A 288,358-nucleotide genomic window follows, 5' to 3' on the forward strand; every position below is an offset into this window, starting at 1 on the left:
GGTGTAGGTCATAGGCCTTAGGGAGGAACTATATACAGTTATTTAACTAAATTGACAAAGGGTCAAACTGCTGTCTCAATATTTATGTTTATACCAATGGACAAACGATGTTATAAGCCTTAGCCGGAGAAGTCTGTCTTTCCAGTGAACACTTACGACTGCAGAGACTTGTGGTTCTGAGAATCTGCGAATAAGTACTCAATCCTAAATTAGACGTTTATACCAGCCCCTCTAAGGCTCAGAGCACATTGCTGAAGAAGGAACAGAAAAAAAAATGTAAAAGTTAGAAGACGGGGAAAAGAGCTGAGACGTGCCATCTTCTGAGCAAGATAGCCATCACTACCATAGATTAACAGCAGCTGCAGATGCCTATGCTGGGTCTGTAGAAGGATAGGCCCATCAATCCTCAGGCATTGATGGAGGAGGCACTGAGCGGATTCCATGCCTTTACTTCTCAACTACTTGCTAATGATAGATTCAGGAAGAGAGGAGATCATTGTCTTCAGTTGTATATCCAGCAGGCTCCAATGGATTATTCCAGTCTAATGTTCCTTGTGAATTAATGTTCCTAAGTGAATTACAAAAACAAACCAAAAATCATAAATCTGAGAAAAGAACAATAAGGGTTAGGAAGAAGAATTAATAGGAATGGGATGGAGATAATAAGTGGTGTGACTGATACAACAATCTTAATACATTATCATATACATCTATGAAACTGCCAAAGAGGTCTGGAGAGATGATTCACAGTTAAGAGTGATTGTTGCTCCAGAGGACTAGAGATCAGTTCCCAGCACCGACATTAGCTCACTTACAATTGCCTATAACTCTAACTCCAAGGGATCCAGTGCCCTTTTCTAGCCTTTTCGTGTACCCACACATATGGCACACATTCACCCAAACATGTAGACATAAAATAAAATAAATCTTATTCAAGAGCAACTGCAATGAATAAAAAAGGAGAGACTAAAAGCCGTGAAATTTTACTGTCTTATTCCAAGCGTGCTGCCCATCTTCTGCATTCTGCAATGTTTCTTAAGAGATGACGGAGGAGTTGCAGCTTTTCTCTTTTGAATGCCAGGGGGGTGTGAAGCAGATGTGAATTTCAGTTGTTAAATATGTCACATCTGAAAGTGTTGGAAGCCATAAATGAAAGCTTACACTTTGGAAAGGAAGCATGAAAGTAATTGAAGGGTGGGACAGTGCCTGAATGAGGCAACTCCGGAAGGAGAGAGAACATTAGGATGGATGTCCAAACAAAGAACAAAAGCAAAAAGGAGTAGTGAAATATTGACCAGAAGTCCTGGAGAAGACATTAACAACTTTAATTAAAACAGGACTTTCCATGTGTTTTAAAGATGATGTCTGACTCTTGCTTGTGTATCTTCAAATGCTTCTTGAGTTAGTAATATTTCCTGTCTTTGGATCAATGTCGCTCATTTATATTGTAACAAGATCTTTGTTTAAGATTCAATATGTGAGTACTTGGCATAGATGGGAAGAGTATGGGCAGATCAGCAGTATCATTGGCATTTCCTTGCAGAAGCACAGCAGAGCAATCATATGTGGAGGGTCTTGGAGTAAGGCAACACCTTTTCTAGTATAGGAAGCAGAGTCTATTCAGTATTCCAAAGGTAGCTATTACCATGCAACGCTCCAGTGGAGACTGCACTGGATTGTGGGATATCAAGCCATCATGCAACTCTCACTTTTTCATAGATGATACAAGTTTAGTAGGAGTGGTGGTTTGAATAGGTGTGACTCCCATAAGCTCATGTATTTGAATGCTTGGTCATTAGGGAGTAGGGCTACTTGAGAGGGATTAGGAGATGTAGCCTTCTTGGAGTAGGTGTGGCCTTACTGGAGGAAGTGTGTCACTGGAGCTGGCCTCTGGGGTTTCAAAAGCTCAAGCCAGGCCCAGCGTCACTCTCTTCCTGCTGTCTGTGGATCTGGGTGTAGAACTTTCAGCTACTTCTCCGGCACTGTGTGTGCCTGCATGCCACCATGCTTCCTGCCATGATACCAATGGATTAAACCTCTGAAACTGTAAGCCAGCCCCAATTAAATACTCTCCTTTATAAGAGTTGCAGTGGTCATGGTGTCTCTTCACAGTAATAGAACACGGACTGAGACAGTAGGAATCCAATACACTATTTAAGGGATGTGTTTGGGATTAGCCTGGTAGCTAAGACCTTCATGTCACCTCTAACGCCACAGTTAATCTTCCTCAGACCACTCTTGAAGATTTGCCAATTATCCTAATAAGACTATCATAATAAGTTAGATAAGTAATTATTGGCAGATGCATCAAATGCCTTTTTGACCTGAAGGAAAAATGAGTTAAGTTTTTCTTCTATTATTAAGGAAATGATGCTATTAGAATTCTTAAAATTAAACCCTTTGTTTCTAAAATTAATTCTCCTCCACAATCCTGTACTGTTCCTGGATTAGGCAGGTGAGTTGGATTTGCTAATGGGTTACAGGTTTTGAGTGATACTGCTTTTGACCTGTTCTTTTTGTTTTGTTGTTGTTGTTATGAAGATTTAATTTTGTTTTTCTTTTCTGCCATCTGAGCTATTTAAAACAATAATGTAACCTCTGAATTCCTTCAGGCCTCACCAGAATTTTCTAATGATGAAATATTTGCATTTTTGCTATTTATAAATTTTCTTAATGCATTAAGCACATCCGTTCAATTTAGCAAATACTTTCATTAAGAACACAATTATGTTCTTTATAATTTAAAATACAGAGGTGGATGCAATCTTGACTTTCTGAAAGAAGGCATTATAAAGGAATAATGCCCAAGATTAAATAAAGTGCATCCTTTTGTTTTGAAAAACAAAATCTAAAAATCAGAATTCCAATCTATTAATGATTCTGAAACTTTTTATTTACCTGCCTCATAATTATTTCTTTCTCAGCATAGCAGATACTCTGATTTGAATTAAAGAGAAATTACCTATGATGATTTAAATTTAACAATTTAAATTTGTATTGTTATTATTGATATAATTACAGCATTTCCTTCTTGCCTTTCTTCCTTGAATCTCTTCTATTCCCTGTCTCTTGCTCCCTCTCAAATTCACGGTCTCTTTTTGTTGTTGTTGTTGCACAGATACCTATATATGTAAATGCATAAACATATAAATAGAGCATGTTCAGTGTGTTAAGTGTTACTTGTATGTATATAAAGTAGGATTCTCATACTTGAGGATGACTATTTGTTTTAGTCTCAGGAGCTTTTTAGCTGCCTGGACTTCATTGCCTAGGGGCAGGGCTCTTTCGATGTGTCCATTCGACATTAGCATGACTATTGATGTTCTACTTGTCCAGGTCTTGTTTAGGAAGTCATATTGTTGATGTATGACTGAATCTTCTTTGTTATTTCTAGAAGACACAATCCCGTAACAGATTTCTGGGTCCACTGGCTCTTAGGTTTTTGTTATCTCTCTTCTGTGATATTCCCTAAGCCTTAGATGTAGGAGTTGTATGATAAATACATCAACTCGGGCTGGGAACCCCTTGATCAGTTGTTTTCTGCATTTTCACAAGTTATCATTTTCTATAATGGTCTCCATTTGTTGTAAAGTGAAGTTTCTTTGATGATGAGTGAAAACTTCTCTTATCTGTGGGTATAAGAGTAAATAATCATAATGCAGTTAGGACTTAAGCTGGCCTAATAAGGTGGTGGCAGAAGATTCTCTAAGACCCCTGACCTCACTAGCTCTGGGAAGCTGGGTAAGTATGGTATCAGGAATAATTTCCCTCCTATTGAGGAGGCCTTAAGTCCAATTAGACAGCTGTTAGTTACCACCAAGATATGAGCATCACTATTTCACCCTTAGGGACATATTACTATGCTGGTCATTATTGTGGATCATAGGTGTGACAAAGATGGGTAGGACTGTTGGCTTCTTCCCTCTCTTGAAAGCTTGCATATCATCTTTTGGCACTATGAAAGAAAGTCCTCGGGATGAGGTTTTCAGGTTATATACAGCTCCAATCCCCTGAATTTTGATTACAACATGCATGGTGTCTTCAGCAACAGGGACTTACCTGTGGTGATATATTATGTCCCCCAATATATTGTGCACCCAAATATACTGATCTGGGGTCAGAGAACAGAACAGCCACTAGATAGACATCAGAAAATGGTGGCACACATGCCTTTAATTCTATCACTTGGGAGGCAGAGATCCACCCGGATCTCTGTGAGTTCAAAGCTACACTGGGAACAGCCAGGCATGGTGACTCATGCCTTTAATCCCAGGAAGTGATGGCAGAAAGCCGAAAGATATATAAGGCGTGAAAACCAGGAACTAGAGCTGGTTAAGCTTTTAGACTTTTGAGCAGCAGTTCAGCTGAGATCCATTTGGATGAGGACACAGAGGCTTCTAGTCTGAGGAAACAGGGTCAGCTGAGGAATTGGCAAGGTGAGGTAGCTGTGGCTGGTTCTGTCTCTCTGATCTTTCAGCATTCACCCCAATACCTGGCTCTGAGTTTGTCTTTATTAATAAGACCTTTTAAGATTCATGCTATACTTACCTTTAATCTCTGGGTGGAAACCAAGGGCAACATAAATAGTCTAAACTGTTTTGTGGGTCTCTTGGACTTCCCTGACCAACAACACAAAAGGGAGGTTCTCACAGCTAGTCCTGGGTCTAGTCTATGGCCCTTGGATGAGTGGGGTATTGTTAGTAAAAGTAGCACAATTTTATTTAAACTGTGTATAAACAATCGGTTCCATTCATACAAACCGATCAGTTTTTGTTTTACTTAATTACCTATATTTCAACATGTAGGTAACTGGTTTGATATTGACACTGCTACCTTTGCTTATTTACCTAATAAAATGTCTTCACTCCTTTATTTGGAACATTTCTAGGTTGTTTCTGTTAGATATAGTTAGGTATGTAGCTGGACTGTATTTTAAAATTTAATACAAGAACTTTTTCTGTTTAGTCCCAGGAGCTCTGGGTCACTGTGCAGAGAAAACTGAGTTGGAGCAACACCACATATACCCAGTCCTAGAAATGCCATAGAAATAGAAATAGCATCTAATTGCAAAGATGCAGTTAGAAGGGTGAGAAGAAGATGAAAGACATCAATACCAAAGCCACGAATTCACTCCCTGGGGCTGTCAGGGCCTCCCAACCCCCAAGGAAACCAAGTCTAAGACCTCTCAGAGAGTAGCTACAACTCCATCAACTTGTTTGCATTCTCCGAATTTCTAAGGCTCTCATGCTCCATCTCTTAAAGTGAAGACCAAGTCTAAAATGAAGGCACCAGCCCAGGCAGAAGCTGCAGCGTCTCTCTTCAAGCTCCCAAAGGTGCATGGGCTGCACAACTTCCCATAGGAATGGCCAGGTGAAGACAGAAGCACCCATGCAACTCACGGACTGTCACCTGGGTGAGGCTGATGCCTTCCTGTACAGTTGCTATGAACTAGCTTAGGATAAGAAATGTAACTCAGTACAAGATGCTTTGCACACCTACAGGGGTTTCAACTCATTTGGACTTGCTGGATGCCTGTGAAGCTTCATCTTGTTTATGTTACCTTACTTAAACTTCCATTTTTTAAAGGATTATGCGCAATATTCTTTGTCTAGTTTTGCTTAATAACAAAACTTGCTATTATCATATTACATTTAATGTTTTTATCACTACCAAGTAAGTGTCTTTTAAAACACACTTTGAATTTAATTTTTCTAGAAAGTAGAATTTTGGGAGGGACATATTGACGTGTGTGTGTGTGTGTGTGTGTGTGTGTGTGTGTGTGTGTTAATTTTGGTTTTGCTCTGTCACTTAACATCTGAAGTAGTTTGATAGTTATGTCTTTCTTACTTATTTACTCAACAACCCCCCTATGTGTGAATGTATGTGTACTATCCTTCCTTCCTTCCTTCTTTCCTTCCTTCCTTCCTTCTTCCTTCCTTCCTTCCTTCTTTTCTTCCTTCCTTCCTTCTTTCCTTCTTTCCTTCCTTCCTTCCTTCTGTTTTTTGTTATTCTCTTTAAATACAGGATCATCTACTGGCCTTGAGTTCAGCAGGTAGCCTACCTTAGGAATCTGCTTCTCTCCACCTCCCTGAAACTGGGGTTATGTACCACCCTGTCTAGTTTTTCTTTCTTTCCTTTTTTTTTTTAAATGTGGTTTCAGTCTTGCAAGACAAGTACTTAAAAAGCCAGATAACAAGACAAACACTATACTATTTCATTTATATAACTTAGCTGGAGTAGTTAAGTTTCTATAGACAGAGCATAGAAAGGTGGTTTCCAAAGGCCAGTAAAAGGAACAATTGGTAAGTTGCAATATAATAGGTGGAGTTCCTGTTTGCAAGATGTAAAGAGTTGAGATTTGCTAAAAAAAAACAACTTGAGACTACTTAGTACCACTGAACTGGACACTTAAAAACAGCTATGCTTTATGAATAAAATTTTCAGTTATATATATGAAGGTGTATGAAATACTTTAGTACACTTCTGAAAATATAATTATTTACCTTTGGTAATGTTTTTGGATCTTGCCATTTATCCCTTTTTCTGAGTTTTTTGTTGAAATTTTTTCATCCATATTTGAAAAATGTGACGTGTCAACATGAGAAAACAGAGGGAAGGCTCCATCTCCCTTCAGCCTTTTAAAGTGACCTTCTTTTTCAGCCTTGGGAAAAGGTCTGAGGCTCTTGCATCCATGTGCTTTATGCTACATTAGAACTGATCAGAGCCTTAAAAGTTATATACCCATTGCGCTATCCTTTCCAGAAAAAACTAATTCAGTCCCTAGGTACACAGTTACTTTAATGTACTGACATTTATTAATTTTTTCTATGAGTTGTTTATTTAAAATCTTATCCAGTAAGTGTTTCCTTGAATTAAAATCATCAAATATTTTCCTTATTGAATGTTTTACGTGTTTGCCATCTTATGTCAGTCTGATCAATCTTCAACTAATTTTGTGGATGCTGTGTCTTTGTCTTTTTTCCTGTAGTAACTGAAAGTCTCAGCAGCATTAGATTCACAGCACTCATTTCTTCCTAATCCCGTTGGGTTTTGAGCTCTTTCGTGACCTCATGTACAGATTTCTGTGAGCCTGCCTTTGGAGCTTAGTTCTGTGGGTCAAATTTGTCTACTCTTAGTCTGCTATCTTAATTATCACTTTTAATGTCAAAATACATTTTTGAATGTTTTGCAGTTCTGTGAAGATTTTTTTTGGGGGTTTACATACTGATCTTGTATCTATCAGCATGACTAAAGTCTCTTCTCAATTCAATATTTTTTTTGTACATTCTTCAAACACTTTATAACTGAAGAATCAGATCATTTGCTAATATGACAATTTTCCTTTTAAGTTTTACGTTATTTCCATATTTTCTCTCTCTAATAATATAGGATTCCATCACTTTTTAACCTGAATTTAACATCTGCAGTGTTCCAATTAGTGATATTGTCAGATTCTGATCTCACTGTCCTAGGCCATTTTCTTGGAGAATGTTATTTATTTGTTATAGTCTCTGCGATAAAGCACAAAGGAAATGATCAGGGATTGCCACTTTTAAAATATGTTCCACATTATAATAATCTGGTCACTGACACATACTTATCTTTGTGTGCCAAGAATTCTGATAAAGGCACTGCCACTAACAAGCTTATAAGTCACCATATTGTGAGCTATCTGCCATATCCTCAGTGCACCCAAGCACTTCACTGACCCTAGACCAGTTTTTTTATGTATATATTTTCTTCTTCAAGAAGCCAAGTAGATGCTATAAATATAGGTTCACAGAGATTTCTCAGAAAAATTTTTACTCATCCCTAGAGTACAACTAGAAATAAGCTTGTTAGAAATAACCAGAAGTTCTTGTCCCTATGTTGAAATAGCGGGTGGATTTTTATAAGTTAGAGCAGAGATACATTTAATATTTTCTGCCTTGCAAAGTATAAAAATACTGGTTCCTAGACAATTTCTTTCATGTGTAAGGTTTTCTGAGAAATCAGTAACAAACATTAAAGGAAAAATGAATAAAATATCAATAAGTGTATGAAATGACATTTCATGATTAGAAATAAAATTGTCACAAATTCAAGATGTGACATACAAGATCCTGTGTATCATAGACTGGACAAAACCAAAAGCTTACTGTGTGCTTTGTGGGCTACTGTGAAGAGGAAGGGACATTTCCTTACACTGATGGTTGGACTTTCCAAGGGTATAACTTCTATGGAAACTAGTCTGGCCACAACTCACACCACAAATTAAGAATTCACTCTGTGGTGAAAAGCTCCCACTTCTAAGAAATAATATATAGACACCATTACAAATATAAATAATTATGCAATTATAACTGCAGTAACAGGTATCTATCAATGAACAATTGTTTCCCATACAATGCAAATTCTGATGAGTACAAGGAAGTGTGTATGTAGAAATACATACAGAATACAATGTCATTTGAAATAAGTATGACAAATTAGTATACAGAAGGTCTACTGTGGTTATTTTGTGTGTGTATGTATAAAGAAATAACAAATTTATGCTGACCTGTGCTATTTGAACGTTTGCCTTGAAATAAATTTATACATTCATACACACACACACACACACACATACACACATACACATACACACACATGAAGGAAGGGGACTGTTGGACTTGGATTAAAGGAGGCTAAGATGAAACAAATCCTTAACAATCCTTAAAGCTTTTTATCAGGTCAAAGGTTTCTTTGAGTAATTCAGAAGTTTATCACACTAGCTATAAAGTTCCTCATGCTCTCTGAAAAGTGGATTTCCCATCTTCTATTTTCCCCTTTGAACTCAGCTCCATACTTAGAACTCAGTTATTTAAAAATTATCCATAATTATCATGGGTGTACACTAGGAGAGGTGTGAAGATTGATTGGTCTTCCAAATTGCCATGGTTTCAGGGTATTTGTAGGGTTTGGCAACCAAAGGAATTTCTCAAAGTCAAACACTAGAAGGATTTTAACTCTGCAAAGTCACCCACACAGAAGCAAGCTTTATGAAGTTGACTTATGTGGGTGTGTCCGCTAGTAGACTTGGTGAGATCGTACATTCTTGAAGAAATAAAAAAAAATTAAAATCAATATTTGTTTGTGCATATTAGGAATTTTTCTGAAGAATCAAATGATGAGCATTTCCTCTTGTTTGTGTAGAAATAAAAATAGATGTAATGGCATATGCCTTGTAATGACTGGCTCTCAGGATGCAGAATCAGAAAGATCAGAGGTTCAAAGTCATCCTCAGCTGTATAGCAAGTAGAGGGAGGAGCTATTTAAGATCCTCTAAAAACAAAACAGAGAAATAAAACAGGATTTTTTATATATTGAGTATGTTTAAGTATGTCCTATATTATAAATTACGTTTTCTCTTTAACAACTTTTAGCTGTAAAACATTTTAATCTCTGATTATTATTTAATGCAATCATCATAAACTACATAAAGTAATGGGGCCAAGAGTAATCAGATCTTCTACTATTAGAAATGAGTCCACTGGCACTCTTACCAGGGAAGCAGGTAGGCTAACCGCAGATTTTCACCGCTCCTCCAAATCCAATCTCCCAGTCTCATTCCCCAGCTCTGCAACACACCACCTGCTGAGTCCTCCCTTCCTCCCTTGTCCCCATCTCCAGTAAATCACACAGCACTTCCCCTTCTAACTTATCTCTCTCCACAACTGAAGGGGATCAAAGGGATACAAATTGGAAAAGAAGAAATAAAAGTATCTTTATTTGCAAATAATATGATTTTATACCCAAGTGCCCCTAAAAACTCCACCGGGAAACTCCTACAGCTCATAAACAATTTCAGTAAATTAACAAGATACAAAATCAACACACAAAAATCAGCAGCTTTCCTGTATACAAATGACCAATAGACTGGGAAAGAAAGAAAGAGAGAGAGAGAGAGAGAGAGAGAGAGAGAGAGAGAGAGAGAGAGGAGAAGGAAGGAAGGAAGGAAGGAAGGAAGGAAGGAAGGAAGGAAGGAATCAAGGAACAACACCTTTCACAGTATCATCACATATATATAAGACTTTCTGAACAGAACACCTATAGAACAGGTCCTAGAAGAACAACAATTAGGATCCCATGAAGCTGACAAAATGCATGGCAAAGGATACCATCATTCAAGCAAAGCGACAGGCCACAGAACAGGAAAAGATTTTTACAACTACACAGCTGACAGAGGACTAATACCTAAAATATATAAAGAACACACACAAAAAAAAACCCAAAACCTCAACACCATGAAAACAAATAACCCAGTTAAAAAATTAGGTATAAATACAAACAGAGTATATTCTAAACAGAAAACACAAATGGCTAAGAAACACTTAAAGAAGTGTTCAGCATCTTTAGTCATCAGAGAAATGCAAATCAGAACGACTTTGAGATTTCATCTTATACCTATCAGAATGGCCAAGACCAATAAAGCAAATGACAAGTCACACCGGGAATGATGTGGAGTAAAGGGAACATCCATTCTTTTTGGTGGGAGTGATAACTTGTACAGCCACTATGAAAATCAGTGTGGTGGTTCCTCAGGAAGCTGGAAATAGATCTACTCAATACCCAACTATGCCATCATTGGGCATGCACCCAAGGATGCTTTATCCTACCACAGAGACACTTGATCAATTATGTTCAGTGCTTCTCTATTCATAATAACTAGACATTGGAAACAACCTAGATGTTCATAAACAGATGAATGAATAAAGATAATGTGGTACATGTATACAGTAGAATATTACTCAGCCATTAAAAAATGAAGTTGTTAAACTCACAGCAAAATGAATGGAACTAGGAAAATAACCCCGAGTGAGACAACCCAGACCCAGAAAGACAAATACAGTATGTATTTGCTCATTTGTCAATATTAGAAATTAAGTTGGGCTGGAGGGATAGCTCAGCCGTTAAAGGCTAGACTCACAACCAAAAATGTAAGAAGTTAAGTCACTGATAAGCAAGCTACTATCCATATAAACACTGAGGTTGGGTACAGAGTAAGGGAATACAGGGGAGAAATGGATGTTCCTAGGAAGGGTAACCAAAGTAGATACTTATGGATGAATGAAGAGAGGGTACTGGAATGGGAGAATCAAATAAAGAGGGAACAGGAAGAGGGAGTAATGGACATAATATGGAGAGGGACAGCCAAACCTAAGGGCCACTTGAAGGGTTGTATGGATACCTAATAAAGTAGAAGCTTCCTAAAATAAAAAATATACATGTAGGTAATCTAAATGAAATTGCCAACTAATGAGGAAGACAGAGCCCCAACTGGACATCTCTCATCACCAAATAAAGTTTCCAATAGCCAGAATGGATTACATCTAACTGATCTATTGGCCAAAGAAGTCCTGTGGAATCCCCAAACAACCCAGGCTATTGCCAAGGGTGTTGATTGTTCTTCATAAACTGATGGCAAGGCCTTATTTTATTGCTGAATATAAAACCTACAAACTTCATTGAACATGGAGAAGTCAGACTAGTACCTACCTAGAGCCTTTGCTTCTATAGACCTTGGTACTGGAACATGCTATCAAAGGGGAAAAGTAAACACCAACCCAGCTCCAAACTCTTCAATCTACAATGATGACCTGCCTGCAAGATGAGTTAGGGCAATAGTGGCACAAAGCTTGTGTGAGTAACCTACCAATATCGACTTGATTTAAGGTCCACTCAATGAGACCCATCCCTGACACTGCTCATATGGCCAAGAACCTGAGACGAGATAGGTCAGGGACCTAGGGTAAAACCAAATACTACTGTTTCTTGTGCTTTTTCTTTGGTTCTTTTTCTTCTGTTTGTTTATTTGTTTTTCTCTCCTCTTATTTTATTATTATTCTCTAGATGTCTCTTTGTTTTCTAGGGAGAAAGAGACTGAAAGGGTGTGGATTTGGAAGGGAAGAGAGGTAGGGAGGGTCTTGGAGGATTTGGGTGAGGAAAAGCAATAATTAAAAGACATTGTATGAAAAAGAGGGGGAAAGGACTAATATTTGTCAGAACATCCCTGACACTATCTTGGAGGAAAAAATTTTCTCTGGTTCTTCATGTTCCTTGTATGGTAAGCAAGCTCAACAGCACGGGCACACACTAGTTACTGAGACCATCAGTAACACACAATGAAAATGCAATGCCACTGAAAAATTAAAACAAAACAAAATCAGAGTGCTGGGAAATAAAGCCAAAATAAACCATAAAAGATTACTGTAGGGAGCAATACTGTTAATACAGCTGCTGCCATGATCCCTATATAATCCCTTAGGATTCATCCAGTGAAATAAGTAATTTAGTTTAAAATGGAGCATTTAAATGTTGTTTCTGTGGATGGTGGTTCATAAGAGGGGTTACATTGAAGATGAAATCTCTACTGCTTGTGAACATGAATGAACTTGGGTACAGGTTTACAGGAGCAATCTCAATGGGCATAAGGGACATTGTAGATGGAATTTTCTGTACCAACAGGCAGCTCCCAAATAACCACACAGAGACTTACTATTAACTATAAATGATCAGCCAATAGCTTAGGCTTGTCACTAACAAGCTCTTACAACTTAAATGTACCCATCTACAGTCTACCATGTAGCTCAGTACCTTTCTTCAGCATGGTATGCTTATCTTGCTTCTCCCCACATCTTCTGGTGACTCTGCCCTTCTTCATCCCAGTGCTTTCTCCCTGTCTGCAAGTCCTGCCTAATTATTCCTGCTTTCCTATTGGCCATTTAGCTCTTTACTAAACCAATGAGAACAACACATCTTCACAGTGCACAAAAATAGTATTCCACAACAGGACAGAGAGTCTAGGTAAAGATGCAGGCAATGATTGTTAACAATAACAATAGGGGCTTGTCAGATCTGAGGACAGTCTGTTAGAATGCTCGGAACAGCATGGGCTTGCCACACCTGAATTTTAGTACAAGAAGTTTAGTATCCAGCACTTGAAGAGAATGGATTTCTGATGTTATGACGCCACTTGTTTTGTATTGACTTGTTGTAGCCCTAGGAATTTGGGAGAAAATTCAGATTAACAATTGCTGAGAGATCTCCCTCTCATCCACATGAGGAAGCAGAGAGGTTAAATGGGAAGTGAGCTGAGGTTCCATGCTCTCAAATCCCTCCCCGAGTGATGTACTTTCTCCAATAAGATTCCTCTTCCTAACATCCTAAACAGTACCAACTGGGAACTGAGTGTCCAGATGCCAAATCCATTTCTCTTTTACAACACATTTGTTAAGCCTTCACAGATTAGATTTCCCTTTAACCTCTTTTCCAGGCAAAATATTCAAATAGGGAGGATTCAGTAAGGGGTGGCTACCAGCATGCATGCTGATCTAAACTTGACTTCCTTGTGAAGCTTATATGAACCAGGAAGATAATGGTTAGACCTGTTCTGTTTTCATCCATCTCTTAAGATTGGGAAAGAAAAGGACAGTTCTGTATAATTTGCTTGCCTGTGTGTATGTGTATCCTGGAAACAGTGGGGCAGGGAGAAGAAGAGGTGGTACAGCTTCCTGTATTCCAGGCCTTACTACCCAGGGATCCTTTACTTTTCCAGCTCTGAGTCCTTATGATGGGAAGACAGGACTCTGTCTGATTTATCCAGCTGGCTTAAATCTGTGTCTATTTATACTTATCCTCTGTTTATTTCTTCACTGGACCCTATCCTTCTTCCCTCACTCCCCCCTCCTTGTTCCATTTTCAGACATAATTCCTGGAATTATTCCCCTCCTCAACTTACTTTATTCCCATAAATTCTATCTGGACCAGAAATAGCCTGTGTCTGCTCAAGTGTCTTTGGAGTCTGTTACTCACTGTGACTACGCTCCATCACAAGGGCTACAACTTCAGTTCCTGTGTTACCTCCATACTAATCATACTTAACCCCTGTCCTTTTCAGGCTGTAGGACCAGCAGAACACAGTGACCTATCCTTCTGCTTTCAACTATCAGTGGTGGCTTTTATAATAAGGGAAGAGAGCCTTCGAATTTGCAGAGAATAAAGATAGGCTTATATTCTTAATTTCCTTTAAATTGCTTCTACCCAGAAGCTCTGTGTTCCCAAAATCATTAATAATGTATTCCAGCTATCAAAACAAGTATTTCCAAATAGTGGATTATTATATAATAAGCAGGAAATGACAACTCAACTATTGTAATTTTTAGACAGTTTATGGCACATTATGAGGGAGCAGAAGGATTTTTCAAAAGTGTTCTGATTATTTGCTTTACCATTTGTTTTCAACAAAGGTAAAATAAGAAACATCTGAAAACACTGCCTTTAGTGTAGATAATTTATTGTCAATAACTATATTTCCTAAGAATTTGCCCTTGAAAGGTGCACAGACTATGAGTGTGTGAATGGTTTTTATATATTAAGCCTTCGTCTCGTTGTTTTGGAAAAGCTAGTGACTAAGTAAACAGCTACATCTAGAGCTGAAAGTTTAGCTTACATACACGCTGTATGAAATTGACAATTCCTGTGAAATCTCTAGATTCTTGCTGCCTAATCTGCAATGATGGGAATTAAATACTGACCCTGTCTCTTTCAAACACTTGAATAGAGCAAGAGCAAGACAGATGAGGGTACCTGCAAAATGACACTCAGGGTAAGTGTCCAGATTGCATTATTTATCTTTCTAACCTTTTTCAAAAGTACAGTACAGCTCTTCCAAATGAAAAACATCAGAAACTTGAAAGTATTGTGTGGTGATATATTGTGTATCAAATAAAGCTTGCCTGAGGATCAGAGGACAGGGCCAGTCACTAGATTAAACATAGAAGCCAGGCAGTGGTGGCACAGACCTTTAATCCTTGCACTCAGGAGGCAGAGATCCATCTGGATCTCTGTGAGTTCAAAGCCATTCTGGACTACATGAGATTGGTTCAGTCTAGGAGAGAAACAGAGCCAGGCAGTAGTGGCACATACCTTTAATCTCAGTACTTGGGAGTCTCACGCCTTTGATCCCAGCACTTGAGATCTCATGCCTCTGCTACCAGTATTTGAGAAACACACACATGCCTTTAATTCCAGCACCAGGAAGGTAGTGATATGGCTGGGCAGAGAAAGGTATATAAGGCATGAGGAGACAGGAAACAGAGTCCTTTTTCAGCTGAAGTTTTTTTGGCTGAAGCTTTTTCGGCTGAGGAGCCCTTTCAGCTGGACCCCTTTGGCTGAGGACTCATAGACAGTGAGAGGATTCATGGAGTTGGCAAGGGGAGAAGTAGCTGTGGCTTGTTCCTTTGTCTCTCTGATCTTTCAGCATTTACCCCAATCTGACTCCAGGGTTTTTATTATAAGACCTTTAGAAATTCGAGCAACAGTATTGAATGCTGTCTAACTTCTGCTGTATTTTTATTCTCTGTTATTTCTATAATGTAGCTTTTGGCAATTGTGTGTCATAAGATTACCAAAAACGATCCCAGGGAATTCAACAAATGCTTAAACATACTTTCAATGAAACATTTTAATAATTATTTAACTGGCTGATGGTAAAACAATGTCTTTGTGATTTTGAATGAAATAGGCTAATGAGCTATGTGTAGTGGTGCATGACTTTAATCTCAGCACTCAGGAGGCAGAGGCAGGTGGATCTCTGTGAATTCAAGGCTAGCCTGGTCTAAATAGTGAGTTCCAGGACAGCCAGAGCTACATAGAGAAATTCTGTCTCAAAAGAAAACAACAACAAAAAAAGGAAGAAGAGGATGAGGATGAGGAGATAGTCTAATAATAAAGAAAAAATGATCTCATCTAGACTTCTCATTTAAATAGCATGTGTTTGATCATCTCCAATGACTTTTTACCTTACTTCTAACTAAAATATTCATGAAAACAATGAGACAAAACGTTGCTAAACAGTATTAAAAATTAAGGTCTATAGACCAGGTAAAGTCAAACGTTGGCAAAAGTCTTTGTTAAATGTGAGTTTATGTGATTAGAAAGAAAATTTTGCTGAAGATAATGTCATGTCTCATTGCATAAGCAAACATAATTTTATGTACTTGTCATACTCTAGGTTCAATGACTGAATACCTGACCTTGTTAGCTAATAGAATATTAAACAGCTGTCTGATCATGTATGCATCTTATTTGGGACAACCAGAATAATGTCACTTCATTTTGCTTTTCTCTGATGGCCAAGCTTGTTTTCTTTTTTTTTTTTTTTTTTGATTTCCATAATCAAAAGGAAAATCCCAGAAACTCAACTAGACATTTAGGAACGAATCATTATTGTCTCAAAAGAGCAATTTCAGCAAATAAAATACTATGGCAAGAGTTGGAAGCTAGAAGAAATTCCTAGTGGGAATATGTAACAGGAATTGCATTCATTTACACAGCTTATTTTTATAATAGAGTAGAAAATTGTCTGTGGGATAAGTAGCAGCTTATATGGCACATAGCCTGGCTGGGCAGAGCTAAATAAGAGACTGAGAACTGATTCAGAAGCTACTTACGTAAAACTTTCTAGCTATAGATTTGGAAGGGGTATTTAGCCATTATATAATAATGAAATAATTGAATCAGAGGCATTCTACACAATTTGTCTGCTAAAAAATGTAAATCTGAAAAGATTTGGTCTCATTCAACAATGACTAAACAAGGAAGAAAGCAGTACAGCAAAGCAAAGGAAGCCAGGCGGTGGTGGTGCACGCTTTTAATCCCAGCACTCGGGAGGCAGAGCCAGGTGGATCTCTGTGAGTTTGAGGCCAGCCTGGTCTACAGAGCGAGATCCAGGAAAGGTACCAAAACTACACAGAGAAATCCTGTCTCAAAAAAAACAAAACAAAACAAAAACTGCCACCACCACCACCAACAAAGCGAAGGGAAAAAAATCATTAAAAACTGAGAGGAGAAGAGTATTACTGAAAATAACCTAGAAGACAAGATATTCTCAGACTTAAGAGATGAATAGACATTTTCAATAGAATGCAAGAAGTCTTAACAGGAGTGGAAAACAGATGAGAGAGCAGAAGACGGCTTGAGTGTTTACAAGAATGTATTAAAAGCATAGCAATAAGAAACCAAAAAGGGAAATGGTAAATGAAGTATAAGGGCGTGTATAATTGAAAATTCCATGATGAAGCCTACTGCTTTACATGATAAACTTAAAAAAAGAAAACAGAAGACAAATAAGTGCACAAATGAGACAAGTAACTTAAGAGCAGTAGGAAAAAAGAACAAAACATTTCTTGATGGAAATCTGAAGTAGAGTCAAAGGACAGAGAAGATACTTCAGAAGATTAAATCGGTGATAGAAACTTCCAAAGCTCACTCAGAATGTTGAAGGAAAGCATGCTAAGAAAATTAACATGGCAAAGATGAAGGACCTGGACCCTGAAGAACAGCCAACAAACATACAAATGATAGATTTAGCTTAAGACAAGACACAGCAGCAAAATCTAAATGAGCAATAATGAAAAGTGTAATTAAAAATTAATTTACAGAATAAAAGACAATCCTATATGTTTTCATAGTTTACTACATTGTAGAGAAAAAACAATAACAGGCATAAACATGTTTAGATAGAATAATTTTCAAGTTGCAGCTAAAAATCAAGACTTTTCTTTTTTCCAAAGCATGGAAAATAAAAAACCATAAAGCATTACTCTTAAGACAACAATTAATATTAGAGCGCATTCAGATTGTTTATAAAACTCATTAAGTACACAATAATAAAATCTAATAGGAATAATGCTTCACATTTAATTAAATTAGTGGTGCACACAACATACTTATTCATTTGATTTTTTCTTCCGACCAAAAATGTATGAATAGATTGTTAGTTTTGAATGAAAGAAATTATGAAATTGTTATGTAGGTTGTGTCTTTTGTATGCATGTTAAAAACATCCAGCTGTTATTGAGAGAAAGACTCCAAACTAGGTGCCCAAATTCTCAGTAATGGGGTAGATCTGAGATATTCAGGTTGCAACCAATTATAGAGGTAGACTATGCTACACTGGATGTCAAATAAGGGGACTCCTTTGGAAGTTCTAACCTTTGCTGGAGGTTGGGAGGACTATATGCCATTGAATGGGAGATGGATGATGGAGAGATAAATATAATCTTTTAAAGGGTTGAATAGAAAAGTATATAGAGAGAAATACACAGGTGAATGTACTAAAAAGAATTTCAAAAGAAGCTAAGTTTTACAAACTGCTAGGCAGCTCTCTGTCACTGTGGGAAAATACCTGAGAAAATCAACTTAAAAGTTTGGAAGATTTCTCTTAGCTCATTGTTTAGAAATTTTCCATCTGTGACTGATTGATTCCATTGCTTTGGGCTTGTGGCATGGCAGAAAATCATGACAAGTTGCACCAGTACTTACAATGATAAGTCTATTTAAGCTTCACTTAGGGCAGGGAATTCTAAGTAGCACGGGTCTTTTTGAAAAGCCTGTGTTTTTTCTATTGCTAAATGCTGATCTGCTTCTTAAGTACAAGAATACCTGTTGGAGTTCCTGTTACTCTTGAAACACACTAGTAACAGACTTAGACAGAGCATATTTTACCTGTTTCTTATGTCCCTATAAGGCAGTTTTCAAAGTGAGAGTGGGCTTTTGTGCTCCTGAAGAGAAGTACACAATCATTGTGATATCTTTAAAAAGTATGTCTCTACAAGACCCATAAGATCAACATATGTTCTTATTTATATGACCCAAGAAAGCAAAAGCCCAGTGACAGATCAGTGAAATATGTCTTGCATAGTTTGTGATCAGATGAGATGATACAAAATCAACATATGTATCTGTTGCACAAAATATAAGAATTGTTAATATTAGTCGAATTATCTGACATTCTCTTTGGAGAAATTTTGAGTGTCAAATTTTTTTTTCTATTCCATTTTGGTCAACAATACTTTAAGAATAATTTTAATGAAGTCAGCTGCTCAAAGTTCTCATTTTCCTCCTCTGAGATAATGTAGTTGACAAATTATTTCCCCAATACTGTGTGTTTTGGAACAAAGAACAGCAATAAAAACCGCACATGTTCATCTAACAAATGAGATTATGCAGCTGAGTAGGGCCACGATCTTTGCCTCCAAGATGGAAGGGAAGGTAGCTTGTAGATGAACACAGCGAGTGAGGGTGGGCAGAGAGAGAGACAGAGAGACAGAGACAGAGACACACACACAGAGAGAGAGAGAGAGAGAGAGAGAGAGAGAGAGAGAGAGAGAGAGAGAGAGACAGACAGACAGACAGACAGACAGACAGACAGACAGACAGAGGAACAAAGAAAGAGAGAACTACAGCTGTCTCAGAATAGAAGAGGGCTCCAGCTGTCATGGAAGTTGTCTAAAAAAGAAAAATAATATTAACAGTGGGGTTTAAAAATGTAGATTTGAGAAAACAATAAATGATAAAAGTAATTTATACAATACTGAGAGGTATATAATGAGTATAGATATTTAAAAGGAGAACAGTTATAATTGGGTTTTAGACTACAATATATTTCTGGCATAAATTCCTTGGGGGACAAAAAGATAGAGGTGGAAATATACATATAAATAATAGCACTATGCAGAAAGGCACATTCTCAACATCTATATATTTACAAATATAATTGATTAGATAGAAGTGACATGAAGAGACATGGAGTTTCCAGAATAGTTCTGCTTTTAAATATTTTTTTAATTGATAATCATTTAATTGACTAGTATATTAAAACAGCCATAAGATCACAAATGTTACATATTAAGTGCTGAGAAATAAAATATAAAAAAGAACAATTGGGAAAACAAAAGAATCCTGAAGGATGATTTGAATTTCTGTTTATTTCCTATCAAATTCTGTTGACATATTTGCCGTTTGTTATCATCTTATATTCAATATCAAGACAATAAGGATTAAAGTAGAAATGGCTCAATTGGGTAAATTGAGTATTTTAAACAAAAGAAGCTGACTTACATTAACTGAGTGTTGTCACTGTAGTGGGTAGCTGTTCCAGCTTTGTCCTGGAAGTACTACCCCCATTGAGGCTTCCAGTAACTGTCACGCCTATGAGGCAGGGGCAAGACAGGAGCACTTAAGACCTGAGACCCAGATGTGCCGGCTCTCTTGGTTCCTGGATCCTGGACACTAGAGGTAGACCGAGCAGAGTTCTCCAGAGAACACCGCTGGACTGCGTTACACCTTTCCCAGACCATGTTACCTATCTCTTTACTTGTAAGTTACTCCACAAAATAAACCTCCCTTTTAACTACATGGAGTTGCCTTAATATTTCCCAATATGTCACCATGGGGATAGCTATAAAACATACTAATGAAGTCGTTAAAAATATTGATTGTGTCTGCTACATTGGGCAGCACAGCACCTGCAGTGAGAGAAGAAATTGGTGGAATGGATAAGGTGAGTGTAGTTTTCTTTTGTTTAGCAAGACTGTGCTTTCAAGTGAAGAACATGAATAACACATTTGATGAGAACCTACTTTGCATTTTGAAAGAGACTCACAGATACATTCTGCATTGCAAAACTCGTGGTGGTCAACCATCTGTTCACATTATTAAAATAAATAACCGAAGATAAAAGAGAGCAGGATGTCTCCATCAGGTTTTGTCATGGATATTCAAGTGGTTACTAATATTTTGTATTGTGAAGTCTTTCAATACTCTGTCCTCTTTCCAGAATAAACACATGTGTCTATGGAACAGTCTCACTTACATTTGAGCCCATCAGTAGAATCCTAAGAATTTGTATTGACCAGTATTATCTGAAATACTACTTTCTGCACTCATAAATAATTCAACTTCATTGATTTTCCAATCCTACTCTTACAAACTTTTCTTTCCTGCCTTGCCTGACAGATCATTTATTTTTGTGGTTTTGTGTTTATTGAATGTAAGGACAACCAGTAAGTTGATAAATAATGACTTCAGGCCTCTAAGAGAACCCTTAAATAATTATATAGATCCTATTCTTTCTTGAAGTTCACCAAATTTAACTTGTTTCTGTTATGTTCTGGAGAGTAAACATATCACTCTCCAGAAATGCCACAGTTATTTTAAATTTCATGCAACTTAACGGCTTAGTGTGACAGTTGTTTATGGTTGTCAACTTGACTACATTTGGAATTAACTAAACCCCAAATGACTGGGCACATCTGTGAGCAATAAGTTATAATATTAATTTATTAAATAATAATAAATTAAATTATTTAAAGTGGGAAGACCTACCTTTAATCTGGACCACACCTTTCTCTATATAAAGGACATGAGAGAAGGAAGTTCTTTCTCTTTGCCTGCTTTTCCTTGCCATAGTTAACAAGTCTATTCCCTCACTGGCATTAGATCCCATTTCTTTAGGATTCTGGCATATGCTGAATACCAGATGAGACATCTAGTCTCATGGATTGAGCTACTACTGAATTCTTGGATCTTTCACTCATAGGAAACCATTGTTGAATTAGCTGGACCACATCTTTTAAGATATTCTATTAAATTCCCTTTCTATATATGTAGAGAGATTCACTCTATAAGATCTGTTACACTAGAGAGCCCTAACACAGTTAGCATCAGGTAACATAATCCTTTGAAGGCAAAAATCTCAGCCCTGTACAAAGAACTATAGACAACTAAGGAATTCTAAGAGCAGAAGAAATAATCTTTCCCAGGAAAGAGCATACCAGTTGGTTACCAAATACCAAATACGTAGTCCTGAAAATATGTGTATTAGCAATATTATTCAGTTGAGCAAGTTATATTTATGAATATGTATATGCATACATGCATGTAATAACAATTAATGAAAAAAGAGGCCATAAATTGGAAAGAAAGCAAGGCGGTTTGTATAAGATGGTTTTGAAGACAAAAAGAAAAGGGGGAAATGATGGAATTATATTATAATCTTAAAATAAATAAGGACATGTATCTGACTTCTTAGACACAAGAAAAACAAATATAATTTCTTTTTATTTCAATCTGAGTTTTCCCTTTTGGAATAAGGTAGGTTAGAACTATTTTTTTAAAGAATCTCATTAATTTGATTTTTAGTAACTTTACTGGATTACAATTGGCATACAATAAATCCACATATTTGATTATTCAGTATGTCTTTGTAATTGCCATTACTCATTCCCTGAGCTCACAGCAGCACTAATTTATAAGAAAGTCTATTAAAGGTTTCTTAAAAGATAATCATGGTAAATCCAAAGTGATTATTGCTGTATAATCTAAAAGTCTTTTTATTTACATTTCATGTGATATTGCAATGGCTAGATTCTCTGGTAGAATTTTGAATAAAAGTGAGAAGAGTAGACATCTCCACTTCATCTTAGCAGAAAAGCCTTCATGATTTCCCTGTAAGAATTATGTTAATCTGAGGCCTTCCATGGGTGCCTGTGGAAGTCTGAATAATGTCCTTTCCCCTCAACAAGGTATCTCTGTCCTTAACACCAACATCCCTGAGTACCTCACCTAACATTGTAAAGTTAAACATTCTGAGTTGAGATCATAGTATATCATTATGATGGACCTAGGGTAGTAACAAGATGGAAACAAGAAGGGTAATTTTTTTTTTAACAAGATGTAATATTGTGTTTCCTTTTCACTGATTTATTAAAGGCAGGAAATTTCCTTCTTAAAATTTATCTTTCCTCTCTTCAGAATGCAAGTCTGCAATCTTGTCCCCAGCTCTGTAGCAGACCACCTTTGCAGGCTCCCATTCTATTCTGACTCATCTCCAGCAGATCATGCAGATCTTCCTTTATAGCTTTCCTCACTACCCCATTTCTTTGTCTCAGGACGTTCCCTGGGAACCCACCACCCACTCTGGCTAGGGAAACAGACAATCCATGGAATCACGTAGGCAATCTTCTGATCTCCACTCTTCCTCCTCTCCTCCAAATCCTATCCTCCAGTCTTGTCCTGAGCTCTGTAGCGTTCTACAGGCTGTGGCCTCTCCTCCCCTTCAGTTGTCATTTCCAGGAGACTAATTCGATCCTGGTGGAATGTTCTGCTTTTCTCCTTTCTGGGGATTGTAGCTAGAGTTTTCCTGCCTGGCCCACAGTCAGGACAAATCTCTGTCACCCACAGGGGCTCAGACCCAACCAAGTAAACACAGAGACTTATATTGCTTACGAACTGTGTGGCCATGGCAGGCTTTTGTTAACTGGTCTTATATCTTAAATTAATCCATTTCTACAAATCTATACCTTGCCATGTGGCTCGTGGCTTACCAGCATCTTCACATGCTGCTTGTCATGGCGATGGCTGGCAGTGTCTCTCTCCACCTTTCTGTTCTCTCAATTCTCCTCTCTGTTAGTCCCACCTATACTTCCTGTCTGGCTATTGGCCAATCAGTGTTTCATTTATTGAACAATCAGCAACACATTTGACATACAGACCATCCCACAGCAGGGGACTCTCTCAGGATTCCCCCTTCTAGCTCACCCCAATCCCTAAGTGCCAGCTCCCAATACCAAAAGGCACATTTTAAATGGAACTCCCAGTGACCATACCTGGCAGGATCTCAGGAGCATTCCCCACCATGCAACCCACAGCTACTATACTCCACAAAAAAAGAGAGAGGGCAACAGAAACCCAAAAGCAAACACACATCCAATAATGACAATACCAGACATTAGCACCTAGAATTACAACCATCTCTAACCCAGATGCCTAGAAGCCATCATAAGAAAAGAAAATCAATAGCAGCCAGAACACTATATCTCCACTAAAGCCCAGCAATCCTACCATAATAGGCCTTGATAAATGCAATATAGTTGAAACACAAGACAAGGACTTCAAAATAACCTTTATGGATATGTTTGTGTTGACTAGTTTTATGTCAACTAGACAAAAAGCTGAAGTCATCTGAGAGGATCACTTCAATTAAGAAAATGACTCCATAATATTGGCTCATAGGTAAGCATGTGGGGCACATTCTTAATTAGTAATTGACAGAGGAGAGTTTAACTCATTTAGATGGTACTAACCTTGGGCTGGGGTCCTGGGTTCTTATAAGAAAGCATGCTGAGCAAGCCATAAGGGGCAACCAAATAAACAGCACACCTCCATGGCTTCTGCCACCAGGTTCCCACCCTGTTTGAGTTCTTGTCCTGAGTTCAATGATGGTCAGTAATGTGGATCTCTGTGAGTTCAAGGTCAGCCTGGGCTACAGAGTGAGTTCCAGGAAAGGCGCAAAGCTACACAGAGAAACTCTGTCTCAAAAGACCAAGAAAATATCAAAAATTAAAAAAAATGAAATTTATGAAAACACAGTGTTACTAATTTAAGAAAATTGCTCAAACTAGAAATAGAATCAATAAAGAAACAGCAAACTGGAGGAAAATTGGAAATAAAAAATGTAGCAAATCAAACAGAAATCTCAAAGGCAAGTCTCACCAACAGAATACAAGAGGTTAAAGAAAGAAACCCAGTCATTGAAGACAAGATAGAAGAAATGAGTATTGAATACCTCAGTCAAAGAAAATGCTAAATCTAAAATACCCAGGCACAAGTCATCTAGAAAATCTGGAATATTATGATAAGTACAAATCTATGAATAATAGGAGTAGAGGAAGGAGAAGAAATCCAGGTAAAAGGCACAGAAAATGTTTTCAACAAAATCTAAAAGAAAAATTTTCTAACCTAAAGAAAGAAGTGCCTAGCAAGGTACAAGGAGCATAAAGAACACCAAATAGCCTGAACCAGAAAAGGAAGTCCTCATGATACATAATCAAAACACTAAAGAATAGAAGAACAAAGAAAGAATATTAAAAGCTGCAAGGAAAGAAGACCAAATAACATCTAAAGGCAGACCTATTAGAATAACATCTGAATATTCAGTGGAGATTCTAAAAGCCAGAAGGATCTAGCTAGACATTCTATAAATTCTAAGAGATCACTGATGCCAGCCTAGACTACTATACCCAGCAAAACTGTCAATCATAATAGATGGAGAAAGAAAGTCATTCCATGACAAAACCAGATTTAAGCAATATCTATCTACAAACCCAGCCTTACAGAAGGAAAACTTGAACCTGAAGAAGCTAAGCACACTAAAGAAAACAAAATGAATAGATAATATCATACCAGCAAATAAAAAGAAGAGGAAGAAAACCCATACAACAACAACAAAATAATGGAATAAACAAACAGTGGTAGTTAATAATACTCAACATGGTCTCAATTCCCCAATAAAAAGACACAGACAAACATAATGGGTTGAAAAAAAGATCTATCCTTCTTCTACATCTAAGACACACATCATAATATCAAAGGTAGACATCATCTCCAGATAAATGGTTGGAAAAATATATTCCAAATTCCAATCAAACAGACCTAAGAAGCAAGTCCCAAAATAAATCCACACAGTTATGAATGCCTGGTATTTTTTTTATTAAAAAGGTAAGAAATACATATTAGAAAATGACAGTATCTTCAACAAATAGTGCTAGTCAAATAGAATGGCTGTATATTGAAAAAATGCAAATAGATCCATATTTATCACCCATCACAAAACTCAACTCCCAATGGGGTCAAAGACCTCAACATAAAGCTCGGTACACTGAATTTGATAGAAAAGAAAGTGGGGAATAGTTTTACAGTCATTGGTACTGGAAAAGACTTTTTGAACATAACACTGATAGCACAGGCACTAAGAGCAATTAATAACTGGATCTCATGAAACTGAAAAGCTTCTGTATGGCAAAGGACACTATCACTTGGACAAAGTGGTGGGTACATGGGAAAACCATGATAACATTCTTGTAAAGCTCTAAAATAAAGAAAAACAAGTATTTAGGAGTATTTGCTGAGTACAAGACAATAATGATGGTGATGATGGTGGTGGTGGTGGTGGTGGTGGTGGTGATGGCAATGAGGAAAACTTCATGTGAGAATAAAACTCCAGGAAAATGATTCTCACTTGTAATGAAAGGTCAAGGAAAAAGTATTTAACTTTAACAATATTGTGTGATAAGTTACAAGAGGCAGTAGAGGCAAGTTGTATTAAAATATCACTACCCCATGACCATCATTTACATTAAAGTATGGTCCTATATATGCACATGATTGAGCAAAGGTATAATGATATATACATATATTTACATTATCACTCAGAGTAGTTTTCAATGATTTAAAAATCCTCTGTGTCCCCACCTATTTATCCCTTATTTTCTCCTAAGGCCTCGAGGCTACTAATATCTTTACTATCTTTTTGCCATTTTTAGAATGCCATGTAACCAAAATAAACAGTTTGTAAAACTTTTAAAGCTGACTTCTTTCAACAGTAATATTTTCCATTATCTAGATATACCACAATGTGTTTACCTGCTTAGCTAATGAATGACATCCTTGGTACCCCCAAAATTCTGGCAATTATGAATAAAATATCTATGTGTACTCTGGCTTTATATGGCCTTGTGCAAATAACAAAGAATATTATTTGGTAAGCATTTAGTTTTATAAGAAACAACCAAGCTGTCATTCAAAGAAGCTGAATACCATGTTGGATCCCCAAAAGGTGACTAGGAGTTCTTGTTACTCTGAGCTGCCATTAGGTCTTGTCAGATTTTAGATTTGGGCATCCTAGTTGGCACATTGTGATATCTTATTGTTATACTTTGCATTTCCCTTAGGACATCTGTACGTGTTATTCAGCTTCCTGTTCCTGTAGTAAAATATCTGAGAGGAATCAACATAAAAAGAAACAGGTTATTTGTAACTTCAGGTTTCTTAATAGGAAAGCTCCAACTTCCCCAACCTTCCTGTGGAGAAGAAAAATAGGCCACACTGTTTTTCATCTCCTTTCAAGAGGCTGAATCTATTTCCTCTGTCTCTTGAGTCTGAGCTGACACTGTGACTTATTTTGACCAACAATGTGTGGCAGAAATTATGTCATAGCCCATTCATTAGGAAGTGTTAAGACGCTCTGACAGTTAACAATTAAACTCTGAGGAAATGTCTTAAAAGAAAATCAGTCAAAGCCACCGGAAAATGAGAGGACAAGTTGGGGACCATAGTGTAGGTGCTGAGGACAATATCCAGCTCCAGGCCCTACATCTGAAGGAGGCCATTTCACCCCTCAGAAAAGTTGGTTTTAACTCCATGTAGCAGCCACGCAGCCCATCGTCTTTTGTTGTTGTTGTTGTTGTTTGCATTTACGATGCTGAAGCAGAACTGAGTAACTGTGAGAAACGGTGGCTCATCGAGCCTAACATCTATGGTTACAGTCTGGTTCTTTACAGAAGTTTCTGCTGACAATTGTTTTAAGCCATTAACTTCATTTATTTCTATTCAACAATACATAACCTGTGCATCTATACATTTCCAGGCTTACATCTGTTTCTTCTGAGCTTCCCAACTCTGACAATATTATTCCTATTTACTCATTTATCTAGACAGAAATACTAGAAAACATTCAATCATTTCTTTAGGTCTTCCATAACTACTTCATTTATTATCAAATCGTATCAAACATGTGTTCTGCCTGTCATTTTATAGTTTTATACAATATTCATTTTTAATATTCCAGAAATCCTGTCTTTCCAGGATACAGTTGTCTCCTGTGTTTATCACTATTAATAGAAGAGTAATAGATTAACCAAAATCTTTGTAATTACTAATATAATAATATAATGAAAGAAGATGATTGCCAATAAAGATAGTACCTAACAAAACTGAAAACTATTCCTTAAAAAAACAAATCATTTTCTATAACTTAATTATATTCCAGAAAGAAGCCTCCAAAGGACCAAATGCCCTTTATTCAGAACTAGTACAGTAGATATTTAAGATAATATTAGATTAACAAATGAAGTCAGACATTTTCTAGAGAAAATAAGACTGAGCTGGTTAGGTGGCTAGACTATCTGGGCTAGCTTTGCCAATTGATTTATGTGGGGATCACTTTCTTTCATTGTTCTTTCATCTTTATTACATTTGAGATGGACTCTTATGTATCGCAGGCCAGTCTATATAGCCCCAAATGGCCCTGAACTTCTGCACCTCCTGCCCCTGCCACCCTAGTGCCACCATGCCTGGTTAAATTCAGTGTTGGGGACTGAACCTAGGGCTTCCTGAATGCTAGGCAGACACTCTACCAACTAAGTCACCATGGAGATCATTTTTCAAATTAGCTAAATCTGTAGTTGTTCTGTTTTTTTGTTTGTTTGTTTAGAAAAGAGACTTTTAAAATGCAATGCAAAAAGTTGTGCAGTATTGTCAAATAACAATTATGTTTACATTTATCTTGCTTTTGAGGGAATGGATTGGTTTAAGTATTGATGAATGTACAATAAGTATATATATTGGTTATTTGAAATTTGTTGGTAAAAATTTTTGGGTAGACTTTCACAAAATTATGAAATTGAATGATGTCCAGGACTCTCTTTTACTCCCAGAGGACCCTCCTCCACCACCCTACTCCCTACCCAAACTTTACATTACCCTGCAGGATCTAGCCTGGTGTGTACCCCCCTACAACCCAATACTTGTTTTTCTGGAACCTGACAGACAGCCCAGGTCCCCAAGCCAGTGCCCCAGCTTAGTCTGGCCACCAGCTCCTCTCCAATAGCTGACCTCTCTAAAGGGTCACACATCCTGGGCCTTAGTGAACATCTAGGCTTCCACCAAGACCTGTCCTCTCTGCATCCATCCACAGAACCCTTTGCACTGCCCCCATCACCCCACTCCATACACAGACATCCCACATCCTCCTTTAGGGCGAGGGACCACCAGTTGAGTAACTATAAACCCTTCATCCATGCCTTTTCCACAACCTACAAGATTTAGCCTGGGTCCTACAACCATACTAGTCTGGCCTCCCCTGTTTTCAGTGCTAGGGAGCTCTGGGCTTGGGTAAGTATTCTCCATACATATCCCACATACCATAGGACTCTCTCTTTAAAGGTTTAATAAAAACCTTTCCATTCAGAACTATCTACCCCTACACTCCTATCTTGGACCAGGAAGCATATCCTGTATACCAGTGCAGCCCCTGGGTCCACCTGTCTTCATTGCATCCAAGCCATCTCCAACCTCTAGACCAAACCTGCCCTCCTATCTTCTCTTCTTTCCCAACCTGTTTTATCCATTACAAACTTAGCAAAGGAAGTCCGCATTCCTAGATGTCATTGCAGGGATATTAACAATATGGAAGTTCAAGCCAGTACCGTCTCTCTAAAACCTACCAGTCAAGTAGAAATGCTTGCCAATGAGAAGTACCTAGATGAGCTTCAGGACACAAAAGTTAAAGAATCATAAACCTCCTAAAATAATTGAAGGATTTTTAAAAAGACGCAAAGAAACATCTCAATAAAATCAAGGAGAAAAAAGCTTAAGGAGAATAATACTTGAGTGATGCCCAAGAAAATAAAAAATGTAAGGCTGATGGGAATGATAAAGGCGATCTTGGACTTGGAAATGTAATTCAATAAAGAGATAGAAACATTGAAGGCTCAAGCTGAAATGAAGATGGAATTGAAAATCCCAATAGTTGAACTAGAATACTCCAAGGAAAGCCTTACAAGTAGACTGAATCAATCAGAAGACAGAATATCTGGTACTGAAATAAAAATAGAGGATGGAGACAAAAGAGAAGGAATAAGAAAAAAAAAAAAAAGCAGGAAAGGAACAGATGGGAAATGTGGGACACCATGAAAAAACCAAACTTTCAAATAATGTGACCTGTCCCAACCTCAATCCCAGAAGGGATTCTTTATAGAAATTGACAAGCTAATTTTAAACTATGTAGGGAAATGTAAGAATCTAAAATATCCAACATAGTCCTGAGAAAGAAAATTATTATGATTAGAAGGTTTGTCCTATCTGTCTTCTAAATAACTCAACTAATCACTGTGAATCTGGTATGTGGATGATAAAAATGAATTAATGGTGTCATTTTCCCATAACCCCAGCTATTCAGGAGGACTCTGAATTCAAGGTCAGGCTAGATAATAGAATGAGATCTAGTGTTATGCAAATAAAACACCATTACCATGACACTTCACATTTCAGAGATTAAACTACTTTATTCTGGTTTGTTTTTATTTTCTCTCTCTCTCTCTCTCTCTCTCTCTGTGTGTGTGTGTGTGTGTGTGTGTGTGTGTGTGTGTGTGTGTGTGTGTTTGTGTATTCTTGAGTGTGCATTCTAACGTGGGTGTGGGTGCATGGGAATATGAGGGTATATGCACACTTGTGTACATGTGTGTCTGGGTGTGCTCATTATGAATGTGAGCACATATATACATGTACTCATGCTGTTTTTAGCTGTAGAGATTTCCATGTGTGAACTATAGTAAACACTTAATACCGCATCTGAGGTAGAGGATGTCCTCAACATTTTAGGGTTATCATTACCACAACTATTTACTGACGAAATGTGCTCTTCTCTGAATATCCATGAGAACTGCAAAACAAAACAAACAAACAAAAAAAACCATAGGTTTAGAAAACCCCAACCGACTTCTGAGAGGATTGTGATTTTTTTTTAAAAAGCTACACAAATAAATATAATGATAACCAAGGGAAAGAAAACATTGATTTAAATGAAGATGGCAAGTATATTAACCACATTTTTTTTGGATGAATCTACCATGAATATCAATGCCCCAGATCTAAAGTTCTCTACAAGTCATCCTCTAACATTGAGCTTCACAGTTGTAATTCAACTAAATCGTGCCCAGGATAACGATGAGCAGGAGTCACAGTAGACATTTTTCTTTCGCGTGTAGTCTTAGAAATATATTTTTACTTTATCATTTGGCAAGGATGATTTTGCTTGAAAAGAAGTTCAATTTGTCCATTGGGAGTTCATAACGTGCTTTCAATATTGTTAGGTAGTTTTCAGACACAATGTGGAAGATAACTCTTGTAAAACTATCACATGCTGTTTAATGTCTGTATTTTAACATTGCACAAGAATAATTTATTGTCCATGTGTTTGATGATGTGTACTTATTGAAAATAGTACATAATTTCTGCCATGTGATTTTTCTTATTTTTTTTTACTTATTTATTTATTTGGTTGGATTTTTTTTTTTTATATAGTCTTGCTATATAGGCCAGGCTGATCTTAAGTTTACTGTCCAGTTCAGGCTAGTCTTGAGTTTACAGTGATCTTTCTGCCTTACTCTCCTAAATGCTGGGATTACAAGAGTATACACCATTCCTGGTTCATGTGAATTTTATTTTACTGCATTGACTGTGTGTGTGTGTGTGTGTGTGTGTTAGGTATGCATTTGTGTGTAAGTGTAGGTGTGGACGTCAGAGGTGTTGGGTCTCATCTTCCATCTTATTTGAGAAAGGATCTCTTGTTTGAGCCTGTATATACCCGGATATCTCACAGATTCCAGGAATTTCCTGTCTCCACTTTCCATTTCACTGTTGGAGACTTCACTCGGACTTCAGATGCACATAACCATGCCTAGCTTTACACTGGTTCTGGTGATTCCAACTTGGATCCTCAGCTTGTGTGGCAGCTGAGTCTTCTCTGTGTAGATATTTGCATAAGTATGTATCTTATACTATCTCTGAAATAAAGATTCAATGTCTCCATAGAAATCAAACAAACTAACCAATTAGTAAAGACAAAACAATTGTTGAAATATTTGATTAGCTCCTTATTTTGAAAAACTTTGCAGAAATATGTAAAAGTAAAGAAAATATTATAACAAATCTTACTCAATATATCATTTAAACTTTGAAGTGAACTATTTTGATGAACGAACAGGTTATTTGAATATATCTATCTTTCTAAATCTATTTTCAGGTTAAGAAATATTGTTGACTATGTCATATTCCAATTGTAATAGTTTGGGTTATGATTATGTAATTAGACTCAGGACATTAGACAACTCCCGGAGAAATAAACTGCCATTTGTGTTTGTCTTAGTTAGGGTTTCTACTGCTGTGAAGAGACACCATGACCACTACAACTCTTATAAAGGAAAACACTTAATTGGGGTGGCTTACATTTTTAGAGATTCAGTCCATTATCATCATGGTGGGAAATGGCAGCATGCAGGCAGACATGGTACTGGCTACATCTTGATCAGGAGGCAACAGGAAGTGGTCTGAGATACTAGGTGTGGTTTGAGCATATGAGACCTCAAAGCCTACCTCCTCAGTAACACACTTCCTCCAACAAGGCCACACCTGCCAATAGTGCCACTCCCTTTGGGGCCCATTTTCTTTCAAACCACCACAGTGTTCAAATAAACTCTTAAAATCATGCTTCCATATCCCTGTGGGGAATGGTATGGAGGTTTGAATGCATAAAAATTATTTTATAGCATAACTGGAACAGTTAAGCTTCTTACCCAATTGCTTTAATGTTTTTGGGTGAAGAATGAAAAACAGAATATTCCATATGATGGAACCTATACCTGGCACTGCATGGGTGACCAAGAACCAGAGGATAGATAGCCCAGAGATCTAGGGTAAAACTGAGTACTACTGGTCTTAAAAAAATGTAGTGATAAGATGACTCCTAATGATATTCTACTATACTCATGGATCAATGCCTTATTCAGCCACCATCAGAGAAGCTTCCTTCTGCAGTAGATGGGAACAGATGCAGAGACCCACAATCAAACATTGCACACACACACACACACACACACACACACACACACACACACACACACCAAGAGAGAGAGAGAGAGACAGAGAGAGAGAGAGACAGACAGACAGACAGAGAGAGAGACAGACAGAGAGACAGACAGACCAACTGACCTTGGAATACTCAGCTCCAAATGGGATGTATCCATCAAATCCTCTTCCTTCAGTTTCCGGGACCACTGTGGAAGGGGAGGTACAAATAACGTAAGAGCCATAGAGAGTTGAGGACACACAGAGAACAGGACCTTCTAAATAAACTGAGGAAAGCTCCTATGAACTCACAGAGGCTGAAGCAGCATGCACAGGGCCTGCAGGGGCTGCCCCAGATTCTCTGTGTATGTATTATGACTTTCAGTCTAAGGTTTTTATGAGATTCCTGAGTGTGTGAACAAGTGAGTCTCTGTTTCTTGTGACTTCTCTTGGGCGTCTTTTTCTTCTCTTGGTTTGCCTTGTTCAACTTCAATATGATAGTCTTTTTATCTTATTATAGTTTATTTTGCTTAAATAAATGTGTTTGCTTTGAGTTTACCTCCTTTTTTTTTTGAAAGACATGTCACAATGACAAGAAGCAAATTGACCACAATTAGAGACATTTTACTCAGGAATTTGAAATATAGATTACTCAGAATGTATTCATTTTTTTCAAATATTCTCTCTTCTTTAAATTAAAAAGTGATTAATTGTTTATCACTTTCATTTGGCAGTAGGACCTGGGAGAGTGGAGCCAATAAATGAGGTGGACTAAAGTCTCATGAAATGGCCAACTCTATTCAGACATCAGATAATTTATACTTTGAGGGTTAAGAAGAGTCATATGAGTAAAGTGTATAATCAAAAGGGCAAGACACACCACATGGCAAAACCATGTTTTTCCATAGAAGCATATAAACAATAGTATCCAGTTGTAATGAATAATCTGATGTAAATTCACTTCTATCCATTATACCTGGGAAGAGCATGAAAACATTCCAAGAATGATTTTGTGTTTTGAAGAAACTGAGGTCATAAGATTCTTCTTTTTTTTTTTTTTGGAGTTTTCTCACAAACATTCAGAATTCTCCTCACACAATTCCGTTTTTGGACTGTTTTCTGACATCTCCCCTCTTTTTATTTTTTTAATACCAGAATATGCAGAATAATTTTGATTTGAGATGTTGTAGATAAATCTAATTGTCATTTGATGCATGAGTATCCTATAAGCAAGCAAATTATAAACATAATGAATAATATTAGAACAGTGAAAGCATTCTAATACTCTGCCACCAAGAACACGGATCCAAACTGTTTCCAGTATTATTAGTTACATTATTATATTGATTAGAAAGATCTAGAGAATAGCTTGAAAGGAGACCAATATGATTAGTAGTTCTGGTCTCTTGTAGAATGTAAGCCCATGTTTGCCCTTTAATAGGAACAGGAATGTTATAATGGCCTATGCAAATGGGAAGTGATTCAAACCCCAAGGAAAAATTAAACACAGTCTCTTCTTCAAATGAATAAGTGAGTCTATTACAGTCCCAAGGTCCAGTCATAAACACAGAGTCATTAGTAAAGATAACAGGAGCTGAATCCATCCAATCTACAAGTTGAAGCAGAGAATGAGGAATGTAAGACCAATCAATATACATGCTCAGAGGCACTCACCTCAGATGCACAGCTCAAAGCAGCTAGCATCACCAGAAAGATGCTCACTTGCCACCAAGTGTAGGTCTCCATTGGTACATGGGACCTACACTTGGTGGCAAGTGAGCTGCCTTGACTTCTGATGATGTGGTTGCTATCTCTTTTTGCCCTTTAGCTAGAGGTTTGCTATCTTTCTGGCGATTTTCAGTGTCTCCTCACCCTCTGCCTTTGTCCTTGATGGCCAGGGGCCAGAAAAGCCAAAGAGGAATCCATAATATTTCAATGACTCTATCTTCAATGACAGATACATACCTCTTCACAATTTTCTTCTTCTTCAATGAGAGTCCCCACTCTCATGTCTTATAGCTGACTTCCGGTCCCTGTTCAGGGGCCTGCTTGTTTACTGCTCTAGCTTGTGGTGGGACATGGAGGAGTGGAATCCATAAATGAGACAGACCGTAGTCTCATGCAATAGTCAATTTTATTCAGAGCATCAATTTATACTCTGAGAGTTAAGGAGAGTCACATGAGTAAAGTATGTAATCACAAGGGCAAGTTGTATGGTGTTAGGCAAGCCATATAACATGGCAAAAATGTTTTTCCATAGAGGCATATAAACAAATAACAATAGCTAGTTGTAATGAATAATCTGAAGTAAACTCACCCCTATCCACTCCACCTGGGAAGAGTACGAAAACACATTCCAACAATTCCATGTTTTGAAGTAACTTAGATCACAAGACTCTGGTTTTGTTTTCTTGGAGTTTTCTTACAAGCACTCAGAATTCTCCTCACATGACTCCATTCTTGCACCATGTTCCAACAATTAGTGTGTGTGTGTTCATGTGTTTTTATATGGGTATGTGGGAGGACTTTGTGAACACAGCATGGTGGTGTTTGGAAATCAGAGGACAACCCCATGAGTCAGTTCTCTACCTCCCCTTTAATATGGATTCCAGGGATTGAACTAAGCTTGCCAGGCATGTAAAAATGCAGTATTCCTAAACTGGCTGTTCATTTGCTTTCTAAAAATCCTTTTGCTACGTGACAAGTTAAGTTTAAAAATAATTTCACTATACAGCTGGAGGATGGAAGACTCAGTGGGTAACAGCACTTGCTGCACAAGTCTTAGGAAGTTAAGTTTGAATCCCTAGGAAACACCCCCCACACACACATACACACACACACACACACATACACACACACACACACACACACACACACACACACACACACACACACACATACACACAGATACACACACACACACACACCAGACACAAATGCACACAGAGATACAGACACACACACACACACACAGATACACACACAGACACACAGACAAAGACACAAACACACACATAGACACACAGACACACAAGCACAGACACGCACATAGACACACACAGACACTCACACAGAAACAGACATACATCAGACATATACCGGACACACACTGGACACATACACAGACACAGACACAGACACAGACACACACACACACACACACCAGACACACATAGACACACACACACACACACACACACACACACACACACACACATCCTATTAGTTTCAGTGGGAAAATTATGATAAATTATTTCTCAGCCAAAATGTGTAGATGACTTTAACAAACAGAAAGCTATATGTATAAGCAAATGAGGTGTGTTTATATAAGTCAACATAACAATATGAAAATGAAGATATCATATAAAATGTAAAGTAAGGAATATTACTGTACTTTATCAAGAGATGAAGAGTAGAATTGACATCACGTAATAGTATGTTAAGGAAGGTGCCAGGAAGCAATCTGTCAACAGACAAGGGAGAATAAATTGATTATATTTCACTCAGGCACTCAATGTATGGATCAGGAATGTTTTGTGATAATTGTCTTTCTCAGAATTTTGCAGCAAACTTGCTACATAACTTTCTTATCTACCCATGAAAAAATTAACCAAATTTGACCGTTGGTGGCAACATGGAGTGAATGTGAGAATGCTATGTTAAATGGAATGTGTCCAACAAAGAAAGACAAGTGGTACATGTTCTCAAATACATGTATGAACTAAAAAGTTGATCATGTACCAATAGAGAATAGATCATGATGAAAGGATGCATAAAGGGCACAGCATTTGCATCTAATATTTTATAGCACAGAACGGAACCATGATTGACAGAAATTACTTGACTATTTCAAAATAGCCACCAGAGAGGATGTTGAATGTTTCCAATACAAAGAAATTATAAATGTCATAGGTGATAGTCATAGTAATGACTATGATCTTATTGTTACATAATATACATGTATTCAAATACCACACTATACTCTCCATATATTGTTATATGCATAATTACTGTGTCAACTATAATAGAATGTATTTAAAATGAAGTTATAATTCTTATACCTTAGGTGTAAATTTTTATTGCAGTTCTTTCAAATGTATAATATTTCACATGAACATGGTATTTTATCATGTGATAATAATAATAATTAATAATAGAACTTACCATTCATAATATTTTGTATTCCTGGAGTTCTATGTCTTAAAGTACCATTACTCATGTTGTTTTTGTACAGGATGCATATATAGCCATAGCATGCACATGTATATGCATATATACATGCTGTGTATGAATAATGTAGTATGTGGTTTAAAAAAAAGACATTTTAAAAAGCCCCAGAAGAAGAAGGATAATGCTGGAGACAGAAAGGAAGAATTCGATTTAAAGGTTCCTTTTTGAGAGCAGCCCACTCCTGGCCCATTTTATCTTTCTTCCATATTCAAAGGCATCTCTACTGGTGCTGCATTCACTTAACCACAGGCTCTTCTGTATATATTGAAAGATTTAATATGTGCCAGAGGAAAGGAAAGAGAACATTTATAACCACATATTTATAACCACATTAGCCTTTGCTGTTGTTCTGAAATGAATCTCATTCTTTTCCTCAGTGTATCCCAATCTCTTTATGTAGTCCAACTGGCCTTGAACATGCAGCAATTCTCCTGCCTCATCCTCCTGGGTGCTGGGATTTCAGGTGTGAACCATCACCATACCTGACAGCCATGGCAATCTTTTTAATGTCACAGAAGGATGGGGTTGTTATAAATTGTTACTTTCTATGGCTTCAATATTGACTTCCACCCCAACTCCCTACATACCGTGTGTGTTACACTTTATCTTAGCCAACGAACTGAAAAGCAATGTGCGTGAGGTTATCTTCAGAACTCCAGGCACGCTTCCGCCAAAAAGTCCTTGACTAGGGCTAAAATGTGCAGCATTTTGTTTTGCTATCTGCTTGAGTCCCTGTGGACCTCAAACCCTGCAAAGAAACCTTGGAAAAATGAACACACTAGTCATTTGTTCAAATAAAATACGCTTAAGTTCTAAATCAGAAGCAAAAAAAGACAATTACAAAGATGAAAAACATTTTTAAGACTTGTCAAACTATTCTTAACTCCAACTTTACAGTGTAAGACTGTGTCTATGCATGTGTGCTTAGACACATAAATAAGTAAATATGTGATAACTGATCATACAGGCATACAGGTGAAAGGGAGATGGATAATATATAATTTTTGTTATAGTTTTATCACATTTTCTTTTGTAATTTGAATGCAGTTACAGGATGAAGTAGTAAGAATACATTTTTAAGAAGTACTATTGAAAAGTTCAGTGGAAGGAAGAGAGTCAAGTACATACAGAAACTCTTTTAAAACAAACAATATGGGACGCAAAGGTAAACACATGCTGTAGAGCTTGGTTGACGACTTTCAAGAATCTACCTTACCCATACTTCTTCCTGTGATGGCATCAGGGATCCACCTCCACTGATAGCCTGAATACTTCCTCAGTGTGCGGAGAAACATCCTTTTATTTTTAAGTCATTTTATTCTCCTTGGTTTTATTGAAGGTTAACTGACAAATAAAAACTATAAATATGGAGGTCTTATAATGTGATGATACAAAGTATGCATATATTGTGAAATGATTACCACAGTCAACCTAATCGACACATCCATGACCTCATATAGTTACTCTTTTAATGGGAAGAACAGTTTAGATTTATACTCCCAGCAAGTTTCAATTATAAATTAAAGTAGTATAACGACATTCACCATGTATACATTGGGACTCTAGAACTTACTCATCTTATAATGCTTATTATACTTTGGCCAACGTCAAAATCTCCTAGCTCTCAGTCCCTGAAAACCACCATTCTACCCCTTGCTTCAACATTTCACACACACACATGAGATCACATAGTAATTTGTCTTTTTGTGTCAGACATATTTCAGTTAGCAGAATATCCTCCAGGGAGATTTGTGCTTTTGCCGATAGCAATATCTTCTTCATTCTTAAGGCTGAATAACACTCTATTGTGTATATATACCATGCATTTTCTAACCACTGATCTGTTGACAGACACTTAGGCAGGTTGATTCCATATTTTGAATGTTATGAATAATGCTTCAGTGCGCGTTGGAGGGTAGATATCTATTTGCACATAATGATTTTAATTCCTTTGGATATATACTCAAAAGTAAGGCTTCTGGATTGTATGACAATTCAATTTGCAATTTTTTAAAATACCTTCCATATTGATTTCCATAATGGTTGCAGTAATTTACATTCCTATCATCAATGTACCTTTTCACCAGCCTTTGGTTTCGTTGTTTTTTTTTTTTTTTTAAAGGCCATCTTAACAGATATAAAATTCGTGATGTAGTTCATATTGATCTGCTCTGTTGATTAATGATGTTGAACATCTTCTCATAAATCTGTTGTCTACTTGTCTACCTTCTTTTTAAATAGGTCTCTTCAGCTCCTTTGCCCATTTTTAAATTGGGATTTTTTTGGGTTTTGCTATTGAATTAGAGGTGATCGATTGTAATAGTCACACTTGTTTTTTCTTGCTTTTACACGTTTTTGCCAAGACCACTTCCAAGGATCTTTTTTCCCCCATGCTTTCTTGTAAAATCTTCAGGATTTTTAGTTAATGCTTCATCCCGTTTCAAGTTATTGCTGTATATGGTGTAAGTTATGAACAAATTTCTTTTTTTTTTCTTCTCAGTGTTGGATATTGAATACATGCTAGGTGAGTAATCTGACATTAAGCTACTGCTCCAGCCCTAACTTCATTCTTTTGTTGGTGCATTTCCACATTTCCCAGTACCATTTATCAAAGAGACGTTCATTCCTAATTATGTGTTCTTGGCGCCATTGTCAGAGTAGTTGACCATATGTGCATGTGTGCATTTGCAATCTCTATTCTGTTCCACTGATTTGTGCACCTGGTTTTACACTATTATCTTATTATTTTGTTACTATGAATTTGTACTATAATTTGGAGACAGAAAGTGTAGTGTCTCCAAGTTTGTTCTTTCTCAAGATTGCTTTTGCTGTTCAAAATCTTTTTTTTTTTTCATAAATTTTTCCTTCCATTGAGAATAGATTTTTCCTCATATACTATATCCTGGTTGTGATTTTCCCTTCCTCTATGCCCCCCAACTCTTTTCCACACATTTTCCCATCTGGATCTACCCCCTTTCTATGTCTCATTAGAAAACAAATAGGCTTCTAAGGGATACTAATAAAATATAATATAACAAAATAAAACAAAAGATAACTCATCAGAATAAGACAATACAAACAAACAGAAGGAAAAGAGCCCGCCCCCCCCCCCCAAAAAAAAACCTGTAGGGTAAAAAGGAGAAAAATAAAAATAAGATAAAATTGAAAAAAAAAATCCAAGACACAACATTATAATACAAGGAACTTTCAAAGATGCCTTTGCGTTTGTTTACTGTCGGCCATCTACTGCTGGGCATGCAGTGTACCCTTAAGGGTAGTCTTTTCCCAGTGAGATGTCCTTGGAGATAGCTTCTGGGTTAGGGATGGGGGCATGTGTCCACTCCTCCTTTCTGCTTTAAGAAACCATCTGGTGTAGACTTGTGCAGGCCCTGTGCTTGCTGCCTCCATCTCTGTGAGTGTTGATCCTGTTGATTTAGAGGGCCTTGTTTCCTTGGTGTCCTCTATCCCTTGTGGCTTTTGCACTTTTCCTGCCTCCTCTACTTCAGGGTTCCTTGAGTCCCAAAGGGAGGCTCTTGACCTTGACGGAGACATCCAGTTTAGGGTTGAGTGCTCCAGGGCCTCTTACTCTCTGCATACTGTCTGGTTATGGGACTCTGTATTTGTTCCCATCTGCTACAGAAGGACATTTCTCTGATGATGCCCGAACAAGACAGTGATCTATGAGTATAGCAGAAGTTCATAAGGAGTCATTTCATTGCTATGTTTCTTTAGCAGAACAGTAGTATTTGGTTTTCCTCTAGATCCCTGACCAATCTGGTCTCAGGTTCTTGGCCACTCAAGCAATACAGGGTTTGATGTCTTGGAGGGTGCCTTAAGCCAAATCAGATATTTGTGCCACTTTTGCCCTAGCATATCATGTAAACAGGGCACCATTGTAGATCAAAGGGTTTGGAGCTGGGTTGCTGTTTATGTTTTTCCTTTGGTAACATGCAAAGTACCTTCCTGTACCAAAGATGCTAGTCAATATGGGTGAAGACTCTGTGTAGGCATCAGCTCTACCTCATGCTCAACGAGTTGTGTGTTGTTTTCAGCATTGAGGCCTTGATGTCAGATTTTGGAGAGCAACATATCGTCTTGGCAACAGCCTGGCTTGTTTGGGAGTTCCCATGGATCCCTTTGGTCAACAACTCAATTAGATGTAATTCATTCCTGATACAGGAAGCTTCATTTGGTGACAAGAGTTGATCAATTGGGACTCTCTCTCCTCTCCCCCATTATTTGGCAATTTTATTTAGATTGCCTTTATACATGTATATATTTTATGAAGCTTCTACTGCTTTAGGTTTTCTTACTACCCTTCAAATGGCCCTTAATATTAGCTGTCTCTCTCCCTATTCTGTCTTTCATCTCTTCTTCCCTCCCCTCCCCCACTTTATCCTCCCATTCCAGCCCCTCCCCAATCCATCCATAATCATCTATTATATTAACTTTTCCTAGGGATATCTCTCTGTCCCACCTAATCTCTTACTCTATACCTAACCTCTGTGGTTCTGTGGATTGTAGCTTTGTTATCTTTAACTTAGCAGCTAATGTGGACCATATAAGTAAATATACACCATGTTTGTCTTTCTGGGTCTGAGTTACCTCATTTGTGTTGATTTTTCTTTCTAGTTACATCTATTTACCTGTGAATTTCATGTTTTCATTATTCTTTAATGGCTAAGTAATACTCTATTATATAAATGTACTATATTTTCTTTATCCATTCATCTGTTGAAAGGTTGTTTTCAATTTCTGGGTATTATGGATAGAGTAGCAATGAACATGGATGAGCAAGTGTCTCTGTGGTAGGATGAAGTGTCCTTTGGGTTATATATTCAAGAGTGGATTAACTGATCTTAAGGTAGACTGATTCCCATCTTCCTGAGAAAACACCACTGATTGCTGTAGTGAATGTAGAAGCTGGTACTCACCAGTAATGGAGAAGTGTTTCCCCTTGCTCCATATCTTGACCAGCATGAGCTAGCATTTGTTTTATTGATTTTTGATATTCTGACAGGTGTAAGTTGAAATATCAAAGTAGGTTTGATTTGCATTTCCCTGATGATAAAAGATGTTGAGCATTTCTTTAAGTGTGAGAAACATTCTTTGATCTTTTCCACAATTGGAAAAACAGATATTTCTACCTTATTGTATTTTTTTTTTATTTATTTTAATTTATTTTGCAATACAATTCAGTTCTACATATCAGTCACGGATTCCCTTGTTCTCCCCCCTCCCGTCCCCCTCACCTTCCCCCCAACGCCCCCCCCCCATTCCCATCTCCTCCAGGGCAAAGCCTTCCCCACAGACTGAGGTCAACCTGGTAGACTCAGTCCAGGGAATGCAAGCTTGTGCAACCACTTTGGAAATCAATATGGCGCTTTCTTAGAAAATTGGGAATCAATCTCCCCCAAGATCCAGCTATACCACTCTTGGGCATATACCCAAGAAATACTCAACCACACCATAAGAGCACTTGTTCAGCTATGTTCATATCAGCATTGTTTGTAATAGCCAGAACATGGAAACAACCCAGATGCCCTTCAACTGAAGAATGGATAAACAAAATGTGGTACATATACACAATGGAATACTACTCAGCAGAAAAAAACAATGGCATCATGAGGTTTGCAGACAAATGGATGGATCTAGAAAAAATCATCCTGAGTGAGGTAACCCAGACTCAGAAAGACAAACATGGTATGTACTCACTCATAGCAGGATACTAGACATGAAACAAGGATGAATTGTCTGCTACTCACATCACCAGGGAGGCTACCCGGAAAACAGGACCCCAAGAAAGACACAGGGATCGCCCAATGACAGAGAAATGGAATGAGATCTACATGAACAGCTTGTATTTTATAGTATATTTTCCTTATAAGTTATTCATTGTGATAAAATGACCAAAGACAGTTAAAATAAAATGGTATCTTTACATTGACTCCAAGAAAATGACCAAGTTTAAGACTAAACAATCTCTTCTCCACACTTAAAATGGATTGGAATCTGAGGCTTTGTAGAACACTGCATCATAGCTTTAAATATTTATATGTGGTGACTTGAGAGATGGCTCAGTGGTTAAGAGAACTTTCTGCTCTTCCAGAGGACCAGAGTTCAGCTCTCATCATCCGCATCAGGCAACTGACACCCCCCTGTAACTCCAACACCATCTCCCAGCTCACATACACACACTTAAAAAATTTATATTTAGAAAGTATACCATTAAGAACAAAAGACTACATTATTGGTGAAATACAGCTTTAGGAACTCACTCAATCTAATTTTACATGTCATTCAAAGAATTCTTCCTAGCTGTGGTCAGAAAGATATAGGAAGGGTGATAAAAGATGCCTTGAGGTGAAACATGACTAAGGTTTGATCCACTATGATTCGATTTAAGGATGGAGGAAGAAAGGAAAAGCCAAACAATTCAGAAGGCCTCCAAATGTAGGAAAGGCGAAGAAGTGAGTTCTGTCTAAGAGCCCCAGAAAGGGATGGGTCACTACTAACATCTTGATGTGTATTTCAGTACAACATCTTTTACCCTCTGACTAATGAAACTATAAAATAATAATTGTGCTATTTTGTATCTTTGTAACCAGTTAAAGCATTAATAAAAATCTAACATACATTTAATAAATCCTATAATAGATTCCTTAGTGCCCCAGCTTTGTAAAATCAAAGTTGTGCTGAAAATATCTTTTCACAATAAAAGGGTAACTAAAATTTCTCAACATTTCATGGAAGTTTATAATTTTATATACAAGAAATCTTCACTCAAAAGAAGCTGAATAATTATCTTCATAAAAACTCATATAATTCAACAGAATGTTCTTGTATAATATCAAAGAATAACCCTACATGTAAGAGAATAATACCATAAGGTTTTCAAAAATTATGCAAACTTTCATGACAAAAAGAACTATTATTTTTATTTTTGTCCAAGTCTCAGAGTCCTAGCCAAATTCCAAATGGTAAAATATTTTTAACAGGCTTTAAAATGTCATTGAAATAATGCTTTGATATGAACTAAATGTGTTCAGTTCCAAGATGTTGCTAGATGCAAAACCTCAAATATTAGATTCACTGATGGATGTTCAAGGAAAAGCACCAACATCTGGAAGGTCACATCATGGGGAGAGACAAGGAAAGCAAAGAATAAAAAAAAATTAATCTTCTGGGAATGTCTGCTTCCTGGAAACCAAAATCCTATAAAGTAAGAAATGTAAATTAAATCCAAAACCATTACAAACTAAAAGAACCCCATATAGTTAGAAGAAAACCCATAGAGTCAAGAATAAATTGAATGTTTTCTGTGATAATGGGATACTATTTAGTGTATTCAAATGGAATTCAGGAATAAGACGCAAAAGTGAGTGGGGTTCAGGAAATGACTAGCGTTTGATCATGTTAACTAAGCGTCTCAGTTTGTTCTCTATTTCTTTGATAAAGATCATGACCAAAAGGAGGCAGGAAATAAAGCAGAGACCATGGATGAAATCTGCTGACCAGCTTGTTTTCTAGGGTCCAATTCTGCTGGACTGCCTGCCCAGGGGTGGCACTGCCCACTGTTGGCTAGGCCCTCCCACATCAACCATTGATAAAAAAAATGGCCCCTCAGACTTCCCTAAAGGCCAACTGATGTGGATGTTTTCTCAACTGATGCTCCCTCTTTCAGATGACCCTGGTTTGTGTCAAACTGACAAAAAAACTAACCAGCAGATTAATTCTAAAAGTCCAAATAAGGGATGGTTATAATAGAAAAGGAGACAATTAGAATATATTTCTTTTGAAACATGCTATTCTCTGGGAAGAAAGATAAAAGTCCAATGTTTGGTATGGTAGATAACAGTTTAGTATTTGCTTTGAACATGACTGAAGTACAGACAGACAACTGGACAGTTTGGAACTTAAGGCAGACATTTAGTCACCTGCTCACCAAAGTGGATAAATTCACACAGGAATGGAAATGCTATTCAAAAGTCATGTTAAAGAGAAAAACAAAGAATCAGAAAGTCAGTCCTATGGATTCCTGAAGGGTGTTAGAAAATACGAAGTCAGAGAAAAGATTAAAGGAAGAAATGATAGTGAAACAAATACCTTTATATAGGCCTTTAAAACTCTTGTGTTTCATTTGTAGTCAAGAGTTTAGGTACAGGATGACGTAACTCAAAGTGTACAGGATGATGTAACTCAAAGTGTACAGGATGACGTAACTCAAAGTGTACAGGATGATGTAACTCAAAGTGTACAGGATGATGTAACTCAAAGTGTACAGGATGACGTAACTCAAAGTGTACAGGATGACGTAACTCAAAGTGTACAGGATGATGTAACTCAAAGTGTACAGGATGATGTAACTCAAAGTGTACAGGATGATGTAACTCAAAGTGTACAGGATGACGTAACTCAAAGTGTACAGGATGACGTAACTCAAAGTGTACAGGATGACGTAACTCAAAGTGTACAGGATGACGTAACTCAAAGTGTACAGGATGATGTAACTCAAAGTGTACAGGATGATGTAACTCAAAGTGTACAGGATGATGTAACTCAAAGTGTACAGGATGACGTAACTCAAAGTGTACAGGATGATGTAACTCAAAGTGTACAGGATGATGTAACTCAAAGTGCGCTGCAGCCTTTCTCCAGCTTTGCTCCTGGGTCAGGTGGGTTTTGATATTAAGCAGGCTAAAGGCTTCCAATTTTTCTTTTTGGGGAATTAAATAAACCAGAGCTGCTTTTTGAGTGTTTATAAAAGAAGAAAATGACCTGCCAAGACACAGTTAATAATATGGTATATGTTTGAATTTAGCACAAAGGAACTTTTAGCAAGCCCCCATGTGATATCTTGTTTTTGCCAACACTCAGCCAAATAACTCTCCCCTGATTTCTGATACTGAAAATGTCTCATATTGTAAGCTTGTAGCCAAACTGAGGCATTATCCAAGGACATACAGCTTATCTAGCTACTAGAAAAAAAAATAAACTAGTTGCCTTTGCCTGTTCACTAAAATGAAGAACAATAATACAATCTTTTTATTTATGTTGAAGTAGCTAAAGGTACTTTAATATATCAAAGTGAATTTATATAGAACTCGACTGTGAAGAAAAGCATCGCGTTGGGGTGTTTCTCCAATAGCACAGACTCTGCATGAAGAGTCAGGAGTCAGAGAAGGAAAGAGCAAAAGAAATAAGTTCATATAGTCTTGGACCTCTTACATTCGCTTTATATAACTGTTTTAGAGGTTATGCCCATGGATAACATGCACGAACACTCTTATCTCTTGCCCATTGCCCATTGATCAAAGTTCTTTTTCCTGAAAAAGGATACGTTAGCACAGAACTCCAAGTAGCAGTTATCAATTGATCCGAGTCAGGATAGCAAACTAAGGGAGGAAGGTTGATTTTAGCTCACAGTTCGACCCACAGTCCATCAGGGTGGGGGAGTTCAGACAGCAATAACTTGAAGCTACTGATTACATCACACCTCAAATCAGGAAACAGTGAGGGAAGAATGCACGTTGCTTCTCAGTTCCCCCTCTCCATTTAGGCAGTCCAGCAGACTCCCGACTAAGGAATAGTGTCACCCAGAGTGGACATGCCAATGGGCATATCCAGAGACCCATCTCGTAAGTGACTCTAGATTTTGACAAGTTGACAATTAACACTAGCAATCATAATTAGCCTACTTAAATGAACTGCCGTTTCCAATGCATTCAGGTTTTTCCAGAAGAAAAGTTTAGAAGGAAACTATTTTAGAATGCTTTCAGAATCATAGATGATCATAGTTCCACAAATGCAAAATTAAAAGGACACAAACTATGATCCATTACCTATCACCAATATTTATCAATCTATCTGCTCATACATTCGTTTTGTTATACTTTTTCTTTATCCTAAGTTTGTATGAGGTTGAAGCTTCAAATGTCTTTAAATTTGTCATTGTGGATTTCCATCAAGTCAAGAATTATGATTTGTAAACACTATGTGCAAAGAATACCTAATTACGCTTGTCATGCCCGTATACTGGCTCTCCTGTGATGCTTTATAAACTTCTCTTTATCCCTTTCTCTTCTACAGCCAAGTCCTCTGAGTGCCAGCACAGGGAAAGTAGAGGGACCACGTGTGCTGCTTGTAAGGAGTGACCGCTGCACAACTCAGAGCAATCTCAGAGAGCAGCAGCTTTCTTAGCTGAACGGAAGAGGTGATGTTTTCAGAAAAAACTCTTCGGCAGAGGGGAAAAAGAAGCTTGGCCTTTCCTCAATTTCTTCTGAATAGAAGACTCATGGGATGTAGAGATAATGACGTCAATGTTGTACTTAAGACCAGATGTGAACTGACTTTAGAGGCCAAGAGAAGGCTTTTCTATTTTTTAGATACGTAAAAATGAGGCAGTAGCATTTTCTTAGGCTGAGCATTTGAGATTTGGAGTTGGGGGTGAGTATAATTGTGTTTGGTAAATTGTGTTTTTCCTCTAATTCTTTTGATCATCAGGAAGGAATATTTATTCATATTTTAAACAATAAAACATTGAGATGTGAAGTAAAAAATAAAAATCACCTGTAATTGAATTGGTTGAAATTAGCACTGGGAAACTTTTTCCATGAATTGTAATAAATGTACATATATACATGATCTATACATAGACCTAGTGATTAAGTGATTAAGTAATCATAGTATGTATGCATACCCTTGGAATAAAGTCTACCCATTTCTCTGAGCAACATACTTGCAGTATAGTATATTCACATCATTTTCTGTTTTCAATATTGTGAATGCTGCTGAGCTGACAGCATTGTGTCTTTTGCTTTGTAGCTCTTTATCTGGGCTAGATGTGACCATTGCTGCCTTGAATTGGGGCTGTTGTGTTCACCCATGAGACCCTCATGAAAACGGGTCTATTAACATTCCTTGGCAAGACCTGGGCATTCTGGAGATCTCCTGGGAATCACAACGATCACCAGTCTCATAAGCTTTCACAGGTACCTGTTCCTCACCAGGTTCCACTGCTTTTCAGCATTCACAGCAGGTAAACAGTTACTGTGAGATGCACTCTTCAGTTGTGTAGCTGTCTATAAATTACCTAAAAGGGACTCTGGTGACACAGCTTTTGGGAGTTGTCACCTGTGCTGTGAGGGGATATTTTGATGATATAACTATTTTGGGATCACCTATTAGCCTACAAGTAACGCCCCAAAACTCACTGGTTCACCAAACTGGACTTGACGGACTCATTGCTTTGGTCTATGTCCCCCTTCCAAATTAAGGCAAAACACAAACACATATGTATTTATTCATAAGAATGTATGTGTAGCCAGGCATGGTGGCCCAAATCTATAATCCTAGCACTTGGGAACAGAAGCTGGTAGATCTCTGTGAGTTTTAGGCCAGCCTGATCTACATAGTGAGTTCTAGGCCATTCAGGGTTACACATAGAGATCATGTTTCAAAACAAAACAGACACCTGACAGTGATGGTGCATGCCTTTAATCCCAGCACTCGGGAGGTAGAGCCAGGTAGATCTCTGTGAGTTTGAGGCCAGCCTGGTCTACAGAGCGAGATCCAGGACAGGTATCAAAACTACACAGAGAAACCCTGTCTCAAAACAAAACATGTGTATGAGGATATTTTTATTTATTTATATGCTGGTTTAGCCTGAAGCTGTCAGTTAAATGATCTATTTATTCTCTTCAACCTCTGTCCTGTATCTAAATTTAGGCTCCCTCAGAATTCTTCCATGTGGGCAGGAACAACAGGGCTAGGAAGGTTTACACAGTTTGTGCCCCCAGAAAGACAGCAGCATCCTTCTCCATCTGCTGGGAAGTAGCTCTCTCATCAGCCTTTCCTCATGCTGCCTGCCCTGCAAATAAATGTTCTTGTAGTTCAGCTACAACTGGACTTGCTATTAGAGTTTAACATGTACGCAATACCAGAATGGTTTTAAGAGTGGCTCCCTATTTTAGTTCCTGAGTTCCACCAGCTCTGTCCTCTGGATGAGCCCAGCTTGGATCTTAGGCCCTTCAGAACCTCAGCAACTGTCCAGTAGAGAACGGTCAGAAGCAAAGGGTTTCCTGGTTGTGCACAGTCAACAGCTCCACAAGCGTTCCATAAGGGCAAACAAGCAAGCTACATTCATGGCAGATTCAATCATCTCCTTGAACACCCCGTGACTGATTGTGGGCTCATGGGACAAGTGATGTTAGTGGGAATAATGCATCAATGTCCAGGCAGCATGCCAACAGGAACACATCAATGTTAGGCACATGGAACTGTTGGGTCATGTTACAAAGCCTCTTGTTGCTAGCACTCAGACCCGCCCCTTGGGGACCTGCCCAGAGTCCTGACAATGTCATTTTAAGTAAAGTCCTCTTTAAGAGAAAACCCCTCCCCCTCCTCTCTCTCTTTCTCTCTTCCTCTTCCTTCCTCTATCTTGCCACCAGGGCACACGCACCCCCCCCCTCCCCTCTCCACCTCTTCCCTTCTCCCTTCCTCCTTTAATAATAAAACTTTGCATGTGGGTGCCACCTGCAGGTGAGTGACTTTCCACTGTGCCCCTTGGCTCCACCCACCAAGGCCTCCCTGAGGCCGTTTTTAAAATACAACACTTGTGATTATACTGGGTCTATTAAGACAATTTTCTCATCCAAGATACTTAATCATATCTGTAAGGACCTTTGATAATATCATTAATAACAATAAAGATAATATATCCACAGATTCAGGGACTAGATGTGGAGATTTTAAAAGAGATATTATTTAGTCTACTAAAATCACCATACTAAAGGGATGTAAAACTAACTGGAAAAGAAACATATATGATGATTCATAAACTAAATTGTATCTACCTTGAGAATTTTACCAGCATAGTTCATTGAACTGATATGCATTCAGATGCATGCTAAACTCCCCAAGCCTTATGTCCTACATGTGGAGAATGGAATACATTTCTGACTTAAGTGGGTACTTTTGGGACATTAGGAGGATTAAATGAGATAGCGTTTAGGGTGTTCTTACTTCATTATCTGAGTGTGCTGTGGGTATTGCTCTTTTGAGTCAAACACTTTTTCTTGTATATTTGCTATACACTAGTGTTCCACATTGATATTACTTGATTAAACTGTAGCTTTAAAGAAAGAGAATAGTGTAAATAATCTGTAAATTCCATGTATTATTCTCCCAAGTGTTCATGGGAAAATGACTATAAAATGGCTTTGAGCTACTTTCTATCCATAAAGGTCAACATACTTACATCCTCTATTATAAGTTGGCGATCAACTAACTTAAAGTATGTTTTTAGATGTTCCTCATTTTCATTTTGACACTATGAAATAAATATGACAAGAGCCTTAGCCCAATATAAAATTTAGCATGTAATTGGCACTCATTATGATAAATGGGAGACATAGTGGAACAAACAGACTTCATAGTCGGATACATCTAACTTTAAGTTCTAAATTTGCCATGAGCTGTATCCTTTGTTCTTTTATTTAACCTCTGTAAATTTCAACTTTAACACTTTGGGAATGGAAATAATTCCACTGTTTTAGATGTGAGGGTCAAGTCAGAAAAATACTTAGAATATATAGGATAATGGGTGTCAATAAGCCGTAATATTATCTAAAAGTTTCTTAATTACAACGCAACTAGCAATCAACCTTCGGCATAATAAATATTAAACTATCATAGATTTAGAAAAACAATTTGTTAAATTCAATTTATTTTTCTGAACCAGATAAGGAGCTACAGCCCGTTACAAATAGTTTATCGATTGACTTTTAGAACTTTTACTCTCCATGAGTTACACAGAAATACACATGCACCAATATGGACCATCCAACGTGTCTTCAACGATGGGAGCTCACTGCAAGAATTCAAGGAATTAGAAAGTAATATGCTCTTCTTGGTGCTCTTGAGAGCATTGTCTTCCCATGTTCCAGATTTTCTGAAACAGGTGAGTCAGTGGCTTGATTGCCTCAACTTCTCTATTCCCCTCAGTATAACTGTTAGCTTGCTTTATTAATACCCCCAATGACCGAAGTCTGCTACAAGACAGAGGTCACACTTTTATCTCATTAGTCATACATATTGCATGCTATGACTGTACTCTGTCAGTTAAAGTGAAGAAGTTGTGGGAAATGTACAAGTGTAAGAGTACTAGGAGTCATAGATTCTTGAGGCTTTGAAGCTATCTATCAGTTAAGTGATAGCTATGTATTTAGCTTTATTTCATATTTCCAAGTTGGGTTTTTTTGTTTTTTTTGTTTTTTTTTTTTTTTGAGACAGAGTTTCTCTATGTAGCTTTGGAGCCTTTCCTGGAACTCACTCTGTAGCCCAGACTGGCATTGAACTCACAGATATCAGTCTGGCTCTGCCTCCCAAGTACTGGGATTAAAGGCGTGCGCCACCACTGCCCGGCTCCAAGAGGGTTTTTTAAAGGGGCTTTCTATTAATTTTTCTCTCCTATCAGCAGTGAATAAAAATACTTTATTATAAATGCTTTTAAATTTAGTTGTAGTAGGAGGTGTGTACATGTGAGGTGTTTATTAATACCTCTCATATCTTCCAGCAATGTTCTGTGTATAGTTCTGTGTATGTGATGCATGTGTGTGCATACGTGTGTGTGTGTGTGTGTGTGTGTGTGTGTGTGTGTGTGTGTGTGTAGGCCAGGGTTCTACAACAAGTGTTTTCCTTTTTATTGTTAATATCTATCATCTATCTATCTATCTATCTATCTATCTATCTATCCATCCATCCATCCATCCATCCATCCATCCATCCACCCCCCCCCCATGCATCCATCCATCCATCAAGCCATCCATCTATATTTGAGACAGGGTCTCTCATTGAATCTGGAACTCATGGAATGGCTAGACCTCTCAGAACCCACCTGTCTTCCTCTCCATTGCTAGGATTACAGGAGTGTGTTGCCACAACAGAGTGTTTAAATGGATGCTGGTATCTGAACTCAGGTCTCTATGATTGCGGAGCAAGCATATTATTTGCTAAGGTATCTCCTATTTCCATGTTCATAGTTTTCAGTATAGTTGTCTTGTACAAGTTTTGTTATATTTATCAATGGATGTTTGATACTACTGCAGATTTTCCCAGCTCACTGTTAGAATGTAGGAACCTTTTAGACATTTTATTAGCCTATTAATATTCATATATTTATGTAATATATTTTGCGTACAACACATTCTTTTAGTATTTTTAGTGAGTTATCCTGCCTTTAATTATTTATTGTCATTATCACTTAAGGAAAACAGAACTCCATAGCACTTTAATCCTTTCCTAGACTATTATGAGATTTTAATTACACATAAAATACATTTCTTGCATATGTAGTCATACTACATTTCATTAAAGCAAGAATTATTTTATATTGGCATATCACTTCTATCCCTTCACTTCTTCCTATGACTCCATACTCTTATATAGGTCACTTATTTTGCCTTTATGACGGAAGCAAGTTTTTATTTTTAATAGCAATCATTTTCTTACATACAATATATTTTTCATACACTATATCTCCTCCCAGATCCTTTCCACCTCTCTACTCATCAAACTCTATGCCTTCATTTTCTCTCTCTCTCTCTAGAAACAAAGAAGCAAATAAAACAAACAAACCAAAGAAAAAATCCAAAGAAAAAGCATAGGAAACAAATACACAGAAGACATAGAAAACAAAACCCCATAAAGACACAGAACCAGAAACCATAATATGCAAACAAAAATACAAAAATACAAAAATCTACAAAACTACCATTGAGTTTGTTTCGTGCCGGCCATCTCCTGCTGGGCATTAGGCCTGCCCTTAAATGGTTTAATATATCTAGTGAGACTCCATTAAAGAAAAGATTTTTTCCTTTGCTAGCAGCTATCAAGAAACAAGCAGCCCCTTGGTTAGAGATGGGAGCTCCTATCTACTTCTCCATGTTGTGACCCCATCAGGCTTGGACCTGTGCAGGCCCTGTGTATGCTACCAAAATCTCTGTGAGTTTATATGTGTATCAGTCCTTGTGTCTCTTACAATCTTTCTCCCTCCCTTCCAGAGAGTTCCTTGAGCTCCGAGGTGAGGAAATTGATGAAGACATCCCATTTAGGACTGAGTATTCCAAAGTCTCTCACTTTGTATATTGTCCAGTTGTGGGTCTCTGTGTTAGTTCCCATCTATCATAGGAAGAAGTTTCTCTGATGGTGGCTGAGTGAAACACTGATTTATGGGTACAGCAGAATGTTATTAGGAGACATTTTATTGTTATGTACCTTTGGCAGACTCATAGTATTTAGTTTTCAGTTATGCCCATGGCCTATCTAGTTTCAGGTTCTTGGTCACGAGCAGTGTCAGGATGGGTTCCATCTCATAGAGTGGGCCTTAAATCCAGTCAGATATTGGTTGGTGACTCCCATGTTTGTGCCATTATTGCTCCAGCATAGAATGCAGGCAGGTCACTGTTGCAGATTGGAGGGTTTTGAGTTGGGTTGGTTTTTACCTTTCTCCTCTAGTAGTATGCAAAGTACCTTTTAGTACCATGAACACAAGTCACTACATTTTCTGCACAGAATGAGTCAAATATGTATTCTATACAGAACTCAAAAATGCTCCAAAGCAAAAAATGTACCCCAAATTAGCTCTTCTATGAAGGCCCCCTCTCCCACCTGGATTCTAATCTTTGTGATTCTCATTGCATTCACAGGTTTTCAATATATATTTTTAAAAGCCCTTCAGTGCACCCCTTTTCCATCTGTAACAGTGAATATTTTGCCTCTGTACCAGATCCAATTTTGGGATATTGATTTCTAATGATGTGTTATGGATGTTCAAAGAACTTACCAGCTAAGAATTCAGTGGCTTCCTTTAAGTTATATTATAGATTGGCATACATACATTCATCACTGATAGCTTTTTGTTACTCAACCAATATAGTTTCCTTTTCCCTCATTCACTGTGGCCTTGAAATTTAGTGTCATGAAAAATGTTCCAGTAGCTTGCTTTTCATTCATTATTTCCTGGTCATGTTGCTGCTTTAACCATTATTTCCTCAAATGTATTTTATAGGCAAACTGATGGACCTTTATATTTCCAATTAAACAAATACTTATTTGAAGAGTAAATATTGTTAAAATGAGAAATTAAACCTCTAGTAATTAGGTTTAATCGATTCAGATACTTTGTAATTTTGCTAATTAGTCATTCCTTAACATCTTTGCAATATTGTGTCTTTTTGTTTGCCCTTCTCTCATCACTGGTCTTCTCTTCTGATTGCCTTAAAATGATACTTTTTGTTTTTGTTATACTTGCTTAAACCTAAGATTCCTAATGTTTATTTCAGCAGATTAACATCTTAAACTTTGTCAGTGTTTTGAGTAAACAAACCATCAGCAAGCTCTCTTATTTCTTTGGACCTTCTTTGCACTATGATGGCTAATCTTACCTACTTGAAGGAAATAATTATGGGGCCCCCTGAATATTGGTGAGACCATACTGGATTGATGAAAAGGGGAATGAAAGAGTCCATAATGTGTAAGCATTCTCTCCCACTGCTCCCTGGCCCCAATGATTTTGCTCAGGCATGCCCACTTTGCCATGGTGGGCTGAAACTTCAGAAATCCCAAGCCAAGATCAATCCTTTCTCTCTTGTTCTTCCTCAGGCATTTGTCCTTGTGGCAAAAGAGTGGCCAGCACCCTCCTTTTCTGCTTCTCATTAACACTATATACATTCCTAATTCTTGTATTTAGCATTCTTAAATTTACCCATTGGTCACTGGTTTGGAAGAGGGTGTGTATGTGATTATCCGTGTAAGTGGTGTTCAGTAAACAACTGGATCCATGGATTGGAGACTTGAAACTTTGTTTCTCTCCCAAGGTCAGCCATCTGGCCTGCCATGATGCAGCAATATCTGCACCATAGTCAGAAGTGGGCTTGTTGTAGCCAGAAAACTTCCTGAGACATTTCTTCTTTGTTAGAAAGTAACCAAAGAAACTCCTGATCACTGAAATAGTTCTCTGCTGTCTGTTATCCACAAGGTAATCAGCTCTTTTGATCTCTGGGACTGCTAGCAAAATCTATCTCCTCATTCATGTTAAAAGTTTTGCTTAGTCACTTTTTCGATAACCCCAACTAAAGGTACAGAAGAGATAAAAGTACAGATGACTAACTTCTAATCACTGAAGTCTTTAAGAAAGGATAAAGTACAAGGATTTTTTTTGAGATCCACTTTATTCAAAGCAGAACTAGAAAGGCACCAAATTCTTATAGAACATAAATTCCTTTTGATGGGAAATATCTACTTCATTATAAACACAGAAATGTTTTTGATGAAGTGTGTTTTAAAGAATTTGTTTTAGATATAGCCTTGAGACCTTTTCAAATTATCTTTTGCTATATCCCTGCTAGCAGTAAATGAGCAAGGTAGTACAGTAGTGCAAGTTTAAGCTTAGTTTTCATTTTAACTTATCCCAGAGTATCATTTCTTTTAGGTTATCTCTGCATAAGCATTAGTGTTAAATCTAACTATTTGTTTGCTGTTAAGACATCACTGATATTCAAGTTGCATTTACCCATTACAGCTTAAGCCTTGTGTTTATTCTAACAACTAAGTCTATATACTAAGCACCTGAAATTGTTCTGTGCAATATAAATATATCAACTCTTTAAAAAAACCTTAAGAAGGAATAATTTGCATACAAGGAGACTGAGGAAACAAGGTAAACAATTTACACTATGTGATAGTTGGGGTGATAACTTGGATTTGAACCTGAACAGATGCAGAAGTAAACTTTATATAAAATTCCAAGTTTGAGTTTAGTGTTTTTATTTTCTTATTTTGGCTTCTGTCACCAACAGTTAAGAATATATCATTACCAGGAATTACTTTATAATGTATACTTTTCAAAGGTAACTTCTAACAAATTACACATCAGCTCATTCATTTCATTCTGTAGGCAGACCTGTTATATACAAAACTTTGCATTTCATTTTAACATCAAAAGGCAATCAGGTTGAAAGTTTTCAAAATTAACAATTTAATAATGCATATTTAGAAATGTGCTACACACAAACAGCACAGTAATATAAAATGCATACAATTTTGAACTACTTTTTAATGAACCCCTTAATATGGATGGGTTAAGTTTTGATAGTTACCAGATATTTTGAGGGCTCATTTTAAATATCATTTGGTCATGCAAATAAAAAAATAAATATGACAAATATATGGATTTTTGAAGTATAAATTGACATACAAATCTATATATTCTTAATAGTTTTCATTAAAGCATCTTTGAAGAAGCATTCCATAACATAAAGTTGAGAACTTGGATGTAAAGAAAAGGCATGAGGTTTTATTAGGAGTGTGTAATTCACAAATGAAATACTTACATAACAGCAAACACAAAGTTGTTAAACAAAGTGATATATTTAGTTACTTTACTCTCTAAGTCATTGACTTTAGAAAATCACACACTGGGACTGGGCAAAGATGTGCATGCCAGTGGCCCAGTCCCACAGGAGCTGGGGCAGGATCACTTGAGCCTTTGGGTTCAAGACCTGTTTGGGCAACATTATAAGGGCCAGCCTCAAAAACGAGGGGTTGGTAGGCAGGGCTACTCACTAGAAAAATTAGAAAATTCCCAATTGCAAATATTAACAGGGAAACACAAACAACTACAGGAGAAATCTAGAATTAAACTCTACTTTCTGAGAAGTCGTGAAGGAGTGATGGAACACGGCTCCTTGAAGATTGTCAAAGCTTTGCTTAGGACTTCTGCGGAGAAGGGTTGTAAAACATTGAAATTAAAACTCTATTCTTCTATCCGCACACACACCTGTGATAAGTCTTGTTTTCTTGATTCAGATGTCCAAAGTGCTAAACCACAGGATAGTAAATTGGGCTTAAAAATGTTCACATTCCTACTTCTTCAAAAGACAGCTCTGAGGCAGCTGGGGGAATATCCATTACCTTTTCTCATCTGAATAGCTTAAATAAAATTTAATGCATATGAGAAATATTAATTTAATCATAAGCAAGCTTGATAGAATTTACTATTTTAATTTTCATGGAAAATATACTACTTAAACATATTCTTTTTTGGGATTTAAGCCATCAAAACTTAATTGGGTTGCATTATTAATTTACAAAGTTAACACAGGAGAAATAAAGAAACTTTCCTGAACTAATTTAGACCAGTAGCCCTAACTCTAAGTAAAAATCAGAATCACCCAAAAAAGTTTAGGAAAAACTGAAGTCTGGTTCAATTTCCTAGAAATTACATTTTAATTGTTATGGGATGGGTGGGAAAGTTCCCATATGATTCTACAATGAAATGAGGCTGAGTATCATTGATTGGTAATAATGAATAATTGCTACTCAAGATGGATTTGATTTAAATAAATTAAAATTCAAGTAAGAGTACTTTCTTTGTGGCAGACATTATAATGAGGGCTAATAAAAGGATTTTTTTCCTATAAAAATTACTGGGTAATATTAATATTTATCCTCATCACTCGACTAGCTATATAAATTTACTAAAATAGTCCTCAAACTTTTATCCTGTTTGCTGTCATAAAAGTTTCCTTTCACTTTACTTACTAGACTGTTCTCCACTTGGAATTTTAACTGTAGTGATTACAAGCAAAACCTTTTTCTAGAGATATATGGAGCCTAACAACTTCATTTTCAAGTCATAGTATATGAGGTATTCTCCACTTCATATCTGAAGTCACAAAGCTATACTCTAAGAACTGAAATGAGATACTGCTTTGATGTTTAACAAAATCTCCTGGGTCAAGAATTAACACCCACTGGCATCAGTGCTGGCATTAAATTATCTTAAAAAAAAAATCTATGTCAGATCCTCTGGGAAACTAAAAGGAATGGGTCTTTAATGCAGAACATGTTTCTTGTGACCTATTTATAAAAGATTTCTTAGAAAACATTACAGAAGCATGGTTTCTAAGTCATATATAATTAGAGATTAGTTAACTCAAGGGAACTAACAATTTAAACTAAAAGTTTACAATTTTTATGAAAGATCAGTAGTTAAAATAAATAATAAAATATATACCACAATATAATTAAGAATTTAGTGTTTAAAAATAAATGTCACATTGTTTTGTGTTCAGTCAAACAGACTGACTGTAGTGGCTTAGATATCTAAGAATGATGAAGGTGTGACTTGAGACACAGAAAACCGATTTAAGGCCAGAGAGACTAAAATGAAAGAGATTACTATGATTACTCTAAAGCTTAGAGTTAGAATGACTGGGACTTTTCAGTATGACAATACGTCAAGAAGCAGAACACTTTGGAGAGCAAAAGTCAATGAATAGTCATGATTATGTAGCTCATATTAGAATACTGTGTGAAACAGAAAATACAGTATTAGTGAGCACCACTAGGAATATGCATAAAACTTTACCTGCCTAATGACTGTATTTTAGAGTGAAGTTAAGGACAAGTACGCAGTTACGTAAATGCATTCCTAAGCTAATGTGTCATAATTTATATGTTATATGAGTGATGTATGATTTATTCTTTCTAAACCTCAAAGAACACATAAACAGTATGCACTTGTAGTACAATGTCCCTTGGTTTAAGAGAAGAATTACTGAAGAAAAAAGAATGGCTTCAATGAATATCAATCCATTGCTGGATCCAAGAGTTTAAACAAAAAAAAAGGAGAGGAGAGCTCATAAATGAGAATTCACAAAACCCAGGACATACTGGACTAATCTCCAAAGGTTCCTCCTTGATATCCCATATTATTTCAATTCAGATTAGTAGATGGATCTGATAGCCCATCCACTCCTGTTCCCCCACCTCAAAAAAAAATCCCACACCCTTTTCTTTCTCTAATAAAAGTTTCAAGTTTGTCACCTGGCATTTAAGATTTCTCCTGTAGTCACCAAATTTGTGCCATATCTTATAAAACATATATCATGGGGCAGATACGTCTCCAATGAAAATCTTGTTTTGACCCCATGTAGAGGATCTTAGTTTCTGAAAAAAACAGTACGTATTCTTGACATTTTTCAGTTTCCAGTATGAGCAAACGCATGATATAGACTGAAGGTCTTTGATACCACTTTGATACCATGATAGAGAATAGTATTATTCTCCATTCAAAATACGTTCAATCTCTTCTAGTCTTTTCAAAGCAGCAACTCTTTTCTTCTCAATTTCTTTGATGTCTTTTGTTGTTTTATGGGGGGCCTCTTTGTCTGCACTTTTTGTTGATTGCTTGTTGGATTTCGAGTTTTTTTGATCATTTGTTTTCATGATTTGTTCTGGTCTGGGTTCACTTCTGATTTCTTTTACATCCTCAGAAGGGATTTCATCTCTTTCTTCCACACTGGAAGTCTTATCACCTGGAGACACTGGCTGCTCCACAATACCAGAAGAGGCAATTTTATCCCTGACTATACTCAAATGGCGTTGAATATATTCCTCATGAGGTGCTAACGCCAATGTTTCCACCAGGCATCGTTCAGCTTTCAGCAAGTCCTTCTCTTCAAAGTACACCACACAAAGGTTGTGCTTTCCTTGCACATTGCTTGGATCCATTTCCAATATCTTTTCAAAGCACTTTTTGGCTCCAGGTATATCCTTCTTTTGGTTCATCAGAATATCTCCTTTTAAAATGAGACCCTTGGTATGGTCAGGGTAGTATCTGAGCAGCTCTTCTAAAATTGGCAACGCCTTTAACTCCTTAGCAGTCTGCGAATACAGTAGAGCCAGGTTAAACAGAGCACTTCTGAAGTCAGCTTGTAATTTGATGGCTTTCTTCATCCAGATCTCAGCTTCAGAATCCTTTTTGTCATCCATGGCAAGCATGCCCAAGTTGAAATAGCCATTAGCATCTTGTGGCTCTTCATTTATGTAGTTTAGAAGCCGTTTTCTAGCTTCAGGTCTGAGTTTAGCTTCACCTAGAAGTAATTTTATTTAAAGGAGATAAATTATCAGTGAATCAACCATTTTCAGGTGCTGTTATATTACAAAATACAGCAACAAAGCAACTTATTTCTGTATGTAAATAAAAAAGTAGAAATCAAACTTTATAGGAAAGATAATGAGCTTGAAACACTCAAGTGATAAGTTTGTTTCCTTGTCATTCAGAACTGTGGAAGCCAGGAGAAATTTCTTTAGTCTGGAATCTAATAGGGCATTACAGGAAGAATAGGTAAGAGTTTAAGACATAGGATTTTCAAAGATGTGTATTCAAGCACAGTTCTGTTAGTATTTTGAGTTTATACACCAAACAAGTTCTTTAATTTCTCTTGGTTAATTTACTGAATTTTCTAAGAATTACAGGGTGTGTATGTACATGTACATATACACTATATATAAAAAGCTCAGCAAATATTACAATAACTATAAATTTCCAAGTTGGAGTTTTTGGTGTGTGAGCTCAAAAAATTTAGGAAGCTTCATGGTAAAAATACACTATTAAGTATAAAACTATAAAATGAGGTTTTGAAAATCAAATACCAACATAATTTTTAGTAGAATTTTTAAAAGTTCTTCATACATTTAGATGAGAACTTGTGTTGGATAATAAGCAATCCTCATAATTAAGGTTCTAAAACTACTAGTTTTTAGATTTGTACCTTTAAAATATCAACCATAAAGACCTCTTTATATTGTTTTAATTGACTATGATTAATGAAGAAATTATGAAAATAAATCAAAAGGCTCAGCTCTTAGATAAGTTCCTATCCATTAGCTATATGAATTTGGGGTACTCATTAGGTCTTTTTGGCCTCATTCTCTAGCCTATCAAATACAAGATTTGGGAAAGCAAAGTCCACTTAAGTTATAAGATATTTCTAATTTTGTGTTTCTTTTACTTCTGCAAAAGTTTAAAGAAATATATTCAACACATAAGTAGACATAAAGGAGATATTTTCAACATAAAAATTAATATTATAAATCATTTATGCTGTCTTATGCAGGAAAATATTCCTAGATTAACTATGGTTCAAAGACACAGATTTACTGTGATTGATCTTAGTTTACTAAATTATAGGAAATTAAAATAATATTTAAAAAACAAATTTAAAGATCTATTTAAAGATTATGGTTTGAAAGAAAACGGCCCTGAAGGGAGTGGAACTATTAGGAAGTGTGTCTGTCACTTTGTGGGTGGGCTTTGAGGTCTCCTATGCTCATGCTATGCCATGTCACAATTTTACTCCCTGTTGCCTGCAGATCAAGACGTAGGACTCTTCAGCACCATGTTTGCCTGCATGGCACCATGTTTCCTGCCATGATAATAATGGACTAAGCCTCTGAAGCTGTAAGCTACCAAATTAAATGTTTTCTTTATAGAAGTTGCTGTGGTCATGGTGTCTCTTCACAGCAATTGAAACCCTAACTAAGATAAAGATACACAAAGAATTTTCTTGTAAGTAAAAGTAAAGTAACATGAGATTAAAAATATGATAATGCCCTGGGATCCTCAAACACAGTTACAAAATTTCCCTCCACAACTGCTGCACTATTTGGACTTTATACTTATTATACAAGAAGTTTTATTATGTTTATATACTAGTTAAGTACTGGTTGCTAGAGTATCTGAAAAGTTTTAACACTCTAGAAAAATGAGCATGTAATACAGTCACATATGCCTGTTTGTGTTACCTGAAAGAGCTTTATGTCAGATACTTTAAATATTATTACAAGTTGTCTTACGTACACAATTTTGTTATAAGCAGCCCTTCCAAAAAGTGTTTGTTATGGGTTTTGCAATATTCTAATTGGCTCAACATAGACCTATTTTCTGGAAACTTACCTGATTCCTGCATTAAAATAGCAGAATTGAATAACGCTAGCTTATGTTTGGGATTTAGTTCCAAAGCCCGATTAAAGTTCTTCAGCGCTTCATTTGGTTCTTTAAGTTCAATCGAAACAATTGCCAAGTTGTACCACAGATCTGCATTATTTCTGTCCAGCTCTAGGGCTTTCAGATATGCCTCCTTGGCTTTGAGAGGCTTATTCATTTTTAAGAGCAACTCTCCCCTGTGGGAAGGAAACAGACAGGGCTTACCTTACAGTCTTACTAGCCACTTCTTCATAAACACCACTTTAGACTGGACGTAAGTCTTCCCACACAATGGCTTTATTTTCTTCTTTCACCTTACATTCTTAAAAAGTCTCTTAAAAATCGCTTTGTGAAATTAGCCTCAAATCTGAACTCTTATATATTTCCAAGTATTATAAAAAAACCTGCATATCTGACTTTGGATGATAATTGTAGAGAAGTAATCAGGAAAGGGTGACAGAAAATGTGTTCTTGGGCGAATCTTAGAGGAGACAACTGACTGCATGACATCACAGAAGCTATGACAGTGGCAGATCAGTGAATCAGATGATGACATTGGAACACTGGAAAAAAATATGCTTGTTACTGGGAATTTTGGGTCTTTACATCTGGTGCAAATGTCCAAATTAGCAGAGACTACAGAAATGTGAACTCTCTCTTTGTATATTAGCTTTGTCTCCTTCAAAGTATTCTTATAAATGACTATTCAAAAACAAGAAAGACAAAAAGGAATTTCCCAATGGTTGACCGGAGAGCACGTGTGCCACCTGCTGGAAGCTTAGGAACACACTAGAATGACCAGCTTAAAATCTATCCGTCCAGCATGGTTCCATTTGAGTTTGAGAACTTAACGTCATTTTGCTTAAAATTTGTGAAGTTACTTTTACTAAGATGAATACAGCAACTTCTGGGCATGAGACCAAGGTTATTATTTTAATGCAGAGATTATTGAGAGTCTTTATGAAATAACTGAGGACTGGATATGGAAAAAAAAAAAACAAAACAACCCAATATCCAGTTTAGGAATAGATTTTAATCTTTTAGCCTCAAAAAGTTAAATTCAGAATATACTTTCCTCAGGGAAACAATGCTATAAATTATGAGCTTCATGTTCAGTACATAAAAAAAGTTTAACGTGCAATGTCTCTTGAGTATAAAAGTGATAACATTTTTATATGAGAATATACAAAAATATTAACATGATGTCAGACCTTTTTTTTTTCTTTACTGTCAACCAAGAAGTCTGCTTTGTGGCAAAGGTGACAGAGACAGAGAGGCTGATTGAGACTGACTAACACTGTTTACAGGACACAAATGGATCTAACATGGAGCTGCTTCTAGACTCTTTTAGCTATTGTAATGATTTCCTTGTCAATTTCAAATTACTTAAGTTCAAGTGGTAGGTAATTTTGTTGAAACACCCATGCAGCTAGAGCTTCAGTTTACAGTGGTAATTCTAAGGTCAATCAGGATACCTGCTAATGTAAGCCTGCTTGAAGTCCGGCCTCATGCTTATTGCCTGTCGGTACAGCTGGTCGGCTTCCTCCAGGCGGGACTCATTTGCTCGGATGAGGTTGGCCAGATTGATATAAACATTTAAGTGATTTGGGGCAATTCTGGCTGCATATTTTTTACCAGGAATAATCTGTTTAGGAGAAAAACATGTTTGTATAATCGTACAGTACCAAATAAAAATAACTAAGTTTTCCTAGTGGCTCATTTCAAGTAACATAGAACCTAAGGTTTTGCTGATATATAACAAAATAAATCATAAAAAATACGAAAAGCAAGCAGGGCATTGTTGCACATGCCTTTAATCCCAGCACTAGAGAGGCAAAAATGGAGTTCTGCAACTAAGAGGCCAGCTTGTCTACACAGAAGAACCCAATAAAAAAAAAAAAAAAAAGAAAAGCACTTAGAAGCACCTGAAAATATAAATATAGTTTTGACACTGGAGATTTATATTGTTTTCATTCATGCCCGTTATGAATTTTTCTGGCTTTCTGTTTACACTTCTCTTCGTATTAAGTCAGATAAACCAGAACTTTTACAGGTCAAGGTCTTGCAGTCTCCAACACAAGATAAAAACCCATTTCAGTCCAACTCTGTTAGCTCTAATGCTATCAGGAAAGTTATTTCTTGGCTGCAACAGTAGGGCAGCTAGTTTTATTTTAGAGTCATGCTCAAACCTCACTTGTTCTGTAAAGTTGAAAAATACAATGCTCTAACTGAAATTCAGGTATTACACGGAATATAAATATGGATCTTTGGTACTACATATTCAATGACGTTATACCTGTATTATTGCAACAACTGATCAGCACAACAAAGCAGCAGAGGCAAGCCTGGCTGCTGTTTAACCACTTGTCTGAATTTCTCGGAGAAGAGTAATGCTGGACTTACTGTTTAAAGTACATAAGTCAAATTCTCTTCATTTGGTCATTGACGGCAACTTATAATCAGCATCAGATATTTATGTTCTAAGACTCAGCATTTACATGTGAACTATACCAAGCATTTTTAAAAAATCAATTGAGCAAGAAGTTACCTCTAGTCAGGAACAGCCTGGGGGTTATACTATAGTTTAGTATCATTTTTAGTAAAATTTTTCTGTTTAGGTAATTCTTACTCCTATGGACATGACACAGTAAATAAGGCTACTTACTTGAGGCATTAGTGATTTAGCCAACATATAAGATTCTTCTGCTTCTCTAGTTCTGTTTAAATTTTTGTAAGTTCTTCCTACGTTCATGTGGGCACCAATATCATCTAAAGCAAAACAAAACATTTCTTGTCAAATATACTAGGCATTTTTCATTGTCACCATTGAGAAGGCAGGTTCTGAGAAGCAAATAAGGAATGTGAGAGCGGACTGGCCCTGCTTTCTGTGAAGTTCGAAAACAACTTGGTATAATTTAGAATGGCCATGACTCATGAACAGTACAAAATGACTGAGACCCTCGAAGGACACAAAGTGCATGAAACATGGGAATCCAGAGTGCATCTTTGAAGGTTGAGGAAGAGAGACAAAGACAATGGACTATCTTCACTATATGTTCTACTACATCATACTACAGACAATTTGTTTCTATTTCCTTAATCTTACAATTCTGAAATTCACTAAAAAATGCAGTCCAACTCTACAAGTGAAAATGATTATGGGAATTCCTATAATTAGGACATGGGTTTAACTAACAAATATACATCATGGTAGAATTACAGCTAAGAAATGGAAAAACCTGTAATTAAGAGACAATTTTGTGAATGTGATCAGAGTAGAATGTCAGGTTGGTGTAGGTTGATGTAAGATGTTGTGGTCATTCTTTTTAAATCATGATACAGTCTTATGTAACTTAAAGAAAATTTAAAGTTAATACCAGAATGTCGAGATTTCTATCTCATTTCCTGATATGGAAAATAAAATGAACAGTAAATTTATTTAGGGGGTAAATAAATATGCATCTTTAAGAAAGATGAGGACTAATTACACAATAATTTAAAAAAGACCTAAGTCTAATAATTATTTCAAAGGTTTTGAATAAAGTTGAGAGGATCTTAAATCAGACCGTTTTTACTCAACATCAATATCTAACAGATATGACTGGGTTTCAGTTATGATTTCCACTTGCCTGAAACACTGATGATCTTGCAATTGTGGAACAGTAGTTCTCTGAGTGCAACTCCAGGACACATAGGGAGGGGCCAAGCATATGTATCTTGGGCATTCCCCTAGAAGGAGAGCACCAGTCCTAAGAGCTTGCTGGGTGATGCTCATTATGTTTCAACTGAGTGAAACTGCATAAAAACTGGCAGAGGAGTAAGTTTTGAGAACTAGATGTTCCTCATAATTTTGTTTCTAGTAGCCCTGAAGTGCAAATAATCCAACAGTCCGTGAATATATAAATGGATGGCCAAAGTGGTATATCCACATGAAGAAGTGCCACTCAGCCAAACTAAAGTATTTTTTAAAATTCACGAACAACATTGATGAGTATCAAAATAATTATACACAGCAAGAAATACAGAAAAATGAGTCCATAGAGGATGATTTTTTCTATATACAATCTTAGAAAAAGAAAAGAAATATATAGTACTTGAAAGCAATTCTATTTTATTTGGTGGAAAGGATTATAAAAAGATGAAAGATTTGGAGATGGTTGGATATTTTAATTATCTTGGTGGTAATGGTCTTATGGGTATGAAAACTTTCAGATTTCTAAATCATCTTTTTTTTTTAAAAACTATTCTATGTACAGCCTGTGATCCTCATAATTACCTTCAATGATTTATACTTACAAGGAGTTTTAATTCAAGGGCCATTCTCTAGCTATTAATTCTAACTTTTATGCTTTTTACTTTTATATTTTAACTATACATTTTAAGTATTTAAAAATACATGAATACACACTCACATATTTTTGTTGTGCATTTATATGTATTTTTTTAAACATATCTTTTATACCTTACAGCAAATATATTTCTTTGGAATATTTTGAGTTGGCTAATCAAAGCAACCAAGGACCCTAAAAAATTAATTTATTCCTATTTATATTAGTTAAGCAAAAAGCAGAGATAAGAGTTTCCTGATATCCTTCTACTTGCCTAGGGATATTCTTTCCAAATAGGAAGAAATTAGGGGTCTGACATCTGGCATAGACAATGAAAATCTCAAATGGTTGTTCCTCAGGAACTTCATTAGCAGACAGCCTTGCACACTACGCATGGCTCCCCTCTCACACAAAGCTCCAACCCTTATTCTGTAGTTACACCTATATAAGGCTCAGTCATTGTTGAAGCTCATACTATATTATGACTCCCATCCTTAGGCATGTAACAAAACTTGCATTTTTCCTGTTATTTGTTTGTTGTCAGTTTATATGACCAACGAAAATGATCAAATGTCAGAAAGAATAGAACAAATTCTCAACTACATTTCCCAGGGGAGCCTCGGGCAACAGTAAAATTGCTCTACTCAGTGCTGGGTTCTAGCAGCTCAAGCAGCACCTGACACAGGGTTATGTTTCAACATACAGGTGATGAGCACACTCTTGGAGCCGTCTGTATCATTCTCCTTTCAGCCCTCCTCCCTGGTGTACACAGGGTCTGGACTGTCGGCCAAAGGTCATGGATACAGGCTGTCTGCTCTTGGGAAGTGGTGGGACATTGAAGAGAGAACTAGTGGAAGAAGTCAGGGCAGTGCAGGGATGCCAAGAAGGGAATGCTTGAACTCAGGTCCTTTTCTGTTCCTCTTTGCTTCCTGGTTGTCATAAGGTGAGCAACCTCTTCTACTGTATAATAAGTACTGTCTTCCCAAAGGCTCAGAGCAATTGATCAAGTCACCTAAAACTTTCCTTGTCTTCTTTTATGCTGATTATCTCAGTATTCAATACAGTAATAGAAGCATGAATATTCACTGTATCCCACACCGTTAAATTAACTCCTTGTTTCCTAGTTGCATTGAAAATAACGTATTTGTTAATATAGCTTACCCTTACCTACTATATTATGATGGGCTAGACACTGGCCTAAGGCTTTTATAATGAGCATTTAATCCATACAAAAAGAGAGTTGATTACTTTTCAAAATGTGATACCTAGAAAATTTGTGATTGAACTCATTTTAATATAAGGTCTATTTGAGACCAGGTTCTAAGCATTTTTTTTTTTAAAAGACAGCTCATTTCTTAAAAAAAAGAATAAAAAAGAATATTTAACAGACAAGTACCTTAATCTGCTGAGGCCTCTCCTGACCTGACAGCCTCAGATTCTTATCTCTCTGTCCTCGTGTCCTAAGTGCTGACAGTGTAGGGCCATGGCACCATAAGAGGTTTCAGAGTCTAAGCTTTTAACCACCAAACAATTGCCTCGTCCAGCTTACCTTGGTCATTCTGTTACTTTTGGCAATATCTAGTAATGTCATACAAGAACATGGTATTCTCCCTGCCAAGTGACTATGAACATAGCCACATAGGAAGAAGTCAGAAGGCACATCATAAATGTTGTATTCAGTGTTTCCAGTCTATGTGCTTATCCAAAAGAAACCAGAATGATGTGGACCCTCTATCTTCCCAGTCTATGGCTTATTAAAACCTACTTCTGAACATGTTGATGGTGAAGTCATACTCGAGCTATATACAGGATATATGCTTAAAACAGAAATAAGTGAAAACTGAGGGGGCAATTACTTAAGACTGAGTGCTTACACATGCAACATTCTGTAATACACGACACCATTCACATAAACTGATCACTGGAAAATATATTTCACATATGCACTTGATTTAGTCTTTACAAAATTGCTGAAACAGAAATCACTACCCCAACACAGAAGTGAGAAAGACAAAAGTGAGGAGGCTTAAGTGTTGGGTATAAAGGTGATAACTTGAGCTGGCAAGATGGCTCATTTGTAAAGGCACCAAGCCTGGCAACCTGAATTCTTTCCCTTGGGCTAGACCGAAGGACAGAACTGACTCTCCTAGTTGTCTTGTGACCGCTACAAGTACATGCATACACACACACACACACACACTGCCACTAGCACATGTGTACACACACACATACACAGATTGCCACAAGCACATGCATACATACACACACACATACACACACACACACACACACACACACACACACACACACACACACACACACATATACACACACACACACACACGCAATGCAACAAATTTTTAAAAAGATAAAATTCCAGAATGAAAATCTAAGACTTTAATAAGAAATGAATTAGAATTACTACATTTAATGAATTTTGCCAGTGTAAAACATGAATCAGATGTTTATGTTGCTACAAGGAAGCTTCACATTTTCAACAAACCAGTATTGCAAACAAATTAAGAATTAAGTTAGTAAATATAACACACAAAATAAGTGTGTGTGTGTATCTTGCAGAAAAGATACGAAAGAAATTTACGGGGTCTACAAATAAGTGCTTTGGCTTAGCTAGAAGAGAAGATGTTTGAAAAGAGGCCATAGGAAACAGGTTATAAAAGACAAGTAACAGAAGTATGTATGGTAGAAGACAGATGGGAACAGAAAACATTCTATGCTCAAGATACACACATCAAAGAGGAGATATAGGACACATACCCCATCTTCCAAGAAAAACTAGCCTACATGAAAAGTCAAGGAAGATAGAATAGCAAGTTATATTTCTATACCCCTTTCTATCAAAATTGTCTTTTTTTTTTTAAACCAACCAGTTTCCCCTCCCTCTTCTTTACCTGTTCTTAACCCTCCCACTTCCTTTCTACTCCCCTCGCAATCCACTCCTCAGGAAGGGTAAGGCCTGCCATGAGTCAACAAAGCATGGCATATCAAGTTAAGGCAGGACTAAGCTCCTCCCCCCTGCATCAGGGCTGAGCAAGGCAGCCCACCATAGGGAATAGGTTCCAAAAAGCCAGCTCATGTGCCAGGGACAGATCCTGGTCCCACTGCTAGGGGCCCCCAAAACAGACCAAGCCACACAACTGTCACCCACATGCAGAGGGCCTAGGTTAGTCCCACGCAGGCTCCCTAGATGTTGGTTCAGAGTCCATGAGCTCCCACATGCTCAGGTCAGCTGTCTCTGTGGTTTCCCCCATTATGATCCTGACCCACTTTGCTCCTACAATCTCTCCTCCCTCTCTTCAACTTCTGGAGCTCGGCCCAATGCCTGGCTGTGGATCTCTGCATCTGCTTCCAGCAGTCACAGGATGAAGGCTCTCTGATGACAGTTAGGGTAGTTACCACTGATTACAGGAGAAGGCCAGTCCAGGCACCCTCTCCACTATTGCTCGGAGTTTTAGCTTGGGTCATCCTTGTGGATTTCTGTGATTTTCCCTGGTACCAGGGTTCTCCCTAACACCACAATGCCTCCCTCTATCAAGATATCTCTTTCATTGCTGTCCCTCTGTCTTAATGACATAGTTGCTCTGTACCTCTTTCTGTGGTGACTATGACCTTTTCTTATTCTTTGTAACACTGGGCCTGGAGGAAGAGTGGGTATTATCATGAATGCCAGTTTTTAATTCCAGACAATTGTGAGTCCTTTTAAAAGTATCTCTCAACTCTGATGACTATTAAACTGCTTATCTAATCTATTTTTACAGCTACCAATATTTGACTCTGACAGCTGACCTGAACTAGTGGGAGCTCAGGGACTCTAGACCAACAGCTAGGGAGCCTGCATGGGACCGACCTAGGTCCTCTGCAATGTGGGTGACAGTTGTGTAGCTTGGTCTGTTTGTGGGGCCCCTAGCAGTAGGACTCAGAGAGTCAAATATCCTGGAGCTCTTGGGCTCTCTCTAACATTACAACTGTCAAAATTCTTTAATTTCAACAATCTATATACATGCAACTATTTTTTCTTTTAGGGTTTTTTTTTTTTTGTGTGTGTGTGTGTGTGTGAGAGAGAGAGAGAGACAGACAGACAGAGAGACAGAGACAGAGAGACAGAGACAGAGACAGAGAGACAGAGAGAGACAGAGAGGCAGCCCTTTCTCTACAAAGCCCTGTCCATCCTGGAACTTACTATGTAGACCAGGCTGGCACTGAACTTAGAGATCCACTTATCTCTGCCTCCCAAGTGCTGGTGTTAAAGGAGTGTGACACTATACTTGGCATACACATGGTATTTTCTAACACTGTGCCCAATTCATGGGATAGTTAGAATATGGGGATCGTTCCATTTGTCTTTGAATAGAATCGAATGTTGGTATCTGGTGGTATCAGTAGTTGGATGCAACCTTTAGTAAAATAATTCTGCAAACTTGAAATGTCAGTAGCACTCTTCTTAAAAAAACCACTACTCCAGTTATATGCTACTCAGATACCAACATTTCTTCAGATAGATCTGATCTCGGCACTTTTCTCCCATCCCTTTGGAATCAATTTAGATTATAAACATTGATCCCTTAGCCTTTTCTTCCTTAGTAAAACACATCTGAAAAAAAATTCTAATTCTTATTAACAGAGTAATTCATGCCTCAAGATCATCACCTTAGCTGGAAAGTAAGGGGAGAAAAACATTTAACTATATCAACAGATTGACTTTTCAGTTATTACTAATCTCAAGCAGGGTGCTAATGCTGCTTGGCAACTGTAATGTTTTTCTAGCTGCCTTCCTCTGCTTCATGTGGATAAATCATATGAGAGCTTACAAGAAATGTACAATTCAAGGTTATACCTATATCTGCACCAGAATATCACTAGAACAAGATCTCTAGGAGACTGATATGCACACTGAAGTTTGCGAAGCACTGTCTTACAGGACCATTTTGCATTCTCCCTGTTCATACATCTCAAACAGTCCTTTCCTTTGCTGTCTACTAGTGACTGTACTTTTGCACTGACGAAACAGAAGCCAACAGAAGGCGACTTCAGGTTACTACAGATTACTGACTCACTGACTCACCTCCCATCCACGGTCTACACTGTGCCTTCTTAGTGACCACAATTTATTCTAGGTCCTACAAGTAATGCAGCCTGTACACCAGATCCGGCCTATCTTCCCACAATGCACCATTACTTTTCTCAGCTACATGGATACACTTGACCTCCGCCTTGTTTCTCCCAAAGAAACGACGCTGTCATTCTGACATCTTCTCTGGCCTATCACCACAGCATTAGTCACAACACCCGTTCATTTTTTCCTATGGTGTCTTCAATAATTCTTCCTCTACCCCCTTGAACTCAGCTGAATCAACCGTGTGCCCTCACTCCACCTACTGTGCACATTAGTGCCATCTAACAACTACAATTTTATTAAAGCCTTAGGAAAGAAGCTATTCGTCACTTTAGTAATTTAGTAAACAGTGTTTACCTGGCTGAACATAGGTAGCCTGCAAGAAGTATTTCAAAGCTCTCTCAAAGTTCTTCTCATTTTCCAGAGCATGACCCACATTATTCCATAATTTGGCATTGTTTTTATTCACCTTAAACACAAGTAAAAACATAATGAGCTATAATCAGAAAAATAGCACCACTACCAACAATCCAAAAACCTCCAGCTCATAGACCTTTGTTTGGTTGACTATTGGGAAAGGAAATGTTTTATGGAAATACTCCGAAAATAAGACAAAGTCCACTTTCCTCTAACGTATCATAAAACAACATCACTTTGATTTCGTTTATGTTTCAGAAATGTTCCCAAAGTTTTATTTGACTAGAGCACAATCCTGTTTGAAAACTACTGCAGTAGTATTTGTATTCTGTTTAGGAGAGAAGGTACTAGAATATAAGAATATATTTTGGTTGGACATGTTTAAAGCTATTTACATAGTTTACTATGGAAATAGAAATGCTGAGATTAAAGTTGTGAAATCCATGTGTATGTTTCAAGCTCACAGATGGGTAAAACATGATACATAGCCAAAGTAGCTGCAGTGATTGGAATTGTAGGCTTTATTTAGCGTCCTGAGAATAAATGCAGACAAAATTCCTAATAATTATGGGATGCCATTAATATACAAAAGTTATGGATTTAATATGGCAATGATGCTTCAATTACCTACACAGTTAGGAGGGAAGTAAAACTGCACGATACAAGAAGGATCATCTGCTGTGCGATATTTTGTGTTCTGACAAATGAAGCTTGCATGGAGATCAGAGTGCGGAGCCAGCCACTAGCTAGCCATAGAGGCCAGGCAGTGCTGGCTCACACCTTCAATTCCAGCACAATCAGGAGACAGAGACAGGAATATAAGGCAGGTGAAGATAGGATCTTGGTCCCATTTGGTCTTAAGATCTGTAGAGGTAAGAAGTGTCTAGTGGCTGCTTCTCTGCTTCTCTGATCTTTCAGATTATTACCCTGATATTTGACTCTTGGTTTTCATTGATAAGACTAGTCAGGATCACACTTCATCTGGTTAGGTATAGTACTATCTTAAAATTTAAACTTTCTGTTTTGATATTAATGATGTTTAAGTTTTCTACAGTGAACAATAAACTTTCCTAACAGCAATCTCTAAAGTCTCCAAAAAGATGATGGGGCCCCTCAATGATGATTCTACCTGGACTATGGTAATGCCACTAAGCTGACAAACAGTACCTAAAGATTGGCTTTGGACTACAAACTTCTCAGGACAACTTCAAGGTGGCTAGCAGAGATGGTCCAGCTGCACAGACTACTCTAGCCAGGACTTGAGACAAGCCCTTCATTTTCCCATTACACAGATACTGGACAACAATGATACAGTTAGTTGTGGTGATATGCTGTGTACCTTAATAAACTTGTCTGAAATGTGGTGATATATTGTGTACCCTAATAAACTTGCCTGAGAATCAGAGGACAGAGCCAGCCATTAGATTAGAAACAGAGCCAGGCAGTGTTGGCACACACCTTTAATCCCAGCACTTGAGATCTCATGTGTTTGCTTGGTAAGCACAAACGCCTTTAATCCCAGAAAGTAATATGGCAGGGCAGAGAAAGGTATATAAGGCATGAGGAAACAGGAACTCACTCTCTTTAGGCTGAGGATTCCGTAGAGTTAAAAACTAGTGGCTGGCTATTCTGCTTCTCTGACCCTCAGGCAAGTTTATTAGAGTAAGCAATATATCACCACAGTTGGCTCTTCCTGGACTTGACAATTATCCCATATTTTCAGAGTCCCCTAAAGATGCTGCCACCTCCAGACAGGACAAAGTAATTTTAAGAACAGGATGCCCAGATTCCTAAGAGATAGGGTGGGTGGTTTTTGGTCGTTCAGTAGGTGATGGATATTTCTCATCATTTAGGGGGGCTGGTTACAAGTTATTATTGGTAATGGTCAGGAAAAAGCTGAACAAAGGAGATTAGATTCAGAGATGTTGTTCTAAAAAGAACAAGGGGGATAGAAATAGGATAAAAAGGTAGAGGACTGAATCTACTTTTAGACCAAAAACAGCAACTATTAGTTTTAAATATTTTACACTGGCTTGGATTTTTGTACATTGATACAAATTTGAGATTATTTTTGTTATACTGTATATATGTTACAGAAATGATAGGATAAAAAGGTAGATTATTGAATCTACTTTAAACCAAAAAAGCAACTACTAGCTTTAAATATTTTACATTGATATGGATTTTTGTATATTGATACAAATTTAAGTTTATTTTGGTTAGAACATACTGTACATACATTGCTACTCTTGCTCAAGGCATTGTACCTACACAGCTCATCTAACAATGTAATGTAAATTTCAAGTCCTTGAAAATTATTATTACAAACTATTTAGAATAATAAAGAAATGCAGGTTAGTAGTAGTTAGTCACCTATTTCAATCAAATTTGTAGTCATGTTAGGTGTGTTTTCAAGGTCAAACAGAGATATATTTTAGATAGACAGGTGGTCTTCAAACACTTCAGAGATCTACAGAATATGGCATTTAATATCTCTTAATAACATAAGATGCCTTCCCTCCCTCCCTCCCTCCCTACCCCCCCTCTGTGTGTATGTCTCTCTCTGTCTGTCTGTCTCTCTTTCATTTTTAATGACAATGAGACATGTCTGCTCCTGGCAGCACCAATCTACTTCAAAGAAGATGATGGGCATTGAAGAAACTCCATATGTTACTTTCTTTGTGGCAAAAGTTAAAAATTGGGCAAGAAACTGCCCTTGCCTCAACTGCTGACAGTATTCTGTCCAAAATGGACAAGCAGGACAGAAAAGAAAGTGACTGCAGAACTTTGCCAAAACAAGGTGGGACAGTCCCTCGAAAATCCTGCTTCACAGATAAGTCTGTCAATATTCTAGGCCTGTAGGTCGAAGATGGAGGCCCCAACACTGCAGAGGAATCTTGGGTGACTGTCCAGGCAGCCAGCTGTTTCATTTCTTATTTTCGGAAGTTGTTTGCTTTACACTTCCTGTTCACTCAGGTAATATATCCTTCTCAGGTCTCTGATGGAGTTGAAGACTTTATAGTTATAGTTTTCCCTTTTTACAAATTCAGAAAAGACACGCACAAAAGAGGTGTAAAGTGTATAAGGTTGAGAGACATCAAAAGAAAGTTTGGGTTGGTAATGCAAGTTAGGATAGAAAGTTAACTAGGTACAACACTTTGGACTCAACAAGATAGGACAGATAATAGAATATTTTCTCTGAATTTGTCAAATGCTAATTGATTAGATATTGCTAATGTAATTATTGCCGGTATATATTTATATGTGTTTATTGTACTTATTGTATACAGTTTTTCTTTGCTTTTTGTTTAGACAAAATTAAGAGGCCAGGGGGTGGTTGCTCACACCTTTGATCCCAGTACTTGGGGGGCTCACATCTTTAATCCCAGCACAATTTGGAGGTGGAGACAGGAATATAAGGTGGGTAGAGACAGGTTCTAGGCCCCGTTCAGTCTGAGGATTCATAGAGGTAAGAAGTCTCTAGTGGCTGCTGCTCTGCTTCTCTGATCTTTCAGGTTGTTAGCCTGATATCTGACTCCGGGTTTTAATTGATAAGACAAATTAGGATTTCACTTCAATCATCCAATCTTAAGTAGATGTTATATAAAGATAGCTCATGAAGCAGATGATTCAATAAAGCTAAGTAATGGAAATAAAGAAGATGTCAAAAGGAGGGGCTGGAGGAATGGCTCAGCAGTTTAAAGCATGGACTGTGCTCACAGAGGACTTGAGTTTGCTTTCTACTACTCAGATCAGGCTGCTTCAGGGAAATTCAACACCTCTGGCCTCAGTGAGCACCTGAACTCACATGCACATACCCACACACAGACATCTGCACATATATACAATTAAGAAAAAGAAATAGTCAAAAGAAAATATGAGTTTAGAGATTTGGAAAGGATAAGAGAGAACAAAAGCTTGGGGGAAAAATTCCATTTTTAAATAAAATTCTGTCTACTCACTCTGTTACTAACAGCGCTGAACCAGTACACTCCTTCACACAGCAGGGTGACACTTGTGTTATATATTTCATCTCACTGAACTAATAATGCATTGATTTTAGAACTCTCATTATTCTATATACCATTAACACTAACAAAGCCACCAATGAACTGTGAGCTGTCATATCCTATACTACCATGCTATTAAGACACTGAATGGTAAAAACTGTGCACCTAAGAACTAAGAAGACATAGTTTTCTACGTAAAAATTTTGCCATGTGACTTTCACAAGAATTTAGTATACCATTCACAGAACTACTTATATATTCTTTTGACATATAATTAAATAGTACTTAGGGAGTTGGTTATAGTATATATTATATAAAAACAATTTATTGCTTCTTGGCTAAAATGGAAGTAAATGTCTGCCTAAAAGTATAGTAAAACGGTTTCACAAAGACATACTTTCCTGTCCTCTGAGTAATAATACTTTACCTTTAATGCTGACATAAACAATGTATATTCAGACTCCCAGTCCCAATTCCTATGGAGTGTTTTCAGGGCATGGGTTAATATCACCATGGACAGACAAATCCAAGAGAGTTTTTTCAATACACTGTTCAAAAGATATAAGAAGAAAAAAAGTACTGTCTTCATTACCAAAAGCATTTTACATCTTAGAAGAGGTAACAAATATGTTAAACATCTCCAAATTATCATTTTGAATTCATTCTAACAACTTCCACAATTAGAAAGCACAACACCCCCAAATTAAATATTATAAATATGGCCTTCCAATTGAGACTTCACTGATATTTTATTCAGTCTTTGGGTTTGTAGATCTATTACAAAATTCCCATAGGACAGCAAAGTCTGAGGATGCTCAAGTCCTCATCTAAGATGGTAAACATTTGCAGAGCCTACACAACTTTCCTATATATTTTAAACAATGCTTAATGACTGTGCAAGAGTTAATAGTTTACTGTTAAGGGACAATGATATGTAAAAAGTCTACACATATTGGTACAAATGCAATTTTTTTCTAATACATTGCTCTTCTAGTCTTTGATTATTTTTATTTATACTTTAAGGTCAGAACTGTCTGTTAAAAAACAGAGGAAAATCTATAAACAGACGCCAATCCCAAAACTTTAGGCTAATTGTTGACATCTGATTCTTCACTTATAACAGGAGGATTACGTCAATCTCTATTATCTCACTTAGTTAATATTTTGAGACTGTCTGTGCTTTGGATCTCTAACATGGTTCAATAGCTTACATTTCGACAGATCCACTTAGGCAGAACAAGATAATATGGATCAGATAGCATCACTGGAAGAATTACAATGTAAACTGTAATTAACAATTTTGTTTACTAGATGCATGACTTCGGGCAATTCAGGTAACTTGCATGAGCTTCAATTTTCACATTTGCACAGGAGGGCAGGTGTGTTAAGATTAAATGAGAAAATAATTCTAAATGTCTATCATGAATAATCCTTGGCACATAGTAGGCCCTAAAAATTGGTGACGATAACAACTGGATACACTGGTAGAAATTACAAGAAAGGTTTGATAGATATGGCTGATAATTGTGAAACTAAATAGGACAGTTTACTGAGTGCATGTGTGTCAAAAGAGGTTAGATGCAAAATGCAGAAAAAAAGGGAAATATTGAAAGAATGGATATAGTATGAAGCTTCTGAGCTAGAACTTACATAAGATAATGAGGTGGGGGATAAGTTTATAAAAACCATGGAAATAATTTTTAAATAAAAGTCTTAACTGGATATAAGAGGAGGCAATATGCAAGGGATGCTAAGATTGATGTAGAGAGTCAGCTGTAAATCAAAATTAGTATCATTTATTGGTATATTAAATGTACATAATCCCTTTGGTTATGGCAGCTTCTAAGCATCCTGTTCCTTAACTGTTAAAGCACCACAGAAACCTACATTACTTTATAATGAAGATGGCGATAGAAAATTAGGAATGCTTGCTAAGTACCTTTTAGACACACCCAGACTCAGTATGACTAATAGGATGGCCATATCTTAGTCACTGCATATGAAAGTGGGAATGGTCGTTTGGGCCTGAGTTTCAACAACAGTGTCATTGTTTCACTTGGGTCTGACTCAGATGGTCGTCTTGGGCTGTAATATAAATTATATAGAGAACACAGAGGGAGTAGGTGGTGAAGAGCTTTTCTAACTTGAATTACAGCTATCAAGATGAAAAGACTAAAAGTATGGCTTAGAAAACTGGACTACATACAGACTAACACACTAACACATTAAATTTTAATGTTTTTAATTCTAAATTTAATAATATCAGACAAACTAGCATTTAATTCACCTTTTGTTTGAAATTTTTTGCCATCCATGAGCTACTAAAATACAGAACCCCATGCTAGGAACATATAATACTCGCTCAGCAACAACAAATCCAACAGGAAAGAAAAGGTTGGATGCAGGAATAAATGGTAATGCCATTAAACAAAGTGCCTAGAATGAAAAAAAAAAGATAGCACATTAAATTAAAAAAATACACAGATGACAAACAATAAAAGCTTTTATAATTTATTTTGAGTAAATGAGTTTGTAGAATATTTTAGATAATACTACCATGAACAATGAACATAAAGGCAACACGGGTAGTAATAAACATTAGTATGTACATCAGCAAGATAAGAAGGAAGTTTTTGATTTACAGGATTTACTTTGGGAGGCTGCCTACAGACTTTATGAGTTATCATTTGAAATTAGACTCTGAACCTTTTACAGCATTGGAGATATGAAAACATAATTAGCAATACTTCACTTGTTCTGTGAGAAATACAACTTTTAGCTAAGTTTACTACCAAGGTTCACTTATTTAAATTACTTTTTAAAAGAGTATTTTGAAAAATAGTAAAAAATTCAAAAAAAATGGGCAGAGAAGACATACGAGCAACCAAGAGCTGTATGAAAAATGCTCTATATTACTAATCATCAGAGAAATGCAAACTTAAAGTTTAATGAACTCCGTCAGAGTTAGAGTGCCATTGTCAGAAAGACAACAGAAAGCAAGTGTTGAGAAGAATGTAGAGAAATGTTAACCAATGCATACTTAATGATAGGAACTGAATTGTAGCGGGTAGCCATTCCAGCTTTGGTCTGGAAGTTCCAACCCCCATTGAGGCTTTGGTAACTATCACGCCTACAAGGCGGGGCCAAGAGAGGGCCCTGAAGACCCGAGATCCGGATGCTCTGCGTTCTCGTTTCCTGGACCCTGGATGCTGGAGATAGACAGAGCAGAGTTCTCCAGAGAACTCTGCCGGACTGCGCTGCATCTTTACCAGATCCTGCCTGCAACCTACCTATCCCTTCATTTGTAAGTTATGCCACTAAATAAATCTCCCTTTTAACTACATGGAATGGCCTTAATAATTTCACCAATACTGAATTAGCAATGTTATTACATGCAACAGGATGGGAATGCCTCAAGATATTAAAAAGAGTCATACAATCCAGCGATCCCACTAGTTTATATCGAAAAGAAGGAAACCCACACACTGTAACATATCTACCCTTCCATTCTTGCACCACGGTTCAGAATAGCCAGCAAATGGAACCAACTTAGTGATGGGCAGATGGATGAAAAGATAAAATAGGGCATATATGCACAAGAAAATCCTATTTAGCCTTAAAAGGAGGAAGAAACTCTTGCTATTTGCAACAGGGATGAAAGTGCTGGACATTATATAATATGCCATACTCCTGATACTTTCATTTGTATATGGACTATAAAAAAGTAATGTCAGCCGGGCGGTGGTGGCGCACGCCTTTAATCCCAGCACTCGGGAGGCAGAGCCAGGCGGATCTCTGTGAGTTCGAGGCCGGCCTGGGCTACCAAGTGAGTTCCAGGAAAAGGCGCAAAGCTACACAGAGAAACCCTGTCTTGAAAAAAACAAAAAAAACAAAAAAGCAAAACAAAAACAAAAACAAAAAAAAGTAATGTCATAAACTGAGAACAGAATGGTGTTTACCAGAGTGAGGCAGAGGCGTCTGGGGAGATGTTGGTCAAGGGACATAAACTTTTGTTACACAGGAAGAAAGAAATGAAAAAGAAGAAAAAACCTTACACACCCCATTTTTGTGCATGTGGTAACAGTAAGCTGAGAAAATGTCAATAGATTTTTCAGGAAAACAAAATCACCAAGGTTGGTAACAGACAAAAACGTTGGTTTCTAGAACACTACTACAAGAAACCCCATAATACTGGAGTCTGAAAGATTGAAGTAAGGTATGGTTTAGATTAGACATGGACGTCTGGTTCTATAGCTTGTAGATATTCTGGTTCTAAAACTTGTATAATATTCTGGTTCTATAGTTTGTATAATATTCTTTTTTCAAAGAAGATCTTTCTAAACGGTGTTTTTTTTATTATTATTTTTATTTTAGGTGTGTGGGTGTTTTGCCTGCATGTGTATCTGTGCTGTGCCTACAGAAGTCAGAAGAGGGTATCAGATGCCCTGAGAACGGATGTACACATCTTTGTGAACTACAATACGGGCGCTGGGAATTGAATCTGGGTCCTCTGGAAGAGCAGCTGTGCTTTCAACTTCTGAGCCATCTCTCCAGCCCTCTTGGAATTCTAATGAGTTACATGTTTAAAAAGAGGTTTATACTATGCATGTAAAAATAAAACTGTCCCTTTAAATCAGTAGATTTTATTCTTTAAAGCAATCACTAAAATGGTAGCATTGCATACTGAGAAAAACGTGAGGATATTCAGATTTCCTGTCCTTCAGAAAATGGGATGATATGTGGCTTCTTGACTATAAAGCGACCCATGACTAAGCATATAAATAACATGGGAGGATTTAAATTTGATGGCTTAGGACTTGTAGCTGTGGACATTTGCTTCCGTATTTTGTTTCCCTTCTCTCTCTCTCTCTCTTTTTTTTTTAATTTTGTTTTTGAGATAGGATTTCTTGTAGCTTAGGCTGGCCTTGAAATTGCTATGTTGTCAAGGATGACCTTGAACTTCTGATCTTCCTGTCTTCACCTAGGGCCTCATGCACATCAGCAGAGCAACCTGTCCAGTCAGCTACATCCCTAGGCCCCTGTTTTGTTTTATAGGACTTACTTGAATATGCAATTTAATGCTTCAGTTTCAGAAATCTGAAGCTTTCGAAAGGACCCGAGGAAGGGCCGTCTCTTTTCTTATACTTCATTAATGAGATGAAGATGAAGCTGCATCACATCAATTAACTGGTCTGAAATTTCAGTATTTAAAAAAATCAAAGCACAAACTATTAAGGATTTTTTTTTACTTCTCATTTCCTAGAGACACATGATTAATAAAACAACCACATAGAGTAAAGCTATTTAGCTACATTAATGACTAAATTACAGAAACAAGGAAAATGATCACTCAAAGTCTGACTGTGTCTTTTTAATGATTACTTAGAAATCTTAATTAATGAAGTACTATTTAATGTATGCCAATCTTGCTAACTATGATTAGCCTATAGTTTTCTTCTGCTAATAATAGAAAGTCCTTTTGAGAAAATATTATAGGCCGGAGAAATAGCTTAGCAGTTAAAAGAGCTTGTTCTTCAAAAGAACCTGGGTTTAGTTCATAATACCCTCAGTGGCAGCTCACAACTGTCTGTAACTCCAGTCTTAGGGGATCCAATGCCTTCTTCTGGGCCCTGTAAGCACCAGGCACACACACATGGTACACAGACAGAGATGAAGGCAAAATATTCATATGTAAGAAAAAAAAATCTAAACAATAAAAAAAAATAGGGGTATTAGTGGCAAGAGCCAAGAGTTTAAAGATAAATCCCAAACTTAATTCTTTTGTAATATAAACTATTCAATCATCCTGAGAATACTTCCTTATAAGCAAAAATGGGGACAAACAACTCTTGCATTATGTTGTTGATATATATTTAATATCTTAATATATACCTAATATGGAATCTGTCTTTGGGCACTACTTTCTTGTCCTGCTTCTTCTGACATCTTTAGAAAAGTCAACATTTAAGAAAATTAGCATGACTTAAGAGTATATGCAAAACAGTTATGTCCAAGGGCATAATTTTTCTTTTACATATATGAAATAACATATAACTTAAGTAAATCATTAAGTAAATTTATTTCATTGCTTTTATTTTTTTAATCTATCTGCCTATATCTTTTTATTTGCTAAACTTGGAGTCTCCTATCTTTCAACTGTCCTTTTAGCACAAGTTCAAAAGTAAATATATTTATTTTGTGTGAATTTACTTAAGCAGCAATGGACTCTTAGGAAAAGTATTAAGACTGGACTGACAAAATTCATATCATCATAAGTTCAAGGTCACCAACTTCAGATCACTCCCAGACTCCTCAGGCTTTCTAGGTTTCCCTGCTATGTATAATTCCATTCTCTTTGATTGTTTTGAATCTTGACTGCTTTTATCAAACTTCTCACCCATGTTTTTATCAGGAAACCATTGTTTCTAATTTATGGAGGGAAAGCTAAAGGGTGAGGACTAAAAAACACAGAACAAAAGAGAAACAACTCTCATCTGCCTTTACTAACTAACCTCACCAACGTTGACATTGCTGCTTCTTCATTTCCTTCATGTAACAGAACAGTGAATTTACCCGTCCAACTGAAACCACATTTTTGCTAGGTATTCTGCTGATCTTCACAAACCTACTAGTTACCCACTTTCTTACTTATTCAATGGCTTTCTACATAAATCTAGTCAGCATACCTAAATTTAAACCTGTTGCCTCTGGAACCTTAGATATCATTTTGTGTACCTGTCTCCCCATTTATTACATCCCTTACCCATAAAACAATTGTGGGACAAAATTTTTAAAGCTGTGGTTACAACCACTTGCTTTAAAGCCACTTAACGGTTCAACTAAATAATTCTGAAATTACAAAGGCAACCCATTAGTGATATCTTTGTTTCTAAAAAGTCCACAACACAAATGAAATGCTTTTTAAGTATCAACCAATGGTCTATCTAATATGAACTAGCTCTCATTTTTCTCATGTTCCAGTAAAACTGCTTCAGTGATACCTTGTCAAATCCAACATTTTCAAATAGATCTCATTTTTATGTTTAACAATGCCTGTTAAAGTCAACCAGTCACTCTTTCCTAAAACATTTGCCTGTTTTTGGGAGTTTGTATCCTACCTAGATTGTTAATTTAAATATGGAGTTCTTTCAGAATTCAGTAGTAGTTCAGCTTCTTTTACACTACTCAGTTATGTTAACTATTTTCTAGGAGAGAATTAACCCTAAGAAAGGTACAGCATCCCTAAGTTTGAGTGGCCCTCTATGTGACTTGAATGATATTAAGCCTATAGAAAACTGGTAAAGGCCTGTTTGAGAAAGGCTTCTCCCAGCTGCCCCACCCCCAAGCCCATGCACCTATCTATCTATCCTCTGGTTTCAATTAGTACCTCCAGACTAAGCGAAGCCTAAGCATTTCTTCTGAAGTTCAAAGTACTGTTCAAAAACTCCAATAGGATGTTTTAAAGATACACACTTGCACGTTTGAGTATAAAAGCCAACAGATCTTTTTCCTACACTCTGCATTCTTTCAATTTTTTTCTGTATGTTAGCCATTTGTCACAAGTTTCTTAGACTGCAAACTCTCTGGAAATAAGGACCTGAGAGCTCCTCTTATCACAGTTGCAATCAATTCATAAATTTATACCGAACAAAATGTTAGTCTAGGGGTGCTAGCCAGGAACAATGTACTTGTGAAATATTAAAATACTTTCTACCGTACAGTAAATGCTAAAGAAAATGTTACCTTTAACAATTAAAAAAGAGTGAGGAAAAATAAATCCTGCAAAGTCAAGACTGAAGGAGGAAATTATCAAAATGAGTACGCACACACACATACACACACACATACACATACAAACACACATAAACTTTGAAATAATCAGAGGTCTCTAGACATAGTCCCACTCAGGGAGCAATTAAAATCTTGTTAACAGGACTTAAAGTCTCTATTGCTTTAGCTGCATACTGCATGACACTATTCACAATGCCAGGGAAGCAAGCATACAATATAATCATTTTTTTTTTAAATGTGAATAAGAAATGTAGAGAAAGAAAATGAATGACAAAGGGATCTGACTGTGATTTCATTGTTTCCATCACATTAGAAAAATATTAGTTTCTGTTTTATATAGCTGCTTGTGCATGCTAAAATATACCTGTAAAATAATTCCATTATTCATTTAATTAATAAGGACAATGTAACATATGTTCATACATTGAGAATGATCAACAAAGAATTATACTTCTAGAAGCACACATTGGATAAGTTACAGATAATGTCGCATGGAACCAACCGAATGCAACATAATTTGAAAAGTTAAGATTTCTTACCATTAGGACAGTCTTTGAGGAATCACCAGGGTATCGGAGACTGAATATTCCCAAAGCCCCCAGAAAGCAAAAGAAAGCAAAAGTGGCGAGATTGCGAATATCTAGAAATGACTCTATGAGTGGTATTGTCCCCATGGTCCAATCACAGCAGAGTTCTGAAGGATTCAACAGAAGCCAAGCGTTCACAGGAAGGAGGTAGTTAAAAGTGAGCTGTCGTGTAGGGGTTGGGCTTACGGCAGCTGGATTATCAAACCTGCACAAACAACAACAAACAAGGTATTAAAAAACGTTTTCCCCCAGTGCTGAGGATTGAGACCACCACACTGGATAGGCCAGCACTCTATACTGAGCTGTAACGCAGCTGGTGGTTTTTTGAGACATGGTTATTATTTACATAACTTATGCTAACTTTGAACTCAGGATCCTCCTGTCTTAGTTTTTCAAGTATGGCGATTACATATACATGTACTAAATAAATAACAAACAACAGCTCCCAGTCTAAATGTTGCAGGATTTAAATTTTTTTTTTTAATTAGGGGAGAGAAAAAGGGAGTGGGAGAATGAGTGTAAGTAAGGGCATGGGAATGACACAATTAACACACACGAGGAAGTCAGAGGACCGCTTGTGACTCAGTTCTCTTTCCATCATGGGGGTTCCTGGGAACTGAACTACTAAGCTTTGGTGGCAAGCACCTTTACCTACTGAGCAAGCTCAGTCGTCTCAAACCCCACTTTTTAGATACCAATTTTACTTATTAAATATATAGCTAATACACAATTACTTAATGTGCAACACAAGAGTAAATACTTTGGGGCTTTGCAGTTAGGAGTAGTGGCTGCTCTTGCAGAGACCTAAGTTTGGTTCCCAGCGCCCATGCTGGGGGCTCATAACTGCCTGCAACTCCAGTCCCAAGAGAGCTAACATGTTCTTCTGGCCTCTGCTCATTCCTGCACACATGTGGTACACACACACACACACACACACACAGTAAAAATAAATCGTTTTTTAAAGAGTAAAAATATGTTATAGATACCTTAGAAACTTGCTGTCTAATTCAAAATCTCAATCAAACTGCCTAACCGAAAAACTGTTTAGATGAGAGAAATAGTATTAAGGGAGAACTGCCTGAAGTGAAATCAGGTCAGCTCTTTTCAGTAATTATTAGAACAATCCAGACATGAATAATAATTCTGACAACCTGTAAAAGTACTTTCAATAAATCAAGACTTTCAAATTAAAGGTCATAAAAAAGTTGTATGAGCTTGAGATTTATTTGTTGTATGGAAGCTTCTAGAATATCTAGCAATGTTGTTCTATATGAATCAAAAGTTAGGGTTAAATACTGATAAAATTTATGATTCCTAGGGAAAATTTGTCTTTGTACTTTGACTACAAAGCTGCATCATTTAGAGCTTTCTTCCTGCTTTGAAATAAAAATGAAAATCACATTTCTTTTTTTTTTTGGTTTTTCGAGACAGGGTTTCTCTGTGTAGCTTTGCGCCTTTCCTGGAACTCACTTGGTAGTCCAGGCTGGCCTCGAACTCACAGAGATCCGCCTGGCTCTGCCTCCCGAGTGCTGGGATTAAAGGCGTGCGCCACCACCACCCGGCTGAAAATCACATTTCTAATACAAAGTATTTAACATGTAAGCTCACTCAGCATTTTGTGTTCTAATTTTTCTCCTAGTAAATACTAACATGTTCACATTTAGTTTTCTTTAAATCATGATATATTGACTATGAAGTTAATTACGACAGTCTAATTTTTTTTTACAAATTAAGTAAAATTTTTAAAAATAAGTATATGACAAAGGATTATGTTTACATATTTGGTTTTGAATCCAAATACTAAATTTAATTTATTTATATATAGTCCTTAAGAACACAGTTTGTTGTTTTAAAATGAATTAAGCATCAACCTCTATCCTATTTCAGGTGATTTATTTTGAAAAGAATCAAATGGTTGAGAAAAAAATCAATAGTGCTTGACCAAACAGTGTCATTTAGAAGTTCTATAGTTGGCTATACATGAAAAGTAACGTCTTTAGAGTCAGAACTTGAACTGGAAGTAAACAGGCAGAACTGAACTTGAAGCTTTCTCCTCTTTAGAGGAAACACTATTCATTTTTAAAAGTGAACAGCTTAGAATACTTGATTTAAAGAATTAATATTTAAGCAAACCAAACCACAAAATCAATTTCTCAGGGCAATATAATAAAATCTAATTTATAAGCATAGTTTTAAAAGCTTTTATTTTGAAAAATTTATTTATATGCAATACATACCAAATAAGTACTCACATAGCACATGCATAAATAATTTCTCAGAATGACTGATACACAGAACAAAATTATTAAAACTAAGAGTAAGAAAAACATAATTCAATCTCTTTCCAATCCCTAAATGAGTTTAGTTGGTGACAGATAGACTCAGGTAAAAGATAAGCTAAAATTACTTCTTAAAAACAACAACAACAAAAATGCTGAGAATGACTAATAACAGGAAAATACTACAAATGTTTTGGCTTAGATAATAATCTGAAATTTTTTTTTTATAATCTATTCTGTGAATCTGAATAAGAAAAAAAAATTTCCAGCCATAACTTGTAATGTACTATTATGGATAAAACGCCACTATGTGGTTGTTTTTTTTTCCTCCTCAATTATTTCATGTAATACCAATTACTTACAATTTATGGGGGACCAGTTTAAATTTCATTTTAAATTTTTACTATGATTAAGTGGGAAAAAAGGTAATGTTACAATAGGCAACCACAGAATGCAGATTTTAATTTCTTAAGATAGTCACACTAGAGTGGGCACTATATCCAATTACTCAGTGCCCTTTACAAGGTGAAGATAAACAGACAGGCAAGGCTATATAAAAATGGAGCAAACTTGTATAGGAAGCTACAAGTTAAGGAATGCCAAAGATTGCCAGCAACTACCAGAAGCCAGGCGGCGGGTATGTTGTTTTTAGGTTATCTAGTTTGCAGTTTCTTTTGCTATAGCTGTTACAGAAAAACTAACAGTCAGGAAAGAATGTCTAGAAAAAACATCAGAGATAAGATCTACTAATTAAAACAGTCTGGAGGATAGTTACTTAGCAGGTAGGTAGAAATTTTCATAGTTTAGTTCCAAGGTAGAGTAGTCAGAAAGCTCCTGTAAAGCAAAGCAATTCCTATCCTAAGGCTTACTATGGTTCCACACATAAAATTTAAAAGCAAAAATTAAAAGATAATACAACTTTAAAGAACTAAAATATATGCCAGAACAAACCTCAAGAATATTTATGGGAATATATCAATGCACTCTTAATGCTTTGCATCCATTCAAAAATTACCAGGTATGTGACTAATAAATACAACTCACAATGACAAGAAAATTTACACAACACAAACACACCAAGAAGAATCATACACGATAGAACGTACAACTAAAGACCACAAAACATAAAAGAACATGTAGAAATATGGGAGACATAAGAAAGGCATGTCTGAGTGCACATCTGTGTAGAAAAGCATATCTAAAAAGAAAATAAAACAAAATACATTATTTCTTCAAATTTTGAGACAGCCTATAAAACCAATGCATGCCAGATGGTAGTAAAGCCAACTTTTGAGCAGCTCATGGGAAGAGCTGAGATAATGTTCTCAACTGAGTAAAAGTATTTTTTAAAAGCACAAGTGAAATAAAGATATTTCTAGAAATAAAAGTTGAAGGAATTTGTTGCTCATAAACCAGGACATGTCAAATAAGATCCTTCATGGAAAAGTAATAATGGCACAGTAGGAAAGTGTTGATACAACAATGGAATAAAAAGCACTGTAAATAATACCAAAATTTAATATAAGAGATTTATTTTGAATTCTTCCAAAGAAGAATGTATAGATAAGGAAGCTATATGCAAAATGCACAGAGGTTGATCTTTGGGAGACAGATGTAGAGGAGATGAGATATAGTGGTACGTCTAAGAGTTCAATGACAGTTGTGCTCCGTTTATGTACAGCCTGAATGATTGGTGGCTGATTTTTATGCTATCTTATAATATTATTCCCAGAAACATGAATTGGCCTATATTCTACTTCTGAGATTGGAGGAATTTTAATCTGGGTATTCCACTGTTGTAACAGATCTCAGCCCCAAAGATTCACAGCTACATTTGCCACATATGACTTCAGTCTTCCTCTTTGTCCTTCTGGTCCTATGCATTCAACCCATCTTGAACTTTGTTCTATCTGAGATAGGGTTCCAATCCCTAAAACTTTGACATCTACCTCTTGAAGAGGCCAATTTGGACACCATGATTTTGGTGTAATTATAGTAACATCCTCACCTGTGTCCACTAGTCCTTCCAGGACAATGTTGCTAATTTGCACTCTAAGCTTTGGTCTTTGTTCATTTATGGAAGCTGTCAAAATGTTTGTTTTATGGTGGTTTTTTTTTTTTTCATTTTTGATCCATCTATCAAAGTTGTTCTATTATCCAGTGCAGTATTGTTCTTTACATTAGGCACTGGGTTATTTAATTTCCTGGGGAGGAATTTCCTCAACAGTGATTGGAAATGTTTGGACTACGTTTGATATGAGGGCCTGAGGTGTTTCCCACTGGTAAAGGGTTGCCTAGTATGTCCCTTGTTGATCTGCATTAATTGGTCCAATGTCGGCCTTTGCCACATATTCTGCATAATCCAAAAGGTTGGGGTCTCCTGTCTTGATTATTTCTAGAAGAAGCATTGCTTCTAGAAGCACCCTGTGTACAATTTCTTCTTATATGACCTTCTTGATAACCACAGTTAAAACATTTGGTATTTTGAGGCCTCCTTCTACCTATTAGAAGTTGTGGTGGCCATCCTGGGAATATCTGGACAAATTAAGAGTGACAATACTCCAGCATATGTCTCAAATAAAATGAGACAGTTTTTTTTGTGTGTATTATAATATAAAGCATATTAGAGGTTTAATAACAATCCCACAGGCCAAGAAGTCATAGAAAGATCCAATCAAACTTCAAAAGATATGCTAAATAAACAGAAAGAGGTAGCAATCACCCCTAGAAATATATTATATAATGCTTAATTAACTTTGAATTTTCTCAGTGCTGATGAGAAAGGGACAACAGCTGTGGAGAAACATTGGACAACAGAAAAACTCCTGAGCTAAACCAACCGGTTTACTTCAAAGATGTGTTGACCTCAGAATAGAAACCTGGATACATCTTATGTTGGAGAATGGGTTTTGCTTTTGTTTCTGCAGAAGAAGAGCCATGGATTCCAACAAAATTAGTAAAAATTTGCTTTGAACAGGAGAAAGCCCTTGATGAGAAGTAACAATTCATCTACCGATGTGACAACTCTACAAGTTGTAAGAAAAACTCAAAAAACAGGAGTTGGGGCAGCGTTCTGTTTTTTGTCTTTACAGGATAACAGAAATACCCATTTTCAAGAAATCATAAGGCCCTGGACACCAAGACTTCTACCTCATAAAGGAAGGACCTATTGCTACCAATATACTCTACAGGGTAATACCTTAATGCCTAACATCAATATCTCTTTAACCCTAGAACAGCTGTGGTCCCGATTCAATTATAAATCAAGCTGGCTTTGGAGTTGGAATGTAGCTTTCTCCTTCTCTAAACCCAAGCACATCACTAAAAGAAAAATTAGGAAATTCTGTCTCATATCAGAAGCCAACTGGTGTAAGACATAAGAAAACCAATAATTTGGGACCATTGTTGTCAAGATTCTACTTCTTCCCATGCTTATCCTTGATTTCCGGAAATCTTTCCTTAAATCACCTTAAATCCAAACTTTCCATTTTGATATTAATAATGTTCAAGTTTTCCACAATGAAAAATAGGTCTTTCCAATTGCAATCTCTGAAGTCTCCAGAAGGAAGATGACTCTACTCAGTCCAGAAGGATGTCATTGTGCCTAAGAACATTACTCAGTGATCAGCCTTGGACTAATAATTCCTCAGGACAGTTCAAAGATGAGATGGTCCATTATACTACTTCTAGTCAGAATCTCAGACAACCTTACCCATTACTCTGAGACTGGCTGCAGATTCTATAGCTAGTGCTATTGAGACCAAACTATCTTAACTTTCTTACAGGACCCACAGAGATACTGTTGCCCCTAAACAGCAGGAAGCAATTCTAAGAAAACGATGCCCCTCTCCCAAAGTTTTCATTTTTTTCAGGGTTATGGTTATAGGGTTGGCGGTGGAACAATAAAATTTAGACTCAGTATCTCCTTTAGAAAAGAAAAAGGGGGATAGTAGATATAGTATATTAAGGCAGATTATTATATCTACTAGTAAACTGATGTAGCAAACTATCAGCCTTGGATAATTTACACTGATATAGATTCTTGTATATTTGATACAAATGCAAACTATTCTTATATTCCTATTTAAGATAATTTGTATATTGATACAAATACAAAACTATATTTGTTGTATTGTACATATATTTCTACTCTTGTTTGAAATATTTTGTATACTGATACAAATGTAATATTATATGTATCATACTGCATGTATGTTTTACCTCTGTTTAGGATATTTTATGTATTGATACATATTATGAATATTGTCATATTGCATACTGCACTACACATTTCTACCTCTGTTTAAGATATTTTGTGTATTGCCACAATTTTGAGGTCAGATTGTTTATCTTGTTAATGTGTAGCCTTCGTCCTTAGGTTACTCAGGCAGATAAGACTTACAGAACTATAGTCACCCTTGCTTGTCATTTCTATAGTTATGTTAGTTAGGGTCTCCAGATTTACAGAAACAATTGTCAGATGGATAGGTAATCTTCAAACACTTTATTGACCTAGAGAATATGGCATTTAAATGTTTTGATAACTTAGAATTCTGTTGACACGACACATGATTGCTTCTGGCAGCACTGATCTGATCCCGAGAGAATGTTGGGTTACTAAGACATTTCTGTTTGGAATTTTGTCTTCTTCTTGGTATAAAATGACCTGCTGGACAAAGAAATGCCCTTGCATTGACTGCTGACAGTATGAATGCTGTCCTTTCCGGACAAGCAGGACACAAGGAAAAGTGACTACTGAACTCTGCCAAGACAGGGTAAGATGGTTATTTTAAAATTCCAGCTTCTGAAAATAGTCAGTCAAATAGTCTAGGCCTGTAGCCAAATTGGATGCCCCAACAATGCTGAGAAACTTTAGGTGACTACCCAGGCTGCCAGCTGTCTCTGTCTATTCTTGAAATAATTTCGGAAATTGCTTGCTTGCATTTTCCATTTTCTCAGGTATTATCTTCCTTCTCAGGTCTTTGATGAAGACTAGATAGTTACAGTTACAATCTTCTCGTATCTCAGCTAGAACATATTAAGTACTAGAGTTAGAATCTTCAAGATAGGACAGCTATTGGAATAATCTTGGTAATTTGCCATTTACCTATGATCTGGACATTTCTGGACATTTAGCATGTCTTTCTTGTTTGATGTTGTTCTTGTTGGTTGTAGTTCCATTTTTGTTTATGTATTACCCCTTGTTTTTCCTGGACAACACTTGGTAATCAATAGTTTGCATTAAGTTTAGAACCTTCTTATTTAGACAAAAAGGGGAATGTAGTAGTATTTGCTCCGCCCATGACCTTGGGCTATAGGGCCTGAAAGAGGCGGTGATTCTTGTCATTGTATGTGACCTCTTAAAAAGTAAGGGAGAAGGATCATGAGCCCCTTCTCCCTGCTGCCTGCTTCCTGGTGTGAGTGAACTGCCAGGTGGATTGCTCCTGGTCAGATCAGGACTTTAGCTGTCTACTCTGTTCTGTATTTGTGAGTATATTTCCTCAATTTACCCTAATAAATTTCCGTAATATGCCTTAAGCAGATTTCTGTGGATTTATTGCATTAATGAAACAAAGAGAAAAATCATAACATTATCGATTTACATTACATATATCAACAATTATATTAAAAGTAAATGGATAAAACACCTCATCTAGAAGATTGAAAAGACAAAAAAGATCCAATTGTAATATACTCTATAAGAAATCTTCATTAAGGCAGAGAGACAGGAAAACAGTAAAGTGCTAGAAAATATATATACATTACATCACAGCAAAAAGATTGCCGGACAGCCTGCATTAACAGAAAACAGTTCACTTCTGAACAGATGATTCAAAAAGCCCATTTCATAGTGATAAAGGGATTAATTCATCAAGATGCCACAACAATCTTATATGTTTTGTGGCTTAAAAAAAAACACATGAATTAAAAATTACCAGAATTGCAAGGAGAAATAGACAAACTGACAAGGCTAGTCAGAGGCTTGAACATTTTTCTCTCAGCATTATTTCATAAAGTAGATAAAAATCACTCAGGACATGAAGGCAATACTATTACAATCTTTGCTTTAGAGGTTTCAAGCACGACTGTAAACATATATGCCAGAAAAAAATGTTTATTCTAAATAGTATACGTAACTTTATGAGTATATTGAGATCTCAGTAAAGCTGTTGAAAAATTAAGTATAAACTAAAGACCTTCTGGAGCATTAATGATGACTTAAAGTCTTAAGTCAAAAAACAGAATGGAAAAAATGAAGAATTTCATACCTTGTAAACACTGGAAGTTGTGACTGAATAACTTGGACTCTAACCACGACAAGTAACAATGTACTGAACATCAAGACAATGAGCTTTATTAGTGTCTGCAGCATAGAGAAGGGAATACTACCCTTTCCACGGAGAAACTGTCCAGCAACTGTACATAACAGCGGCAAAGTATACTGAAAAGAAAAAACAGTTTCAGTAACAAATACCAATCATGTTAACGCAGTAATTCTAAATGTAAATAATTAGAACCAAAGTGAGAACAATTGTAAAATAATGTAGTGCAATTTGTGGAACTGATAAGGAGTGAGACTAATCTTGGTAACCTCTGCAAATACTGAGCTGCCCTGCCACAGTATCATTGGAACTTCTACAAACTGTCTAAAGATTCTAGTCCTTAAAACATGAAGGGGCCATAACATTTTAACAATCTTTTGATGGGTAAGAAGACAAAATACACTTGTTTCTTATAAATTTTGCTATCCTTATAGGAAGCAGAATCTTTTATATGTAGTGATATACATAAAGAATTAGGTTATTAAAATCTGACTTAGCTAGCACGAAAAAGAAAGTGAAAAATTACATTTTCCCTTACTTACCCCTTGGGCAACAAATACTTCATACACACAACAAATCCCGACGACCGTTACTCCTTGTTCTTTACACAGTGTAGCGACAGCCACTAAAAGCACTGTCAAAGCAATCGGGGTCCACACTACAATTTAAGAGTAGAAAAAATAAATCTATACAGAAGTTCTACAATGTCACAAAAGTATATTTTAAATTATTCCAAAACTTCTTATCAATATTTGTTTCTTGTTGACCAATGCCTTATATTTTATGATACATTAAAACTGTGCACCTTTTATACTATATCGTCAAAGCAAAATATCAAGATGCATAATTTAATTTACAGAGTTTTGTGGAAGAAATTATGTAGGCTAATATTAACTCTTAAAATAAAGATAAATTTGGATAAATTAACAAGGCTGAACACGGTAATTAGTGAACAATCAACCAGACATGAAGACAAATTATCTGGAATTCTACAGGTACTAGCAAAGATACGGAGGAACTAGAACACTCTCAGTGTTGGCGGTGGGAATGTAAAGATTCCTTAAAAATTAGTAACTGGCTGGGCGGTGGTGGTGCACGCCTTTTAATCCCAGCACTCGGGAGGCAGAGGCAGGTGGATCTCTGTGAGTTCGAGGCCAGCCTGGGCTACAGAGTAAGATCCAGGACAGGGACCAAAACTACACAGAGAAACCCTGTCTCGAAAAACCAACAACAAAACAAACAAACAAACAGGAGCTACAGATGCAAGCATCACCAACAGAACACAGGAGATAGAAGAGAGACTCTCAGGTGCTGAAGATACGAGAGAAGAAACACATACGTTGGTCAAAGAAACGGTTCTTTCTGTGAAATATTCCCAACATAAAACATCCAGGAAATCTGGGGCACTACGAAAAGAACTAACCTGAGAATAACAGGACTAACAGGACTAGAAGGAAGGAGAAGATTCCCAGCTCGAGGGCCCAGAAAACACTTTTAACAAAATCAAAGAAGACGTTTTTCTTAACGTAAAAAAGGACATGCCTATAAAAGTAAAAGAAGCTTACAGAACTCCAAATAGATTGAGTCAGAAAAGAAAGTCCCCGTGCCACATAATAATCAAAACAATAAACACACAGAACAAAGAAAGAATATTAGGAGCCACAAGAGAAAAAGGCCAAGTAACATATATAGGCAGACCTGACTTCTCAATGGAGACTCTAAAAGCCAGAAGGGCCTGGACAGATGTGGTACAGACTCGAAGAGACCATAGACAGCAGTCCAGACCACTATACCCTGTGGGGCGTTTACCCAACCACCCCCACAGTTCCCCAGAGTTTTCTTGAGTGCGAGCAGCAGGAAATATTAGATAGAAGGATTTATTGCAGAGAATATCACGGAGATAAACAGATAGAAAATAAAGGATAGCCTCGAGAGGGCCTGGAACCTATTCCAACGGCCCCGACTGTCTCTGCCCCAGGGTTTTTATAGAGATGCCAAGGGGTGGAGCAAAAGACCCCCTCCCCCAGCACAGCCAAGTGCAGACCATCCCAGACACCTGCACTCAGGCCCGTGGTCCTAATCATCCTCTATGCGGACCTGCTGGGTAAAGCCACGAGGAACCCAAGAACGGGCTCCCACAGGTCCCCCTTTCTTAATATATAAAAAAATAACTATTAATGGCTTACAGCAATCTCCATAGCTGTTACACCTCCCAGTATGGGAGTAGAGGATGATAAAGATGGCATTTCTCTTTTGAATTAGGACCAAGGTGACCACAGCGGTCTTAGCTGCCTCAAGCCCTTTCTAAGCCAAAAACTCTTAAGGTGACTACAAACTTAAAGAATCCCTTAGCTTCATCATTACCATTAACAGGTTAACATAAATATTGCTATACATAGTCACAATTCTCCCAATCTTACAACACAAAGCAAACTCTTAACAGAACCATTTGAATTAGCATATATGGTGCTATATATAGTTAATTTTCTCCGTCTTACAACATTAACTCAATCATTTGAATTTTCTTGCTAACAGAACATAGGAAAAACTTCGATGTATTCACATCAAACTTAAATATTTCCTTAACTCCACAAAATCAGGGTGCATTAATATCAATAGGGTAAATATAATTTCTTAAACAAAATCCCAAACCTAGTTAGAGGAACCCAAACTCATACAATTCCTACAAACCCATATTGAAAAGCAATCTTCTCAATCTAACCATTAACACTTTGAAAACTTAGCAAAACATCCAAAAGCAGTTTCTTAATAAAACTCTTTACACTTTAAAAGCAGTCTCTTAATATACCCCATCTGCATTTCTTACTAACAAAAACATGACATTAATCCACTCAAACAACTTTTGAAATTAGACTAAGGAATATTAACTCTCCCCCTTTTCTTTATAATTTTTTAAGCAAAATCTCAAACCTAGTTAGAAAACCCAAACTTTTCCATTTAAACAGTTCCATTTATAACACAATACCAGTTCTGTAAACAGTTCCACAAAACAATTCATGAATCACCAATTAATAAAGCATATATGCATACACAAAACTGCATCTTGATTCTAGGTAGAAATAAATTTCTTCATTTAAACAGTTCCATTTTTAACCCAATTCCAGAAAACAGTTCCTAGGTCATTACTATGAATAAACTCAAAATTGTCCCATTGCAATGAAATCTCTACTGTTCATTTCATTTCTTAAGTCCCAAAATTCAAATGATAAATTCTGGTAGAAGCCTTCCAAATATGAAGAAATCCATAACCAAATTCTTTTTGTAATTTTATCTCATTTTAAGTTCAAAAAGTTCAAACAAGAAATAAATTCTAGTATCAGGCTTTCACTTCCAAATATGAAGAGACGTTTTTCAACCAAAACTTTTTGCAGTTAACAATTTTTGTTCAAACAAGTGTCTCTGAACTTTTATTCTCAAGCCAGAGACCTTTTTAGGTACAGTAGTATTCTAAACTGCACCGTTTTTGATGTTAGCTCAGGTTTTTCTGTGTTGCGTTGATTTTCCACGGATCTCAGCTGTGGATGCCTTGTGCTGGTTCTGGCGTCCGCCATTCTTAGCTTCTTAGCGGCTTCTGGAACTTTTGAAACCATTCAGACTGCCTACTTTGCAGTCTGCTAGGACACTAACTCTGTATCTCAGGTTTTTTCATCATATACATTAAGCATAGACTCACTTAACATTTACACTTTTTTACAGACTCACACATAACATTTTTTGGAAAGCATTTAGACTCACATTCAACATTTACATGTTTTTACAAACTCACATATAACATATCATCTACTTATACTCCTTAAGGAAACTATAGAACTACTTTAGCAAATATATTTCTTATTACTTCTTATATATTTCTTATATTCACTCCATCTTATTCTTATTTAAACTTACATTTACAACTAGCATCTTTACTTCTTACAAGCTTATTACTATATGTCTTAAGACTACATTAGATACTTCTTGCAAGCTTATATTCTTAAAGGAACTCTATAGATCTATTTTACAAACTTATATAGGGCTACCATTAGCATATATTTAACTTAGCAAACACCTAAAGATTTCTTAACACAGAGATCTAACAAGAGAATTTTTACAAACTCACATATCTTATTTTCATCTTTTTCTATTTCTTACTCTTAATTATTATTACTATCTCTATTAGATTCTCTTAACTAGACAGGAAGTACGTACATCATTTCTAAAGTTGAGTTTATAGTCAGCTTTGTTATAAAGCACTGGGATTTAGTGAGTGTTGTTGTTATAGAATTGTGATAGTTGTTGCTAGGGGACTGTAACATCTTTGGGACGAAGCCACACTCCAAAGTTGCCAGTTCTCTCAGCCGTTCCGGACTGGCAGAGATGCACTGTCAGCGGTAAACGGTTTTTAACTAGAGGCTGTCCCTTCACCCAAATTCATAATAGTTCCCCGAAGTGCTTCAATTCAGATAAACGTTTCTATTACAGCAGTACTTTTGGTTTGCTCTACCGAAAAACTTCACTTCACACTGAGGGTGAAATTACTGTATTTAGCTTCTGTAAAGTTCTTCGCCAAATACTGCACAGCTATTAGGTGATATAAAGTATTTTTCTAAAGGAGCTAGTAAAGCCACAAGTGGCACAGCTCCGAACTGTATTTAGTATTTTCACTTCATTAGCTTTAACTCCTGATGTTATTAGCAGCTGTAATATTTAGCATTGATTTCTTATAGGGAACTTTCAGGTTAAGCAACTCTTTTGTAAGACAGCTAGATTTTCTGAAGTTGTTTCCCATCTATAAAGCAGTCATTTCTTTTTGAATGCCTGTTTCTTATCCCCTTAATTAGATTTGCAAAGGAATCACTCATTGCAGGCTGTTTGTTCAAGACGTAAATAATTTTCAATTTCACATAAGTTTCTTCGTATCTTAGATAACGTTCAGTGTATAAACTGCTCTCTTGCTTTCTTAAGGATTTTAAAGTGGCTTGTTTGCTCTTAAAGGTAGCTTTTTGTCATCCAACTACCGTAAAAACTTTGCACAGCTATTAGGGTAAATAAGGCATTTTACCAATGGAGCCCCAAACCGTGAAGCACCTAGTTCCATATCCTTTCAATTTTTCCAATGGAACTGACACTTAAACTCTTAGATGATTTTCCTCCTTATTCTTTTAAAAGCTGTATTTTAAGTTTATCATGAATGTATTTTTGAGCTGACAAAATTGTTTCAGGGCAATGTCACCATCTTTAGCAGAAAAACTACCTTTCCCAGAATGCATTTCCCTTATATCAGTCCATAATAATATCAGTTCCTTATATCATTTCCCATATCAGTCATTTCCCATAGTTCTTTTCGGGTCTGAGAGTCAACTGGTTCTCTTTTACCAGACTTGCTTACAAATTCTTGCCCGGGAGGTTTGAACAAGCATTTTACATTTTCAATTATGGGACATTGGGAGGTTTCTGGTCTCTCAGCTGGCTTTAACAGGTGTCTCTCCTTCATTTGACACTGGCCCCCAAATCAGAACTGCACTTGCCTCGTTAGCCGGCATTGAGGCTGGCATTTCTGATAGCAACTTTCCTTGGGGCTTGTGTTTGTCTTAGCCAGTCAGTGAAAAACAAGATCATGTACAACAGCTTTTCCATAGCTCCTTCAGAGAGATTTTCTCCCACTGATCTATCTCATTTTGCTTGTTCCTTCCTTCCCCAGATGCAGAGCTTCAGGTATCTGTCTGCGGCTCTGTTCCTCTGCTAGCTGCTTTTGGAGGTAGGGGCTTTCTTCCTCCCCCCGAATCTGCCTCAAATTCTAGCAGCTTTTTCAGGTCACATATTTTCTGGGGAGGATTATGTCCCTTCTGTTTCTTCGGAGTCTTTTTCCCAGACAGTTCCCAGTTTGGTCTCAGTTTGTCCCCTCTACCTCAGAAACAGTTTCCGACACTACAGTGGCGGCTTTCCCCGCTACTGAAGGTAGGGGCTTTTTGTCCGTTTGTTTTCGGGGTCTGTGTGGTTTGCACACAGACTGAAAAATCTAACAAGGGAGGTTTTTGCCATTTCTAAACTCCCATTAGGACAGGTGTTTTGCTTCATCAGGCCTTCACCTGGCCCAGTCCCCCAGTGGGTTGCATTTGCTTGTCTGGGTGCTCAAGGACAGAGCTTATGCCAGAGGCAATCACCCCTCAGGGCTACACTCCCCCTCTCACCCGGAGTTAGTTGAAACAAAGCTTTTCTCAAAGAGCTGCTTTCTCTGACAGAAAAGAAAGCTTTGCTCCTGGTTAGTTCTGTTCTGCCTTGGCTGGGCTCTTTCCCCAGACAGCGTTCTGACTCAGCAGCACAACTGCTTCAGACACAGTTCAGCTTTACTGTTTTCTCAGAAAGGTCCTTACTCTGAAAGGAAAGGTTTTTCTCAGATGTCTTTTTGCAGCTGTGGACCTATCAACCCGGGACTTGTAGGAAAGCAGACAACTGTGCTGTTTCCACTGGCTTTAGCTTTGGTTGTTCATTAGCAATCTTCCCCTGGGTCCTGCACCTTCCTGCCTCAGCTCTGTGCTCCAGGAAGTTTGCAACTGCAGGAACCCTAGTTTCCCCGAAATGCATTCCAACTCAGAGACACTGGCCAGTCGCCTCTGGGTTTTTGGTCAGAATTGAGGATACAACGCTAACAGTTTGCACTGCTTCAGGGGATCTTTGCATTAGGACGATTAGCATTCTGAAATGCTCACTCAAACAAAACCCTTGATGCTTCAGCTTGGTTGTAACTGAAAAGCTTGGCTTTTTTGCTTTTCTCAGGTAAAGTTTCCTGCCTTTTTGGGCTCTCCATAGCTCTTTACCCACACTCTCCCAAGTGTTTCCCTCAGGGTACTCTGACCCACTGTCTTTTACCAGCTTGAAGAGACAGAGCTTAGAAGAGGTTTTTAGGAACTTGTCCCTGCCTCCTGCATTGCAGGGAGGATTTTTAAAGCTTGAAAGAGAACTTAGGTTTTGCTGTCTTAAGAGGTTTGTTGTTTTCCCTTAGAGCTAATCACAGGTGGTCCCCACACTAATATCTTCAGGTGATTCTAATTTTTGTCCTGAGAGAGTGAGTTCTGAAAGGCTTTAGTTTTTAAGTTTGAGAGCTTTTGAGAAAGATTAAGGCTTTTTAGAGAGATTTTCCCCCCAAATTTTCCAAGAAAAGCTTTTAGTTTAAGAGAAAGATTTTTTTCCCCAAGAGAGAAAGACCAACTTTTCCCAAAACTTCCCAACTTTAAACTTTTTGGCTTTTTACACCCCCATTTTTGCCTCAGGGAGAAATCACTTTCTCCTGCCACTTGGACTTAGCATTTCAGCTGTCCCCAGGTCAAAAGCTTCCATAGGAAACTTTTTCTTCCCCATAAGCTCAAAGAAGAGTTTTACTACCCGTAAAGCCCAAAGAAAGATTTTTTTCCCCCAGTTTGCATTCATAGCCCCCAAAGTTAGAAAATTGAAGAGTTTTTCTGTCTAGTTGCCTTATTTTTTCCTACACAATCTTACACTTCTAAGTTTTTCCTAAACTATATTACTACCCTATGCCTTATACTTATTTTTCACAGATAGAAATTGAGAAAGGGATACAAGATAGAAAATTTTGACAGAAGAGAATTTCGCTGCAGCATTGGACATCCTTCCAGTCTGCTTTCCTTTTCTCTCGAGGATAAAACCCCTGCCTCTCAATATATATAAAAAATATATATTTTTCATAACACCGGCATGCCTTATTCACTGGCAGGGCTGACTCAGCACTTTCGCCAAAAACTCTGTAATAAAACTATTATTTTCCTTTATCTTTAGTCCCTATTACTTTGTCTTTAGTCCCTGTTCATTTGTCTTTAGTCCCCCCTTTTTTAGTCCTTTTTTCTTTAGTCCCTTTTTTTTCTTTTTTCTTTAGTCCCTGTTCATGGCGCCATTCTGTGGGGCGTTTACCCAACCACCCCCACAGTTCCCCAGAGTTTTCTTGAGTGCGAGCAGCAGGAAATATTAGATAGAAGGATTTATTGCGGAGAATATCGCGGAGATAAACAGATAGAAAATAAAGGATAGCCTCGAGAGGGCCTGGAACCTATTCCAACGGGTCCGACTGTCTCTGCCCCAGGGTTTTTATAGAGACGCCAAGGGGTGGAGTAAAAGACCTCCTCCCCCAGCACAGCCAAGTGCAGACCATCCCAGACACCTGCACTCAGGCCCGTGGTCCTAATCATCCTCTATGCGGACCTGCTGGGTAAAGCCACGAGGAACCCGAGAACGGGCTCCCACAATACCCAACAAAACTTTCAATCACCATAGATGGAGAAAACAAGATATTCTATGATAAAGTCAAATTCAAACAATATCTATCCACAAATCCAGCCCTACAGAAGGTGCTAGAAGGAAAACTCCAACCCAAGGAGGTTAACTACACCCATGGAAACACAGGCAATAAATAATCTCATGCCAGCATGACCCAAAGGAGGAAAACTCTCTCTCTCACTACCATCAACTACAAAAACAATAACAGAAATAAACTATCATTTGTCATTGATATCTTTCACTATCAATGGACTCAATTCCTCAATAAAAAGACACAGACTAAAAACAGAATGGATGCGAACACATGATCCATCATCCTTCTGATCTTGCCTCCACCTCCCCAGTGCCGGGGCTGTAGGTCTATGCCACTATGTTCAGTTTTATGGAATGCAGCGGACTGAACCCAGGGACTTGTCAATGCTCAGCAAGAACTCTTGCCAATGAAGCTAGATCTCCAGGTCCCATGAAGTCCACTTAGAGATATGAAATATTCATATTCATAGTACCTTGGTATTCTACATTGAGATGCTACCACCAAAGGAAAGCAGGGAAAAGCTTGAGAATTTAACTTAACTAAATACATGTTAAGATTGTCTAGGAAGCTTTTTTTCTGTCCGCTATGCCCATACCCTTGGGGGGGAAAAAAAAAAGGTGAGCTAATGTATAAAATAGATTCTAGAGTAAGATACATCCTAAAGAAATATTTTATTATGATGATACACAAAGTTAAATTCTAGCAGGCTTGGAACTTTGCCTAAAAAGCATCACGAGCCATTAGCTATTATTTATCAAAGACAACTAAAGGGTTGGGGCAATGGCTGAGAGGCTAACGTGCTTGCTGTACAAGCCAGAGGACCACAGTTCAAATCCTGGGAACCCATGTAAAGGCAGGCACAGCTGCATGCATGCGATACCTTTGCTACTACAGCAAAATGGAGACAAGAAAATTCCCAGAAGCTGGTGGCCTAGTACACAGCAGTGAACGAGTCTCAGGGTGGAAAGTGAGGAGCAATACCAGTGGTTCTCCTCTGAGAGACACAAGTGTGTGCGTACTCCAACACACACACATGTACATACATGTGCACATACATATACATACAACTGAAGAATTGGTACTTGCATTTTTTTTATAAGAAAAAAACATGAAAGTCAGAATGACTCTGAAACTGTTATTTTAGGGCTATTTGATCATAGACCAGAATCTGCTGGGTAATGACAAAATATAAACTACATATATTTTTTTTAATATTGACACTGTTATGTCTTATAATTTTACAAATGCTAAAGCAGAACACTAAAGGCAGACCCCAAATGTTGTCTTAATTATGAAGCACTTGGAATGAATAAATAAATTTACTTGATCAAGTTTCATAACTACAATAAAAAAGGTAGGTAGACACTCACCTATGGAATTATCCGGTCCTTTTGATTTGGTATACGACAGAAATGCAGCTAGAAAGAAGACAGACGACAAGAGCTCAGCTCTCCCTACAACCCCCGTCACCTGGAACACACGACAGGACACCATGTTAGTGCAGTTCTGAGAATCTACTGTGTATAGTAACAGCTCAAAACCCCAAACCTCCCTACAACCCCCGTCACCTGGAACACACGAAAGGGCGCCCATGTTAATGCAGTTCTGAGAATTTACTATGTACAATAAGAGCTTAAAACCTAAAACCTCAATTTTTCAAGAGCAGATTTCTTTTTTTAACACGTGAGCGCCCTCATGTGGTAAATTTAGGTATCATTCATAAAAAACCTATCAGAAATTCTTGTAAGTAGGTCATTATTTTAACTTGGCAAAATATTTAGTTTTTGTGTATTCTTTACCATCTTTCACATAATTATAGCATTTTATGCAATTACAAAACAATATATAGATGAGTTATTTAAAAATCTAAGTCTCCTTGCATTATTTTCTTAACATGAGTGTTTTTTTAAAATATGAAGCTATAAATTTGATATTCTGCAAACTAAAGAAATTTCAAAAGCTCTTTTAACTAAAAAACCACAACATTCCCAAATCTTGCCTTCTAAAGGAATAAAACCCAATGTACAACTTAAAGCAATTTATCTCTTTTGTACGTGAATGGAAAAACTGAGCTGGATACCACATGGTTTCAGAACAGTAAGACAGAGAAAATCATTCTGCAAAACCAAACCAAACCAAAAAACCAAAAACCAAAAACATTTTTGCTTAGGAAGAAAAGCTTATAGGAAAGCAGCTAAATAGAGTAGTCTTTTTTCTTCCCTGGAAGGCAGTTTTAGTATCAATGTAGCCAAGACAAATTATTTTGGATATCATATTAAGAAGTATGTTCATTTGTATTTTTCACTAATAACATTAAGAGATTTTATATATATAATATACAATAATATATAATCTGTTGATAACATGTATTAACACATACATAACATATATATTATCAATGTTGGGTGTCTTCTTCCATTGCTCTCTAGTTTTATTTCTTTTTCAAAGATTTATTTTATCTTATATGTACAAGTGTTCACATGTTAAGTGCACAGTGCATGCCTAATGCTTGAGAGGCCAGAGGAGGGTGCTACATTTTCTGGAACTGGAATTAATGAAGGTTTACGTGGCCATGTGGCCGCTAAGAACCAAACCTGGGTCTTCTGCAAAAGCAGCAAGGGCTCTTAACCACTGGACCATCTCTCCAGCCAGCCCCTCTAGGTCGCTGTCTGGAAAAAGGTTCTCTCAATAAGCCCAGAATTCAAGATCAGCTGGCTCAAACCCCAGAGATCCTCCTGACTCTGCCTCCACACTGTGGGATTACAGGTATCTGCTACCACACTTGGCTTTTCACATGGGTGCTGATGATACAAACAAGTACACACTTGTGATGTGGTGATCACTTCACCTATACATACATTCTTGAATGAACACTGTTCCCAAAACTACCTTAAATTTAAAATTTTTATATAATCGGTAAGATGGACTTTGCGCATGGGGAAGAGTACGACTGTACTAAAGCAGGAATATTTAAATGCCTAAGATTTAAAAATCATTTACAGTTCTACTTACCGCTTCTGTATGGATTGGGTGTACTGCAAAGAGCAGAGCCGCAATGACACTGCTCCTCTTGTCCAGGAAAAGTTTGCAGACCTTAAGAAATATCACACTAACAACAGCATGGAAAACCGTGTTTAGGAGATGATAAGACATGGGCTTTAGTTCGCTAAGTAGGTAATTTAAGCGAAATGTCAGCACTGTTAAGGGCCTGTAGGACTTGTGGCTTCTCTCCTAAAAGGAAAAACAACCACTGATTATTAAAATACCTCAGAACTTCAGGCCACAACAAGCAGTCATTGTTTGATTATTAAGGTAATGATCAAAGAGTTACACACACAAAAAAATTATGCTTCTCACTAGAAGGATCAAAGCATGAACAGGTTCTTGATTGGGGGAATGGGTACAAGTCGTAAATGATGACTGGGAAATAGACTGTGGGGAATATTACATATTAAGTTTCGAAATAGTTTACTCAAAAGTGACTTGACAGGCACTGTAGATAAACGCATTCATTTATGTATCCTCAAGGTATCATTGGTTTTTATAGATCAGGGAAATGTTTTACTATCTAAAAGCTGCAGTTCATTTCACATAGCTAATGAATGACAGACCTAAAATTAGGATATACAATCCAAAAATGAAAAGGGTATAATCCTAAATAAGTTAACATCGACTTTAAAAATGTTTTTAAATAAACTTTTTTCTTATTGCAAAGAAATAGGCAATATGTACTTATTTTTAAAATCTAATATATTTATATTGAATTTACCATGGTATTTTTTTGTTTTGTTTTGTTTTTTGTTTTTTTCAAGACAGGGTTTCTCTATGTAGTTTTGGTGCCTGTCCTGGATCTCACTCTGTAGACCAGGCTAGCCTCGAACTCACAGAGATCCGCCTGGCTCTGCCTCCCGAGTGCTGGGATTAAAAGGCGTGCACCACCACCGCCCGGCTGAATTTACCATGTTTTAATGGCAAAATTTATCAGTCATTTCTGTTGCCTGACTCACAAGACAAGAAAAGTAGCAAGAAAAAGACCTGTAGCAACACCTGCTGCCCTCCCTACAAATGTGTATTATTCCCACACAGAAACAGTCATTTTAGCAAAGTGCGTCAGGGTACACTGCCAATGACGCGAATCCTGTTTTCAAGACAAGGGAGTTGTCGACACAGACACATTCATAACTGCACTAGTTTTTTGGGGGGAAATTATTTTCAAGCATTTGAAAAAAATATGGAAACTGATTTTCTTATTTTAGTTTGATTTTTTAATAAGAAATTTTATTCATTTTACATATAAACTGCAAATCCCCCTCTCATCCCTTCTCCTGCTCCCCCTCAGCCTCTACCCCTCCCCCATCCCCTCCTCCAAAAGGATAAGAGCTCCCATGGGGAGTCAGCAAAGCCTGGTACATTCAGCTGAGGCAGGACTAAGCCCCCCACCCCTACCCTGAATCAAGGCTGAGCAAAGTGTCTCATCATAGGTGAGACTCCAAAAAAGGCAGCTCACGCACCAGGGTTAGATCCTGATCCCACTGCTGGGGCCCCTCAAACTGACCATGCCACACAACTGTCTCCCGTATGCAGATGGCCTAGTCCGGTCCCATGCAGGCTCCACAGCTGTCATTCTAAAGTTCCTGAGTTCCTATAAGCTTGGTTCAGGGAAACTGATTTTCTCAAAGCTCTTTCTATTTGTATTCCCTACAGTGAATCTTCCAGAATCCTCAAAGATATGGAGGCTTGTGTTGGATATCATTGGTATAGTGGTTAGTTAGCAATTAAATATCTATCTAAATATATTAATTGCAGTGATGAGTATTAAACTATGTTTTTTAGAGGTAAGTGAATTACACCTGTAATTTGTTAAATTTTTATTAAAAACTTCTATTTTATATAAAAAAGTAATTATTTACCTCAGACATAGGAGTTCCCCAGAAATCATTCTGAAATATAGTTTTTAGAGGTGTAGATGGATGGAGATCTTTATTATCCAGTATTGCTGAAACATCATCAAAAACAAACCCACAGAACAGACTGTTCCAGTAGCAGGCAGCAACCACACTGACTAGTAAAGTCACTTCTTTGAAGTTAATATCAGCCATCTTTCCTTCAGGCATTGATAAGCAAAACTGGAAAAACATGCAAGATAAAAGTGAAATAAACAACATTTCCCTCCAAATAATTACAACTTCAGTGTTAAATAATATTTAGAATAAAGATTGAACATTAATGCTTCCAGAGAGAGGATCAGCTTAAATACCATCTATTTTTAAAGAAGAACTCACTGCTTAACTCCATATTTCTAAGGCAAAATCCTTCCTTTTCTATCACTTAACCTTCGGGCCTCTGTCTCTAGCTAACTGGACAGTGAAGTCCCATCAACTGTCACTGGCTGGCTCACTGGGAAGCAGACACACTGGGCATCTTGTGGGAAACCTACACACGAAGCATGAGATTTCCAAGAGTAATGGAGCTTTTATTTCAAAATATTTAAAAATTAATCTAAATCAGATTCTGTAGCTTTGTTGAGCTTTATCAAAAGCCTTGTAAAAGTATTTCATGAGTCCTTACATTCTGGGTTTATGCTAGCAATTCCCTAATCCTAATATTTCTTACTATCTTATTTATGTAATTTGGCTCTTTGGATTTATGAGTTTATGACCTGGATGTAAATAATTTTTCTTTTGCCCACTGCACTGAAGTGTTAAAGATGACAATCACTAACTTAATTAAAAACACAACGCCAGAACCACTGCTTTAGGAAATACTGAGTTCGGGGAATGGTACAGAATAGAAAGGCCTCGAATAACTGGGAAATACAGAAAAAGGAAATCAGCCACATAGTAAATAAGTGAAAAATTATTTCAAACAGAACTAAACCAAGCTGGCCATTTTCTGTTCTGGGTAGTGCCACTAGATCTCTGAGTATGACATTATCACTTGTAAAATGCAGATTACTAGTTCCTAAAAACTGTTAATATCAAAATACCAAATCTGTGCATAAGGTACTTAGACAGTAAGGGAGTTTCAAAGTATGAGGATCTTACTCGAGGAATCACCTAGGTAGGCCAATACAACAGCTGAGTCCTGAGGAGAGAAAGAATGCCTGAAGGACAGATTTCTGCCTAGGGACCATAAGCCAATAGTGGCAGCAGCCCCTGCTATGTTGGAAAAGGAAAAAAAAAAAAAATCTGGATTCTTTATTAGCGCTTTAAAAATAACTACTGATACTTTGTTTTTTATCTACTTAGAATCATTTTGTACTTTTGATTTTCAAGTTGGTAAGAAAATAAATGTCACTGAACCATATTTGTAGCACATTGTTGTAGTAGCGATAAGGACTATTTGCACTATTCACAGAGACAGAAGGTTTGAGATCTGAGATTATCTGCGGGAGTTCTGACCATATCAGAACTGGAATGAGAAAAAAATAAATAAAAATTCCAGGTAGCAATAAAACGGCTAACATGGGCACAGATATAAAATCTGATGTAAAAGGATATATTTAAACTATATATAAGATACAAAATGTTAAAGCATGAAAGTACTTCTATAATCATAAAATGCCTTATACCTACAGAAAACATACAATTCCACCAATAAAGCAGAAAGGACATAGACGTACCCTCTAGGAAGTAGTTTTCAGGTAAAAGAAAAATTATTTAAGGTTTCATCTTGACTCCAGAAGTGACTTCTCATCTCTGAAGGGTATGGATTTGCAGGGTCCTGTTAGCTCACACTCCCAAAAGCTGATGGTGTTTCTAATTCAAAAGATGGGTTGAACTAGCATTTTCTTCAGCTCTTGCCAAATTGGAAACCAGAATATGAAGTATTGTTGTTATAGGAAGGATATACATATACATATATAATGATAAAGACTACTAACAGAGGCCATAGCACATTCTGGAAGCTAGAAAAGTAAAAGGATTAGTAAGCTAATCAATGGATTGCTAAAAAATGATTTCTAAATTGAAAGAGAAGCTTGTGTATTTTGTTCCTAGCACTTCAACAGCAATCACAAAACTGATTCTAAAGATTTTAGGACTAGGAACAGATGAACTGGTTAAAGTTTGGCCTTTCTCCCATCCTAGGCAAAGACCGGAGATTTCTAGAATCTTAAAACATAGGGTCTCTCATATAGGCTACATAGTGACAAGAAAAGAATCTTACTGTAAATAAGGGTTAAATAAGTTTGTCTACATTATTTATCCTGAGACCTCCAGCTCTCTTCTCTAATAGGGCACATAGTTCTCTGCAATTTTTCACCACTGGAAAATTGTAGGATTCTAAAGGCTCACAAAAAGCATGGGGGGGGGGGGTTTAAACCCCAAACCAGGAATCAAAAATAATTTTTTTTTTTGCCATCAATGGTACAATTCAGAATAAACACCCCCACAAAACATAGAAAGAAGCAGTGCTTCAAATTTCTATGAGAAAAAGATTTCCAAAGTAAAAATTTTTATTCAGAAACCCAAATTACACACATGGAAAAGCAGAATAGAGAAGTTTTGAAGTTACTAAGTTTTAGGATGTTTTTCTCTCTCTTAGCCAACTGGGACAATACTAACTAACTAGTATATACTAGTAAACAATAGACAGGAAAAGTGGGGACAGAGCCAGGCCGTGGCAGTCAAATATCTCAAAAGGAAGAAGGATTCATTTTAGCTCATGGTTTCAGAGGCTCAATGAATGGATCCCTGGGTCACTGCTCTGGCCTGGTGGCATGGGAGAACAGAAAGGCAAGAAGGCATCAGGGAAGTAAGCTGCTAAGCTGAAGGTAGGACATAACAGAGAAAAGGGAGACAAAGGATGGACAAAGGGGCAAGTCAAATCCTTTAAATGCATGGAGACCCACATCCTCTGTCAGGCTCCACCCACTAACTTTTACTACTTCTCAAGAGTACACTCAAATATGAACAGATTGCTTATATTATAGAACTCAGGATCCAATTACTGCCGAAAACCTGCTCCTCTGAATATTGCACAAGTATTCATCACATGAAGTTTTGGGGACATTTCATATCAAAGTTACTAAATAGTATAAAGCAGCGACAAAGGAAATATGCAGAATGACAACCATAGCATGTCAGAAGGTTTCTACATAATGATCCCAAGAAGATATAATACCCAGCGCACTTAAAGTGCAATGAATAACTACTGTGTTACTAAATTGTACATGGACACACACACACACACACACACACACCAATCAGGAAAGCAATTCAGGTACCCACTATGAGGTAGATTTTTTTTTTAAGTGTTATATAAAGTTGGAAACCTCTCTCATTATAAAGCGGTAGGTCCCAGATCTGCTAAGACCAATTTACTTATAATGAAAATGTGTTCTTGATTAAAGGTTTTAATAATACAAACATGTTAATAGAAGGTAATGTGGTATATTGGAAATTGACATGCTGGTTTCATAACTATAATGTAGAATATCTGTAATAATATGCAATATAAAATATTAACTAATTTATATATGAATTACAACACTGTGAGAGTTGCTAGTTGAGTTTAATTTACTAACTTTATGAAAGTCAGTGAAGTTGTCATGCAACACATGGCACTGTGATCAACAGAACACATGCTGAATGGTGAACTTTTGGAACTAAACTGCCTAGTGAGTCAGTTTTCAGAGTTTGTGTAAGTACACTCTCGAACGATCACACTTTTGGAACTAAACTGCCTAGTGAGTCAGTTTTCAGAGTTTGTGTAAGTACACTCTCAAATGATCACACTTTTGGAATTAAACTGCCTAGTGAGTTAGTTTTCAGAGTTTGTGTAAGTACACTCTTGAATGATCACACAATGGCACTGGTTTAATGGCACACATTTAAGAATACATTCACATCACTTAATGACATGTAATTACACTGCCAATGTTTGGCTTAAATTAAGCATCTCATTTAAGTACTTATTAAAGATGAATACATTTAAATTATAAATGCAGTTTTTAATTAAAACTATTTAACTACGGTTTTTCTTTTTATGGGTGCTTTTTATTAATTTTGTTGTCTCCCAATTTCATGTATATAAAATTACTCTGACCTCCACTCTCTCTATCTCCTTTCTATCCCTTTTTGTCCTGCTTCCTCCCTACAAATCCATTTCCCCAATTCATGTCTTTTTCTTTTAATGGAGTGCAAACAGATTTATTCAAAGTGTAAAGAACTTAGAGCAGGGAAAGTTCCAAGGGAAACTATCCCTAAGTTTTAAATGTTGTTGATTAAAGAGTTTAGTCTTTCTGAGCTGTTATTTTTTACATGACCTTTTATCATAAACAAAGTAAGATTTTTAGGTTCTAAAGATTAAAGAATACAGAGTATAAAGTATTAGTTTAATAAAGTTGGATAGATCCATGGCATCTATATAGGTAGGCATGATTTAAAAATTATGGTACTTTTAAGCTACAGAAGTTCCATTCATTAATTATAAAGCTCAATTCTACTGTAATCTTCCAAACTCTGAATTTGATTTTAACTTTTAGAACTGTCCTCTTCCCCAGGCTCAGGCTCACTGCAAATGGGATATGATCTGCACGCCTTCATGTAGATAAGGTATTTCATATTCTTGTTACACACACACACACACACACACACACACACACACACACACACACATTTTGTTCTCAATAATTTAAGGTAGAATAAAGAGACAAGGAGACAAAAAGCTGCTTACTTGACTACTATATTCACTCTCATGGGTATTTGAGGGTTCTCTGAAGAACAAAACCCCATATAAGGGCAGGGAATGTAGTTTGGTAGTAGAGTGCTTTGTTATCATATAATGTGCTTTGTTTGTGTGGGTGCGCATGTGCGTGTGCATGCATGCGTGCATGAAAAGATCTCATTACGTAGCCCAGTCTATTTAACTTCAGCACCCTGTCTGGGATTACAGTCATGTACCCTGATGTCTACCTTTGCTGCTACTTAAAAACAAACAAACAAACAAACAAACAAACAAACAAATAATGTTATCAAGTGAAGTGAGATCGGGAATAAATGCAGGGTAGTTAGAAAAGGGCTGGGATAAGAGGCTTTAAAGGCTCCCCAAAGGTCTGTACCATGAAAGGGAGAATTAGTCCTAGTATAGGTCCTAAGTGCAGGTATGCCTTTGTTCAAGGTTTCCTGCAGGACAGAGTTGATGAAAAAGTACTTACACAGTACTCCTTACTAGACAAGGTTCACTGGGGGTATTAGCACATATACATAGGTATGCCGCATAAAGCAAATGGGATGCCCAACTTGTTTGATTACAAAAAAGAGATATCAGCATATATGCACATAAAATCCAACTGTAATCAAAGGTTACTTGTGACCTATATTATAGATATAAATTCAGTTCCTTCAACAAAATTATATTAAGTTCTTCTTGGGGTACTAATCTAATGATAACTTGGGGGAAAGACAAATCTATAGGTCAAAGCTAATTCCTTTCAGTTCTATTTCTTGGGAAATCAACAAAATCATTTAGATCTTCTCTATAGCTTCCTCTGTTTATTACCAACTTGAAGTCTACAGAACTTTTGTATGCAAAGTCTGTGTTTACCCTGAATCATACTTGGCCTTCTAGTTGCCGTATGCTAAAGAGAGACAAGTGTCTGCTTGTTATACATGCATTCCTCTACCTGAACATCAAGTTCCTTCTGGAAAAGTATCTTGAAAAACACCTTTACCATAATAGGCATTAGCTAATAAATTTCATGCATTACTTTAGAAACTAGAGCAGTAAGTGAGCAAAAGACAGGTAATGAATTTAAGTCCATTGGTACGGAGAACAGAGGTAACAATTACTGAAGGCAAGGCTTTCTCACAAAGTGATTTTGGTTAGATAAAACTGTTCATACAAGCCCAGGTTAGACAGAACACAGGTCCAGACAAGCGCTCTTGCAACAAGGCTATTTATAAAACTCTTGCATACAACTAGCTCTTGGGAAAATTTGAAAAATAAAGCAATTCTGATGAAAAACTATCTTAGCCATTATATATCAAGCTGCAGAATCAGAACTTCAGTTAAATGTCCTGACTCACAGTTAGGTAAATAGAAAAAGACCTGGATCACAAAATAATTTGTTTTCTGCTGTACTCTTAGGTCAAGCACAGTGTATTAGCTCAAAATACTGTTAAGACAAATTAGAGGATGGAATTTAAGAAAGCTTAAACTTTAGTTATGATTGTAACTGAGATCTAAAGTCTTAGCTTAGTCAGTTATTAATTAACTACTTCTCTAAGCTTATTCTCACTTCTTAAGAGAATAAAATTTATCAATAGACTACGCACCCTTGAAGATAATACAAATATGAACAAGAAAGAGAGGGAAATAGGGGTACAAAAACAATAAAAACAACACAAAACTAGTAAATGAGTAATAGAAAATAAAGTATGCATTAAAAATCAAGAGAAAATATCAAGGTTTTTTGATTAAAAACAAATTCTTAATATTAATAATCAGTGAACACAGTAGTAGGTGTGCTCAATAAATACTGTTTTATCTCAAGATTTTTGACAAAATGAACATGAAAAATAATTCATATTCTTCAGTAAACAGAGCTATAAAAGCAAAATGTGCAAAATACAATTAAAATTTAATGTTAAAGTTTAAAACAGTAGGACTGAAGTGCAACTATTTCACCTATTTCATAAATACTAGTTTCTAGAATGGCTGAGTGATGTGTCCCCCACATTAAATGAGAAAACTGCGTTTAATCTCCCCAAGCTCCCATCTCTTAGATGCAGAAGCACTCATATTGCTATACCTCTATCAAGAATAATGCAGAAATCAAACAGTATTTGGAAAAAACCAAACATGGTTATCAGTCCTACCAATCTGATCTTTAATATTTGTTTCAAATACCATCATTCTGAGCTATTTCTTGTTTTTCTCAACCACACGGTTTGTACAGAAATTTTCTCAAAAGTAAATTTTAACTGTCTACAGTTTTTTCTTTTAATTTTCTCTCTCTCTCTCTCTCTCTCTCTCTCTCTCTCTCTCTCTCTGTGTGTGTGTGTGTGTGTGTGTGTGTGTGTGTGTGTGTGTGTGTGTGTGTGAATGAGACACACTGTTTCAAACAGAAGCCTACAAGCTTCCTAAGTTACCTGCTGGTGTACAATCGCTACGGAATGGACAAAAGTTGCCTGAGTGAGAAGGTAAACACCCAAGAAGGCGCTTTCACCTAAGATCCCCCCCCCATTGGTACCCAGCAAACGACAGCAGAATGCCTGAACTTGGCATGGCCCCCTCTCTCTCTCCCGCAGGGCTCCCTTCCTTCCATCGGCCTCCACTCCACACTTCACAACCTAATAAGCACTACGATCCTCCAGCCGCTGCAGGGGTGGGGCGGGCGAGCCGAGGGCCGGCCCCCTCCCGATGCTCCACTCACCCCAGATCGGGAACTCGGGGGTGGGGGTGGGGGTCCCCAGCTCCACTTTCCCCAAGCAGGTTAGATCCCAGGGCAGCAGGAAACTTTTCTGTTTGGACTTCCTACTCACCGAAGGCACTCACCGGGAGCCCCGAGCACACACCTGAGCAGCGGGAGGAGTCTTCCCCACCTCTGCAAGACCCCGCCGGCCCTTCGGCCCCAAGCTAGAGCTTCCCGAAAGCTCAAGTGCTCCCTGGATTTCCTCCCGGCCGCTGACCCCGACCTCACCTGAGGGCGGGTCCGCCAGGAGATGGTTCAGGGAAGCCTCTGGGACAGTGGACCGGAGAGGGACACGGCGGAAAACACTGTCATAGTCCGCCACGCCCGGGTAACCCCGGGGTGGCCGCACTTGAGCCGCCGCGGCGCCTCCCGCCTCCCGATCCTTCCCCAGCTTCCCCGGGGCGGCCGCAGCTGCCCGCACTGCACGCCGGGAGAACTCGCTGTTCTCTGCCTCCGAGACTTCCAGTCCCAGCATGCACAGCCGCAAGGCCGAACGGCACTCTGGGAAGTAGAGTCCTCATCCCATGACTCCCCCCCCCCCCCGCCCCTCCCCGCATCCAGACTCGGGCCGTGTCGGGGATGGAGAGCCGTAAAGCTTTTCCCACCGTCGTGAAATGTAGTCGCCCCTGGTATCCGGTGGCCTAGTTCCGGCCTTGGCTGGGCGGGGAGTGGGGTCGCCTAGCAGCGGCCGCCGCTTGGGCTGGTTCAGGAGGAAGAGTTGGCGGGAGCCGGAGTGCGCGCGGACAGCTCCTGGAAGAGAGGCCGGGGCGGCGGCCGAACCCGCAGTGGCGTTCTCTATAGATGAGCGACTGCCGCAGGTTGCAAGGCTTGGTTTAGGTGGGTGGATGCCTGCGAGCGGGAGCAGCTTAGTGTCTTTCACAGGTTCCTAATCCCGAGAGACAGTATGCAGTCTACCTACCCCGTCCTTCTGTCCTCCTGTCCACACAGTGCCTCAGCCTTCTTGATTCGGTTTGGTTCCTCCCACACTTCAACCAGTTCAGTATTTATTTGTACACCTAATAATAATAATAATAATAATAATAATAATAATAATAATAATAATAATCCTCTCGTCCCTTCTCAGAAACGGAGGACGTTTTCAAACTTCCAAACTTCCTGGGAGTTAATATCTTCATTGATGGTAGGGGACTTGGAAGAGGGGACTCCGGGGGTCTTTAGGACTTCGTCTTAGCAAAGTAGTAATAATCTGGCGTGTACATTATCGGGTAGTCTGTGCCAGGTGGACTAATTCTCGAGGCTCTTTGCCTGTGCCTCTGTTTTTCAGATTCAGGAGCCAAAGCTCTTTGTCAACACCCAGAGAGTTAGAATGATCATGTAAACACTGCAATGCCATTTTTTCCTTGAAGATGCTGAAATCCACCTGTTTTGTTGCAGGAGCTGAAGGACAGGGAAAGAATTCAAGATGCCACCCAACATAAACTGGAAAGAATTAATCAAAGTTGATCCAGACGACCTACCACGCCAAGAAGAGTTGGCAGATAATTTATTGGTTTCCTTATCCAAGGTGCTTATTAAATAATTTGTACACAGATGCTTACAGTGTGATGAATTGAAATTGCTTCTTGAAATCACTGAGTGCTACGGCTAGAAGAGGGCTTGTGCTTATGTGCAGGGTATGAAATGGTCCATTTTTTGGTTCCGTAGGTGGAAGTGAATGAACTAAAAGATGAAGATCAAGACAACGTGATCCATCTATTCAGAATTACTCAATCACTAATGAAGGTTTGTACGCAGGAGCTATGTGGACTAACTGTGGAGGGAATGCAAAACTCTATTCCTGTGTAAACTAATCTTTATGGAAGTATTTGGAAGGCCTGTGTCACCCCTCAAAAATGAGTTCTTTAAGTGTAGGTTTAAAGACTGTGGGTTGGATGCATATATGCATAGCAAATCTAGTTCCTGTTCTAAAAACCCTTAAAGAGTATATAGGGGGAAAAGAGTACTTTAAAAAATAACATAAATATAAACAGAGGTTCAAGTAAAAATGCAAAATGTCTCCTCTAGAAGCTAATGGTGAAATGGTAAGATGATTCTAGATTCTTCATAAGTAAATACTAAGAAAGGATATGTTCTTACTCGTTACATTCGGGTAGAATGTAGAAAATCTGTTGCATGCTGTAGACAAACAGATGCTGGGTTGGTAATTTGGGATATACTGTCCAGGGGTTTGAGGCTGTATTTTTTTGTTATTAGCAGCTTAGGATTGAATAAAGGTTTTTGAATCATAATTGATAGATACAGAAATGTGCTTAAGAAGGCAAAATTAAAAGTGCTGTATAGTGCAGCTTGAAGGGGATTGGAGTTGAGGAGCTCCAATTGTAATAAGGAGTTAATAAATTATGTACCAGAATAATAACATTTTCTGGAATAGAAAAAAGGTAATGAAAAATGTTTAAAATAGTGGATATGAAACTTAAAGGAAAAATCAGAGATGATTCACAACCTTGCTGTTCTAGAATTTATAGGTTAAGTATTTATTCAGCAAATAGTTACGACTGTGTGTTAGCCGCTGTGCACCCTGAAGACTGAGATAGCAAATGAAAGGAAATTTGCGTGTTCACTGTTTGTATTACAGTGTTAATGATACAGGTTTTCCTTCCATTTTCATGTTTAGATGAAAGCCCAGGAAGTAGAGCTGGCTTTGGAAGAAGTTGAAAAGGCTGGAGAAGAACAAGCAAAATTCGGTAAACGTCTTGGGAAAAAAACGGTTGTCATTCCATTGCTTACTAGTCAATACAAAATTCATTTATCATGTTCTCCAGGATACATATTCAGTTCTTACTGAAAGATGCTGCGTCCTTCCACCGTTTCAGGGACTGACCTGAGTGGTGGCTAGAGTATGAAGAAAAGACAACCCAAAGACACAGAGAAAAGCTGGGTTCGGGTGGACTAGGTTCTCCATCAGAGAACCTGCAGCACCCCAGAAGCTCAGTGTCTTTATTATGTTCCCTTGAAGACGGGCAGGTTGTGTACAGAGGAACATGAAGTCACGTGATTGCCTACATATAAGCTCGGAGGCAGGGTTTCTGGTATACAGTGGAACAAGGAGGCAGATTGAGCTAATCTCATAGGAGTAGTCTCTGTAGTTGAGCCATAAGCATCAGGGGGAAGAAAGCTGTGGTGGACAGTTTCTGCACAGGCTATCAACATCCACTCTGCTATCTGCCATAGTTCTGAGGCTTTGCCCATTGACTCAAGACTTCACTCACTCAGGTCAAGACATTTCTAGAATGCCTGTTCTATGGATTTGGTATAGTGGTATATATATATTTGGTATATATTTTACACTATTTTATTGACATTCACTTAAAATCTGATTACAGGCAATTTAACCAATTGAAACATTTGTATTTTTTTTAATAGAAAATCAACTAAAGACGAAAGTAATGAAACTGGAAAATGAATTGGAGGTATGTCCCTTTGTATTTCCTTGAGTGTAATTATTATTAATTGTATTATGTTATTTTGAAAATTTTCTATTACTGGATTGAAAAATACAAGGGAAACTTTGTGCTCAAAGTTTGCTGATTGTACAGTGTGCGTTTTTGTGATTTGACTTCTAAGAATTAAGCATCAAATAAAATAAACAGTTACTATCCGAATGGAGCTGTCAGTCTAGAAAACTATCTAGAAAGCTTGGGAGTAATTGAAATGAAGGAGTGTGAGAACTAAATCCGTTGAGGTTCTGAAAAGGTAAGAAGGGATGAGACACAAATGGATCAGTCTTGGAAAGGAGGAGAGAGGGAAAAGGAGATATGTGCAGAACTTGTCTTACCTGTGAGTGTGGCGCTTAGAGGTTGAGAGATTGGAAATGAGGTCATCTGTAAGGTTGAAGGATGGAAGACAGTGAGGTCAAAATTGAGGAATGTCAGATAAACTCTGAAATACCGTGGGGAAAGGACTGAGGACGAGGCATCTAATATAGTCAGATTGGAGTGCTAGTCCTCATTGTTCTGACCTAACTCTGTACTTGGATGAGTTAGTTCATACCTCCTGCTGTATATGAAGCTCCTGGAAAAATGTCCAGCACTTTTAGTAAATATTTTTATAGTAAATGATGGATGAAGGTGAATTGGTTCTGTACTATTACTTAGCCAGACAGCTGATAAAGAATTGAAGAGTGTGTGTGTGGCAGTTGAAGGTCTTGGTAGGAAAGTGGTTGAAGTTTTGAGGATGACATCTTAGCTACATAGGTAGGATGTCCAAATTGGAGTTGGGCCAGGGGAAGGTTGGAGACAGGGAAAGAGAAAGTTAAGGATCTATGGGGTCCCTTGAGTTTGTAAAAGGCAAAGTACAGAAAACAGCTGAGGAAAATGTTCCTTTGGACAGGATCTGTTATGGGCATATGACTGGCAGAACATAGTGAATCAGGAAGCAAGTTATTTTTAATTAGTTATTTAAAGTTATTAAAAAAATAACTCCTGTGAAAGTTATGGGATTGTGGAAATTGCTCGGGCTGATTTCTGATGGAAGACTGAGCCTGGCTCCCAAGGACTTTTAAGCATGGGTAGGAAATTGGTGGCTTGCTTATATTGTAAGTATATTAGAGTGGTATAACTAGATATCTTGTAGAATCAAATCAAGTGCAGATAGAGAGGATGGTAGAAAAATGGCATGATTTGTAGCTTGGAGGTGGCAGGATGGAGGAAACCTAGGAGAATACTAACACCTTTTCTTGATCCTGAAAGAATGAACAACTCCCTGTTGAGAAAGTTCCAAGAGAATCAGTATCCAAAAAGAGCGTACTTGCAGTGTTGTGAGAAAATAAAGAAGGATGTAGTTAAAACCAAAAGCTCAGGATGTAAAATATGTATTTCAGAAGATGCTTTTAGAGGACACAGTGCAAAGCGTCCTGGAGCAGAGAAGATTGAGAAGCATTTGAATAAGAGGAAAGTAGCAGAAACGTGTGGGCAGTGTTCAAAGTTAGGTGACGAATGAGTCAGGGTTTAGTGACGCGGTCCAATAGACAGGAGTATGAAGTAAAATGAATTTAAATGTCAGGAAGGTCTGAAAGTGAGTCTGTCTTGGTTTTCTTATGGAGTAGTTCTAACCAGTCATAGTTCTTTACATTTGTGTTTGTTCAAACTCAAAATTCAATTCTTGAGTTGCACTTGACACAATTCAGCTGTACACATGACTTCTGAACTAGACAGTGGTGGACACGACAGAGAGTGTTTCTGCTATACACAGTGCTGTCTGCTCTAGGTAGTTTGTGGTGTCAGGGAAAGGGCAAATCAAGAGCACCAAGGTGGTTTCTAAGACTCAGGAGCAGTCTTCATAATTCACAGCCTTAGTCTTGAAGCCTTGGCAGTTTAGTCTGTACCTAGGCCTTCGTGACTGTAACAGAGCCTGCAACCAATTTTTCACGGTTTTTTTGGTAGTTCAGGAGAGCTCATGAATTTTTGACTTATAATTTTTTGAGAAAGATTTTTATGTATTTACTTTATCTATGTAAGTGATCTATCTGCATGTATGCCTTTAAGCCAGCAGAGGGCATCAAATCCCATTATAGATGGTTGTGAACCACCATGCAGTTGCTGGGAATCGAACTCAGCATCTCTGGAAGAGCAGTCAGTGTTCTTAACTGCTGAGCCATCTCTCCAGCTCCTTGACTTATAATTTAAAGCCTAAATAAGTTCAGGTTTTTTTTTAAATTATATTTTTATTGTATACAATGATTTTAAATTTAAATATATTTTGATCATATTCTTTCCCTTCCCAAGGGCCTTCCTGAACATTACCTCCTCCCTACCCACCCAACTTTTTAAAATGATGTTTACATGTCTATGATTTTAAATATCTGATGTTGAAGCATAATGAAAATTTAAAGTTGAGTTCTCGTTTGTTGATTCATTTGAACCTTCAAGTAAAAAGGAATTGCTTATATGTGGAAGAGTTAACCCTTGGCTTTTGACTTCCAGATGGCTCAGCAGTCTGCTGGGGGACGTGATACTCGGTTTTTACGTGATGAAATTCGCCAACTGGAAAAGCAATTGGAGCAAAAAGATAGAGAATTGGAGGATATGGAAAAAGAATTGGATAAAGAAAAGAAAGTTAATGAACAAGTAAGACACATTTATCTCAATGAATCTTAATTGTTTACGGTAATCCTCCATAGCGAAACTTACTTTTTATAATTGCCTTTCATATCAGTTCTTGGTTATGTGTTATAGTTGAGGAATAATGTGCACCTAGCTTATTATTGTAGGAGTGTTCATTGTGACACCACATTTTAAAAATATAATGGAATTACCTACTTTTAATGATATAACTTGGAAAGTAATTCTTTAATTTTGTGGCATGTTTTTCTGAGGACATTAGAATAACCTAAAATTAACTTGGTCTTGAACATTGGTATGAAGAAGTATATTTCATGTTCATAAATAAGTAATTTTTCTTACTGTCAATTTATTTTGCTGAGTTTTATATGAATTAGTGAATTTTGATGTAATAAAATTAGAAACCATGAATACATGGCCCTATACTTCTTCAGCTGCTAGGGTATAAATTCCTTTTTTAACCTGTGGTTATTACAGTACAACCAAAACTTTGCTGGGTAATACCAAAGTTCTAGTTCTAAGAGATACTCACAATTTATAATAACATAGGGATAATATGAAACTTTATGGGTGCATCAGGATGTAAGACTAGGTTGAGATACGCTGTGGAGGGCTATTTAAATCAGTCTGGATGTTCAGCATATAATGCATAAACTGCATCTGAAAGTAGAAGGGAGTATGGCAACAGAAATGAAAATGTATGTAGTATCAAAGAAGAGAATACTCTGGATAGAAGGCACATCATTTATTAAGACCCAAGTAAGAAATACGCAAGAACTACAATTATTCATTTGACTGAAACGTAGATAAGATGGAGTCTTCGTTATTTGTCATATACTTTGTATGCATTGATTCATCATTCCTTACTTGATACCTACCATATGTGAGACAGGAGTCATTTCTGATATGGTGCAAATGAAGAAGTGAATGGATATAGACAGAGTAAGTAAGTGCTCATGGTCACAGCTAGTGAAGGATAAGTGAGGATTTGAATGTGACAGGCCCACTCAAGAATGGACTGATAACCACTCTCCTATCCTATGGTCCCAGCTTTGATACTTGTGAACTTCTGGGAAAGGTGAGGTCCTAAGGAACTCTTCTAAAATATTAGGAGGAAATGTTTGAACACAGGATAGGTCAAATCAGTGCTTGTAAAGCTTACTCTGCTTTGTGGAGAGTGGATTGAAGAAGGCGTTTGTATTAATTCCAACAGGTACTATTGGTGGCCTATTAAGGGAATAAATGATGGGAGTAAGAGACGAAGGCATACTTGAGAGGAGGAGATGTAATTGGATGTGGTGTATGATTGATGAGGGAGAGGAATGGACAATCTGTCTATTTTTTTGGTATGGGCATGGGTAAATATAAGGGTGCTGTTTGGAACACAAAGGAGTTTGGAGGTTTGAGATCATTATTTCAGTTTTATAAAGTTGAATTTGAGATTCTTGTGGAAATACTCAAAGAAGAGATGTTTGAATCTCATATTCACAGTCGACACTGGACAGATCATGAGAATGTATTGGTTTTTAGTACAGATATTAATGAAGCCAGAGCAATAATTGTAAGATGTATCTCTGACAACTGTTTAATAAAATAATGAAGTAGGTGCTCTCGAAGAAAGCCATCAAGAGCGTGCAGTTTGAGAAGCAAAAGGAAAACAATGGAGTAACATTGAATGATGAGTATTAAATTCTTAACTTTCCAATTCAGAATAGATTGGACAGTTAATACCAGATAATAATAGTAGTCATTATTTTAATCACCATCAAACTTCTAAAATTTGCATTGTGCCTTGCATATTACTATGAACTTTCTTTAAATATTTTATTTGGAAAATATGTTTTCATGAAGATTGTTAGAAAAACAATAAATATTCATATTCTTCTCATGTATATTCATCAATTCAGATTTCTTCATATCTTTGTATACATAATTCTTCATCTCTCACTCATTTTTTTTTGTTGAGCCATTTGAGACTTAATTTAGACATAATAATACTTTACACTTAAATAGGTCTCCAAAAGTGAGAAATCTCTAATATAACCAAAATAGAATTGTGATGTTCAAGAAATGTAATATTGATTCAGTAGTCTTATCTAATCTATGACTAGAGTTCCTCTGCTAACCCAATGGCATCTTTTATTTCCTCCCTGCTGTCCCCTAGAGTCTAAAGAACCATCATATGCCTCCTCATAGAACCTTCTAAGTTTGTTGCATGCTATTGTGATTGGATTTTTTGCTTGAGTGAGGCAGAAACCAGAAAAGTAAAAGGTCATCAAAAGGATGTCTTATGAGACTAGGTAATAAAAAGCCACTATATTGGTCATATTTTTTTTTTCTGTCCAGAAGAAACAGAAACTGCAAAAAATGAACTGTTTTAGGGCAAGAAAACAACATTTGACATTTTCTGCTGTCCTGTTCATTGAATATCATGTTCAGAACATACATACATCATATTTCTCATGTCACCAGAGGAGATGAAATGAATTTAAGAGATAGTAGATGGCTTTTTCATTCTTAAGTAGGAATTGAAAATCAAAAGATATAAACCCAGGCCAATCGGATTTCAGATGGCTTCAATTAACTATTCTCTGTACTGCCATTTTCTAGGTGTTTCAGGTCTATGGAGAGCAAAGACTGTTTTTTCCTTGGCATAAGGAAAGCTAGAATGATCTTAAACATTTAAAATGTTGGGAAATATAACTTTTAGATGTTTGTCTTTTTTAGCCTTTAGTTTGCTTTTTGTATAGATAGTTGTTATTTTATTATTATTATTTTTAAGCTTTAAAATTGAGCCCTTTTTTGTACTTTTTAAAATCCTTAGTTTAAAATTCTTTCTTGTTTTGTGCTAGTGTGATATGAAGTCTTTAGTAGTTAAAGGTTCTCTACTTTATTGGAAAAGACTTAGCATTTAAATCAACAAGCTAATATGGGATTTAGGGTGAATTACCTTTGAGTTTTATCTTATTATTATTATTATTATTTTACCATTTTAGTTGGCTCTTCGAAATGAGGAGGCGGAAAATGAAAACAGCAAATTAAGAAGAGAGGTTAGTAGAAGACTTCAGTAAATATGGTGGTTCACCAAAGGCTTACCTGTCTAAAAGGTTCAATGAAATTTGTATTTTACCCAGAATGTAATCCGTGTAACTGATGATAATCATACTAACTGATACTACGATGGCTTTGTCTCAGGGAATGACAAAGTCAACCAAATAGGAGGCCCTTGGGTCGTTTATCCCTTTCTTGGATCTGTGTGGGTCCACCTTGTTTCTCTTACATGGCTATGCTTCCTAATCAGTTAATTGAGCATTTGAATAGATTTCTTTTCTTAGGACTCTTTGTCTAGCATGCTCATAATTTTGTTTCTAAAAAAGTCTTATAAGTTGTATTGTTATTTTTGTATATGTGCTAAGTAATAATTTTGTCTTGTCACAAAAATATTTTAATTAAAATATGACCACATCATTTCCCCATCTCTGTTCCTCCTCCAACTCCCATCTACCTTGTTCTCTCCTTTTAATTGTTTTATCTAAAATTTCCTTTTAACTTAGTCCAAATGTTCTTTCTTTTGGTTCATACTTAATATTTTTAATTTCTTTGGCTATTTTAAAAAATATTTTCAGTTATCCTAAAACATTTCTTTATTCCTGTTTTCTTTAAAACTTAAATATTCGTTTTAATTATGTGTTGCCTTTCTCATTTCTGATTATCCTTTTCCTGTCCTTTACTGAAGAACAAACGTCTAAAGAAAAAGGTGAGGTGGTAAGGGTAGTGAGCCCGTGGGAACTTAGAGCTATGTCTGGGAGCATTAGTTAAAAGGTAGCTTTTTGTCGTTCTCAGTAGTATTGGCCTGTTGTTTTTCTTTTGACTTGTATTTTTAATGGATGACGGCTGTGTTTGCTGTAACCTCAGAATGAACAGCTTCGCCAGGACATTATTGACTACCAGAAGCAGATAGATTCACAAAAGGAATCCCTTCTGTCAAGGAGAGGAGAGGACAGCGACTACCGGTCCCAGTTATCTAAAAAGAACTATGAACTTGTTCAGTATCTCGATGAAATTCAGGTAAAGTGAGTAAGTCAGCTCAGAGCAATGGTTTTACAAACTTGAATATCAGGGTGGTGTGAACCTAATCTCTATCCCTCTTTGTCATTTCTGATTATGTGTTTACCACTGGGTATTTTGAATGTTCTGTTTTGTGTGTGAACAGTGCTGTCTGTCCATATGTGTGTGTGAGTGGGTGTCTGCATGTGTGTGGAGCTCAGAGGATGACCTCTGCTGTCTGTTGTCAGCCTCTGCCCTGTTTGAGGTAGGATCTCTTTGTTCACTGTATTCCAGGCTGCCTAGGTCAGCAAATTCCAGGGATTAGACGGTTATCTCTCTTCCATCTCCCAGTAGGAGCAATGGGAATGAAAATAGTACTGTAACTGGCTTTATGTGCATTCTAGTGAATTCAAGCTGAGCTTCACGTATTTACGCTGCACCTGTTTTACCCACGGACACATCTCTGGCCACATTATGTACTTTTAAAGTACAAAGTAAAAGGCGTCTCTGAATTTGTAATTATTTATTTACTCCTTACATTTGTCTGTATTGGGCACCAAGAACAATTGAGATCCTATATACAATTTTCTTCACATTTAATTTGACTTAATTGGCCAATGCCACATTAATCTTAATGGTCTATGATGAATCATTTTCTTCTCTAAAGGGCCCTATGGCTCTATTTAATTACAACTTAATATAAATTTCAGTTTCTTGTAAAACTATTTTAAACTAATAGTGTATTTAACATTTTTAGACTTTAACGGAAGCTAATGAGAAAATTGAAGTTCAGAACCAAGAAATGAGAAAAAATCTGGAAGAGTCTGTACAGGAAATGGAGAAGATGACTGACGGGTATAACAGGATGAAAGCTGTTGTGCATCAGACAGATACTGTAATGGACCAGATCAAAAAGGAGAATGAGCACTACCGGCTTCAAGTAAGAACGCCTGTTGAAATCAGGACTTGCTCTCATAAGCTTCAGATGGAGTCATTGAATACTTTCATTTTCTAACGTGTGGATTTTGTTGCTTTTCTTCCTATAGTAATATGTTGTCATCCTGATAATACTTGTCCACAGGGGCTCTACAATCCTCTCATATGTGCCGTGTATAGATTACATATGTACATGAGGTATCTTGAGGATAAGGTTAAGGTTTAAACACTAAATTCATGTATTCTTCTTATGTCCTTGATATGTATACCATGAATACAGTTTTCATACACTTGTCTTTTGATTAAAACAGAGCACATGATATATGATGTGTAATTTTCCACTTGTGGTACCATAAAGAATATCCAATTTGGGACTGTTTCAGATTTTAGAGTTTTATTCAGTATTGTTCAGCCAATAAATGTCACCTTTAACTATAGGGCTATGGCAGTAATAAATAGCATATGAAGTATAAGGCATCTGCAAGCATGTATTTGTGCATAAGTAAGTATGCATATATAATAATACATTGGATTGCACTAATTTGCACCATTTCATGACTGATTGCTCCTCTTAGGTGCAAGAGCTCACAGATCTTCTGAAAGCAAAGGATGAAGAGGATGACCCCGTCATGATGGCTGTCAATGCCAAAGTGGAAGAGTGGAAGGTGCTGTCTCAGTGGAGACGACTTGTTCTCCTTTTGTGTATTAACTTTCACTTCGATTCGTAAGGACTTACAGCAGCTAATAACACTTGTGTTGTTTTTAAAAAGTTTACTGTGTGTTCTGGCTAGAAAAGCTCTAAACTTCTATATGTAGTCTTTTATTTATTTGACAAGTACTTTAAAGGCAAGATTAATCCAGAATGAGACTAGGAAAAAGACTCATCAGAATCATTTGGAAAGCCCTTTCACAGTGTCCCCTTGTGTACCTGATTTCTACGTTCCAGTCACACCTACTCCAGAGCTGTACCCTCTGTCAAGAAGCTAGGATTATGATGGTTGGGATTTGTGAATGATGTAACTCTTATCGTAAAAGCTGTCACACTTCTGATGTCTTGATTTCCGGCCATGCTCACATAAACTGTGTTGGCAATTAGGAATTGTTTATTATCTGGGAAGTTCAGATAATCTATATTTTAAACCAGTATGGTTGCAATGGGGGATAAAGCTGAGTTAATCAGAAAGGCTCAGTTAATTTCTGAAGCTTAGCTATGCAGTTGTGTTGTAAGCACTCAGCTGCCGCTTCATCGTGAAAGCAGCAGTCGCTGGACAGTCCACGAGCGAATGAGCATGGCTGCTTTCCAGGTCCTTACGGCAGTGAGTGGAGGCCAGAGCTTTTCAGCTGTTGTTTGAATCGCGTTTGCTCATTGAACATTTAGGAGGGTTCCAGTTTGTCTTTTGAAAGCAGTGTTTTAATGAGAGAACATACACACACACACACACACACACACACACACACACACACACACACACACACACATTTTGGTAAAGTCAATTGCTACAAGTGTGATTGTGATTTAAATTACAACTATATCTATGTTTGGCTCTTAGAATTTTTTATGTGAAGTGCATGTTTTTATATTGTATATTTGCATTTATTGTATTTTAATGCATTTTGACACTTAATATTGCTAGGCTAGAGGGCATATGACTAATCCTATTACTCAGAAGGTGAGGGTCCTGAATTGAAGACCAGCCTGGACTTCTGAGTAGTGAGACATTATCTCCAGATAAATAGAAAAAAAAAAAAATGAATATTTATATTGGCTAATACAATTTGAAAAAAAAAACTTTTCTCGTCCAATTTCTAGTATCTTCTGATTTTATATTTAATTTTATCTTTGAAACATGTATATTAATTTTTTTAAAGTGAAATGGATACAGCTGAGTGACTTTTATTCAAGTAATATTTCTTGAATATTTCATCATTCTCATACTGAAATATTGTTCTATTTTGATTACATAGAAACTTATGTTGAATTTGAGTGTTTTTGTACTCCCTTTTATTCATTTGATTAGCTACTTTCTAGCTACATACACATTTTTTTCTACATACACTTAATTGTCGCATGTATAAATATCTGAAAACCTGTTTTTATTTTGGTTTTGATTTTTAGACTCTGATTTTTATGAACATCTTTATGATTTTTTTGCTCTCTGTAGCTAAGAACACAAAATACTCATTCATTCATTCAAGTTATTTTGTATTTTCCTGTGATATTTTAATGTTTTCTTAAGAAACATCTTCTATAAAACATTTTGCAGTTATATAACTTTTCTCCCGAAATGAGGCCTGAGATCCAGAGGGTTTTCTTTAAGGGTTGAATTGTGAATTTCAAACTGTATATATAGTAGTTGTAGTTACTGACTTTTTTTTATTAAATGAATTTTATTTTCTGGGCTGGGGAGATGAGAGACATCAATACAGTACCTGCTGTGGCAGCCTGAGGCCCGAATTCTGGATCCCTGGTACCTTGTGAAAGCATGCTGGGGAGGCAAAGGAGGCAGATTCAGGGGCCAATCAGTCCAGTTAACTTGTCAGATCTAAGCTCAGTGAAATATTCTATCTCCAGAGAATGATATCCCATGTCAACTCCTGACACACACATACAAACACACACACACACACACACACACACACACACACAGAGAGAGAGAGAGAGAGAGAGAGAGAGAGAGAGAGAGAGAGAGAGAGAGAGAACACATTATACACCACACACTGAAAAACAATTTTAAAAGAATTTTATTTTTTGTATTGTTTTAAATGTACTAGAGGTATTTATTATTTTCTATAAATGAAGAGTGGTTTGTTAATTTTCCTTTTCTATAACAGATCTTGTTTTGTTTATAGTTAATTTTGTCTTCTAAAGATGATGAAATCATTGAATATCAGCAAATGTTACATAATCTGAGAGAGAAACTTAAAAATGCCCAACTTGATGCTGATAAAAGTAACATTATGGCTCTGAAACAGGTAAAACCTTTTCAAAATTTGCAATGTCAGCCAATGATGTTAATGTCTGGGCTGTCCTGTCTGTCATTGTGTCTAACTGGTGGCTTCCATTACTGCATGTATACAAACCGAAGTTTCTCATCCATTCCCAAGTGTGGGGAGGCGAAGCTGGAATTAAGTTCAGAGTGAGAGTTATACTTCAGAGCAGAATTATTTTGCTTTTTTATATTATTATTATTGTCAGTCAAGAATTACTAAAACTCTATTAAAAACCTATAGATTTTAAATACCTTACTACCTTTTTATTAATGTTTATTATTGTATATCTTATGACGATACTATGTAAAATAAACTAAGTGTAGTTATATTGTTAATGTTCTACCCAAGGGTTTTGTTTTCAGCAAAACAAACTCATTCAGAAAAACAAACAAACAAACAAACAAAACCCTGCACTTCTCTTATGTATGTTCTTTCCAGTTAAAGTACTAAAGACAGAATGGAATTTGAGATGTATTTGATGAATGAGAACAGTGATGAGAATGTTGTTTCTAAATGAAGTATGAAAGGCATAAAAGCTGAACTGGATGAAAATCCCAGAGAAAACATATGAAGTGGTAAAGATAAGATTCAATGGATGATGAGGAACAATATGTAAGAAGTTATAAAGTCTCAAATATTAGGGAGTTCTGGAACACATTTCTCCGTCTTTGTATATTATGCTAACATGAACTACATGTTGTGTAGTACAGTTTGAATAATACATAAGAAACCTAGTTTGCTGAGTCTGGTGCCACCTGCCAAGGTTGGCACAGTGGGTACAGATACTTTGTGTTTGCCTGACAACTTCAGTTTAGCCCTGGACCCGATATCCTGAAAAAATGAACTGACTCTTACAGGTTGTTACCTGGCCTCCACACTCCTGCCTACACACATACACACACAAAATAAATAAATTAATGTAATAAAAAATTGTCTAAAAGAAACATAGTTTGGCCATGAGAAAATATATTTTCTTATTTATTGAAAATATATATGTTCATAACAATGCAGGTTTATTTGATTCTTCAAAATATTTTATAGGGTATTCAGGAACGAGACAGTCAAATTAAGATGCTTACTGAACAAGTAGAACAATATACAAAAGAAATGGAAAAAAATACTTTTATTATTGAAGATTTGAAAAATGAGCTCAAGAAAGACAAAGGTAATTTAATATTTTATAAGTATATGACTTTCATATATTGTATTTCAAGAGACTTTTTATAAAAATAAAATTGTGTAATGCTACCAAAGTGTTTGTTAAATTATAAGTATTTTTAAATAATTATACAAAATATTAATTATGCCATGTATTTCTAGTGTTTAAACTAGTAAATAATGCATGCTTTTCTGTCATTTTTCTCATGATGAAAATTACTTAGACAATAGTTTTAGATCAATTGTATAAAAAGTTAAAATGGTAATGTAGGTTTTCTTTAAATTATATCTTTTATAATTAACAAAGGTTCTTTGGTAGATGTGTTACCCATTGTCAATTATTTTCAGAAATAATTTTGTGTGTTTTGAAATAATTCTCCAAAAATCTGTCATCCTATTCTTTGACTAAGTTATACTATTTTGCCTATTATATCAAATCCTCTGACTTTAAGCCCTTGAAATACCAGTATTTCTATAAAACTACATCTTGTAAGTATACTGAGGTATGGTAGTTCAAAAAGGATTCACAATAAATTCATGGGCATACTTATAATTGCTGAAGATAAAAAAAATTGATTGGGTGGGCAGTGGTGGCACACGCCGTTAACCCAGCACTCGGGAGGCAGAGCCAGGCAGATCTCTGTGAGTTCGAGGCCAGCCTAGTCTACAGAGCGAGATCCAGGACAACCACCAAAACTACACAGAGAAACCCTGTCTTGAAACAACAACAACAACAAGAAAATATTTAGCCGGACATGCACATTGTAATTTAGACAGTAAAGCGAGAGTCTCACTGGACATGCTGGAACAGTGTCTTAAAGGCAGTGAAGGAGTAAACAGTGTGTATGGTCACAAGCAGTGGGGGTGTGTTCAAACTCACTAACTGTTTAGGAGTCAACAGGTAAATGTTGGCAGCTGGAAGAGAGTGAACAATGAAAAATAGCAGAAAAAAAGATCAAAGAGGATGCTAAAGGCCTTGTTATTAAGTTTGTAGTTTATTGTAAAGACTTTGGCTTTTAGGTAAAAGAGATGGGAATGATTTAGTCTCACCTAGATTGTAGTGATTGTAAGGAAGGAAGCAGGGAGAAGTGTTACCAGGCTATGGGAATAACCTAATAGACTGGGCATTATGCTAACAGTGGTATTAACGGTAGTCAGTTTTAGATGTGTTTTGAAGGTGATAGAAGTTGAGTTACTTAGGTGGAGGATTTGAGAGACACTCATTAGGACTTTTGATCTGTATCTTGGAAAGGATTGTGAGAAGGGAAGGTTTAGAGATGATGAGGTACTGTTTTGAACATGTTAAATTTGAGATGTTTATTAGGCATCCAGCTAAAAGTCTTCGGTAGATACTTATGTATGGCTTCTAAAGTTCTTAAGCACAATTTAGGTTAAAGATAAAAGCTTGGCATCCATCTCCATAAAAATTCAGCTTGAAGTTAGAGACTAGTGTAGACCATCAAGGGAAGGAGTATAGGTTATGTAAGAATCTCAAAATGAATCTCTGGGAATACTTCTAATTTGGAGGCTAATGAGATGAAATGAAATAACCACAGGACACTAAAAAGGAATGTGCAGAGAGATGGAACACCATAAGATGCCTAGTCCTGACAACCACAGAAAATGTCAGCTAGGAAAAAATAAACTGTTCATTTTTGGCGATAGTTCAAGATGAGCAGGTGAAAAATCTATTTTAATGTTAATGGTGGTCATAAAAGTGTTGATTATTATTATCCTTTGTCATAGTAATGTATCTTTTACAACCTTCTTTATAAGCCTTATCCTTCTAGTTAGAGTAATTATATTCAATTCTACTTTTTAGTTGGTTTTATTAATAAAATCAAAACAGTACCTTGGTCCTTGGTTTTACAAATATAAATTCTAACATGTAAGAAGCTTTTGTGCTGTACTTCTTTCCCTGCTTGGGAACAACTGATTAATAGGAAGGAATACTCGATTTGGTTCACTCATGTTTCTGTTTTCACATGGTAGGTACTTCAAGCTTTCACCAACAGACTCATTATATGAAAATTCACTCCAAAGTACAAATTTTAGAAGAGAAAACAAAAGAGGCTGAGAGAACAGCTGAACTGGCCGAGGCTGATGCCCGGGAGAAGGATAAAGAATTGGTTGAGGCTCTGAAGAGATTAAAAGATTATGAATCTGTAAGTATTTTTATCTTGTCAGCCAAAGAGCTTGAAATTATTCTTGACACCAGGACTGTTGTGTGGCTTCTATTGTGTTCCATGTAGAAAGCCTTCTCTATCTCTATTGGTTCTAAATTATTCAAGCTTTTGGGCATTTGGTTTATGTCAAGAGAATTGTTTCTAAACATTCTTCCTTTTTTACAAAGTTTATTTTTATTACTTTTTTTATGTTTGAGATTATAATTCCATCATTTCTCTCTTCTGTTTCCTCCTTACAAAGCCTCCCCACCTAACCCTCTTTACCCTCATTTTACCCTCATTGCTTCTTTTGTCATTAGTTGTTGTTAGATGTATATTAGGAATATACATATATATTCCTAAATATAACTTGATCAGCCTGCATAATTAGTTATCTATGTATTTATTTATTTAGATAGTTTTTTTCAGGAAGAGTTTCTTCCTGTAGTTTTGGTGCCTGTCCTGGATCTCGCTCTGTAGATCAGGCTGGCCTCAAACTCAGAGATCTGCCTGGCTCTGCCTCCTGAGTGCTGGGATTAAAGGCATGCGCCATCCCTGCTCGGCAGTTATATGTTTATTTGGTGTTGGATAACCATTTGTTGTGCTTTTCACTAGAGAAGACTTTTTTTTTTAAGATTTTATTATTTTTGAACTATTTACTTTTTTTTTTTATTTTGCAATACAATTCAGTTCTACATATCAGCCACGGATTCCCTTGTTCTCCCCCCTCCGGCCCCCCTCACCTTCCCCCCAGCCCACCCCCTATTCCCACCTCCTCCAGGGCAAAGCCTCCCCCGTGGACTGAGATCAACCTGGTAGACTCAGTCCAGGTAGGTCCAGTCCCCTCCTCCCAGGCCGAGCCAAGTGACCCTGCATAGGCCCCAGGTTTCAAACAGCCAACTCATGCACTGAGCACAGGACCCGGTCCCACTGCCTGGATGCCTCCCAAACAGATCAAGCCAATCAACTGTCTCACTTATCCAGAGGACCTGATCCAGTTGGGGACCCCTCAGCCATTGGTTCATAGTTCATGTGTTTCCATTCATTTGGCTATTTGTCCCTGTGCTTTATCCAACCTTGGTCTCAACAATTCTCGCTCATATAAACCCTCCTCATTCTCGCTAATTGGACTCCCAGAGATCCACCCGGGGCCTAGTCATGGATCTCGGCATCCAGATCCCTCAGTCATTGGATGGGGTTTCTAGCATGACAATTAGGGTGTTTGGCTATCCCATCACCAGAGTAGGTCAGTTCGGGCTGTCTCTCGACCATTGCCAGCAGTCTGTTGTGGGGGTATCTTTGTGGATTTCTGTGGGCCTCTCTAGCCCTTTGCTTCTACTAGAGAAGACCTTTTCCTGCTAAACATTCGTTAATTGCCTGTAGTTCTTGGTGGAGGGTTGAGTCCTCGTGGGCTTTCCTTGGCATATCTCTTGTTGTCATTCCTGTTTCGCTCATATTTAGGCAGTCATGGTGATGAGACTTTATGGCACAGCTTCTGACATTTATTAGGATACACAATCTCATAGCAATCTGCTTGATTATCTCACTCTTAAAATCTCTCTTAAAACTCTGATTCTCCCCCTCTTAAAGTTATGCCCCCTCTCTGCCATGGTCCCTGAGCCTGACTGGCCTCTACAACTCTGCGTTTTGATTGCCTGTGGTTTTCAGTAATGGTCTCCTTCTTCTGCAGAGAGAAAGAGGATTATATTTATCTGTAGGTATCAGGACATATGTGTAGTAAAGTTATGGGTTCTCCTCCAGTAACCATGACTTCACTAGCACTGTGTAGTTTCCCTCAGGAATATTGTGCCGTGCTGGTCACTGTGGTTCATAAGCAGCAGAGGTGGGTAGGTCTATCAGCTGCTTCCCACTTTTGCAAACTTCCATGATGCCTTCTGGTACCATGAAAGCTAGTCCTTAGGGAAGAGGCTTAAAAATCAGTTCCAAATAGGGGTGTCTAGGCCCTGTTTATGAAATGTATGGTGGCTCCAGTAACTGGGACTATCTATCCTTCTACCACTGGGGAAAGCCAAGGGCAATAGCAACAGGCTGTGCATTTCGAGAGTCTTTTAGACAACCTTGACCAACAACTCAAAAGAAGGCATCTCATGTCTGGTATTGGGATTTTTGTTAGGTGATCTTTGGCTCATGGAGGGAACGTTGTCAGCACAGATGAGAAAAGCTCATTTAAACCATATATGCATATTTAGTTTGTTACAGAGTTTTTGTGCATTTGATTGTTTTTGTTTTAGATGAATAGTTGATTGTCTGATTTCTTCTGGCCTTTCCAGACATCATTATTGTTATTTTGCCCTCCCTTATCCTCCTTCTGCATTTACCTTCCTTTCAAAACTTTTGATGGAAGTGTTCTGTTTGGTAAGCAGCTCTGATGAGGTAGCAGGATTAGATCCCTTGTTATCTGTGTCATTGTGCCATCATGGGGGTGTGACACTTGATGACCTTGTGATGGAGATGACTTTGGTGCCTACTATATCAACTGAATTTACTTAGACTGTCCATATTTTTAAATTTGATTTCAGACAATTAATTATGTACTGATTGGTATGCCCAATTTTATCTTCGTGTTTTTATCTCTGTACCTTTATGTATATGTCTATGTATTCAGTGTTTCATATGTAATATTCCAAGTCACATTGCCTAAGTGTCAGATGTTGATATTCTGCCCTCATTGCTAGATTTGGTTTATAGAAGCACATTAAGAGACTCCATTAATATGCACTATTCTTATTTTTATGTATCAGTTATAAAAAAATCTGCCATATAAAATACAGGTCTAGGTAAGTTTGCTTAACCATCAACTTAATAAAAAAAAGTAAATTCATACATATGATTTATTTGTTCAAATAAATTGTATTTAAGCTAGATGGGGTATTTTTCAGGGTGTTTATGGCTTAGAAGATGCTGTTATTGAAATAAAGCATTGTAAAGCCCAAATTAAAATAAGAGATGGAGAGATTGAAGTATTGACCAAGGAAATCAATAAGCTTGAGATGAAAATCAATGATGTCCTTGATGAAAATGAAGCCCTTAGAGAACGGGCTGGTAAGCTGTTTTTGAAGACATTTCTTTTTCCTATACCCTACTTTCTAAGTCTTCTTTGTCTCCTTTTGGTTTGTTTATACTTTGGGAGGGGAAGTGGCCCTATTCACCAAATCAAAGTCCTCTCATTCCACATACATGTTCTTCCTCCCCTGTGCTTGGCCTCTGGCCCTTACTTTACGTGTGTTTATTTACTCCTCAATAGTTGAAGGATATTTTTCCCCAAATAAATGTTTCTGTAGAAACCCTTAAACAAAAGTGGAGGTACTCTGAATGAAGTGGATTTGGGGACCTCACTGTATTGGGATGGCTGATAAGGAACACGGCTTTCCTTGGCCTGGTATGTCTTCAGTAATAATAACTGCTCACCCAGAGGTGAAAGTGCATTGTATTATGCTGCATACCAGCAGTCAACTGTATTTCTGCAAATAAGAAACGTCCGTATGAATTGTTATGTTACAAACTAAAATCAGTTTCAGATGAGGCCATTTAAAAGTACTTTGTAAACCTTTTAAAGATTTATAAATACAATTTAAACTGCTTATGTTTTACTTGAGTATTTTAAGAGTTCCCTTTAGTCAAAGATATAATTTTCAAATATGACTTGGGAACTTATATACTTTTTAAAATAAGTGGTGAATTCATTAATATTGCTAGTTTATATGGTAAGTTATAGCTGAAGTGCACAGTCTAAGTTGCTTCTGTAAAATGAATATTATGATGTAAATATAATTTCATTATACTTGCTGAATATCAATTAGTGCTTTCTTAATGAAACTGACAATAAAATTTTTGTATAGAAAAATAAATACTTTATATGGATTATTATTTGTGAAGCATATCTAACTAGAGTTTAGGATTATATTAAACATTCAAGTTAGATTTCTGTTTTTTTTGACCATTCAGGTCACAGCTAGGAATCTGGAGGGCTTTATGAATAACTTCTGATGTATCTAGAGAGCTGTCACAAAAGTCAGTTGTCTTATCTTTAGGTGTTTAGCCCCACCCCACCCCCCACCCAAGACAGGGTTTCTCTGTGCAACCCTTGCTGTCCTGGAACTTGCTCTGTAGACCAGGCTGGCCTTGAACTCAAAGGCCTGCCTGCTTCTGCCACCTGATGATGGGATTAAAGGCATGTGCCACCATTGCCTGGCTAGGGGTTTAGCTTTTAATTATCAAAGTCCGGTTTACAATTATTTTACACTGTCTTGATACCTGATTTTCACCTCAGAAGTGGAGGCAAATTAGGAGACAAGTTGGCAGAAAGGATTAAGCCAGTAATAACATCATTAATATTAATAATGATTGCTACCTGCCAAGTGCTCACTGCTCTAAGCATTATATTCAGCCTAATCTTATTATACTCTTGGCAGATTAAAATAATAAATAAACAAGTAAACAAATGTCAGCTTTGTATCTAAGTTACAAGTTTAAAGTGGGAATTGAACCAAGTTTACCTCCTGCCAAGATTCCTTAATGACTGCATTGTAGCACCTGTGCAACATCCCCGTATGTATTTGTCAGGATTTTCATGATTAGTAAACGGAACGTTCTTTGTAGTATAACTGTCTGGAAAGTTCTTGGATAGGAAGTCTCCATGTTTCAAATGATATTGGCTGGTGAATCCAGTTACTTGATGTTCTATGAAGATTTTGCCATTCATTTGCAAGTTTTTAAGTTTTTAATTACATTGCTTTCTATTTCAGGCCTTGAACCAAAGACAATGATTGATTTAACTGAATTTAGAAACAGTAAACGCTTGAAACAGCAGCAGTACAGAGCTGAAAACCAGATTCTTTTGAAAGAGGCAAGTGATGCTCCATTGATGGTTTTCTTGTCTGGACTAAGGAGAACTACTAATAATTCATCCTTTGCAGATTGAAAGTCTGGAGGAAGAACGACTTGATTTGAAACGAAAAATTCGTCAAATGGCTCAAGAAAGAGGAAAAAGGAATGCAGCCTCAGGTATTTTCAGTCATTCTATACTTGTAAAAGCAGCTCCATTTGGAAAGACTTACCTGGATCTGGGCTGTTCTGTATGTTGCAGATGATTTTGCTATTATAGTATCCCGAAAAAGAGATAACCATGTATAATTGGTGTGATCCTGACCCTGAAACAATTAAATAAAACAACAATCAGGTTTTGGAATTACACACTTTTGAAAAATTCAGCGTACAGGCTGATGATTTTTAGACAGCTCCACTTTGTTGTGACTAATCTTAAAACAGGAATTTTTATATTACTGTATGTCACCCTTAGAATGGTACTTTGTTTTAAAAGCTGTACATTGGAAGGGTTTTTTTTTTAATTATTTACTTTAAAGTTTTCATTAAGCTTAAATTTAAATACAGTTGTTTGTTTACCTTACTTTTAGAAAGACAACATAGTCTTTGTAACAGCCATTGCAGTTCATTTTTGAGGACCATATAGAGAGAGTGTTTCTTTAATTCTTTTTTTTTAAGTTTATTTTTATTTTATATGTATTGTTTGTCTGCTACACATGTGCTAGTGCCCATGGAAGCCAGAAGAAGGCATTGGATTCCCTGGAGCTGGAGTTATAGGCAGTTGTGAGTTGCTTGGTGTGGGTACTAAAAACTAAACTTGGATCCTCTGGAGGAATATTAAACACTTTTTAAAATTACATAATTTTCTCCTCCCCACTCTTCCCCTAACCCCTTGCATGTTCTTCCTCTGATCCCTCTTTGTGTGTGTGTGTGTGTGTGTGTGTGTGTGTGTGTGTGTGTGTGTGTGTGAGCATGTGTAAATAAGTTCATAAATGCAACCTAGCGAGTCCATTTTGTGTTACGCTCATGTTTGTTTTTAGGGCTGATCATTTGGCGTTGGTAAAGTGGGTAGGGTCCTTATCTAAGGGTAACTAACTCTCCCTCTCTCAGTAGTTTTTAGTTTCCTGTAGCTTTTCATCTAGTGGCGACTCCATGTGATTTTTCCTATTCATGTTAAGATATTAACTGGAATTGTCATTGTTCAGGTCTTGTTTAAGCAGCTGTCCTGTTGTGATTTCATGGGTGTTTCTTCCCTGTCATAGACAGAAGACTCAGTCTTTCAGAAGACTTCCTGGTCCTCTGGCTCTTACAGTATTTTTGTCCCTTCTGCAATGTTCCGTGAGGCTCAGGTGTAAGGGTTATGTTACAGTTGCTATCAGTTGGGAATGGACACCCATAGTCCTGTGTTCTCTGTAATTTTACTAGTTGGGGCTTTTTGTAGTGGTGTCCAACTGCTGCAAAGAGGTGCTTCTTTGATGAGGGAGTGAGAGGTACATACACTGTGGATATAAAGGTAACTGTAGAACGCAGTTAGTAACTACACTGGCTTAGGAGGGTGACAGTAGTGCGTTCTTCTCTGAGATGTATGAACTCAGTAGGCACTGCAAGGTGGCTGGACAGAGTCTCACTGTGCTCTTTCTAGCTGGCATGGAATTGTCTATGTAGACCAGGCTGGCTTTGAACTCACAGAGATCCTCCTGTCTCTGGCTCCAGAGTGCTGTGATTAAAGGCATATGCCACCATACCTGCTCAATGTGTGCTCTTAACCACTGAGCCATCTCTTGAACACCCCCCCATCTTTTTTTTTTAATGTGACCTTAGGACATTAGTGTAGAGATGTGAAACTCCACAATGTACCGGTACAATGATCAATTTATTTAAAATTCCTGCTTCTTTCCCATACTCTGGTAAGTACCCTACGTCTATGTTCATACAAGCAACCGTAATTAAATGTAGAGGTCATGAAAACAATAGACATGAGAGCAGGAAGAGGATTTACTGAGAATAAGGTGTTCAGAGGGGTGTGGAAAGGGCATAAGAGGTGGTAATGAGTAAATATGATCAAAATATGCTATCAAATGTATGAAATTATCAAAATAAGTAAATTTTAAAGGGGCTGTAGATATGGTTCAGCAGCTAAGAGCACGGACTCCTTGAGGACCTGGGTTCAATTTCCATCACACACACAACCTTCTGTAAGGTTGATTGGCTCACAACCTTCTGTAATTTCAGTCTTAGGGGAATTCAATGCCATCTGTGCCCTGTAGGTGCACTGATCACACACGTGGTCCACAGACACACATGTAGTTGAAACACCCATACACATAAAATAGTAGTATAAAAAGAAATACATTTTTAAAGTATCTTTTTTTTTTTTTTTGGTTTTTCGAGACAGGGTTTCTCTGTGTAGCTTTGCGCCTTTCCTGGAACTCGCTTTGGAGACCAGGCTGGCCTCGAACTCACAGAGATCCGCCTGGCTCTGCCTCCCGAGTGCTGGGATTAAAGGCGTGCGCCACCACCGCCCGGCTCAAAGTATCTTTTTAAGAATCCCATTGGAGGACTGAGATTGGAGCCTAGTATTAGAACACTTGCCTTGCATGCAAAAACCCTGCACAAAGTCACTTCCCAGCTTCACAAAAATAAAGTCAAATATAAATATTAAAATTAAAATGTATGGCCTTCCATTGATTTTCTTTATATGTGTTAATAGTTTTACTACTTATTATTGGATACTTTTAAGTTAACATGAACACAAATGATAAAGATACAATTGAAAGTCTCATTTTATTGATAGCTTATTAAAAATTAACTAGATCAGAGAGTTATATTGGTTACATGTTGATCAAGGATTTTAGAAACATTAGACCTTTTGTTTAGATTAAAACCTTATTCTTGCATTGGATTAAAGGAGAGTTATTTTTCCTTTCTTTCTTATTTTTTAATCTTTCATATTGTAGGATTAACCATTGAGGAACTGAACCTAACTGAAAACTTTTCTCAGGAAGATAAAATAGGAGAAGGAAAATTAAATTTTATGAGCCTCAAAAGTATGAATGAAACACAATCAAAGGTAAACCGTAATGCTTTGATAAAAAGAATAAAGGAAAATTCTAGTAGTTCTTTTTTTTTTTCATCATTTAATCTCGTTTAGCACCTCTGCTCTTTGAGGTTGTTAAATTAATATTAATTTTTGCTTGCTTAGATAACCTGGGGGGTCTCATGATTGATTAACGAGGCATTGTTTACTTTGAATGCAGATTAAGAGTTCAGCTAACATAGAGCTGCCGCGTAGCAGACCGTCCTTCAGCATTCTGCAATCAGATCAGAGTGAGACAGAGGAAAATAGGACTGTACAATCATTATCGAGAATGCTGTCTGGAATTCATCGTAGTGTAGACAGTGGAGTGGATCCCATTGTCTCTTTCACTAAATGTTCCTCGTTTATGCAAGTAAAAGACGATAATCCAACTCCAGAAGCCATTACAATAAGGGAGATTTTTAAAGCACCGTGTCTGCAATCTTTGAGAAATCTAGACTCGTTAGTCAGAACCTTCAGTAAGGAGAGCAGTGAAGACATAAGTGATTACCCATGTTCTGTTTCCCATGAGTGTGTGAAGAGAGTGTCAGGAAGCCATCAAGCTCTAGAGAAAACCAGGTTCTTGCAGAAAAGCAGTTCGTCTTTTCAAGCATCACCAACAGCTTCAGAATTAATGCAGAAATTATCACATAGGCAAAAATCTGTAGTATTTTGTCAACAATCATATGACCATGATGTGGATAAAGTAGCATCAGAAGATGAACAGGTCCATGCTCAAGCAAAGTGTGCTGATTTCAGTTTGAAAGACGATAAAAGACAGAGTGAGATGCTGAGAAGTCCGATCCAAGTTAGTCTTTCAGATCCTGTGCCTGTTTCTACACTATCCAAATTGTCTCAGATAGAGCCCCTTGAGAATCTTATAGAGCAGCTACAGAGAGAGCTAGTATTCCTTAGATCTCAGGTGAGCTTTCTTTAAATATATTCATGCATTCCCTGTCTTATTTTTCTTACCAGAGTTCTGTAAATAATTCTAAGATTTCTTTTTATTTACACATTACAACTCATTTATAACAGATCTGTACTTAAAAAAAAAATTCTAAAGTTGCAATATACCTGTTGACTTGCCTAATATATTAAATGTTTCTTTAGAGTGAAACCATAGCACAGGATTTATCAACCCAAGAACAGCAGAATAGAAATGCAGACATAGAGCTTGATCGCCAGAGAGGCCAGGCAGAACAGGTAGTGTAAAGACAGAGCATCAAAGGCAAGGATGTGATTGGTGCTAGGACGGAAACCTGCTGCGCCTCTCTCTGCCTCCTGCCATGGGGAATGCGGGAGGAAGAGGTGGTGGGAAGATAAACAGCCTGTAGTTTATAATGGCTGTGTCTATAGCCTGTTTCCTGGAGTGCTAAACTTGAATTTATAAAGCATTGTTTGTGAAACCCACTTATTACTGTGGTATTTTATAAAATGTTTTTATTCTCTTTGTTCAGAATGAATTTCTTTCAAGAGAACTTATTGAAAAGGAAAGAGATTTAGAAAGAAGTAAGACAGTAATTGCTAAATTTCAGAATAAATGTAAGTCACTATTATCTCTTCCTTTTCTATACCTATTTTCCCTATACTAAAATTTAAACCTACAGGATTTTAGTACATTAGTTATTCTTTGAATCTTTAATTGCCTGTAATAATAATAATCTATATAGCTCAGTCCCTGTTATATATCTTTGTGGTTTACATTGCTATTTTTATTGTTATAGAATGTTAAGTGCAGTTTTTTTTATGAAAATACATCACAATTTTATATGCTTAAGTGAAAGTAAAGTTATAAAAATTGAAAGATTTTAATATGACAAAGCCATGCTTTTGTGTGTTTGTGTGTGTGTGTGTGTGTGTGTGTGTGTGTGTGTATGTGTGTGTGTGCACATGACTAAAATAGGTGTGGTGGTTATCCTCAGCTATTCTTGTTCCATTTATAGTTGAACTTTATTTACATTTTTGTTCTCCAAATTTTTTCCTATCTAAAATATTGTCACATGGAAAATGTAAGTTGTAGAAAAGATCTATTTATTCAATGTGAAAAAAATGTAATTGCAGTAAAAGAATTAGTTGAAGAAAATAAACAACTTGAGGAAGGTATGAAAGAAATTTTGCAAGCTATTAAGGACATGCAGAAGGATCCTGATGTGAAAGGAGGTGAAACATCTCTAATCATCCCGAGTCTTGAAAGACTGGTTAATGTAAGTTACGTTCACATGTTAATGTTAGCCTGCAGCCAACCCTTCTCTATGGGTTTCTTCTTTTGATACTGTGATAAATTACTCAGATAAAAAGCAGCTTAAGAAACAGGCTGAATTATACATTTCAGGTATGACCTATCATGGCAGGAAAGTGTAAGTAGCAGGTGCCATCAGCAGCTCATCACATTGCCCCCACAAACTGCAGAACTAACACTTCTGCTTTGTAGATGCTGGAGTGAGGAAGTAAAGATGTAAGGAAACTAAGTTACTTGCCCAGATGACAAGAAACGGGCTCATATATGAATGCTGATCTTCTTATTACTGCCTGGTTGTTTTCCACTCCACTAATCTATTAATATTTAATCAATGTTATTTATTTTAATGAAATAATCAATATGTATATTAACGTAAGCCAAACTTAAATTTTATAAAGATTACTTCATAAATAAGAAATTCAGTAGCATTTTTATTAGATATGCCAGTGAACATAGAAAGATAATTAAATTATTTAAGGGCATATTTTTCTTGTCTGTGATTTGACTGTTTTCCATTGCATTTGTAATATATATAATATAAATCTGCTAGGCTATAGAATCAAAGAATGCAGAAGGAATCTTTGATGCCAGTGTGCATTTGAAAGCCCAAGTTGACCAGCTCACAGGACGGAATGAAGAGCTAAGACAAGAACTCAGGGAATCCCAGAAAGAGGCTATCAATTATTCAGAGCAGTTGACAAAAGCAATTTTAAAGGTAAGAATTTTATTAAATACAAGCAAATATTACACCTATGACTGTATGTTCAATAGGAAACTTTTGTTGTATTTTTTCTGAGACAGAATTTCTTTATATAACAGCTCTGGCTATCTTGGAACTCCCTTTGTAGACCAGGCCTGCCTCGAACTCACTGAGATCCGCCTGCCTCTGCCTCCCAGGTGCTGGCATTAAAGGTGTGCACCACCACCGCCCGGCCGGAACCTTTTTTTAAAGACTGCTTTATGAGATGAGAACGTCCTTTGAGTTCTTTCAAGCCTAAAATGACCTTTTTTTGAGATTTGAAAATGTCTTTATTTGTTATTTGATAACTTCTCATGGTATATTTTGAATATATCCCACCCACACCTGCTCTGTTTAGACCCTCCCTAACAACCGTACATCGTGTGCTTTCTCCCTCTTAAAACAACAGCCAAAAGAAACTAACAGAAACCGTAGACTCTGATTTGTGATAGCCAGCTAACTGCTCCAGAGCATGGGGCTTACCCTGGAGTATGGTTGATAGATAGACCCACTGTCACTCTCCTGAAGAAAATGCATTTCTTCCTCTCCTGGCAGTTACCAATTACAAATGACTTCTTGGCTGGGGGTGGGACTTCATGAGTGTATCCTTTCCTCTGTGCTGGGATTTTCAGGCTTGATCATTTACAGATACTGTGTGTCCTGTCACAACAATCTCCATATGGGCATCTGCTCTGCTGGGGCTGAAAAAGGCTGTTTCCTCAGTCACCCACAACTTCTGGTCCTTAGGATCTTTGTGCCCCTCGTTCACGTATATCCTTGAGCCCTAGTTAGGCTGGACATTCCAAAGTCTCTCACTTTCTGCACATTGTTTTTTAAAGATTCCTTAGGAAGTTATGTGGAAAAATAAGTTCTTTGAACTATAAAAGAGAACCTAGAGCTCTAAATTTTGTATTAGGCATTTCTAAGTAAAAATTGAAGTTTAATCTAATTAATTCTTGTCAAGTTGTTCTCGTCCATTTAAAAAGATACTCAATAGAGAAAACATGAAGTATAACTTATTGCCTTGTAGTTTTCCTAACTGTGATAATCATTCCTGGGTTGTTTCCAGATTGAACATCTGGAGAAAGAAACTGATCTTCTGCGTCAGTCTGCAGGATCCAATGTAGTTTACAAAGGTGTAGACTTACCTGATGGAGTAGCACCGTCTAGTGCCCATATCATCAATTCCCAGAATGAATATCTAATACACCTTTTGCAGGTACTGGTCATTTATGTGTTAATGACAGACATTTTTGATAGTACGTTTCTTAATTTAGTCTATGAATTCCATTGAGTTCTCAGAAGAAACAGGTATGTTATTGGTAGATTATGAGTCAGCTGAGCTAATAGAAACAAAGGAAGTTTATTCCATTTACCTCCATGTAAAGCATGTTCAGACATCTTGTTCATTTGTGTTGCTCATTTGTAATTTATAAAGACATGAAAAATTATAAGCAGACACTATGACATAGCATTGTAGCCGTGTTTCTGGCTGGTTAGAAAAGTGAGAGAATAAAACGACAAAGCTCCTCGGTGCTGTTATTAGAAGTGTCGCTTTTTGTGCAGTGAACTTGACTTTCCCCTTTTCTTTCTTGTGTGAATTGCTGATCCACCGCAAATTAGAAAGGGTACTCTATTACTTACCCTGTGCTTGCTTTACTGTTTGCCATCTATACAATGGGATTAAAAATAACCTGAATTTTAATATCTATGACATCACATACCCTGTAATTATACTTTTAAAAATAGGTTTATAATTGTAGGTATCATTGCTTCCCACTGCTAGATTATCCATTGGTGTGATGCGTGAGTTATAACCATCAAATCTTCCTTTTGTATTTGGACATAACATTACTCTTTTCTTTATTTGAATTTGTGTGCTACCCAAGTAAGAGTAACTTAGCAACATATCAAAACATTTCTTTAAAATTCATCTAATGGCACTATTTTTAAATTCACAGCAATATTAATGACTTATTTTTGTATATTAGAGGGACACCATCAACAAGTAATGGCAACATGATATGCATGATCTAAGATTTATGTTTTTTTTAATTAAAAAAAAAAGGGGGGGGTCCAGCAGGATGACTCAGTGGGTAAAGGCACGTGGTGCCGGCCCTGATGGCCATTGTTCATGATCATCACCTGGACCACATGGTAGAAGGAGAGAGCAGACTCCTCAGGTTTTCCTCCAACCTCCACACATGCACTGTGTGCTCACATGCATGCAAATAAATGCTTTAATTCATTAATGCAGAAGTCACAGTTTCCCCATATTTCAAAGGAAATAGAAAGGCTAATTTTAGTCAAGGCACAGAAATGTATGCTGGCAAGAGAATATGTGGCTAAGTAATAGGAGTTGAGCATTTAACTGTTCTGTTTGATAAACATTTGTGCTGAAGGTGAATCCTGTATCTGACAGCTTTTGTGCTTACTGCAGCCGCCATATTTGAAAAGAATTTTGCTTGTTTTATAGCACTTTTTATGTGTATTGCCTCATTCGTTGTACCTTTTATTAAAATGTTGAAAATACAGAGTTGTAATACTCTTTTTGGAATGTGAATCTGTACCTTTGGATTCCAAAATATAGTCTAATACTATTTAAATTCTAATTTATAAACTACTTTTTAGGAACTCGACAATAAAGAAAAGAAGCTAAAGCATTTAGAAGATTCTCTTGAAGATTATAACAGAAAATTTGCAGTAATTCGTCATCAGCAGAGTCTATTATATAAAGACTATCTAAGGTATTTATGTTTTGAAAACTATAATTTTAGTTGGAGTGTAGTACTGTTCTGACAGTCACAAAGAAAAGTATTGATCCCCCTCCACAGAATTGCTGTCAAAAACATGTTTAAACATGTTTCTGAACTAGTTTAGTGATCTCAATACTCTTCATGTCTGGGATTGGTAGAGATTAACCAGACTTCAACACTGGGTAGGCAAGAGGCATTGAGTAAGTTACTTTTCCTTTACTTAGTATCTTAGTTTCTATGATATTATCTTATATATAAGATATATATATATATATCTTATATAAGTATCTTATATTCTATGATAATACTGTTTTAACCCCAGTAGGGTTGTAATGCAATCTAAGTGAATTATTACATGAAAATGTTCAAGCTAGTGCACTGCAGAACTGTACACTATAAATATTAGCAGTATTCATCATTGTCATTACTATAGAAATCTATTCATAAGGAACTAACAGGCCTCCCTTTATCTCTCTTATTTCCTCAATTCAATCATATTCTTAGTAGGAATTATACTTCATAATCAAAGGTAATTTTAAACACTTATGGTAGCATCTCATTGACAGGAAACCCAGAGGTAGTTAGAGGATGGATCAATTTGTATGGATTTTTGCTATCTCCTATTGTTATAATGCATTTCCACGAGTTCACAGATCAGTGATTTATGTCCATTGAAGAAGAGTAACATGTTTTTCCATATTTTGACACATATCTAGTCAAAATTAAGTCACATGTTCAAATCAAAACCATTTAGTAGCAAAGATAATGATGCCACTAAAATTGGCTTATGCCAAGCATAAATGAACAGTTGTTTGGTAAGCAGTTTTTTTGGTAAGCAGCAATGACGTATGTACTTGTAAAAATGATTAATTTGGATTTCTTTTAATCAATAAATAAATATATTTGTTTATGCATATAAAAAGGTATTTTAATTCTTGTAAAAGTGGAATAGATAAATCAACCTGTGTAATATACTTATTATTCCACTCATTGTTTTTATGGTGAGATATAATGATCTTCCATTTAACAATTTTCAAGCATATCAAGAAATCACAATGTGTACAGTAGAGCTCCTGAACCTGCTCTTGTTTGCGTCCTTCACATACCTTCTTTTAGATCTTTAAAAATTCTTCTCACGCAGTGTATTTTGATCATGTTTCCCCTCTCCCAGCTCCTCCAAGATACATTCTCTTTCCTAAGTACCCACATTTATGTCTTTATTTTTTCTTCCTCTCTCTTTAAAAACTACAACAACAAAAAATGAAGTGAACACAGGGTCCCACCCCTAACCAAGAAACTCTTTACATTTGATACTCAGTGGTAAAGAGAAAATCAGTTGTCTCCAAATCCAATAATGTCTAATATTTGCATCCTAAATATTCTGACATATTTATTGCTCATATTTAAGAGTTGGGCCAGGATTTTGAGATTTAATTTTTATAAGCGTTTGTTTACTGTATTAACTCTATATTCTTAGTCCTTTTCTCTTTACAATAATTTGTTTATAAATTCCATATTCTAACTGAGTAGGTACTCAATTGATGTTTTATATATATATATATATATATATATATATATATATATATTTGTCTGTATATATAATAAAAATACATATATGTTTTTTTTAACAAATCAATTGGCTTCATTGTGTGCTCTGTACAGCCAGCTTTTCTGCCCTTTTGTTAGGAAACCTCTAGTGCTAGAATGAAGTTTCAAAGAACCCTTTTTTCTATTTACTTTTTATTGACACAAAATACTGTAGACTTGCCATGTATGTTTTAATGTCTGGATGAGGACTGCAGATATTTTAAAGAGATAGGGCAGATACAGATTGAAAATATGATAAAATTGTGATACTACCTTTACTTTATTAAAAACATTGAGTGAAAATTTAACTTCTTGCATGTCGAATGTTAGGTAGTATGTCTCTTATTCTGAGAAAATTTAAAACTTCCATAATCTAAATTTGTCCCTTTTGCAATTAAATATTTTGCTCTATTTACTTTATCATCTTAATTGTTGTTGCATGATACTATAGTGAAAAGGAGACTTGGAAAACAGAAGCTGAGACAGTAAAAGAGGAGAAGAGAAAACTTGAGGATCAAGTCCAACAGGATGCTGTGAAAATAAAGGAGTATAATGTAAGCACCACTTTGAGTATCCTTCTGCCAGGTACAGATGAGGATAATTAGAGTCACTCGGTAATGTCACTGTGATTTTGTGCAGAACTTGCTCAATGCCCTTCAGATGGATTCAAATGAAATGAAGAAAATGCTTTCAGAAAACAGTAGGAAAATCACTGTTTTGCAAGTGAATGAGAAGTCCCTCATACGGCAGTATACGACCTTAGTGGAGATGGAGCGGCAGCTTAGAAAAGAAAATGGGAAACACAAGAACGACTTAGTGTCCATGGAAGCCGAAGTTACTGAAAAAATTGGAAGTTTGCAAAGATTTAAGGTATTTCTGATTTTGTTTTATTTATTTATTTTTTTTTAAGCTCAGGAACTTTTCAGGTCTGAAGACAGTAAGAATCATGCACATCTATGATTAATGGTTAATGTTTATTGACATTTTCTGTAATTACTTCATCCATTTTTTTGTATAAATACATAAATTGTGGACATTTTTGATAAATATTTTTAGTATACATCTCTACAATATAAGGCTTTTGTTTACATAACAATAATAATGTTATTTTACTGAAAAATTGACACTATTTCCCTAATTTCCCTACTGTGCAGACTATATTAAGTCTTTTATAGTTGTTCTAGGCTTTGATCATGAGTAATGCATTTATTGGATTTGATAGTTCCATGTCCTAAATTCCAAAGACAGCAACCTCTTTTGCTTTGTTTTGTTCTTCTCTTTGAAGAGTATTTGATTGATCTCTTTATTTTGATTTTAACAAGTTTAGCTCTGAGGCCTTGATTTGATTCAGTTGGAAAAGTTTTAACAAGAATATGGCTTAAGTAATTATGTTACGTTACTCCAAAAGATAGCATATCTGGATAGTCTTTTGTGGGGATATGTGTCATTTTTGATTGATACCTACATTTTTAAGTGGTTAACTGGTAAGATTTTAGCGTGTTATACATAATGGGTCTTTTGCTATTTTTCTCAATAATTTTAGCATTCATGATTATTGACTGGAATGGGTGCTCATGATTTTCTCATATTATTAGTGCTGTTACAGTCTTTTGAAAGTAGAGAACTTCTGTCATTGGCCAGGGTGTCAAGTCCTCTTGAAGTATATTTCCCACCATGAAGACAGTATGAGTGCTTTGATCTTCCCTTTTCACCACCAGGTAGAGAAGGGCAGTGTGTGTGTGTGTGTGTGTGTGTGTGTGTGTGTGTGTGTGTGTGTGTGTGTGCTCTGTTTCTGGGGGCATTGCTTTGTTTCCTCCTAAGATTGTTCTTCTTTGGTTATAATGGTAGATGCACAGACTTTAAACATTAGGCTCATTTTACTCAATTGATGACTTTCAACTTTCTCCATTAGGAGGCTTTTGACGGTGTCTCTTAGATATTTAGCAAGGGTCCATTAGTTTTTGAGTCAAGCTTGATTTGTTTTCTGGCATAAAAAATTTTTCTAGACCTAATTTACACACTACTTCAGTGGATCTAAAGTAATCCAGTTCTTTAAAGAGCTCTGTCTCTTTTTAGAGGGTAAAATATTTACATACCCAGAACTGATTCCATAGTGTCATTGCTCTGGAATGTTATTGCTGCTTGTCTCTTTCCTTGGACAATATAGGGACTGTCGTGTGTAATTTTAGAATACCAGTTCATATTGTTATTGCCAATTCAAACTTAGCATTATGAAGTCGTTATTACACTGTTTTAGTCCCTAAACTCATTTAACTTTGTAATGTTATTTTCTTCATTGTTTTGCATAGAAAACGGAAAGATTAAAGTAATTATTTTATCAGATATCACATATTAATTAAAAATAATAACGTCTGTAACACTTATTAATATGTCCTAAAATTTCTTTGCAGTTGTTATTTTCCTTGGAATCTATCCTATTGGGCATGTGTTGGCAAAAATAACATTCTAGTAACTTGCAAGGATTCCCTAGTCTTTTTATTTTCTTTTTGCTTTCAATATTAGGATTTTTTAAAGTGAGTTAGAATATATAAAACATTTATGTTTTGAAATATTTAGTGAGAAATGTCTAGCTGCTGCCCCATGCTCTGCTCGCTAGATAGCAGAACACCGTCCAGGTGGTTTTTCTGCACCAGAAACAGGACCTGGGAGTGAGTACCCACTTACACGTGTCTGTCCCTTCACCCGAGAGATATTTCTATTTGGACAGGAATTAAGAGTGAGTCTGAGACTTAGGAAAGTTCTTGTTTTTATTTTTGTGGCCTTTAGAAAGATTAGACTTTTGGAGTTTTACCGATACAGATTAGTGCTTAAATACAGCTGGAGTTCTCTGTCATCCTCTCTCTTTCTTCAAACAGTTTTTTTTTTTACTTTTTGGTTTTTGTATTTTATTTTTTATAATAGAAAATAAAAAGGGGATATTTTAAAGGAAACAAAACATATTTCCATGTCTTTTATCCAGCCTGCCTCACAAAATGAAACCACACCCTAGAACAAGGTAGAATAGTAGGTATTTATTTATACGAAGAGAAGCTGTTGCAATTAGATATGAAGTCACTATGCTCAGGAATGAATTATAACTGCAACTTCTTCATCCCACTTCGTGAGCTTGGTTAGTTACTGCACCCCTCGCTTCCACCACTTCACTATGCTTTTTTATGTGACTTCAGCTTATCATAGAGCATCTTACCGGACAGAACTAAGAGTCCCATACCTTGTTTGTTTTAATCAAACCACTTTAGTGCCTTTGATTGACTTTCAGAGCTATCATAGAACATACGTTACTCTGCTTCCCAGGACTATACCAAATACCTAGGATAATTCAACGGAGAAATGGGAAAAATTGGTTTTGGTTCAGAAATTTGGAGGCTTGGGAATATGATCTCATTACCTTGGCCTGTGGTGGCACAAGAGCATCATAGTAGAGTGTGGGTAGTAGAGGCCTTCTTAACATAGCCAATTACAGTACAAAGAGAAAGAGAGCATGAAGGGACAGAGGTGCCAAAGTACTCTTTGAAAGCACCTTCCAAGTGACCGAAGACTTTCCACCAGACTCCACACCTTAGTTGTTCAATTCCCTGACAGCACCATTCTAGAGAATACACTTTTAACATGTCTCTTTGGAGGAAGAATATTCTATATTAAATTGTAGCAAATATGAAATGAGTGATAACTTAAGTCCTTATTATTACTATTTAAATATTTTAATCATTCAATAATAGGAACCAAAAATGAGTTTGTGTGACTTCAAGAAAGCAAACATAGCTAACATGTAAAGGTTCCTTTAGTCTATGCTAATTTCGTCACAAAGTGTCAAATAATTGATTTTAATCTTCTAAAATTTAGAATAGGCAGGCATCAAACGATGATTTCTGAGTGATTGCTGATTATTATACTTCCTTAAGTTAACTATATTTCATTTTACTGTGACAAGTTATAAAAGGACTCATTTAAATTGCTAATTAAAACTTTCCAAATATTGTATCTTATATGAAAGAATAACATTATAAATATTATATATTTTTCAAGTGGCTTTAAAATCTGCTTTGCTTTCAATTGAATTATCTTTCTTAAAAGTGACTAATGCTTTACCAGAAAAAAAAGCAAATTTAACTCAGTGTATCTTTTTTTTTTTTCCAGGAAATGGCTACCTTCAAAATTGCGGCTCTCCAGAAAGTTGTAGATAATAGTGTTTCTCTGTCTGAACTAGAACTGGCCAATAAACAGTACAATGAACTGACTACTAAGTACAGGGACATATTGCAGAAAGATAACATGCTTGTTCAAAGAACAAGTAACTTAGAACACCTAGAGGTGAGTGGGTATGATCTTTGAACCTTGGTATACTAGCCACTTTACCTTGAGGGCATCATGGGGTCTGTAGGAATTTTACTGATTTCAAGTAATTAAAGCTGGTTTTTATTTATGTAATTGTAGTAGAGGTATATTATAGGTCTAATCTAATTGTGGTTTGTCCCAGATATCAATGCATATACCTAAAAGTAACATACTGTCTATCTATAATTGCAAATAGCTTAAAGTGACTTTATCTAGGTCATCCTCTTACGTGCCTTGTATGAGTTAGCTGACCCAAACTTCTTTCATGGCACACATGTAATTAAAGGGAGAAATGCTATTCAGTACCCATTCCTTTCTTTTCTTACCCTGATCTCAGAATTCCTAGATTTGGTTTCTTATGATGAATTTATTTGACTGTGGATGCATTATTAATGGCATTTCCTAGATGTTGGATGAGCTCTCCAAATCTCCATTCTCTTATGTTTTAGAAATATTGAAAATTAGGGTGGGGAATGAAGGAGATGGCTGTGAATGCAAAAGCATATTTGACAAGTAATTTGGATCCATAAAATGCATATGTTTTAGTTTCTTTTCCATTTGTGTAATAAATCACCCCAACAAAAGTAACTTTAAAAGGAAGGGTTTATCTAACTCAGTTCATGGTAGAGTCTATCATGGTAAGGAAATCAACATAGCAGGAGCGTGAAGCAATTTGGTCACATTGTGTTTACAGTCAAGGCACAGCTGAGTGCATCCTTCCTATTTCTTAGCTTGCTTGCTCCACTTTATATAGTCTTCTGCCCCAGTAAGGGAAGTAATCCTGTCTATGGTCATGATGGGTTTTCCTCCATTAGTTAATGCAATCAAGATAATCCCCCAGAGGAGCCATCTCCCAGCTGATTATAGATTGTGTCAAGTTGACAACTACTACATCATGGGGGGGAAAAAAAGCCAGTTTGGACCCATTGTTGAAGATGTCTGTATGCTGTGAGAGTTGCTCTGATTGATTGATAAATAAAACGCTGATTGGCCAGTAGCCAGGCAGGAAGTATAGTATGGGCAGGATAAGGAGAGAGGAGAATTCTAGGAAGTGGAAGGCTGAGTCAGAGAGACGCTGCCAGATGCCGCCTCCATGATAAGTAAGATGTAAAGTACCAGTAAGCCACAAGCCACATGGCAACTTATAGATTAATAAAAATGGATTAATTTAAGATACAAGAATTAGATAGCAAGAAGCCTGCCACGGCCATATAGTTTATAAGTAATATAAGTCTCTGTGTGTTTACTTGGGTCTGAGCAGCTACGGGACTGGCAGGTGAGAGAGATTTGTCCTGACTGTAGGCCAGGCAGGACCAGGAAAACTTCAGCTACAACCCATAATGACATCACTCCTACAGCCAGAAGGAAGATAGAGAGGAAAATTGCCTTGCCTGGAAGCTTGTGGCCAGCTAGTCTGAATTCTACAGCACAGAAACAATCAGAAAATACCCTGATTGTTTCAAAATGAATGGCAAGAACAGACTTCCAAAAGCTGTTTTTAGATCTCTACACATTTCATCACATGTGTGCCTATTCTCACACACATCACACACAGAGGCGAGAGTAATGGAATGTCATAAGTTTCATTAGACTATAGTATGTACAGTCCAGACCTTTCATTATTCTGTTTACTGCTTCTTAATCTTTATTTCCTTGTTGTTGTTGTTGTTGGTGGTGGTGGTGGTATGTGTGTGTGTTGGCATGTATATGGCACACTGACTTGTGCAGATGAATATGCACATATGTGCACATGCATGTGGAGGTCTGCAGTTGATGTCAGTATCTTCCTCAATCATTCCTCACTTTTTATTTAGTGAAACTGAACTTGAAGTTTGCCAATTTGCTAGTCTACATAGCCAGCTTGACCTGAAGGTCCTGTCTCTGCCTCCTGAATGCTGAGACTGGAAGCTGCTGCCTCCTTGCCCATCTGTTTACATGGATGCTTGAAATCCAAACTCTAGTCCTCACACTGCACAGCAAACAGATGTATCCACTGAGCTGTTTGTCTGGATTTGATGTGTAGGGGTGTTGTGTTTGAGTGTGTATATGTGTACCACATGCTTGCTGTGCCTGCAGAGACCAGAAGAGGTTCTTGGACCTTCTGGAATTGGAGTTACTGACAACTATAGCCAGTGTTCTTTCCAGCCCAACTCTCTATGTTTTTAAAAATTAAGCAAGAAAGTTTTGATTTTTATCATTCTCAGTAGAAATAAAGGTATATGTATACAGGCTTCTCAATAGAAATTGAGGTATCTGTCAGACTTCTCAGTAGAAATTGAGGTATGTGTCTACAGGCTTCTCAGTAGAAATTGAGGAAATATTGTCTACAGGCTTCTCAGTGGAAATTAAGGTATGTCTACAGGCTTCTCAGTGAAATAAAGGTATATGTCTACAGGCTTCTCAGTAGAAATAAAGGTATATGTCTATAGGCTTCTCAGTAGAAATAGAGGTATATGTCTACAGGCTTCTCAGTAGAAATTGAGGTATGTGTCTCCAGGCTTCTCAGTAGAAATTGAGGTATGTGTCTACAGCTTCTCAGTGGAAATTGAGGTATATGTCTACAGGCTTGTCAGTAGAAATAGATATATATGTCTACAGGCTTCTCAGTAGAAATAAAGGTATATGTCTGCAGGCTTCTCGGTGGAAATTGAGGTATGTGTCTACAGGCTTCTCAGTGGAAATTGAGGAAATATTGTCTACAGGCTTCTCAGTAGAAACTGAGGTATATAGTCTTTAGGCTTAATCTCCTTTCAGATCCTCCCATAAGCATGGAATCATAAATAATTTGGAGAGCTCACAAGCTCTTACTTGCTTAGGGGAACGTACTGAGTAAATCAAACATTGTGTTTCTGATGACATCTGCAAGGTGGCTTAGTCATTATGTATTAATACTACCTAGGAATGATCATGATCCATTTACTTTTTACTGCTTTTGCTGAAGACCAGAGGTGATTCTGTTACTGTTCAAAGATAATTCTGATTATTTAGATGTAGTAATAATTTCCTTTTCCCATTCTCCATGTGCTTGTTTTCTCTTTCTAGTACTAACAAAGCTCTTGATGATAAACCTGCAGTTAGCTACCAGTGAGCCATTTCTTTCCTTATTTTGTATTGCTAAATATCAAATTCAGTCAATAACTGAACCTCTGAACTCCATCTCTGGTCTTCAAAAACGAGTTCTTTAAATTCTATTTACTATTACTATTATTATTTGTGTGTGTGTCTATGTGTGTGTGTGTGTTTGCATATGTGTTCAGGTCAGTGATTTTCAGGAGTCCGGCCATGGTAGGTTCCGGGGATGGAACACAGCTTCTCAGGCTTGCACCCAGGAGCTTACACTTGCTGAGGGATATTGTTTGCCTTCAGTGAGTAGCTTGTAGCTTAATTCTTCTGTTTTCCCATCACTCCTGAAAATTAGTAGATGGATATGAGCTAGGGATATACCTAGACTGGGGGAAAAGCACGGGTGTTAAGAGTGCCTGCTGCCCTCGCTGAGGACTTGAGTGCAGATCCCAGCATTCATGGTCAGGCATCTCACAGCTGCCTGGAACTCAAGCTTCAGGGGCATCTGAACTGTGGGCACATGTACTTCCATGCCTATGCCACATACAGATACACACAGGTACACAATTACAACTAAAATCTCTTTTAAAAGTTCATATACCTTGTAATTTAATAACTATCTTTTAACTCAACGGTATTAATAATTAATTCGTCTCAAAATGCTTGTTAAATGTTCATGCCCCCAAATTGCAGTGTAACAAAACTGCCTGTAAAATTTAGTGAATACAATAATCATTTTATTCTTGCTGTAGCTTCTTGATATCGGAACCCAAAGTCACCTGCTACAGATAATTTATCTTTCTTCTTTAGTGTCTGGTGTCTAGGCTAAGAATGACAGGTGGGGAGGGGAAACTGTGATCAAAATTTACTATATGAAAACATGATTTTGAATAAAATATTTCACTGGAAAAAAAGAAGAATGACTGAACAGGAGGGGCAGTGGGACCGAGGTTAATCTGAAAACCCTTTCACTCACATAACTGGCACCCAACAGGGATGACTGAAGGCTGATTGTGTCTGCTGGGGATGTTGACCAGTGTCTACCTGTGACTCCACACATTGGAGCTCACAGCCTGGCACTCTCTCAGTGTTACTGAACTTCTCACAGCTCTTGTGTAACTAACAAGGTAGAAATCATGCTGCTCTCTATAACTCTGGAAGAGGAATATGTCATTCTTTACTGTTGTCTATTGATCAACAGTCACAAGGCTTCCAAAATTTAGTGAAAGACAGCATAGTCCAGTCCCCACCTCTCAATATAAGGAATGCCAAGAGATTTGTGACCCCTTTAAAATTGTCATAGTTTTTTTTATAGTCAAGGAATTTTCTACTGGGCTGCATGATAGCTACTTCAAAACCCAGTCTTTCAAGACTCTTCTCTATGCTATGTAAGACCCACCATCCAGTTAAATCAACTGTTGAGACTGCTGTGGTTGCATACACCTTTAATCCCAGCACTTGGGAGTTAGAAGCAATTGGATCGTAAGTCCAACGTCAGCCTAGTCTGTATACAGATCCTGTCTCAAACAGCAAACCAAAATGAGAGTGAGAGTAAGAGTGAGCGAGGATCCCTTGTTTCCTTGTCTCCTGTCCTTTCTGTAATTCATTTATAATCTTAACACGATAATCACATCTTTTATGCCCTATCGTTCTCTAATGGCATTGTCTTGGTTTTTCTCTGTACCTTGTTTACTTGCAGCTGTTACTCACATTGCTATCTCCAGTCTTAAATCCTTTTCACTGGCTAAAATGATAGTCATGAACCACGTGAATCATGTTACCCACTCCTACATTTAGGCATCACTTGAATGGCAAAAAGTCAAATTCTTTCTCTGTTTACCTTACGTTAGTTCTTGCTCTAGGGCAGTGGTTCTAAACCTCTGGTTTGCTACCCCTTTGGGATCAAATGACCCTTTCACAGAGGTCGCCTAAGACCATCAGAAAACACAGATGTTTACATTATGAGTCACAACAGTAGTAAAACTACAGTTACGAAGTAGCAACGAAAATAAATTTATGGTTGGGTGTTGCCACAACATGAGGACTTGTATTAAAGGTTTGAACCATTAGGAAGGTTGAAAGTGCTGATTTAAAGCAAGACAAGAGTTTAAAGGCTCAGAGAAGTGAAAATGGGACTGCATTGGAAAAAGATTGGGTGTTAGAAGACCTCAGCAACAATAAGCAAAATTAAGAGCCTAGTACTACAGATTTTGGAATTTAGGGAATGTGAGTCTTAATGAAGGATTATCAATAGTGGGTTGTCCTGTGGGCATGTCTGTGGGGGATTGTTTTAACTAAATTTATTAATATGGGAATACAAAGCCTACTGTGGTGTACCTGTTACCTAGGAGGGGGTTTCTGCTCTGTGTAAGAGTGGAGAAATCAGGCTGATGTGAGCAAGCAAGCAAGCATACATGCACTTATTTGTGTTCTTGACTGGAGGTGACATGACTAGCTATTGCAAGTTCCTGTCTTGAAGTCTCCTTAATGATAGAAGGTAACCTGGAAATATACGCCTTAAATAAGCTCACCCCAAAAGTGTTTTTGTGATAGGCTATTTTATCACAGCAACAAGAAGAAACTAGCACAGGGGATTCTACCACACTCACATATACACAGACTCTAAATGGAGAAGACTGTGAAATGTGGGATTTGTGCTTACTTCTTCTTACTCTTAACATCTAGCTCCCACAGATGATGTACTAGGGCTATGCATTAAAGTGCTTGTATGAATGAGGCAAATAAACAAGAGTTTGTGAAGGTTATGAAACCCTCTGTACTCCTTGTTGGTTAAAATAAGTAGGTGTCTTTAATGGCAAAGTCTAATACTTGGAAGTCTAGAGCCAGATGTATTTATTGTATACAAGAGTTTCATTATTATTTTTATTAGTGTGTGTTGTGTGTGTGTGATGTGTGAGAAACTGTAATTGTAAAAAATATTTTTGAATCTAGTTAATTTCAGTGTGTGATCTTTATTTGCATCTTTTTATAATAAAGCTTAAATTTTTAGATTAAAACGTAGATTGTGAGTTTTAAGAGCTAATGCACAAAGTCAAAGCAGTCACTTCTGTGGCACTCATCCTCTTTGCCGGGTAGTTCATCTCTATGTCTGTCTCTCCTTCAGTGTGAAAACGCATCTTTAAAAGAACAGATGGATGTTATAAGTAAAGAACTAGAGATTACAAAGGAAAAGCTGCATACCATTGAACAAGCCTGGGAACAAGAAACTAAATTAGGTAAGTCTTAAGACTGATAATATCAAGAGGTCAATTCTAACAGTGCTTCTGTTTTACTGAAAATTCCTTTTCTATAGTAAGATACGGGGATTTAGTTTGATTTCAAAAGATGAACTGTACCCTACAGATTAATTTAGCATACAGATGATGAATAATATCCTGGGTGCTTGGTTTATAGTTCTCACATGAGATTTTTTTTTCCTAGTAAAATCATGTATTATTAATTTGTGTTTAAACACTAGTTATTTTGAATTATTTTAACAATAAAACCTAGTGATAAGTTTGAAATATATGTTTTTCTGAGTACAGTTGGTGTTGTATATTATTTGATACCTTTAAGTGAAAAGATCACCATAAAATATCAAAGAAAATTTGAGAATTTTTGTTACCTATATTTGCAATAATATCATATTTTTCTTATGTATATTTTTATATTTTATGCACTTTAAATAAATTTATTTATATAGAAATAAAGTATTTCTATAATTTAATCATCTATCTTATAAAAATTCATGCAATATCCTATTATTTGAGTGGTTATGATTAAAGTGTTAGGGATTTTTTTTATTTTGCCATTATTTAGAATGCTACAAAGATTACCTTTATTTATATCTGAATTGCCATATATTTGTATATAAAATTACAATATGATAGTATTTGATACTACGTGTATACAAGACCCAAAAGAATGCTCATGATTTGAGATTATGCTTGTACAATTTCTTAATCATATAACTTCAGACTTTACTTTCGAGCTTGGTGTTTGATAACATTAAAAATCAAGTTATTGCACTTGCAGGTCCAAAGTGACACTGCTATCCTCTACTGCCCCAGTGACGTTAACATCTTTCCATAGCAAGTGGTTCATTTGAACTTGTTCCAACCCTCCAGCCTGTGACAGCTCTGCACTGACCTCACATTGGTGTTTTAGTAATCTTATAGTTGTAGTCAGACTGTCTTTGGACCATCAGCTCCCAAATAATGACAGAGAGACTTCTTATTAAGTATGAAAGGTTGGCCTTAGCTTAGGCTTGTTCCCAGCCAGCTCTTGAAACTTAAGTTAACCTGTTTATATTAATCTGTGTTTTGCCACGTGGCTTGTTACCTCTCCTCAGTACCTTACATTCCGACTTCCTCTGTGTCTGGCTGGTGAATCTCTAGCGCCTCAGATTCCTCCCAAAGTTCCTCTCTTTCCCCGGAAGTCCTGCCTATCCTCTTCTGCCTAGCTGTTGGCTGTTCAGCTCTTTATTAAACCAATCAGAAGGTGCCTTAGCAGAGACACATTTTCACAGTGCACAAAAAGATTATCCTACACCAAATAGTTTTTGTTGTCATTTGATTAATGGAGAATTGTCTTCTAGAAAGAATAAATGGATAGGCATCAGACAGGTAGGAATAAATAAAGAGAAGAATGCAGATATGTCTTAATTTATAAAGTCCATTCTTTGCTATAGAACTGTACTACTTTTTTTTATACCTCTTCTGAATTATCTTTTGTGTAATGTATTATTACCTACAGGAAATGAATCAAACATGGATAAGGCAAGGAAATCAATGACAAATAGTGACATTGTTTCTATTTCAAAAAAAATCACTGTGTTGGAGATGAAGGAATTAAATGAACGGCAGAGGGCTGAACACTGTCAGAAAATGTATGAACACTTAAGGACTTCATTAAAACAAATGGAAGAACGTAATTTTGAATTGGAAACCAAATTCACTGAGGTTTGATATGATTTTTATTATGTAACTAGATAGTAAAAATTAGTGATAGTAGTTATTGGATTATTAAGAACTTTGTGTCTCTAAGGTAACATGTATGCAGCATTTGCATTTCTTATAATGGATATACAGACAATTATTTTAAAATCTGGATTGCTTTAGATTAAACTTCTTATTTCTGTAAACAAATTCTTTCTTGACAATATCATGGTATTAGTTATAACGAACAGAAGATTGTTGTTTCTTTAAAAAGTAAATTGTCTTCCAATCCTATTATTTAAAAAAATGTGTTTGGGTGCAAGACTATAATAAGAGGTAAAATAGTAAGAAATCTCTGCTTTCAAAAACTTTAATAGGAAATTATTAAAGATTTTTAGTGTGGTCTGAATTAAGCAGTCTGCAAATATTCAGCAACTTATGATTAAACATCACCTTACAGATGTTCCCTTAGGTTGATATATTTTCCAAAGTGTAAGTATAATTTTTATTTTAAGCCACTAAATATTAATAAAAATTTATATGATTTTGTAAAATGTATATAATTCTAACTATTTGTAAGTACTTTGTTTATAGTTAAAAAATTCTTAGTGATTGCCTAAAATAAATAATTTATGATGGAATTGGACTATACTACATCTTTTTTATAATTTGTTCTTGATTCTTTCTTTAGTCTGTTCTTACCACTTTGTATCTATTTCTGGACTCGGGTGAAAATAAAGAAGACTATAGTACTCAGAAGTCTAGAAGTTATGTGCTTAGGCCGTGGCTGTAGTTCATTGGCATGCTTAGTTTACACAGGTTCTGGGTTCTGGTCCCAGCGTAAGGTAAAACAGAGTAAATAAAGTGAAATAGTCCTGAGGAATATCTTATTGTTACTTTTCCACAGCTTACCAAAATCAACCTGGATGCACAGAAGGTGGAGCAGATGTTGAGAGATGAATTAGCTGATAGCGTGAACAAGGCAGTGAGTGATGCCGACAGACAGCGGATTCTGGAATTAGAGAAGAGTGAGGTCGAACTCAAGGTTGAAGTGTCTAAGTAAGTGCACACAAACATTTTAGTCATTTCATGTGTCTATTTGATTTGTCTTTAAGAAGATAACTACAGACATATGGGACAATATCCATACTTACTTTGTTTTTAAGAAAAGGATTAATATCAGGGTTTTTAACCAGGTGACATTACATCAAAGAGGAAATGACCTGTCAAAGTGTGTCTCCCTGCCAGATGTCAGATGCAACTGTAGAGGGCACTAAAGCTGGAACAGAAACCAAGTAGGGTCCATATCTCACTCATATTGCCTGTTTTTCAGGAGAAATGGATAGAAGAACAGTGGTCACTTAGTATTTATTTTATTAACTTGAAAAGAATTTTACCTTTTTATAAGGTTGATGTAAACATAATTCATAATTAATTCTATTTTGATTTAATTCACATTTTTAGGAACTAGCTATGTGGTAGGTATTCTGCAAGACATTTGACATATTAATTCATGTACTCAGGAACTACTAACACTGAGGTAAAAGTTTTTTTTCATTTGGCAGGAGGAAATATGCCCAACTACTTTAGAATACTAAATACATGCAATGCACTCACTTTTCTAGTCAGGTGCTTCTTCAGTGGGGAACATTGAGTTCATGTGTCAAGCACAAATAACTATTAGAATTGTGTGTGTGTGTGTGTGTGTGTGTGTGTGTTTTACTTAAAAAATTATAGCCATCCATTTAGAGCATTTGAGAGTCCTTTTGGGAAAATCAGTCATTTTTAACTCTTTCCATTGTGATTGACTTTGTTTCTTTCTTCTCCTAAACCTTACCTTGTAGATGACTAATTTATAGCTATTCATTTCATTATATTTTATTATAGAGGCCCTCAGATCAGTGTGAGGAAACCTGACGTATATGTTCTACTTAGCTCAAATTAAAACAAAAGACTTTTTCATTTGGCTATGTTATAGAAATCATAAGGGAAATTTGTGCAAATGTATAATTTGTTTTTGTGTGTGTGTGTGTTTCAGCTAACTGATAAATTGAAATAAACTAATCACACTTTACATATGTAACATAACTTTCATATATAAAGTTCTGTGTATGAAGCACATAATGTAAAAGTTAAAATGAGAGTTTTACATTGATTCTTTTTTTTTTTTTTTTTTTTTTTGGTTTTTCGAGACAGGGTTTCTCTGTGTAGCTTTGCGCCTTTCCTGGAACTCACTCTGTAGCCCAGGCTGGCCTCGAACTCAGAGATTCGCCTGGTTCTGCCTCCCAAGTGCTGGGATTAAAGGCGTGTGCACCACTGCCCGGCAGTTACATTGATTCTTAACTAGGCAGTGAGAACAGATTAGCCTATGTACGTTGACCTACCATTTCCTAAATATAATAAAAAGTATCTTAGGAAAAATGTGTGGGAGCAAGCGTTCTCTGACCACCTGCATTTGGAAAATGACGTAAGTCACAATCTCAGTTTCACCCAACAGATGGCATTATATTTCAAAATGTATATATATTATTCTATACCACAGGTGATGGGCTTCCCAGAGTAAGATGTTTTTATAGATCACTTTTTGGTCTCATATGGAATTAGGTTTCATGAAATAGTTCAAGAGACCCTTGATCTCTTTGGATTTGACACAAAGAAGAGATGCTAAAAACCAGTTGCTTTTCTAGAGTGATGTCTCAAAATTAGGGCTTTTGGTATTTACTGAATTGTTCCTTAAGTATTTTATCACTTTCTAGACTGAAAGAGATTTCTGATATTGCCAAAAGACAAGTTGATTTTTTGAATTTGCAACAACAGTCCAGGGAGAAGGAAGTGGAATCCCTCAGAACGCAGCTGCTAGACTACCAGGTGTGTATAGTGCTGCCTCCTGTGTTTAGTCTGCTGTTTGCTGAGCTCACCGCAGACACTGGAGTAAATGTGGAGTGCTAACCGGAAGTAGTGCAGTAGAAACCTGTTTCTGTTAGTTGGGACTGTGAAAACATCTTTTTTGGGTTTTTTTTGTTGTTGATTTTTTGAGACAGGGTTTCTCTGTATAACTAACTGTTCTGGCTGTACTGGAACTCACATTGTAGACCAGGCTGGCCTTGAACTCACAGAGATCCACCTGTCTCTGCCTCCCAAGTGCTGGGATTAAAGGTGTGCGCCACCACCGCCCAACAGTAGAAAACTTCTTTTATTTGAAATACCTATATATGCATTTGACAGCTATCAGTTAACACACTAAGGAGAAATAATTAATGAATCCTTACTGACTGTGTTTTCTCTTGTACATATTTGTAACTTTTCATATAACCCCATGTTCTATAGTTTTGAGAGAATAAAAAGATAATCATTTGTATATAATGTTATATTTATATATTACAATCTATATAAAATATATATAAAATGTAAATATATTACAATATAAATATAAATTTATATATAAATACATATGCTTGTATATTTATTATGTATGTATCAAAATTGTGCTGTTAATGTTATATGAGAACTAAAAGGCAAAAACACTACCATTCCAACTATCATTTAATTAGAATTTTAAATATGTTTCATTCTGAATATATAGTTGGTAACTATTGTGTTTAGTTAAATTCATTGTTTGTTTTTAAAAAAAAGCTCATGTGCAACAGTGTTTTACATTTTTATTTAGTAAACCGTGACTTTGAACCCATGATATATTTATTTAAAAAACCTTGAAATTTACTATAACTGTGTACTTTTCACTGTTAGGCACAATCTGATGAAAAGGCACTAATTGCCAAACTGCACCAACATCTTGTGTCTCTTCAAATTAGTGAGGCCACTGCTCTTGGTAAGTTGGAGACAGTTACGTCGAAACTCCAGAAGATGGAGGCCTACAGTTTGCGCCTGGAGCAGAAACTGGATGAGAAAGAGCAGACTCTCTACTATGCTCGCCTGGAAGGCAGAAACAGAGCAAAACACCTGCGCCAAACCATTCAGTCTCTACGAAGACAGTTCAGTGGGGCGTTACCCTTGGCTCAGCAGGAAAAGTTCTCCAAAACCATGATTCAGCTGCAAAATGACAAACTGAAGATAATGCAGGAAATGAAAGATTCTCAACAAGAACACAGAAATATGGAAAACAAAACGCTGGAGATGGAATTAAAATTGAAAGGCTTAGAAGAATTGATAAGCACATTAAAAGATGCCAGGGGAGCTCAAAAGGTAAAACTTGATCTGAAATTCAGTATTCCCATGTTATGTAGTGGTATTGCTCTTAATAGGTAGCTGTGTGACGAATGTTCAATTTGTGCATTTAAAATACTAGTGGTAATTAGCTTTGATTTTATAAATTAGAAATTTGTACTTTGCTAAGCAAAGATCTTTAGCAAAAATACTTTTTTTGTGTATAATAGTACAGAATTTTAAACGTTCTAGAAAAGTTCAAATAAATATTAAGTATAATAAATTAAATGATTTAATAGTTATCAGTTGACTTCTACTCTGCACAAACATTTCCTGTTTGAATTTTTTGTTTTTATATGTTTTTACTTATAGATATTCCTTGTATATACTTACAGTTTTCATAGATTTCGACATTTTTTTTTTTTTGGTTTTTCAAGACAGGGTTTCTCTGTGTAGCTTTGCGCCTTTCCTGGAACTTGCTTTGGAGACCAGGCTGGCCTCGAACTCACAGAGATCCACCTGCCTCTGCCTCCCGAGTGCTGGGATTAAAGGCGTGCGCCACCACCGCCCGACTTTGACATTTATTTTTTAAAGATTAGTTTTTACCATCATTTGGGAAGAATTAAATGGTAAATAATTATCTTGCAATTAAATCCTATTCTCTGTGGTAGAAATACTTAGAGTTTATTTTTTTTTAATTTTCATTTATTGGACTGATTTCTCAAAATTTATTCTTTGACGGTTTTATATGTATATATAATGATTCTTGTCATGCTTATCCCTCCACTTTATTGTATCTTCCTCTTCCCTCACCCCACCACTTCCTCCCATCGAATCCTTGTCCTGTGTTTCATGTGCTTCTGTTCATTTTGTTACCGACTGAGCTTGCCCAGCACCACTCCTGGGAGTGGGAGTGGGAAACTGTCCACTCAGCGTGAGTAAGTCCCCAGTGGCTACATCACTGTAGACAGGGTAGGATTTCTAGTTTTAAAAGTTGTGCCAATATGTCAATAACGTGACGACAGTAAGTGTGTAAAAAACACGTGACAAAGAGTGAAAAACAGAAAGCAAATGTTACTAATATCTGTTTATTCATTTGAAAATAATGTGAAGAATATTGTATTTTAATATTGTACGTATTTAGAATAATCTTTATAAATTCTAAATGATTTTGTCATGTGTCTTGGTTTACGAGCTAACTTTTTTTATCTTAATACAGTTTGCCATTAATTTCAACTAAAATCATGATCAGTTATATAGCATTTATATTTATATCCAATTTAGGTAATGAATTGGCATGTGAAAATAGAAGAACTTCGCCTTCAAGAACTTAAACTAAATCGAGAACTAGTCAAGGGTAAAGAAGAAATCAAATACTTGAATAATATCATCTCTGAATATGAGCAAACTATCAACAGTCTCGAGGAAGAAATTGTGCAGCAGAGCAAGGTTTCGTTTTCTCTTTATTTCTGTTCTTTTGTTAAGGCTACAAACATCAGATCATTACATCTTAACTGTATTACTGTGATGAAATACAGCTCCCGTTATATTGAGTAACAGAATAACCTGTTTCTTCCTTCTTCAAATCCAAACATGCAAATTGACTTAGTTGTAACAGAAGTGTTAAGCTTAAAAAAGCAGTATGTCAGCGAGCTTACTTGGAAAGTTAATTTGTGTTTGTTATTAGTTATTTGACTTCTGCAATCAAGTTTCTGCTCCTTGTGACTGTTGATTTAGAACACAGCATGGGGTAGAGAAAGTAGACGCTTAAGAGCCAGGTGACAGGCATACAACACACATTCGCTGCAGAGGTTGTGTTCCCCGTGCTTAGGTTTTTCTTCTTCTGTATCCTAGAGACTCTGTTCATAGTTCACACTGTCACTGCCTTAAGATCTTCACTCACATACCTTTTCTTGCCAATGAACTGCAAAGGCTCCTGGTGTTGAGTAGTAAATTGTGCCATCAAGATTCATTTTCTAAAGAGTGTTTGCCGTCCTCTGGTGTCTTACATAGTTGTTTGTTATTGCCTGTTTCTCACTTCCTGGGATGTAAGTTCCTTGGTGACAGGGACTAGGTTTTGTTTATTGCTATGCTTGCATTGCCCCAAATAGTGCTTGAAAAATCTGTGTCATTAGACGTGGTTGATATGGATGAATGAATGGATTCATGACTTCATACCTGCCTGCCTCTGTGACCTTAGGCAAGTTGCTTGACCTCCGAAGTTTGTATCCTTTCCCATATAGTAAGAGTGATAGTCATAACAGCAAAAGCTGAGGTTAAATAAGAAAATGTCTATATGCCTGTTTTCTGCTCATGTCACTGTGTATGCACCTGACACAAATAAATTTCTTTCTTAGTTTCATGAAGAAAGACAAATGGCTTGGGATCAAAGAGAAGTTGAGCTGGAGCGCCAACTAGACATTTTTGACCGTCAGCAAAATGAAATATTCAGTGCAGCACAAAAGGTATGCAAAGTGACTATGTTTGCTGCTTCTCTGAATTACATGTATTTTTAACTGTAGGGCATATACTTTATGTGAAATGTCATGAGTTTCTTTGTTTAAAGAGAAGTGAAATTTAGTTTATGATCTTTTCAGACATTTAAAAGATATAACATTGTTTCCTCAGTACTACTCTGCTGTTTTTAAAGCATGTTATTTCTCAATAGTTTGAAGAGGCTACAGGATCAATGCCAGACCCCAGCTTGCCCCTTCCAAACCAACTTGAAATTGCTCTAAGAAAAATTAAGGAAAATATTCAAACAATTCTTAAAACACAAGCAACTTGCAAGTCACTAGAAGAGGTAATTGGAAGAATTTGTATTTTGATTGGTATATTATTAGGTATGTTTATGGAATTTTTTAAATAATATTTACTAATGACAATAAAGTATACAATGGTGGATTTGCTGCTAATTCCTCTCTTTTTCTATTCTTATATACTATTTCTAATAGCTGATAATGACTATTCCATGCAGTTAATTTGAATTTACCATTCATTTATGTACTGCATTCTACTTTTGGGAACACTAAATGTAAAAGTGAGCATCAAGGGTAATAAAAGGCATTTAATTGTAGCTTTCTGAACAATGTATTACCTTCCCTTAACTGCTGTTTTCATCGCCATTTATTTTATCCCTTATTTTGTAGTATATGTTGTACATCCTTTAAATAGTTTCTTTGTTCATTTTATTTGAGTGTGTAAAGTTGAAGCAAATGAAGTTAGTTAATCTAGGTAGATAATTTGATTAGTAGGTGGTCAAATCAGCTCATTGAATTATTTATAAAATAATATGAGCTGGGCCTGGAAAGATGTCTCAGCGGTTAAGAGCACTGGCTGCTCTTCCAAAGGACCCGGGTTCAATTCTCAGCACCCACATGGCGGCTCACAACGGTCTGTAACTCGAGTTCCAGAGGATCTGACACCTTCACACCAATGAAAATAAAATAATTTTAAAAAATAATATAAGCTGAATATTATTTAAAGTTTAGTTTACATCTAAACATATTAGTAAGTGCATTTAAGAAGAATTTGTTGAGTAAAATTCTTTCTATTTAATCAATTCAGGAAAGTTAATTTAAAATTTTTAGTTTCTGCGAAGTACTACTCAATGACTAGTTTTAAAATATCTGCTGTAATCTTACTGAATATTAAAACCTTCTTTTCTGCTTTGGTATGGTAAACTTCCCATTGCTAAGCAGTGACTCATTCACCTGTTAACGAAATCCCAATCTTAGACTTGAGTAACTCCTCTGCGTTATTTTTCTGACATCAAAGGGGTGGTTTAATTGCATTTTGTTTCTAATTCTAGTACCACCACTCATTTCTAGTTCTAAACTGCAAGATATCAATAAAGTTAACTAATTACATTTTGTGTTCAACCTAACAAAGTTTTTAACAAGTGATAATCTTATGAGTAAATTAAAATATATATGTGAATAAATGTACTGTCACAGAAAAATGTAATGAATAGAATTTTATTGTCAAATGACTATTATAAGTATGTGAAGAACAAAGTGAAACTATTTGCTTATAAATAAAATTTTTATGAAGCATTTTTAAAGGACAAGCTGTCCTGTAATAATTATTGTGTGTTTCCTATAGAAACTAAAAGAAAAAGAATCTGCTTTACGGTTGGCAGAGCAAAATATTCTGTCAAGAGACAAAGTAATCAATGAACTGAGGCTTCGATTGCCTGCCACAGCTGATCGAGAGAAACTTCTAGCTGAGCTAGACAGAAAAGAGCTGGAACCAAAATCTCATCACACAATGAAAATTGCCCACCAAACCATTGCTAACATGCAGGCGAGGTTAAATCAAAAGGAAGAAGTCCTGAAAAAATACCAGCATCTTCTGGAAAAAGCCAGAGAGGTATTTGCTTATGCTCTTTTACTTACCGTGTGTTTCGGTCAAACACCCGATGATATTTCTCTTAAAGTGGTAGTTCGTTTTTGCTTTCAGATGATTCTATTTATGAATTGTTTCTTTCACATGATTGGATTACAGATGTGTCAGTAAAACTGGCAGTTGTATACATGTATCTTCCTCTTGTGGACTGAGGTAAATGGGTATCTGCTATGGTGAAGCTAGATGGTTTAGGAAATGTCAGATGGACTTACCAATAAAAATTGAAACAGTGGTGATCTGTGGAGATTAATTTTCTAGAACAGTCGGAGAGATAGCTAGTATCTTAAAATGTTTCTAGAAACAAATGAAGGGTGACAGATACATGTTAAGAATAAATTGTAATTTACTCTTGGGTGGTCAACATGAGCACATGCTAGCAGAGATGTATAATGGCCTAATATACATACGCATGGAGAAATTATGTCTTTCTTGTTTTGAGGATTTGGAAGATTAAAGATTAACTGAGATCTTTTAGAATATGAATCTATTTCAGTCATAATTCATAGTACAGCTTCAACTTTCTATGAAACAGGAACAAAGAGAACTTGTTAAGAAGCATGAGGAAGACCTTCATGTTCTTCATCATAAATTAGAACTACAGGCCGATAGTTCACTCAATAAATTCAAGCAGACAGCTCAGGTAAGATTCTGAGTACTTGGTTCTATTCTCTATTGAGATTTGAGATCACATAATTTCAAATTTACCTCTTCATATCTCACAGTAGAACACACCCCACCTTTGTTTTGACAAAATAATCTTATGAAAGCCAGCTCTGATCATGAAAACGTGATCATTTTTCTTAAACCCAAATCCAATCCTCAGTAATTGTCACTGCTTATAGAATCATATTTATATTCCTTTACCATGGACTCAAAGCCTCCAGTTATGAGTTTACTCTTTTTTTTTCAAATTCCATCCATAAATTTATTTGTATCTATTTTCCATCTTTTGAATTAACCATCTACCTTCTCCTTTTTGATCATTGTGTTCTTTCTGTGTGAAAAGTGGCCCTTCTTCTCTTAACCCGTGGGGTGAGGCTTCTTAAGCCTCACCTCATTAATTCACCATTATAACCCTCCACTGTACATATATGCTGGCTAAAATTAACAGGGCATGCAGAGGACAGTCTATAGTCTATCTTCCCTGATCCTTCTTTTCCTCTTAAATTGCAGACTTCATTGCTTCGTAAAGAAATGTAAAGGATGAGTCATAGTTTCAGATTATACTTACTCATTACTAATATATTCATATTTCATAGGACTTAATAAAACAGCCTCCTGTTCCAGTACCTACCAACAAGCATTTCATCCGTCTGGCCGAGATGGAGCAGACAGTAGCAGAACAAGATGACTCTCTGGCCTCACTTTTGACCAAACTCAAGAAAGTATCAAAAGATTTGGAAAGACAAAAAGAAATCACTGAGTTAAAAGTCAGAGAATTTGAAAATACCAAATTACGGTAAATCTTAGAAATCTTTTACAAGTGAGCAAGTGGTAGCTGGGCTCTGTTGACGCCTGTGTGAGCACTGTTGTGAGACCTTGATGTCTGTCCTCCCCTTCTGCCCCCAGGACTACCTGAGATTCACTGCTTTCCATTAGGAATAAGGCCTTAGGAAGGCTCAGTAATGTGACTGAGTGGACGTGGGAAAATGACAGTTTGTAACTGGTCAGTCTTACTCAAAAATCTGATTTTTCATCACCTCCACTGTCCACGTCATCCTCTGTAAATGAAAATGGCAGTGTTTACTTGGGCTGCTTCAGGGTGGTTAGATGAAGGCCCTGTGGAACAATGTACAAAAATAACTTGAAAATTTTAAATTCACATATAGTTTTTTTTTAAACACCTGAGGGTATGTGATAAAAAGCAGAGGTTCAATAAATGTTTGTTAATTAAAGCTACAAAGAAACTATAGTGCCAGGGTGTTCACAACATTCTGTATATTAAATATTGTAATTTATCCAGGCTGCGGTGGTTCACGCCTTTAATCCCAGCACTTGGGAGGCAGATGCAGGTGGATCTCTCTGAGTTTGAGACCAGCCTGGTCTGCAGAATGAGTTCCAGGATAGCCATGGCTGTTACATGGAGAAACCCTGTCCCAAAAAACCAAAGAGAGAGAGAGAGAGAAGAATCATTATTCAGCCATTTTTAGAAATAGACCTTTAAACATAAAATTGGTTGTTCAGTTTCTAATCATAGAACCATCTTTTGGGCCTTAGTTCATATCTGATGAAAGTGAGAATGTTGGCCCACTTAGGATTCCATTCCTTAATAGAACTTTGACTATTTACTCTTGGACCCAAGATACCTCTAAAACGTGTTTAGATACCTTGAAAACATGTTTGTGAATATGTAAGTAGTTGCCACTTGAGATTTTTTTTTCTCTTGAAAATAGTATGAAGTATTTCGTTTGTCTTTGTTTTTCTTGTTCTATTGAATATACAGGAGAATTTATTTTTTGTATATTAATCTTATGCCATGTACTAGATTATAAACTTACATTTTATATCATCTTTTTTCATTTCTTTGTTGAGACATACCTCACTCTAACCCAGGCTGGCCTAGAACTCACTGGATAGTGTAAGCTGTCCTCAAGCGTGCTGTAATCTTGCCCTTCAGCTATCTCAGTGCTGAGATCCTAGGCATGAACCACTGTGCTGTACTGAAAATCACTTAGGCTTTCCCGTCTAATTCCCACATGCAAAAAAATGATAATTTCTGAAATGTATAGTCTTTTACCATATGAAGTACTTGTAGTCATGGCTTTATACCTTTATTAAGTTGTTTTGTTTTGTTTTTCAAATCAAAATATTACTCGCAACGGCCAGTCTGGTAAGTACATGTGCTTTTTTGTCTCAGGCTCCAAGAAAACCATGCCGGGGAGGTAAAGAAAGCGAAAGCAGAAATGGAGGACTTACGGTGTGCTCTTGTCCAAGCACAAAAGGAGTCCCAGAGTCTGAAGTCTGAACTCCAGGCTCAGAGAGAAGCAAACTCAAGAGCTCCAACGACCACCATGAGGAACCTAGTGGACAGGCTCAAGAACCAACTGGCCTTGAAGGAGAAGCAGCAGAAGGTGAGTGGCAGGTGGCCCCAAACGAAAAAGGCCGAGAGAAGACGTGGAGACCTGTAAAAGGCACACCAGAGCTATTAGAGTAAGAGTGAGCATTACTTCCTGCTGGTGCATAGGAATTCTTTCACATGGCCCTGCTGTGGTAGTGCTATTACTGTAACACGCAGATATAGTACAATTTATCCTTTTACGTGTGGTGATTTATTGAGTGTCTGTAAGAAAGGAAATCTGAACTTGGTTGTTTTCTCATGTTCTGTTGGGTTTTCATGGAGCTGAAACAGTTTTGAACAATTTAGGGGATTGGGGTGATATGGTGGTGAAAAGGAAGAAGGATTTAAGAAGGTAGCACAGTGGCTTTGTGAGAAGAGCTGGTCATTAGATTTAATACAGTGTAGGAGCTTTACTGTGTGTTCTGTTTCTGTTTATCTCATACTTGATAAGTGGTTTAGAAGATGCTACATTTCCCACCTTATAAGGTTCATGAATTTTATGGGCAAATACTTCATGTCCAATAACACTACTCATCTGCCTGAATTCAGTCTATTTCACATGGATGGATGCACAAAGTGAATTTTTTTCCTATGTGAAGAATTTATTGCTAGTATATAAACTTGGAAATTTTCAAACAAAATATGCTTTCTTTCATAATATGAATTGCTTGGCATAATGCTTGGTTCTGAAAATAAGTCTCAGGGTTTTCAACTATTTGTGAAGAACCAAGTACAGTTACAAAGGAAATTCATTTGAAAAGGTTTGGGAGTTTGTGAATTATATTTAAACAAATTCCTTTTGTTAATCTTTCATTTCTTTGTTGAGACAGGTTTCACTCTGTAACCAGGCTGGCCTAGAACTCATTGGGTGTAAGCTGTCCTCAAGCTCGCCATAATCTTCTGCCTCAGCCACCTGGTGCTGAGATCATAGGCGTGGGGTGTATATAGTACCATACTTAAAACCACTTAGGGTTTTCATCTAATAGAAAGTAATACTGCCTATTTTGTATTTTATTCTGCTCATATGTAACGTCAATTTTCCACTAACAACGTTTGTGTTTTGTAATTTTTAGGCACTTAGTCGAGCCCTGTTGGAACTCCGGGCAGAAATGACAGCAGCAGCTGAGGAACGCATTATTGCCGTAACTTCTCAGAAAGAAGCAAATCTCAACGTCCAGCAGGTTGTTGATCGACATACTAAAGAACTAAAGGTGAGCATCAACACACCTGTCAATATGGCCAGATACCTGATCAGTTCAGAGAATGGTTTTTGAATTGTTGGCTAATGAGATAGATGCACACACAGTTTTAAACACTATATAGCTTTATGTTATTCTTATATTTTTGGTTGTGAGCCTAGCCTTGAACAGCTGAGCCATCTCTCCAGCCCTGTGTTATTCTTATATTGACTATCATCTTGAGGGTTTTGAAAAAAATAGGCCACTATGAGTTATGCTTACTAATAGAACTCATTTAAGAAACATTTTACTTAGAAATTTTAAAAGCATTTTTAGTACATCATAAGTATTACCAGGATGCAGGATTCAAGTCCAGCATGGGCAAACACTCCACCACTGAGCTAAACTTCTAGCCCTCAGGATTCTTCCAAGGCTGTTTTGTTGGAATAACTTCAGGTTCACAGCAAAATGGAGATCAAGAAATCTTACAAATACACCAAACATATATAGCTTTCTCCATACCTGCCATTCCCATACCAATATGGCACTGTTATTTACTGCTTATAAGATACTTTATCTTTAGAGCTGCCTGGCTCTGAAGCCTTTTCTTCTACTAAATTAATTTTTAACAACATACTTTATTATTTTCTTTTCTGGTCATTAAGCTTAGTGATTTAAACTTTTTTTCCTAAATATATGTTTTATAATAACTCACAGTTTCTCTTTTTTTCCCCTAAAAAAATTCTTTACAGAGAATTATATATTGTGATAAAATGAAAAATCTAATTACTTTTATTTTTTTAGTTTTATTTACTTTTGATTTTTTTTTCATATATGCCTTTTACTACCCTTAAACACTTTCGGAAAGTAGATTTTTATAGCTGAAAGCTTTTCTGTGTCCTGCACAGTCCACAGTCGCTCAGACCCAAATAAACATACACAGGCTTATATTATTTTTAAACTATGGCCATGGCAAGCTTCTTGTTAATTAGCTCTTACATCTTAAATTAACGCATTTCTATAATCTGTACTTTGCCACATGGCTCATGGTTTACTGGTATCTTTACATCTTGCTTTTTCTGCTGGCAGCTGGCAGCGTCTCCCCTGCTCTCCAGGCAAGCTTTATTTATTAATGCACAGATAAAATATCACCACAGATTTTCAATAATTTTTAAAAATAGCCTATTACACTTTTCAATCTTGTGGTCATAGTTAATAGTAAAAAGATCTGTTAACTAAATAAATTTATAAAAAGGAATTGTCCTTTACTGGTATAGTTTTAGTAATTTTCCATTCATATGAAATACTATTTCTGAATTTTTCATCTTTTCAAATCCTTATTTCAAAACTTTCTCCAAGATATAATTTTCCTTTAAACACATTATAATAATACTAATTAATATCTCTAATATTACCATTTTTTCAATAAAACACTTATGCCAGGTGGATCTCTGAGAGTTCAAGGCCAGCCTGGTCTACAGAGAGTTCCAGGACAGCAGGAGCTACACAGAGAAAGCCTGTCTTGAAAAACCAACCAAACAAACAAAAACAAATGAAAAAAACCCACTTACACACTTAGTTGAATAAGCCATTACAGAACAAATAATAGTAATAGGATGTTCCTGCCATTGTCTTTGTTCAGAAGAGCTGAGAATTCCTATGTTTAGATTCATGGCTGCTGTCCCAGGCCTTCCTCCCATGTCCTGTCTTCACAAAGTAGTTCACACAGTGCTTGAAGTCAGAGAGTTATGTTATGCTAATCTTAATTAAAACATTGCTGTGTGTGTTGAAAGGTACTGGTTTATTATTTCACCAATAATGAAACATTTTTCAAAAAATTTGTTTTGGGTGTTTGTTGAAAATGATTTGTTTTAAATTGATGCTTGATTGTGTGTGTGTATGTGTGTGTATGTGTGTGTGTGTGTGTGTGTGTGTGTGTGTGTGTGTGTGTGTGTGTGTGTGTTCTCTTAGTGAACTTGTTTCATTTGGCATGAATGGGGAAAATATCTACAGCTTCTAGTTTTCCCTTATGTGCTGTACTTAAAAGTTTGTATTGGAATTGCGTTTCTAATGCATACTAATAGTATAACTTCAGTTTTCTGTTGCTTTATCATTGATACTTGAAGATTGGTGAATAATGCTTTATTATCTTTTATTAGTCACAAATTGAAGATTTAAATGAAAATCTTTTAAAATTGAAAGAAGCTCTTAAAACAAGTAAAAACAAAGAAAATTCACTAGCTGATGACTTAAATGATTTAAATAATGAACTGCAAAAAAAACAAAAAGCTTTTAATAAAATTCTTAGAGAGAAAGATGGAATTGATCAAGAAAATGATGAACTGAGAAGACAGATTAAAAGACTATCTAGTGGCCTGCAGGTAAAATTGTATTTATTTCAGAGAATGTATTTGATCTGTAATGTATAAGGCATGATTTTTACAGTATGTGCTAAAACTGCCTATCAGTTTCTTTTCTTTTTTTCCTTTTCTTTTTTTTTTTTTTTGAGACAGGGTTTCTTTGTGCAGCCCTGTCCTGGAACTCACTCTGTAGACCAGCCTGGCCTCAAACTTGGAGATTCACTTACCTCCACCTCCCAAGTTCTGGGATTAAAGGCATGTGCCACCACCACCCAACTCTTTGATTATTTCCTTAAGTGACCTCGGTTGTATTTCTTGTCTACAGTGGGCCATGTACAGTGGTAGCTTCCATGTTATACTGATACTCAGAATAATGTAGAAAACACTACTAATGTTAGCCTTGCTAAATTTCTATAATTGGAACATTTAATGTGTCCTTTGATATTTATTTGTCATGTAACATTATATCTTAATGTTTTCAGAGCAAACCTCTGTTCGATAATAAGCAAAGTTTAATTGACGAACTTCAAAAGAAAGTTAAAAAACTTGAAAGCCAACTGGAAAGAAAGGTGGATGACATAGACATAAAACCTGTGAAGGAAAAGGTATGTGAAATGTACTCATTAGTAGTTTTAAACTAAGTGAAGCCTGTATTGATAAACAGAATTTACTCTAATAGTTTGAGGGCCTCAGACACAGTTTTATGGTACTGAATAAACTTGAGATGTCTGTGGCAGGATTCTGACCTTTAGAAAGTTACACTCCACTTGAGGGCACACCTGTAGTGCACCTTCATGTCATATCCTGATCTTAGAGTACCATGAGTCAGTGTCTCTTCACATCCTGTGGAGCCCATGAGTTAGTTTATCATTTCTCCCCATCTTCTCATCTCCTTGCTCAATTCCAATGGAGGATCCCATTACATGCTGCAGAATTACTTATGTACATACCTCATTCTCCTAGATAGTATTTATATTTCTGGAAGTCAGATTATTCTTTGATATGTTTTAAAAAAAAAGTATCGATTGGGAAAGGTTTTGTAGTTTTAAAAGAGTACTTATTAGCTGATTTGAATAAATAAGGTTAGAAACTGATTTGGAGAAAGCATATTGAAAGGTCTCTAGTATTGGAGGAGATTGTTTGAATTTGACAACTCCCAGCTGTTTTAGACATGACATCTCATTTATAGTAAACATGTTTCATAATATTTCCTATATTATTCTAAATGAAGTTTAAAGTCAATATAAGCTTCTATAATTTTAATTATGTTATAAATTTACTAAATGAAATTAGTAGATGTTTAAAAATAATTTATAAAAGAATGAGCATGGTAATATATTATTCATATATCAACATGTATATGATCTACACTAGAAAAATAAGGTAACCATGTGTTTATACCTTATGTAACAATGTGAATTCAGACCTCCAAATATAGAGTCTGATGTATACCTTGTAAAAATGTGTTCTAACGGCAGTTTATATGATCTAATTCATATTGCTGCTTGTAATTTGATTTCTAACATGATAAGCAATTGTTGGTAGCACTTTCAGCAAAATAATATCTAACCTTTATTTTTAAAAGGTAATTGTATTTCTACTAAATTCAATGTATAGGGAAAACATTATAAAAATGTTTGGTGTTAAAATGGTAAAATGGAATTGAATTCTTAGTCCATATAATTGTGAGAAGTGTTTTAATCCAGCAGGACTTCTTCAGAACATGGGACTATTGTGTATCACACAGCTTTCTTTTGTACCTTTTATTGTAATACTAGCAACCATAACACTAACATTACTGTTACCAGATAGTTTACTCCTGTAAGACTCTAGATCCTGTCTTTTCCATTCTTAATTACTCAGTATATTTATATCTTTTTCTTGTGTATATTGCCACCACTCAAGTTAGTTCACAAATAAAAATTATAAGATTTTCAGACTTCTACCCTTTTTCTGGTTTATATACATGCTTTCTGCTCTTCGTTTCTAGAGTAGTAACTGGCACATGGGCAGCACTAAATAAATACATGTTGGATGGTAAGGTCCTGTGCATTTAGACCAGAGTGAGTTACAGTATTAGGAAATTGTCCTGCTATAACAAGATTGCCGTGCTCATTCACACAGAATTATTTTTTAGAAGCTTACTTAAGTAAATCGTGTATTTGACATTTCCCTTAACTTCTTAAGGATATTGGCATTAGTCAGACTCTTCCCTAAGGCTTAACTGTCTAGTAATTCGTAAAGCCTCCTTAAATTGAAGGTCTTTCTTCCTAATAGTTTGCCACACTTAACGATTCCAGAATTTGTATAATAGAATGAACTATTTATATATTGTCTTGGAAGTATACTTTAAAACGTGGATCAGTATTTAAAATGAGATTAAAAATAATACTAACAGTTTTATAATCCATTTGTTACTGCTTACAGAGTGGTAGAGAAGAATTAATCAGGTGGGAAGAAGGTAAAAAATGGCAAACCAAAGTCGAGGGAATGCGTAGTAAATTAAAAGAGAAAGAAGCGGAAGTCCACAGTCTGATGAAGCAGCTGAATACGTTAAAGGAGCTTTTCGCCAAGTGAGTTTAAATTTCATTATAAATCTCAGACTGTGAAAATTTTTATCTTGAAATCTTGTAGTTTATTTTACTTGATAAATGACAAGTTTTCTAATTTAGGTTATTTATGATTCACATTTTATTGTCTTTAAAATGCTACGTATTATATTTTAACTATGAATGAATTTTCTATTATTTTCAAATAAATTCATGCCAAGTACAAAATGGCGTACTTACTGTTTATGGGTATGATGATGACTGAGCTGCAATTTAATAAACCAAACAAAAATTGTAAAAGATATTTTTATCTTTCCTTATTAAATTCTACAGAGCTGATAAAGAGAAACTTACATTGCAGAAGAAACTGAAGACAACAGGCATGACTGTTGATCAGGTTTTAGGAGTGCGAGCTTTGGAGTCGGAGAAAGAGTTGGAAGAGTTAAAAAAGAGAAATCTGGACTTAGAAAATGACATATTATACATGAGGTAATCTGTTGCATAGAATTAAGAGTGCCTATGTTGACGAAGAATTGCTTGACTTGTACACATGGAAATGTAAATATATTGCTTCAAGTATGGGTTTTATTGATTATCTTTTTCATGTATATGAAGCTCAGGAGTGAGCCTAAGTCATAACTAACTCTTTACCATTCCTCTTTGGAGCTTCCCATGCCATCTTTGTGGTACTTCTGGTGTTTCTTAACACTGTTATTTGGATAGAACTGGCCTTTAGTTAAAGCCTTACATTGTATCTTTTAGCCACTGAAAACATGTGCTTAAGCAGGCATGGACAGGTAGAAAGGAGGTGTAAAGGGAATTTGGCCATCCTCCAAACTCAAGAAGTTTGGACCTCTGAATTTTATTAATCAAATGCATATATTAGAGAGGAAGGATATGACATAGACAAAGTCTTAGTAAAGATATACAGACAAGAGTGGATCTTATTGTCTTCATCTTAAGTGTGCATTTATTTGTTAAATGGAGAAAGAATCCTGGTCAATAAGGTTTCGTAGATTTGTTTGTTTCCGAGTAAGGTGGATCTTGTAGCCAGCCAGTAAGTTTGGACTTGATATGACAAGATTTACTGAAAACATTAGAGCCTTGTTGGATGCTGGAGCTTTTTGAGAATGAAATAGATGATATGCAATTACTATGTAATATTTTTAAAAGAGTGGGTATTTTAGCTATTCTACATAATTCTGTATAAGCAAATGCATGCACTTTAAAAATGTTTATGTGTCTCTATCAGGACACGCTTTAGCTGATGGTATAAAGAAGTCTATGGTGGTTGCCTGATACAAAAGGATCATCTTTTAATATAAATTATGATGTCCTAATTTATTTCTTGTGAACTTTGGAAATTTGAAAATTTTAAGTTAGAGTGTTAATACACATATATATTTTTTCTTTTCTGTATCATAATATAATAAATTTGAGAAACAGTGAGGTTTCGTAATAGTCTGATTGTTGCTCATAGGACCCACCAAGCTCTTCCACGAGATTCTGTTGTGGAAGACTTACATTTACAAAATAGATACCTTCAAGAAAAGCTTCGTACGTTAGAAAAGCAACTTTCAAAGGTTGCATATCCTCAGTCTTTGGTAAGTATACATCTTTCCTCTCCCCTGCTCCCCACACCCCAATGTTAAAGGAGAAAAGGACAATCAGATTCTTCCATTAGATCCTCCTCATTGATGTTGGCACAACACATTCACTTTTACTTTTACTAACTAATGCTAAATCATTTCTTTAATCCTATCTGATATGACAGTGGTTAATTTAAATACTTACACTTTGTCTAAACCTTCATTGCAAAGATTCCTAGCAGTTCCAGCACTAGTTAGAGATGTTGCTGGGCATCATAGTTGATAAGTAATGATTAACAAGTTTGCTGCATCCCTGTTTCCTCTCTGATGTGGTCCATCTGGTTTCCGCCATTGGTATTAGTGTTCACAAATATAGAAACAATGTTTTTCATAAAAAAATCCAACAGCAAGAACATACCAGCAGAAGTAAGAAATGAACAGACAAAATGCCATATTACCACACTCAGAACCAAAGTGAGAAGAAACAAACGTCACTGATGATTTACATCAATACAGATATTCTGTGCCATTACAGAAATGTTGTAGATCGCACTCTTAAGTATGGAAACAATACCAAATAGTAAATCAAGCAAATTTAGGTCAGCTTTACAGATTTTTTTTAACTTGGATTATGAAAATATATCAGTTCCTACAGGTAAGAAAATTAATAATTTTGTGAAAATGAAAACCCAAACATAAAATGAGAAGAATAGGGCTGGGAAGGATGAGAAAATAAAAGGACATGGAGCCAAAAATGTCAGTCACAGAACATTGGTCCAGGTGGACCTGCTGAGGACCATGATGCTGCTACCATGCTGATGAGTGCACTAGTGTGTTGAGGATGCTGCATGGGCCAGATAGGAAACCCATGTGTCAGTCCTGAAAAACGCCCTGATTTGAGTACACTGCAGTCCTTTGCTTCTTGATTAGCCGAGTTTACTTACAAAAAGTCATATACATACATAGTGACAATTTAACAAAGAATGTGGAATTTGTAAAAAGAAAAACACCTATTAAGCCGAGTTTACTTACAAAAAGTCATATACATATATATATATATATATACATACATAGTGACAATTTAACAAAGAATGTGGAATTTGTAAAAAGAAAAACACCTATTAATAAACAGTTTTCCAGAAATTTAGACAATTCACACAATTGTTTCTAACTTTATTTTCAGAAAATAAGAGGAAAAATTTGCAAAATTATTATTTAGTAATTGCATTCATGGTTTGATAAGAAATATGTTAAAATATTTTCATGTATAATCTTCAGATATAACCTTTTCTGTAAGTCATAATTAAATTATTATGAAACAGTCATTGGTACTGCTATCATTAATCAGATTGACTATCTACCAGAGATAGACAACCTTCAGGAAGAGAAAACAGTTTAGAAACAGAGAATTAAAGATTTTCATGTTTGATGGAGACCTTAAAAACCATCCGAGATGTGGAAGTTGGCATCTTTGTAAATGACAGGATTTGTTTTGTAGTACACTAATAGTAGAAGGGCCTGAATACATGCTTGGGCCATGTGATAAGCGGGGACCTGTTACTTAGTGTGGCTTATGCAGAAGATTGTATTTTTTTCTTGCCATTGCATTTATGCATATGTATCCTGTAACAAAAAAAAAATTGAACCAATGCTGCCTTCCTACCAGCTGTTCTATGTCTTTAATTTTGTGTCCTTTTATTTTATTTATTTTTTTTTTTATTTGGTCTAAGAAAGACTGTATATTGGAAGCACAGTATAATGTTAATAATTTGAAATATACTATAAAGGAAAGTATATAAGATTTATTTACACGATATTATTTTAAATAGACTACTTCAACAAAGTATAGTGTAAAGTCTCTTACTATATCTCCCTGCAAAACATGTCTCTGTCCAGATCCCCTGATTTCCTCTTTGCATAGGAGCTAACCTTCCTCGGTCAGGGTCAACCCTAACAACCTCCTCTTAACTTATTATTTCTGTAAGGCAAATAAGGTCACATTCTGAAATATGGAGGAACAATCCCATCCCTCACAATTGGTTAACCTTTATTTTGAGCTAACAAAACCAGTATGGGACAGTTTAAACAGAATGGGAATATCTATGAAGGCAAAGTATGTATAGATTTTTAAGCCATACTTGACTTTGCTTTCTGTTTTAACTTTTAAAAATTACCTTTTCTGGAGGTTTTCTAATCTGTCTTACTTGGTTTTGGTTTTCTGTAATGCTTGCCATTTCCCTCCCACATTCCTTTTAAAAAGTTCACTTGGACAATGTCTCCTTATTGAGTATGTCTTTGTGGCTTTTGTTAAATGTTGAACATACTCTACATTTCACGTTCCAGAGTTCAGAGGCAGAGTCAGGTGACCATTATCAAAAAGAACAGGAACTGCAGAGGGAAAACCTGAAGTTGTCATCGGAAAATATTGAGCTGAAATTTCAGCTTGAACAAGCAAATAAAGATTTGCCGAGACTAAAGGTAAATTTAATTTTATAAAACATGCCTAAATTCACAATACACTTAAATTTACTTATATTACTTTCTGAATTGCATATTCATAAGATGTCTTTGTGATGTTATGTTATGTACATTTCCTCATTTAAGAGGCATTTCTTGAGTCCCCACTTTTAGGTGCTAGAGATAGCAGTCATTAAAAATCCAAGTATTAATAAAACTTGTCTTCCAATGAGGAGGATTGCCAATCAACAAGCAAACAAGTTAATGTAAAATGGCTCAGCCAGTGGGAAGTGCTGAGGGAAAACAGGAAGCAGGGTTAATAGAAAGGGGTCAGAATAATGAGAGGGCTTGCCTAGAAGGGCTGGTGGAGAAGTGAGGAGCTGGGTCATCTTGACACAAGAATTCTACATGATAGAGGGTCGTCCTGGTAATAAGAATTCCAGACAATAGAAGTGTCAACTTCATATGTTCCAAGGTAAGAGGATATTTCTTATATTTCATTAATAATTGTAATAACTGAAATGTAATTGTTTCTTTAGAATTTCTACTTCTAAATTACTTCTGATGATAATAAATTGTTTTTATCTTTGATTTTCTATATCTCACCCTATAATGGTGATAGCTTTTTTCTTGGCTAGCTAATTGTTTCAGTCTTCTTTTCTAATCAAGAACATTAGCATTCTGTCATTCCACTGGTGGTGATACAGTTAAGCTTCATGCTTCTCATTCTGATGTGTACATTGAGAAAACCAGTGCAATGACTTCCGTTCCTCTTCTGTGTAAGTGTCTATGAGTGTGCACTATGGACAGTAACTCAGTTATTAAATGGTTATGTGCATAATACTCTGCAATCTATTGAACATGTTGTCTTAATTAGGGTTTCTGTTGCTGTCTTAAACATCATGACCCAAGGCAATCTGGGGAAGAAAGGGTTTGTTTCATTGTAGACTTTCAATCACAGCCTGTCAAGGGACTCAGGGCAGGAACCTGGAGGCAAGAGTTGAGGCTGGGGGAGGGGGCGGGAGAAGCTGCTCACCTGCTTGCTCCTCAGGGCTTTTCAATCTGCTTTTTTGTAAAACTCAGGACCACCTGCCACAGTTGACACCGCCCACAGTGGGCTGGAATCTTCTACATCAGTCTTGAATCAAGAAAACACACCACAGGCTCACAATCTTTATGGAGGCCTTTTCTCATTTGAGGTTCCTTCCTCTCAGGTTACTCCAGCGTGTGACAAAAACAAGCTGCACCTGTCTCATATCAAAGTTTCTCTAGAGACACAACTGTTGAATGTGGTTCTACTGTTTAGATTTTTAATTCAGATTATGTTTCCTTCCTCTCTTTTTTTCAAGGGCTCTTATATCATCATGACAGATTGCTGTTATTTTCTTTTATCTTTTAGAATCAAGTAAGAGATTTGAAGGAAATGTGTGAATTTCTTAAGAAAGGAAAAATGGAAGTGGAACGGAAACTTGGTCAAGTTAGAGGGGTGAGTTTACGTTCTTAGGAAGCTAGCGCCAAAGGCTTAATCTCCTGTTCTTTTTGTATTGTTGAGTGGTATAAATTGAAGCACTTGGGATACAAAAGCTCATTCAGGTACTAAAACTATGGCATGCATCATGCATTCTGTAAAACTACTGAGAGCATTAATGGAAAGTACTCAGAACAAACATTGACAGTCAACATTTGTTTCAAAGTGAAAATATGTAATCATGTATGTGTAAGTATGAATATTATTTTGTTTTTTTTAAGAAGTACAAAAATTATAAACAATATTTGACATTTTGAAGGTGATATTAAAGTTTTATATATAAATATTTGTTTTAGAATGTTTCATTGCATATTATGAATGCTACCTAAAATGTTAACATTTTTATTAGTTTTTAGAAAATTTGGTGCAATTTATTTTGATCATATCCACCTCCAACTTCTCCCCTTTACCTTCTCCACATTCCACCCCCTTTTCCCTAACCCTCCAACCTTGTATAGTTTTTTTATGTTAATAACCCATAGACTCCATTTATGCTGTCTGCATACTTCTGGGTATGCGGTCATCCAATAAGCACAGTTGACCTACCGGGAGCCATCCCTTTAATGAAAGTCTAACTCTCCTTTTCTAGAACTCATCAGTTACTTACAACTCCTAGGTTTAGCGGTAGAGGCTCATGAACCTCTTCTCTATCCATGCTAGAATGTTGCCGCCTTCATCTGCTGGTTTTGTGTGACAAGCCACAGCTGTTAGGAGTTCATGACTGCAGCAGTCCTGTTCTGCCCAGAGCTAAGCACATTCCTTTACTCAATTGAAAATTAACTAAATCACTAGTGAATTATCTTTGTTGGTGTCTTCATTAGGCCATAGATTAACAGAAACTAAATTTCTAAGCCACAGCTATTAGAGAAAATTGCCTTTATAATGATTACTTTTGAGGTATTTAAATGCATTATTTCACCTTTGTTATTGTGTTCTGTGTAAAGAAACTTTTACCTGCTAGATCCATGGTTCTCAACCTTCCTGATGCCACGAACCTTTAATACAGCTCCTCATGTTGTGGTGACCCCCGGCCATAAAATTATTTTTGTTGCTGCTTCATAACTATAATTTTGCTACTGTTATGAATCGTAATGTAAATATCTGTATTTTCTGATGGTCATAGGTGACCCTGGTGAAAGGTCAACACCCAAAGGTTTGTGACCCATAGCTTAAGAACCACTGTACTAGAAAGAACCCTGGCTACGTAAACTGTTTTGATTTACTTACTTGGAACACACATCATAGATAGAGTATTTAAACTGTTACAAACTATATGATTTAAGGAATTTAAGGAAAATATAGATACATTTAAGCCCTGGTTTTCTTTTTTGTAGTGTGGGATAATAATTCTATCTCACATATTTTAGAAATGTATTGAATTACCACAATTTTTAGAATCAGATATTAGCAATTATTAATGATAAGTACAGTAATGTTATTGGTTACTTTTACTCTTTGCTCTTTGGGGGCCTACCACTCAGCTCCCAAATAAACACACAGAGACTTATTATTACTTATAAATGCCTGGACTTAGCTTGGCTTGTTTCTAGCCAGCTTTTCTTAACTTAAATTATCCTGTCTACCTTTTGCCTCTGGGCTTTTACTGTTTCTGTATATCTTTTCTTTCCTTCTTACTCTGTGGCTGGCTATGCTGCTGGGTGGCTGGCCCCATCATTCTCCTCTCCCCCTTTTCTCACTCCTCTTCATGTTCTTCTATTTATTCTCTCTGCCTGCCAGCCCCGCCTATCCTTTCTCCTGCCTTGCTATTGGCTATTCTTCTCTTTATTAGACCATCAGGTGTCTTAGACAGGCACAGTAACACAGCTTCATAGAGTTAAACAAATGCAACATAAAAAAAATGTAACACATTTTTGCATCATTAAACAAATATTCTACAGCATAAAAGAATGTTACACATCTTTAATATTGTACAACACTGTAAGAGGCCTCTTTGGCATTAGTACATCATTGTCTATAAGATATGAAATTTTAAAAATTTGTATATTCTCTTATAGTCTGGTAGAAGTGGAAAGACAATCCCAGAGCTAGAAAAAACTATTGGGTTAATGAAGAAAGTAGTTGAAAAAGTCCAAAGAGAAAACCAACAATTGAAAAAAGCATCAGGCATAATGACTAGTGAAAAAATGGCTAATATTGAAGCAGAAAATGACAAATTAAAGGTAATTTTTATTTGATTGTATATGAATGTTTTACTATATTAGTTTACATTGCTTTTTAAGGGAAATGTTAAATAGACTCGCACTGCATTGAATGTCCTAAATGGATACGGTAGTATATTCCAGTCCGAACAGATTGATTGGCAAGAAATCCAAAGGTAGCTACAGTGGCTCTCTTTGGTTTTCTTTACTGTTTCTGGAACAATTGTTCTTTTCTGGTAATTTGTAAAGTGGGGATTCTGTGGGGCTTGTATTTCCTTTAAATCTTAAAATCATCTTAATGTCCAGCCAAGGTTATATGGGAACTTGGTGATAGATAAGTCATTTGGGGAAAGTCTTTAACTGTAATCATATCAAATAAGGTATCTAAAACAACCTACCTTGAGTTAAGTTTTATGAGTTTAAATAATACTTATTTTTTATATTTAAAAGAATTAAAATCTAATTGTTTCACTTACCCCTTCTCTTTCCTCCTCTATTACCTCTCATGTCACCCTACCTGACTTCCTTTCAAATTCATGACCTCTTTTCTTGTTACATATAATGTGCTTTAAATACATGAATAAACTTGCAAAGTCCATTTAATGTTGCTTGTGTGTATGATTTCATATAAATAATCATTTTGTTGACGTTGTTGTTTTGATAATATGTTGCTTTATTAATCACCAGGCTGAATTAGAAAAGTTGAAAGCTCACTTGGGACGTCAGTTGAGTGTGCAGTACGAATCCAAGAACAAAGGCACTGAGAGAATTGTTGCTGAAAATGAACGGCTTCGGAAAGAACTTAAGAAAGTAAGACAGTCAGGACAGGTTACGTTTATTTTCATTAAGTCATTCATCATGGCAAAATTAAAATTGATAGATCCTTGATGCCAGTGTCTGTTCACAGTAGATCTTAAGAGTTCTACTTTCTTCAAGAGGTACACTTACATGAATTTTAGAGGTAAGGTGGTATCATGAAGAAATTGCTCACTCTGGTTTCTGCTGCTAGTTCTGTTACTTACTGGGAATTGTTCCAAGCTGGATAATGTGTCTCTGTTCCTCAAATTCCTCATATATGAAATTTGGAGTACTAAATATACCTGTCTCTTCGCTGAGCATGGCATCAAATGCCTATAATCCTAGTACTCAGGCAGTGCAAGAAAGAAAGACCAGCCTGGGCTGTATAGGGAACCCAGCTCAAAAAAGAAACATACATACACATAGTACATATCTCACAGGGCTGTTGAGAAGTTTAAATGAGTTAATATTTATGCATGTGACTTAGAGCAATGCCCTATTTATAGAGCAAAAAACTAACAATTTTGTTATTAAGATTCCTTTATTTAAATGGTAAAACATATCCCTTACTCCTGACAAATAGTATTAGTTTTAACATACATTATCTAGTAAATGAATTGAGATTATGATCCTAAAACATTTTAAAACAGTAACTAATTGTATTGTGAAGCCAGAGCTTTGCTGTCTTGAATCTTAATGTTCATTACTGGAAATAATCTGTCACTTACATACTGCTTGTGTTAATAGCCAGGACTACTCTACGTATTCCAAAGTCAAAACAAAGCATCTTTTTAAGGTTAACTCTCTCATTGTTCTGAACATTTTCCTGATGAGCAAATGACAAATTTAAAGTATCCACTAGATATCTTAGACAATAAATACTTGTAAATACATATCCCTGCCTTCATTTACTTGATCTTTTGTACTAATTGCTGTGAATAGGTGGCTGTTTTAGAGTAAAACAAACATTTTTGTGGTTTTAAAACTGTATAGCTCAGACTTGTTTTCTATGTCCCAGCATAGAGTGATAATTTTAAGTACCCAGTATCTATGAGAACAAGGTTGTTTTTCATAGTGTACTAATACGCCTTTATTGGTAGGAAATGGAAGTTTCCGAGAAACTGCGCATAGCTAAGAACAACTTAGAGCTGCTCAATGACAAGATGGAAGCTCAGCTAGAGGAGACTGCCAAGAGATTACAGTTTGCAGAAAGTCGAGGGCCGCAGCTGGAAGGTGCTGACAGCAAGAGCTGGAAGTCAATTGTGGTTACAAGGTAGGACCGGAGAGCTTCATCATTGACTCAAAAGATGACCATGTGCTGAATAACCTCGTTGTTTCCCGATGAGCAGTTTGGTTGTTTATTGATGTCTGTTCATTCTCTCTTAGAATTACCAAAGCTGTTTCTTCCATAAGGGGTTAGCTAATTTTATTGCCAGGCCACAGAACAGAGCAGAGCTGAAACTGGGCTAAGGTCCTGGAGCTAGGTGTGCATCCCGAAGCTGCTGTCAGCCGAGGGCTGGGGCTGATGCTGCCCAGCTTCTCCTGGATGCTCTGTTTCTGCAACCGCAGCTTGGGCTTCTTGCTTTTGTTCTTGGATTTCTGCTGCAAATATGTCCTAAACAGTTGGGCTGTTTTATCCCAGTCTGTGCTGTACTGGATCTGGGATGAGCTGCATTGCTTTTAGTTGTGTACTGGTCAACTTTCTTTACAGAGAGCCCACTCGATGAATACAGCAGCAATGTTAGTGTCTTACTGACCTCCACTTTCTATGCATTCTCTCCCTTCCTAAACACTTTCTATAAGGATACTGAATTTGTGTCTATGCCACTAACTGTTGTGGCTGTGAAAGCCAACTTTATTTTACCATATTTTTCCAGTTCCTTGCATTTATACTTTCCACTGTGATGTCCTTGGAGGCCACATATGCCCTGTCTATTTGGGATGACTTGACAGGAAACACGGCACCCATTGTCCCTCCAACTAGAAAGTGAACTGTAGCGCTGCGAGACTGCTTGTTCCATAGTGGGCCTTCCATTGCACGTGTTTCTGTCGGCCACTTTTATGGAGAAAAGAAACCGCTAAGGAGCCATATTCGAGAGCGCTCAGATAGATGGCCATAATCCTGAGAAGACTCCTTTCTCCTCCCCTAGACTACCTAGAGTAGTCAAAGTCCAGACTTTCCCTAGCGCTCACTTTCCTGTCCACAGGCTGGGAAACAAGAGTTCTGTCAGAATGCTAACGTCAGGATGAAAATGACAAGTGTGACAGACAGTGTGACAGGGAGAAACAGCTCATAGTCTTGGCCCCGGTGGCTTTGAGCCAGTCTTGTCTTTCAAGGGTCACTATTCTTCTGTTGTCACATATGTTGCCTGACATTGAGACTTACTTATTCCATGAATATTCACTAAACCTCTGGTACTGCCACACGGAGTACTTCAGGCTATTTCTAAAAAACCCAGCTTACTTAGGCTCCTTGAAGAGCCAGCTTCCATCACTCAGAGAGACCTGCTTTTCACTGGACCATTACATAAATTATATTTCTCTGTGGGTCAAGATAGTTTTCACTGTGGAGATGACAGACCCTGCCATTATTTTTCCAGGGCTCTATATGAGGTAACAAAAATGCATACTTACTGGCATGAAAAACTATTCAGTTTTAAGATAGTTGTTGTTGCTGGTTGTTTTTACTCTTGGGGAGGGGGGTGCCACCCAACTCCCAAATAAATCACACACATGGAGTTTTATTCTTAATTATCAATGCCCAGCCTTAGCTTGACTTGTTTCTAGACAGCTTTTCTTAACTTTAAATTATCCCATCTACCTTTTGCCTCTGGGATTTTTCCTTTTCTTACTTCTGTAATCTTACTTTCGCTCTTACTCCATGGCTGGCTGTGTGACTAGGTGACTGGCCCCTAGCTTCCTCCTCCCCTTGACCTTTTTCTTCTTTCTTCTTCCCAGATTTCTCCTTCTATGTATTCTCCCTGCCTGCCAGCCCCACTTGTCCTTTCTCCTGCCTCGCTATTGGCCCTTCAGTTTTCTATTAGACCATCAGGTGTTTTAGACAAAGTAACACAGCTTCATAGAATTAAACAAATACAACATGAACAAAAGTAACACACCTTAAGTAATATTCCCTAACAAGTTGTGGGTTGATGGCACCATTTAACCTTAATTGAAGATGACTTTACATGTTAAAGCATTTGTGAGTTCTTATTCTGAGAACTGCACATAGGCAACATCTTCAGTAAACATAAGTCCAACTTGTTTTTAAAACACTCTTGCTGTTTATCCAAGGCTGATCTCAAACTCTACCTTGACCTTCCAAGTGCTGAGTGTTCTACCTATATTGATTGTTAGGAGGGACCAGGGTAGTGTACGGCCTATTTACATGGGGTAATCTGATCAAGAAGGTCTTTATTCTTGGGTGGCTTTCATAGTCACTCACTGTTCTGTTACCATGAAGAGACACCATGACCAAGACAACTCTTATAAAAGAAAGTATTTTATTGAGGGCTTGCTTACAGTTTCAGAGGTTTAGTCCATTATCATCATGGCAGGAGCATGATGGCACCCAGGCAGGCATGTGTGGTGCTAGAACAGTAGCTGAGAACTATATCCTGATCTGTAGGCAGCATACAGAGCAAGGACTGGGCCTGGCAAGGTATTTGATACCTCAGAGTCCACCCCCAGTAACACACTCCCTCTAACAAGGCCATGCCTCCTGATCCTTCTAATCCTTTCAAAGAGTCCTACTCGCTGGTGACTAAACTGTCAAATATATGAGCCTATTTGGGGTTGAGGGGTTATTCACATTCAAACTACCACAGTGGCTTTTGAACAGAGAAATGGATGAAGTGGGGGGATAAGCTTCCGATATTTAACATTAACCTTTGTTATACCTTTGTAGTTAGTCCTTGTCAAGTAAGCATGCCCTTCTAATCTGTTTGTAAGGTCTGTCGAAAATTATTTGAAGGGTTTAGGTAATCCTAACTGCCCTTCCTTATGCTGTCCTTGTCAGATACTTTTTCTAAATCAGTCCCATCCTTTTTTAATTTATTTAGGAGACATTACACATTATTTTCCTCTGGAAAAGTTTGAATATAGTAAGCATTGTCTTCCTCTAAGTATATTCCTGTAAAAGTATTTGGCTCAAATTTTTGAAGATTCCTTTAGGCCATGTATCATTTCCTTCCTGGTTATGAATTGGTACTGCTTCATCCTTCCCACAGCATGCACTGTTTCTCTCACTCACGCTTTTGAACAACTGCTCTTTCTCTAGTGCCCTTTGGCTTTTTCTACCTGAACCCCCTCATGGGGCAGGGAAGAGTACTGAAAGTGGGAGAACATTTTGTAGTCTGATGAATTAGGTATTTTCTTATGCCTGAAATAAGCTAAAAGCTAAAAGCTTTTCAATTGCCAAATCCAGTCGCCACGTCTGCTCTTTGGCTCTGTATGATCACGTTAATTTTCTATTTTAATTAGCACATATGTTAAGCAGGGTGCTTTATTTCTTAACACCATCTTTTACTGCTGAATATGTAGCCCAAGGTTTGACCAGAAGAAATACTATAATGTAGTTCTGCATGTTTTGCTGTGATTGATGCTGACTTTTAAATTAGGGAGAGAAATTACAGATCATTATATGCCCATGATCATTTTTCTTTTTCTTTTTAGAATGTATGAGACCAAGATGAAGGAATTCGAAAGTGATATTGCTAAAAAGAATCAAAGCATTATTGACCTTAAACAGCTTGTACGAGAAGCAACAGAGAGAGAACAGAAAGCTAAGAAATACACAGAAGATCTTGAACAACAGGCATGTATAATGGTCTCTAAATGATAAAAGTGTAGTGTGTCTCCAGACAATCCCTGAATTGCCTGAAGGTGAAAACAATGAACTCCTGAATAAAGTCTAGGAGACTCATCCAGCGAATGGTACTTACACTCATCCACTTATGTAAGCCACAAACTAGATCACAGACTTCATTTTCTTACTCTCCACATCGTTTTCATCATTAATCATGCCGGGTGTATTTTCAGACTACATCCCAGATCTGACTAGTGCTCAGTGCAGAAGCCATTATCTTATATCTGAGTGACTGCAGTAATTTCCTAACTGGTCCCTGGGCTTCCACTTGTATCATTTCACCTTATCTATACTACTGGTCCATTCTCAACACAGTTGGCAAATAATCCTGTAATGCATAGAGCAAGTTATAGTAGTCTATTTTGACTCTTGTAATAGTTCCCCATCACCCTGGCATGAAACTTTGAAGGAGTTCTTTTCACAGACTGTATCTATATACAAACGCTGACACTTTGCACCTTCTGCCAGTTTTCCCAAAATTAACCCGTTCAACCCTTTGAACAGCTGAAACTCATTTAGGCTTCAGATCTTTATGCCTCTTGCTGTCTAGAACACTAGCCACTATTTCCAATGTTCTTATAACTGACTCCTGAACTTCTGTCTGTGCCTAAATGGAGACCTTTTAGATCAGCACAGTCTGTCACCCTGTCCAACCTAGATTCTTTTCCAACAACGCTTTTTCCCCATCCTGCCCTGTCAACCCCCATCTCCTTGTATGGCAGTATAATTACTTTTCATCCCTCGGTAAATATAACATGCCTCTGTAAGAGATTCCAGCTATCCCGTATCCTGTGTCCTCACTACCTTGGGCATGTAGCAGTGAGTTGCTCAAGCATTGATGGCTTGCTTGAATGCATAGACAAACACAAACTGTGCTTTCAAGCTTCCAAAACTCAAATCTTAAACTTTATTAAAAAGTTGGTCTTTTTAAAACTTCTTATTTCTATGCTGAACTTTTATCTTCTAACTTTTCATTGTGTTTAAAGATTGAGATCCTCAAAAATGTTCCTGAAGGTGTGGAGACAGATGAAGGGCTTATACGGGAACTCCAGCTCCTTAGGTACATATGTTATTATGTTTATTTGACTACCTAAATATTAACATCTTTGTGTGTGTTTGTGTGTGTGTATACATGTACATGCTGGGGGAGGGTGTGGTATGTGCATGCCACCTGTGAAGGAAGGCCAGAGGACACCTTGGAAGAGTTGGTTCTTTCCTTCCAAGAATTGGAATCAGGTCATCAGCTTCCCATCATGCACCTTTATCCACTGAACCACCTTACCGTTTATTTATTTTTAGAAAATTATTTTACACAACCGGATTTGCTACACCTGAAGACTAGAGTTTTTCAAAGTTGATTATTATTTTACCCTTCTTATATAATCATTCTGTCTGGACACAGAAAGGAGGAGGGACCCAATATTAGTATTTCCAAATTATAACTTAAATTTCTCTAGCCGCATAAAATTAAACGTTAGCATTGCAGAAACAAATCCGAATGAAAGAGAAATGAGTAATTCCATGCTCCTAGGAGTTTTTGCAGCCGCCTCTCATCGTAAGAAAAGTACTCTTGAAAATAACATCAGGGATGAGATTAGTAAAAACTAGATTTGTGTTGTTTGGAAATGAGGCAAGGAAGCCTAGCGAGTAATGTTTACCTTGATGATCCCGCTGCCGTCTCCTAAGCATATCCTACCGTCCTACATCACCAGAATCCGCTTGATAAAATGCTGTTTGGAGGACTGTACACCACATACTTTATAGGAAATGCCTGCGTACTGTACAGAGTGGCACCATTGTTTGTAAAGGACGTTTCCAGTAGCTCAGGCTTATTACTAACTAGCTCTTACATTTTAAGTTAGCCCATATTTCTTATTTAGCTCTGCCATGTGGTGGTACCTTTATTAGCATGGCATGTTCATCTCCTGCTCCCTCTGTATCTGGCTGGCAACTCCTGACTCCACCCTTCTCCTCCCCATCATTTGGTTGCCTTGCCTGTACTTTCTGCCTGGCTACTGGCCAATCAGCATTTTATTAAACCATTTCCAGTGACAAACCTTTACAGTGTACAAGAGGATTATCCCATGGCAATTGTTTATTTTTCTAACATGCTATCATTGTACTGTAGATTAGCCAACAGTCAGCTGGATAAAGAAAAAGCAGAATTAATCCATCAGATAGAAGTTAACAAGGACCAGACTGGAGCAGAAAGCAGCACACCTGGTAATGTATTTCATAATACTTGTTGGCTATCTCAAGTTTTTTATTTAGGGCTTGTCTTTGTGTGTTTCTATAGTATCAACCAGTTTCTATAGTGTCTGACCAATATAATATACTGGTCAGAGTATTTAGAGATGTTATCTCTCAGCCATAAAAATATTTGTAGGAAAACAGAACTATAGATCATCTTGCTCAGTAAAATAGGCCAGTCTCAGAAGACAAATATTACATCTTTTCTTCATATGTAGGAAAATGCTTTTTTTTTTTAATGATTTGAAACCTTGCTTATATTTGTTCTTTGTTTCTGAGTTATAGGGGACCACACCAGAGCACTCTAATACACTTCTTGTCCTTATCATGAAAACTTGTTTTCATTATTTCCTCAAACTTTAACATTAAAACAAAACTGTTTACCTTTCAATGTTTGCACAGTGTGGCATGACACTTTGTATCCTAACCTTAGTGCTGTGTATCAACAGCTCATTTCCTACCCAACCAGCAGGACTGCACTCCTTCATGTGTGTGTGCCACACACCTTGTCTTAGAAGTTCTGCACATAGTGCAAACCAACCTAAATGCAAATAGCGAAAGCTATTTGGGGTAGAAGGCATAAATGGCCAGCTTACCTTTAGTCCTTTGCCTGTATATTTCGTACCTAACAAATTTTACTGGTTGCAGGATTTTTCTCTCAAAAGTAGGAATTTCTCTCATATAAAGGCATAACCCATATTTCTAATACCTAGCAGCTACCCCTCTGTGGTGGTATTGTGTTCCCCCAAATATTGTGCACCCTAATAAACTTATCTGGGGTCAAAGAACAGAACAGCCACTAGATACAGAGGCTAGAAAATGGTGGCACTCACACCTTTAATCCTAGCATTCCAGAGACAGAAATCCCTCTGGATCTCTGTGAGTTCAAGACCACATTGGAAACAGCCAGGCATGTGACACATGCCTTTAATCCCAAGAAGTGAGCCTTTAATCCCAGGGAGTGATGGCAGAAAGCAGAAAGATATATAAGGCGTGAAGACCAGAAACTCGAAGCTTTTAGCTGGTTAAGATTTAGGCTTTTGAGCAGCAGTTCAGCTGAAACTGGATGAGAAATCAGAGGCATCCAGTCTGAGGAAACGGGATCAGCTGAGGAACTGGCGAAGTGAGGTGGCTGTGGCTTGTTCTGCTTCTCTGATCTTCCAGCATTCACCACAATAACTGGCCCCAGGTTAGATTTTATTAATCAGACCTCTAAGGTTCCTGCTGTTTGCTTACTGTGGAATGACTTTGCCTACTAGTGGTAGCACACAAGTACCTGAGCAGTGTTCCCGCCATACAGTGCCAGATGATTTCAGACTGTAGGCTTCAAAAATTTCCTGTTTATTCTGAAACAAATCCTCTATCTTTAAGTCATTCACAGTACATAAAAATGTGAGTCAATTTTCACAACTGTTTTGGCAGATACTGGTCAACAAAAGGAAAAGATAAATGACCTGGAGACCCAGCTCACAAAGTCAGACCTAGAAAAGCAGCATTTGAAGGTAATTCTTATTTATATCTAACTTGAGTATTGCCAGTGTTTTGTAAAAACAGCTTTGGGAAACAATTTTTATGATCAGCATGTTTAAGTATGTGCCTAAAAATTCATGGATTCATTTCACAGTTACCTTAATATTACTAAGTACATAATCTCACTCATGACAAATTTGTATTAAACAACAGCTAGCAACAACAAAAAAAATCAGACAAATAGAAAGGTCTAGAGAATAAATTTATTTTTAAATTATAACAAATGTACAGTTTTTTAAATATTTTAATTTGTAGGTCATGTTGGAAACAGTGTTTCTAAGTACCTTTTGGAATTATGTCCAGGGATCTTTCCCTTAAAACATTTCTGTGCTCTACCTTAAGACCCAGAAGCACAAGAGTCTGGAAGGGAACCCTGCCTCATCACTGGGTAGTGAAAACAGCCGTTCACGGTCACATTCCCTTCACCGGGTGCTTGACTTTTACAAGTCCCGGGATTCCCATGATCATAAACATTATTTATAAAAGTAAAAAAGTTAGAACTGTAAAGAAAATACTGAAAACTCTGAAGACAGGAACTTCAGTGTAGTGAAGAGCAGAGTCCCTTTTGTTTGCCTCTCTGAGACTATCTGATGCAGTGCAGAAAAAGATTCCATCCCAAAGCTATGGAAGCACTCATCAACTTGAGTCAGAGGTGGCCACTACTAAGTTACTCATATGGTACAATGGAACCTTATTAACAAAAGTCTTAAAAACTTTTCTTGATATTTTACTGTTTGGGTTATTTGGGTTTTCATGTTTGTAATCAAAGCTCCTAAATGTCAAACCAAAAATATGTGTTTCTACATGTGACTTTCAGGAGGAAATTAAAAAGCTGAAAAAAGAACTGGAGAATTTTGATCCTTCATTTTTTGAAGAAATTGAAGACCTGAAGTACAATTATAAGGAAGAAGTGAAAAAAAATATTCTATTAGAAGAGAAGTTACAAAAACTTTCCGAACAATTTGGATTTGAATTACCTAGCCCTGTTGCTGCTTCTGAACAGACAGAAGATAGAGAAGAAAGTCCTAATAGTTTCCCTATTTATTAAAGACCACATTTAACTGTAGATTTAAAACTATTTTATAAATTTAAAAGTTTCAGCTGGAAATCAAGAAGTCTCTGAACTATAGAATTCATCTCAAAATACTGTATTTTTGCTTAAAAATAAAATCATATTTAGTTTTAACTTGGTAGAAAAGTATATTTTTGAAGACATGAATAATTTATGACTGTATAGTGCACAATGAGCTATGATAGATATGCCTATTTTCATAATGTCTTAAATTTTCTAAAAGCATAAAGGTAAGTTTAACAATTTTACCATTTAAAATGGAAGTTTCAGATGGGATTATTTTATATTTATTTTTGTGTTAAGATATTCAAATCCCATGGTTTCTTTAAATATAGATACATAAATGTTTAGAATTTATACATGTTTTGCCAAATACCTAGCAAAATTAAATAGACCCTTGAGTTATTTTAACCTCTGTAAAATAGCAGACTGTTTGCAATAATTCTAACTATATTTCCATTTTATACATCAAGTATTATATCTTTAAGCCTATCAAATTTCTGTTTATCTATTTTTGAAAACCGATTAAACAAACACTCATTATCAAATGCACAGTCATATTTGTTCAGGTTCATGTTAATAATAACTGGTTTGGAATTCATGTAAGTGTCTGGAAGTGGCCAGCATAAACCAAGATGATGGCGATGGACCTGTAAGAAGGAAAAAGTGTCGTCAGCTTTAGTCTGTAAATAGCATCTTAATTTACTTGTAAATACTTACTTTGGGTGCCTGCTACCTGCCAGGTACAATGTAAGGTCTACCTTAATTTACTCTTATTTTAATTCAATGCCATAGTTGTTCTTGACATAGTACTGGCTATCTTTCCCATTGGAATATGAGCTTCCTGAAGGCAGAGAAATTATTTTGTTCACTCTTCCCGTACCTTAAAAATGCCAGGAACATAATCAAGGGCTCCTCCAAAATTTAATGAATATAAGTGTCTTGGTGAATACAAGAAGAGAAATCTGTGAGCCAGAATCTAGTATTACCAAAGGGAATATTAGTGGTAGAATGGCAGGGGAGTCTGGGACTCCAGTTGGTTAGTACATTGTTGGGTAGCTGTTTCCTCCACATGAAAACATCCTCTCTGGAGGGAAGTTCTTAAGACTCAGAAGGAAGCAAACCTTCACAAGTCTCAGGAAGATCCCCAAAGCTCTGGAGAGTCCCAAGACACTGCAAGGTTACAAGAGCACTAACAACTGCTGGAGAGAAGGTTCTCCTTTCACCAAAGGTGCTGCCAGCCCCCTGCAAGATGTGCAGGGGGTCCCCAGGAGGCCGCCTTTGTGAGCCATCACTGAAGCTGGGGAGGGCTTCTGATTGATGCTGCTGCCTCTGGGTCTGCCATGCTCCTTGTAAGCAGCTCCTCACCTACATCCTGAAAGTAACCCCAATAAAATCACTGGCTCACTAAGCTCCACTTGCATGGAATCCTTTCTTAGGTCTGTCCTCAGCGCGTTATCTGTGGCAAAGGAATGTTCCTGTCTCCCCAGGAGTATACAGTCACACAATACACACAATCATGTTTTCACAGATGATAACGGAAAGCAGTTAGGGGAAGTTAAGAAGGAGCTGTACCATGGAAAGTCTTAACGTACCCACGCAGCATTATGCAGGAAGTAGTGTCATTCATTTGTAAAGAATGAACACGATGGGGTTAAAAATGAAAGATGAATGTTTTAGGGATCACAATATAGTAATAATTCAAGCAAGACTCTTGGCCTAAATTAAAACTAGCACCTAGTTGAGTGTAAAGAACAGACGTCTCAAGAACTGATAACAACCAGATGCATGAAGCAATGGGGAGAGCTTACAGACAATGAATCCAGGTTTCTAAGTTCAGTGAATGATGTGGAGCTAGGAGTGAGAAGAACAGATTCAGTTTTGAACATAATGAATTTCATATACCAGTGAGAAATCAAGCAGACAAGTCTAGGGACAAGGGCACAAAGCAGAAGATAATTCATTCTGTGTAAGCTGCTACTTGGCACGTTTTTACTCCACAAACTCCCTAATAAGTTAGTTTAGGAAGTGCTGAGTTAAAATAGGCACAGAATGTCTCAGAGAACACAGTGTGCCACATGAGCTCCCAGGAGGGAGTGTGTTATCACTTTAACTCGGAAGCACATCCAGTAGAGCCAATGCCTAGCCAGACACCACCATCTATCTGTGTATTGTGCACTCTGACACTCCCATAAGCTCACTTCTGTTTTAGCCTATAAAAATGATAGGAATTATACTAACTGCATGCCAAAATTAATAAAAATCTACCCAGAGAATCTGAGTGCCGCATCTTTATTTGAAGAACAGAATCCAAAGCAAGCTGTTTTTGTCATTACCTTAAGTAAACAGCCGTCACCGCAGTGCCACACGATCCCTTCAATTTTACCCTCTCTGCAGTCTTCAAACCAGGACAGCAAGTCATTGTGCTTCAGCGTAGGCACATTTCTTACTTGGAATGCTCCATGGGGTATAAGAAAGTGCAATGGATATTTCTTGCTTCCTAGCCCTAAATGGTAAAATTTGCCATTAACTATTTTCAGTCATACTCTTTTCAGAAAGAGAAAATGTCTAAGTGTCTAAACATTTAAGAGTAATGTTAACAAAAAGTTTATTTGATTTTCTGTAAAGAATAATCCAAAGTGCATTACGTCCTGTTCTCACTCAAGTGACACTTCTTCCAAAAACTCTAAATTGTACTTTCATGTACTCTCTACACTGGGACTTGACACAGTGACCTGTGGACCAAGTCCAGACAGACACCTACTGTAAGTGGTTTCAGTGGAATGCAGCCTTATCCATTCATATAAGTACTACTGATAGTCCATTTCAAAATTATGGTTAACAAAGCTTAAAATACAGGCTATCAAATATTTTTACAGAGAAAATTTGCTAGCATGTGCTATATCATTAGCTACATTCTGTTATTATTCAGTGTTTACCTAACATCATCTTTGATCCTGTATATAAGCTTAATACCCATCAGTCGACCTACTTAAATGTATATATGTGTGTTCACATACACATTTCTGTGGAGTAGAGGTGTGTACATGTTCGTGCAACTGCACTGTGGAGACAGGAGGTCAACACTGAGTATCTTGTTCAGTTGCTTTCCACCTTATATTTTGAAAAAGGGTGTGTGTCTCATTATACCTGAAGCTCAATGATTAGGCTACATTGTCTGCCCTCAGATAGCCTTTATCTATGCCTCTCTGGCTCTTGGCCTGGCACACACCACTGTCACTCAGCTTTTAACAAGGGTGTTAGGGATCTGAACTTTATGGACTGGGCTACCTCCCTACACCTTCAATCTGCTTTTGATCTCTCTACAGTTATTACAGCTTTAGAGTCCTTATTCTATTTTATGATTCTCCTTTCAATTCTGTACTCCAGAATGCCACTGATTTACTCAATTCATTATGGTATACATTCTGACGCTTTATAAAGTATCTGTTGCCAAGTCTTACTCTTGCCTATATTTATTAATGCTAAAGTAATGACCTAACAGCACAGTGCATTTTCACCCAACTAACTTACCTAAAAACTTATAAAGCAATAAAAAGCTACATCTCAGTTAACTGCGTTTCATGCACAGTTGTTAAAGCTATCACAGGGAAGGATAGTAGGATAAAGTCAGCTTTTTGCATTATTAATTCAATGATTAGCCATATATAAACTTTCTCTTGAGCATAAGATATGCGGAAAAGGATATGCTCCTAGGCAATGGATGCACATGCGTTAATTGCTGCTTCAGTATGTTTCTCAAGTTGCCCTTAGGAAGTTCTCTTTTGAAAACATCTTCCCTTACCATATGGGTTCCCATTGATATTTGTTCCGATCAGCTCCAGGGTTTGCTCTAAGAGCTCTGACAGGGGCACGGCACTGATTTCCAAAAGTCCAGGCTTGTCGGGATCATGCCGTAGTACCAGGGCAATTCCAAACTCGTAGTTCACTACAGACGAATGCCAGCAGTACTGTTTGCTGTTCTTTTCCACGGGTACCCAACCTGGTATTTCAAGAAAAGTTACGTCTATCCCATGGGTTCTATTACAAGATACAGGCATTTATTTATTTGTTATAAATACTCCTTATTTTCTAGATTCCCTATCGTAGAGACACTTAAAATCCGTGGGAAAGCTAACAATTTTACTATTTTTCTCGATAATCATAAAAAGTTCGTTTGCTTATTCTGTAGGGGTATTACCATGAATTAAACATATTCTTCAAAAAAAAAATCATCTTGGTTCAGGAGCAACTGAGCACTATACTAATATAGCATTAAAACTTTCTTCTTTTTTTTTTTTAATTTTATTTTAGTCTCTTTTCTAACTGGCCACTCTCCCTCCTGCCTGATATTGTCATGTTTTTTCATTTAATAAACTAAGTTCTCTGCAGCACCCTTCCAGTGTCAAAGATAACAAATATATACAGTAAGCGCTCCACAGTTCTATCATTGTTCCAATCATGCTGAACAATTTATCAGTTCCCTATTTGCTGTTACTGTTTTTACTTTTATTGCTAGAATAAGCTCTCTCAATATAGAAAACTTGCTGCAAATGAAAGAAACAGGCCACTCTGAGCAAACATCTTACAAAATATGCTCATCCTTGAGAAAGATTCAAACCAGAGGGGACATTGCTGCCTATGTCTTTGATATCAACTGTTAAGACTTTTCAATAAACTAGATTCAGAAATCTCCACTATAAATTAAATGAAAAGCTAGATTAAAACGAATGTCTGACTGGGTTTTTTTTGTTTGTTTGTTTCTTACACTGAACACAAAATGATTATGTGATACCAGGAATGTGTCCATTTTCATCAGGTACTGGTTTCCCATTCTGTTGTTCTGTTTCCTTTGCTGGTATCCAACACTCTGGGACAGGCTTGAAATCTTCCTCAGTGTTCCAAAGAAACGCTACAAAGAGTCAGATAATTGTATGCTGTTACTTTAAGACATCAAATACAGAACAGATGCAAAGTGGAAGTAGGAAATACATCGCTCTCATATGTGGAAGGTTCTCTCTACTATCACTGCAGTGTGGTTACGCTCCAAATTAGGGTACTAACACTGGAAATTTTCAACTTTCAATACACTACCACTTAAATACATTGCAATCTAAAGTAGCCAACATTTTCTGAGGATTTATGAGTTTTTAATTTCTTTATTTTTTGGGTGTTTTGAGATAGGGTTTCTCTGTGTAATAGTCTTGGCTATCCTGGATCTCACTCTGTAGACCAGGTTGGCCTCGAACTCTGAGATCCACCCGCCTCTGCCTCCTGAATGAGATTTATGAGTTTTTTTTTTTTTGGTTTTTCGAGACAGGGTTTCTCTGTGTAGCTTTGTGCCTTTTCCTGGAACTCACTTGGTAGCCCAGGCTGGCCTCGAACTCACAGAGATCCGCCTGGCTCTGCCTCCCGAGTGCTGGGATTAAAGGCGTGCGCCACCACCGCCCGGCGAGATTTATGAGTTTTAATATACTCTCTATACAATACTTTATATATATATATATGTTACATATATGAGTATAAATGGGTAATAAGTATATATGTATAATATAGGCATCAATGCAGTAATAAAATATTAATTACCCTTTGATAGTTATAACATGACTTAGGAAATTTTCTCATGCAAACCAAATGAAAATATCTCTTACTATAACACTGTATGTTTAAATAGAATAGATTGATACTATAAAGAAGTTACAGAAAGGTTGGGAAAATGGTTTTCAGTATTGGTGTAGGGGTATAGGGGTGCATGTGTGTGTGTGTGTGTGTGTGTGTGTATGCAGATATAGATATGTAAATATATATAATTATTTTCCCCAAGATAGATATCTAGAGAGAGAAAGAACCATAGCAATAAACCACAAATTTCAACTCTATGAAAAGTTTGAAGAAAACCCCACTAACCTTTTGAGCTTTCTTTTGAATGTAGAAATTTTTTAAATCTTTTGTCAGCTTGCTTGTTAGGTTTTCTATCTAGGCGAGCCCAAAGGTATGGCTGACCTAAAACCGCAGTAATAAAAGGGAAAGTGAAGAGGAAACAAACTTCATCTTGCAAGACATTTCAGAGGAAAAGAACTAATAAACTGTAGTCTGCTCTGTAAGAAGACCAACCCTGAAGGACAAAGGAAATACAAGATGCACCTACAAGTCAGCATCCTAGTGTGTGAGGGCATACTTTGTTAAATGACCATTGTGAGAAAAATGCATGCTCCTTTTATCACAACCGTCCACGGTCCTTTCCTATATTCTCCAAATGAGAGCAGAACCAGGTGGCTGTGTTCACACATCCCCTGAACATCACACTGCAATGTGGGGTCATAGGAAATCAAGCTGGCCTGTCTGGCACGGCCAGGTCATTAGGCACACTGATGACGAGGGCTTCCTGTAACCCTGGGGGAGCGTAGTCTCAGCGCACTGTGCCAATATTCTGTGTTGCTAAAAGTGAGACTTCTGGATTGCATCTGGTGTCACTGAGACTCCTGGTTAGCTTGCTGTTGCCACTGCTTACTAAACAAGAAGATACCTACAGGACAAGCAAAAGCAGGGTGTCCCCCATCGAGGGCTCCACCTTGAGTTCCTCATTCTGAAGTGTGACCTGAACACATCAGTGGTTCCTAACCTGAGAAAATACGTCCTGCTGTGGCTACAAAGCAGGACAAAATACAGATTTTCCCTGGCATCTCCATCCCTGTTGGTCTGTGACAACCTTGCTTCTGAAATCCTTGTTTTATTATGTATTTATCCGTTTGTTATCTTTGGTCCTGTGAGCATTCTTGAGCAGTAAAGTTCCAATCCTCTAATTGCTCCCATCATGCACCTCACACATGATACACACTAAAGATTTTTTAATATAAGAGCCTAATAAATCTTACTCAAATATAAGAGTCAAAGGTTTATAAAATTTTTAATTATACTATAATACTATGACTAGCTATGCATATACATAATATAAAGAACTAGATTAAAATTATATTGTTTCTGGTTAAATACTTTTTTCTTCTTATTGGTAAACATATAAAATGGATTCCACTCACATCCATTAGCTATCACCAAAAATAATAGTAATAGTAGTAATAGTCCTACTAGGTATATGGACAAACTGGAACATCTGGAAGCCAGACCTTCTGTGTGACCATTATGAAAAATGTATGATGGGTACTCAAATTTTCTAAATTAGAATTAACATATGATCTAGTAATCTCATGTACAGGTTCATAACTCCCCAAAATACTGGAGACTAATTTAGCATTATTAATTGTATTATCCATGATGGCATAAAGGTTGGAGCAACCTAAATGCCTATCAGTGACTGAATGGATGAACAAAATGTGCTATGTACATATTAAGCAATTTAAGAAAAAATGTGTGCAATCTGATATACTCTAACATGGTAAAATACCGAACTAAACAAGTAACCCAGTCATAAAGAGACAAATATCTTTTGAGTCCATTTACTTGAGTTACCTATAGTTAGAAAGTAGAATGAACTAAGGCCTGAGAGATGGGCTCTGTGGAGGTAGGGGTGCATGAGGGGGTTCCCAACAAGCAGTTTTAGTTCTAGACAATGACATACTCTAGAGATGAGTGGGGATGATATCACTACAGCCATGTGAATGTCCTTAATGCCGCTGAGTTACACATCATTATAAAGTACAATTATGATGGCAATTTTTATCTTATCACAAGTTGAAAGTTTTAAAAGTGCATTTCAGGACATTTCTTGACACCAAGGAATAAATCTAGCTCATTTACCTATTTTTGTTACCGGAACTGAGAGTCAATCTCACGATCTGTTAGTAATTACAAACAATAATTCTCTCTTTTCAGTGTGCCTTTTTCCCTTAATATCATCAATGTGAACTTTCTTTTTCAAAGTCTGTAACTGATCAGAGATCTGGCCAACAGTAACGAAAGCGCTGGAAGCTCTAGGGTGGTACAATAAGAACAAGTTCCAGGGCTGGACAAACCCAGGTCCCATCACTGTTCAGCCATTCATTAACTGAATGGTCTTAGACAGATTACTAAACCTGGCTGAGACTCAGTTTCCTCATTAGGGATATAGAAATGTTTATTATGCAAATGAGGGAACATACAAGACCTGTCTATTAGGCTGCCTAGCCTTTCACGGGAATTTCAAGTTAATGTTAGTCACATGTCTTTCTCTCCTCAAGAGAAGCAAATACAACCACTGTGATTTTTCACTCAACTACTAGTTAGGTTTTAATAGTTCATAAAGAGTAAATACCCATCCCAGATGTACAGGATTTATACAATGATTAAGATGATACTTTTAGTTAACGTGATAGTTGTATTTTACCTTTGTAGTTAGTAACATAACAACATGTTCCATCCACTTTTTCTGTTGCAACAGCACTGTATACATCTGCATCTAATGCCTTTTCACTTAGAGTTTCAGTTGCCAAAACTTTAAATGGCTTAAAAAGAGAAAGAGAAAAGAAAACTGGTGTAAGACACAAAGCCTCTGCCTTTACACACAGGCTCACCTGAACTGTGCCTACTTTCATTAGTTCTAAACAACTGTCTCCTAGACTCACTCTGAAGCCCAGGCCGGCCTTGAACTCATAATCCTTTTGCTTTAGCCTCTAGTTCCCAGATTCCCCTCCTGTCCTGCCACACCAGCTCCACAACTCTTTGTAATGTGATCACAGTAAAATCTGATTTTCCAAGCAGACTCTTATTTACATGCTTCTCATCCATCACAAGGAAACTGGGAATCATGTCCTATGCTGTTTCATCCTCAGCACGGGTTCAACATGCACAAGCCTATTGTGATTATGCACTAAACGCAATAAGCACCGTTCGTGACACTGGAAATACAAAGTGCCCACCTTTAGTGAAACCTACACTTTGAGGGCTGTGACACAAATCAGATGCCTAACAGTATTACACTGATGAGTTCTGAAGAGGAGAACCAGACAGAATGGCGCAGGGAAGTCCTCTGAGGCGGCGACATCTGAGCAGATTTGACACATCAGGAGAAAAGGCCCATAGTCAGGACATTCTGTGTCTGAAGAATGCAAATCAGCCTCTGTGTTCGGGACAGAGTCCAGGGAAAACTACATCACATGCTTACTTCATTCCAGAGTGTTCCTGGGGGTTCAGCACATGGATTCACCAATCACAATTCTCCAAGACTAAGTCTACTCTTCAATGAGATCCTTACAAAATTGACTTTTTCAAATCACACTTGGTTCTTAGTTGTAGGAAGAGTCTCGTGATATCCTCTGTCTTGGGCCATGTTTTCAGAAAGAGAAGATGAAGACGACTCCTATTATTAGTTTGGCAAAGACTTTCTTGCAAACTGAAATCCACATGCTTACTTTAAGATGTCCACCTTAAAAATCTCTGTGGCTACCCATTCAACAATGATGCTGAATCTTCTTTATGAAATACATTTTTCTAGTATGCAGGCCATCTTTAAAGGACCAAGACCCACTGTCATTGCCTGCTGGGTGAAACTTCCAGTAACTATTATGGTAAGTTTACCCCAGGTGATCAAAGGTGGTCCACCATACCTCCTGGGACTGAAACACTCAGTTCTGTTCCTGGCGCAATGTGTACTCAACATCTGAGGCTGATTGTGGTTTCTATTTCGACCACTACCAGGTTCCGCTGTTGAAAACTACCAACAATCACTTGCCTGCTGTTTCCCTCCGATTTTTACTTGCTTTGTCTGGTATTCCCTTCTTGTTCTTTTCATCTTTACCAACAATTAGCTGTTTACAAGTTCCATTTACAACCTTGCCACTGTCAGGAAGAAAATAAAGCATGGAGTCTGGAAGAAAAGGCTGCTTTTGAGATTCTTTTTTTTTTTTTGTTTTTGTTTGTTTTTTTTTTTGTTTTTGTTTTTGTTTTTTTCGAGACAGGGTTTCTCTGTGTAGCTTTGCGCCTTTCCTGGATCTCGCGCTGTAGACCAGGCTGGCCTCAAACTCACAGAGATCCGCCTGCCTCTGCCTCCCGAGTGCTGGGATTAAAGGCGTGCGCCACCACCGCCCGGCTGCTTTTGAGATTCTTACAACTTTTTAGCTATAATTTTGATTTCTAACAGACACTACTATTTTATAGTCTGAATCTAAACATTCACTTTACAAAATAATTATAATAAATACTAATAAAAAAAATACTGCACAAAACAAGGGAAATGGTGGTTCAGGCAAAATTAGGCACTAGGATACTATACTCATTTCATTACTGATTTACTACTTTGTGTGACGTATATGTATGTATATGTGTGTGAACATGTGTGTGTGAATACATGCCTTTATGCGTGCATGTGAAAGCCAGAGGTCACTGGGTGTACTCAATCGTTCACTTTATTTTCAGAGACAAGAGTCTCTCACTGAGCTTAGAACTTAGTGGTTCTGGTAGGTAAGCTCTAGGGATCTTGTGTCCCCCTCTATAATTCTGAGATTACAGAGATGTGGGTGTTGGGGATCTGAACTCAGGTCCTCAGGCCTGTGTAGCAGGCTCATGATATACTACTTCAGGATCGACTTCTCATCCATATATGATACTGGTACCAAGAGGTATCATTCTAAGCCACCGTGGCAAAACAGTAGTCTAACAGCCTCTGTGTGTGTGTGTGTGTGTGTGTGTGTGTGTGTGTGTGTGTGTACATTTTTAAATTTATAAAAGTGCGAGTATTACTATGACCATGGAGTTGTTAATGAGTGTGAAATGTTCCTTACACAAGGATCATTCTCTACTACTGTCTGCTATTTACATGGACAAAGGATGACACAAGATTCTGAAGGGTATAGTAACTTCTCCTTCACCTGTGACCAAACACTTTATTACTGCAAAAGCAAGAACATTTGTGTATGAAAACAGGCAACGAAGATCGACTGGCTGGTGTGCAATTTCTGGATACAGCCAATCAAGGGATGACTAAGCTAATCAGTTTTATTAAGATCTACTGAAAAACACTGATGGCAATTTAAGCAGAGTGGATAGCCTGAGAAAAGCATTAATGCACAGGAGTGTGCTCGATATGTTCACAAGATGAAAGATGTTGCGAAAACAAGAACTCAACATTAAGATTTTAAAATAGACTAGGCCTAATTAATAAGAGATTCTGGACTATAAGTATTTGGATGCTACACTGTAAACACTGCTGTTAAGATAGTTTTAACTGCAGAGATGAGAGGTTTTTTTACTAGTATATAATATTTTTAAAATTATGCCCCACACCCAATATTCAAAGTGGAGAATCAAAATTAAAATGAACCTTCAAGGATGACAATGTTTTAGAGTACTTGAATTTATTCTGACTTTTGTTCTCAATAGCCAGCAATACAGACACTGAGTGCTCATCTTAAGGCTTTACTAGAAAACATAGTGAAACTCACTCTGGGTGTCAGGTACAATGTATTAAGTAGTACGGTAAACAGCATCAGGATATTTTAAGTGTAGTAACAATTGTAGGAGAAAGGAATATGAAAAGATCAGTTAAAAGTAAAAGGTAAGACAACATCAAGTTGATGGAAAACTATCAGGAGGACTCTCGGAGTCCTTTTAATTAAAATTCGACAAATACTAATTCATGTGTCAGTTCCTAGCAGCAGGGACTAAAAGATAAGAGGGCATCTTGTCTTAAAGGCCATTTAATCTAAAAAACAAGAAAGGGGGCCCTGAGGGAGGGAAAATGGGGCTCTCAAAGAGAGGCCGTAATAGAGCAAAAAAATGAAAGGGGTAATGGTGTGTGGGGGCGGGGGGGGGAATGCAAACTGGAGACATGGGGGAGACCGTGAAGGGGTCAACACAAATTATGTATGAGAATGCCACAAGGAAAACTCATACTTTGCATGCTAATTAAACAAACAAACAAAACCCACAAGAACAACAAGACCAGAAGGCCAATGGTGCAGCAGTAATGATGAAGTGTGGAACTGATTTCAAATGCACACGCTAGCTGCATTAAAGAACTTTGCTACATATCAAAGAATCACACTGATAAAAGCTATCTATGAATTAATTCACTTATGTTCACTCAAGGCTCAGTCTGTGTAAAACACACAAGATGACTAGAAAACCTTAGGACGGGAGCTCAAAAGTTAGAATTAAGCAAGACATGACACTAGTCTGATTTTAGTGACCTCGTTAGGCTGTCAACAGGGCCATGGGTTCCTAGGACACCCCAAGTAAACAGTGCCTTCTCATCAGACTCTTGGTCGACAGTCGTTCCAAGTTAGACACATCTCACTACTCAGGTTTTTCACGTTAATTGCGATGTGGGTTTTCAGACCTGTCAGAGCAAGTTTGAATCACCTGATCAGGGAGTGGAACATAAAAAAAGGAATCTCTCCCACACTCCTTACAACTAAGAAGGTCGAAGAAGCTGGAGCTCAGCGCACAAGGGAACTTCACCCAAACCTCCCCGGGAAAACCTGGAGCGCCCCCCGCCCCTGCACCCCACCCCACCCCGGGCGGGCGGATCAGCGTTGGAGGAGCTGCCCAGCAGCTCACGCCGCCGGGTACCTGATGCTCCCGCTTGGCCGAGGGCTCGGCTTTCACCTCCGTCACAAACACGCACGGCATCTTCCGCTGCACCGAGCCCAGGCGCCTCATGGTGCCCACGCCCACCGTGTCTCTCTCCACAGCGCTGGGTCCAGGGCGGAGGAAACCCTGCAGCAACCGGCCAGGGAAACGTACTCGGTCCTGCCTTGGAATCCAAACAGCGGCGCCAAGCTCCACCCCGACGAGGGGCGGGGACGCACGCCCGGAAGCGACCGCCTATTCGCGGGGCATTCTGGGAGTTGTAGTGCGGCTGTGAGGCTATAGAGCTGGCACCTCCACGTGGGTGATTCCCCTATGTTTTGATGACCAATAAAAAAAGAAAAGAAAAGATCCGTTGCCCGGTTGTGTGTACTTGGCCACAACTTAGTAACGATGATATTTTCGGAAATTACATCCAGTTGTAAGTGATGAATCACTTTAGGATGCAGTGTCGCGCGTTTCTCCTGAAACTCACTTGTCTGCTTTTTCTTTAAGAAATTTAAGGGATTGTAAACCCGGAGAAGTTTAGAAAGAACTTTCAGACATTTCCTAATATGCAGACAGAAAACCTGATTTTCCAGGAAGAACATAAGACAAACGCTACAATGAACAGAACTGGATTTTTTTTAAGCTTCTGTTTGAATTAATCATCAAACGGTGTATAATTTGGTGTCCTTTCCAATGAGTAAAATTTAGACAAATCCAAAACCATAGAAATATCAAAAAACAGCTGTCAAGTTTTTCCTGGTAATCCAACAAAGGGCTTGAGTCAACTACAGGGTTGAAAACAGCTTGTTTCACTTGACTTACTGTCCAAAACGACATTAGATGGTAAATAATAAAATTGGTGCTTATATAAGAAAAAAATTATATTCTAGTAGTAGACCTATGTCACTGAAGCCTAAGACCATAGGGAGATTTTTGACTTTACCATCTTAGGTAATTGGAAAAGCCAATTTTTATTTCTGTAATTCTTTTTTATCATCTCAATTTATATTTCTCTAATTGCTTTATCAACACATATCCAACTGCCCAGCAATTTAAGCACTTAGAAAAAAAATTAAATAACCTCATTTCCCTTGTAAGTACCTACCAGAGGGCTCTCAAAAGAATAAAGTATCCCTAAAAACAAGTTCACAGTTTTAGGGTTGCTGCAGTAAGAATCAAGGGATGGAGAAAGGCCCAAGTTGGCCCTTTTACAATCTTTCTCTTCTGGTACATAATTTTTTTTTCATAGGTGAACATACACAATTTTACACAAAACAAAAAGTGAGAGGCTGGGAATAGGAAGAGACTACCCACATGGTTCTGGCTCTGTGGTATTGAAACTGGAAACTCCTTAGCCTTTTAAAATCTTTAAAATCAAAGAAGTTGGTAACTTCTTTGAGATGCTAGAGAAATCTTAAGCAACAGCTTGTCTCTTGGGGCTCAGACAAATGACTTTTCCATCTCTCAACTGTCACTTCCCAAACTGCCACAGAATATTCTAGATCCAACATTCTGCCATGTGTTAGAAAAGATAATCTTCCAGAAACATTCCACCTGCTTTAAGCCTCTCTCTCAAAGGACCGGCAGCAATATTTTGGTTCCTTCAATGCCTGGACAAGGCTTCTGACAGAAACAGAAGAATCCATACCAGGAGACCATCACAGGATCAGGTTACTCAGAAGGATGGCAGCCATCAGCTTCCCCCAGTTCAGATACAGAGCTGGTTGTGGGGCCCCTAGCCACCGACCTTAAAGTGGTACTACAGGATAACTGAAAGATGTTTCTTCTCTGATGCGTTAGTAACCTAGCACACACCAAAAAGAAACTCCACCTGAGTCTGTTTTGGTCTGCACAATCCAGGACTTCTGGATCTGTTTTTGAAGACAAAATTTCCTGTCACTTCTCATTACAAGAAATTAAAAAAAAAAAAAAAAAGTAGAATCATAGCTTTCTGTAAAAAATGAAATCCACGACAGGATGTAAATGAAGTGAAAAGTAAAACTAAATGATAGGAAAAGGAAAGAACTAAAAAGGGAAAGTCGAGGTTTCTGAGTATTCCAAGGACTAACAGAAGATACCCATCTAATGTGTTACACAATGAAAGATTTTTTTTTTAATCCCTTTGTGATTTTGACCCGATTTTGCTATGTCTAGTGGAATGTGAGCTACTCATCAGCAACCGAGGTAAAAGCATTTTTCAGCCCTTTCCCTGTGAAATCACTTAATTCATCAATAATAGTGTTTGATCCCAGTCTTGGAAGGCCATCTAGTGAAACTTCACACTCAGTCATGGATTCATCTGGAGGAAATGCACGTTTGAAGACTTCTTAGAGGAATTTCCCTGACTAGCCTGTGACTTAAGATGAGCACCTTGGTGCTGTTCAAGAGTTAGAGAGAAGGGCAAACCCAAAGACGAGGCTTATGTTTATATATTAATCAATAATTTCAAGGGTTTTGCCAAACCTTTATCCCCTCTTTTACTTCTAACACAGCCTCGTTTCTTTTATTTTACAGTTATAAGCAAACTAACCTTTGCTAAATTGTTTAGTTCTAGATTATTACTCTAGACCATCCACTCAAAAAATTTAAGGCCATTTGCCATATTTTATTTCAATGGAAATCTGTGTTTGTCTTGATCATTTGAGATTTCAGTTAAAAGTCTGCAGTAATTTAAAAACATACTTTGGTCCAGTGTGATCAATCAGCACCAGTCAGCTTCTAAGTGGCCTATGGTGAATATTCTTCAGTTCTGCTAGATTCTTATTCTTATAGGGAGGATGCTTGGATGGAGACTGAAAACTGCTCATCGAAATGTCTCCCTTTGGGAATCAGAGGGCTTCACCTTGTTTTCAACAAATTCTCCTAGTTTTCAAGGATGCTGGAACCCTTTGCTATCAGATGAAGCTAATTCCCCTTTTATGATGGATGAAAATGGAACCAAGTCACTGGATGAATAGGTACTCCTTTTTATTTTCATGTACGTTTATTACTATTACAATCTGGCTATGGTTTTTCCTAAGTCGGTGTATATAACACCAGGTATATATTTACATAATTGTATATGTTTTCTTGGAATATAGATAGTATATTTATCTTGGTTCCATTTCCAAATCACACATACAAATAGCTATTTCCTCATGAAATACTTACCAATTTTAATTTTGAAACTATGAATTTGTGTTTCTTCTTTAACCATACACTGAAAAATAAAATACAGTGTTAAATTTACAGATAGTGTTTTAGTATGCTTGATATATAATGAGTAAGGAAGATATTCCTGTAGGTGAAGTAGGCTACAGTTGCATATGAGGTCATTTATGATGAGCAAACAATGGATTATGTAACAATGAGGAAAATTCTGGAAGTTTGAGTTTGTGTGATTACTAGTAACCACTTTCAACATTTCTGCAAAGCTAGAGAAGGTATCTTCTAATTTAAATTTATTTAAGAATTAGCTATTGTGTAATATACTGTCAACCGGAGGTCAGTTTTAAAGGAATACTACTGATAGCCTGAAAGACTGTGGAAAAGAAAGAACAGTTTCCCCTTACACACTGATAGTTCTTATATTTGCGATCCTGCAATCTGTACATATTTATAAAACACAGTCATTGGATTAGCAGCAAGAGATTGAAAATGGCAGAAGTTGGGAATGACTGCTATTTCTTTGTTAATTCCACATGCATAAAGGTAAATATTGTACAACTTACAGTGCACATGCTTAAGCTTTTTAGTAGAATGAAGGAAGAAACAGCAATAAAAACATACATTAATTCTGAAGTAAAAGCCTATGTATTTTTGATATCTTGAATTTATATGGGGAAATCTTGGTTAATTTAAAATGATATTTTTAAAACTATTCTTTATGTATATAGTCAGTTTCATGCCAGTTTTCATATAACATTTTTGCATATCTTATATGTCTTCTTTAGACATCAGATTTCTAATTCTTTATACTATATAATGATATTTATAATATAGCACGTTATTTTGTTGTATATGACTTCAGTCATACATTATTAAATAGTTGAATTCAGGTTACTATTAATAATGTAGTATCTGTTTCCTTTTTGAAATTAGTTAAAACAGTTATTGCATTTTTCCTGTCAAATGTCTGAGTAACAGCAAGTATTTAACTATGTAAAGAGAGATAGAATGTAGCATAAACAAATTAACCACAGTTGTAATATTAAGTAGGAAACTGATTTGAGATTAATGGATATTTAAAAAATGGATAAATGTAGAAACTCATTTGTTGCTCATGTCCCAAATGAACTTAAGAAAGATAGATGTTCTGTCTGGTCAAGCATCTTTCAGCTCTGCTAGAAACCTGGAGTCAAACTCTTTGGCCACAAGAATTCAACTCCCTTTTGTCATGTCACTTTTCAAAGACTTCTTGGATGACAGACTTTTTGTTCCAGATTGTCAGAGTTTTGTCTCTTTCTCTTTTTACCCCTAAGTGACTGATGAATAATACCTTCTAAGGAAATGACTACACAGAATTTAGAAACCATTATACCTTACCTCACATCGTTTCTCCAATATACTGTGAGAGGTTTTTTGTTTTTGTTTTTGTTTTTGTTTTTAAGAGTGAAAAGAGAAAATGAGGTAATTCTTAACATGTGGCTGTTGACAAGTGATGGAGCTGTGGTGTTAATACCAGTTTGCCTGAACGCAAACTCACTGCTCATTCTCCCGTGCTTTCAGAATACAAACTCCATCTTTGAAGGGAAAAGAAAGTGAATAGAGAGGTAGAAAGAAGACATAGAGTGTGTGTCAAAAAGAAAGGAATGCAATGGAGTTGTTATTGTTCGCTATTCCCCTGTCTGTGAGACAGTGGCCTACAGTTTTTCCAATTGTGAATATATGCACAAAAGAATGCTGAATTAAAAAATAAAGCAATAGCAGGCCATTGACATAATCCATATCTACTTTGGTTTTTATATAAAATACCTGTGTGAATATATTTAGTCAACTATTTGTACATCAAGAACATAAAACATGTATGTTGTGTGTGATGTGGAAATTACTGCAGTTTTTACAGTATCACACAGTTGAGATCTCACTTGCTTTCTTGATCTCAACATAGTTTGCAGCATCTCCACAGAGTGCTGGTCTTAGTGGTCGGTAGAGACTGTCTTCAATGTGACGAGTGCATGGCAGATACTTGCCAAGCTTTCTTCAGAAAGAGAAATAAACCCTCCCTGTTGTTGTATTGCAATCAAGGGAGTCTCTGCCCTCACATCTATGGGCTCACTGGATGCCAAGGGCATCATTTTGAGAGTAACTTGTGGTGTGTTGTGCTGTTTGATCGTTACCTTTTCTTATCACTTTCTCACTCTAGTCATTTAAGCCTGTATTGATAGTGCATGTTTTCATGATTCCAATATTATAGACTCTTTCTTCTTTAGTTGGTTAACATTTTGTTATTAAACGCTAACGTTAATATACTGTGTCTTCTACACTGTTTGTCTCTTAGGGTTCTCAGTGCCGATTCCGACACTGTGAAGAAGCCCTTGGCAGTGACACTGTGTGCTCATTATGGAGAGAGAGAAAATGTTTAGACCCTCTTTGCAGATTTAGACACATGGAAATGCAGGTAAAATGACTGATCGTCTTCACTAAAACACTCCTACCTTTACCATTGCAATAAACTTTTATCACAAAATAGGGAAGAAATCATTCTTCCTCCCCAACAATTTAAGTGTTTTTCACTTGGTTCAAACTAAACTTGTACAAAATAAAAGGACGTTTTATTTTTTAAATAGAAAAGCTTAGGGGGGCAAGATGTAGGAAACACAGACGATTCTAAGTCAGCCATTAAAGCTATCCTTTTCACATTGCGTTGTGTTCTGACAGCCTGCATTTATTGTGAGTAGCTAAACATTGTATTTTCTTCCTACTTCCTTTCCATAGCAAAACTGCAGCATTTCATGCTTCTGGGAAACCCAACCTCTTGGTTGTGTGAAGATCAGCTGTATTTTTTACCACAGCAAACCCCGAAATATCAATGGATTATTTTTGCCACCAAGTAGCAGTGAGTATCTCTGTCATAACTGGATCTCCAGTATTAGAGTCCGGTCTTGGTGTAGAAGGCTAGGGAGGCACAGTTGCAAACCCCCAGGTGAGAAGTGCCAGGCATCTCTCATAGGTGGGGAGAGCCAAGACATGCTCTGGGTTACGTGTCATTGTCTGTCACAGCAGCTGTCTGCAGTGATACAGAAATGCTCCTTTGTGGTGAGACTTGACATAGATTCTTCACAGAACACAGAGAACCTCATATTTAAGGGAACCTTGCTGGAGAAATTGGTGATCTCAAGGTTTTCCCTGATGCTGTAGCAACCTTATTCTGCTCCGGTCACCATATGTCTCTGGTGGAATGGTCCTAGATAAGAGCAGAATATGATATTAGTCCTTTGGGAATGAAAAGATTAGTTTCCTAGAACCTCAGTAAGTGGAGAGCTAAAACTTTAGCCCCTTTATTACATACTTGGGGAGACTTTTGACCTCATAAAGCACATCACATATGCAATACTTTTATTATTGTTTCTCTTCCTCACTAGAATGTAAGCATCTGGAGGCTGGGGAACATAATTAATTTCTTTGCCATTGCTTTGCAATGTCTGAACCAAAAAAAAAAAATGTGTAGTAAATTAGTTGCTTAGACAAATTGGTGGTCGAGAAGAGATAGAAACTTGCTGGGATGAAAGTGGTGAAGCTGTGTAACGGATTAACTTGGCTTTGTTAGTTTACAACGGTATGATTTTTATCCGGGGCAAAACATTCCCATGGCATTATTTTTTATCCGGTAGTTTAATCCCAGGGATTTCACTGGCTTTTTTAAGACCAGCAGGAAACAAAGACTACCTCCTCTCAGAGCAGAGCTGAATGAGATGCCTGTGTAAATGACTATCATTCGTCTTCCCACTGTTAAAATAAGCTCTGGTGTAAGTGCTGTAGTGTTGTGTGGGTTGTTCTTGTGTGTTGTAAATAGAACTAGGCTTTCTGGAAGTACCAACTTTTCCAACAGGGGTTAGGGCTTAGCCTGACACTTGGAGTAAGCCTCCGTTTGATAGGGTCAAATCTGCACCCGTGCACTGATTCCAACCCTTCCCAATAATCGTTCATGAGAAGTTATTAAAGAGATGTGTAGACAAATAATGCCCAGTTTCCTTAAATCTCCTTGACTCTTTGGAAGACAGGAAAGAGTTCCTTATACTCGCTACACTATATATCCAGCAGAGGCTCATTGTGTACACTTGGATGTTGAATAGAACTTCTATTTTGAATAGAACTAATTTCATTCTGGCTTTTATTTTTATGTCAATCAGTGTAAGAGACTCTCAGCTGGTCCTTTTCACTCATTCATCTCCAGCTTTCCTTTGTCAACACGACTCTATCTTCTCTGGATTTTCCTCTCATCTTTCACACTTTTATGTAAGAAGTTTTCCCTTGAGGACTCGAGTGCGATGGCACTCTTCACTGTTGACTGACAACCCCACCCCCCACCCCAACTCCCTCTCTTCCAAATCTCAAGTACCACCAGCTCTGAGTGTGAGAGGAGAGATTTTCTTGGTCCTTGCGGCCAATTTCAGACTGTTTCTGACACTTCTTTCTAATACTCTCCAGCATGAGTCTGATGATAATTATTTTTATTTGTTTGTTCCTTAGTGTTGTGCCATTGTCTTTTGCTATGTTCATCTACCTCCTTTCACCTCGTTTTCAACCACATGCAACTTGTAGATCATTGTTACTATATCAGTACCACTCTATTAATTCTTAGTAATTTCAATAGGAAAATATGTGCTCTATCATCACCCTAGCCTCTTTATGCTTCTAAGTCCTCAGTCACTGACCCCTGCAATATCTTCTCATGAGTCTCCCTGGCAACCAATGTTTTCCACACACTTCCCAATCTGTTACCATTCACTAACTGCAGGAAACTATTCTTACAGCCATAATATTGGTACATGACTCCCCACTTATTTTGTGCCTGTATCTGTTAAATTGCTCATGGTTAAAGAAAGCACATGACCATGCTGATGGAGTTTAAATTCTTGGCCATAGACCTCAAATGAGTCTATACTACTGACTTCAGCCATGTTCTATATTGGTCCTCAGCTACATCTCTATTCTTCTAGAATATGATTTTGTATTGTCTTCTTTCTCATTCATCTTCCAACATCTCCTCATCCCAGATGATTTCCATCTACCCACCTAACTACAATCTGTACTGGTCTCTTCTTCACACTTACCATAATGAACTATCATTCTCTATCTAGTCAGTCTCCCCACTTGGTAACTAAATGAACAATTCTTCCTGTGACTTCTACACAGCCATTTTAATTTACCCAGCCATTCCTTTCATCATATGAACACACATTTATCTTTTTATTAACTAAATAGTATTTCTTCTCAATCCGTTCTCTCACAAGTAGCTACTACTCCATGTTGTTGTTGTTGTTATTTTTTTCCCCACTGCAGTGGCTCTTAAAGTGTTTGTCTATTCTTGCTGTAAATATTTTCCTCCCTCCCTTCCTTCCTGTCTGTCTTTCTTTCTCTGTCTTTCTTTCTTCCTTTATTTTTTAGTAATCAGGTTTCTTTGGCCCTTCTCCCCACTGTGTGCAGATTATAAAATACACTGGTCAAATCTGAGTCCTCATGTCACCTGAGCTACTAGAAGAAGTGGACACATCTGACATCTCCTTCTCCTTTCATATAATTTCTTAGCAGCTTGACAACCTCAATAGTGTTTTCCTTCTGTGCCCTCCATAACTTGCCCTTGCCAGTTACACCTCATGGGTGGTATCCAAGGAAGTTGTTGAGTCTCCTTTTTTTTTCCTGTCTCCTGTCTTGTAATATCACCCAGTCTTATTTTTATTTTTAATGTTTATTATCACACGTTAGTTATACATAACAATGGGTTTGTTTATATTGTCTCATTTGTACATAGTTGATCTTGATCATAGTCACCCCTCTTTACTATTCTGTCACCTCTCATCACTTTTGTCCCCCTTTCCTTTTCCCCACTAGTAATTATTAGGTTTATTTTATTTACTTATTCGTGCTGGCCTGTGTCTTCGTGGGTGTCTATACTTGTGCGTGTTCAAGTGCACCTATCTGTGTACACAAATAGAGCCCAGAAGAGGATGTCAGATACCATAGAGCTAGAGTTCTAGACCGTCACAGGACTCCAGCTTGTCACATGGGTGCTAGGATCTGAACTCCAGTCCTTGGGGTTGTGCAGGACATGGTCTTAACCACTGAGCTCTTTCTCCAGTCTCAACTTTGTGGTTTCAATGATTCACACATCATTGACTCTGTTTACATACCACTCCAAATCGAGATTTCTCCCTCCCACACACACCACTAGACATCTGAATTCAACTTTTTACTTTGTCTCTGGATTTGTATGACTAACGATTGTTTCACATTTAACATGTTTAAGAGATCATGATTTTATCTGTACTTTTTCAAAACGGCTCCATCCATAGCTGGTTCTGACTCATCTTGACTGTAAGCCCAGCCTTGCAGTAGCTTAGGACATTTGAATCATCCCCCAAATTTCTGTCATATCCTGCATCTAATCCATACAGAGACATAATTCTACCACCTGGACATATCAGAGTCAGACTTCATCATCATCTATACAGTCTCCACACGGATCAAGCTGCCATGATTGTCTCATAACTGGATTGTTACAGCAGCTCCTGGTTTCCCCCTGCTTTCTCTCTTTATGTCTGTTCAAAGCCCAGCACCTACAGTCTTATGATCAAGCAGGTTTTGTCCTCTACTCAAAATCCCTCAGTGTCCTTTCATCTAATTCATAGAGGTCAGAGTCCTAACAAGAGCTTGAATTTGGAAAGTTATTTGATCAAGTACTCTGCTAGCTCCCCTGAACTCAGACACTTCTCATTTCACTCCAACTGTATATTTCCCTATTTGTCTTTCCTGGAGCATGTTAGCATATTTCTGTTTCCAGGGCTTTGCATGAAGTACCCTTTCCTCAATATCTTTGTGGCAAGCTACTTTATTTCTTCAAAGCTTTGCTCAAATATTGCCTTTAATGAGGTCTCTGCTTGGTGCCATAATTGAAATATAGCCTCCTGTCCCATCTCCTCCATATACACTTCTAATTTTCCTGGCCCTCCTCTATTTCCCGTTTGCCACACCCCATTAATTTCTCAGATGCAGTCTAATTTGTTTGCTCTGTGCATTGCTTATTGCCTAATACTTCCTTGTAGAATAAAATCTCCATGAGACCAAGGATCTTTGGTTTGTTCACTTGCCAATTCCGTACACTTAACAAAGGCATACAGCATTACCTCTTATAGATTCTAACCTGGGAAATCTTAGTTAATCATGTTACGCTGCAAACTCATTCATGTTAAGTTTTCCTCTGGCTCAGACACAGTTCTGTACTCTAGAAAGAAGATTCAATTTCTAGGTAGTAGACAGACTGTTGTTTTTGTCTGTTTTGTTTTGGTGTTACAAAGTACCAGAGACTGAGTAGTATATAAAGAAAAGAGGTTGATCTGGATTATGATTCTAGTGGATGGAAGGTCCAAACAACACAGTACCGATGATGTCCTGTGAGGGTCTCCCAGCTACATCACAATAAAGCAAAAGGAAATGTACAGGTGTAAATAGCACAAGGGGAGATTCCAGCCTCATGTTAAAACAGTCCACTCATGAGAACTCCATGAATCTCAGGAGCCCTGACCCTTATCAGAGAGAGAACATTAATCCATTCATGAGAGTGGCAGTTCTCCCCTCCAACTGGCCTCACCTCTTCAAAGTTCCACTACCTTATGACACCACACTGGGGTTCAATATTCTAGCACATCAGACTTTGGGAGATAAACTGTGTCCCAAGCATACAAAACTATCAAGGGCTTTAAAAAAAACCATGTACTGAGCTACCATATTACCTATTCATTTGGGAAATAATGAATACTATAGAAGATATAGTTGATCCCTAGCAGACCTGATAGTTCCCATATTTGTAGTGACATCTGTCTACCAAATGCTATGTCATTCAGAACTTGAATGATAAATCTTTTTCTTTTTTTAACCTTAAATCCTTACATTGTCATGTAGTACATTTATGGAAAAGCATCTACCTTTCTGTGTTTCATTAAGTACATATAACTACTTATAAATCCAAGGTGGACATATTATAAATTATGAAAAGACACAGCTAAAAAAGCATCAGTTAGTACGGAACATTACATAACTTATAGGTAATCATGTCCCTCGGGTCAAGATAAGATAAAAGTTAGATGTTAAAAAAGACAATCAGTGAAATGGTTTTTTGGGATTCCACTTGTTGAACTGAGGCCCACCCAACAGCACATGTAAAATAGGTGAGATGGAGCCACAGAGTGTTGGCTAAATCACCAGTTGTACTCTTCCAGGATTAGGTGCTTCCCAAGACAATTTTTCCATTAGTTGATTGGACACTGTAGATCATATCTATGCTCTAAGTGAAATTATCAATTATGCGCGTTCTTCATGGTTTTCTTCATGGGGCCGTGGGGCTTATATCAAACTGCCCATTAAGCTGGGCATGGTAGCACACACCTATAATCAATCTGTCATAAGCTGAAAATAAATTACTTTATTACATTACTCCCGACCTACCACAGCACCCTGATTTAACCAGAGCCCATGATTTAGCACCACAGCACACTATAGACAGAGTCCTTTACTTCTCGACTACGTTGCTGACTCAAATCTGTGCTCACAGTCACTGCCCAGCATCAAAGGGATTATCCCCGAGAATGGTGTCATCCCGAGAAAACATTAACATCCAGAGCTTGATGCTTGTCACTTCACAGCACTGTGAATGTAATCCACCCTAAACCAGGGACCAAACGTGGAATGCCACACACAATGTGTGAACTCCACATCCAGCTCATCACAATGATAAAGTATAGCAAATGACATATTTTCCCTTAGTTACAGACAAAACGTTGATAGTTATTCAATTGGTATAATAGTCTTTTGAAAAATAAAGGAAACATTTGAATATACAATTAATTAAGAAGATAATGGTTTAAAGGGACAGGTTTATATTATAGTCGGTAGAATTCTTGCCTACCACATACAAAGGCCTGGGTTTAAACCCCAGCCTCACATAAACCATGTGTAGTGGTATCCAACTGTAACCCCAGTTTTGGGGAAGTAGAAGCAGGACAATCATTCAAAGCCAGGTTGGCTGTAAATGAATGTTAGTTTGAGGCCAAGACTGGGTACAAGAAGCCCTGTTTCATGGTATTTTAAAATTGTATTTATTTATTTTATTTGTATAAGTTTTTGTTTTTGTCTGAATGTATGTTCCTGGTGCCTGCAGAGGCCATAAGTGGGTGTTGGATCCCCTAAGACTGGAGTTACAGACAATAACTGCCATGTGGGTGCTAGGAATTAAACGCTAGGTCTTCTGTAAGAGCAGTCAGTGCTCTTAACTGCTGAACCATCTCTCCAGCCTCCTCCTTCTCAAGATTTTGTTTTTTTTTAATATAAAATCTTGTTAATTTTTTAAGACTTTCATGTAATGTATTTTGATAATATTCACCACCCACTTCCCCTAACTCCTCTTAGATCCACTCTCCACCTCCCATCTTTCCACCTGTTTTTTGTTTGGTTTGGTTTTAAACCATCAGGACCAATTTCTACTGTCTATATACTCATGGATCAGTGGCAATCCACTGGAGTGTGATTAACCTACCAAAGGCCACACTAACAAAGAAAAATAAATTTTCCTTCTTCAAAAATTATTAACTGTCCAACTCTTCAGTTAGGGAAGGGACCTTGGGAATCCCTACTGCTTTATACTGGGATGTTGACTGGCTTGATTTTGAGCAGGTCTTGCTCAGGCTACTACAGCTACCATGATCTCATGAGTGCAACAGTTCTATCACATCCAGAAGACAAGAAACCATTTCTGGGTTTTTTTTTTTAAGAAATAAAAAAATAACAACAAAAAGAATGGTTGGTCATTGAATGTATTAGTAATAGTGGTTGAACAGACTAAAGCATTGTGTTTTCTCTGTAGACACCACCTTACAGAAAGAAAGTCAGGAAGGAAATCCACCCCCAAGCCAGAGTCAGGAACCTCTGAAACCCATGGAGAATGTATCACGACCTATCCATAATCCATTAGTTTTAAAAACTAACTTTGAAGAAGAGGAGGAGGAAGAAGAGGAACAAAATGGTTAGTACCCCTTTTCTTGGATTACAATACACATGTAAAAACCCACAGTATTTTCTTGGATTACAATACACATGTAAAAACCCACAGTATTTTCTACATACTCCTCAACAATTAGAGACTTAAGAAGCAACGTACATTCCAGATTTTGTTGAGAAAATACTAATATTATTAAAGAAATTAATTTTATTTTTTAATTTATTCTCTGTCTACATATGCTTATGCTTCTTTGGACTAAAAGGTTTTGTTGTATGATGGCTGGGAGACATATGTCATGTTTAATTAAGCACATGTACTTACAGAGCTACAGATAGCCTCATAAGAGACAACCTCAGTGACACTGATGTACATACATCTATGTCTCATAACATTTACTCCTTTGAGTTTTAAGGATCCAGGGAGTAGCTTGGAATTTAAAGTACTGTCATCTACAGCATCCCTGATCTTCTGTAGAGAAGTGTGGACAGAATTAGGGCCCATGTGTTCTGCATCATGGTCCTTCACCCTTTTTTCCCATATCATCACGGCACAGTGGAGCCATTCAGATGAACTCCAGATGAACACCTGAAATCGCAGATTTACTTTGTCTCTGCCCTGGAATGCATTTCTCTGTGGGTACCAACGGTCATAGCTTCATGCTTAGGAATACACAGAAGTCTTCAGCCGTTCTTTTTGCCTGTTATCATTTCTTCCTCTCTCGTGCCCACACGCTCTACCACACAGCATCTCAGCAAGTCTGTGCTTTCAGCTTCTCCTTTCAGGACATAGAGCATAAAATATACAATTTCTCTTCCGTGATTCTTTCAAATACTGAACATGGAAGCATTTTGAAATATGAGTTTGTTCTTTTTTATTTATTTATTTATTTATTTTTACTTCAAACATTAGATGAAGAACAGTCTCTCTATGAAAACAATATTTGGGATTTTTCTTTCTGATTTATAAATTTTCAGATTATTTGAATTTGGGGCAATTTAATTTTTAAAAAAATATATCCTATAGATGCTTCTAGTTTATGGACAAAGACACCTGAAGAAATTGAAGAGAAGAGAGCAATAAAGGAGATGTGTTATAAATCTGGTAAGAAATCAAATAATTGTGGGATTTCCAATGGTTGATATGCTCCACATGCTAACTATTCTTTTCTCATGGGAGTTTAGGTGAATACTATAGATTCCATGCTCCTCCGGACATTTCATCATCAAAAAGCGTAGCTTCTACACCAGAAAAGGAGTTAGAAAAGCCTTTGGAAAATGGCAGCGAATTGCAAGAAGGTAAGACTCAAGACGGTACTATTCAAGGTGACATGTAAGAGATCCTTAGTGAATAGACCCTGAATTATTTAGTGCGGTGTACACTAGAGCAGGATTAAATAATAAATAATACGTCTGGCTTGTGAGTGAGAAGGAAGCTTTTTACCGGATGACCCAAATTTCCTATGAAAGGATGCTGTTAATGTAATGATGTTTCCCCAGAGGAGCCGCCAAATGAATAGACTTCACAGATACAGGCAACCCTCACACGCCACACAGGCGTTCTGTAAATAATGTGCCTTTCTGTGTCCGTGGTAAGTCTTTCTGTGAGAAAGAGCTTGCTGTTTTATTTTAAATGGAAAGGGTAACCTAGGTCAGTGTGGACAAAAGTGAGGTGGCGAAATGATGTCGGTGGAAGAATGCGTCTGTTGAATGAATGTCTGTTGTGTGTCAGGCAAGTTCAAGGCAGTTTTGATGGGCAAGTCCTAGACTCTCTCTTTCATGGTGCATTTCTTCTGAGCAAGTCGGAGTTTGCTGCTGGTCAGCACCTTGTCCTTGAAGGCAAGACAAAGAGCATTGTATTGTGTATAGGAAAGCAGGAACTTAAAGAAAAGTCCATGAGTGTTAAAAGTTCATGCAGGTTTCCTGGTTTCAGAGTGAGCTTGTGTACATATTGTAGCAATAGAAGAGAATGTCATTGCTCCCTGATCTCTAGAGGACAGGAAGGAGGGAGGGTACACAGAGAGAGGAGCTAGCAGAGAGAAGGGAGAACGGAAAAAAGAGATGAGGATGGCTGAGGATGATCGGAGGGATACAGAACAGAGCATCTGTGCCTCCCTGCCTCTGTGTGGCAAGATGTTTAAACAGCTGACAGGAGGTGGCAGCAACAGACCATCAGAAGGTGGAGCAGACTGCAGCCTGTACTAACTAGATGCGAGAAACCTCAAAACAGGCGAACAAAAACAAAAGACCAAGTTACCAGTCAAAATTCAAAAGGGAAGATTGTAAAAGAAATGATACATACATTTGTATACATATAAACATTACCTTGTATTGCTTTCAGAAAGTTAATCCCTGAACTCCCTGATTGCTTACATCAGTAGATCTCAACCTTCCTAATGCGGCAACCCTTTAATACAGTTCCTCATGTTTTGGGTGACCCCCAACCATAAAATTATTTTTGCTGCTGCTTTATAACCATAATTTTGCGACTCTTATGAATTATGATGTAAATATCTGTGTTTTCTGATGATATTAGGCGACAACCCCTGTGAAAGGGTTGTTTGACCCCAAAGGACTCGTGACCCACAGGTTGAGAACTCCTGATTTAGATGCACAGCAAATGTTAATATTTTACTACTTCTGGGTTTTTACTTAGTGTTAGAGTGAGTGTGAACACTACCATTACTATTTTCTGAACTGCTGCAAGTGAAGATATGGTGCTCTATGTTCTTACACAACTGCAGCATAAATGTTAAAATCAGGAAACTTCCTCTGAAGCAGTGTTATTGTTTACGGGTTCCCTCCACACATTTCACCAGCTAGGCCTCTGTTATCCACAAAGTGAATTTACTCTTTCTTGGCATACTATCCAGTCCAGAATCTCACACTGCTTTAGGCTGCTGTGTATCTCTTCATTCTGATGTCAACAGCTTACTTTCAAAGTAGATTATTTGGAGATGTACAATGAAATTTAGAGAATAATTATCAAGTATCAGTAATAATGACTCTAATGCTGTTTGCTAAATTAATCATGAAGAGAAGGAAACAAAAGAATTATTTCAAATCTACGACAGTGAAACACCAGATAAACTAAACATATTACACTCACACAATAGTGTAAGATTGTTTAAACCTCTCATTGCCATTTAGTTACCAATCCAAAAAAGAACAAACTACTGCTTTTTTGTCATTTATCAAAATTAGCTTGAAATAAATGCACTTATCTATTGTTCACCAGATCATTACACAAATTGTGTATATATTAGTGTCTAAGCTACTTAACTGTCGCCATGAATTCTATCACAATCTTGTTTATAATGTAAAGGTGGCTGGAGTGACTTTTTATTTCTTCCATTTCTAGGGGATGGTCTCACAGTTCCAACGAAGTTTAGCCTCTTGGACAGGCTGGGCGAGGCAAAAACATCACTGGATAGGAAACCAAGGACTGACATTGCTACTTTTGAAAATGGAGGTGAGCTAGATGGTTCTAAATGTGTTACTTCTGGAACTGAGTTTTTGTCCTTAGTTTTTTGTTTTTTGTTTTTAATATATTTCCTGTTTGATGCAAGGTTTGGAAATCCCGCATAAAATAAGATGCTCTGAAAGGCTGGCATCTATACCATATGCCTTAAAAGAATTTACACTCCATGTAGAAGGCAAGATATTCCAGTTTCCATACCATTATGAGAAATCTGGTGTGGATGTGTGTGCGCTCAACTTCAGGATATAATTCAGATATTAAGCACATGCATTTCCATACTACCACAGAGCCAAGTGCAGGAGCTGTAAGAGCTAATCAGTAGTAAGTGTAAGAGGTAATCAGTAGTAAGCTTGAGCCAGTAGGCCATACAATTGGTAATTAATATAAGCCTTTCTGTGTTTACTTGGGTCTGAGTGGCTGCGGACTGGGCGGGACACAGGAAAACTTTCAGCTACAAGACGGGGTTAATAAACACTTATAGAAAGTTATGGCAGTTATATTTGAATATATGTATCATTTACACCAAGACATTCATTATCATTGTTTCTCATAGCTTAAATATTTTAAGACTATTGGTCATTAGAGTATAAGAAAATCTCTCCTCTGTTAGAAATGCTAGTTTCTTGAGAAGATGTAGACACCTTTTTCTGATGCAGAAAAAAGATTGATAGGAAGAATATATGTCAAAGAAGAGAGGAGGCTGAGAAAAGTGCCAACATATGCCATCAAGGCTGGAGCACGTTGGCGATGCTCTCCACAGGCCTGATTTCCACCTGTTTTCAGCCATTGTCTTCAGTCAATCTTTCCCCCTTGTGCTAATTTTTTTCTTTTTCTTTCTTTCTTCCTTCCTTCCTTCCTTCCTTCTTCCCTCCCTCCCTCCCTCCCTCCCTCCCTCCCTCTCTTCCTTCATTCCTTCGTTTCTTTCTTTCTTTCTTTCTTTCTTTCTTTCTTTCTTTCTTTCTTTCTTTCTTTCTTTCTTTCTTTCTCTCTCTCTCTCTCTCTCTCTCTTTCTTTCTTTCTTTCTTTCTTTCTTTCTTTCCTTCTCTGTAGATGAATTTCTAAATGTTCTTATTAAATAAAAAACACGGAGCCAAATATAGGAGTGAAAGCCTTAGATCAGGGAAATAGTGAGAGCCACCAGCCAACCTACCTCACCGACTCTGCCACTTCCAAACGCCATGACTTCCTGTCTACCCAGGCTTTTATTGCCTTGCTATTCTGCCCTCTCATTGGCTCTCTTAGCCCAGCTACCATACTTTCTCTTCCTACACAGCTCTGTCACTGTCTGTCTGTCTGTACAGACCCCCAGGCCTCTATGGTTGGTACTGGGATTAAAGGCATGTGTCACCATGCTTGGCTCTGTTCCCTAGTATGGCCTTGAACACTCAGAGACACTGGCTGCTAAGTGATAGGATTAAGGGTGTGTGTTACCACTGCCTGACTTTCGTATTTACTTAAAATGGCTTGCTATTTCCTCTGATCTCCAGGCAAACTTTATTTATTAGCATACAAATGAAATATCACCACATTTATCTCTCTCTCTCTCTCTCTCTCTCTCTCTCTCTCTCTCTCTTCCTCTTCTTCTTCTCCACCTCCTCCCTCCTCTATATCTGCAGTAGACTCAGTGTTATCATTGGTTGCTTTGAAGCAACAAGTTCTAGCTCTAGTGAGAGAAAGAGCAAAACTGACATTTTATACTTGGGCAAAATATTACTAAATTATCTGGCTTTTTTGGTTGGGAAAAAGTTATTTCCAGTCATTGATGAACTAACCCTTTCATGTAAAACACCAGCTTCCTTCATATGCATTTCTTGCTTCCTTGAGACTTAGGAAGTGTGAGACTGGCATTGCACTTCCATTATTCTTTCTAATACTTCTGTGAATAATCAACTGTTTAACAGCAGTACTGGAGGATGTTAAGCTCTCAGTCATCTGGGAGAGGGGGTTCCTGAAATAGTGAATCTTGGTGATTCTCCAGCTACCATAAAAGTCTTTGTTCAGTTACAAACATTTCCGGGGTCTCCGTATATGCTAAATTGATAATTTGAGTCTTCTAAATAGTTGATAGACCATCTTGAGAGGAAAAGTGGTACATTTTACAATTGTAGCTAGCGAGTCCATATTTAATTTAAACACGTGAAACATTGTTTCTAGCTTTATTATTTTCAATGTCTTCTTGAACTCTGAATTTAATGAAGCATGCTACTCTGAGGTACATAGCTTGGGAAGAAATTCCACATGCACACCCATCTGTGTAGCTGTATTTTTATGAACTTATTGGCTACCTTGACATACTCTTTTGTCAAGTTCTGTTATATCCCAATACCGCTTCCATCAGCATTTTATTATCAGTCACTAAGGGACTAGCAAAGGCAATAATCACGTCTCGTTGATAACCACACTCTGATCTTTGCCCCCACAGTTTAGTTTTACATATTTAATCGCTATTTAAATGGAGATGTACAGTTTGGGTTCCTTCAGTTTGAGTATTTTAGTTTAGTATTTAAGTTTAATTGTGTGAAATATGTCCACATTGTTGATTGTTGCAGTAACTCTTTGACACTGCTGTTTAAATTTCATACATATACATAGATATGCATAAAAGGAGGTAGTGCATATATGCATTTATATGTACCTATTTACAAACATTCTAAATGTGCATGCATTTCTTTCTGAACACACACACACACACACACACACACACACACACACATACACACACACACACACACACACACACACACACACACACACACACACACGAGAGGGGGTGGGCTGGGGAGAAAGGATTCCCAGTATTCCCAGCAGCTGTAAAGATGGCATGAACATTGAATGAGCAAATATTAAACTGTCTATGTTTTAAAGAGAAAATGGAGTCTGGAAGCATTAGGTGACTCTGCTCAGGCTGTGTCGCTCGGCAGGTGCCAGTGTTAGGATTCAGATCCCTTGCAGCTTCCCTTGCGTTAAAGAGATGGCACAATGCTGCCTTGTTCTCCTGAAAGTCCCATCCTGTGGCCATCTCTGCATGAAAACACAAGCAGGAATGCTGAGCATATCACCTCGGTGGAGGAATGTGTGCAGCTGAGAATTCTAATTTCTCACCACTCTGTGTGGCGTTTTTGAAAAGTACCAGCAGTGCCAACAACAGACATCGCTTCTACCTTGTGGCTCTTCTGTTGCCTAGCTTGTGATACCTCATTTTAGTTCACGTTTCCCTAATGGTTAATGGCATTGAACGCATTTTTCAGGAGCTTATTGTCTACCTTGACTTCTCTTTTTGTCAAGTTCTATCTTGATACCACTTTTTATTATGAGTTACTCTAGAGACAACTGGATCCTTCTTGCTGACCCAAAGTCTTGCTTGCTAATGCTTCCTCTTTGCTTCCCCCCGCTACTTTAAATAAAATTCTACTGTCTCTCTGTCTGACCTTTTAAAGAATTTCCCACCATTTTTTTGGGGGGGGGGATGTAATAGTCATATTACTATTTTTTTCTTCCTTGTTGTTTTACTTAGATCATTTTCAATTTCCTCTGGTTTTGATAAACATTTGAGTTTTTGAGTTTTTTTTTTTTCGTTTTTCGAGACAGGGTTTCTCTGTGTAGCTTTGCGCCTTTCCTGGGACTCGCTTGGTAGCCCAGGCTGGCCTCGAACTCACAGAGATCCACCTGGCTCTGCCTCCCGAGTGCTGGGATTAAAGGCGTGCGCCACCACCGCCCGGCTGAGTTTTTGAGTTTTTTAGTACACCTTTTCAGTTTTAATTAGATGCTGGACATTGCAAGTGAAATACTACATACTACTTTTTCACAGGTTATTCCATAACTTGTTTTTTAATGTTCTCTTTACTTTTGTTACACTGGGGCTTGAGATATACCTAGAACCTTGTGCCTGCTAGGTGAGGGCTCCTCGACTGAGCTGCATCCTCATCTGAATATTATTTTCAAAGAAGGTTACTAGGGGGCTCAAGAGATGGCTCAGTAGGTAAATTGACAGGTAAGGATAAGGCCCCAAGTTCCAATCTGCAGAACCTACACAAAGTCATACATGGTATCATGTGTCTGAAATCTTTTGTGTGTGTGTGTGTGTGTGTGTGTGTGTGTGTGTGTGTGTGTGTGTGTGTGTTTGAGACAGGGTTTCTCTGTGTAGCTTTGCTGTCCTGGATCTCGCTCTGTAGACCAGGCTGGCCTCGAACTCACAGAGATCCACCTGGCTCTGCCTCCCGAGTGCTGGGATTAAAGGCGTGCACCACCACTGCCCGCCCTCATGTGTCTGAAATCTAAGTACCCCTACAGAGCTATGGGAGCTGTAGACAGGAGAATCCTTGGAAACTGGCAGGTTAGCTAGCCTGACAAATACAACAGTAAACAAGAAACACTATCACAAACATGGTGGGAGGTGAAGAGCAGCACCTGAGATTGTCTTTTGATCTGCACTGTAACACACACACACACACACACACACACACACACACACACACACACACACACACGCACACAAATGCATTCACATGTATATGTATACATAAACACATCACACATACACAGGAAAATGGTTATTTAAAACAGATAATTTTTTGCTTAATAAGAATAAATTTCATGTTGAAGGTACTATAAATCTCAATTGTAGCATTTAAAGCTAGCATATGTATTTATCTTGAAAAAATGTGGAAGATCTTTAAGGAAAACCAAACTGCTTTCATGTATCTGGAGATTTCAAATGAAGGATAAGTTACATTTACTGTGAATATCTTCTAAAGATCACTATGTTAGAGGGAAGTTAATTTTGTTGAATATGTGAACTTTCTTGCAATTATCTATATGTCAGTTTACATTCTGGCCACTCAAATAATATAGCTAATCCACATACACACTAGCCTAAGCATCTCTGATAGAATGTGTAGAGATATGGGGGGGCGCATAATCTGAGACATGTTTAAACAAAAGTGGACACCAGAGATATTGTGATCATTCCTGTATTAAAAGGTAGTCATGTGCCTCTTGTTACTATTGCTGCCCCTGACTGTGAAATTTTATTCTAGGAGGTGACTGCTATGCTCCACAGAGGATCATATTTCTTGGAGTAGATGAAAGTGAAGCATTAGCTGAAGTGAAAGAAATCACCTCAAAATGCTCAAATATCAAAGGTAATGGGGTCATGTGATAAAACTGACCCATCTGTAGGTTGGGCAGATAAATTAAATGAACATCTTAGTTGTTATGGAAACCAAATGTAATCAGAAAGGTAATATATTGGAAAGTACTGAATAGGACACCAGAACCCCAAGGCTCTGAACTGGCTGCACACTTAATTGTTTTAAGTTTTATAGCCTGTTTCCTAGTCTGGAAAGTTTGTCTCTTGGGCAATGACATTCCAAGGGCTCTTTCAGCTGTAAGGTTATTGGCCTCCTTAAATGGCAATACCAAGACCTTTGAAGTTTTTTTCTTTTTTAGCAACTTAAAACAGAATGACCAAATTTCCTTAGAAACATTGTTCATGAACATTTTGAAGAGATCCATTCTTGTGATGACATACCCATTACGCAATAATTGCTAGCAACAATCTGTGAATATTCCAGGGATAAAGTAAATGTCTCCTCTTGAGCCTTGTGTCACTCTATCTGTCTGCAGCTGGGAGTTCTCTGGTGGACAGAAGTGTAGGAAAAGACATTTGTGTCAAATTATTTAGTGGAAAATTATATGTAAATCTGTCTCATAATCAGAGTTAATTTTTTCCCTAATCAATCAAAGAAATTCTAGGGGGAAAACCCAGCTATATTAATTTGGAGGCCACTAGCTAGCCTTGTATGAGTGCCTAAATTTAAATTGTAATGTATAAAGTTCTAAATTCAGCTTTTCAACTGCACTAGCCCCCACACCAAGTAGTAAATAGACACATGTGAGTATGGGCTATTATGTGAAACAGCACAGATTTAGAACATTTTCATACTTGTGAATATGGATAGTCCCCCTGCCAAGCACAGGTCAAATGAACATGGTCCCATTGAAAGTGTCTTGAGAACTTAAATGGGCTTATTCCCTGTAAAATACACCATCTACTTAAAATTTTCAAGGAGATGCTAAAACACAGAAATCTCTCTTGTGCATTTCCACTTGTGCATGGAAGCTATAGTTTGAGTTTTTAAAGTTTTATCAGTACTTGAGGGACAGTGTGTCAGTGAGATGATTTTAACCAGGCTTTCTAGAAAATGACACACATATGCAGGAGGTGTGCCCATCTGAAGTGTTTCTTTTACTAATATTGACATTTTATTTTCTTCGTTTGCTTTAGAAGAGAGCAAGGACAGTCTACATCCAAAGCGCCCCCTAACTACTCGCCTAGTCCCTACAACACATATATTAAATGCTACTGAGAACATCAGGATGAAGTACAGAGAGACCCCATCTTCAAGTAAGACAGTGCTTCTGTCACTTTTAGACCTTGAATGTGTCTGTCTTATTATGGACGTATTTTTCTTATTTGCAAGATAATTTGAAATGGAAAGAAAAAAGAAAGAAAAGGAAAAAGTGTGCTTTGAAAAATCTGCCATTTGAAGCAGTAAATAGTATTTTTCTTCTAAGTCCAGAGTGCAGATTGTGATATAGGTCCCAGTCAATTATACCCACTAGTTTAAGGTACATGTTCATGTAATAGTAAACTGCCTGTGCAGAAGGTCATTACCACAGCACGTTAGTTTTTGACCATCGTGGAACATATTGGCAGTTTTGTAATTATTATGGATCATTTTTCTCGATCTGGCTTCTCCTGGGCATTGGTGCTTTGAGCTGGTACTTTGATGGATTCTGCTTCATCCCTTCTCTCCTTCCCCCTGATCCTTGTGTCATTTGCTGAACTCCTGTTAATGTTCTTGGTTCTCAGACACTGAAGGAGAGAAGAACCACAATAACTTCCGGAAGGAAACTCATGTTAATAGTACTTGTTATAACTTTGGATGGTAGCATCTTAGGTGTGGGAGTATGGGAGTGATGTATGGGGAGGAGGCAAAGATTCTGAGGGCTGAAAGCTTAAGCTAAGGCAAACACAGATTTATTAGCCTACTAGTGGAAGACGACTCTAATCTGTACACTGATACTCATTTTCCCTTGTAGTCTTTTGTGATTAGCAGAATGCCTCTAAAAAATTGGTTTAGGAATCTCTGAAAAACATTCCTTAGGGAAGCCTCGAGAAACTGAGAATGCATGTAGAAATTTTTGATATGAGTGTATCCACATAACGTGAGACGAGTGTGACTAGAAGCTTCCACCTTCTTTCTTATAGTCAGTTTTGCCCTACCAAACTGAGTAGTCAGCCTCGTAACACTTTAAAAAGGATATGGAGAAATTCAATGAAAGTGCTTCAGGTATTAACCTAACTCATTAAGAAATAGTAGTTTGGGCTTAAAAAGTACAAAAAGATTCATTTTGAAGATAACAATGACGACCTTAGAACAGCATTATGTGCGGATTTGTAATTATGATTGGAGTGCACTTTTGTGCTATTTTAAGAAGCCCATGCATTCCTTTGGAGAACAATAAAACGTTTTTTAAAGGAAAGCAACTTATTGAAGGTTTTTTTTTTCTCATTAATGTATTTCCAAGGGGGATTTCTTTTCGACACTTAAAAACCAGCCACTCTTTGTTCTAAAAACTAGTTTTAGAGTGACACACTTTTGCTTGATGTGAGAATGCACAGATAGGTAATTATCACCTCAGTAATTTTCAGATAAAAGCATCTCTCTTAAAAACTGTAAAAATTTGTATCTCCTCCAAGTGAATGATGTCCAGCCAGTGAGGAAGCCTCATTTTAAAGGTGTGAAGAAAAGAAAATGGATTTATGATGAACCAAAGAACTTTCCTGGCCCTGGAATGCGGAGAGGTAGAATATCTAAGTGTTTGGTATTTCTAATCATAATTTTCACAGAGATTAAAAATCAAATATTTCCCACTCCAAGGAAAAATTATTGCCATATAACTTCAAGTCTACTGTAAAGGTCACCCCAGCTCTTCTCTGAATGCTTAAATTTTCTTTTATTTTGCCACCTCATACTTCATGCACTGTGTATTTTTTTTTTTTTTTTGAATGTGAGTCTGGCTTGTTTCATCCCTCATCTCTATTCTCTTGATTTACAGTAGTACACACCCCAAATCCCAAACATAAAATGAGTTACCATCATCATAATAAAAACCGAAATGCTGAGAACACCTCCTATATGCATGTCCAAAGAGACGCGGTAAGAACGGTCACGCTGAACACCCCTCCCGGAAGCAGGCCCACAGGTGGGTCCTACAACAAAACTGACGTCAACAAGGAGCCCAAACTCAACCTCTGCCCAGGTGAGGTTCTTTATTGATGTGGTTCACTCTTGACCGATGCACTTCGCCTTAGTGTAGGATTTCCCCCCACGGAAACCCGATCGTCACTCCTCCCTCTCGCTGCTTTTACTGGACTAGCATCATTGTAACGTCTGCGATACTGAGCAGAGGATTGCAACCATGAGGAGTCGTGCGTGGTTTCAAGGACGGGGAAGAGTCCTCATGCTGGGTGCTGAGGAGGTGACACCGTACCTCCTTAGGGATTCGCCTCCATGTACTGCCCTTTGTTCACCCTGGGCAGTTTTATTTCTCTAGGGAGGATTCTTTTTACGTGGTTGACATTTTCTTGTTCCACTAAATGCACTGTTCAATTATTACTGTCAGATGACCACCCTGTCTTTTCTTGAGGACATCCTGATTGCTTTCCGAAAGGGTTAGTGTGAGGGTTAATGGCAATTTTTCTTACACCCTCTCCTCCCTCCCACCATGCCCTTCTAAATCACTTCATCATGTCATAGGCAAAGGCATGGTGTATGTCAGGAAGTACAAGGCCACAGGAGAGAATTTCTTTTTCTTCCTGCTCAAGGTGAATTGTGCTGGTTTGAAGCTGGGTTTCAGTTCTCTTGACTTAACAAAACGTCCTTCAGTTCCCTGTAATTTACATTGTAGCTTTTATTCACAGTGTAGTTTGTGAATTCCACTTCTCGAGAACTTTTGGAAACTTTAACAACTTAAGTAGATGTTTCACTTTAATTGTTCGTTTTAGACTATAATGGTGTATGGATGTGTATAAGCAAATAAGTATGCACTCAGAAGAAACTGATTTTAATTGTATTGCTATAGCATTATGCTGTTTATTCTTTTTGCTGTAATACTGGTGTGGCTATGAAAACTACAATGCATACTAGCACAGTGCATTGCCTAAGTCTAGACTTGTGTGAACTGAATGTGCCACCCACTCTCCTGGACTCCACTGTGCCTCATTCGTGAAAATATCAACACACAAAACCGACACAAGAAAGAAAATTCTTGATATTATTATAAGTCACACTCTGAGAACTATAGATGTATGGTAATAATCCTGAGAACATATAATATAACATATATATAACAATGTTAGGGAGTAGATAAAATCATGTCATTATAGACAACTTATTCTGTGTGTGTGTGTGTGTGTGTGTGTGTGTGTGTGTGTGTGTGTGCCTGCTCTTGCTTCCTGAGGCCTCAAGTTCACGATTTCAGTGGTCACTGTTTTTACAGAGGGCACTTTCTTTAGGCAAATGTAACTTGTTGTTTTTAAAATAAAATTAAAAATATATTTACAAAGTAGATTATGTATTGTCTGAAATGTTAATTTTCTTTATTTTTTTTAGATTGTATAATATACTTATATCAGCTCTCTCTTCCCTTTCCTCCCTCCAAGGCCTCCCACAAACCTCTCTTTGCTCTCTTTCAAATTTATGGCCTCTCCAAACATTAGGACGACAGTGTGCTAAGTCACAGAAGAAAGGTCATGAAATACTGTATCCAGACATTGTTCGGTCTTCTAGATTAGCCTCATGGGATAGAGCCTTATTTGAGGAAATGAACAGTAAATTAAGAGATTTGTAACCATGCTTGCTGATCACTTAAGTGGGCTTAATAAACTCACTTGTATCCCTGTTGCCTTAGTTTTCAAATGGTAGAGGAAACACGTGGAGGATAATTCTTACTGCTGAGGTATTTATAGCTTTAGAATGCTCTTGGAATGTAGTTGTTCGAATTCAGCAATATTTGCTAGCAGTCTTCTTTTTTATTTTCTCAGATAAACATATGTCAACATCATATAATGGTTCAGCCTGGCGAAGAAGAATTCCTTTTTCAAAAACATATTCAAAAACGGAAAAGATATATCCAGGTAAATACCCACTGGTGACTTTAATGTGCCATATAGTCCTGGAAATAAATTACAAGTTCTTAAGTCAAGACAGATTTTAAAACATTTAAAATAAAAAAAAATTTCAAGATCATTTAACTACATATGAGACCTGGGGAGTTAGTAGTCCCCCAGTACAGTGGCAAGTTAATATTACTTTATTTCATGGTGTTCAGGTTTACCTATTTTTATGTTATCAGAAAACCATTTGATATTGTTTTTCCTCTCCATCAAACATAGTAATTGTAATAATTACATATGCTAAACTACTCTTTGCTATAATACAGTGCAAATATTTTGCACTAATAAGATATTCTCTCTTGCTGTATTTACCTTAGACAGATGTAGGCTGGTAAAGGCTAGCAGTCCATGAATTTGATTGCCAAGGAGGTATCAAGTGTATTCTCCCACTTGTTATACATTGTACTCACCAAGGGAACAGGAATGTTGGGAATCTCAGATTAGACATTTGTTAGGGATCCTGACCACAGACAGGTCTTTGCTTAGAAATTAGTTACAGTGAATACAAATTATTCCTCAGACAACTGAATCTTTCAGAACAAATAATTCAGATAGGGACCTTGTATCTAAATGAATATCCTAGTATTTTTAAAATATTCTGATGCCATAAGCTTTTATACCAGGGCCTTCCAGAAGGTTCACATAAAGACTAGCTATTCTCCTTTCTCCAGAGGAAATGGATTAGATGACACTTTTTTTTTTTTTTTTGGTTTTTCGAGACAGGGTTTCTCTGTGTAGCTTTGCGCCTTTCCTGGAACTCACTTGGTAGTCCAGGCTGGCCTCGAACTCACAGAGATCCGCCTGGCTCTGCCTCCTGAGTGCTGGGATTAAAGGCGTGCGCCACCACCGCCCGGCTAGATGACACTTTTTAAAAACCTCATTTGACTTCAACTGTGAGTCAGTACCCAGAATCGGTATACAGTTACATTTTGGAGACAGCTCCTAGCTCCCCTCATTTTCCAAACCAAATTATGCTTCAAGAGAATATTGACAACGGTATTATTGAACTGACTGAATTTTCTCTTAACTTGGGCTGGATTGTCACGTGCGATCAAACATAATTTGAAAGGGAACAGAGGAGAGAGAAAACGAAAGTAATGATACAATGAAAATCCTTGACGGAACTAGGCATTTCTAAGTCACAGCTTTTCTCGCTATGGTTTCTGTCTGAGAGGGACGCGTTTGGAATGTTAAGGATGTGCTCTGTGCCCTAATACCGTCATACTTGTTAATTTTGGACCCCGGTGGCTCCCTCCCCCAAACCAAATTGTTAGACAGCGGCAGGAGAAGTATTTGGGGGATGGAGAAGTCCTTCAGAAGGTGAGTGTGTACCATCTATGTGTACTACAGAATCCAAGCATCCATGCCGGGCTACATTGTACTTCTCAGGTTCCGGGCATGGGGAAAAGCTCTGAAAAGAATGTCTCAGGGCCACGTGGTTAGGGGAAAGGCAGGCCCCCTCTCACATGGGAGGTTGAAGACCGCTTCTTGAGAGTTCTAAGTGTCAAGGATACGTAGGAGAGCATCACACAGTCCTGTGGGAGACAGCCCTTGAAAAACGGAGAGATCACGGTGTGAATGCACGAAGCGTTCTGGCAACAAGTGAGGGGATGAACTTCAGAAAGATATGTTTGTTGTTGAACTCTACTGGGGTGAGCGTGGCACTGAGCTACGATCTCAACAGATGGCCTCTGACAGAGATGTAAGTAGATAACCAGCCCAGCATCCAGGGAGCAAAACCTTGTTCATGAAAGAATGATTTGAGGATCGACTGCAATGCCATCCTCTGGGAGTTCATTAGAAATGTAGAGTCTCCGTATTATCCCTGCTGTGGCAGGATCCCATCTTACCAACATGGCCAGGTGACTAGGGTGCACATTAAAGTTTGTGAAACTCTAGGCCGGTTAACTGGGTTAAGACCCAGCTACATCAGGCCTGTGGAAATTATGTATTCTCTCTTTGGCTGCCACATGGCAGCTACCATTCTCCTTGACCCATCCCAGAAATTAGGAACAGCCACACAGAGTCTGGAGTTGGAACAAAACCCCAAGCAAAACCTTTAAATGTGACTGAATTTTGAAATCGAAGTGACTAAGAAATTACCAAATTCAACTGAATTTGTCTACAAAGGTCTATACCTCAGGAAGAATGAGGACTTATATTTAAGGTCTATATATTGTAAAACACTTTATAAAATGAATAATATTTTATAAACGGCATGTATGTTTTCTTACTTGCTTTTGATTGAGAAAGTAGTAATGCCCAAAATTCATCCTTTCTGGTTGTTGTTGTCATCTTCAGAACAAAAAGAGAAAGATTAGCTTGTGTTTCTTCCCACACATATTCTTGCTAGGGCGCAGAACAGCCATTGTGACATTTCCCAGTGGACAGATGGATTGCTGGAGGGAAGAGACAGAAAACACAAGCTGCCAGTTGCCCGTTCCTCTGAGTCTCTGGCAACCAAGACCAAGGAAATGTAAACTGACCCCAGGAGTTTTTTGGGAAAATGTTGCAGGATGCTGTGGGTGCAGTGGGAGAGGAGAGGAAAGAGCTGGTCGACTATGAGGATCAGGGACACATGTTGAAGGGGGCTGGAGATATTTTCATTGCCAGCCTTCCCTTGTGGCCTCATGGCCATTCTGATAGGGACATACCAGAGTGACTATGGAAGCGCCTGTCTTCATATCATAGAATGTTCATTCCATTCATTGTGAGTGTCCTCTAAATGCAGATTTATATGCAGTGTTAATTTAATCTCTCACCAACCTTCTATCTAAAATGCAATGCTGAAAGAGCATGGAAAAGAAACCTAGGAGGCTTGAATGACATTAAAAAAACATAATAGAACACTAAGCTTGGTTTTGTTTTTGCCTTTAGATTTTATGGTAATTAACAAAAGAAATATGAATTATTGATGCTCCAAACCAAAATGTAAAATATTTTGTGTGTTTTATTATTAGAGCCAAGAAGAAATGGAAGTAAGTAAACTTGGAGGTTGAGAGAAGAGAAAAAAATGAGAAAAGAGAAAAATGCCAGCCATCACCTGATTTACAATCAAAAATGAAAATTCAAAGAATGAGATATTCAAGTACTCCATAGTATATAGTGGATAGCCAAGGATGATAAGATGCAAATTCTGAGAATATGATGCAGGGAGAACATTGTGCTCTTGCAAAACTGATAAAATGCAAATTGCAAACAGCTGCCTGTTTATTTATGTATGTCTGGGATTCATTCAATACATTACCGCAAACATTTAATAAAATTTCAAAGTTTGACAATTAAAATCATTCTTTAATCATAAGCAAGTTAGTTCGCACAGAGCGAGGAGTAAAAGCGTGTTCGGATCTCTGCTGTTTGTGATAGTCTTTATGGAAAACAATTTCCATTTTCTTTCTTTTCCTAGGTCTTCCGCAGAGCTCTCAGCAATAACTCATAAAGCAAACACAAATTCAACAGAGTCCCAGGCTTGCAGTTGGTGATGAACACCTTGGGGGAATTTTAATATAAATACCCTTTGATGTATGAGAGAGAGAGAGAGACAAAGTGGGTTTATCATGCAGGGAAGTTGCTGAACAGTATCTTTTAATTGGCAACTGCAAAATCTGTCTGCCGAAAGGTGCTACACAACACTGAAAAGGGAACATTTTCCTGTCACAAAAACAAAAATTATATGATCATAATGGAGCAAAGGAGATTCTTTTAAAAAATAGTGAACTGATGTAGTTCCCAGAAGTATTACTTAAGTTCCAAGCCTTCAGTAACTCCAGAAGTCCAGACCTAAGTGAGATGCCAGATAAGTGATGTCTCAAGCCTTCCATCACACACTCAGGAGGCAGGGGCGGGCAGATCTTTGAGTTCAAGGTCAACCTGGTTTACAAAGTGTGTTCCACGTCACTCAGGGCCACACAGTGAGACCCTGTCTCAAAAACAAAAACAACAAAGTGAGGCCTCACCTGGAAGCTTTTATTATTATTATTATTTTTTTTCATTTTAGGATCGTGGATTTTGAATAATACATTTTTAATTTAATTTTTGAAAATCTACTCAAAATTACCCATTTTCAGTGTGACTAAAACAAAAATGTGAGTGTTTAGTTTTCAATCTTAAAGATCAATGTAAGGCTTTTATTTTTTTAAATGAAACACTCTAGTATTTGCACTTGTGTACAGGGATAGCTTTTATTTGCACAATTTTCTGATTGAGTTGCCTCTTAATAGTTAGAGGTGACGGCATCATTTTTCTTTTTTCTTTTTCTTTCTTTCTTTTTTTGGTTTTTCGAGACAGGGTTTCTCTGTGTAGCTTTGGAGCCTGTCCTGGAACTCACTCTGTAGCCCAGGTTGGCCTCGAACTCACAGAGATCCGCCTGGCTCTGCCTCCCGAGTGCTGGGATTAAAGGCATGCGCCACCACTGCCCGGCAACGGCATCATTTTTCAAAGTATTTTACTTCAAAAAATATTTTCCATGACACAGTTCCCATTTGTAGAGTGATGCACTCCAGTTCTGTTCTAATGTACTCCATGTACTCACTGTCAATAACAGTGGGTGTATTAATTTTGTTTTTATGAGTAGAGCATAGAGAAATGAAAACTATGTAGATATGTATTTTGATGAAGCAGATTTGAGAGGTATGTAAGAAAACAGCTCAACTGAAAGCCGACCAGTTGGAAGCCAATGAGGGGACAACATATACTCAAATTTAACTAACAGGCCCATTTAGTTACAATCAAGGAATAATGACTAAATATGCTCTTATACGGATATTAAACTATAATTTTCTAAATAACACCTAAGTCAAAGATGACACAATAAAATTGTTACTATGTTTGGTAATGGATGTTAAAAGTTTTTAACCAAATTAGTAGAATGCAGCTCTCGACAAACCCAGAAAAGAGGAGTCTCTTAAACTGTTGCTGGGTCTCTAAAATTCTACAACATATTCATTGTCAATGATAAGGAGTTCTCCAAGTTGTAGATAAAAACAGAGTTTGCTATCACTGCCTCAGTTTACTATTTTGCTAAAATTCATAATGGGCAGAGCAAGATGAGAAAAAAATTCCATTAACAGTTGAAATTAAGGGGAATTTTTATTGTTCTTAGGTGATATTATTTTCTATCTAGAAATGCTAAAATACTTAAAAATTATAGATTTATCAACAGAGGTTACCAAATTTTGCATATTACAGTAATATAAAAAGTCAATTGCCATTTTTTGGTTTTGTTGGGTTTTTTTGTTATTTTTGAGATTGTAATTTATTGTAATGCTATTTCTCTCCTTTCTTCCCTCCAAACCCTCCCATGTACCCCTTCACTCTTCTTCAAATTCATGGGTTCTTTATTCATTAATTATTGTGGCACACACATACGTATTTGTATGTACACATATATCCCTAAAGAGAAACTGTTCGGTCCATAAAATGTTACTTGTATGTATGTTTTCAGTGCTGACCACTTGGTACTAGACAACCAGTTGGTGGACCCTCTCCTGGAGAAGCCCACCCCCTCCTGCTCCCAGCTTTCCTCAGCTGCTTGTAGATTTTGTGTAGAATTGAGGCCCCCTGGGCTTTCCCCCATCCAGTCTGGCATGTCGGTTAGTGTCATCCTCCTTCGGGTTACATTTGGGCAGTCATGTTGGTGAGACTTTATGGGTATAGTAGCATTTTTATAAATTAGCACACATGTTTAAAACAAGCACCACACGTGAAAACGGATAGTTTTTTTTTTTTTAATCAACAAAGATTTAAGGCATCAGGGAGCAAAACAAACACATAATTGCAAAACATGTCGTTCAGCTATAAGAAAGATGAATGACTGTCATGTGTGGCATCACAGATATATCTGTAGGACATTATGTGACACAAGATAAGCCAGACACAGAACATAGGTACCATGTTTTGTCTTTCATGTTGCAGGTAAGTAAAAATCCTGATCTCAATTCAGGATAGCAGCTATTAGAAGTTGGCAATGGCATGCGGGGGAAGGAGGGCACGCTGAAGAAATATTGGACAAAAGGCACCAAAATCCAGATAGAAGGAATAAGTCCTAGTGCTCTGCAGCATAGAAGGGCAGCTAGAGTTCACAATCATGTAGGTTATGAAGGTATAAGCTGCTTGAAACTTCTAATGTAAAGAAATAACTGGAAGCTTGCTAGTTAATTCATCAGGAAAAGGTTCTTGCCTCCAGGCCTGTTGACTTCAATTCTTACTCAGGGGACCAAGTGTTTGAGGGAGAGAATTGACTCTGGAAAGTCGTCCATGATTTGACCAGTGAACGCTGCATTTATTGAAATATCACAATCCAGCCCTTTAATATGTGCAGTTGTAAATTATATGTCTATCGAAGATGCTAATTGCCTGTCAACTGACTTGTTCAATACCATACCCGTCAAAATCCTCTGGTTTTTCTCAGGAAACCTCAAACTTATTCTAAAGTAAATATGAAATCCCAGAGTATCTAGTGTTGGTTTTAACAAGCGGCGCTGTTACCGTTCAAGAAAGGTCACGAGGCACGACAAAACTCACGATCAAGAGTTTTATTAGGAGAGGGGAGGGACAGAAGAGAGTGACCAGGCCCCTGTGGAAGATACTTGCAGAGAGAGAGAGAGAGAGAGAGAGAGAGAGAGAGAGAGAGAGAGAGAGAGAGAGAGAGAGGAGAGAGAGAGAAGGAAGAAGAGGAAGGGGAGGGGGTCTGTGTCCTGCTTCTTATGTATTTCCCTGCACATGTGCATATGGGATTATGGAGCTACATCACACATGCGCAGATTGCATGATCACACAGCACGTAGATTACATAGGACATAAGGCCCCTTACTTGGCTACTGAACTGCACATATGCGGTCATGTAAATGGAGGAGTGGCCAGGAATCCCAACATCCAGAACAGCTTAAGATAATTAATAGCAAAGAAGTTTAGGTTTGATCTGAAGAGCAAGAGTGATTTTCAAACTAAAGTTACATTTTAATTTGTTACTGGCTATTATAGGTGCTGCTATAGTATTCAAGACGTCATCAAAGTACAATACATAAAACATCTTACATGAACTTACATGCTTGTGTAAGGTGATATACAGCAGGGGAAGCATTTCAGATGATGCAGAAGGGAGTGTTTGCTAATTAAATATGAGGGAATTTGTTACCTGTTTGTGGGGAATGAAGACAATGGATTCCTAAACTTATACAACAACAACAACAAAAATGGATTTTCAGATGAATCAAGCACTTATGCAACAAGTTGAACTAAAATTTATAAATGCTCCTTGTTGGATGTGTACCTGAGTCAGAACAAGTTTATAAATGGATCCCTGAACAAAATTTTGATGAACTTAAGTTTACAGTTGTGCTTGCCAATATTTGAGTAAAGGAAAAATAAAACATGTTTTACTTTTTTTTAAGTTTGAGTAAAATTTAGTATATTATTACCACACTTAGGGAAAAAAAGCATGAAATAAAAAAACATGCCAGAAACATTGCATTTTGTACAATGACCATCCATGCTCCTTTTTTTGAGTGGGGGGGAGTTGGTTTTTTTTAAACAAGATTGCTCTGTTCTCAGCCACCCTTGCTGTCCTGGAACTAGCTTTGTGGACCAGGCTGGCCTTGAACTCACAGCATGCTCCACTCTTAAACTCACACAGAACTTGGCAAAATAAATATCCCCAGTAAATGAAAACACATTTGAAAATATTAGGCATTGACCTCTGATATATTTGAAGACATTGCTCCTTTTTTTTTTTTTATTTAATTTTTCTGTTTTTTCGAGACAGGGTTTCTCTGTGTAGTTTTGGTGCCTGTCCTGGAACTCACTCTGTAGACCACACTGGCCTCGAACTCATACAGATCCACCTGGCTCTGCCTCCTGAGTGCTGAGATTAAAGGCATGTGCCACCACCGCCAGGCGCTCTTTTTTTTTTTTTTAATTCTGTGTTCCTGGACATACATAATCTATCTCACACTACAACTGTTAACTTTTTTTTTTTCCTAAATTCTCTTGTGTTTACTCAAGGACCCCAACTAGTTAGTTCTCAGCTCCAGGCTTTGGGTGTATTGATACTATCTTTAAGGAAAGCTCACTACACTCAACCTTTTTTTGAAAATATTTTTTTTTTGGCTACGCTTTGACCTGGGAATGCAAGTTCTAGGTCTACAGTTTCTTCAGATTTGTAATTATTTTGTCACAAGTTGGTGTCTCTATTGCCCAGGGGAAAAACAAGTAAAAGAAACAGCATGTAGTTTGCTCCTGGCGGAAAGGCACAAGGAGAATCAGTGCCATTTGTGAGGCGATTGAAACAGACCATCCCAGGAAGGCAGGGAGAACTCTGTGTTCCAGTCCCATCTGCTTTGAGCTGCTTTTGCTCCTGTGTGTGTGTGTGTGTGTGTGTGTGTGTGTGTGTGTGCAGACAACTGAGCCCTTTACAGAAATGATGCTTACGTTCTACTCCCCGGGGAAAGCATGGCCTTATAGCGAGTTATGAGAGCTTAGTGGGCTGGTTGGGTAATTGCTAATAAGTTAGTAAACTCATTCGGCTTGCAGCCAGAGAGGCTTACTTGAGGCTCCTGGGTTTTCTATTAGCTAGCTGTTTGACCTTGGAGGTAATACTTCATCTTTCTAAACATTAGCTTTCTTACTATCAATAATAATTTTCTGATAGGCAAGTGCTGGACATTAGAAGTAATAGGTGAAATATCATGAGTTGTGCCTGGTGGTTTTTGGTCAATGGTAATGTGAGACCCTCCCCACCCCTCCCCATATTTGTTTTTAAGAGGACGCTTTGGCAGTAAAACTCAGGCCAGTGTCACGTTCCCAGAGCTGATGGTGATCCAACCCCCCCTTCTGGGAAAATTCCAAAGCACAGAGTCAAAATGACTGACCATCTAGTGGTGATTGATAAACCATGCGATGTCCTGATTCAGGGACAGAGTGACCTGACTCATAGGGTGGACTGTATAACTTCAGACATAACAAAGCAGGACAAATAAGGATGAAAAAGAGAACAGAGACCTCCAAAAATAAAAATAAACCAATCCGAGCTGCACCTGTGCCAAATCCCCAACCGCCCTGAAGGGCCTGTGGTTTTTGCCTTTAAAAAGGTAGCCTTACAAAGAAAGAGGAACTCCTCTCTGCCTCGCTGTACTGGGTGTAGGACCAAGTTCCCTGCCTAGGCTTGTATCTATAGCATAAACCTTGCTGTTGCATTCTGCACATCCTTGGTCTTTGGTGGTCTCTCTGGGGGTAAATTGGGCATAACAGTAACCCTTAATGAAAAATATCTGATGGATCTTTCCCCGCTCACTTCCTGGAGTTATAGCTAGAACCACTCTACATGAGATCAAACTGAACCAAAAAAACTAAAATTTAAAAATAATAAATTTATTTTTTATTTATGTTTAAATACTTCACATATAAGTAAAATAGTTCATGAAATACAAATAACTGTAAATACAGGGGAAACATACAGTGAATCTAGCTTTTTAATGTTAATTTTGGCTGCTGAAAATGCAAATCTCCTTTAACCTGGTCTGTTTCTCCATTATGCCAATATCCTTGAATATTTTAATTTTAAGTACAATAGTTTTGTTATTTTGACATGTAAATTATATGTTAGATACAGAGGATAAAATTTTTAGAAGGTCAAATCCAGATTATGATGGCTAATCATTTTGATATGATCCAGGAGTTTCTCTCTTAATGGCTTTGCCAGCTGTTTTTCTGAAATGGTTGTGCTGCCCACTACCCAACTTCGTCTACACCAGATCCTATGAACCATCATCCTTCCCAGCTATTGTAGCGGGGTCCTGTGCTGTTGTTCCCTTTGGGGGAGGGGACCAAGGATGTGCAGAGTCAAACCATAAGCAACAAGCTCAGTTTATTCAGGAAGAGGCAAGCCTTATATACCCTCCACCCCACGGGGGGGGGGGGGGGGGGGAGGGGGGAGAGGTCTGATGAATATGCGTCAGCTGGTGTGACATGGCTGCCTCTCATTGGTCCAGGTCATCTCCAGATCATGTTTCAGCTGCTGTTGCTAAGACCATTAGGCAGACCCAGGTTGGCTCTCAGAAAGTATCTTTTTTACTTGTTTGGGCCGGCTGGCCCTCAAGCCTGTTAGGGATGAGTCATCCCACAAGCTATGGGGGACATTATAATATTTAATAAATAATATATCTATCCCATCCCCTCTGAACAAAAAGTGATATGTGGCTGACATCTGTAGTGGGTAGCCATTCCAGCTTTGATCTGGAAGTTCCAAACCCCATTGAGGCTTTGGTAACTGTCACATCTACAAGGCGGGACCAAGACAGGACCCTGAAGACCCAAGATCAGGATGTGCCGGCTCTCTTGGTTCCTGGATCCTGGACGCTGGAGGTAGACCGAGCAGAGTTCTCCAGAGAACACTGCTGGACTACGCTACACCTTTCCCAGACCCTGATACTTATCCCTTCATTTGTAAATTATGCCACTAAATAAACCTCCCTTTTAACTACGTGGAGTTGCCTTAATAATTTCACCAATAGACATCAGGAACTGTGAACGCCAGTTCTTATTTATTTATTTATGCCTGAATTTATTCATTTGTTTTATATCTCAACCACAGTTTCCCCTCTCTACTCTCCTCCTATTCCCTCTTCCCCTCCCTCCCTCCCTCCCTCCCTTCTTCTCTCCCTCCCTCTCTCTTGCCCCCTGCCCCAATCCACTCCTCCTCTGTTTCTGTTTAGAAAGGAGAGGTCTCCCACGGTTATCCACAAAGCATGACATATCAATTTGAGGTAGGACTAAGCTCCTCCTCTTATATTAAGGCTAGGCAAGGCAACCTAGTATGAGGAATAGGTTCCTGGAAGCCAGACAAAGCCTTAGAGACAGACTTTTTTTCCACCACTAGGAGTCCCACAAGAAGATCAAGTTACACATCTGTCATAACATAAGCAGAGGGCCTAGCAGGCTCCCTAGCTGTTGGTCCAGAGTCTGTGAGTTCTTGTGAGCCCAGGTTAGTTGTTTCTGTGGGCTCCCTTGTGGTGACTTTGATCCCCACCCCGTTGAACAGAGGGAGGATGCATTGAAGGCCAGTTCTTGAAAAGGAGCTGTGTCTGTGAAGCCTGACTGGCTTGGTTCGAACTTCTGTGATATGAAAAGCTTGGCATGTTGTAGCTCCAGAGTCCAGTTACATTTTGTCTTAGACAATCTTCAGCCCTGTGTGTAGCCGTTGCCTGCTCTCCTCAGTGCCAGACCTAACATCTGGCTGTTGTATGTAAAGATGTGTTGCATTTGCTTATGTTGAGGCATATTAGCTTAACGATGTAAAGATGTGTTGCATTTGTTTATGTTGTAGAATATTTAACTATGCAAAGCTGTGTTGCATTTGTTTATGGACTATTTGTTTAACTATGTAAAGATGTGTTGTACTTGCCTGCCTAAGGCACTTGATTGGTCTAATAAAAAGCTAAGTGGCCAATAGCTAGGCAGGAGGTATAGGCAGGCCTTCCAGGCAGGGAAAGTAAATAGGAGGAGGAATTTGGGCTCAGTGAAGAAATGGGGGGCAAAGAAAAGGAGATGACAGGGAGACACGGAGGAAGCAGAAAAGTAGGACATATAAAATGAAAGAAAGTTAAAAAGCCCCAAGGCAAAACAGAGAAACAGGTTAAATTAAGTTAAAAGTGCGAGTGGAACAAGCCGAAGCTAAGGCCGAGCATTTATAATTAAGAAAGTCTCTGTGTCTTTATTTGGGAGCTGGTGGGTGGCCCAAGGAAAATGCAAACGACATCTGGTGACTAACAAACTTCTTGGAATATATTAACACAACCCGATTTCACCCACCAAAACAAAGATTCATCAGAGAGCATCCGAAGCCTCTGAGATTTCTCTGCCTTGCTGTTACTAATTAATGTTTCCTCCAATATATTTGAAAAGTGCCTTGATTTATTACTTTTTTTGTTCTATTACTATAAAAACAAACAAACAAACAAACAAAAACCTTCATGGAACTGCTTCCACATGGAAATGTGGAATTTGGGGTAACACAAACCTGTCTTCCCAGGGTCATGGTCACTCATTTTTGGCTCCAGAATAAACTCTCTTATTTCATTTTTTTTTAAAAGAGTTGTGCCTGGTGGTTTTTGATAAATGGTATCCTTTAATGAAAAATATCTGATCAATTGTCACCACTTACTGATTAATAGTAGGCTAGTATGACGATGCCTTTTCAGATGTATTCTGATATTTAATTTGCATGATATTAAAGAGCAATTAAATTTAAGAACTAGGGATTTATTCTGGAGCATGGGTTAGAAGTAGCCTCAAGGTTTTAGGCAACAGATGGTTACTTCTCACACACACTTTCTTGTTGTCTATGAGACCCTCTGCTAACTGCAAATGTGCATTTTGCTTTCTTGCATTTTTATTCAGAAACAAACTATTTCTAGTACTTTAGTAAAAATATTTCTAAAGCATAACAAGAGAAAAATAATTCAATGGCGTATACTTCTAGAAGCTAAACAATAAATCACATGCTGCAAAATTCCACATGCATTTTCATTTTTCTTTTTAAAATTCTGATTTAATAATTTATACTCCATAGGCATGCAGCCCTAGAGAATTCTAGCCCTGGGCACTGTAACTCTGCATATAGCCAAGTAAACGGTTTTCATGTGATTTTCCATGGGGAAATAATTTTAAATTTGCTTCCTTTTGACACCCAGAAAATTCTTTTTCTCCCTCTGTTACATACTTGGCTAATATATTTAAAGGATATAAAATGGCTTAGCACCATGCTGAGTAATTCTTAATAGGAACAAAATGGTCTTATTCAAGATGTCCATTTCAAATTAAGTAAAACATATTTATTGCTAGGTGGCCTGGGTTATGTTTACTCATTACTGGGAGAAGCTAATTCCATTTAAATAGGATACATTTTGAAATCTTCAAACGAACACTACACTATGTAATTGTAAACTTAGCTTTGTAAAATATATTAATGTGCTGTATTAGTGCACCATGTAGATATATAATATGCTAATATTATAGTGTTTATTTCCTTCCAGAAGAACTTAAGATTCAGATTTTTTTATTTGCCAGACTGCACTAGTTTCCTGGTAAATGCTTAACTTATTTGCAGCAAAAACAGCCCTTGAGTGTAGATTGTTGATTCCTGTGTTGGAGGAGCTCCCAGCATGACTGATTTAAAGCAACTAAAATGAAATCACTGATCCCAAAGTCAGGAAGAAATGCACATCACTGATTCTTTTGTGCTGGCGAAAGCCTGTTCCAACATATTCTGCTTATTTTTTTCTGAGTTTTAATTATACAATTTTAAGAAATAAAATGAATTCACTTGGAGTGACTATTATGAATCAGTTTTTACTCAACATGCTAGAGGTCTCTGTCCAGCATTTTGTTGATGTTATTGATTTATTTATCATCAATTTTTACACTATACTAGCAGCTCTCTAAAGGGAAAGGCTTTTTGATTTTTAGTTCTTATTGATTCTTGTTGAATTAAATGGAAAATCAAAGACTGGACATATAGTTGGGTGGTGTGGATATTTGTCTAGTACATGTACAGATACCATATCTTCAAGCCCTAAGATAATAAAATAATGAATAGAAAGGAAACTCAACTACAATTAATATATTACAGCTCATCAGAAAATTAGTGGTTCTTGAGAAGGAAATCTATACCTAATCTATAATTAACAAGCCTTTATGTTTGTAAACCTGAATATTAAACTATAATACATTTGATAATTCTATCAATAACAATTTCTATCTGTAGTAAGAGTTATATTTGATTTAAATATAGTATATTGAGTATGGTCCTTCAAAGATTGCCAATGTTACCAGTAACAGTAAACGTATCTACATCGCTTATGTAATAGAAGGAACATTTTAAGTGATATATATTATTCCTAAATTTTACTCTTATAATAATCTTTAAATATGTCCCAATTTACCTCTCCATTTTAGGAGCTAACCACAGTTCCAAATTGTTCACTAACTTGCTCATGTCAGCAGTGAATCAGCGCTTACCTTGACTCTTTAGCCTTTTTTTATTTGAGATTCCAGGTCTTAATCTAGAATCTGTCTACTGACTACAATTTTGTCATTTCAGAATGGTGTCAGTTCTAGGGAGTTCACATTTTTACTTAGATGCTTTGCAACGTGCATATACAAGATTAGAAATTAAGACAGTTTTTTAAAGTATAAGATGTTCTGCCATTGACAGTAGGTTCTCTGCAAAGTGCTATAGAGTTGCCCTCAAGACATGACTGTGTTAACTATCAGTTGTAAAGGAAAACGTCATAAACCAGCATGTTTTTAAATTCTCAGTAATGTATTCAACAGCTATGAGTAGACAGACATTGATAATGTTTTCCTTTTTAGATAAGTCCAAATTTTGGGCTTTTGTCGCAGAAAATTATATAACGATACCTTGTGTATGTTACTGATTACTGGTTTTTGATAGTGTACAATTGTATGTGATAATTTATGCAATCGTTTGATGTGATGTTTACACCGATTATAACGCTACCACTAAACACTGATATGGACTTTGGCAAAGAACGGCCATGTTAATAATATGACCTCATAAGGTTGAGAGGAATAAACATGACTACCCATGCAAAACTGTTGAGATGATACCTGCCACATAGTAATCATTCTAAGGATTCCAAATTTCATTCCTATTATTATAAGTAATTTTGAGGAGACCTAAGTTAAGGGAGAATAAAATTTCAACATTTTATAAGCAAGATACTAGATTGTTCACTTCCATATTGTATTGTTCCATAGTATAGTATATGGTTTTCAGTGATTGGGTTGAGAAAGACCAGGGAGATTAGAAAGAGTCCCTCTTGGTGTAACTGTGAGGGCATTATCAGGGACAGCCAGATTGCAAATACTCTTTGCAGATGGATTCAAACTTGAGTAGACTATTAGGAGGTGGTGAAAATTGTACAAGGAGTCATGTGACTGAAGCGGGTCACGGGGGAGTATGTCTTTGAAGGGCATTTTTTTTTATCCTCTCCCTTCCTGTCTCCACTTTGCTTCCTGGTTATAACGAGATGACCAGTTCTGCTACCCCATGCCTTGGCATCCTCTGACGGAAAGAAATCTCTGAAATAATGGACAAAATAAATACTATCTCTCTTGTGTTGTTTCTGTCGGCTATTTTGGTCACGGCGACAGTGAAACATACACAATGTTAGTTTACAGAGATATTTGGATGAGTGATGTATGAGGGAGATGTTAAAAATAATTCTGACATCGTTAAAACAGTAAAGCAAGCGTTGTTCGGGCAAGACACCTTCAGTAGGAACAGGGACCATTGTGACAGGGCTTTGTAGTAGAGGACAGAGACTGGGCTCAACTCTGACCACAGCAAGATAAAGTAGAAATGTAAAGCGGAAGATCAGGCCTAGTTCAGAAGAGGATCCAGAGAAACATTACAATCTGGTCAAGGCTGGAATCTTTGAAACAGGGCACAGGAAATATTTGCTCTTCAAATTGTACCTTCTCCCAAATTAGCCTGGTGTCCAGCAGTTTAAGTTCTCCTGATAAAATAAGCTTAATAAATTCTTCATTAATTATTCATTTCTATTGTTACCCCAAATCACTCCACTTCCTGATTTCTAATTAGAAATCATTTTCTTTTCTATTTGAACAGCACATTTTATGATAGAAACTACATTTTACTTATTAGTCTGTCCTCTAAAATGTCATTTAGGAAATTCTTCAGCAGAGTGGTGGAATCCAAAATGCATGGGAAGCAATGGATGGTGATCAGCTTAAGTATTTGGTCATTTATGGGAATCAACTGAATACTAAGTATTGCTTTTATTGTTTATTTACTTCTTTGGAAAGAAGGGCTCACATTATAAGTAGCCCCAGGTAGCCTAGAATTTTCAGTGTAGACTAGACTGCCCTTGAACTTGCCAGGGATCTTCTTGTCTCTGGCTCCCAAGTCATTTTACTTTATTTCTATGTCCCAGACAAAACTGCTTTTAAAATCCAATTACCTATTCTAGTTTCTACAATGCACTGCTAATGAGTCTCCCACAAGCCATTGCCCCATTCCTATACCCAGCCTATACCCAGCTAGCTAGAATCAGTTGATTCTGCTCCAGATCCTTACCACACTCATGCCCAGGCCTAGCTGGGAGTCTCACTCATTTAAATGCTTTTTTAGTGAGTCTACCATGGCCCTAGCCCTAGACCCACCTGAGAACTACATGAGTGTGTCTTCTCAGTTACCATAGAATTGGAACCACCCCTAACTTTAGTAAAGACAATACCAAGCATTTGAAGGGCTGACATATACACTCTTTGCATCTGAGCTGAAATTAACCAACTTTGGGCAACATGAAAAACAGAACCAAAATTCAACAAAGGCAGGCTAGAATTTCATATCAGACACACATGACCAATGGAATAAATGCACACATCCAAAGTCCCATTACAAAAATACAATATGTTCCTCCCAAAGTGCTACTGAAATGCTTGTCAATGAGAATTACCAAATGAAGCTCAAGACACACAATATAAAAGAACAATTGTAAACAGGATCCATTAATTTAAATAGCTTAAAGAGGACATGAACAAAAGCCTGGATGCACTTAAAGAGGGTAAGAATAAACTTAATAAACTGAAGACCAAGAAAACACAAACACGCAGCTGAATGAGACAACGAAGATAATCCAGGATTCAAACAACACATTCAGTAAAGGGAGAAATATTGAAGAAAACTCAATGAAGAAGGACTTGAAAATTTTAATAAATTAATTAGAAAACTTTGGAAAAGGACTTACCAGTAGAGTAAATCAAGTAGAAGATTGAATATTAGGTCCTGGAGATAAAGTAATTAGACCATTCAAAGAATATGAAAACAAAAATGAAAGGAATATGGAAGAATTTGAAATACTATAATGAAAAGGCAAAATCTATACATTACAAGGCCCTGAAAAAGCATCCAAGGCCAATTCGGGTACCAACTTCTGTGTTAGTACCATTTGTGTTGTGGTGATAAACACCATCACAGAGGCAACTTATAAAAGAGTTTATATTGTCTTAAGGTTCCAAAGGGATAGTAGTCCATCATGGTGGGGGAGTTTGGAGAAGGCATCGGGCTCATAGAAGAAAACTTCTCCAAATTGAGGAAAGACAAACCCACACAGATAGAAGATGCATGTGGAATACCAAATTAGATGGTACCAGAAAAGAAGCTAAATACACAGAACAAGGAAAGGGTATTGACAACTGTAAGAGATAAAACACAAGTCATACATAACAGAAAACTCATCAGAATAACATCTCGTTTTTCAATGGGAACTTTAAAAACCAGAGAACTTGGGGCAATGGGCTGCAAATTCTAAAAGATAACAGTTGACAACAGACTACATTACCTAGCAAAATAATTTGCCATAGTTGCAGGAGAAAGTAAAACTTTGCATGTCAGAAAGAGGATGAAAGAACCAAACCAGTTCCACAGAGAACTGTGGAAACAGTACTTCAGATGCTGTCTAATGGACAGGTGATCTAGACAAAAATAAATAGGAAACTTCAGAATTAAATGACTCCACACATCGAATGGACTTAATGACATCTACTCACATTCCACCTAAACACCATTCTACTTTGCAACCCATGTTGCAATGACAGAGCATAGATTGGGAAGCAAAAGAAATCCCAACAAATGTAGAAAAACTGAAATAACTTCTAGTATGCTACCTGACCATAATGAAATGAAGCATAAAATGAATAACAAAAGAATCTCTAGCAATTACACAAAGTCATGGATCTAAATAACATACTACTGAATGATCAATGAGCCAAAGAAGAAATTAAGAAGGAAACAAAAACATTCCTGGAAATAACACAACACACGAAATCTCTGGACAACTGAAAAGCCACCTTTAAAGGGAAACTTACAGCTCTACATGCTAGTGTTAAAAAAAATCACAAAAAGCAAAATAAACAACTTTATGATGTACGTCAGGAGTTTGGAAAAACAAGAACAAACCAAGCCAACTCAAATAGACGTGAAAAACCAATAAAAACCAGGGCAGAAACTAAATAACAACAAGAATAGTACAAAGACTCAATGAACATAAGAGCTGATTCTTTGAAAACAAATAAAACTGACAGACCATTCACTGTATTAACACCTCTCTTTGAGCTGTTGGTCAGGGGAATAAAGGACTTCCGAAACAATGTCATTTTCTTTGGTTGCATCCTCACCCCAGAATGTTAAGATAAGACTCTACTGCTGAAAGTACCATATGCTTTGGTCACAGGACGAGTAGTAACCTAACCAGTATTCACCTGGAAGCCTTCTCCCAGAGAGCTAGCTTTCATTACATCAGAAGGTATTATGCAAGTTTTCAAGGAAGTAATCAATAGTTTTACCCAGCATTAAGACTGTGAACCACAACAATGGCTAGCCTTGCAAGAGATCCCCAATGGTGCAGTAGTATTTGGGGGTAACCATTAATTGGACTTTAAGTCCACTCAATAGGAGGAAACCTATACCATGTCCTATAAACCTGGCAAAGAACTTGTGATTGGTGAGGTCATGGACCTCAGAGGAAAATCTAAAACTACCACTTTTGTAAATCATTATCAGCTCCAACTCAGTTGTAAACAGGTACCCTTACATCTGTAGATAAGTGTAGCTTTGACTCCTCATCAAGAAAACTTCTTTTTGCAGCAGATGGAGACCACTATAAAGAATCACAGCAAGTCAAAATTCAAGAACCGATTGATTGTGAGGTGCCCAGACCCAATTTGGACATCTATAAAATCACTCATATGCTTAATGCTCAGGGAGCATCAAGGTAGAGGAAATGGAAAGTTTATAAGAGCCAGAAATCCAGGATAACTGTTGCAGAATAGAGATAGCATCCTTTAGACATGACAGGGATTCTGCATTCATGAACTCCCAATGATTTGGTAGTTTGTACAAGATCATATGAGTCAACATGCCAATGAGGATGGGGGAAAAAACGTCACCAAGGCTCCACCCCTAGAGACACTTAGTCAATAGTTGCTGAGGGAGGAAGAATCAGTTTTCTCCAGGGACCAGTCCCTGATAGTTTTCCCTATCCTAAATGATCAGCCATAAACACATAATGGTCAACACTAATTGCACTCAGTGAGATAAAATTATGATAGTTATAGAAGAAGTCATGAAATCTAGAGAGACTGGTGAGAGGATACTAGGAGAATTGGAGTTGAGAGAAGGATTGGTAGAAATGATAGAAATACAGTGCACTCATATGTAAACATTTCTCAAAAAAGCTAAAATTTAAAAAAGAAAGCAAAAAACAAACAAACAAGAACAACTACCACCACAACAAAAACTGTCTGTTTTCTTGGAGCTTGCATGGGGGTGGGGTGGATGGATTGAGGGAGCAGGCAGTTAATGTATAGTAAGTTCAGAAAGTGGTAAGTTTGATGGGGAAAGATGGAACGGTAAGAGCGAAGAGGGAAGAGGTGAGGCCGTTTGCTGTTTTATGTTAGATGGGGAAACTTGTAGCACGAATCTTAAAAGGTCTTATTAATAAAAACAAACCCAGGAGCCAGGTATTGGGGTGAATGCTGAAAGATCAGAGAAACAAAACAAGCAACAGCCAATCTCACCTGGCCAATTCCTCAGCTGATCTTGTTTCCTCAAACTGGAAGCCTTTGAGTCCTCATCTGAATGAATCTCAGCTGAACTGCTGCTAAAAGCTAAAAGCTTAAAAAGGCTCTAGTTCCTGGTCCTCATGCCTTATATACCTGTCTACTTCCTGCCCTCACTTCCTGGAATTAAAGGTGTGTGTCACCATGCCTAGCTGTTTCCAGTGTGGCTTTGAACTCACAGAGATCCAGACGGATCTCTGCCTCCTGAATGGTAGGATTAAAGGCGTGTGCTACCACTGCCTAAACCTATGTTTAATATAGTGGCTGTTCTGTTCTCTGACCCCCAGATAAGTTTATTGGGCTGCACAATATATCATCTACATGTAACTCACTGGCAGAGTAACACTTAGAACAAAGTCTTTCGAAGGAAGCAAGCTTGTGCTTTGGCTTGTTCACCTCTTAGTATATCTTGGTACAGCCAGGGGTTAGCCCAATGAGAAAGAGAAAACTTCAAATACACAGACTGAAGGGCACTTGCCTTGTCAAAGAAAAATGGCTGTGGACAAAGTCATAGAAGAGGGAGATGCTGTATAAGTAATATGATGCAGAGGCTGAATTTGACCCCACAAAGGGCTAGAGGTCTGAAGAGCTGGGGTGAGGGATTGCTGGACCCGTGCACCTGCTATTGGCCTTGCTGAAAGAAAAAGAGAATTGCTTTATCCACCCCCACCTCAGGCAGCTTACAACCAGGCAAGAGAATGGCAGGCTCTGCCCCTTCTAGAAGCCCAGAGAAGTGTGCTATCGTTTCCCTTAGAGATTACATCTAAGAGATTGTCCCTGGGTCATCGAGAAAGTCTTTTTTGAATTGTAAATCAGGCAGAAGCTTTTACACCTAGAAGGGGCCAGGAAACCATTTATTCTTCTCGCATCCATTGCATCCCCACTGTGGTTCCCTCTTCCACTCCTCCCAATTCCCCCCAACCTCCCCTCTTTCCCAGATCCATTCCTCCCGTTTCCCTTCAGACAAGTTTCTTCTTTTCCCCTCAACATAATATTGTATTAATTTTGGGGGAGTCCCTACAATGTACCTCACTTGCACTTGCTTCCCATTTCTTGCAGGTCCACCCTTAATCTCTCCCCACCAAAAAAAAGCAAAGCAAACAAACAAAAATGTCACCAAGTCCAATTCGTGTTGCCCGTACACTCCCTGGGGCGTGGTCAAACTCCCAGTGTCCGGCCCCCTTAAAGAAAACTGAGTTCGGGCTGGAGAGATGGCTCAGCGGTTAAGAGCACCCACTGCTCTTCCAGAGGACCTGAGTTCAATTCCCAGCACCCACATGGTGGCTCATAACCATCTGTAATGAGATCTGGCGCCCTCTTCTGTCTACATAATAAATAAATAAACCTAAAAGAAAACTGAGTTCTTCTTTGTCCCTTCCCCCATAAGCTGTCAACTGTGAAGAGCTACACTTCAGCATCTTTATCACAATTTTTATGGACTCTCTCTTCAATGGCTTCCTGTCTGGACCATTTCTTTTTTCTTTTTTTTTCTTTCTTTCTTTCTTTTTTTTTTTTTTGGTTGGCGGGAGAAGGTTGTCATAGAAGCCTTCAATGTCTCTCATTCTCAATCATGAGTCTGCAGTCCTCAGTACCACTGTGAAAAAAAAAAAAAAAAAGCTTCCTTGCCCATAAGAGCCACAGCAGCATGGATCATGGCCTCCCACGTGGCCTCCCATGGCATCAGGGACCATGGACCTTAACATGATCCCTGGAGGTAGCACAGACCACTTACCTCAACATGGCTTCTGGCAGCAGCCCTAAGGAAACGGAGAGGTCAGAGGCCAGGGGTTTGTTCAAAATCTGCTTCAAGTTTAGACGAGCTCGCGGGAATTTTAAGGCCTTCTTGGGTATTGTGTTTGCTTGAGAAGCCAGTCAGAGGTCACGCTGACGGAGTGACGGAGGATGCGACATGGAATGGGAATCAGGTGAGACCTGGATGTGCGGGCCAGCTCTAGAAGTTAGCCTTTCTCCGAAAGAGGAGGGGAGGCATTTGGAATGTTTGAGAGGAGGAATTCTGTAATCCGCTTTCCACGTCTGAGGGACTGTGGCGAGTGCTGAGGAGAAAGGACTGTGGGTGGGAGGGGAGCTGTGGCTTCAGGGAGACCATGTAAAACTTAACACCATAACCCGGAGACCGGGTGTGTAGATCAAGAAGGTGGTGGGTGGTACGGGGGAGAAACGGCTGAGTTCTGGTGGACTTAACAGCGCCGCCCACAGACTTTCTCATGGAATTATCGAGGAAGAAAGACATCAAGGCTAATCGAAAGGGCTTTAGTCTGAACAAAGGGAAGAGTGGAGACCGTGGGAAGAGTATGGAGTTGGTTCGGAGCTGTTTTCAGTTTTAAGTACGTCCAAGCAGGTCTGAGGGGACCGTTTAGAAGGGACAGTGCTTGGCAGGCAAACATAAGGGCCAGAGTTTGAACCCAAGGAAATGCTACAAACCTGAAAACCAAACAAACATGCCAGGTGGTGGTGGCACACACCTTTAATTCCAGCACTCGGGAGTCAGAGACAGGCAAATCTCTGTGGTGATATTATATTCCCTGTGGGGCGTTTACCCACCACCCCCACAGTTCCCCAGAGTTTTCTTAGTTCGAGCAGCAGGAAATATTAGATAGAAGGATTTATTGCGGAGAATATCGCGGAGATAAACAGAGAGAAAATAAAGGATAGCCTCGAGAGGGCCTGGAACCTATTCCAACGGCCCCCGACTGTCTCTGCCCCAGGGTTTTTATAGAGACGCCAAGGGGTGGAGTCAAAGACCTCCTCCCCCAGCACAGCCAAGTGCAGACCATCCCAGACACCTGCACTCAGGCCCGTGGTCCTAATCATCCTCTATGCGGACCTGCTGGGTAAAGCCACGAGGAACCCGAGAACGGGCTCCCACAATTCCCCAATATATTGTGCACCCTAATAAACTTATCTGGGGTCAGAGAACAGAACAGCCACTAGATATAGAGGTCAGAAAATGGTGGCACTCACATCTTTAATCCTAGCATTCCAGAGGCAGAGAGCCATCTGGATCTCTGTGAGTTCAAAGCCACACTGGCAACAGCCAGGCATGGTGACACACACCTTTAATTCTAAGAAGTGATGATAGGAAGCAGAAAGGTATATAAGGCGTGAGGACCAAGAACTAGTCTGGTCAAGCTTTAGGCCTACTTAAGCTTTTAGCTGCAGTTCAGCTGAGATCCATTCGGATGAGAACACAGAGGCATCCAGTTTGAGGAAACAGGATCAGCTGAGAAGTTGGCCAGGTGAGGTTAGCTGTGGCTTGTTCTGATTCTCTGATCTTTCAGCGTTCACCCCAATACCTGGCTTCAGGTTTGATTTTATTAATAAGACCTGGTAAGATTCATATTACAAATCTCTGTGAGTTCCAGGCCAGGCTTGTCTACAGATAGAGCTCCAGGACAGGCTCCAAAGCTACAGAGAAACCCTGTCTTGACCCCCCACCCCGAAACAAACAAACAAGCAAACAGACAGACAAACAAACAGACAGATAAACAAACAAACAGCAACAGCAAAAACCTTGGTGTGGTAGTATATGCTTGTAATCCCAGTGGGTTGGAGACAGGTGGATGCTTAAGGCTTACTGGCCAGCTAGCCTAGCCTTATCCATGAGTTCCAGGGCAGGAAGAGGTCCTGTCTCAAGAAACAAGGTGAATAGTGCCCAAGGATAAACATCTGAAGTTGATGCAAGAAGCACATGAACACACACACACACATACACACACACACACACACACACACACACACACACACACACACACACACACGTGTTGGGGGAGATTTGGGGTGAGGGAGAGAAGGAGGGAGGGAGAGAGAGAGAAAAGGAGATAGAGAGTTAACAAAGGAAATGTCTGACGACAATTGGAAATGCTTGTGAATATATCTTACAAAAATACAAAAAAAAAAAAAACGTATTCGCGTCTTACAAAGTTACCAACATTTACTGGGCTATTTACTACTTAAAGTGTAACCATTTATTTCTGAACGCAGACCTTATAGAGTCAAATTCTAGTAATTACAGAACCAAACACACAAACATAGCTCGGGAATAATAAGACTGCAGACGTGAAAGGTGAAAACTACCAGAATCAATCCGGAGTTGCCTACATCTGTCCTGACAACCAAGGGGCGAGATGACAAAGGAGGACCGCACACGTGGTCTCCCGTCTGGAATCATCCCAAAGGACGCTGTCAGACTCATCCACTGACACGGAGGCCTCCACAATGCTGTATGCCACAACCTGTCTGCGTACAGCAGTGTTTGTCCCCGTAACCATCTGTTCAACCTGAGGCCGTTTTCCAGTCTTTTCATTAATCATCACGATCAGGATTGCTGTTTCGAAACATTTGATGTAATTCTTTTTTTTTTTTTTTTTTTTTTTTTAAAGGTTTATTTATTTATTATGTATACAGCATGTATGACTGCATGCCAGAAGAGGGCACTAGATCTCATTACAGATGGTTGTGAGCCACCATGTGGTTGCTGGGAATTGAACTCAGGAGCTCTGGAAGAGCGGTCAGTGCTCTTAACCTCTGAGCCATCTCTCCAGCCCTTGATGTAATTCTTATTTTTCCTTAAAAACCTTCCCCTTTGTCTCTTGGAGCGCAGTTATGGCTTACTGTGGCATGTGTATTCCTGTTGCATCGCTATCCCTAAATTGATAGCACCGTTCTTTGGAGAGTTCCAGTTTTTAATTCAAGTTGTCAGAAGTTGAAGAAAATATCCGTGTTCTGAACGCTAGAGGTCAGCACTGTCACAGAAACGGAGCATACATTCTAGCACGACTTCCCAATAAGACATTTTGTTTGGACACATTGATTCCTACCTCGCCGACGCTGGCAGTAGGAGTCTTCAGAAATGAAAATAAACAAAGTGTAACCTTTTCATCAAAGAGACCTTATAGAAAGAAAAAGAAAATAAGTTTGCTTTCATAAGGATTCGGAGGAGCTATCATGTAGCTTGGGAGCTTCTATACTATTTGAAAATAAAAGCATAAAGATGGATAGAACAGAGGACACTCCAAGGCATATTTTCATCTTGATGCCTTGACTGAAACCACGCTAGCAGCAACAAATTGCATTATGTTAGAGAAGAGGACAGCTTACGATGTCCCAGTTCAAATTTGATATTCCTCTCCAGGGCTAGGCTGCGACTTTGGTGTATGTTCCTCTTCAAAAAAAAAAAAAAAAAAGGTGACACCGTTGCCCGTGGCCTTACTAAAATCAGCTGTCACCAGAGAGACCAGCAAGTCGTGAGTGCTGGAGATGGGGTGAGAGTCTTCTTTCCATCAGGGGACAGAGGAGGAAGGAAGAAACCAAATGAGAAAATAAACAGGGTCATGAAGAAAGAAAGTGCAGAATGGAAACAGAACTAATGAAAGTCTGAAAATGTCAGGAGAAGGAATATTTGTATGTTACCATAAAAACTAAAGGGGAGCAAAATTGTGTAAAACTGGAGTATGCTTTGTTATTAGAAAATATAAATAAATTATTTATAAAAATAAATTAAAAAATTTAGACAATTTTATTTCTATTCATCCTAGATAGGGACACCAACAACGGACCAAAGAAATGAATTCACCCAAGTCTAACTTGGGGAACCAGTGAGTTTGTTGAGATTATTTACAGAATCATCATGAGGGGTTACTTCCAGAAAGAGCAATGATGACCCAGACATAGTTCCATCACCAAAATGCAGCATGGGTGATGAGTCATGGAAGCTGCATCCTTGGAGATCCCTGTAAGACCAACATGCTGGAGTATCTCCTCTCCCCACACGTTGTTTACTGCCTGTAGAGGTTGGAATGAGAAATGCTCCCCCCCCCCAACCTGTCCCCATTGCCATAGTAACAGGCATTTGAGCACTTGAGCCACCCACCCAGTTGGTGGTGGTGTTGGGGAGGTTTTGGTGGTGCAGCCTTACTTGAGGAAGTCGATCATCAGAGGGGTAGACTTCGAGGTGAAAAGCCTTACACCATTTCCTGTCGCCTCTTTCTCTCTGTGGCACACTGTCACACTTAATGTTCAAGCTGTGAGCTCTCGGCTTCCTGCTGCTGTTGCCATGTTTGATGCGGTGCCTCCCAGCCATCGCGGACTCTTCACCTCTGGAACCTTAAGCCCAATAAATTCTTTCCTCTGTAACTTGCTCTGGATCATCGGATTTTGTCACAGTCACAGAAACTTAACGGATACACTGCCTTTGAGAGAGGCTATGAGAATCCTTTAAAGTCTCAGGGGCTTCCAACATCTTGTAAATTTCATTCATTTCTTGAATCTTAAGGCTTCTACTTGGAGGAAATAGTTACACAACAGGGTCCTTGGAAAATTTCCACACAAAAGTGGAAAAGTTTGAGTCTTTACCTTTTGATAGTTCCTCACCCCACCCCCCCACTTTCAACAGTAAAAAATGGTCTTAGTGCTGGTTAATTAAAAAAAAAAAAAAGACTTCTTTTTTTTAAACTTATGCATTTATATGCATCTGTGTGAGGGTTTGTGTACCTGAGTGCAGTGTCTATGGAGGCTAGAAGAGGGGATCAGATTCCTTGAAGCAGGGGTTATAGGTGTCTGTCAACCACTAGTCATGGTGGTGGCAACGTAACTCAGGTCTTCAAGAGCAGTAAGTGTTGTGAACCACTGAGCCGTCTCTTTATCCCCTGAGCTAATTAGAATTAAATGTCGACTTGCCACAACCTAGATTCACCTGGGAATAGAGTCTCAACTGAAGAAGTATTTCGATCAAGTTGTCCTTGGGTATGTCTGTGGGGATTTCCCTGGTTGTTAACTGATGTAGGAAGAGTGAACCCATCCATGGTTTGCAGCACCAGTACGCAGGGCAAGGGAAAGCTAGAGGAAGCAGAAACAGAAGCTGGCAGCATGCATGCAAGAGTTCATTCTTCTTCACTCTTGACTGTAGATGTGGCGCGATCAGCTGCTTGAGTCCCTGCTTTGATATTTGCTCAGAGATGGAACTGAAACTATAAGTGGAATAAACTCTTTCTCCTCAAAACTGCTACTCTTTGTCAGGGCATCTGTCACAGCAACAGGAACGAAACCAGGACACTCACTGTCGCTACTATACTGTTCCCATTGAAGAAATAATTTTTACAAGTTATGACAAAGGGAGAAAATAGTCATGAGAAATGTTCTTTTTAAGTTTCTCATCTTTCTCTATTTAGAGTTTATGTCTGCTACCCGGTGGTTTCTGTCTTTTCCTTTAGAGAGTGGAAACAACAACAAACAAAATCTCATTTTCTCTAAGTGCCCTGAGCATTAAAAAAGATGTTGTTCTTAGATCTTATCACCACTCATCAGACGATTTAAAAAAGACTGAGCCACACACTGGAAGGACAAAGAACACACCTTCAGTCTGCCTGCCGCCGCCAGGTAATACGGGTGGACTACATATCTTTTTGCCAAAGACAGGTGGAGGTTAGAGGGCACGTACCCCCATCAGCCTCTTAAACAAAGGACGGCTAAGTCCACAGAGGACTATGTCGGTGAAGAGAGCATTTGGCCATGCCCTAATACTGTCTTGCACAGAAGTAAAAGAAACTTGCAGAAGGCCCTTGTCTGACCTCTCTAATGGTTTCATTATTCGTCTTATAACTTTAGAAAAACGTTCCATCCATCTTTAGGGCCTGTGGCAAAGACTTTTAGCTGCCCTTGGAAATCCATTCTCCCCCTTTCCCCAGCATAACGCTAAACTGCATTTAACAGCTTCCTTGGCAGTTAGGGAAGGACATGTGACCAAGCTCTAGGCCATCACCAGAGTGATCGATGTTCTTCTAGGGCTGGAGCATAAAGCATGCTAAGCCGCGCCTTCATGTTCTCTTTCTTTTGTGGCCTTCCAGGGTCACCGTCTCCAGGGGAAATGGAAGACACATGCCTGGATGTGAAAAGCCTTTGTAATTCTGGGTCCTTAATTGATTATGTAGAACTTGCTCCCCAATCTTATTCCAACAGGCATCTTTTGGGGATTCTTGCAAGAAAAAGAAATATATTTGTCATTCATCAACCATTGAATTTTGAGGCTTTATTTTATTTTTTTCTGTTGTTATAGCTCCAGTGTACTACTTAGGACACTGCCTCATGTAAAGGTAATAAAGGTAGGACTCAGCAATGGTTATGACACATTGTCAAGACATTTGTCAATCCCAAGTGTTCTTCAGGAGAAAAAGATAAGAGAATTTGATCACTTTTGCTAGAATTCCTTTTTTCTTCTCCCATGTATTACATCCCAGACCTCAATTTCCCCTCTTTCCTCTCCTCCGAGTTGATGCCCCCACCCCACATCCCCTCTTCCCCAGATCCACTCCTCCTCCTTCCTCTTCAGAAAAAGGGCAGGTGGCCTAGTGATATCAATCAAACATGGCTAACCATCCCACAGCAGATATCAATCAAACATGGCTAACAAGTTACAGTATAACCAGGCACCTTCCCTCATCTTAAGGTAACCCAATAGGAGGAAAAGGGTCCTAAAAGCAGGCAAAAGAGTCAGAGACAACCCCTCCTCCCCCTGTTAGTAGTATGACAGGAATACCAAGCTATGAAACCATAACATACTCACAGAGGAAGTACGTCAGAAGGTCAGACCCATACAGGCTCCCTAATTGTCAGTTCAATCTCTGTGAGCCCCTCTGGGCCCAGTTAATAGATTCTGTGGGCCGTTTTCTTGTGGTGTCTGGCTCTTACAATTCTTCCTTGCTCTCTTCTGCAGGATTCCATGAACTTCTCCTAATGTTTGGTTATGAGTCTCTGCACAGGCTTCCATCAGTTGCTGGATGAAACCTTCCCAGTGACAATTAGGCTAGACACTGGCCTGGTTGCATAAAATGGCCAGTTCAGGTTCTGTATCCTCCATCACTAGGACTCTTTGCTGGGGTCACCCTTATGGATTCTGGGAGTTCCCATTGCATTAGGTTTCTACCTGGCTCCTCTCTCCCAGTACTCTCTCCCTCAAGTTCCCATCACCTAATCCTTCCTGTTCCCATCCACATCTGCCCCCAGGCCAACGGAAAAATCTATTCTATTTCTCCTTCCCAGGAAGATTCATTCGTCCCCCATTGAATCACTACAATTTCTGTAAAACATACTGATTCTGAAATATTTCTGCATTCACATGTAAGATGGATTACAAAAGTAGGTTGGTGGGAGTAGAGACCTCACCTTGTATCTGTGTTTGTTACATGGTCATGAGAATGAGGCCATGAAAACAATCAGACAAAGCAGAGAGGGGTTATTAGGGATCTCGAGCACATTTCTCAAATCCCTTCCTCCAAAGTCAGAAATGCTTCACTGGTCCAGAGCAAAGGAGGCATTTAAGCATGGTTTGCTGGTTCCTGTACACTGATGATTGCTAAAATCATACATTTGCATTTTCAATCCATAACAAACATACCTGACATGATACCCCTCAGGGAGGCTATGCCTTTCAGACCTTGGGTCTCAGTCATCATGGACTATCTATGTTTAGGGATGTTAGAGACACTTATGAAGTACAGATGTTACAGAGATAAAAATCTCTTCTGTGAATCTATAAAGAGTCTTTATTTAGTTTTCCCTGACATTGGGTTTAAACTACCCAGGGCTTAAGATACCCAGACTTTGCTCAAGAAGAATGTGAGTATATTCCCCACCCCCCAGCTCTTGTGTTAGGAGGTGTATGCATACCTATGTATGTGTCAAGGCCAGGGCCAATCTCAGGTGTCATTCTATTGTGTTTTTCTCTTTATTTGCTTTGAGACCAGGTCTCTCACTGTGAGCTGGGGCTTGTGAATTAGGCTAGGCTTTGCTTTCCAGCAAGATCCAGGGATCTCCTGTCTCCACCTCAGCGGCTGGGATTTCAAACCTGTGTCATCACCTCTGGCTGGGCATTGAACTCAGATCCTCATGTATATGCAGCAAACACTTTAATGGTTGAGCCTGCAGTCACTCCTTCCAGTCCATGTCTTTAATTTCTCCAGTATAGTTTTATAACTCCAATGGAGATAAGTGGTAGTTTATGGATATTGAAAGACTATTTAGATAAAGTTAAAAAGGACATTGTCTTATAATAAAGATGCATGTATTAAATCTTCCATTTTATTCTTGGGTCTGTAAAGCTTAGGGACAAGTTAAAACTACTGAGTTCACAAAGCAAGTAAATGCGTGGAACGAATGGGACTTTGGTCAAGGCATCGAGACCTATCTAGGCTTTGCACTTCTGTGAAGCAAGTTATGTCCTCTGACTTGATTTGTTTCTCCAGTCAGTGAAGTGTGATCCTCTGGGCCTCCCTTAAACTACTTTGTTTGGAGATTCCTTGACTTCTTTTGGTTGTGTGAATTTGAAGAAAGGTAGCGTGGTAATTAGTCAAGTAAATAGAAAACTACTGGTTATCTATCCCACAGATTCCCAAAAGCCCAGCATCGTGTTCTCTAGAACTGACTATGAGAAAAATGAAGGGAAGACCAAAGAAGGATAAGTTCTTTGAAGAGTTTAGAAAACTATAGTAGGAATTAATAAAATCATTCTATTTAATGTGATTATACTCTTGTGTATTCCTTTTCATACTTACCATCTAGTTGCTGAATATAATAGGATCTCTGAGAGCGGAACCTGAGCAGTGAACTAGGGGAGTATAGCTAAGATTTCATGATCATTCTGCAGGCAGACTTTTCTAACTTGCCAGCCACTTCCCAAACAACCTGAAAGTCCCTAACAGTAATAACCTTGCTTTTGATTCCTGTAGTTCCTCTAATTGCTAACTGTTCTTATTGATTGAAGTGTATCAACCAGGATACAGTTTTTGTGCCTATAAAGCCAAGAATGCAAAGGCTCATGGCTACATGATTTGGGAAAGTTCCCCATGTAGTCAGCCGGCCAACAAATGAAGGCTTTCTATTGGCTTCCAGAAAGAGTCCATGTGCTCTCTGAAGGAGTTACCTCACAACACAACATTCCAGTCAATTAATAAGAATGTGAAAAAGCAAGAATGGCCATAATTAGGATTATTTTGCAGAAGGACCAAGACACAAATACACTTGAGAATATCTTCAAATTCTCTAAGTGATGTTTTTAGAATAATGATGTGTCTTTTGCCCCTTATATTACTAATATCTAATCCAATGCCAGAATCATAACATATCTACAATGAACTTTTGTGATAGTGGAATCTTTTTAGCTCTCCCAGTCTCCTTTTTGTGGATGTCATCTCACACTAGCAGGCATAAATCAACCACTGGTCTATGATGTTCCTTCAGAAATAGGAATCTTGTTTAGTTTCTCTCTGATGTCTTAAGTGTAAGTGAATCTGCGAGTTTTTGAAAATATTGCCAAAAGAGATGTTAAAAAATCTCTTAATTAAATAACTTGAATTCTTATATTAATATAGTATATAACAGTCCAATGGTTTTCCTCATTTGAATTCTCATTTAAACCAAAATATATTTATATCCATTATTTAAAATAAGTTATATGCCAACTAATTCATAGTCAAAGTTAGAATTTAAAGTTACCCTTGATTATTTAAAATTTAAAAATTATGTAAAAAATTAAAATGACCCATAATCTCACTTCAGAGCTGCCACCTGTACATGACCTTGGACTAGCTAGCTCCATAGAGGTGTTGATTCTTGCCTGCTGAAGTGACCTCTTAAAAGGGAAGAGGGGTTCACAAGCTCTGGTGAACATGGAAGGTTTCCTGATGTATGTATGGTTCAGTGAACTGGTCTGGAGTTTTTCCCATCTTTCCCTGGGAGATGAAGAGGCAACGGCTTTGCTTCATTTTGTATTCGTGAGTGTGTGTTCCCCATTTCGTTCCTTAAATAAGTCTTCTTCCCAGACATCCATGGATTTCTTACATTAGATGCCTGTTAACATAATTTTATCTTTCCTTCCAATATGTTTTCCATGCATGTAAAAAATTTTTGTAATTATAATCACATATTATATTCAGTTTTGTATTTAGTTTTTTATGCCAGTACCAAGCTGTTTTTATTATTGTAGCTCTATAGCAGAGCTTGAAGTCAGGGATCGTGATGTCTCCAGAGGTTGTTTTATTGTACAGGATTCTTTAGGCTATCCTGGATTTTTTGTTTTTCCATATGAAGTTGAGTATTGTTCTTTCCAGGTGTGTGAAGAATTGTGTTGGTATTTTGATGGGGATTTCATTGAATCTGTAGATTGCTTTTGGTAAGATTGCCATTTTTACTATGTTAATCCTGCCTGTCCATGAGCATGGGAGATCTTTCCATTTTCTGACATCTTCTTCAATTTCTTTTTTCAGGGACTTAAAGTTCTTGTCATACAGGTCCTTCACTTGCTTAGTTAGAGTTACCCCAAGGTATTTTATATCATTTGTGGCTATTGTAAAGGGTGATGTATCTCTGATTTCCTTTTCAGACTGTTTGTCAATTGTATATAGGAGGGCTACTGATTTTTTTTTTGAGTTAATCTTGTATCCTGTTATGTTGCTGAAGGTGTTTATAAGCTGTATGAGTTTCTTGGTCCAGATTTTGGGGTCACTCATGTATACTATCATGTCATCTGCAAATAGCAAAAGCTTAACTTCTTCCTTTCCAATTTGTATCCCCTTGATTTCCTTATGTTGTCTTATTGCTCTAGCTAGAACTTCAAGTACTATATTGATAAGTATAGGGAGAGCGGACAGCCTTGCCTTGTTTCTGATTTTAGTGGAATCGCTTTGAGTTTCTCTCCATTTAATTTGATGTTGGCTGTTGGCTTGCTGTAAATTGTCTTTATTATGTTTAGGTATGTTCCCTGTATTCCTGATCTCTTCAAGACCTTTATCATGAAGGGGTGTTGGATTTTGTCAAAGGCCTTTTCAGCATCTAGTGAGATGATCATGTGTTTTTTTTTCTTTCAGTTTGTTTATATGGTGTATTACATTGACAGACTTTCCTATGTTGAACCACCCTTGCATCCCTGGGATGAAGTCTACTTGATCATGGTGGATAATTGTTTTGATGTGTTCTTGGAGTCTGTTTGCCAGTATTTTATTGAGTATTTTTGCATCAATGTTCATGAGGGAGATTGTAGTTCTCTTTCTCTGTTGCATCTTTGTTTGGCTTGGGAATTGGGATAATTGTAGCCTCATAGAAGGAGTTTGGTAATGTTCCTTCTGTTTCTATTGTGTGGAACAATTTAAAGAGTATTGGTATTAACTCTTCTTTGAAGATCTGGTAGAATTCTGTGCTGAAACCATCTGGTCCTGGGATCTTTTTGGTTGGGAGACTTTTAATGACTGATTCTATTTCCTTAGGGGGTTATTGAACTATTTAAATAGTTTATCTAGTCTTGATTTAACTTAGGTATATGGTACCTATCCAGAAAATTATCCATTTCTTTTAGATTTTCCAGTTTTGTGGAGTAGAGGTTTTTGAAGTATGACCTGATGATTTTCTGGATTTCCTCAGTGTTTGTTGTTATGTTTCCCTTTTCATTTCTGATTTTGCTAATTTGGATGCTCTCTCTCTGTCTTTTGGTTAGTTTGGATAAGGGCTTGTCTATCTTGTTGATTTTTCTCAAGGAGCCAACTCTTGGTTTCATTAATTCTTTGTATTCTCTTTGTTTCTATTTTATTGATTTCAGCTCTCAATTTGATTATTTCCTGGCGTCTATTCTTCCTGGGTGACTTTGCTTCTTCTTGTTCTAGAGCTTTCAGGTGTGCTGTTAAGTCACTAGTGTGAGATTTCTCCAACTTCTTTATGTGGGCATTTAGTGCTATGAATTTCCCTCTTAGCACTGCTTTCATAGCGTCCCATAAGTTTGGGTATGTGGTATATTCATTTTTATTGATCTCTAGGAAGTCTTTAATTTCTTTCTTTATTTCTTCCTTGACCCGTTGGTGATTCAGTTGAGCACTGTTCAGTTTCCATGAGATTGTAGGCTTTCTGTAATTTTTGTTGTTGAAATCTAACTTTAAACCATGGTGGTCTGATAGAGCACAGGAGGTTATTCCAATTTTCTTTGTATCTGTTGAGATTTGCTTTGTGACCGAGTATGTGGTAGATTTTAGATAAGGTTTCATGGGGTGCTGAGAAGAAGGTATTTTTTTTTTTCGTTAGGATGGAATGTTCTGTAGATATTAAGTCCATTTGAGTCATAACATCAGTTAAGTCCCTTATTTCTCTGTTAAGTTTTGATTTGGCAGATCTGTCCAGTGGTAAGAGTGGGGTGTTGAAGTCTCCCACTGTTAATGTGTGGGATTTTATATGTGATTTAAGATTAAGTAATGTTTCTTTTACATATGTGGGTGCCCTTGTGTTTGGGGCATAAATGTTCAGAATTGAAACTTCATCTTGGTGAATCTTTCCTGTGATGAGTATGTAATGCCCTTCTTGATCTCTTTTGATTGATTTTAGTTTGAAGTCTATTTTGCTGGATATCAGGATGGCTACACCCGCTTGTTTCTTAAGACCATTTGATTAGAAAGACTTTTCCCAGCCTTTTATTTTTAGGTAGTGTCTAACTTTGAATTTGAGGTGTGTTTCTTGTATGCAGCAGAAAGATGGGTCCTGCTTTCGTATCTATTCTGTTAGCCTGTGTCGTTTTATAGGTGAATTAAGTTCATTGATATTAAGGGATATTGTATTTAGTTTTTTAATAATTCCCATGTCATCCCAGTCGAAATCTCTAACTGACTCCAGCCAATTATGTATTATTATTATCTGTGTACTAGAATAATAATGCTGAGATTTTTCTAGGACACTGACAGGCAAGAAGGCCTGTCATTTGAGAATTAATTACTGTCACCATGTAGTATAGCTTAAAATTTTCCGGTCATTATTTTAAGATATTTTTTACATTCAGTAATTCATTTAATCCCAATGTAACTTCCAATAAGGTAGACATTTAGCACAGGCAATAAAACAGGCACAGAGAGATGAACCGTCTTTCCCAGGTCACACCAGGTAAAAGGGCTACCCATCAACTCTGAACCGCCTGAATCTGGAGTTTGTTATAACCAGGAGACCCAGCTGTGGTGATATTTTATTTCTGCTTTGATAAATAAAACTTGCTTGGAGATCAAGGGCCATTTTAAATAAACAAAGTCAGGCAGCACACGCCCTTAATCCCATCACTTAGCAGGCAGTGTCTCTGTGTGTTCAAGACCATACAAGGGAACAGAGCTAAGTGTAATGACACATGCCTTTAATCCCAGTACCAACCACAGAGACCTGAAGGTCTGTATAGACAGGCAGTGACAAGGAAGTGAGGTAGCTGGGCTAAGAGCCAACGAGAGCGTGGAAAAGCAAGGCATATAAAGGCATGGGTAGATAGGAAGTAGCTTGCATTTGGAAGCTGCAGAGCTGGTGAGGAAAGGTTGGTTGGTGGCTATTCCTATTTCCCTGATCTCTAAGGCTTTTACCCCTATATTTGGCTCTGTGTTTTTTATTTAGTAAGACCATTTAGAAACTTGTCTACACCTAGTCTCTTATTAGAATATTGATTTACCCCTAGGATAGTGTTTTGAAGAAATAAGTAGTTGTATGGAAGCCTCAAACACTTAGGATTAAAAAGCTTTAGAACTTTACATAAAGTTACAGGTGGAGCAGCTTAAACTATAGAAAGAGATGTTGTCAGCTGTGAAAGTTATTGTGAGGCAGCTCAGAATAACACAGATGGACCTGGGAAAAGCATGAGCCAGCCAGGCTGGAACCAAATATTGTGCCCAGTGTGATGGGCAGGACAAACCTCCAGTATGGCAGCTGTAGACAAATAGATATGATGCTATCTCCCAGATTATGGAAGGATGTCTGAGTCAATATTAGTCTGCTTTATGAAGTCCTTATGAATGTTCAGAAAGGTAGTGGACATGGGGTGAGGTGATGCAGAAGAACCTCCCTCAAGAGGGTGATCATTTGCTTTTTAATGCTGTGTTCAGGGGAGTCTTGTAACAATTCTGTGACCAGAGTTTTAAATGAATACAGTAGATACAGAAAGATCTACCATACTTTGAAATATTTGCCATATCATTGGATATTTATTTTATTGATCTATAATGCTGTAATAAACATGTTTGAAGTTTCATATTTCAGAGCAAGGATCTTCCAAGATCATTGTGTTATCACAAATGGCAGTATTCCACCACTTTTATTAGGTGAGTAGTTCTCCTTTGTGTCACATTTCTTTCCATATACATCCATCACTGGACACTTAATTCCATATCTTGGTTATTGTGAATAATGCTGTCCATCACATGGGACACATATCTCTTGGCATATTGGTTTCATTTACTTTGGGTGTTTAACCAGTGGTTGGAAGGAGGAGGGATCTTTTAGTTTTTTTCTTTTGGATTATTTGAGGAGTCTTTACATTCCTTATCATAATAATAATAGACCCTCTTTCAGTGCCCAGCTTATGGAGTTCTCCTTTACATTTTATTTTTTTCCATCATGGCTGGAGAGACGGGGTCAGTTGTTGCCAAACTCTAGCCCTTGTTTCTAATCTATGGTGTTACCTACAGTTATAAGTAAAACTTCATTGGAAAACAGCCATAGTTCAGTATTCTATACAGCTTCTTCACACTTTCCAGGCAGAGTAAATAGCGAGACTGTGATGGTGGCTTTTAAGGCCAGCAGTATTTGCTACCTGCTTCTTTATGGAAGGATATTTTCTGCCCCTTTGTTGAGGTGAACTTTCTACTTTCCTTCTCATACTGAAATTTTATGGCTGTGTAAATCTGGACTTCAGGGCACTTTCTTCTGGAAAGTTCTCCTGAGGTAATGCCAACAATGCTTAAAATCTACTATTTATCCAGAGAAATAAGAGGACTATAATCCTTGTTAGTTTTTACCTTGAATCTTTCTTTTATACCTCTATTAGGAAAAATAAAATGATAAAGAAGGGTTAAGAGAGTGTAAATGACACCAAAGTCTTTACATTTGTTTGGACTGAAATGCACACTAAGAATATAAAAGCTGGCTTGATTTTTTTTTTTTCATCAGAAGGAAGGCAGTGAAATCCACAATAGGACATAATAGAACCAGAATTTTTATTTCTGTTAGTTTTTTTGATTATAAAGGTAGAGAAAGGAAGACGCTGGGAAAGAAATCACCCTGAGGAATCATCCACCCCTGTGCCCGCAATGTTTCAAGTCTAAAAGTTGGCGAATGCTGACTATTTCTCATTCCGAGGCCACAGATACCTGCTGCTTGATTTAAGGCATTAGAAAAGCGATCAGCTTGCTCTGTGATGAAATTGCTGCAGAATAAACAGCCTCATGAGTCTAGCACTTCTCAACTTTCATTGTATTACGCACCCCTTCAGTTCCCTTCGCCCTTTGCTGGCTTCCCAGGGCTTCCCATCATCTGTTCCTAGCCTAGGATATTAATGATGGCAATAGGCAAGCTCTGGAGAATGCACTTTTAGAAGGACATGCTGTAGCAGTCTTCATATAACCCTCCCAAGTGTCTTGGGGATTTGTTTGTTTGGACTTTTTTTCCCCCTTTTCCCTCTGTAGAAGTTTAATTTACCATTCTCACTCCTACTTACATTTTCTCCCCTGCTGACACCTTGAATTAAGGTTGTTATTTGGTCACCATTCTTTTCCTTTTGGACAATCCTATCTTTGCACAGTGTAGGAGACCTCTCCTTTTAAATGCACCACCATCTTCCAATACAGTACCCAAGGCTGGAGAGATGAGGAGACCAATTCCTTAACACATGGCAACCTTTCAGGGACAGATGGTGTTGATCTTGGTGAAGATAATTCTAAGAGTGCTAGAAAAACTGAGAATGGGACACAGTTACTTTCTTCTTTGAGAACTGAGAGCAATATGGGCTGACCAAGAAAATAAGGTAGATGAGAATCTTGGAAATAGTACATAGGGAGACTAGGGAAGGAGTAGGCTTCCCTTGGTATCTCTAACTTCTCAGTCTCCTCTTGTCAAAGGGGAACAGGTTGCCTCTGCTGGGATGAAGAAGCCAATTGATGTGATACTCCCAATAGTCAGGAAATTCATAAAAAACCAGTGAAGGACAGGCAAGAACTAAATACTCCTTTTTGCTCCCACGAGTTTAACTCCCCTAGCTTTTAGTCTTCCATATTATTCACAGTGTAACATGGCCACAGTTTATGTTAAAAATATTGGTTCTCAGAGCCTCATAAAAAAGCAAAGTTGGGCAAGATTGGTTTGGAGCAATGGGAAAAATCACTTAATAAGTAGCCTAAAGCATAATTATTTTTCCTACAAAGTTCCATGGATGGCATTGAAATGACAATAACAACAAGGGAATGTGAAATACTTCCCAAGTCTTCTGTGGATCTTTTGTCTAACCAAGAGTGACATAAAGAAAAAAATAGGAGGGCTCTATAGACATGTGGTAGGCAATGTCTTTATGAATGGTTTGGATTATTGCAGGTTATTTAAGTGTGTTGGCACTACATAATGAATAGAAAAAAATTAAAGTTGCAATACTTTTACATAGCAATGTGCCCATTTCCCACTCTCCCTGCTTATCTTGTGCTTCACAGCACCGTAACCCTCTGGGGGGTAGAACGCGATACATAAAAATATATAAAATAAGCTAAGCACCTTTGATTAAGAAAGGCATAGCGACATTTGGATATATTTAGACTGTGAACAATTAATTTGTAAATATTCAACAAGAGCAAATTATGAATATAAACCTGGTAGTTTTAAAAGATATATTGAACTATAAAATACAGAAATTATATAATCTTCCTTGTTACTAACATCTCACTATTCTGTATGTGTATGTACATCATGTATGAATGTGGCATATGTGTCCACAAATGTAATTACCTGGGTAGATGTTTATGGATGACAGAGGTTGAAACCGGGGTGTCTTTCTCAATAAATTTCTCACCTTAGTGACAAAAAAAAAAAAAAAAAAAAAGTGATTATTGGTTTGTATACAAATATCAGCTGAAATTTGCTAAGATATGTGAGAAGAAGTATGGTAATATTTTATTTTGTACTAAAATGTTATTTGTATGTTAATAAATAAAGTTGCCGGGGGTCAGAGCCATAGGAAAGCCGGGCGGTGGTGGCGCACGCCTTTAATCCCAGCACTTGGTAGGCACAGCTAGGTAGATCTCTGTGTGTTCAAGGATACATCCAGCATTGGAGACACACGCCTTTAATCTCAATACCAACCATAGAAGACCTGGAGGTCTATACAGACAGGCAGTGACAAGGCAGTCATGGAGTTGGGTTTACAACCAATGAGAAGGCAGAACCGAAAGTCTTTATAAAGACTTTAACACAGGAAGTAGCTCTCTTTTGGAGAGGTAGGACCACCGCAGGAGGAAAGGTAAGGTTTTGGCTCTTAGCTCTGACCTCTTGGCTTTCTTCTTTGCAAAAAAAAAAAGAAAGGCATAGCGAACATATGCAGGCAATTCTTCTCCACGCATGGAAGCCTCAATGTGGTTTCTGTTTATTGTATCGGCCTAAATGTTATGCAGTTGGCTGTCATCTGGAGCGTCAGTTGGTGTAGCACACAAATGGCTCTGCTTTCTCATTTCCCACAGGCAATATTTGTAATGGCGTGATGATGTGTCCAGAATTCAAGACAAGCAAGAGGAGAGGGAGTGGGGGAGGGGAGTTACTGCGACAGGAGTCACCAGTTTCGTGGGCAAGTGTTGTTCACTACAGGTGACAACCAGGAAGCAATCATACACTACAGGAAGGGTGAGAATAAAGGGAAGCAAGGCGTTATAAAATAACCAGACCAAGATGATTTTAAACTTTGAGAAACATAATCATCTCAGATAATTAACAGAATGAATGCACTGTAGGGAGATGAAAGACTAGATAGACCAGTTACAAAGCACCCAACTCATTCTTCCAGTGCTACATGATGAGGGGTTGCAGCCACACGATGAGTGTGATTTCCCTTGCCGTCTATTTGTGACAATATAAAACCCAGACATTAGCAACCGAGTCTGAAACGAAAATTCTCTCTTCAAAGGATTTCTCCTTTACTCCAAACAGTTTGTTCAGATTATTGTTTAGACATTTTTTAAAAGATACCTTTAGGATGAAATTGGCTACCAGTATACCTTTAAATATTTCAAAGAAAATATCTTCTGCTTCTGACCCTTATGAGTGGGAAATTTGGGTTAAAACATTTGACTATTTCTGAGCTCTAGTTTCTTTTATAAAATGAAGATGAGAAAAGCAAGGATGATAGATAATTGTGCAGTAGACCAACTTACCCCCATGTTCCAGGAAAATAGTTATTTTTATATGTCATCATAATCCTATTATTATGCTTATTAATGTTACAATTAGTAATACAAGGCATTCTTACACTTTGTTAGATATGTCCATTATGTTTTTGTAGCCAAGTGTATACTTTTGACTAAAAGCAGTACTTGTTTTTCTGGCCCATGTGTCTTGCCTGAAGGAGCAGCAAGCTGGAGAAAATAACAGCTCTAATAAGGAAAGTGAGCAGGAAGCTGTTTGGCAGCTGTTCTGTGTAGTGCCAACACGCCAGTAGGCAGCATTCTGTCTTCAGTTTGAACTCACCTTCTGGGTGGTGTTCATGTGGGCCAATTTGGTTTGCCTGTCTGATGTAACACATTTGTGATCAAGTATACATTTAAAATTCAAATTTCTGTCCTCAAGAAATGTCTGTGCCAATGAAATAACCATTTGCATTATTATACATTAGTAATCATCTGGCAAATCATTTTAAAATGATACTTGACCTGAATGACTGTTGAGGAATGTGTTGCAGTCTATTGTTGGATCAACGCTTGAGAATTTGAACTTAGAAAAATAATGAATGATTCTCAGTTTATTCCTATTAACTCCTAGGATACTGCAAAAGCTTATGGGGAGTCTGTGAATGACCTGAAGAGACTTTTTGATCTCCCTGAATAATAACACACTTGGGAAATACATAGGAAAAGTAGAAAGTTGGGACACACAACAGTGTGGCAAGGTGGAAATAATTTGGAAGAACTTCGTCAGGTTTTGGCTAGATTGCTTATACTAATTGGTGATCCGTTTCTTGAAATGTCAAATAACTGTGACATGTTGAAATGATGTGCTTGGTTTTAACAACTTACAAGTGAAGTTCCAGGGCTCTAGTGTGGCTCATGTGCCAAGGCTGTGACTAATATATGTTGTTAGTGCTGCTGGGAAATGAGGTCATTCTTTGATTATCTCTTTTTGGTAATTAAAAAATGTCTTCTCATGCAGTATCCACAGTGTAGAATTTTCTTCTCTCATCTATGTCTGTATATATAGGAACTGTATGTTCATAAATAAATATTGCATAAAAATTTACACAACTGACCTAAAATTCCTGAATTTGCAAAGCAATTGGATAGTTTTGGGGAGCCAAGAGTGGCTTGGCTAAGTGACTAAGTCATTTTAAACTCCAAACCAACAGAAATGAAATGTGGGTGTGGTATTTAAATCCATTAGAATTGTGGCAATATTGCTATGCAGTGGAAGAAAGGTAATGTAACAGGTGTCCATCAGTAAGACTGAATAACTGCCCATATTCTAACTTACCTCTTTGACCCTGCACAAATTCATCCTCTTCCTTTTAGTTATATGTCAATTTGTTGCTTAAATCTTTTAAGTGAGTCTATATACCTCCTGAACACAATCACTATCTGTTTTCCATGTATCTCTCTTGCCTTTTTCTGGCCACTTTGTTTCTACCTGACATCTTAAAAATACCCTATAGGACATCTGTCTTTTTACTGGCTATATTCGTTGTCCACTTACCTTTCACTAGAGAGTAAAAATATTACTACAAATAACCGAATACTACATATTTCATTGTACCTACAACTATAGAGACATTTAAATCAAGCGACATTAATGACCACTGATGCTAGGATATCCAAAACTAGGTTTGGTGTCTTGTCCATGGCTTAGAAGTAAATTTTGTGACTTCCAGAATTCTTTCTGTTGTCTCCTTGTCCCCACCAGCACACAGTTATGATGCTGATATTGCTTAGTATTCTCTACTCTGAAAAATAGTGCAGTGACTTGTCTAAAGGTATAGTGTTATTCAATTCCATCCTACTGCTGTCCTGTAGGAATATAGACTTAGTGTCACTAGGAAACTTACTTAATTTTAAGAAAAGTATGTGCCTTGATTTTTGATGAATAATGCCCCATCAAGAATAAAAATGTAAATGTTTAAACTATGGAATTATTCCAGGGATGATTCAAGTGCGTCTTTCCCACATTATGTGAAACAACTTCTAATGCTAAGAGTTGGGTAGCGGTGGCCCACACCTTTAGTTCTAGCACTCGGGAGGCAGAGGCAGGTGGATCTCTGTGAGTTCGAGGCCAGCCTAAGTCTACAGAGTGAGGTCCAGGATAGGCTCCAAAGCTACACAGAGAAACCCTGTCTTGACCCCCCCACCCAAAAAAAAAGAGTTATGACCTTAAAAGGGGGAGAATAAGGTAGGCTTTAAGTCTAATGATAGTCTTGGGTTCTATAAGAAAGCAGGCCGAGCAAACTATGAGGCACAAGTCAATACGCAGTCCTCACGGCTTTTGGGTCAGCTCCTGCCTCTCTGTTTCTGACAACATTGGTTTCCTGTTTTAGCTTCCCTCAATAGACTATGATTGAGGTTATAATAAAAAAAAAACTTTTCCTACCTCAACTTGCTTTTGGTCATGATGTTTTATCATAGTAGTATTGACCCTAAGACAGTAGCTAATACAGAATTAGTAACATAGGAATGGGGTGTTGTTCTGATAAATATGACCAGGTGACTTTAATGCTTTTCAACTATTCTGTGGGAGAATTTGGAACACTGGTTAAGAAAGTCCCCTGAATTTTAGAAGCAGAACCGAATGGGCCATTTCAGTGGGAACTTGGAAGATAAAAAGGCTGAGAAATTAGACAGTAGAGGCCTCATTTCTGAGTTATCAAAGGGTAAGCAGACCATCAGATGTGTGTGAATGTGTGAATGTGTGTGTACCCACAGAGGGCAGAAACTTTAGATCTCCTTGGAGCTGGAGTCGCAGATGCTCACAGACCCCAAAGAGAATGCTGTGGACTGAACTCAATTCCTCTGTAAGAGCGATGCCCTTAGCCGCTGACCTACATCTCCAGCCCTCTATAAAGTTTGTTTATTTTGTTTTGCTTTTAATTTTAGAGGAGATCACAGAAAAATACTACTTTGAGAAGAGACTTTGGGCCTTTGAATAACATTGACACTATTAAAGACTATGGTAATTTTAAAGGTTGAACTAACTACATTTTGCATCATGAAGTAGCCATGAGCCTATGGGGATTAGTGATTAGAAAGTGGTGGTTTGAATGACAAATATCCCAAATAGGCTCATATATTTGAACACTTGTTCACCAGTTGGTGAGGCTGTTTGGGAAAACTTATGATATCTGTAGGAGCTGCAGCCTTGCTGAGGAAGCATGTTACCGGAGGCTGGATTTGAAGGTTTAGAGCCTCACCATATTTCCTGTTCTTTCTCCATGCTTTCTATATGCAGATGATAATATTATCAGCCTTCCCCATCCTTCAGTAACTGTAAGACAAAACCCTTCTTTGCAAATCATCAATCAGTCAATCAATCAATCAAGCAATTGATTTTAAGATTACATGGTGATTTTTGCCTCTTCTAATAAAGAACTCTAAGCTTTTTATTATATTGTGAAAGGAGGTGATTTGGATCTGATTAAATTAGAAGTAGTAAGATATAAGAGGGGCCATTAATGGCTAGTAGTTTTTGCCATTTACAAATGCCATTGTGGTTTGGAAGAATCAACCAATGAGTTGTTCTGATCCTGGAACCTGGTAATGACTGGTTGGTCTTTTGGATTGAAACTTCACATTTGTGCAAACCCCAAATCGCTGGGTTTTTGTTGTTGTTTGTTTTATAATGGAGCTCTGTTTTATAATGGAGCTCTCAATAAATTTGAACAAGCTGTGAATTGTAACTATGTGCTAATCTGTAAAGAATCATTTTATGTCCACATATTACAAAATAACTATTTCTAAGGTAGGCTCTTTTTTTTTTTTTTTGGTTTTTTGAGACAGGGTTTCTCTGTGTAGCTTTGCGCCTTTCCTGGAACTCACTTGGTAGCCCAGGCTGGCCTCGAACTCACAGAGATCCGCTAAGGTAGGCTCTTTTTATAACTGCTTGAGTCAGTTCTTACAAGAAAGTTCTATCTTCATCAGGAATCTTATCCTAAATGAATGAAACTTTCTTCTTACCCCTTTCTATTTTACACCATTTGCTTTTCCTTATTAGTCATTGATTACTCTGTTTGCTATTAGGTTGAATCCAGGAGTCCTCTAAATTCTATATTATTTTTCAGTTTTTTTTTTTTTTTTTGGTTTTTCGAGACAGGGTTTCTCTGTGTAGCTTTGCGCCTTTCCTGGGACTCACTTGGTAGCCCAGGCTGGCCTCGAACTCACAGAGATCCGCCTGCCTCTGCCTCCCGAGTGCTGGGATTAAAGGCGTGCGCCACCACCGCCCGGCTATTTTTCAGTTTTTTAATAGCTAAAGTTGATTCCCTAAAACTTTCTGATCCTGTTGCTTTCCCTTTTATTGATATCAGTATGTGATTTATTTATTCTTCACTTTGAATTTCTTTATTCTGCTACGCTCTGATCCTTTATTTTTTTTTCTTCCACTAAGTTGCATCTTTTTATTTCTCTCTTGGTTCCTCTCAAGGTAAAGTTTGGTGCCTGGAGGTCCTCTCATTAACTGCAGTTTGGCTACATAATGGAAAAATATATTCATGGTCATCATTTCCATGAAGAGTCTAAGCTAAGCCAATTGAAGCACAACAGGTTTATGAGATAGCTGCTAGGATTCCCAGAACTGACCATTAGGAAGGAAGTGCAGGAGATCACGAAGACAGAAATCCTTGCAGCTATCTTACAAGAGTATCCATTTGCTTTGACTCCTTCATGGAGATGCTTAATGGGTTCTAATAGTGTTATCTGTATTTGCCATAGTTGCTTTTTTTTTAACCAACCTAGACTAAGGTCTGGAGTTCATTTTATTGGGTTTCTTCTACTTCTAGAACCAACCTGGAAAGAGTCATCGAGAGAAAAGCACTGAGAAAGTCATCAACACATACTTTTATCCCAGCCAAACTTCAGTAGCAGCAATAGCCAAAGTGTGATGTTTTGGGGGTATGAAACAACCTTGTGCTCTAGATTATCAATTCTGTTTAATGTTCTATTCTGCTATTTTTGAATTCCACAAAGGTTGATTGATCTTGCTACTGTGGTTAGTGGTGGTGGTGGGGTGACCTATCTGTGGTTTGTATGTAAAATGAACAAAAAATTCTTAATAAAGAAAAAAAAGAATGAAAATATAATACCAAAGATTTTCATAGGAAGAAAAGAAGACTTCAGTTCTAGGAACATAGATCATTGCTGCGAAGATCCCCATCTATTCTTTATTACCATCTTTGGTAGATGAATATGATAGGAGAACGTTGATTCTTCTCATAGTTTATCTAAACATGCTGACGAGTCTTTTAGTCTTAGTCATTTATTAATCCTCTGTAAGTATTTTTCTTAATTCCCACAACTACCTCTTAGTTTTGCTGATGCAATCATAAAGAGTCATGTGCTGAACTTGGTAAAGAAAAAGGCAGCTGAAAAATCCTTCCCATAGTTCCTCAGAAGCTTTTATATAGTCCTCTTCTAATGAGAAAAAAAAAATCCAGAGAGCTTTCTAGAGGATATTCCAACAGCCATATTCATTATCATGCTACATGGTGTAGTAGCCAGTCAAGGGATGCTCAGAAGGAAAGTATTTATACAATTTACTGTCTTGGTCATCACATGTCAGCCTTCCCTGGTACACTCTGTGTCATTATTAAGATCCTACCTATTTTCAGAGCATTAATGTAGGCACTTTTCTATCACTGGTAAAGCATTAGCTTCTGGGCATTCTTTGAGCACACTTAGAAAGGAATAATTTCCTCTTCAATGAAGGCATTATATGGGAGAGATATATACATTTATGAGAACTGATGTAATTAGTGTACCTGAGATCCTGTCACTTCTGCAGTAAAATATTGTGAATACTTTAGCATGTTCGTTATCAGTGAAAGACTGATACCTTTAAAAGGTCCTGTAGTTTTTAGAACTGTACTAGAATATAGAGTAAAAATTAGGGCCTAGGAAAGGTAATTATTTCATTTACTCTCTTTCTTCTATCATACAATGTATACTGTACTGTATTGTCATAACCCTAAAGATACCTTATCAGTGGGCTATTGTTAATTGATTTTAAAGTTGTTTTGCTCTAGAATAGATATTTCACCAAATTTATATTCAGTTCCAAAGATGGAAGAGTGAAATTTACCCACTTTCTATTCAGACATTTTTTTAAAGCATCTATGCAGTTAGGCATCAAAATCACATCATAACTTTACAATAGCCCATAAAGTTCAGAATGTAACTCATGATAAGGAGAAATCTGGACACTTGGTTTATAAGACCAGGAATTCACATTGCTGGTGACGTTTAACCTCAAGATATTGATTTTCTGATTATAAAGAAGTTTTTTTTTTAAATGTGCAAACAATGCCCCACATCTGTTTTCAGGTTTAACATTTCTTTTCCTTTATTTTACTCTTTTCCCTTTTCTTCTTCCTTTAACTTGCAAATCACTGTTCCCCAAGGATCTTTCAGTGGATTTTCTTTTCCACAAGGCAGAGTCCTTAATCAAATTTGCTTGTTTTTCCTTCTTGCTCTATTCTCCATAGAGACGACAAAGTTCTCTGCAGCAATTGTCAGATGGTGAGTATTGACAATGGATGTACACAGAATGTCTGGGAACAGCCTCAAAAGCCAGACTACTTCTTGTTGAATAGCACCTGTTGGATGAATTCATGCTGGAGACGAAAGGGAAATGCTTCTCAGGCCAGCACAGCAGCGTTCCCAGGTGCTCATGCCATTACAGCTTATTTCTTTTAGAAAGTCTCATGAGCATTGGTGATACTCAGGTGAAAATACCCTGTAAACTCTTGAAGAATATTTTAATCTTTAAAAGGGCTCACTGGGAATCTCTCCAGGCATTTATTTACTACTTAAAATTATAAGTGAGGTACAACTTCATATGATATCCCTGAGAAATAGAAGATAGGGTCTAGAAATGGGCACTTATGTTCTGTCTTCTTCCACACACTATGACTTTTTCTCATTTTCTTATGTTAATTATTTGTAGATACATTGTTTTATGGATTTTGGGTGAATACTCTCATAATATTGCTGTTCTGTGTTTGCTTATGGTAGGCGTATGACCAATCCTCTGACCACATTGTGTTTTGATATAAAGTCTGAGGACACTTCACATGCATGACAAGGTTTATAATTCACATACTGAGACTTTCTGGGGAGAACCAGGGAGATATTCATATCAACCTGGAATTGCTTGAACAAATAAGTGATTTCTGTTGCATTTTGATGTTGGCTATTGTGTAAGGAGGTTTTTTTTTTTTGTGTGTGTGTGTGTGTGTGTGTGTATTTTCACTGATACCGAGAGTTCTCTGCTATCCCCTAGAGCCCTTAGTTGAAGTCCTATGGAGGCGTCATAGCTGTGTACTGTGCTCTGCTGCTGTTTTTGCTATTGTCTACCTATCTAGCTCTCCTGCTCCATAGACAGGTGATGTTTTCTTTCCCACTGTAGTGACTGTATCATTATTTTGCTCTGAGCATCCTCTTCTAACCCCTTACCTTCATGGCCCTTGGACTTTTTGTCTCTTGGGTTGTTCTAGTTTATTTAGAGGGGTTCCCAACGTGCAGAATAGTTGGGCCTCTAGGCACATCCCACCCCTTTATATCTGAGCTCTCTTTTCCTCGCTGGGAGGTCAGGAACTATTGTAGGAGTGCATCAGTCAGCAGTTTACATTGTTGCTGAATCATGCTTTTCCTTCTGCATTCCATCCCATGCTGCGCAGTCTCTGCCATTGCACCGGACTTCCTCATTCAACTAGACTGATAGGACCGTCACCAGGACAACGGTCTTTAGCAGTCATGTTACCTCCATAAGAAGGGATAGATTGAAGAAAATGAGGCCAAAAACAATTGGAAAACTTGGAATAGCAGAGGACTTCTTTGACTTGGAAAATCTGCATTTTCAGTGACTTTGGGGAATATAATCCTCATTCAAATGAAGTGGGAAGAAGGGACAAGGAGACTGTTTAACAAGAGTAGTACTTCTAAGGAATTTTGCAGAGGGGGAGAGAGAGAGAGAGGGAGAGAAAAGGAGGAGGAGAAGGAAGAGAGAGAGAGAGAGAGAGAGAGAGAGAGAGAGAGAGAGAGAGAGAGGGAGGGAATACTCGGCGGCAAAGGTAGTGGCTTTGAGTAATAGGTAATAAAAGAAGGATGTGATTCATGACACAGGTGGAAGGGTTGGCCTTAGAGAGGAGCATGAATCATTCATCCACTGCAATAGTCTGGAAGGCGGAAGAAACAGGGAAATAGAGACAGATGGTGGTTTTGTGGTAAACACTAGAGGAATTCTCTTCTGATTACTTCCATTTTCACAGTGAAATGAAAAGACAGTCACTAGTGTATACTTATGCAGAAGGTGTACAGTTTATGCTATCATTTGAGTTAAAGCTTTCCCAATTCTCCCCTTGGAAGGTCAGAATTCTCAGCATTAGAAGTTGTTTCACATAATGTGGGGAACATACACTTGAATCATTTGGGCCCAAATGAGAGATGACTAATGACTGAACACCTGGAGCAGTCCTGAAGTTTAAACATTTACATTTTTATTATTGAAATAATTGGGCATTGTTCATCAAAATCAAAGCACATGCTTCTCTTAAAAAAAAAAGTTTCCCAGGTTGCCTAGTAACACAGGATCTGTATTCTTACAGAACATCAGTAGGATGGAATTGAATAACATTGTCCTTTTGGACAAGTCATGGCAGGCAGTGTTTTTCAATCTCTAGTACACTCATTGTTATCTTATCACTGGCTTGGATAATTCCCTTATATTAGTTTTCCAACATCGACTAAAGAAGCTGAGACAAAGGCTTTGTTTGCTGCCGTTCAGGGGTTATTTATGGTGTAATTCTTATAAATGGTGACTCCTGGCTATGGCGCTGTATGGAGGTCTGTAGCTTAACAGATATTTGTAGTTCTTCCTTTCACAGTCATAGTGAACTCAACAACTAGAGAAAATTCCTGAGAGGATGACTCCCATAGTTGGGTTGATTTCCATTTTCTATGCTGCAATTTCCTTAAGAAACAGCTCCATGACACTGCTGTCCTTCAGAGTAATCTAAGGAGATATGTTTAAGTCCTAACTCTGTCAGTATGCTGTTGTTTGGAAATAGGAATGTTTTCAGATATCATTGTAAATATAAATTAGGATGGGATCTTATTGGGTTAGCATGAAGTCGAAGTCTTACAATTAATATTCTTTCAATAGTAACACGGAGATATAGAGAAATAAACATGCTTATAAGGGAGAAGGCCATAAGATTGATGGAAAAAAATTGGATGGATGAAGGCCTATGTTGCTGACAATAATCAGAAACTGAGATGAGGCAGAGAACAAGTCTTCCCAACAGCATTTGAGGAAATCTGGCCTGAAGATATATTCATTCTAGAATTACAACTTTTAGAACTATGACGATAAATTTCTGCTTTGTACGGCTTATAACATGTCATAATTTTTAGGGCAACCATAGCAAACTAACAGGGTCACGCATACGAAATTCTCTTTCTCCATTGTGTTCTCTAAGATACTTTAGAAATAGTCTGCATTTGGTATTTATGCTCCCGCTTCTTATTTGAAAGAAGGAGCACATTCTGATTTAAGGAAGCAGCCTGCATTTGGTTATGCAGATTATCTTTTATCAAGGCTGAAGTCATTTAACTCCTCAGGCAATATAGACTCGCTTGTCTTTCCTCCATTGAAATCAGTACATGTCTTTAGGCTCCACATTACACACTTTCACATTTCTGAGAATGTGAGGTACTCAATGGTGTGGTTTCTACATTTTGAACTGCACAGCATATAATTATACTACCTAGGGACCGAGGATGGGGCTACTCTACTGTAGTATATTTATGTAAGACTAGGAGTTGATTATATTTTAAGCATTATTTTTAGTGGATAAAGACATCGACGGAGACCAAATTAATTACTTGATAAAAGCTAAACAGCAAAAACAGTGACATTTAAATGATCACCTCAGAATATCTTATGAGATGCAGAATTTGTATGTGAAAAGGGTATCATTTTAGTCAGAAAAAGAGATGCTTACAAAATGTGTTAAAAATCTTTGTGTGCTGGTTATAGTTTTGTTTCAAAGTTTGGAAGTATCCACCAACAGCAGCATATTCACTCAGATAACTTGAAGCATCACCTTGAAGACAGAAATAATGTGAAACGAAGAGTGGTTATAAATGTTATAACAAAAGATTTGCTGCAAGCAAACCCCATAACTGAGGAGAGATCCTCATTCTTCAGTGATAAATGTATGGTTTTAATTTCTTATACATAATCACAAATTCATGATACAATCAGAAAGTAAATCACGCAAGAAATAAATGCATTAGATTCTGAACTTTGTGAAATCAGTTACATGATTAATTACATGACAAAGATATGAACATTTTATTAATTTAACATTTTGGGCCGGGCGGTGGTGGCGCACGCCTTTAATCCCAGCACTCGGGAGGCAGAGCCAGGCGGATCTCTGTGAGTTCGAGGCCAGCCTGGGCTACCAAGTGAGTCCCAGGAAAGGCGCAAAGCTACACAGAGAAACCCTGTCTCAAAAAACCAAAAAAAAAAAAAAAAAAAAAAAAAAACATTTTGGTAACTGGAAAATTAATTATAAGATGAAAGTCTCTCTTCCAAATGAATGACTCCTTTAAAATATTTAATAATCTTCATCTCATTGAAATATATTCTACTGTTAAAAATCTGAATAATTAAACTGTTAGAATGATTGCAAAACCACATATTTTTATTATTTTTCTAGAGGGATATATTAAATTAAATGTTGCATGTTTAGGCATATGAATGTCTAATAAGAGAAAAATTATTCTCTAGAACCCAAAGTTGGTTTCCCAGCAAGAGTAATCAAGTGGCAGATATATTAATTTTGATAATGGCAGGAATACATATTTTTCAGAAATGTGTTAATATTTAGCTTAAAGTAATAAAATATTAGTATAGCACAAAGCTAAATCCTTTCATAATTAAAAACTCTTTATTTCTTTATTTCCACAGGGGGATTTTATTTTAAAATCACATAGACTCTGTGTTCGTTTCCCATCACCATAACAGAATATCGAAGGCTGCAAACCATCTTACAAAGAAAGATTGTTCTGTTGTACGTTTGAATTTGAACAGGTTCCTGTTCGTGATTGGGGAGTAACATTGCTTTCAGGTTTCTGGTGAGGTGAATGGTGGCAACGATGGAGAACAGATGTTGGAGGAAGTTCTTCTCCTAATGGCCAGGCAGCACATGTAAGAAGGGCCTGAGATCCATCAACCTCCTTCAAGGGAACACTCCCAAGTGCCCTGTAGACTGTCCATGGGGTTTCATTTCTTAAAGATTCTATATCCTTCCTTTAACACATGGGTTTGGGGGGACATTTAACATCAGAGCCAAAGAGACTGTTCTTGCTACTGACTCTCCAGGGAGGAAGCAGCTACTGAAGAACTGTGGAGACATTTTCATGTGTAGCAAGACTGATGGATAGACGAACAACACAATATGGAAGAGATCAACTAATAATTATAATATTGTAATAAGTAACAAACACCTTTGTCTCTGTAGCATGACCACATGATGAATCAGAACCAGCCAACTCCATTTAGGAAGGCCACCCTTAGTAATTGAAATATGCAACATTTTTTTTTTGACATACCACAAACACAAAGGCAATAGTTAACAAGAAGTTATTTAACTTAGCTAGGTATGGTAGCCTATACCTGTAAACCTAACACTTGGGAGGCTGAGGCAAAATATTTACCTCAAGTTCCAGGGTAGCCTTGGCTACAGAGTGAGACCTTATCTCAAATAACTAAAGAAGAAGAAGAAGAAGAAGAAGAAGAAGAAGAAGAAGAAGAAGAAGAAGAAGAAGAAGAAGAAGAAGACAAATTAATTTTCTTATTTGTCACATAGTGAATATTTCTGAATGTCTGTTATATTCTCAATAGCAAAGCTATAGTATAGAACAATATCTGGCCAGACAGTGGTGGCACATGCCTTTTAATCCCAGCATTAGGGAGGCAGAGCCAGGTGTGCGTTCAAGGCCAGCCTGGTCTACAAAGTGAGATCCAGGACAGGCACCAAAACTACATAGAGAAACTGTCTCAAAAAACCAAGTAGAATAAAATAAAACTAGAGCAGTATATGGAGACACACGATGTTCACCATCTATGGGAATAAATGAACATTTCTACATAAGATAATTTGCTTTTCCTAGTTCTTATACATGTTGAAGAGACAGGTGTACAGTTTGGCTACATTGAGAAGCTTGGTGTTGTTTCCTTCTGTTGATCTGGTAGGTTAGTCTGCTTGCCCGTGTATTGAACATTCTCTTTATGGAGTCATGCTGGTACTTAGCTCTACTCCTTCCATCTCAGGTATTGAAAGAGACACCTCAAATTCTATTTATTCTTCACCTGATTTCCCCTGATGCTAGCATTTCATATATGCGTGGTGCAATTTTCAAAATTACAAGGTTGACACTGGTATACTTTTATGAGCTAAAATTCTGACTTCACTAATATGTCACCTCCCCCCAACTCATATCCATGTTCCAGGATCCAACCCAGGATACCACTTAGCATTTAGTGGTGCACTGATTTTGTGATTTCCTTAGTGTCAAATCATGTCTTTGGATTGGCCAGAGATAATACAATTTTTCTCTTTTCTCCCTTTCTATTCATTTCCTCTTTCTACCTCATTTCAATAAAATTACTGTGATTTTTTTCAAAGACTTTAATTTTTTTTTCTGTTGAACAACTGAATAGAGTCAGAGCTTGGCAGAATTTTAGGATATAAGTTCTTTCACTTAAAATGTAAAGTCAGAGAGAAATCTTTAGGAAGGGACAATAAGATCATAGACTCTTCTAAAGTTCATAAGACAATTGAACATCATAAGATCCAGTAGAAGAAATTACTTTACCTCTACATTTCCAGAAAAATCTTTTGTACTTCAAAGTTGGAAGTAAATTGATCTGATTGCTGTCTGACCTCCAATTCATAGTCTCCACAGAGATTGAATTTCTGTTGGTAGAAAGTCAAAGTGAAATAATTTAAGAAGCACATGATCAGAGCCAGAGGAAGAGCACAGCGAAAAAATAGTCGATAGAATACTGGAATTTTTTACCTGGGACTTCCTGCATTGCCTCAGACTTACGGCATGTGACTGCCAGAAATATTAGTCAGATGTTGAGTGACACTCTCTAATTTTCTCAAAATTATTGAGCACCATTTAATTTTAGTAGCTTGCAAATCAATTGTTCAACTTCACTTCGTTATGATTTATAATCCATAATGAATTGTTCCGAAAGTGAGTGGCCCCACAATTTTTCACTTTTCCCAAGATAAATATGCTATTGTCATATTTTTTCACACAGCTGGGTTCCATTTATTCATTTTTTTAGCATTATTTATAAAAATAAGGAAATTGTATGTACATTAACACGAATGTATTATATAATGGAGTAGGTAAGGAAATAATAGGTCCCCTCTTTGTCTCTAGGTCCATTCCTCAAAGGTGAACTATCAGAATTATTTGTATTTGGCTCTTCTTGTATCTACCTTTGACAATATTAACAGTCTATTTCTAATATTTTACAAACAAATTTTCAAGTTTTCTTTGGCAGTTATGGAAACTTTACTCAATATCCTTCTACCTAACTCTGGTATTCTATTTTAGTGTCTGTTGACCTCACTGATTGTGATGATGATGATGATGATGACTATTTTCCAGCTTGCTACTTCTTATGTTTAATACCTTGTTAAAGCGCATACTCCTTGTTCTTTGGCTTTGGACCGTGTTTTCCCCATATGGGGTTCTTACAGCACTATTTTCCCTGTGCTTCTTTATCTAAAAATCTATTAGTAAAGAAGATATGCTTTTATGTTACTGAAGCTATTATCACTTATAATTAATTTATTCAGTGTTTTATCTAAAACTACCAAATAGTATTTATATGTATTTACAAAGTCAATTTTATTTCCTGTTGAATCCTGTAGGGACACTATGATTATAATTCCATCCTTATAAAACTGAAGTCATGATACCTATTTTTCAAAAAGCTAAATTTCCTATGTTTGATAGCTTAGTGCTTGCGTCTCCCAATTTTAGTCACAAATTGGCTTAAATGTTTATTGAATAACCTTTGCTCATAGATACAATTTAAAGGGCTGAAGTTAGAGTCATGAATAAAACAAATGGAAATCACTATCTCCGTGAAATAAAGAGTGGACATAGAAGTCTAGAGGGGACTGTCTGTATTTGTACCTTTCCTTTATCTTCTGTGTGCCTGTCTACCTTAAGGCTCTTGCCTGCTCATAAAAACACTGCAAGAATGTGCAGCTTGCTCTAAAGCAGCTGAACATTAGCACATTCCAGACTACTTCCTTTTCTGCTTCTTCATTTATACCTGCTACAATTAAAATTTATCTTTTTGGAATTTGTTGCAATGGTTTTCTGTTGAAGACTTGTAACCACAATTGAAGCTGGGGTTACAGACAGTTGTGAGCTACCACCTATGTAGGTGCTGGGAACTGGAAGAGCAGCCAGGGCTCCTAACCACTGAGCCCTCTCCAACCCAGAAAAGTCATTTCTTCGACTTTATAAATAACCTTAATACGATTACACAGCAGCTCTCCCAGGAGGGCATTACTCTTCACTGTGTAGTGGCAGGGTGTTTTGTGTCAACCTCCCAGACTATACCCCTCACTTATTTGAACACGAATCTTATTACTGCTGTGAAGAAGCATTGAAGATGTGATAAAGGTCATAGGCAGTTGACTTTAAATAAAGAAGATTATCCTTAGTATCTGGGAAGATCTCAGACAATTGTTGAAAGACATTAGGAGCAGAGCTGAGATCTCTTCTAAGAAGAATTTTCACCTAAAGTTTGAAGCTTGCACTTCTGCCTGAGATTTTCTAGGCTGCATTTCC

The 288,358-nt window shown here is 37.5% G+C and overlaps 4 protein-coding genes across 10 annotated transcripts; 2 read left to right on the plus strand and 2 right to left on the minus strand.

Moving 5' to 3' along the window:
• Positions 1–55,585: 55,585 nt before the first annotated feature.
• On the minus strand, positions 55,586–113,640 carry Tmtc3 (transmembrane O-mannosyltransferase targeting cadherins 3). Of its 3 annotated transcripts, none has more exons than XM_052753220.1 (15): positions 113,445–113,640; positions 107,421–107,556; positions 105,709–105,924; positions 103,811–104,029; positions 102,169–102,268; positions 93,018–93,133; positions 92,422–92,594; positions 83,826–84,078; positions 77,783–77,931; positions 75,923–76,043; positions 71,426–71,537; positions 64,275–64,378; positions 63,085–63,254; positions 61,580–61,806; positions 55,586–59,714 (listed from the first exon to the last, which is right to left on the minus strand). In XM_052753220.1, the coding sequence occupies exons 3-15, from the start codon at positions 105,910–105,912 to the stop codon at positions 58,900–58,902; spliced, it is 2,763 nt and encodes a 920-aa protein (XP_052609180.1). In that variant the 5' UTR covers positions 105,913–105,924; positions 107,421–107,556; positions 113,445–113,640; the 3' UTR covers positions 55,586–58,899. The 3 variants fall into 3 exon arrangements, with proteins under 3 accessions (XP_052609180.1, XP_052609181.1, XP_052609179.1); XM_052753221.1 differs by lacking the exon at positions 113,445–113,640 and adding an exon at positions 113,287–113,427; XM_052753219.1 differs by lacking the exon at positions 107,421–107,556 and having other exon boundaries at positions 113,445–113,639.
• A 180-nt stretch (positions 113,641–113,820) lies between these two features.
• Positions 113,821–194,711, plus strand: Cep290 (centrosomal protein 290). 2 transcript variants are annotated; one of them, XM_052753223.1, is made up of 55 exons: positions 113,821–114,053; positions 114,612–114,741; positions 114,882–114,959; positions 115,852–115,921; positions 116,601–116,647; positions 119,159–119,302; positions 122,293–122,346; positions 123,212–123,364; positions 124,101–124,283; positions 124,855–124,944; positions 127,130–127,252; positions 128,312–128,435; positions 130,421–130,593; positions 133,494–133,656; positions 135,360–135,460; positions 135,531–135,618; positions 138,396–138,508; positions 138,696–139,436; positions 139,625–139,717; positions 139,972–140,056; positions 140,576–140,718; positions 141,304–141,468; positions 142,562–142,711; positions 144,124–144,239; positions 146,287–146,389; positions 146,475–146,705; positions 149,994–150,167; positions 156,379–156,490; positions 158,010–158,215; positions 159,099–159,250; positions 160,948–161,059; positions 161,939–162,394; positions 163,640–163,804; positions 164,713–164,820; positions 165,024–165,158; positions 166,460–166,726; positions 167,295–167,402; positions 168,022–168,221; positions 169,620–169,833; positions 170,894–171,031; positions 173,158–173,379; positions 173,841–173,963; positions 175,786–175,931; positions 176,241–176,396; positions 177,388–177,511; positions 179,840–179,974; positions 181,353–181,439; positions 183,497–183,661; positions 184,328–184,450; positions 185,539–185,711; positions 189,113–189,254; positions 190,292–190,365; positions 191,434–191,528; positions 192,978–193,057; positions 193,903–194,271. In XM_052753223.1, the coding sequence occupies exons 2-55, from the start codon at positions 114,640–114,642 to the stop codon at positions 194,131–194,133; spliced, it is 8,256 nt and encodes a 2,751-aa protein (XP_052609183.1). In that variant the 5' UTR covers positions 113,821–114,053; positions 114,612–114,639; the 3' UTR covers positions 194,134–194,271. The 2 variants fall into 2 exon arrangements, with proteins under 2 accessions (XP_052609183.1, XP_052609182.1); XM_052753222.1 differs by lacking the exons at positions 138,696–139,436; positions 139,625–139,717 and having other exon boundaries at positions 113,825–114,053; positions 193,903–194,711.
• On the minus strand, positions 194,609–206,856 carry CUNH12orf29 (chromosome unknown C12orf29 homolog). 3 transcript variants are annotated; one of them, XR_008221656.1, is made up of 8 exons: positions 206,659–206,856; positions 202,478–202,595; positions 200,065–200,160; positions 198,953–199,069; positions 197,963–198,160; positions 196,494–196,663; positions 195,969–196,086; positions 194,694–194,807 (listed from the first exon to the last, which is right to left on the minus strand). XR_008221656.1 is itself a non-coding variant. In XM_052753224.1 (7 exons), exons 1-7 carry the CDS (start codon positions 206,746–206,748, stop codon positions 194,619–194,621), a joined length of 978 nt encoding a protein of 325 aa, XP_052609184.1. In that variant the 5' UTR covers positions 206,749–206,856; the 3' UTR covers positions 194,609–194,618. The 3 variants fall into 3 exon arrangements, 2 of the variants coding, with proteins under 2 accessions (XP_052609184.1, XP_052609185.1); XM_052753224.1 differs by lacking the exon at positions 195,969–196,086 and having other exon boundaries at positions 194,609–194,807; XM_052753225.1 differs by having other exon boundaries at positions 194,690–196,086.
• Positions 206,857–212,251: 5,395 nt separating this feature from the next.
• On the plus strand, positions 212,252–236,562 carry CUNH12orf50 (chromosome unknown C12orf50 homolog). 2 transcript variants are annotated; one of them, XM_052752893.1, is made up of 12 exons: positions 212,252–212,263; positions 212,581–212,701; positions 219,722–219,880; positions 220,880–220,957; positions 221,038–221,151; positions 223,214–223,324; positions 228,370–228,474; positions 229,623–229,739; positions 231,099–231,203; positions 231,458–231,661; positions 233,445–233,537; positions 236,537–236,562. In XM_052752893.1, the coding sequence occupies exons 1-12, from the start codon at positions 212,252–212,254 to the stop codon at positions 236,560–236,562; spliced, it is 1,245 nt and encodes a 414-aa protein (XP_052608853.1). The 2 variants fall into 2 exon arrangements, with proteins under 2 accessions (XP_052608853.1, XP_052608855.1); XM_052752895.1 differs by lacking the exon at positions 229,623–229,739.
• Positions 236,563–288,358: the final 51,796 nt, after the last annotated feature.

This window comes from Peromyscus californicus, unplaced genomic scaffold (assembly GCF_007827085.1).
Source record: "Peromyscus californicus insignis strain IS unplaced genomic scaffold, ASM782708v3 Scaffold_24__1_contigs__length_46423439, whole genome shotgun sequence".
NCBI lineage: Eukaryota > Metazoa > Chordata > Mammalia > Rodentia > Cricetidae > Peromyscus > Peromyscus californicus.

Bases quoted from the DNA above. Each gene is read 5' to 3' on its own strand.
- Tmtc3 (XM_052753220.1), bottom strand. From the start codon at position 105,912: ATGCCTGAAGGAAAGATGGCTGATATTAACTTCAAAGAAGTGACTTTA. The intron at 102,269-103,810 runs GTAAGTAGAACT...CGTGTGTTCCAG, and splicing joins ACCCAATCCATACAGAAGCG to GTGACGGGGGTTGTAGGGAG. The intron at 92,595-93,017 runs GTAAGTAAGGGA...TTTTCTTTTCAG, and splicing joins AAGTATTTGTTGCCCAAGGG to TATACTTTGCCGCTGTTATG.
- Cep290 (XM_052753223.1), top strand. From the start codon at position 114,640: ATGCCACCCAACATAAACTGGAAAGAATTAATCAAAGTTGATCCAGAC. The intron at 158,216-159,098 runs GTTTGATATGAT...ACTTTTCCACAG, and splicing joins TGGAAACCAAATTCACTGAG to CTTACCAAAATCAACCTGGA. The intron at 181,440-183,496 runs GTGAGTTTACGT...ATTCTCTTATAG, and splicing joins AACTTGGTCAAGTTAGAGGG to TCTGGTAGAAGTGGAAAGAC.
- CUNH12orf29 (XM_052753224.1), bottom strand. From the start codon at position 206,748: ATGAGGCGCCTGGGCTCGGTGCAGCGGAAGATGCCGTGCGTGTTTGTG. The intron at 198,161-198,952 runs GTATCACATAAT...TTGAAATACCAG, and splicing joins TGAAAATGGACACATTCCTG to GTTGGGTACCCGTGGAAAAG. The intron at 196,664-197,962 runs GTAAGGGAAGAT...TTTACCATTTAG, and splicing joins TATCAATGGGAACCCATATG to GGCTAGGAAGCAAGAAATAT.
- CUNH12orf50 (XM_052752893.1), top strand. The intron at 219,881-220,879 runs GTTAGTACCCCT...TATATCCTATAG, and splicing joins GGAAGAAGAGGAACAAAATG to ATGCTTCTAGTTTATGGACA. The intron at 231,662-233,444 runs GTGAGGTTCTTT...TTATTTTCTCAG, and splicing joins CAAACTCAACCTCTGCCCAG to ATAAACATATGTCAACATCA.